Genomic DNA, 271,625 nt, shown 5'->3' with positions numbered 1-271,625 from the left:
GTGAATTCGATCATCTTCCTTATATTTCGTATATATACATAGAGCGGGTATATATATATATATATATATATATATATATATATATATACCCGCTCTATCATTCACGATTGCGGCCACAGATTTATTGTTATGTATATCCGTTTTACGATAAGGGCAGATGCAAAGGTGTAATGGTTGAGTGAAGAACTGACGTTAAATGACTCGATTTACTACTATATTATCGTTTTTGTGTTAACATCATTATTATTACTACTAGCTGCTACCTCAAAACAATTATTATCATGATGTCCTCATGCTGAAAATGCATTGCTTGTATTATATTTAGCTGTTCGGCGATACCGAACCCTGCTTGCAGCTAGACAACATGCGGCTACCCTACAGAACGGTCTCGCGTAAGCCTTCGTCCTTCTCTAAGTGACACAGAGCGCGTGTGGGGTGCTGGGGTGCAGAACGCCATCGTATGCCCCCTCAGCTCTTTCTCTCACTCATTCCTAGACAAAGAAGCGTCTGCTTCACCTTCAGTGGGGCGACAATCACATACCACATGGATGCCATGTAGCTTCAGCAATGACGTGAAAAGGGCGGAATCAATTCAGTAGTAACGCAACTACAATTGTATAGGAGAAATGTTAACCCACTACTCAAGGAGTTTCCTCACAAGGCGCCATTTATGCTGTATTTAGATGCGAAAATACCGTTAGTGCTCTCTGGAAATTGGGGTCCTAGTCGGAACATCGTAAAACCATGAACTTCCGGCGGTTTTATTAATACATAAAGCAAAACTCCAGATTTATATTAAACTCCAAACGCTAACTTCCGATAACATACAATCAGCGCAAGTTCGGTCAATATTGTCATTACGAATTAAATACCTGTGTATTACTTACTTCAGAACTTTTTCGTTATCGCGCATTTTCCTTGTTGATTCTACGTCTTTTCGCGTTTAACAGCTATCTTATGTTGGCTGAAATTTGGAGATGTATCTTCCCTGTCGTAATTGTTCTAGTTGTAATACTGTCATTAACGGCCTAATCATTTCAGGCGTTCTGGGGTAGTTAAACGTCATGGTTTAACTGCTGGGATACACTAAGTCCCTGACAGAGTGTAAAAGGATGGCGGAAACCGTAATGTTACAGAGAGGCAATCTTATGTTCGATCTGAAAGCTCCGGAGATAATGCAAGAGAAACCTGTTTGCTTACTAAACATTTAAGGCCATTTAAAGCGCTTTGGGTTCGAAATTGGGCGTACACGGGCTTCACTTACAGGACAGTCGCTTAAACCACTGCTAAGCGGCGGATCCGAAAAATTCTTATTAGATTTGAAGATGATTTTTTCTCCAACGACATCAATTTTCTCTTAGATGCCATAAAAAATATAGGCCTGTTACTACCTACAGATGCAGAAATCAAAATGCAGAGAATATTACTCAGTTAAATTAAAAATTAAAGCACTTGGAAGACAAACTCAAATATTTCAGATACTGCATGCATAAACTTCCGATAGAGGTTGGCACCAGGCACAAAAGTAAGGAAGTGATAAATTTAGTTTTTAAATATTAATTATTTCTTCAAGTGTGTTAACATAAAGAAAAAAAGAAAACACAGATTTGGACAAATAGAATAAAATGTTGGTCATTGAAAAATCATATTTTGTCAAATCTACGTTTCAAGTATTGACATCATAAAAAACGAATAAAAATTGACAAAACACAGCCCTCAAGACCATAGGCTTCTGTTTTTGGCAACATATAGATTTAAACGCACGGATTTACCAGAGTCCCAAGTCGTCAGATCGCCGTTGTGCCATTACAGAAAGTTCTAAAAGTTTTCCACTTTATCATTACTTATTATTATATTAATGATTATGCAATTTTTCTGTCGGAAATCATAGCGAGGGATTCGTTATCTTCCCCCGCGCTCTCGTTCAACATAAACGCGAATGACATGTTCGGCTCTGTTCGCGATACAAATGTCCATCCAGCTGATTACTAGTCGTCTTTGTTCTCCCGACTAGCCAGTAGAAAAAAAGTAGTTTCATATTTGTCAGGTAATTTACCAATCACCCACAAAATTATCAACAAATCGTTTAGGTATTGTTCTGCTTTGGTGGGGGTTTGCGGGTGAATTAGGCCGTGATAGTGAGGGAGAAGCAAAGACGTCTGACCAAAACTTTCCGGATGTACGGCCGCTACCGTCCACTATCGTTTGTTATTATATTGTTATATAGCGTTATTAGAATAGTAGTGTTTTTCTTCTTCGAGAAATTAACTAAGCAAGTGAAACTCTTCAAAATAGCAGGACATAATCTCATGTTAAGTATATCACCGCATGGTCGGCAGCATACTTGTTAAATAGAAATTGATATAATCTCTCCTAGTTTATTGAGCACCAGTAATCCTACCATCGGCTTCAGAGTTGGCTAAGGCTAGATAAAAAGGTCACGCTTTCGTTGGTCGCTTATCCTTTTGCTCGGTGGAGCCCTTGCTAGTCGGGGTTGCCTCTGCATATCTTGGCTGCAGCCAGCCATATAGGATCACATTTTATCTTATATTTGCTGCTCCTTCAAGAAAATGATCTTGAATGGGTACATTCCAAGTCTCTTTGTTTCGAAAAAGAAGAGATCATGATTGATACACTTCCTTGTGAAATATGTAATCTATATTTGGCTATATATATATATATATATATATATATAGTAAAATGAGCCGTAGACAATACATACCGCACGTCTCGGCAGAAAAAAAACCGCTCTCAAAACGTTCGTTATAAATAAGTGGCGGAATAATATAAAGGTAAACTACTACAAATATTCTACTATACTAATGAAAATAACTCATCAATAGGTGCTAACTTCTTAATAACTATTAACTAAATTAAAAAAACTTATTAAAATAAAGCGAACAAATGTTATAATCTTCGCGTATTAGTGATTTAGTGGGTAAAAATTGTATATTTAAACAAAACATAGATCTTGAAATATTTTTCGATACAGGATTCTAGGTTTAAGATTTTAATTACTACTAGTTATTTCAGCTTCTTAAATATAAAATGCAATATTATATACACGCTCTTATTGAATGCTTAATAAGCTATATTGATTCTATGTGTGGAATCTTTTGCGCGTATCTGTTATGTCGTTTATTATAGAAGCTAAAGCGTGAGGGACACCCCATCGATACCTGATTTTTTAGTCATACCGCACGTGAACGCAAGCTAGATTCTTTCGATAATACCTTTTTTATGAGCGTCTTACTTCAAAACCACCCAAATGGAACATCCAGTTTTAGGAATTGAATGATTGCATCAGATTTTTCAATGGTAAAAGTGTGGTAAATTGTGTTTTCTGAGAGTACAGCAACGAGAACTAGGCAGACATAACAAGGACGTTGTGGTCTTCTCGTTCCTAGGTTTATCAAACGACAAAAATACGTACACTACAAACAGAATGTGATATGTTCGATAAGGTGATCGGTGAAATGTTCGGCCACTTAATAAGCAGACGTGGGCCGGAAGGCTTCGATTTTCAATAACCACTGCAGAAGTCCCGCATGCATGTCAGCAGCGGCATCTTGAGCGTGTATCGCAACACACAGGTAAATTGTCATAGACAGACTGTTCAAAAACTGCAGTTACTACTAACTTACTAAACCGGAAAGCTTAAGAAAGTTAGATAGTTTTGAAGCACATCAAAAGGTTACTTGGAGGACGTTAAAGTTTGGTTTAAAATAGCTGAAGAACTCACCGGGTTAATCAAGAATGCTTTTGTTTTCTTTGAAGCAAGTGGTAAAAAAATTACATTTTTTTAGCATGGGCATCGCAATTTCACAAACATATCCCTTGTTAACATGGGTTAAGCGTTTCGTCGGACGACGAATTTATGTACTCGTATTTATAACAATAAATAATAACATGCAACGAAGTAACGACAAATATATACATACATATATACTCTAGTGGTGATTAATTATTGCACAGTGGAAACTGTTTTTAATAAAGACGATGAATGTCAGAAAGAATTATTTACATGGCCTATCCTCAACCATGTGCGCCTTCATACTGATATTGCTGCCTGATGATCAGGTAGTATGCAGACGAATTCGAGTGGAATTACCGATATTGGCCGATTATACGAACTAGTAAGTAATCTTTTCGGCCTGCTAGCAATGGCAATTGTTCAGAGGGTCCTGGATACCGTGAGCGATAAAGATTGCCGTTCATGAGAAAGAAATAAAAAAAAGTCTAAATGGGTTCAAGATGTTTGACAATTCTGTAGAACGAAGACACTGGATTTCTTTTATCAGAATAGTCGAGCATTTTTTCCCGATTCTGACGACACCAGCGTTCTGAGTGTGGTGACGTAATAACGAGACTTAGATTATAATGCAGGTCCCTAGACTTACAAACGCTATTACCTTCTCCAGCTCTCTATGGTGGCGAGTGATGTTACCGTCTTGGAACAATAATTGTTCAGGAAGTGTATACACTATATCCTATGAGCTATTCGTCCGTAAAAGTAAAGCTTAAACTTTCCTAAACTAGGTTCTTTTGATAATAACGCGAGTAGTCTGTTCCTCCAAAATAGAGGCAATGCCTAAGTAAAAGAAAAAGTATCATGCACTATAAAGACGAGCAGAATATTCAGAAAAAAAAGAACACATTTTTCAACGTCACCCTTCTGCGATGAACAGAAGTGGTAAAATCGCGTCATCCGACAGCGAATTTATGTTCGTGTTTCGTATGTTCGGTCGTTAATATCGAAGACGATAAGTCGTCCATTGCCACGAAGAGCTACCGTGTGATGAAGAAGCTAGCATTCTCGTAGAGCAAATATGATGCACACCTTGAACAAGTTGCGGATATATACATATCATAGTGCCTTGATATGTGTCGCCGTTGAAATCAACCGCTTGACTCATGCCACGGTGCACCGACTAAACGTAGCGGAGAACTAACAGATTCTAACATATACCTTTCTGGTGCCAAAACGGGTGGTAAAACCTTTCATATTTTGTGCTATATGTGCACGTATTTGTCCATTTATAATATTTAGCATATAACACGCGTATGTATCGATGAGCGTGGCTATGCTCTAAGGTTGTAACTTGTTTTGACTGGACAGTGGTTCCATGCGACGTAACGACCGTTCGTAGAGGCACAGTCTAGATAGGCATATGTTCCTACCGCACTGTATCCCTTTGTATTTTCTAGCCCTTTAAATGACAAAGGGTAGTTCAACTCGGGGATACGTATAATTAGTGGATTGGCTTTTAAACGACTAAAACCGGACCGTCTATCAATACTTGTTTGATTCGATTACCAGCTCACCAAATAGAAAACCCGAACGTATTTTCTGGGCTGATATTGTGTCCGTTTATGTAATATTTACATAACCTATATATCGCGATGTATGCGTTCATGCACTGAGCTACCGCAGTTTTTTTCTGACGAATGATTGCTACATGTCTAGTTCTAAGGAAACACAGCTATCTACCGTTCGCTTAATTACTTGTGATGCGTGCGACATGTCTCTAGGTAGGGAAAAACCGACTCGATCACCTCTTGTACTCGTCACAATAAGTTGAGACTGATAACACGTAACGCTTAGCCGAATATAACTGATATATAAATCGAACAACATTTAGATAACCTTGTCGCAATGTGGCGACACTGCCATAGGCGCTTCCAAGATTTTGAACCGATTCTAAAAACCATAGATTCCCTAAGCTTTCGATTAGCAGATACGTTGGCGGTCCTTGTTTAGGTTTTTTGTTTGCGGAGCGAAAGACTCGTGTTCAGTGCACTGTGAATAGTATCGATTAAGAGACTTTCAGCCCTGAGTTCGCAACAAACAATTGCATTTACGATGGCCGTCTGCCTATGGCACTGTTTTCGATCCTAACCGCACTACAATATGGCTGATTTCTAGAAACAACGATAATTGTTGCAATACGGTTTTTAAAAAGGAGAACCGAAAGCTATATACTGAACCTGCCATAAGTATATATAAAGCTAAACGGATTTGTGCAGCATCATATGATACTTACAGGGGTGAATTGTTCTACTTTTACAAGGACCTTGATTAATCTGCGTAGATAACGCTTTGTTGTCGTTGTACTCGTATGCAGAATCTCCATTAACTGCCAGTTGAATCTAAATTTTAAAATAACCAAGCAATCTAATTGGTACTTTAGAATGCTTGATCTCATAGTAAACATAACGTAGCTCTGCTAATAACATACACTACACGATGGGTGTGATAAACAAAAAAGGAGACACGTATAATGTAGTACCATTTTAACAAAAGGATTCACTTCCATTGAACTGTTCACGTCAGTAATTCGCTGTACAATATTACATAGACAAAGCAATCAATTATTTATGGAGCGCTGGGTTGTGAAGCCAGTTACTGTGTGCTGTGTGTGACCCAATTCGTTTTTGCACACGTTAGATCTTTTTACCGATAATTAATGTATCGTGATGCTTGACAATTGGCACAGCCATTACAACGAAGCTATCGTTTCCTCATCTTTGTTTCATAATTTTTTTCAATATTGAACGAAATGTACCGAGCTGAAAAGTATGGCTGAAGGGCTTGTTTGAAACGTTCGGCCTAAGTTGAAGCTGCACGTATCTGAAGTAAGATTTCATATAGGTTTCGTCTTCATCGCTAATGGGATGTGGAATATATATGGGATGGATAATGGAAAAAACCGGGACTCTATCAAACTAATTCTTTCTCTAATGATCTCACTCATTCATAGTTATGAGTAAATTAATTTCAGCAAACTTCTACTTGATTGTTTTGAAGATAGTGCAGTTTAATATGAAACATTAGTATATTTAAGGCCTATCTACAGACGGCAATATGTTCCCACGTTAAATAAACCAATTTAACGTGATCGAGACTCTCCAGTCGAATAAGAACACGTTCCTCCCGGAAAAACTGCTTCTATGTCTTAGTTCAACCAGAAGGCGTCTATAGGTACATGGAACTGTTTAATCGAGGAGTTCTTCAAACTAGGCAACCCATACTTTTTGTCTGGGTCTACGGAATTTTCCGTTTCAGGCTGCCCATTATTTGAAGATGCCCATTTGCAGTATCGGCAAAGCAGTTTAGAGAGAACGTATTCAGCTTGTTTGTTCTCTAAAAAATTCGAACGATGGTAAAAGCTGTGACTATATTTGTCATAATTCCTTTACTTGCTCGCTCCCTCCACATTTGCCGTATTGAGTTCCCTACCGTAATAAACCTCTGAAATAATGCCGACAGCTGTACTGGGGTCTGTCGAAGAAAAAACAATTAAAAGCCAGTCACAGAAATTTATCTACGTACTGGCAGAATACCGTGTACTTACCGCCTTTATGTCGAAAGGCAAAGGCGATCTTCAAGTTGAGACCCAAGCTGGTAGGGGAGAAATGCAATTACACAGTAGTTTTAATCAAGCTTTGAAGCGTCGCTCGACTTCGCTGGCGGCTTTAAGCCCGATTCCAAAAGGACAATTCGGCTTTGGTGGGGCAACGTCAACAATGATTTCTCGGTAAAATGCAAGCCGGCATAGGCATAAGGGCACTAAACAGCTCATCTATGCTGTACCGAATGACTGTAGAACCGCCTAAGAGAGGGCATCAAAAGGACGGACTTTGTTTGAAGCCGTCAGAGTTCGTTGCTCCGAGTAGATACCAGGACCAAATATAAAAACAAACGTTTTACCCTATTTGAAAAAAAAAAATAGATCTCTCAACGTTCGGACGGCTTAGGTGTAGGGTGAAATCCTTCTGCTAGAAGTGCTAAACTAAATTTCAATGCTTTTCAACCGCATATAGCCCGCCGCGCTCGCCGTAATAAGAATGGTGGTTCGGCCATCTCAGAACTGAATTTCTGATGCAGTACTTTTCCCTTCTTTGAGAGAGTTTGGCTGAGAATATATATGTGAAAAAAATTGGGCGCAATGATTACATACAAGACGACAAAAAAGATCAGTTCCAACGTTTTAAGAACTGAATTATTTGTTTCAAACTAAAGTATAGAATATAGCGACTAAATATTTCAGTATTACAATTAGATGACAATACGGTGTCATTTGCAGAGGATAAATATTCTGCAATGCTATTTCCGCGTAACTCTGTCTATTGTGTATTGTTTACCAAAAAAAAAATCAACAAGTGTTAGAAAAGCCTATAGCCTTGTACGAAATTTTGCCCAATTTAAATGATGACTCCCTGCACAGTCGCGTCATATATTGTTTGCCATACACGTTACGTATTTTAGTAGCATTTTTCTACAAAAATATTTGTCTAAAAGCCGGCTTCCTAAATCGTGCAGGTTACCATGTTAGCTTAAGACAGAGTTTCACAATCTATTTCTACGAGGTGCGTGGCTAATGCGGCTGGCGTTACGTAATTCTTTGTTTCGACAACTCTTTGGCGAACTAACGGTGAACAATTTCTAAGTGACTGTGCTTAGTCAGTCGTCGTAACGGGCTTTACCGTCGTGTCCCAATCTTGCTAGCTATAAAAATACTTAGAGTGTTAATAATATATCCTGTTTATTTTCTAATGCATCCTGGACGTGTCTAGTGGAAACAAGTATGATCTAAACGCCCGAAATTTGAAGTTCATTACCTGCCAAATGCCGACCGATACATCGACCGCACCGTTCTGTGTCAATAGCCCGATGAATTAGCAGCGGTAATCATTGGGCAATAAACAACGCGAGGTTCTAATAAAACAAAAGAACCGAGAATATTGGCGAAGTATTTTCCACGACATGTTTCATCATAGAACAACTGCTAACAAAAAAAATAGTAACGCCGTGCACACAAAGAGTGTCCGTCTCGCTATAACATTAGATAGAAAGAGGCCTTTATCCCCGAAAATCTCGGCGGAAACGATATTAACCAAAAAAAAAAAGGAAACAACTCGTTATTCTATATGATTCTTTACATGTGTCCGTCGTTACCGGCAGCCGAACGACCACGGACCTAACGAACACCACATGATCAAGCGCAAAATATAACCCGTTTTTATTTATTATTAATATATAAAATAGTATTATTATCATAGGAATACCATATAAGTATCACTTTTCGGTAAAATACTTTTTCTGGTCAGCTGCGGCCGTTGAATACAATTAGCTTGACACTGTTGATATTCAGTATTGATGAGTCAACGATATCTCAGTTTGTAAGAAACCACCACTATGGATGTGAAAGCAGTTTTTTACGGAAATTTATTACAACGACGACGATGGATTTAAGAGATGTACGCCCACTTTCAATCGTTGAAGATTCGCTCAAACAGCGGTGGGTATCACCTGAAATGTTAGTCTACCGAGGGAGACAGTAGCCTTCCGGATGTCAGGTTTTGTGGTTGGATGTTATCAGCGATTTTCTCCTCAAGCAAATAATCGGTATATAAAGAAATGGAGAAATCTACTCAATATTTTGATGGATGCAAGAAAGGTCCGAGCGTTTCATCTTCGAGTATCTCAATGTTTTTGAAACGAAAATGCAACGAAACAAGTCTACCCCATGCTGGTGTTAAGAAAGAAATTACGGGCCTTCGTGAAGACTGCTTGTCAGAGGGGAGTGCTGGAAAGCACGTTCATCACACGTTATAGAAACAAGTTAAGTTATTAAATTCTTGCAAAGAATGTATACACGCGTATATTGCCTTTGTCCTGTTCAAGTTTTAATTATTGCTACATCTTGGTCCACAGTGTCAATTTACTGCATATAGACCCCAAGTGCATTTTCCGATACGGATTAATTGAACCGGCAGCCTACTTGTGGTAGAGTTTTCACTACGAAGAGCTCTATAATTGGAATCGAACCCATCGGACTCTTTCGGCTTTTCGTCACATTAGTACTTTTTGTGTGTATCACGAACGTTACGTTTGAACGTCTTCAGATCCGTTGATCGACCTGGATTAGGTGCCGAGCTCAGATAGTTGGAATGTAACACGGTTGCAATCGTCATCATCGAGTCGCTTGTGATCGTCATATAAACGTTATTCTCCACAGTCATAACCTGGGCTAGCAAATATTAGAAATAAAACTAGCGACAACAAACATCGAGTTACTAATCTGAAAGTGGAAACAAACGAATTCGCACACATTAAGCATCCAAGGTACCGATTGCGCGAGGGAAAAGAGGGTAACCATGTATCTCGTAAACGCTGCATTCGAATGGAGACTATTATCATTATTATATATTATTGTCACATGGTTTTGCCGAAGTTACCTCAAGGCGTCTCAGGTACCTCCGAATAGTGGATTCAATCGAAGTGATCCATCCAAGGAAATTCGTTGGTTGTTCCCAGCCATCGACTTTTGTCCTAAGTAGCTTGAAGATCACTATAAAACAACGTAATGTAAAACGTGAGAATAGGAAGAAACGTTATGAGCTTCGAAAGCATTCGATAACGTAAGTTCATAGAATTATCCCATATTAACTCCTTGCTTGTATCAGCAGTCAAAGTATACTACATGCATACGAAGGTCCTAATAGCAATATTTACACTTCTACCTGGGGCCCAAACAATTAGTTGCGTCATGATCCAACTGGAAAAAATACGACTTCAGAAAGATGTTCAGGTGGTCGTAATGATAAGTAAATATGTGACCACTGCTGCGCACTCCATTCACTTGCTATTCTAAATAGTCCGTAACACTATATTTTCGGCCGAACTTGGTAGAGTGAAGAAAAAAACAAGTTGACGTGTCCTCTCAGAGATAGTTAATCTTTGATAATCGAGAAGAGGTTTTTCGTTATTTTGATACGAGGTATCCCAGCGTCGGCTTCGTTGTGCGAACAAACGAATTAAGCAAAATGTCTGCACCTCCAAGCCCTGCTTCACTAACTGCGGTCACTTGAGGGCGTCGCAAGAGCCTATGTTTCGTTCAGCGCGGGAGTTATGTTGCCGTGGATCCGGGTTTCGAAGTAGTTACAACAAACTTTCGATCCAATCACTTGAATATCAAAAGTCGATTGTGTATTGGACACCACTGACATTCGAGTGAAACCTCAGCATCCAATAGAAAAAGTTACATCATACACACATAAAAAGTGAAACCAGTATTTTTCTTAGATAAACATAATAAAATTTGATTTTATATTGGCATACTTTGCTACTTCCATTGCATGTTTAACAAATACTTATTTGTAAAGTTAACATCATCAGTACTGAACGGGAGTTTGGGTCTGCAAAGGGCGCATAGCACCGCTGGAAAAATACCCTGTGACGTTTGCCCCACAGTCTCGTAAGTGTCAGCGAGACTTCGACTGGAACAGAACTAGACTAGAACTATTTCAATACCGAATTTAGTTATCTTGATAATAAGGCACAGTAGTTGGGGTTGCGGGCTGATCATTGACAAGTTATTCGGCAATGCCGATGCCGTAGTGCGCTGTATATGAATGGAGCAATCTACGACTACAGAAACATTGTGACCGCATAATGATTGAGCATACGAAGTCCATTTAGAAATCGTAATTATCCCTACGTTGCGACGACAATATTTTTCAGTCATTTTTTGATTGATAATGTGTCGTACCTCTTTGCAACGGGATGTGAAAATCTTTAACTGTTGAATCGTACCATGCCGAATGGCTACCCCATAATTGTATGTCTAGTCACTCTTGTTTGTATGTAAAGCAAGTAGATTTAGTTGCCAATTCAGCTTTGACATAGTATCTGTCGTGGAAATTCCCGTAAAAATCTATTAATTATTTCAAATGGGAGACCGCAACTCATCTTGTTGTTAACTAGCTATAAGGGCGCTAATATTGATATATATATATATATATGATGATAATATAAAATTGATTCATGTACGGAAGGCCACTAATGATGGTAATAGCACAAATAATGGTGGTAATGATACAGGGCCAGTCTCGAAAGCTCCACTGCATGCTATACAATAGAATAAACACGAGGTGACAGACCAAACTCAACTGGGCATTATACCGATAACACATTGGCTGCTGCTGCTGCCACAATCCTCTTTAAATTATTGTTACTACTTTTTCTAGGTGTCTGAAACCGATACTCAGCATAACCTCCCACCAAAGAATAATGCCGACAGTGCGCTTCTGTAGTTTCCATTACTAAATAAGAAATTTAGATTTGATTAGTAGGATATGTGACAACTCTCACAAAACCGTCACATACGATGTATCGTACCCTGAACGGCTATGGGTTTTTTCGCAAAGCTGGAGATGGGTTTCATTTCAAACACCGATTATGCATCAGCGTTCGATGTGTCGAAGAGCCACTATTAACAATACAATTTTTGGAAATATTCAGCTTAACCAGAAATCGCTGTGAAGTAATTAAAAAAGGACGGCACAAGTGGGGACGTAATAATAATAACGTCGTTCTCGAACTTCCAGGTTGGACCGTTATGTGCTGTGATAAGGGAATCTGATTCCGTCTTTTTCGTTACGTCTGCATGACCTGTTACTACGTGTAAAATGCCGACAGCTAACAAAGTTTCCGCGTTGAATATTGAGCACATTTTTGCCAATAGCAGTGTGGTGATTTGGAATGACGCGGTAATGTATAAATGGGTCCCAATTATCTACCAATACATATATGTCTCCTATGAGTTGTCGCAAGGCTATAAATTAACTGAAAAGATTGTTCCTTCCCATAACTACTTAACGTCTTAGTATGAGTACTGTGTATAAGAGGTTTGTCTAGTTACATCGTTTGCCCTTAATATATATCGAATCTTCGACAACCTTCGTCGTTGAAACCTCTGCTGCACCATTACTGTTTCACTCTGAGATTATTTTTTCTGCACTCTGTTCTATCACGATCAGCCCTTCGGAATCGGCCGAATGAAGTGTTGTCTGTTTCGGTACGCACGAGCCACCTTTGCTATCTTCAGTACATAAAGTAAAGATAATCCAATACATCAGTGTCCAGCTGATATCGGGCTTTGAACATAGGTGCCCCTTCTGGATTCTCCTGCTAGAGATAAAGTCAGATTTCATCCTCGACAAGGAAGGTCTTCTAAGTAATTCTTCCAAGTAGTAAATGACTCTGTTTGTTAAAAAGATATTATTGACAGTATTAGGTGACAGGGACGAACCTTGATTTAGCGCATTGTTTTTGACGGCATCCGCAGTTATTAAAATGAGAAAATCATTCCAATCAAGACCTACCCTAGTAACATGCTAAATAGCTAATTCGTTTCTGCGCACGCTAGATAGATGGTGGTCGTAATCGAGGAACAAGTAAAATCTTCTATCAGACATGAAAGACCTACACATTTTTCGGGTTTTACAATTTTTTTTGGAATTAATGATTGATTTAACTTCAAACTCACAGGTGCTATCGAGTAATAGTCATGTTGATGCTAATATCTGTTGGTTCATAGGAAAAATCTAGCTGTCGTTTTACAGTTATCCACACAATGTGTAGAATAAGCATTTGCCTCGTTTGACGATCGGCCGATATTGAGCACAATCGGTCGAACCGTAACTTTATGTGTAATACACGTGACGAAGTGTTATTGCCATAGTCTCTTTAACACCCCAACTTATACCGAAAAAGGCTAACTTAGTTAATCGAATAAGAAATATTCGATTTGATTACGAACGAACAACTGGGCATCTAACAATATTCATTTTTAACATTAATGTTACTTTGTGATACGCATAAAAAACACTTGCGAAATAACAAAATACAGTGCAGAAACAATATTCAGCCAATAACAATTATAATATGACCCTGGGATAATAATATATTAGCTAGGTAACTACACGCTAAAATATAACACATATGGATGGACAAGGAACAAGCGAGCACAATCCGAAGTAGTCAGATGACTCATTAAATTAGTACAAATCGTTATGAAGCGTTTAACGAATGGACGATCATAGAAACTTAACGAAACGCCGTCAATGACGAGTCATTATGGTAATACCGCTACGGTTTATCTGGCATCAGAATTCTGCATTAATTAACATTTTTCTGCAGATTTTCAATACGTACGTACTAGCTTGAAAAATCACTGGAAACCAAATGTTGTAACATAACTTATCACAGTTAAAAATGTAGGCGGGGGTATGGCGTAGCTCAGAAGGATATATCAAACACTTTTGGGATATTTCTAAAACCACTTCGACTTGAGGAAGTAACATGAAATATCAGTCATTTGAATTTTCGAAGCTTTGCTTGCTCAACAAAATAGGGTACTATTCATTTAGAAAAGAAACTTTTATCTGTGACCTATGTAAATCGACCAGCTTCTATCAGGTTTAAAAATTATGCCGCGGCCGCTGCAATCTCAGCAGCAAAAGTTCTTAGTACGTCTAATGATTTGTGCGTTTTCTAAATGTTTCAGCAATTGTCTTGGTAGTACTACGTACAAGTTCATAGTTTAGTTAAAACCTTATTTATTTATATCGAATGGGAACTTATTATGGCAGCGCTTCTACGGTATTTCCAGGAATGTCCTGCTGTACCCACACGGTGGTACCTGTCAATTATAGTCGTTCGATTCGATCGTTCACAAGCGATGCACTCAGCTAGCTTTGTGCTATCTGAGTATTCCTTATAGGTGCGGAACATTAACTATGTTGCGGGACCCACAACGCGAAAGGTAGTGGGAACCAGATTATTATTTCCGTTACTACAGAATAAGTTGAGCACAGGAAAAATTCCGCGCTATAGCCACAAATCAAAACACTTTTGCGTACAGTTGCTTCTTGCAGACACCCATGTGGTACTACGTAGATGACGAGCTCTGAGGGAAAAATTTTTAATAATTCGGTTTTGTTTGTGTACTCACTTTCTGCTCATCCAGTATTTGAAGCCAGCCACTTTCCTCAAATCCTTTTTCGAGACTACGTTAAACCGCAGACTGCATTATTGTATATGTAGCAGAATCTTTTATGGATTGTTTGTGATATGCGTTTTGCAACGAAGATACTTCTTTTCCTGTTTTATTGGCCTTAATAAACGACCAGTGTGAGCCCGTGGTGCAAATATTCAATGTGCCGCAGGTATGTTAAGGCTATACGAGGTTGTTTATTTCGCTGCAATATCATTTCCACCTGTGACATCCCCGGCAGAAAAAGCCTCGTAAGGTCCTTGTTGGGGTTCTGTCAACGCTGAGCCTATAATCAAACTGCCCATGAAGGAAGTTCTGAAACAATTTCATTTTGCATATACTATGACTAGATCTGATTACAGAGATTAACTACCGTAAGTTTGTTGGCCCCTTTAGAATCTGAATGTCCATTGATTATTCGAGGCAATAAATACTGGAAAATTCAGTTTAAGTTACTGATTACTTAAGCTTCGTACTTGTTGTAATGTTGAACGCCTTAAGAAACGAACTAATTTCAATGCGAAGCAAAAATAAGTGTAACATTCTAATCGTGACTGCAAAAAAAATCTAACGCGTCCGTCCAGTATCGACACAGTACTTTAAAGCAACAATTGAAAAAAAAAATAAAGATCACTAGGTAGATACCTAGTAGACACATCAGATATCGTCGAGTAGAGACGATTTATCAGAAAGAGCAGCTTTGTTTGTCTGATCTATCAGCTCAATACATTTTCCGATTCTTTTTCAGTCAGAAGAGCCTCGCCTCCTTAATCATTTCACCTTTTCACATATCAGTCACGGATCATTATTATAGAAGAATTATTATAGAGAATGCAGATCAGTCTTTGTCTACGTATCGGTGAGTCAGCTGGCCTTCACTGTTTTACCACATTATGGGATGTTATGAAAAGCTGACCGTTTAAAACGTTTCACTGAACATTACACTTTGTAATTACAAAGCTAGTTAGTTCATATCTATTTTAGCAGTTGAAATGATACGGTCTTTCATGTTTGAGTTAAGTATCTTTTGCTTAGGTAGATACACTGAATCGCCATATAAATTTCAACTGTGAACATATGCTACCACCTAATCTTGATTAGACGTAAGCTTTAGATATTAGCTTTAATAAAGGCACCCCCATGCACAAAACAGGTCGATACGCTTAATCAAAATGTACGAGTGATCGCTATTGGGTTTCCTAAAAGCGTTTACCGATTAAGGCCTTTGTTGCGTTTTTGCAGTCAATTATATTGGGCGCGTCGTAGAACGCATTTTTAGTTTCTTTGTGGTTAACGTTTTTACAGAGATGCAGCGTGAAATGCTTAACACTGGCATTACGGTAATCATATTGAATAGGAAACATCTCTGGTCACCAGCAACATTCTGCAAAAACATTAAAAAAATAGATTTTCCAATGAGCGAACTTAAAAAATTATAAAAGGTTACAATTAGTTGTCATACGGCTTAGAATCCTGTTCTTTTCAAACATTTCAGACTCTTAGCTTAGCTCAGCTCCAGAATTAGCTATTTCTTTTTAAATTACTCAACGGTTTTGTCCAGTCCCTTAGTTAAATCTAACTTTGATGATAACGAAACAGATGTTCGATATGTAATAAGAAATAACAGCTAATTTAGGGGGATTGCTTTGCGATACTGGATTAGGCATATTTCTCGCACGAGCAAAACTACTTTGATTTCCGAACTGCAGTGTTGTCTCAGGACCGGCTGGAACTCTACTCGTAAAATCGCCATTGTTATTGACGTAACTTAAATGTTTTAAAGTAACTTTTGTGTAATAGAAAACACGAAAAACATTTAGACGATGGTCTTATGTTGTTCATGTAGCGAAATTACCCAGTTCATAGCTTTTTAAGTAAGTTACACAATATCAATATGCTCACGGTTGGATATATTACATTGTTAAAATGTTAATTTTCTAACCTCGGTTTAATCGAAAACATTTGTGCTTTAACATTTTTCAGAAACTTATTTTAGGAATATTTCAGCAAAACGCGTTTTTTCTTTAAAAAAAAAACTAATTATGTAAAATCATTAACGTAAAAACCTCTCAATATGTGTTTCTGCACCTGAAATGGATATAATTTAAAACCATAATCTAACCACTAATCTCAGCAAGAACACACTATACAAGTCGCGTCAAAATAGAGTTTTTCGGAAACCTTTACCGTGAATATATTGTTGGACAAGGATTGGCAAGGGTTCGCCAAAAATATGACAAAAAAAACCCAACTGACTCCGAAGGTATCAACTTTTTCTAGAAACTTTAGAAAACTTATCCCGGTAAGCGGTTTCTCGGCCGAAACTACAAACCTCAAAAATTAAGAATAACAATAAAGTTTATTAATCGCATATTTAACGAGATATCCTATCACCACCTCGAAAGACAAAGAAAGTTTAACATGGACTGACTAGATACTCAGCGACCAAATGCATGGAAGGCAAAATCAAATAACCTTTTTAACAGAGAAACTAAATATGCGGAATAATCCGCTAATGCATAGCTACTTGCAAACTGAAAAGTCTTTTATTAAACATCGTAGATTCGCCATGCAAATGTTTCCTGTTTTACATTGACTCCATTTAAAACAGCACAATGTTTAATGAAAGAGAGAAAAACGTTTTCCTACGTGCATAAAAATCACCACGACCTTTGATTGACTCATATTTATTTTTCTTTCTTAAATCATATTTTTCAATTTGTACACATAAGCGCATGCTTCCTGTACCGCTTTTTATATAAATACACGAACTGTACATGTAAACAGTTCCCATTGACGGGTACTATTATATTACACAGATTTCTACCATTACTCAGCGCTTCGTTTTTTAATGACAAATGCATAAGGTCCACATTTGGATTGTTTGTTCTGGGCTAGCACTGCTTTTTAGATGAAATACCTTCCCTTCAATTCAGACAATCGATTGTTCATTATACTTTATGTTTAACATATATAGGTGATTTAGTGATACGTAAATTAAACGTGTGTTAGCCAAGATGATAACGACTATCTGAGCAGACGAGCTGCCTCGTTAAAGCATTTTTTTCTACTGAGCAAAATTTCATTCCGGTCAAGCGGCTCAACGTAACTTAAACCAATCTTCGATCTACGCAGTAATGTAGTTTCTGCTTAATGTAAGCAGGTGATTTAATGGAACCTACATGTACGATACATTTCTTGTCAGAGCACAACCTAGACTGCCAGACTGATGAAGCCAATTAAACGGTTCGCCCGACCGAACAGCCTGCCTCATTAAACTTTTGCTGATGCTATCACTATTTTATCAAACGCTTGCTTAATACACTTAGATGACTTACGTGCTTGTAACAAATTTAGGTATATCGGTACAAAGATAAGAAAGATTGCAGATCTTTCTTGTTCAAAACTATTCAAGTGTCATTAAAAATTTACTCTATCTGCACCGCTTTACCGCTGAACCTTCTTTGAATAAACACCAAGCATTGCCGTAAACTTACGTCTTTTTTTTTACAAGTTGTGTAAACTTGAGTTAAGTTCGGGCGATAATACTCAACGAACATTCCACAATACTAACCTCCATAACCGCAAGAGACATCTTCTAATATTTGAAGAATATATAAACACAGCAATGCACTTAATATCTGACAGCGCAGTACCTAACAACCTACCACCGTATTCCCATCAGGTATATTTCAACGTCGCGTGTACGCAACAGATTTGAGACCATCACCGGATAGCCAAACTTTATACCCAAACATAGAAGTATTTTATAGAGTGTATTACTAAAAATAGCTAAAGCCTTGCCTTTTTTACTATACGTATGTATATAATGTGTGTAAGAAATTGTTAGCTAATCCAGACCACTTAGAAAGATGGAAAAATAAGAAGATAATCGACTTCATTAGTGATAAGAATCAAGTGGAAGAGCGCTAGCCTGCACCGAACCACTTCGTACGATATATTGTCACTGTTTGGACAACCTTATCGTTCAACCTGTTCCTTACAAGCTGATATAAAATAATCGGCTTAGATGTAAAATTAAAATACACAAACGATATTTATGAAAAAGTAGAAGCCGCTTCATACATAGGGAACTCAATATAAACACTATCTATCATCGGATCTAAGAACCGGCGCTTAACACGCGAAATGCAGTTATTTTTCTTTCCTCTTCCAAGATTGTCTTACTAAACGTTCAACATACATATATGTCTCATAAGTTTACACAATTATTATACTAAAGATTAGCCGCCGTTTCGCCTTTTTTGACTAGACGACACAGACTTGCTTGGCGTTATCACCCGTTGAAGATGAGTTGTTATTGAAGATGAGCGACGAGACTATGAACCTTGAGCGCGACTCCTAGCTTTAGACGAAGTACATCAGTGAGGTCTTCCCGACGAAGGCACAACAATGCTACACCGTCGACGGCGTTTTGTCGAAAAACGTTACCTAGTGATGGAAGGCCGGTAACGCGACTGACCTCATTTGCAACTCGAGCTACATCCCACTGTTCGACATCGGCCTGCCAAAACAAAGATACATGCATATTTATGTCAGGAAACACGTTGGTTGTAAACGTACCCTTGAACACAATTATACGGCAAACTCTCAAAGAAATGTGGTAGACTCATACAGGTCACTCACGAATTCATAACGCATGGCCGTTCCAAAATAAGTGTCAATTCAGCCGTTCTTTGTGAATAAAATGTTGAGTAATTTTTTTAATAACCCGCATAAGCCCAACAACGGGTTATCCAATAATGAGAAAATCTTACCTCTGTAACTGTTCCCTGTAAGTTATTTTTCCTTCTGTAGTCAGTTTCTAAGGATGAAGGCGGCGGCAAGCAGGCGAATATGCTATCATGAACCGCTCTTCGTAATGTATTTTCGCCAGTTGCTGCAGCTTTGTGTCCAAGATGAACACCTCCCCACCCACGGACACTGCGAGTCTCCACCCGACGCGGCAGAATTCGTTCGACATTGTGTCGAGCATATGGACAAAACTGAGGAGAATTGTGCGTCGTATGCCCGGGACTCTGCACGCTGCCCAGACCTCGGCAGCCCGGAGCTGCAGAACAGGCTTCTGAGCGGCGTGCTGGTCCCGAGGGTTCCAGTGGGTGAACGTTTGCAACACACCATCCAGGGTCGTGTAAATCCTCAGAGTCGGCATCAACCCAGAAGTCATGATAGGATTGCGTCCAACCTTCAAATCGCAGCTGGACTGAGAAGGGCTTTACCTTGACCACCTACGTGAACAAATGTCCAAACAAAGGCAAATCGTTTCCTATTACGAAAACACTCGCATATTTCTACGGAATTAACGATGTAGGCTTACTGCCTATTTCTTGAATATATACCTCATGAATGTGCATATTTGAATTGTTCCTAATTCCAATGAAATTCTAAAAATGTTCCATTTTTACTCCATGAACGCTTTGATCGACTTACCTGCGCTCTTCTTATGAGTCGCCTATTGTATGGGTCGACCACTTCAAAGGTTGCTCCTAGCAGAATTGAGTGGGGCTCTCGCCGTTGTGGGGACACAATGGACTTGCTTTGCTGTTCACGAAGGTACTGTGCCCATGTTGTAAATGTCGGTGGCAAAACGCTTAGTGAGACTTCGTTTCGATCGCAATGGCTGGAATTGATTAGAAGGCAGGTAAGTTTAGAATAATCATACATTTATTAAGTAAGAGAGGTGATCTAAACATTTTTATATGCGAAATACGACATATCTTGAAAATAAGGCAAAAAATGATTGGCGGTGAAAGGTAGAATAAAAAAAAAAGAATCGTTGAACGAAACTACGAAATTTTCCGCTACTTACCCGACGCTCCCGATGTACGGGGAGTCAAGAATATACCACTGGTCATAATCATCACCAGATGTCCCATCAAAATGAACAAGAATGCGTTCTGCTAGTCGATCAATCACTTGTGCAACTCCCCAGCGGAATGGAGCTCTGCGTTGTTTTGCCTCGAGGCGATCTCCGATGGAAACACCTGCAGCACACTTGCCTCCGTTATCGGCACCATGCGGTCGAAACAACACTCGAGGGGCGGCTTGTGCCCCGATGCTAAGTGTTAGGCAGTAATAACAAAGTTAAGAGACAGAGGAAATAAACATGGTTAATTATAACCCTTTCTTGAAGCCCGCATTAGTTAGAGTTTTAGACAGGCCATTAAGCTAACCTAATCACATTGCACTAGTTTTTTTTAGCATCAACACAACAGTGAGCCTACTAGCAGTTAAGACCTGACCTTCGTTCGCAACCAGTGTAGTTCACTTACCGCCGTAAGTAGGATGACCACGAAAAGGTCGTTCCCTCTGACGGGGGCACACTCAAAGTCCTCCCTGAGCTTTCACAGAATCCACACGGAAATATGCCCCATGAATCGTGATTTAGCCAAAAATCGTATACGTCTGGATAGCCATCAAGGTGAACTCGCATTCGACTCCCTAGCACCTACAAGCATTTCAAAAATATAAAATAATTTAAGAAAAGTTTTAGATATCAGTTCAAGATGAAAATGAAACTGAAGCATAAATATCAACTGAAAAATTCTATGAAGGCCTCAAGAGTTCTTAGTCAACGCACACAACATTCTCCATAGGCCAAATCGGTCCTTAAATATGTACTGCACTTCTATATTTGTTGCATCTTTAATGTTTTACATCCGCCTTTCTCAAGCGGATTCACAGGACTAATGTCGGAATATGCAGATATAAAAAAAAATATAGTATACAAATATCCTTACCTCTGCCACTGAGGCAACGCAAAATGTGCTCTGATGACGTGGGTCAATAGCCTCGAAACGCATGCCAACTTTGAACGGACACGGTGTTTGAATATCCAACGTTTGTAAATCCGAGAGACGAAATCTGAAAAGATCGGTCAACTCTTCTCTCAACAAGACTTTACTAAACATATTTATAGTCCGACACTTTGTTCCAGTTGCATTTACTGGAGAAAATCGAAACGGCTTTTTAGTATATTCACCAAGTTCATATTGAATTCATTAAAAAAGGTTTTTCTTATAAATTTTAGCAGACAGCTGCTTGTAGGCATTCCCTGAGTTTAGTCCTGATGGAGATATACTATACGTTACCACGTTACCATAAAGTTCGCACGAGTTGACACATGTTTATTTCAAAAAGAGTAAATGTCAGTCAACATACTACCCCTTGTCTCTTTCAATATCAAGTTTATAGTATATCAAAGATCAGTCAAAGCGTTATATTTTTATATGAGAAACCCTGAATTTTAGTCCTTGCTTCTAATCGGTATGACCTGAATCGCACCTAATTATTGTTCATGATATTAAAATCGAAAGCAACGATAGCAAATCGAACAAAAATAAAGATCTAATATAGTATTTATTATTAAACATACAAGTCTATACCATATGAGATCAGAACTAAGATATTAATATTGGCTATTTGATGTAAGCGTCAGTGTATTTACGTAACTAAGCAACTAAACAGCAGAGAATCGAACGCGTGATCTAGATAATAATAATAATAGAAGCCCATCATCAGCAAAATTACGGAACTTTCTTAAAAAGAAGGTTTATGGATAACTAGTTGATTCTCATTGCGTCACGACAATGTCATACTCGCACAGAAAACTAGAAGATCCTTTTAGCTTTACAGTATTTTTCTAATTTGACAGAAGAAACGTGGCTAAAATTAAAAAAAAATTACTGGTTAAAGCTGCATTGATATTTCGCTTTGTTTACACATGCTGAACTCAGGTACTCTCTCAAAAAGGGTTAACGTAACATAGTAACTTTATATTGGACAAAACAAACTCTTAACACGAACGCCCAATCGTAACTATAAAATTCAGTGGTTAATAGGCGCTACCAAAAGCACCAGTTGCCAGCTGACTGCAGCTGGTGTTTTTGATCATATCAAATAAACAAGGACAAGCCGCCAGCCGATACCTGTAAGTTAGCGATTTCATAAAAATTGTTCTGGCCAATAAAGTGTTTTTGTCTGTTACGGATTAGGCGCGAAAACGAATCTCTCGAACAAAACAAATTCCAAAATTGCTTCGAATAACTGTTCATACTTGATCTGCGTTCCTCGAAGAGTCGCGACTCCCGACTGCCATATGAGGCCTTCCTCTTCTGAAAGCAAAGTCATTTTAATACTGCACACCCGCGCGTACTCGTAGCTCGCGTTGAATGTAATAAACAAACACTTCGTGAAAAGTATGGAGTCACAACGGCAATTTTCACTTTATACTTCTTCTTTTTTGCCCCGACAGCAAACAGAACTGCTGCTATCCAAGACACATTCACTAAACAGTTGGACGAATGAACACATTCAGACGGGCTACTGCTGTGTTGATGCCGGCGGCCGGTTGAAGCTTTGCACTGTTTCTCTAAAAAAAAAAAAAAAGAGAGACTAAGCGCATAATATAGAAATTGTACCACTAGAACTATATATTTTAAGTCATGTCAACACATTGAATTGTCACAAACATTTAATCACACAGATTTATGTTCTAGCTTCAGGAAACAGCTCAGTAGAGCTAAGTTCAACTGCAGTAGGGTACTCAATGGCATGAACAAAAGTAGGGAAAAATCCATCTGCAAAAATGATTATGCCCATATTCAAATGTAGGTATATCAGGGATAGGTTGATCCTAATTCCATGATTAAACATCTACAAGAATTTGGCTCTTGTTACAAATATACGGAAGTTTCCTTAGCTTTTGAGCGATCTTAGTATCTATACGTTAGGTTAATGTGTGTGGTAGTGAGATTTGTGGCCAATATCATTCGAAAAACGCGAAACATATGTGACAAAAAGTCATCTGGTGTTGTGAATCTTTATTTGTCGAGTAAGTCACGTAAAAAAATAAAACATTGCCTAGGTGTTTTGGAAATTATAATCTTATCGTCTTCACTAAATCATATCTGCGAATCTTGTGGAGTTAAAAGTGTCCGAAAATTATCAAATTAAGTTATAACACTGCCTAAACGCCAACTAAAGAGAATAAAAATGCCTACATTTTAGATGGAGAAATACATACCTATCGGTTAAATCTACCAAATTGTACATTTAGTTGTGGCGTGAGCTGCTTTCATCAGCTGAAAGAGGTTACCCGTTAACCTATCCTTTTTGACATATTTACTTTTCGATACAGGTTTTACAGTATAGTATAATGCCGAATCCCGAGGACAAAATTCGCTTAAAACTCTTGTCCGATTCCTGGGTCATCGATTAGCGCACTTGTTTTTAAATTTAATTATTATTCATTGATGAGATATGACCACAGTGTCAATATTGTCATATATCATTTGTATTTCAGTCCGGTGTAGACATTCCGAATATTCCCGGATAAATTAGATGGCTGCTGAGGACAAATAATTAAAACGTTTTGAAAATAGTTAAATAAATCTTCAGGTAAAATCTTCATTTTAAACATGCGGAGAGTTGTTTATAATCTCTATGAAGTTTGGCTGTTTATGAAGTAATACTGCGCAGTTCGCGTGATACGTCGCACATTAACCTGGTACATTTGTGGAACTTATTTTTACCAACTTTCAGACCAATTTAAGTTCTCTACGTAAACATGGCTACAAGCTGGGAAGAAGTTAAACGGTTGGCAGCCGATTTTCAGCGGGCCCAACTAACTTCGTCGGTGCAGCGTCTGAGCGATCGGAACTGCATTGAAATAGTCAAAAAGCTTATTTCGATGAAGTTGATTGATGTCGTATTTACGACTTCCGGAAAGGAATACATTACACCACAGCATCTTCACAAAGAGATCAAGGTAATAGTACCCGAACAGTTCACCATCGTTTGCAAAATCGGAATACAACCTTTCAAAGTTAGATAATGAAAATCCAGCCAGGATTTTATCTAGACTTAAAACCTACAGACTACATTATTAAAGACATATTTTTAACATACATTGTTTCTTTTTCTACGTACTGCAATCCAAAATCACAAATAGAAGCTCTGTTTTTTGAAAGGTAAAGTCTAGCATCCGGTCTCTTTCTTTCTATAATGTTACACTACGGCAGCTGAAGTTGGAAAAGCTTACGATTAACAGGTTTAACAAATTCAATATTAAAACAACTTTCTGGTTTGTTGCTTTAGGATGAGCTGGTCGTGGCTGGCGGTCGCATTGATTTGAGTATATTGGCAACAAAACTGCAAGTTGACCTGGGGCATATCGAAAATGCCGTCACAGAGCTTCTCAAAACCGAAAGGGATGTCAAGCTTGTACTTGACCAACTCATAGCTGATAGCTACATGGACCAATTGGCAGAGGAGGTCTTTACCTTGAAGTAGTCATTAAATAATGATAGTTTTCTTATCATTGTGAAATGTGTTCGTCTTTTTTATACTTATATGGTGGTTATATGTTCATACTCTACGAAATTAATGTTACTTGAAATAAGTTGACACTTATTATTTTCGAACACGGGTTACATATATGCCTAGTACTGCGCATATATAAATGTTATCGTTTCAATGATCTTTTGTGCTTTAGGTGAACGAGCGGCTTCAGCAAAAAGGCGAGTTGACAATGGCCGATATCATCAAGTGTTACGATGTACCAGCAGAGTTCTTGCGTGCTGGCCTCATGGCCCGTATGGGCCGTATCATTAAAGGTCAAAGCGAAGACAAAGAGGTTCTGTACACAGAAGCATTTGTCACAATGCATCGATACCGAATCCGTGGTGCATTGTGCGCAGTTACCAAACCCATACAGATATCAACCCTCATCAAGAGCTATGCACTACCGGAACGCATCGCTGTAAACATAGTTGAGCAGTTAATCGGTCAAAAGAAGCTGCTTGGACTGTTGTCCGGTCACGATGACCGTGCGTTCTACGTGCCTGACATCTATAGTCGTGCACAAAAAGAGTGGGTTACCACCAATTTCAATCAGAATGGCTTCCTAGAGTACGATGCCCTATCCCGATTGGGTCTTGGTGATCCGAAAACTTTTGCTAAAAATTTGCTTCAAGACAAAAAAGTCTTGTTCTTGTCGTCGGTCTGTATAGACGAACACCTGCTGAGCCAGGTAGAGTCTTCGATGGAAGAGGCTAACCTCACTGGCTCCTGGGTAGACGTGGTTTCGATGCTGCCTTCGCAGTTAATCGCATACGATGTCAATGAGATCATATCGCACGTTATATCGACGAACAAGTTGATGAGGAGTTGTATGCATATCATTGCGGAAACGGTTGTGGTTAGTAATGTTCTTGTCGAAAGCTGTGTTAGATCGTTCGAACCGCTGCTGATGGAAAAGGCCGCGGTGGATCTCCAAAGCGGAATTGGAAAACTATTCGAGGAGCTTGAACGAATTCCGGATGAGATTAGCACTGAGCGAAAAAAGAAACTCGCAGCAGATGACGAAGAAACGGACAAGAAAGAGGAGAGGAGGAAGAAAGCGACCGGGGGCAAAAGTGGCGGAGGAACTCAGGGCCGAGAAACAAAGACGAAGTCGACGAAGAGAAAATACGGCAAGAAAAAAGCCGGTGGATTTGATGACTCCGATGACGATGGCCCGTCAACGAACAAGGGCGGAAGACCGCTAGGTGCTGCTGCCTCGCAGGGGAAAAAGGCTGAAATTGTGTTCATGACGCTGAAGGAGATTACAGATAACCTTTGTTCACTTGAACTATTGCAGGGAAGTCCTGATGAACTTTCAGCAGGTGAGTTCATAGTTGTTGGCACAAAACATTTGTTTCTACTATAGCGTTTAAAACCATCGATATTTAAGACAAAAGACCTATTGACCTTTTAATTCTGCATAAATCAATTGGTGATACAGAATGGCATCGACATTTAGCCAGGTACGCTTATGATTAAATACTTTAATTGAAGTTATTATTCCGGTTACTAAATGTATGATGCTTCAATGTCGATGCAGGTATAGCAGAACTAATTGAACGTCAGCTGAATTTAAAATATAAGCAAGTGTTGAAATCGTTGTATATGTCGTCGATGAATGCGTCTGCCTCAAATCGGCGTAAAACCCATAACGAACTTCAGGAACGCATCTCTACTGCTATTGCCCAGATTACGCTGTACGGGGCTGGGTTGGATATCTTCAATGGTGATCTAAAAATCCAATTAACAAAGTACTTGCTACGTAGTCTGTGCACTGACTTGGTAAACGTCATCACCGTATATCTTACTGCTGAACTCGGCCTGCCAATCGAAACAGAAAACCCCAATCCTGAGCAACGATTAAGAATGATTAACAAAATGGGCGGAGCCCAGAAAGAAACCCTCCTCAAAGTACATCAGAACCTCTCAGGGAATAGTGTCGACCAATTCCTTGGCAATATGGAATCGGTTTATGGAGCAGGCGTGCTAGATATGATGATTCGCGTTGATCGAAAACGTGATCGTCAAGTAATGTCTGGCCACAAGCTCACGCTGACGGAACAACTGACCAATGCATCCGAACCTGCATTGGCTCTTCATCTAGCTGTTTTAGTTGTGATGCAGACGCAGATGCAGAAAATGGTCCATTTCTCCGGCAAGTTTGTACCGCAGATGGTAAATTTCCTAAAAGGAAAGGTATCGCCTGATTTGCACGCCGAACTTTGCGCAGTTGAAGAACTAGTGATGAAGGACATGAAGCTAGAAGAGGGCGCTGAAAAACAAGAACTTAAAGGCAAATTGCGGGATAAGCTGAATGAACTAAAGGAGCTTGTCGTCAATTATAAGCGACTTAGTGAATCGAAGTAAACGCGAGCACCTTTTTCTAGACAACACTAACAAAATTAATTCAAAACATTTGAAGTAACACTTGCTGTTTTGGGGGCAAGAACTAATTACAACTTGATATGTTACAACTCGATTCCTCCAGAAGGAGCGATAAGAGCCTAGAAGAAGAAAAGAAGATATGGTGGACGAAATACGACGCTAACCTCACTCATTGTAATTTTAGGAATAACTTAACGATGTACAGCGTATATTACTCTTTATTATTTTTCCTAAGCGTAAGTAGACTTTGGATGGAACAGAATTGAAAAGCTAACAATAAAATGTTAATATATAATGAGGCATTGTGATTATTAGATGGACGTAATGTATCGGCAGGATGTATATTGATTGCTACAAAGTCGGGCGTATTTCCGGTACGTAAATTTTCACGTTTGTTTTCAGCGAATTGTTCATTTTGATTATCTTTACCGTGACCCATTTTTCTTCTATCTGCTAAATTAAACATTTTTAAACTTTTATATATAACTACTTAGAAATATTAGAAGAACAACGAGAACTTACAAAGTTCCCCTTGTAACTATTAGTTATTTTTAGAAGTATTTTATTTGTCCTTCTTATCCCCTTATTTCATATTATATATTTTACCTTTAGATCTACACAGTACTATTGCTTGTATTGATTGACTGAATTGTTTTTAGGTAGATTCTGTACGACTGCCTATCGTACTTTATAGACTTTCTATTTTCTTTCTCCATATTTCGCTCGCGAATGTTTAACTAAACTTAAGTGCCAACATAGAACAACATGAGGCACATTTTTCCGCCACCTGCCAATTTGCACATATCCAAGTCTCCCAAACGAAAATCCTTCATTCTTCGTCAGTAAATGTACGTCCATTGTTCAATGACACATGTAGTACAACGTATTTAGGACACATTTCCGGTGCGCTATGTCCCAACAGAAAAACAACGTTCTGTCCGAGCGTTTTGAATACGCTTAGCATCGGCAGAACAACCTACTTGTCACTGAATTATTATAATTTAACATTGGTCAATAACATATAGGATAATGCGGCCTGTGTTCTATCATCACCTGGTGAGGGTTGGTGTATGTCTCTTTCCTCGCTTAGCTCATTGGTCGACCAGTCAGTGAGCTGGACTTACGCCAATGAAACATTACCAACCCATAAGGCCCGCAGTAGTTCACTGAGCTGTGGAGTTATTTTGTATGAATCGAATAGAACTGTGATATAATCTTCAACATATGAAGCATACAATAGCAGTAACAAAGAGAGCCAACGAAAATTACAAAACGGATCAAAACTGGGTTGCTTTACCCCGGACCACCTTTCTTTTTAGAAACGGCAGTCGCCTTTGTAACTAGAGCCACCAATGCCCTCAAATTGATTCAATGGTAGCGGCTTAAAATCACACTGTGACAAATTTGATTTTCCCCCCCTCCGACCAGCTGCTTGCCCGTGTCGTAAATGCCATTCCTTGGCAGCGAAGGGGCGGTGTTATGTAACAGGGGCTGTTATACGGTAGTGTTGACATGCCGGGGCAGAGATAGTAGCAATGTTTGCTCATCAATGATTTTTGACAGCTATTGTCAGCCGTAAAAGGTGAGAGTGTTCGTTTTGAGCGCGCGCGTATTCTGCCAAGTATCGACGCAGAACGAGCAATTACTCGTCGACAAAATGGATATGCTAAATAATATCTTCACTCCGCAGGGTCATGAATCGGCGATGAAGCAGGCTCTGTATAACACTCTGGCATTTGTATTTGTGCTGGTATTTGCCGCGGCTGGAGTGGCCCTGTACTTCATACTCGAGCCGTTCCTGCAGCCGCTCCTATGGGCCCTACTCTTTGGGTCGGTCCTGTACCCGTTCAAGCACTCATTGTCACAACTTCTTCGGGAATGGCTACAGAACGTACAAGCCCCACTAGTTGTAGCCGTGGCCACGTCTCCAGTGACGGTACTTGACAGCATCTCGCATTCGCTAATAACGTTAATAATAAAATACCTCAAACTACTACTGGCTGTTGCAGGCATTATGTGTGTATTGTACTTTTTGCCACTCGCCTGGTTCATGCGTGTGCTGAACGTGCTCAACGTCGCGTACGGACTAGTTGCTCGGCTTCTCGGTCTTTTATCGTCGCCGTACACCGTGTGGACAATGATTACCGCTTACGTTTTCTTGCTTCTGTTCAACTTCAACGCACAAGTGGAAGCTGTATTCGAACTGCTCAGCCCTATAATGTACCTTTCAATATTCTGCTTTGTTACCGGCATGCTTGGGGCTCTAAAGATCCCCATCGCCATAGGAATCGGTTGTCTGATTATTATTGGTTTCTTTGCGGAAATTGAGGAAAGAGGCAAGTGTGGTCCGAAGACCAGCGAGCGGGCCTCAACAAAAGTTTATGACCGCATGTCAATAGTGGAAATAACCGTTGCACGCAAAATGAAGCTATGGTACATTCGACTACGAGAATGTTTACGCACGCCGGAGATCATACCGGATCCTAGCGACAACGTGGACACTCCGGATGCGTCGGACGGTAAGCCGAGGCCACCTCCACTTATCCAGGTAGACGATATGGATAAAACAGCTGAGCAAGCCGATGCGGAGGATGATTTAGCGGGTAACGATACGTCAAGCCATGAAAGCGACTTATATCTAATAGCTGTTATTTGGGCTTGTGTCGTGATGCAGATCTACCGCAATATATGGTTCCTGCCTCTTATGTACATTCCGCTATTATACAGTGGACTAAAGTACGTCTGGCTTAAATTAAATGTCATGGAATGGACAGGTGGTTTCCGTAAGTCCCTTGATGAATGGTTCGATGCAAGACGTGAGGCAATTATACCCGATTTTATGACGCCTGCAATCCGATTGCTTCTAAAGGGCGATCGTAAGATCAAACAGATTCTAGAGAACTCGGTTGATTCAATCACAGCTATTTTGGTAATCATCTTATTATTTCTAGTGGCCACTGTCGGAACCATCTTTATGGCTGTGCAAGTTTACGGTGAAAGTGTTCATCTTATAGAAATCACGTCGGGCGTTATTAATCGGACTGTCGTTCACAACCCCGAGCTGCAACAGCTTGTACCGGACACTATCAGCAATGTTCAGGGTGCTCTAGACTCTATGATTGGCGATGCGTATACCTACGGTAAAGACTGGATCCGGGGAGGCCTTAGGCGGCTTTTGGACGACAAAGACCCCACTAAGGCAGAAGCGCTTGAAGCCGAAATCGTCGAACTGTGGGACCGTGTTTATCAAATGTGGATGCAGAAGAACTCTACAGAGGTAAACGTCAGCGAAGCGTTGGCAAACCCTTCATGGAACACCCTATTAGAGGGTCTGAAGAGCCTTGATATCAGTGCAATCACGAGCTTCGTCAAGGACAATCTCGACACACTGCAAACAGTTATCGACTCTCTGTGGGTAATCCTCAAGGGCAACGTCACGATCTTTATTTCGGTGTTCACAGCCATTCTGTCCGTCGTTTTTGGCGGCGGCACTGCTGTATTGAATTTCGTTATCAACTTCGTTATTTTCACGACCGCACTGTACTATCTGTTAGTGGCGAGCGATAGTACCTACAAGCCGATCCAGTTATTGAGTAAAGCTATTCCGAACAGTAAGGGTAAACCTATCTCAGGTCTAGGTAAGGCGGTAGAGCAAGCAATCAACGGAGTGTTCGCACTGTCATTCAAAATGGCCTTTTTCTACGGACTGTACACATGGCTAATTCATTCGCTGTTTAACGTTAACATCATCTACATCCCGTCGTTTTTGGCGGCCATCTTTGGCGCCGTCCCGTTCCTCGGAACGTACTGGGCTTGCCTGCCAGCCTGCCTTGAGTTGTGGCTGGTTAACGGGAACCCCGCAAAGGCAACATTCATGTTTGTCGCCCAGTTTCTGCCCGTGCTTTTCGTCGATACAGCTATCTATTCAGAAATTAAAGGTGGCGGCCATCCTTACCTCACCGGTTTAGCCATCGCCGGTGGAGTTTTCTGCATGGGTGTTCAGGGAGCGCTATTCGGGCCCATGTTGCTCTGCGTGCTCATAGCCGCGTGCAACGTGTATTCGAAGCTCGTGCAGAAGTCCAACCAGACGAGTACCGCCAATATAGGCAGTGATGGAGCACCATTCTCACGTGCTAGTTCACCAAAACCGCGCATGAAAAAACGAGCGTCGTTCAGCGGCCAGCTCGTCACTGATAAATTCGATTGAACCATTTAGCTAAATCATCAGCTTTCCACCGAAAGACAAATAATTTTTTGTATTACTTTAGTCCGTTAAGCTTGTTCTGTGTGGATATGAAACTATCAAAAAACCTATAAAAAAAACCATAAAAAAAAGAAGGAAATGCGTTGCAGCAAGTGATGCGACTGATACTAACAATAACGACGGTGAAAACAATAACGCTAACTGTTAAACTAGAGCGTTTCATTTATGTATGACGAATGCACAGAGACCCATAGAATAGGATACATATAGATAAACTACATGCTCACTTATGCTTGCGGAGACGATCGTCCAAAAACAGGACAGTGGTCAATCATCAGTAGTTTTAACGGTACGGCGGTAAAAAAGTTTGAGGCCTTAAAGACCACCTATGAAGAATTTTATCGACGGCACTCACTAATAAACCAGTTCTGGGTTTCCATCATGAAATCACGGAAGGAATCCATATTCGTGGGTTTTCGCCCAAAGTCTGATCCAAGTCAGGAGAAACGGGCTGTTATTTCGGCACCTTTTTGAAAACACTCGACGCTTTCACACGATGGACATGAAGGACAAGTAAAGACTGTGATGTTCTTATTCGTTTGCACAAGCAGATACAAAGAATGTAGAAGAAAATAGACAAGGTAAAATATAAAGGGTAACACTATTGTATGGTACATATAGGTTGGTATATTGAAATTAAGTGTGATTATAATTACATTGCAAGTGCTATTACTGTGCACCTCTATAAAGTGCCTTGGTTAGAGGGAAAAGAGTTTCTCTCTATTTTTATGTTCATCTAACAAAGTCGTACAGATAACAATATACATAAAACTATTTATTCTACTCTGTACAAAGAGTTGTCGTGTTTTTATTTCTTCACCATAACGTATACTGTTACATGTTATACTGTTTTTCCCAGAAAAGCTTTTTAAAGCCGATTTCGATGTTATATGGCAAGAAAAGAATAAATCTAGGAACTTATACATATATATTAAGTAAAGTTTATACAAATTCTTTGCATTGACATGATTAGCAGTACATATTACTGTAAATGCCATTTCATTAGAACATTTACGTTGTCTATAAAATCTAAAATTGTATTCAAAATGGTAAAAAGTGCTATCTAACTATTTTAACGATCTCGTTCCATTTTGTGTCCACTCACTTAATTATAACAAGCACAGCGTGCACACTATTGTACGCTGTAGGAAAAGTACACGAGCGTTAATTTTCTAGTTAAAATCATGTACTTCAAACACAGGGTATTTATTTATTGTTCCGAGTCAAACGAGATGTTTACTGTGGTTGTAGAGTATGACGGTTTAGTCTAGCCGTTACAGTGCACCCTCTCTTATCCATAGCGTTTCATAGCTGGAACCTATCGATAGAGAAATAGTCCGACAAGGCTACTGCAATAGTAAGATTTGCAATAACCTAACTTACGTACCCCATGTTTTGGACCTATCCCCTGAGCGGTGGGGTCACCTGAAACTTACAGCTGAAGGGTGCTGTACGTCGGACAGCTTTTGGACTTGGTACAATCATGGTAATAATAATTACAATAACTAAACCATACAAACTGGAATATTCGAATTCTACTTAGATTTACTTACATCTACGTAAGTGTTTGTTTGTCGTTTATTTTCGATATGCAAGGTATATTGATTTTGTTTAGCATATGCCTATCACAGATATTACCTAGTTTAGAGAGTCATTCATAAAGTGGTAAGGACATTTAAGATATATTTGCCCTTACCGAAGACGTATACATGCTGGTAATTATAAAACGATATCTAGTTATGAATGTGTCATCGTTAATAAGCACTAGCTTCAAGCGGTCTAACACTGCCAGTTAGGCGGGGTCGGCTTCGCAGCATCTTTAGAAACAAATGTAGAATAGCGTCAAGGTTCGGTGAAATGTCACGAAAACTTACCGTCAAATAAAAGTTGTATGTTTTCAGGAACCTTCGCGAACTCTCCAATTTAGGTAGCGGTGGCCCTTCAATTATTTTCAGTGGAATTGTTGCTGATCTTCCTTCTGCATTATATGAAATGAGAAGGACCGGAGCCCTTTCAACATTTTCATTCTAATAGTAATTGTGATGATTATATTTATTAGGTTTACTATATGGCATCATTTTTATTGAAAGCGGGCAAAGAAAAACTACTATGCGATATCGAAAAGGTAGCAAAGTTTATGCAGAAGATTCAACCCATTTACCCTTGAAGCTGAATACTTTTTATGGCTCTATTTCGATGACAATAGTATATTTCATTAGTGCTTAAGAAATGAGAACGAGAGTGATACTTTTTCACGTCATCTAAACCTTAGGTCCTCCGTAACTGTAAGAAATAGCATTTAAAAAAATTAAAATAAATTTCAATTTTTTTAATAATTTAAATTGGTATTGCACTGTTTATTTTATCGGGTTATAAACGTTTCGATTTTCTGTGAGTGCGCGTGTTATCGATTTGGTACGTAGGTAGAGGCTGGCTATTAATTGGGTGACTAAAAAGTATGTGATGAAAAGAAGCGTATCAAATCAGCCGCTCAAAGAGCATAACATTAAACGCCTTAGTGTTATACACCTTTCTGAATGAATCACAGGTTTGCTATGAGTATGTAAAATGTTTCCCTAAATATGCATTAGAAACACAAAAGAATATTTACATCGTTCCTTCGGAACCTTACGGAGCCTTCTAGCAAATCACTTGATCTAAAAAAGATTTTCACTGCGTTCTGTTCATCTGATAAAGGAAGAGAATTTCCAACGGACAAAAAGTCTGCGAAAACCAACATAGGGAGATGCTATTCAATTAATTGATGCACTCGTGTCCATACCACAAAACAGGAAGATGACCAAGGGGAAATAAGTATTATTTATAAACTTTTCAATGGGTACAATAATTTCGCAAAAGAGTACATGCTACAGCGAAGAGACGTCTCCATAAACTGTTCAAGAGATTGGACTCTTTCCAAAATCCCTTTTATTAGAGCACGGTGAAGCACCATGATAAAGTCATGCAATGAACAAACACGCAACCAGCATGGTAATTATAATATTAGGTATTATATCAAGATATTGCACTAACAGTAATCTCAGCTTACAAGTCCTCGCCTTATCGGTTTAATTATTCTTTAGATCAGAACGTATATAATGGAACGTTTATGAGCAGACATAATTGTTAACTTTTACTTACTGCTATTAAGTGATAATGATAAGATTGAGAATGATGAAAGGATTAAAAGTATTATCCATTCTAATTTTACGTAAATCTCTACTATATATAGAGTAACAGGAAAAGTGTAAATTAAATCAGTTTGACTGCAAAATGTTTCTTCAAATGGACTTCTTCTGACGGTGTGCGAAGTCCCTTGCCTTATAGGATATGTCTTATCCTATCGAAGGCTGAGAATAGATATAGCTATATCTTAATTATAGTTTCTAGTAGAAAACTATCATTTAATTAATTACATACATTTGCTAACAATGCTTACGGTAATGAGCTCACTATACACAACATATTTGAATCGAATCAAACGTATCGCCGTTAAGCATTCGATCACACGGCTGGAAGTGGGCGTGTGCCCGGGTTCAGACCACCATATGTCTATAAGATTAACAGGCGAGTGTGATACACACTAGGCTACAAGAGATCAACGTCTAACAGCCACCAACAAACCTATTTGACTTAATCTCTCACGCGATAGTAGCAATTGAGGCTGTTTGCGTGTTATTACACAGAATCGGCTTTCTAGTCTCTAGCAATGCCCTTATGCTTACTGTTACAGTGTCTTTTACTGAAGTTCTCCTCGCGGCGGCTCATCTTGCGAATATTTCTATGCTACATTCATTTCACCCAACTCTTTCGTTAAGTGTACTTATCTGCTAAATTCCTGTTTCCCTAGAATAGTTAGCACTGCCTGCTGGCTTTATCGAATTTGTACGATGACGGCCTTTATCAGCGGCTCGATCGCCGTTCAGTTCTCATATCTCTTTTTTTTTAGTGCTACGATGTATATAGTTAAGATAATAATACCGTGTCTCATGTCTGTTATTTTTCTCTATTTTAATTTTATAATTTTAGGCGCTCGTTAAAAGAGTTTGAACCTTGACAATGACTTCCTGAACCGTTTAAAGCTCTATTTGCTAATGATAATCTCTCACAGGTGTGCCTTCTCGAGAATACCTGATATCTGCTCATTATTAATAATGCTAATAACAATGACATGTTTATTTTTTTGCATTCAGCATCTTCAGGGCTGATTCACATCAGCCTGTCGCTGATGTCAATCAGCCCTGTAGAGCAGCTAACTGGGTGCCCTCTTAGCAGACGACAGGACGTTTGTAGTGTTTGTTTTGATATTTTTTCGGTAAATAATTTGTAACAGAAAATCTGGCACTAATGGTTAACTTTATAATACTGATGGCAGTTGTTACTTTACTTGACGACATGCTTTGATGCTTCTGTGGTACGCGAAGTACGTAGTTTCATATGATAATGCCTCAACTCTTGCTCGAAGCCTGTAGCACATATTGCGTATATGTATAAGCTATATACCGTCACCAAGCTATACGTCTGCCCTGAGTGGCTTTCGGATGCTCAAAGAAATCTCTCCTGCCGCAAAGCTTACGCTTTCTGGCGTGTTAGTTATACATAGATTTGTCGCTTCTGGCACGTAATGACCCCATTTCGCTTGCTCCCTTGCCAACTAGCAAAACTTATTCGTAGACCCACACTGACCATCGCTTATATCTTACATTGTCGTGTCGACGCCCGATTCGTTCGTTTCCTGCGTGCCACCATTGGCCAAACGTACACATTTATAAGAAAAAAATACATGTACACTTCCATCTACAGACATACTCACGCCGGCAAATTTACTCATGCTTGCAGTCACCGGTAATATCTATCACCATACCGTACAGACAGACATCTGTCTAAGTGTATGTCTACTCACTTACACAAAAAGTCAGACAGCTGTTGGTGTCACAGGCTGATGCTGACAAAACACAGAAGCTTCAATGCAATGATTATATCACGGCTTAAGGGGGCAGGCCTATTGTCAGAAGGTTACTTTGTCGAAAGCGGTAACGGTACTTACTCGAAGCGTCTATTTTTGGGATAGGTACTAGCATTTTACAACCAGTAATACTGGAAAGCAGAGTGACTGCGTATGTGTGTGCGCGATACCTAGTTTTATTTGACACATATACTTATAAACTCATTTTTACTAAGTTAAGTTGCCTTTTGGAACCTATTTCCTTCAATTTATCTGCCAAATGAACACCGATGGCATTCGGTTTCATATCTACTCGTCATGCAATGGTTCATATTTATTCACTCCACCTCGACCATTATAGTCCCCAGGGTACCCATATAATTTAACTCAGTACACTGAAACCTACTTTGCCCTCAGTTTGTCCTTAAAAACGTAACTTTGGTACAGGCGAAACCATAGGAAAACGAAGGCGAATTGACTATTATGCGCCTTCATTGTTGAAAAGAAAGGTCGACGAAGTACGAAAAAAATACCATACGGCGACATCTTTAAAAGCTGCCTAATGCACTTAATTTCCGAGCCCCGTACATCTAAAATGTGATAATTTTTACTGGTTTTATAGTTTAAAGTCAACGTTCTCCTTTTAGAAAAAATGCAAAAACCTATATGTCCCTTGATTTAATTTTCTCTGTATCTTATTCACGAGGGTGCCACGCTATCTGTTGTCCTGTCACATCATACGAACTATTTAAAAAAATTGCCTTTTGAGCTCTACAAGCTCCTCCACGTACCCTATAAACAAATAAGGCCGAATAGAGCTGCTGCGCGAGAGTTTCTTCGATCTGTGTGGTCATCCTGAAAGAGAAATCGACGTTGAAAATCTTTCTTATCTATGCGCATTTAAAACTGACATGAAGCTAACCCACTGGGTTTGTATTAGACCCGTCATAAATAAAGGGTCATGTATACATCTGAATCTAGACAGATCACCCGTCACAATAATTTTGTTTTTTGTACCTGACGCAATGAAAGGCGCATAATTTTGCTTCTAGTTTATTGCACGTTATGTAGAAGGAGCCGTCCTCTTGAGCAATCACTCTGTCAGCCATTTTAACTTGTTTATCTATAGCTAATACGGGGTCTTTGCGTCTGATAGATAACCACATTCCAAAGTTGGCTTTTCCACTCTGAAAATACTTTGCTAGGATTCTCTCTAAACAAGGTGAGGACAGTATGACCGGAGCAGCTAGCCGAAGATGTAATGAGTAAGAGAAAGGTTGCCTGTGCGATTTCGAATGGCTCCCGTCTTGAAATTTCTTGCGGATTCGGCATTCTGTATTTTTGCCGCCAAGTCATCACAATATGTGTCCGTGAAAATCGTACAAATGATGGAGTAGAAGTCTTGTCAAGTTGGCGCAATTACCATGATGTACAAGCTATACATGACATGCTTGTGTCCGAACTCTCTAGGAAACGTTTGATTTTACTTTGACCATCGTACGTGTTTTTCATCAAACGTTTCACCAGCACACTACTATGGATGCCTTACCTAAAAGTTAAGCGCCGTTACAGAGCTCCTTCGAAGAATTTTAATGTATAAAATGGAACGGCAAATGTTGACAAAGCACTAGTCAGCGAGGATAAGTTTGGCCAAAGGTAATAGGTTCGACGGCATCCGAATGGATATTTCAGTAGTTTCAGTTAGACACGTTTCACTTCCCCAAACAGCTAAAATTCGTTTACTTAGTGTCGCGTATTGAGCACATACAAAATAACGTTACTAAGAATAATTTATGTAATTAATGCTAGCATATGAAAAATTAGTAGTAAGTTAACCGAGACAAAAGTAAGTGTCGCACTACAATTGGACAAATACTAATTTTCTTACGCTGCTTCGACTCGCTGACTTCTCTGAGATATTTTCGTTGGCCTTTTACTTTGTTGAAACGCTCATTCTATGTATACCAATGTGACGCATAAAGGTCACGTCTGTGATGTTGCTTTTCCTCCAAATCCTATACAAAGTCCTGTGCAGGCAGGAATTCTTCTAACGCTGTTCTCTCATTATAATATGTACTTGTGGTGAATAATACGTTAGCCCTATATTGGTAAATTCATTTTCGGCTGATGCATCGCTGGGGTCATGAGGATGCATACAGCCTCTTTTTAGACGGATATTCTATCTCCGACGCACAGAACAGAGCGTATATAGACGAATACGCATTTGTCTGTATACGCGTCTGTGAAGAGCTCGTTGCTGCTATACGAACACTTCACGCCACTTAAAATCATTGCATCGGCCGCTCGCCGTTCGTACAAAAGCTAGTTCTGCTATTAGTGATGATACGACTCCTTTATATTTATTTCGATTTTCTATATTAACTACGCTATAGAAATTGATACATTGACGATACGGCCTTGCCACGGCAGCTCGATAGGCCACGATTAGCCTCCCTTTACGATGCAGTTGTGAAATCGTTGTGATGCTGTGATGTTCGATTTATTTCTTTTATCTTTTATTTGTGGCTGTGAAAACGGCAAAATGCTTTGATCCAGCCTCGATTCGAACCTGAATCAGTGGACCCATTTCGCCCATCGGTTTGCCGTTGTTTCGAATTATTCGAGTGCCAAGGATAACGTGAGCGGGCTGCTTCCCTACGTGTATTCATTTGTCTTCAGGTGATGTTTGGGATGCTCATGCTTTTCTCAACGCTTCTCGACGTACTTGTCTAAATGGGTTACAGACATCTTGGAACAGCCCGCTGAAGCAGTCTACTTCGAATAACTATTTATGGCTTTAGACAATGTTCTTCAGTGAGCATTATTCATACAGATGAGCTCTTTTTTTAATGCAATTTCTCACTGCTGCTATGACTGGCCCGACTGGTTGTTCTTCAGCGATCATAATTGAAAATACAACTTCTTTGTTAATATAAGTTTAGTATAACAGAATAAAATGTAAGTTTAGTTGATTAGTAACAAGTAAAAGTGTACTGAAGGTTCGTCCTTTACAAAGAAATAAAAACAAGAAAGTTTGTATATATATGTGTTATGAGCTGATCCAATAAGATTCAAGGTTGAAACACACCATGGCTTTCCACGGACTAATTTCATTTTTTTAGTTGGCAGCCGCTGATTCAGTGGTTTTGCAGATTCAAGTTGTGTATGTCCTAATTAATAATTGTGATTGAGGATCGCTTCGTAGGCACAAACTAGTTTCCCGAACCCAACTTAACGGTAGCAGCAGTTGTTCAAAAAAGCTTAAGTCAAAAAACAATTAAAATACATATTGAATAAATTTAGCCTCGGCTCCCGATTGTACTATTGAAGTCTGATGAGCGGATACCGATGTATTTTTTCTCTCTAAATTGATCGTACTCAATCGAACAACACAGGTTGTTTTTCACAGCAGCACCTTTAACTAATGCGCGTCAGTTGCTATCACTCATTGTTATTTATGCATAGTTTTGTATTATCTAGGGTGTACTTTGAGCTCTCAAAGGTATCAGGAGAATATATATCAATAATACATGCAATCAAGTAAGAAATGCATCTTATCAATGGGACCAACTTTGTATAACATGACCAGCCGAACGGGTTTCTGTTCTGATGCTCCAAAGAGAATCATTTAAATGTAGATATTTCACGTGGTGTCTAAACGCGTGGCATTTTTGGCTGTTGTTCTAGCAGAAGTCACATCTGATTCTCGCCCAAAGGGCAAAAAGTGGTCCGCATTACAGGTAAGCATAGGGAACACATACAAGTGCATAACCTGAAACTATAAACTTCGATTACTATTAACTATTATGAATATTACTATTCATAACCCCTGTTATATATAAGCGCGTGAAGAAAAGGGCAATTATTTTATCTACTCCCGATGACGATAATATCGCTTGGGTTAGCAATAAAAGGACCCAGTTCAAATTGGCCGCTTGAACTTTTTCGTTAATGAGCCATAGTTGGGCTATTCTCTAAGTGATTAATAGCCCAACTGTTTAGAGGTCGCTTGGGCAACCCATGGACCGGTAAGATCGTGATAAGGGAGGCGCGTCCTTGTCGCCCGCGAAATGACTTGAAACGACTTATACACCTGTACGTAACGATTAGCTAGCAGCAACTCAAGGGAATCATTTGGAGGAGGACACAGTAAACGCACGTCGCGTTAGACACTTCGCTAAGGTCAACCAAATACAGCCAGGTCTACCCGTGCATACTTAGTAGAAACTTGTGATTAGCGTTAACTAAGTAGAATAACATGGTACGACAATGTGTGTACAATGTAACCATTTGCATGTGTTACGCCAGCGACAGGACAGTTCTTAACACAGGCTCAAAAGTTCCCAAAGTGTAATTAATTATTTCATAAAAACCCGCTATCTGTGTGTGTGTGTGTGTGTGTGTGTGTGTGTGTACGGTGAATTAGTCCCGACAACTTCTAGTAATTAGTTAGAAAATAAATAAACTACCAGCAAGATGTCCGTTGAAAGAAAAATCCGTTTTCGAATTTAGTTAAAGGACAGCTTAAATAGTTAGCTCTGTAAGCCAGCTAGTTGCACAACGACATACATAAGGACAACAGAACGCCGATTCGTACAGCCTTCTGCACCTTATGCATAGGAAAAATTCAAAAATACATTGGCAGAAGGAAAAAGAGTGATCAGTCACTGCATCGATAGAGAAGCTATAAGAAATATTAAGTTTCTGCTTGTGAGAGTCTCAGAATGGTAAATCGCAAATATCTGCTACAGGTTATTTGGCTTTTTCGTTTTTGAAAAGTTAAATAGTAACGATAAGAACGCTTGGCACTATCAGTCCAGGAGCTCATTATCTGCTAGTACCCCAACGGCAATAAAGCGACCCCTGAAGTTACGTCTCGCACTGATAACTTTTTAGGAAATACTTTCGATGACACTGGGAATTTTCAACTGGGCAAATTGTACTCCCGGCTCTCTTGGCATTTTCTAGAATTTCTCTAATAACATCAGTTGTCATCGGTTTTATCCACGCACCCATGTCAACACTTATATATTTGGATGAATTATTATGTATAAAATGTCATAGGTAAGATGTTTATTGCTATATAGCGAGTACAATATCACTACGATTATTGTCATTATCATGTTATTCTAAAGGACAAACAAGCACGTCGAAGCTTAGACGATAGTCACTTTTGGCTGAATCCTAACTAGTCTCCTTTCAGGCAACTGCGCCTGCATACACGCCTCTTCTGGCGCGTCTTAGATTTTGTTGCGCTCGTATTGTCTGAAGAATGCATTTCCTTGTACATAGGATTACAGCCAGGAAAATTATCAAAATTACCCATACTTAGAAACGCCTCAAGTCATTGTTCTATCGATAAAGAAAACAGAAGTTTTGCAATGAGCAACATGGGCATTGTAGGTAGTTGAAGGAAGCTGAGAGATAAGTCAACCAATTAGTTTTCCTTGCTTTCTGCATGATATCAAAATAGACGTCGTTTTAAAAGCAAAAAAATGCATCTATTGAAGCCTGGCAGACGTGCTCACTCTAGTATCGGGGCACTTGAGTATGTCCTAGTAGAGAGTTCTTTTCTTGGACATTAAGGGCACGTGTTGCAACTTAATAGTGAAGTTAAGGGTTTTCTAAGTAGGGAATGCTAAAAACGTTTGACAGCTAACCGTTAATATAACAGTTTAGTTTGCGACTGAAAAGTACCACTACTTCAACAAAAAGTGTACCCTTATCTCGTATTCTTCTTTTGGTTCATGACTATCATAAAGTATACGTTTCGCAAATCAGGAAGGTTCTGCTTAGCTTGCAAAATCGACCTCTGTGGGCAGGTGTAGCGTACAACCAGTGTATGAGACATGCTATCAAAGAAGAACCTCTTCGATTGTGGTTTTAATAAGTGAGAGACGCTTGATTCCTCGGCCCTAATCAGGTCATCCTAAGGCTCTATTCGTTCCATTCTTGGGTATTTTTCAGCACGTCTCTGTTGACTGCTACACTAATACGTCAAGTTTAAGGTGACTCTTAGTTTCTCTCGATACTTCTAAATTCTTGAAGTGGCTAGCGCGATTAGTGACACTGCAGTATACGTTCATCACTGTGTGATTGACTTCTATGAATCTATGAATAAGCTTTGCTAAATCAAGTGACTGGTTTCCAGTACAAAAACGAAGTGTATTACGCTTTCTAATCTCAACTACCTTACGTGTGCTTACGTTTAGTAGGCAGGCAGTGATACCCACAATGTGACACTGAAAAGGTGTTTTCGTAAAAGCGTAGGCCGTAATCTTGAAGAAACCAAGTCTACCTTACGGGGCTGAGCTACACATTCGACCCCACAATTAACTTAGTATCGTGCGGATAGCGCGTGAAGTGTTACTACAATTCTGTTGAAATCCTGGCAAACAAAGACGTCACAAGGCCACTGAACCGTCACAACAGCAACTTTCGTCAAAAGTGCTTCCGTGCGCGGTACAGTATTGAAAATATGCGATTGTTTCTCCAAGTACAAAAACGAGTCATACAAAATTTGTCTGCCAAACTGAGTTCTGTGTGGCCTGGCAGGACCAGTGCATTGTTGAGAACTAGTTAATTTGGCTAAATTACAAAAAAAGAACATTTTTAGACAATCTGGCCTTATAGTACTTTACTGCATACGTTGCTTCTAGGCATAATCACTAAATACAAGTGGAGGGTCGTACCTCGCCCTGTCCTTGAACCGTTAGCATTTGAATTAATTTCTTGCCATCACATAGATGTTTTTTGGAACGAAGATCTTTTGACATAATTCATTGATGTACTTGTACGAAGATCAGTGTACTTCAATGTGTTCGCGTATGAATATTAGCGGCATTGAGCCTCGCTGACAGTACTTCAGTGTAGCCAGTATCTTTTCTCAGTAGGTGCGCAAACAGCAGGTGAAGAACCGTAACGCTGAATAGGAATTGTATTGGCAAATGCTTGCTCGGGATCAACGAGCACATCCATTAGCCAGCTGGTAACATAATCTATAACACAGCTCTATAATAAAATAGCTGCTCTAGGACACCGACTGTGCGAGAGCAATTATTGAATGGTTAAGCCGCTAAATTCAAAGGAGTCACTTCGTACGCAAGCTTACAAGAGCTGGAATAGAAATTAGATCGACAGAAGAAATTTTGTCGCGCAGCTGGAATTATAATAAAATGGTTATTGTAAATAAAATCTAATCTCGTGAATAATTAATATCGGTAAGATATGTGACGTGTTTCGATTATGGCTGGTCTAGGGTTTGGGAACTCTATGAACACAAACAATAACATAAAATTAGGCACCACCCACTCGCCTTTCGTCGGCTACGTTCTATTACGCGGTTTTCGTTCTCAAGAAAGCAATTTTTGCCCGGCACACCTTATAATTAATCTTGATTTTACAGGTTACTTAGTACGTATCGATAAAATCATACTTGTCAAAAGACCTTGTTGTTAAGACGGTTTCATTAGTAGCCGTGTTGCCAGAGCGTTATCGGACACGGCCTACTCTAGTAGTGACAGGTTCGCTTTCTCAGGCAAGGGAGCTGACGAAGCTAAATTACCCATCAGCAATTTACAATGCGATTATAAATAGGTACACGGATGCAAGCACGCGAACATCCATACGCTGTAGATTTTTATGGGACGGACCCAACTATCTTTTTGGGAAAGTAGAACTTGTTTGGTCGTTTTTTTCCTCACTTTGCCGGATTGTAATCGATGTGCCGACTAGGGCACACAGCCTGGCGGTAGTACCAAACACAGACTCAGTATCCGCATAAAGGGCCAGCTGTTATTTCAAGCACGGCTCTGGGTACGTGTCGAATCGCTTCAGTGTGTTAGTGTCCTATCAGCACTGGCTGAGATCGGCTAATCGAGCTTCGTGGCCTGTCGTAAAGTTTCAATAACGGCTACCGAAACCACACGCGATAACAGGTATCACTTCCCTGTTGCCCCTCTCTGTTCCTACGACATAGGTAGTGGCAAACAAGCAAGCAGCTCGGCAAAACGCCTCACTTAGGTTATGTATTCGATAGAGTTGAGAGACTGTTTCTAGGAGAGTCCTCGAGAGGGCAGTCGTTACCGATGCCAACGGGAAGGCCACAGCTAGTTTGGGCCTGGGACGCTGTGAGTTCGCTGCGCGTTTCAGGCCTTAGGACTACTTATTTCATGTGGCGATCGTCGACGACGTGATTGCATGGCGAAAATATAATCTACAGAGCTGAAATCTCGATGCTTGTTGAAACGATAGACTGACGCTTCTAAGACGCAGCAAAAATGGCAAGGCGAAAGCCGACGGGAAGATTCAGCAGTTGTCCTGAAAGTGGCTGTGTCCGGCTTCCGTTCTCATCATATGGTTGTAAGCCACAGCAACAACTAACAGGCAACTGAGCTCCTGCTGCGAGAAGACAGAAAGCCGTGCAATACTATGATTCAACAGTGCCCATGGACGACGAGCGAAAATAATATGCATGTTATGAGTGTAGCCAAAATGATTGACCAAGGGAAACATAAGCCATCAACCGTTTGATAACCTGCCCTGTTCTACGTACGATTCATTGCTTAGTTTAGTGAACAAAACAGCCTGGTAGAACAATGTATTATTATTGTCCGGCATGTGACAGGTTGACAGAATCCTTTGAAGATATACTCTATGGGTAGATGTAGATATGACACCTAAATGATGATAAATTGTTAATAGAACATACCGGCAGTTGATACCTGTTATTGCTACTTCTACAAACATCGTACACACTTCACTTGTGAAGATGACTTTTGTAAATACATCCCCGAAGCAAACAAAATACACAGGGAATATGAGCGAAGGAGTACACGTCCACATTTTGCACTTCAGCATAAGGGCAAAATCCGTACCGTTTAGATCTGAAAAGAACTTTTAACGTGTAAAGTTGAATGTTTAATTTTTATAATAATATTAGCCATGTTTTGCCTAACGGACACTTTAAATATAATAATATTTTTGATGCTTAGAGATTGATGATTCTACAAGTAGTTTACGCTAGGTTGCTTACTTCTTCCATAGGATGGCATCATGGCAAAATGGCATCATTCTACCTAGCGTATGCGCTATGATAGCATATAAGCATTATTACAATTATTAAGTCATATCTTTGTCTGCCGTCAGAAAGTATCGTCGGACAGAGCTCCAAATAGAAGGCAAGTTGCATTGTCTTCAGCTAGAATATGTCTAGAATATTCGGTAGTAACAAGTCTATTCAGATTCATCCACCCACCCACACATTCGGCCAAAATAGGACCTGTACACAATATTTTATCGAATCGTCATGTTCATTACAACAGTTATAGTGTATAGTTGGTAAGAAGACGCAGAGTTCGATGTACTTCAGAACTTTTTCACATTCAATACCTGAGCGGAGGCTTAACGACTTCAGACGCATCTCACATGGAAATTTCTCTAGGCGAATCTCTCTACGAAACGGCGCGATAACAATATGCCGTAATAAGCATTTGTCAACGCTAAAGTATGAACCAGCGATGTCTGAAATTACTGCTTTAATGCGCATTTATTAATTCGATGTGCCTAACATCTTTGTCCATTATGAAGGGTCGAATTAGGACTATCATGGATGGCACTGAGTTTGTTTTATTTCCATGTTTGTCATAGTGGTCGAATCGTACGTTCTCGAGTCTTTGAATGATAGGGTTTAAACGTGCTATCGCTATTGATTAATATAGGTTATACCGATTCTCGTCCTATCGTTACCTAGACATGGATTGTAATTTTCTATGTCCAAACTCAAGAATTTTTATTGGCGAGCTCAGAAGCCCTGGGCGACAAGCAGTCGAAACTGTAAAATCCCTGGTAGACCTAGTCAAGCAGTGATTTTCTAGTTCAGTCTATCTGGTTTCCAGCTACTTCTGAGCGAATAAACAGTTATTCAATAAACCCATAGTAACGTAGCTATGAATTGTCTCTAATTGAGACTGAGTTTAGTTAAAATTAACGTGTGGTTAACGTAAACAGATGGTATAAATAGTCTTGTTAAAGGAGTTAACTTCTCATTAACGTGTGCATAAATTGTTTATAATATATATGGCTGGGATAAGGTAGAGGGCAATTTTCAATGCATACGAATCATTTTCGTCGTAATTTCTTTGGTTTGAAGAAGTTTTTTGGCCCACTGAATGCTTAGGAAGCCTGCTATTCGTTGATAATACAATATAAAGAATGAGGCTGTATATTTCGTTCACCGGACCATGGACAGATGGACGGAGCCTAACAGAAGTACGTTGAACAGTAATAGTATATCCGAAGACAGATATTTGTATATATATAAAATGTGAATATTTTCCTTTACTTCGTTGGAATCATCTTTATTCTTTGCTACATCCATACATCCATATTCCCTGATCTTTTGGCTGTTGTCTATTTCAGCTTAAAAAATAATTATCTGGAGATTTCGTTATCTTTTTACACAGTGCGGAGGCCTTTCTTACTCTTAGAAGAAGCTATTGCTTTTGATGAAATGCCATTTTAAATACTATGAATTCTATGAAGCGTAATACTAATTTTAAAAAAAAAGTCAACCGTACACGAACTTTCTAGCTCACCTCTTCGTACAAAGTATTAGCTAGAGGGTAATTGTTTCGAAATTAAACTATAGTATTGATGTAGGACGCTCCTAATTGTCCCAGTGAACACATTAAATTTATAACTAGGTTCGATCTAATTTATTATGCACATTTACATCCGTATTAAACAATCCAGGCACAAAGTCAGCCGTTTCCAAGGGAGCATGACCTGTCTACAGCTAATACCAGAATACGCGTATGGTGGGATTTTTATCAGTTATTTATTTCAACAGGCTTAGATACCTGTTAGTTATTAGGCCACAAAAGGTAGTAGTAACTGGTGTGGGAAACTGTGCCAGTGTAACGCTCAAGGCAAGGGAAGTAGATTTGTTAAAATAGTTCTTCTCTCGAACGGCGATTGAATGATCTCTAGTGCATAGTCCAGAAAATTTTTTGCTTACCACCCTAGCACAACTCATTTAGATTTCAAAAGTCTAAGCATCCATAAAGATAAACATGTTTACAATGATAGACGGAGACATATTTGGAGGCTTCGTGTAGCTACGAGGCCGATCGTGTCTACTTCAATAATAATGTTCAGGTTAACTCCAAAGCCGAAAGTTATAAGGCATTTGATGTTAAGGGCCGACCAAGAAAAAAAGGCAATCTTTTTTGTTCACATCCGAAATAACATGTCTGTCCACATAGCGATGACCGCATACAGCACACGAATAAATGTAAGCCACTAAGATATTACGATCCGTGTACTCCTGTCGCAAAAGGTCAAACTATATTACCCATGAATCTTAGGAGATGTTTAGGATTTACTTACAAATATTCAGATTACTTCACATACTAACTTCGATGATTAAGAGATTTTTAATAACAAATAAAATGCCAACATTCATGGTCGTGTATGGTAAGCAATGTTTATATTATTTATATACGTATATATTAGCCATAATTTTCATAGATAACACATATCTAAATCACGTAGTAAAGGCGAAGGAATATCTTACCTGCGGCCTATTTTGTGGAAGCCAACACAGACTAATTCCCAAGTGTCCTTACCATGCTAGAGAGCAGTATGCTTTTCATCGTAAACGATCACGGGGCTGTGAAAAGCTGTCTGTGGGAAACCGCAATATTATTTCTTGAAATGCATATCTACGATATTGCAGTATGGTAGTTTATAACTACTGACATGCGCGAGTCTTTTGATAGTCAACGATAATGTGATTAGAACGTCCGAGCCTGACCTGTAACGCTGCGGATTTACTTTCAACTCAAAAATTAGGTAATGAATACCATCAACGGCTGTGTTTGCAGTTCATTTAAAATTGAGCCTTATTGCCCCAAAGGCAATATATCCTTAACTGTGAATACTCTTACTGTAAAAAAAAATACCTAACCCATTTTACGTTCTTTTTATAAGTTATGCCGAGTCTGCCCGTCACTATCTCCTCAAATCGAATTTCAGACAGAGGTCTGACAAATGTGCCTAATAGTACATCACGTATGTACTGTATAAGGATATGCAAGAGATAGCGCACCCTCAGCATTCCTATAGAACAAACGAAGCCGACAATTCTATATTATAGTAGCCAACATTTGACATTCTCAATTGCTGTGTGTATGACTTGTGTATTTATGTAATGATACGTAATAATGCAAATCATATTTCGAGCTATAGAAAAATTGAGGCCAAGCGCTGTTAAGGCTTGTGTCTATTTCCCGAGAGTTTAACGAGAACTTTATTTAGTTTCGTTAGGTTATTCCTTGTGAAATGCTTCGTCGTGTGTGATTTTGAAACGACAAAAAAAACTTTATCTGAGAGTTTGGCTGAGCTTTTATAGGGCGTTGTGATATTTTGAGCATCATGAGCTGATTGGCATAACCTCGATTATGGTAACTGGATACAATAACAACAATGCCAGTGAATTTTGTAGTAGATGCCCCAAAGTATCAATTATTCAATTAAACAACGCTGATTTATACTAACGAGGCTGTGAGCATAAGGAAGCAATTTTTAGTTTGGTTTTTGACAATCCTATTTTTGAAATCTCTCATTTCTCAGGGTCATTGTAGTAAAGTTATGAGAAACTTCAACTCCTACCCCGGAGCAAACTCTACTTTTTTCTACAGGTATTGATAACCGACCGCTTGGTCCCACATACTTCGTAAACATTTTATTGTTCTTGTTTTATCACGCGCGAACTCTGATAGATTTTTTTGCCTGTGTTCGTCTCGTACTCAACACCACTTAAATTTGTAGTTTATTGCATTTAAAAGAAATATATACAGAAAGACCACTAAATTTTGACCTGTTATAGGGCCTAGCTTCTAAAAAAATATGTCTTTAGATTCGGGCATCTTCTTAAAGATGCTGTTTCTCAGTAAAGTATGTTTTGAGCGATTTTATGCAAGGGTGCCACCGCTAACACCAGCTATTATGGACCTAGGTATAATTAGAACAATATTCATATTATCATTGTCATAGAATAACTAACTAAACGCTTATTTGGAACATTATAAAAAATCTATAGCTACAAAAGCTAAAATTTTTCCCTATTGGTTACATATCTATCCTAAGAGCCTGCAGGAAACTTAGTGCTTCAAATTGACGTCATAGCATATTGCAGCTCAGCCTAAACAATAACGAGAACACTTCTATCGTGCTCAACTCTATGAATAAATATCACATAATGTCTGTTCGATCGTTCTTTGCCAGTATCTGGTCAGAATGATGAAAAAAATCATTGATCTAATCTGTTTCTTAGTCATTCTCTTGACGCTTGCGACAATGAGGACCTTAAAGTATAATGCTAAATTTTTACTGCGGAGGAGATAGTACTATTGCATTGAACTCATTCAGTATAGACATGGTAACCAATCCCCAGAGGGATAGGTTACTTTATGTAGATAACTTTTTCCTATAGGTAGGTGTTTTATGTCAAAGAAGATTATAAAAGGTGTGTATTATATTTCTTGCTTCTGCACGCTGTGGTTTTCACTCGCTTTGCCGCCTATGACGAACGACTAAGAAAAAAGCTTTCTCAAATGGATAAATATTTTTTGCACTACTTTACCATATAGTACCCTTTGACCAGAAAAGATACTTGCGGCTTATTTGAAATCTCCATCATCTTATAAGGTTCGAAGGTTTCAGCTTAAACCACACAGAAACTTCAATAGCCGACACAAATTCGAATTTTTGGCCCATTGAAGTTATATTTTTTTAATCTACATTTGAAGATTTTTGAAGGCCTGTTTAAAATGGTTAGAATCCCCCTTGCCAGTCCAATTACATCTGAATAGCATATCCTGTAGAGCAAAGCTCGAGACAAAATCGCTGCACTAGTTACGAAAAAGAGCAAAAGACCCATACCGACGTTATCCGTTACTATTAAAAAGCTACAGCGAAAAAGCCAATGTCTTAATAATGCCATTCTTGTTACTCGCTATTAGGTAAGCATGCCTTAGCCTACCGATTCTTTACGCGTATCCTGCCAATCACCTTGAGCCAATAGCTACCGATATGATTAGGCACGTTCATTTATCCTTCATTAGTTTTTATCAAAGGCCGCGTTTGCATACATTAAAGAACGAAATTTGTTTTTGATCGTGCACATTAGGCGGATTGATGGTGTACATCTAGCGGTTAAAGCTGGTCACCATTTATATTGACTCGTAATTTAGGAACAGCTGCAGCAAGGACAACCAAAACCCGTCGAAATATTTTCTAGAGCCGTTAGATATTTTCCGTATACCTAGAGCCTTCTCCAGCCTTTCCCGTAACACTCCAAGCGACGCCCCCAAAACGTGGCTCCAAGTTTGCCACTGCTATCGTATAGCTGTCCTGGCCAGGAAAGGAAATAAAGTGCTCTTTCCCAGTGGGAAGTGCATCCTTTTGTCCGTGCTACTCCCATATTAGTCCTTACGCCGTGGTGCCTTCATGCAGCAGCTTACGCGCATGCCCGGGCCAAATCTCTGGGTTTCCATCAGCTAGCTAGCTGTATGCTGAAAGGCTACTGCCTGCCCCGATCTGCATGTATAGCAAAGAACGACGGCGCTGGCCGTCCAAGGCAAAATGGAGCGAGAGAGAGGCCAAACTTTTACCATTCCAGACGGATCCTTTCCGATTCCTGGCCTTTCCTAATTTGACCCTCCTCTGTCTGCCTCCGCCTGTTCACTGCGCTCTTGGCTGGCGCGGTCGAAGCAGCTCGCAGGCTTACTCACGTGTTTCTTATTCCTTCATTTCATTACTCATAGTTCCTACTGGTGCTCCTCTGTTTCATGTCTGCTGTAGCCGCTCCCGTTGGCTGTGCTTATCCGTTCCGTTCCTAGCATAGGAGTGGTGCTCACTAGAGGTAGTGCTCCTTACCCTACCATCATCGCTAGTGCTCCTGCTCCATCTAATATTTGGAAGTGCCTTGCGACGGCCCCCCAGGCTTCAAGATAGGTCCGCCAGTGCCACCTAAGCCGCCTACGATGACGAGGCGGGCATTCAAGATCTTTACGGTCGACGCGTTTACCAACAAGCCGTATTGCGGTAACTCGGCCACCGTCGTTTTCCTCGATCGGGACCAGGTCAGTAGGATCACGACGACCTTTCGACCCATTTCCCAACGCCAAGGTCTCTCTCAAATGGCGTTCAAGGCCACGCAAAGAATTAATCTACACCGATCAAACATGCAGTTTCGATAAAAGGCTTCTACTGGCCATTTGACTTAGCAGTCATTTGCGATACGCCTGATTTTTCTAGCTCTTCCCAATAGTAGACGTAGTCTGTCAGTTGCCTAGTTTGCCAGTGCAGAAATCTAATTAGGCCGTTTTGACAATCTTATTCCTTAGTCAAAAAAGACATGTTGAACACAATTACCTAATCCTTCTACATGCGAAAATATTTTACGATCTCATAGCATAGTGACATCTTGGTTAAATAAAATAAGAAACTATGGTACGAGCGCGGGCGTGTTAATATAGTAAGCATTGAGCGCAATACGAGTCTTACGGTCTAGGTTTGGGATGGCTGCTAATTTGCTGGTTTTTTTGGGACCTGTTCCTGGATAGAAAGAGAAAGTATAAGATGAGATGTAGGTCTTTAACGGCATAGAATTACGTACTGAGCTTCGTTTACGGGCGCCGTCGTTTGCGTCGCCTAACTGTAGAGCAGTTGATGAAACGAGCATCTTACGATTACATAAGGGCAGGGCAAACCAATTCTGAGTGGTAATTTAGACAGGGATGTTGTAGATGGTGAGAAACTAGAGCTTAGTAATTACTGATGTAGATGGTGTGGCCTACTGTTGTCATGGGCTTACAATGGATAGGGTGCCCTCGATTCCATAACGCCAAATTTAGCGAAGGCTAGTAGCGGGAAAAGCGGTTCTAGAGACTCTTACCAAGAGCTTTGTTTTGGAGCCTACTTTGTTTTACTTTATATAAAATAGTGTTGTTCCATTTGGTTGCAGAATAGACGGATACGCTTTTAAGAACCCTAGAAGCTGGAACCACCTGCGAAGCAGCCTCAGCAGGCTTGGGGGACAGCGAAAGTAGTACTTGTGAAGGTCATCCCACAACTGGGAAAGCCTCGATAGTGCGGATACAATGTTGCGCCTAGATATCATCTGTGTATTAGATAACTAGTGCGTAACGTTTATAATCACATAATAAATACAACATTATGATTTTCGGGGGCCGTATCGGAAGCGCTAACTTTAAAATATTCGAAATGTAAGGTCGAAGATTATTAGGAAGAATATTTTAGTGCTGTTTGATCGAAGTTCTAACAAGACTTGTACAGTGCTTATTCTAATAGCAGCACCTTTATCTGTGTGGCTATTCTTCTCGAAGAAAGTTCTCTGGTGATCACTTTCTTCAGTAGATGTACACGCGATTCGTGTTCTGAGCGTTTGGCTCCGTTCGAGGTTCGGGTACCCAAGGGAAACATCAAAAAGCTTTCTTAAAATATCCACATATGTACTTTGCTTAATTCTGCTTAGATTGTAAACAATGACAGCCGAAGACACAAAAAATAAACAAGCATAGAAACGAGACTGGTTAACTTGCAAGTGCCATTGTGCGGCGATCTGGAATATCGCCCACTGCTACAAGGCTTAAACAACTCATACTGCACACCGACGCAAAAATGGGTCACTACTTATATCAATGGATCTGGCCGTAAGAAAACATTGGCTATATGACCTTCGATCACGCATTGGTAATATTCACAAGAAACTGTCGGCAGCTGCGATATTCTGATGTTTAAGTTCGTTTCTACTACACAGTTATTATAGGGGGTAGTATTCGAATCTTGCCTTCTCTGGATTATCGAAGATACAACATCTTTCATCAGGTAGCGCTTTTTGAAATGTGCAAATGAGTGAAAACCTATTCGTACTATCATGAAGACCTACCTTGTGCAAGCCGCCCGAACGGCCATATATATATATATGTATATATAGCTGACCGCGGTACTTATTGTCGACGAACGTGATGCATCTCATGCAGTAAACGAAATTCAGGTTAGGTTGGTTAACGTTTATTTAGAAGTGACTGGATATTTAAGAGAGAAATTCAGGCTTCGTTAATAGACTGATTCTTTTTGTATGTTTGAATAAACATTTCAATTATTTTTTTACGTTAGCAATATGTGAGGTGATCAAGATTCGAAACCGGAAGTAAACGTACTTTATTTCATATTGAAAGCCAGCCATCTAAAGCCGTGCTTAATGGCAATAGCGGATATAGGATCCTAAACAACTATACGTACATTTTAATTCTTTTTCTTCTGATTGTTGCCAAATCAAGATTTAACTACTAATCTATCTATACGCGATATAGCATCTATGCCTTCGTATCATTTTGGCCGTTAAAATTGTCCTTATTTGCCGGTGACGGAAAGCGCTTCATAGATGCCAATGATGTTTGCTAATATGTGCAGACATCGAACATAGGTGGTCAGTGGCCTTTGGTGTTCCCAACAAAATCCACCAACCATAATTTATGCCCATACAAAAGCGTAGACCATAAAACACGCGCAACTTCGGAACTGCCTTTGATTCCCGAAATAGCGACTGGAAAGTTGATAAGATTAAGCCCATTGAAAGAAAGTTTCAAAAAAGCAATTAGTTGTACCCCTCACCCTCAAGTGGTATTGTTAGTCTGACATTTTTGTATGCAGAAATATATGGCCTTTCGCTCTCCTGCTTTCAGCATAGGATAGTCCTGATTTAGTTTTTAGCTTACCACATCACACCTAATCCACAAGTCCCTTAAACCACCACCCTAACTCAAGGTTGCGTTTAGAGTGGCCGAAGGTCATTGACCATTTCCGACGAAATACAGGAAACTCCACTCAAACAATGGGGGTTCACCTCATTATAAATCCATATGAGTACGGCTATGCAATAGATACAGTTCAGACGCGTCCTCGGTCGGCAACGGTAACTTCTATCTTGTCGACTAATAAGCCAGTCAACGTATGCATACAACGTATAGCCACTACTACTACTAGGCATATTGTTTGAGGACATAGCGACAGAATAATGTAGTTTATAACTGCTGATAATCCCAGCCTCTTCTGATATCCATCGACCCCTGCTCCCCAGAGGACCTGTGCCGCGCATCGTCCTGACCTCTAGGGAGAGGCGGCTACGCTTTTACATCCCTCTTAATTTAGTTGATACAATTGCCAAGTCATGAACGTTATCTGTACATAAATTTGTATACGCGAGCCTATACAGTTGCAAGAGATGAAAGTCAAAGCGGACAAGAGAGAAAAAGGAGCAAAACATCAGGTGACATAGAGATAAGAAGAGAATACTCCCCGGGAGTTTAGCACCACCCTTTCGTAGTACGGAGATGGGAATGACTGGCAATGGAAGACATGGCTAAAAAAATATCTCGCATTGTTACACTTCAGTCGTATTAGCCCATCGGTGGCATAGGATGAAAAATGCTCGAATTTTTATTGTGATATCGTACCTATAGTAGTTTCGTAGCCTTCGAAGGCTATGTCCTCTCTTTCTATGTAAAAATAGGTAATGTTTTTGAAATTTGACAACTGACAGGTACAGCTAGTGTTTTCCCGTGTGCCGATAGCTGTTTATAATGCGGTGATTTCGAGGGTTTAGGTTCTCTATGACTAGCTGCTTAATTCTTCGCAAACGGCAAAAAGCTACTTCACAATAAGATAGTACACAATCGTACTGTGACGATCAACGCCTTTAGTCTTACACAAAACAAGTGCATACGGATAATGCATATATATTATTTTATGACCTTAGGAAGGAAACCATTCAAAGTCTCCGCGCAAATTATGCACAGTGTCGCCTAAATATTTCCATACCTTTCTAAGAGAGTACACAGCAGGCTAGTTGGAAAGTGGATAAAGGCACCATCAAAACCTTTTATGCGTAGAAATCCATGGAAGAGTTTCGATTGCAATCACTAACTAGCCGTCGTGGGCTTTTCTACCTGGAATATTGTATACGCATGCCAGCTTAGATCCGTGGATTACTAGTGAGCGCGCCAGTGCTAGGAGACTCTATACGGGATGGGCGCAATACGTCACAGCTCAACCTTTACCCTATCATAAATAGTGAAGAACGATTTAAATACGAACAGTTATGTGTGCCTCTCAGAAAAAACGAACAGTCTGACTAGTTTACAAAGAAAAACTTATACGTTTGTCATCAGTTGAGGAGTTCGACAACTTTTCTCGTATAGAATAATAATGTGATTTTTGAATGAAGCAAAAGTAGCTATAGGTACGTATATCAGCGACTCAGATAGAGAAAACAGTGATTTTCGGCTACTTTAGCATAATCACGATAAGATACAGCCATTGAATTTAAAGTAAATTATGGCGCGGTTATATAAAAATATGCTTTTTTTCCTTTTCTATTATTGTTATTTTTTTTTTCTATCTCACCATAGTAATCTGATGCTCGCACGCTTCTAGTGGGGCAGGTAAAAAAAAGAAGGTAGATTATTATATCTAGTGGTAACGTCGAATCAACCCAGTTTAGGTAGATAAACGCCAAACAGTGTCTAAAGGCGTGCTTAATTGAATATGGTAAGGATAAATAAATAAATAAATAAAAAAAAAAAAGAATTCATTATTCGTCTAGGCTCAAATAGGCTGATTAGCAAAAAACCATTACAATTCTGGAATGAATATCATATACTTCTACACCTATTGCAGCTGCAAACTGGATGCAGGTGAAATAGCTTAAGGTCCATCGCAATACATATCGACCATCTTCGTGGTGCCGCTTTCGTTCGAAGGACATAGCAAGCTAAACGTCAACCTGTAACCAGTTAAATAGGCATCGCCACAAATGTACGTGGCCACAGGCCGAGTTTAGGTATAACGAAAAATCCAGCTGAACTTGCCATGCGAACTACGTGTTCGACTTTAGAGAAAAGCCCGATAGAAGACGGTCTATGTAAAAAGATAGCAGGTTTGATGAGTTTTTGAAGTTAATTGAGCTGGGCATCTTGAAACGATCCAAATGTGGAGCTTATTCGAGGTCAATGCGATACGTTTCCGTGTCGATAGGCGTAATTATAGCGAAATACTATAGCTCTAATATAGTGTAAGGTTTCTGTGTACCTTTAACCTATGCACAGATATTTTATAACCGCTGGTTCAAGCTTCACCATCAACATAAACTACTTTGTGTTAAAAAAAAAAACAAAAAAAAACTAGAATATATATGCACAGCGACCAATAAATGTGTAATCGTCGTGAGCCTTTACAAATATAATAACCACGTATTTACGCCTCATCGTTTATAAGTATGATTTAATTGGTTACCTTTGTCCTCGACTAGATTAGATCGGGCCTCGCCGGTCATCCAATTTGATAGAGGTGCAAACTTTTGGCCACGCTCTATGAAGGGCAGATTGACGATATATTTCTAAGGCTCATAAATGTCAATGAATAATGAACACACTTTAAAAATGTTAAAGAGTTTACAAAAAGAAAAAGAAACCTTTCTGGAAAGGTTTACATTTTTCAATGAGCCTTTGCTTTATAGCGACAGCTAATTTGGCAATTTTAAACTTATACTGTACTGCTATACTCGAGTTTAGAAAGAGTAACGTACGTTGTCTTAAGCAGACATGGTGATTAAGACTAGCAATGCATTGTCTTCAACCAGTCGTCCTCGTAATTCTTTAGTAGCAATCATGGTTTGCTGGGTAAAATTTTTGTTTACTAATCTTAGCAACACGCAATCTGTTTCGTGATGGCTGGCAGCTACCCAGCCAGCCAGCCAGCCGGCTGTCTGATGGAATGCGTGTTACGGCAATACCGTACGTAAAACGTAGCAGTGATATGGCCAGATTCAGATCTTTACGGGGAACACCTTGAGCCTCAGTTTTAAACTCCTCCTTGTAGCCTTAGGAGGCCTTAAAGTGAAACATGAAGCTATAGTTGCCAATTGATTGATTCGCGTGTCCTTTGTTTGACCGTTTCAATTACGTGTAGAGCTACAGCGACATGAAAGTTACCGACGTCCGACAAAGCATGAGATATTTATGTCGGTAGCCTCTGGAGAGGAGTTTATGTGAGCAATTACTATAAAGTAAGCAATGTGAAGTGATATCTCAGACACTTTATACTTTAGATTGATAAAATTTTTCTTATTAAATGTTATTCAATGAAAACGCAGCTATAACTGCTTTGTTTGGAAACAGGAGTACATTTTTTCTGCACATTACTATATCGCCTGCGTTATTATTGACAGATCGACTGTCGATTCACCGTCAGCAAGATAAATGCTGTTGTGGTAGACACCCGACGACAACTTGGGTCGACCCACCGTTCTTATCGCTTGCCTTTTCCACGTGTTGACCGTTCTACTGGCCTGTAAGTCTGGGTCATGAATGACCTGTAGGATTTGCCCTATACGTGTTCCCTCCCATTATCAGTGATCGACCACATAGTAGCGCTATGCACAGACAACAACGTTTAGGCGAAGCTCATCAGCTTGCACTCTCTAAGAGATAGCACGCAGAGCGTCGAGAGTACGAATGAAAGAGTGACGGCTGTGTAATTTGCCACAGCTGCTGATACTGCACAAGCAGCTAATGCTACCAGCCCAAAATAATGGCAGCGTGTTAATGATCTGTGGCAAAAAATACCGAAAAAAACATTTCACATAATCTTGGCGACGTTCTTGTCGTTTGAAGATGGCTAAACCAGAGACATAGAAGCAACATAAACAACGCTACAAGACCATAAATGAGGCCATAATAGTAATGAAAAAGGTAGCTGAGCTAAAAGTCTCAGTTGACAATTTGTTAAAAAAAGAAAAACTATATTTTACATCCGTTTGAGTAGAAGAAGAACAAAATGTTATAAAAATTATAGACAAAACAAGTGTAACAAAGATTGTTAAACGATCAAGTGTTTTTTTTTTAAACTAACCAGACTTCCGTTCTAACCTACTGGTACCTATAGAGCTATTTTGCTATGCATAAGAGTGTTTAGGCTCAAATTTTACGTGTTGGTTAGTTATTGTGTGGAATGAATTACTATGATTACTATGGAAGGCTTCCGTTGAAAAGGCTTCAAACGCTTTTTCGTCTGTGTGACGACAACGCAATTCTCTTTTAGTTCAGACGCAACTGTCGGGTCGTGGAGACCAAGCGAAATTAACAGAATATCCAGGGAGCAACCCAGTGGGTGGTCCTATAGATTGTTGCTGTGCACATACATTGTTTAGATCTAAAGCAAAACTTTTACGTACAAAATTTACCCACATGAAAAAATTAAAGTTGTATGTGATTTAAAAAATGGACCATTCGCTTAGTATTAGCAAGTTATGGTTAGTATGTTGCCGTTCAAAATTCGTGTGCACTGAAGTTCCTTCACTTACAAACACGTGTGGCGAATCCAGTAGGCCTCTCTATATGAACCTGTGTGGTGTACGTCTCGACCCTGCAATTCTAAGTATGAAGCCGGTAAAAAGATGGCTACTGACAAAAATACGCAAGCTAGCTCACACCTTTTTTGCCGTAACTTGTTAAGCTAAATCGGTTTATAAGTTTGACAAAACAGAAATGCAAGTCGATGACAGGGTCTGTGGCGAACAAAGTTGGGTGTGAAGGTATTAAACGGGCAGTTCGTGCAAGTCGGTCCAACGTGCCCCTACGCGCAAAACTGGAATTGCTGCTTTGCGATTAGAGAAAAGTAGAATAAACAGCGGAAATGAGCCCGAGTCCTTAACGAATAATCAGGCTCTGCGGAAATGGAGCAAATAAGAGAAAGACACGATTATCTTTGCGCTCATGTGTTGTCGCTGCGCTCTTTCAATGGAAGTAGGGGTGTCCCATAATTTTTACATGTTTCATAAAGTGAGGAAATTTTAGTAGACTACGATTTATTTAAAATGAAAACACGTTTTAGGAGTTTAACGCCGCGTTCGCTCGTCATTGTAAAAAAGTGGCCAAACACTGACGGCATGGTACAGGCTTTCCCTACAGTTAACCCAAGATTATGATAACGCAAACTGCTTAACTGTCATCCGCTGTCGGATATCAATTGTTCTAAATTTCTCATGCAGACAACAGTTTTGGGCCTCCTGTGTATAAATTACTGCAGACCATACGAAAAGATGAGAAGTTTGTCCAGGCATGTCGGGAGGCTATATTTCAGACCAAGCCAAATAGCAAATAGAGGCGAAACACTTGCACCTCATTTAGATTTTATATTGCATCAACAAGATTCTATTAAAAAAATTGCAACAAGCAACACGAGATAGCAATATTCAATGTAGACATTAAACTTCTAGATATAATGTTTAGCTGCAGAGCATGATCAATGATAATGTAGCAGTTGGTAAACGAGATGTCAAACTGGTATTGGCGCTTGATAACTCGATGCGTAAATACGTTGAATGAACGCATTGATGGTCTGTACCGCGTTACAACTGTTTAAACATACAAAATGGTAATAACAATAAATATACAATTAATTAGTATTTATTGATTTTATTTAATGCTTGAGCGTGTGTGCGGTCTCCGAGCAACCGAGTGTAGGCGAACCATTTTTAATGCTCGCTGAGCAATGGGGAGTTCTTCTGAGCAGTCTGATTGTCCTTTGCCCTAGCCGAGGTTACAGGGCACGCACTCAATTATCTTCATCAAATGTTCCGTAACGTCATCGAGTGATGGCAATAAACAACTAAACTCTAAAGGGCAGACATTGTGTTGCGTTGAAGGAAAACCGATCACCTGTCCTTATTAGCTGTGAATTATGTAAGGTATTTGGACAGCGTGGGGCTCATGCGTTCAGATTCTTTATGACATGTTTCACTAAGCCATTGGCCTATTGTTTTTGTTATAGTGCTAGAGGTAATTGATCATCATGAACCGGGACAGCGTGCAGTATTGCAAGACTAGTTTTGTATCCTGTGAATCTTTGCAACGTACGAAGTATGTATGTATTTACGGACTACATATTACGACATAACTTGCTACTTACAATGTAGACGGCAGCCCCCTCGTACATGGCTGATTTGTCGACTCTATATATAATATTTTCTTGCCTCGCGTATGAACGATGGTTTTTCTATACGTTCCAGGATATCACCGACGAGCTAAAACAACGCATTGCCAACGAGATGAGTTTCTCCGAGACGGCGTTCGTGTCCAAAAAAAAACCGGAGGAAAGCATTTCATCTGGTAATTCTTTACGGAGAAAAGTGAATTTAGTTCTACGTCGTTACTATATATTTTCCAGGCAATATGTTACCTCTGCATGTCCGCTACAATGAGATCAGCAGCAGTTAAAATACTGCGCATACAAAACACGTCATTGTATGAAAAAGTTCGAACGAATAGTCAAAATAAAGAATATTGTCACATATATATATATATATATATATATATATAGCAATTGTGTCTCCCTCCCAAGTCGTATTTCATTAGGATCAGATATGACAATATGTAGTTATCAACAATTGTACAGATAGCAAGCATTCGAATTGTGATGTGTCCATGATAACCCGGTTTTCTATCCCAACAAAAAAATCCGACTCAAGAAAAACTATTTCATATCTTATAAACTGGTTTATTTCCATTGGTGGGTAAATGGTATTCATTAATCTACTCAGCGCGTCTTTCTAAACGACATTTGTATGCATGTAGAGTTGAGCAGTGAAGTTTCGATGAAGAAAAGACGTTTGGTTTAGCAGTGAGCTTACTGGGGAGATGTGGGTCGTATGGTAGAATTCACCGAACTAGCGATGTCGAAATATTGAAAGTAAAATTTGGGCAACTTTACATGGACCCATAGTGTGCTTTGTGTTTGCTGTCTAAACAAGGTGAAGTCTTACCCGACTGCCTTTACGTATTGTCTGTATATCGCCAAAAAATACACACGGTTTCGATGACCAGTTCCCTTTATCGCGTCGATTGTATTATTTCGGACGTATACATAATGTCCCCATTTTTCATTACTTTTAAAAAGTAACGAATATAATGTTCTTACTGATTTCGGAGAGAAGGGCTATGCAGAAGATTCACTGAGAGGTCAACTGAAGGTTATTTTTATCTTGTTCCGAAGATATTTAAATTTGTATCACGAGAAGTTCTACGTTCTTTGCCGCTTTCTATAATTCTCTGCCGCGAGGGCGTGAAAGCAGTGATGTGTTATCGTACTACGAACGTAACATGTCTGTAGGATGCTCTGAGGGAGTCGAACGCTCTGAAGGGTTCGAAAAGATTAAGAACTTTTCTTAAACATTGACTTGCCACTTCCTCAGTGTTCCTCTGACTACGGACTTCCTTATCAGAAGGTTTAGATTTGCTGTGAGTGTAGCTGAACCATGTTAACTATGAGAAGGGTTGACCGAAGCGAAAGAGTCCCAAACTAGGAGTTTGGTTATAAAACGTCACCTTTTGTAGGCCATCCGGCTTGCCAGCCTTTTAAGAATATATTTTTTTTCATTATAATGAAACAAAGTACGAAATGGTAAAAAGTACCCGGCGCCAAACCTACAAAACACGCGGCTTCATCTCCTTATCCCACTAGTAAAACTCGTTAATACGAAAATACCGAAATCATTATAGGTGTTTTAGGTATAGGAAATACCTTGCTGCATGACGAGGCGATTACAGTTTTCAGCTCTGACGAAACTAAAATTATCACCGTTCATTTCGTAGGCCCTACACCCCATGGGGTGCATGGCAAGCCATTCACTATTCATTATAATATTGTTCAGGTACAATGCAAGTTGTACTGTAAAGAAATAAATCAGATTGAAGAAATCGAATTTGTTTTCTAAGATAAAACGCGATCTTCAAAGAAGAACAGCTATTAAATCATCACTTCAATAACGAAGTTTTATCTTGCATAGGAATGTTTCTTCTTTAGAGCATTCACAGTTGCAATTTGCCTGATCACGTTAGACGTTGTCGAAAGTAGACGCATTGGCATTTTTTTGTCCTGCTTTGAAATTTCTCTTCTATTTAATTGCTGAACAAGCCAAAAATTATGCATCTGATTTTTCGCAATTAATCTTTTTGTGAATTGCTCGTTCGATATTATTGTAAAACCTAAGTATAGTATAAATACTGCGTAACACCTAAATCGCTATCTCTTTACCCTCCACTGAAACCTAAATCAGGCCAGTCATTGACATGCCTGAACTTCTAGTCATTCAAACTCTGGCCCATGAAACGTCGAGTAGACCGACGCGCACCCCCGACTTTGTCATTCGACCTTCGACATTTGTCAGCGCCACAAACGCCGTGTGTATGCCTTACCAACGTTTCGTACTATTGCACATCACCGAATTCTAACAATTATTTTCTACAATTACATTTATATTCTTCATCTAACTTGCTTTAGAGCAACAACTCCTTGAGGGTTATTTGGATTTTAGTAATCTTCGATTAGCACATCAGTACCGCAATATGCAAGATCCCGTTGCGTAACGATTCGTTGTCCATTTAGAAATCTAGCTTTGACGGCACTAGTCTATATAGACAGAATAGGAACCCGCAATAATCTCATATAAAGCCTACGAAACCCCTAAGCAGACGACTTGACCACGTTCATCACGACATCTGTCCTGGGGTGTATAAGGTGATTCGAAATTAAACCTATCCTAGACCACTATGGCTTAATTTCGTAGAGACGCACGAATGCCGGCAAAATTATAAAGTAAGTAAGCAAAGTATAGGTTCCTTTCGTCGAGTTGCTTGCGCGTCGCCAATCTGCGTTGATGAAAATAGATAGACAAAGCGCGTACTACGTACGCTTTGACTGAAACAGACTACATATATATATATATATATATAAAGCTATGCCAAAGACGTTCATTGTCATGTTTCTTTTGGCTGTTGTTATTTCAGCATCAGACTTCTTCCTTCGTTGGTTCACACCGAAAAAAGAGGTTCCTCTTTGCGGGCACGCTACGTTAGCGACGGCGGCGGCACTTTTCGATAACGGTAGGTTTTTATCGCCGTAAGCGGTTCGAAGGTCTTTTCTAAGCAAGGCGCGAACGGAAAGACGCGACGTCACATTTAGTGAAATACGGGTAACTAGATTTGAGCTTACATACTAAATACTGCTCAGAAAATAGAAACATATTATCGGAAAAAAACGTTGAAAGAAACTAATTTACTACTATTGGCTAAAATCACTATTTGCACACACTTCAGTTAGTAAAATGCAGCGTTCACAAGCTCTTGTGTTATTGCCAGTTAATTAATAAAATGCTGATCCTTTGCTATCCATCCTTCTCTACGCGTACCAATAGTCCGAATGAAATGCCCCGATACTTCAGCCAAATCGACTCCAACTCCGTTCGAGATGCTTGCGGCTAAGATAACTTCGAGGTCTTTGTTTATACGTATGTCTGTAGTACGGCTTCGAATTTTGTCTTCATAAACAGCATTTTCTTTTCAGTGTGTGAAAAACAACATCGAACGACGCGACGCCACACAAATTCCTAATTGGTAACAAAATGTACTCCCTCAGATATTCGCCAGGTCAGTGGCGTGTGAGGCGACGTTGACGGTGCCTTTATCCAGCGCGGCCGAAGAGGCCTTTTTGTCACCTTTACAGCTGTTCATCGAAATAACAGCGGTATTATGGCTTGGAATATTTGGTGTTTATCTGTGCCGACGCTATTTTTCAGCATTTTTAAGATAGACTAAGTTCTATTACGTACGCGTTCGTATGCGTCCGCTGCGTGAAGATGAGCTTGACCTCTGTCTGTGAGCCTACTTGGCAATTGTGGAAGTTTGCAAGATTTTGAGACGATCGGTTAAAATACAAAGTGTTTTAATCACTATTGAAGCAATATTGCAGCATATTAGATGTCTTCTCAAAAACACCGGTTTGATCGCGCATGCATAGGGCCACCCATATTAGTAACGAATACAGAATATCTTATTGCGATGATCTTTGACTTCCTATCAAATGGCAAACATTTATGAAACATTAACAAATAGACTTCCCGATTTACAGCCGTGATTCACCTTCAGCTGATTCAGCTTTTCTCCCAACTCGGTCGAGAAGTGGAGAACTTCAGCTTGGAATGTAGTAAAAAAGAGCTAAAAACATTGCTGCTAACTTTACTTTGCCGTATTTACTAACTAACTACATTCACTTTTTTTTTTCTTGTAACTATATCACTTTCATGAAGGGCTGGCCATAAAAAACTACACGCCAGTCACGAAATGAAAATGCGCACCCTGTATTTAGCCTAAAAAGGTGATGGAATTATTGTTGGGATGGCCTCTGTATACTGCGAGATAATTTCTTCGTGTCATATCATTTTTAAGGGTCACAATGAATCAAACAAAACTAACAAGTATTAATACTGCATTAGGCTATGTTAGTAGTCTTTTCTTCAATTTCCTTTTGGGAGCTAATCAGAGGGCTCCTGTATCGATGCGACAAGGATTTTTTTTCGGAATACACTGGTTTCTAGGAAGCGCATGACTAGTGCTACCGGAAAACTGTATCGGTGTTACCTTAAACTTTATAAATACCTCTTGTGCTTTTTTAAAAATGTCTTCGGTCGGAACAACAGCGTCCAAATCTATATTGGACAGCCACCATATTGTATACAGCCTGAAAACGCGAATAGGCCGTTATAGTAACCGCAGCATGTATGCATTATGAAAACTACTACGCAGTGATCGTCTTTATATTTTTCTTGGCAAGTCTTTGCCCACAATCAGTAGGCATTCATAGATTTACAAGCTGAATTATCAGGGGCTATTTGCTATATAAGTTTTTAACAAGTATATATACTTGGCATTAATTTATTAGTCAATCTGTGTAAGTTTTAAGGCATCTACTTCATGCTGACGGAGACCGTAATCTGTTCTTTATAATATTATCTTTACATTTATGAAGCTCGTACCTACGAATAGCCACGGCTCTTATAGCCGCCTTCTCTTATCACGTCATGGCAGACGGCCTGAGCTGTGTTCGATTTTGGCGATTGGCTATAAATGATATATTCAACCAAGATTGACAGGAAAAGACTCCTAGAGATGTGTGTTTCCTTTTGTGCGAACTGTAGTTATTCTTAAAGAACAGTGGACTAGACGTTTTTCGACCTTATCATAACGGATCCTGATGGATACAACCCGCTTATACAATACTTGAACTAGTCGATTTGGACTGGATTCTGTTTTCCTACACAACATCTGCTAGGACATTGTAAAACAGATTGTATACCACGGGCCTCCATGTAGGTACGTTATGAAATTAACCATCGCATCTTTCTGTCGCTTAACTACGAGTTTTACCTACAAAGATGATGCCTCCATTCCTTTGAAATCCTCTGTGTTTCTGTTTCCCATCTTTCTGGTCCTTTTTTTCCATTTTATTAAAGCGATTTGCTTTGACAGTGCAGAAACGATGTCGTACACGCCTCCCTCCTTTAGAACTTGGTATTACATGTGAACGCCTACACATATAATTTCCATATTATCACAAAGAATGTCATTTTTGCCGCCTTCCTCAAGTAAATGCATCTACCGTGGCTTGTGGAAAAACAGTGAAGCCGTCCTGAACATGATTGTTCAATCTAATAAACTTGCACAATATGTCATTCGAGAGTAATGTTGACAACACTCTAATATAACTGTGTGTGCTTTAACAACTAGGGTGTTATTATATAAATCTGTAATTATATAAGTCTAATATATGCATCGCTGCTAGCAATACCTATTTCCGATTGATTCCCGATCGGCGCACGCCTATTGGCTGATGGTCGATTCGATACACACACGTGTATCAGACGTTATTCGACCAAAATCGAAGGCCGAGGCCAGCATGTTGACCACGTTCGCGAAGATTTGTTAAAATAAGCCGACCTGGCCAATTAATCCTAAGAAGGTCAATCTTGGTCCAGGCCGAAAGCCGACTCGAACTCGGACGGGAGGACTCGTACTGATAGCGGGAAGGTGGAGAGCTTTGCGGAGCAAAGGACCAACCTGGCGTATAGGTATTTACAGTGAGGGTGCTTTTTGTTCGAACTGTTATACTAACAAAAAAGCAGAAATTTATTTTTGATTTTTTTTTCAAAACGATGCTTTGGATATAAAATTGAGGACTAATAGAATCACTCTTGTTTCACGCCTGGGGCTAGGCCATTGTCGATCGCGCCGGCAATAACAATAGATATTGCGTTCTTTTTTTTGTTATATGTGTTGCCGTAAACGCTCCTCTTTAAAGTGTTCTCTTAAGATAGTATCACGTTTAAATTAAACGTTTGATACATCATATCGTACTTTCAAATTTTCTTGAAATAATGTCCGTCACAGCCGCCTGATTACTAGATCGTTGCTACTTCGTGCACAATTATATAGCATCGACTTGACCTAAATACTCCACGTAAAAATGACGGAAATTAAATTACAAAAAACAGAATGAGGGTTTTGTTCTCGCTGACAGGCTTCTTTTCAAGCACGTATCAAAATGTATATTTAAGGAAATATACTATATAATAAGGACAACCACAAAAATAACAATGTATCTATCTACATTTATGTTTTTGTAACCCGCTTTATTTCACTGTATCTATTCTTTCTAGGAAACAAAAACAAACGACTAAGCTTTGATACAAAATCAGGCACTTTGACTGCGATTAAGACGGAGGACGGTAAAATTATGCTCAATCTGCCCGCGCGCATGAACAAACAGGTGGTAAGTACAACATATGTAATGTTCACTTATTTCTATCCATATGCGTATTTTCGGTCTCAAATCCACATTAAGCAGGATATCTTCATGTGTCAGTTGTAGAAACTCAATTAGAGATTATATAGCGGATCCTATACTATATCTATTTAGACATTCTACACGAGGCTGTCTCGTTTAGCACCCACAGACGTTCCTCCCTGCTCATTTACTGGCAAACACCCACTTTTAGCAGAGTTGCCACTTGGCCGAATCTATTTTTCCTGCATTTCAGCTAAAACACTTGCTCAAGCCCATGAACTGTGAGCAGTCCGTCCACTAACTCAACGATTAAATTCGCCTTACAAAAAAGCGCTGTCATGTAGGATCCATCATAGGGATGATTAAGAGGAACATCTGTTTTAAGGGCATTTTTCGAACACTACAGAGGCCACCTTGAAAATTCGCAACATAAACAATACTCACCTTGCCATATCATAAAGATCTAGCATTTCCAGACAGAAAAAAGATCAACATTAAAACGTTTCCAACGTTTTCTTTGAATAAGACTACTCTTAAAGATGTTTTTTCCCATACCGTATTCGCTTTTCGCCCGTTTGCAGGGCCGGTCGTTCGCTGGCATTCTCTCAAGCGCTGGGAGAATTTGTTTCGCTGTCAACGAAAACACGTTTAACCAGATATTTCGAACCACCGAAAATGATACCATTGTCAACAATACAGCATAGCTTTCACTAGAAGGCCGACGGTGTTTTTTCCCAATCCACCTCTTTCTATTCGACGTTCAGCTCCATTCCTCGAAACCTTGATGCCACACCTCGATAATTCCTAACGGATGAAATTATTTCGTACCAAGTGATCGGCTCAAGCACTCTTGCAATACATACTTTTTGTTATCTTTATCTTTACAGTAGCTCTGTAACCCAGACCCCCTGAAATGTATAAATCAAACGCAACCATCCCTTAATAGCTCACATATGGCCTCGACGCAATAAGTATTTGCGGTGGATATGTTCAAGCCTATGACAATAATTATACCCAGACTAGCGTCATTCGAAATAGCATTTGAAATTAAAGACAAAACAACATCTAAAAAACAATAGGTCTGATCACGGAGCTATCATAGAACCGTACCACAGTACATGCCACTGTGCTAGACTGATTTCGAAGTGATCGAGAGGCATAGCGGAATCAATTTCTCTGGCCGGGTAACGTAATTTGTGTAAACAAATACGCTCTTTTAGCAGCAGTAGTACGCTGTTGCTCAGCGGCGAAAGAAAAGCCATTCTAAGCAGACATGTCAGGGAGGATTATAAGAGACAATGCCCTAATCGGCGTGTCTATACGTATGTGCTAAACATCCCACCTAAGCGAATCGAAACCCAATACAGGATCGCTCTCCTCTTCAAACCACATATAAAACTCTTTAATGCTTCGGATTCCGTGAAAATGCTTGTGACTTATTTTTTGACAAGCAAACGCAAGTCTTTTCATTAACTCTTTCACTTTTTTAAATTAAAGAAATTTTGTTTGGTCTGCGCACGAACCTGAGGGACGCCTCACTCACAGTTTCGTCTGCTGGTTATCCTTTGAGGTTTGCAAGCATGCCTCCGTGACTTCATGGCACAGGGGCACAGAAGAAGCTTAGTGCGAAAGCTTGTACAGCTCCATTATCTGTTTCCTGTAGAACATCTACAAACAATGGCAAGAACCCCTTGCTCTTATCGTTAGTTGCTTTATCCAACCCCTCATAGGTAGGATGAAACAGATTTGTATGCATTTGCTCAGAGTCGGCACCCCAAAAACGGAACTGCTCATGATCCTATCATTGGGGCGGTTGACCGCATGTCGTATGCGTAGAACGACTACCTACAGAGAGGATCAAGCTCACAGAGATTTCATTCGGCTATTCGCAGACATAATATGAATAGACCGATTAGCGTTGCGATCTGTTTATATTTATAAAGTGTTTGCCGGGATGTTTGTACATTGCGACAGAAATAGGATGAACGATTTGCTGTATCGACTAAGACTTCGTAAAGTTTCGAACGAGTCACAGTTTTGCAATGAGCGCCCATCGCTAGGCGGATGAATTTAGCAACACGAGAAAGCCTTTTAGGCGGTTGCGTGTATTTAATGTCGTTACTTTTCGACACCGAGTTCAAAAAGACGAAGTACAATAGTATCCGTATGATCGAATACGATCCTTCAAGGCCAGTTCGCCACACGTTTTCCTTCTATATTGCAGAACCCAGGCATCTACGATGGTCTATTCAAGCACGTGATCGGCGAGCGCCTGGAAGTCATTGAAGTCCGCTATTCGACCGAAGAGATGAAGCTTGTTCTACGTCTCAAAGACAATACCACCATGTAAGTTCAGCTCACAAAGCCCGACTGAATTTTTAGCTCTACGAGTTCTCTGTTTAGTCAAATTCAGTTATTGGCGAATCCGACTGTGCCCATGAGAGATGCAAGACCACCGATAACACATACTCGACATTTATTTTGAATAAAAAAATCCTTTAAATATGCGCTGACTGTACTGCAACGCAGCGTAGTAAAAGATGCCAATACCTGAACAAACCCACTGTCCTCATATGTTAATCGTCGTTGCAGCCGGTGCCTGTAATCATTTTGTATGAAAAGCTACCAGTGATACCGGAAAAATGCCATTAATTTTTTCTATTCGAATGCATACGTTAAGAAAATTCGACATATTCTTTTTACAAATGGCAGGAAGCAGTTGGAAAACTTCAGCCCAAATTTTGATAGGATGATGGCATTTAGCGGCGGCAATCTGACACTCCGTGGAGTCACAGTTACATTGAAAGGCTCAAAAGAGAACGGATGTGTCAATGCGGAAACTGGAGAGGTGTACGACTTCGTATCAAGACATTTCGCGCCATGGTACGGTGTTCCCGAAGATCCTGTTACTGGGTCGGCCCATACGGTCCTTGGACCGTACTGGTCCGAGCAGCTCGGTGGAAAAACTAAGTTGTTTGGTAAGTGGTATGAGGATTTAAGTACATTATTTGTGCCAAGGTCAACCCAGAACCATCGTACGATGACAAACGTGTGAGATGCAGAAGTCAGAGTTAGCGCTGGTTGTATATTACCCTTTGCCATAGAGAAAGCCAATAGCCTACTAAGTTAACGTTCTTAGCATTCTATACATATTGGATGCTCAAAAGGCATTGATGCCCTTCACGTCAAAATTGAAGCGAAGATTTTTCATATTGCAAAACAATATTACTAAACTGAACATGTGCCCATTTAATCGATAACCCTTTGCCATTTTCCTGGCAACACCATAATCCCATCACTATGGAACTTCTGTGGTCCATGGACAAAGCATGGTAGCAAGTATTCTATGTATCTTTATCATTGACGCTAAGTTAATACAATTGAAGTAGTTCTACAGAAACTGAGACAAATGATAATCTAATGGTACAACGTTCAGACCCTATAGATGCGCTAACACTCCTTGAACTGTTTGCTGGATAGCTTAAGATGTATATGGTCTGGAATCGTCATGACGGAAGACGTTGCCCCTCCTGTCCACTAATTCCGATTGGTTTATTTAATAGTTTGTTGTAGTCTTGTTGATCGTTGACAAAATAAATATCCGAATCAATAATTCTGCCAGGCGGCACCGACTCTCAAAGCGCAGCATCCCAACAAGCATGACCTTTGTTGTCAGGCCGAGCTTTAGGACAGGTCATACAGCAAATTTTTTCTCTCGCTGTCATATATTGTGCCCTTTTCTAATCCGTAATCAAGCGCTTAACAAACTGGCTTGACTTTGGTGCATTTTCATAGTATTTTGCAAATACGACCAACTAAATGATTCCGCATCGTAGAGCATCCAAATATCAAACGTTTCATATATATCATACCCAGCTCTCGTAATAGTTTCATCAGCTTTTTTCGTCTACCACTATGAAAAGCATCTTTTACATCGGAATTTCTAAAACGGAAATGACAGGACCACTTTTGGCGCTTCTCTTCAGATAGCCCGTCTTGATCATAGATAGCCTACTTTGTTTTTAAGACGGACCAATATTTGTACCTTTATCGTAACAGAATTATAAAATTTCACTCTTCTTCAAGGCTCCTTGTCCTAAACCTGAGCAAGCGAATTCAAACGTATTGGCGACGGTCAAATTTCAGCTTTCACATGACCCCAACCCTATATCACCTGACACGGGTCACTTTAAATCTGCTTAGCTAGCTTTTGGCCATTCAATAAGTTAATCTACCTTCATTTATCTCTGTTTAAACATGTATGTATGACTTCTGGCACATTCGACAGAAGTCTCTCGCAAGCTGCACAGATTTATTTAAAACTTATATATATAAAACGTATAAGGGCAGGTGCCGCATCAGGAAGGTGTTACGTGGCTGAGTGTCACGGGCGATAGGATGATACTTACGATAATGGTCTTAGATTAGAGAAAAAAAGTGGCTGCAATGTTGGCACTTAGACCAAGAGTGAAGCAGCTACGCGGGCCTTCGCCACGAATGCTAGATACAATAGACAAAGCCTTAATTCAGACAGATAGGATAATTTCTCTATATCGTTTAAATCGGTATCGAAGCCGTCTGGAATGAACATCTGTCTCATAAATTATGTGCTTGGCCCGAAATTGCTTTGTGTATATCTTTGAATAGAACGGTTCTACGCTATTCTATGCTACTGAAGGCTATCGCACTTCAGCGACTCCAGTCAACTAACATGTTAATGCGATCGTCTAGCTTTTTTGGCTTTTTTTACGGGACAATCTTCGATGGACCGAACGCATCATACGGCGGCAGCAAGTGACTGGTATATACGGTTATATTATTAAAAGTTATTTGTCATATCTTTGGTGCTGAGAAGTTGCTGTACTTCAAGGCGTCGAGAAGGACGTTTACTATTACTTTTTCAGAGGAATTAAGATTGCCCTTAAAAAATCATTCAAGTGCATTCAGTTCATACGATTTACTTACAACAGAGTGCAGCTTGCCCTTTAAACGTTTCTAACGGCTTTTTACTATTAAACTACTATCGATTATGCAATGACTCTGGTCCAATGTGGGATTCTTGCTCTAACATCTTTTAAAGGTCGCCGAATATTCAGGCCCATGATTATAAAGCCTCTAGTAACATGCCGTTTTAAGGTTATAATGACGTTTAGCATAAGCATGTATTTATTTCTCTTAAAATTAGCTTTCAGTATGTTTAACTTAGCTTATCAACTATTTGACTATTTCATTGTTGTCTCTAGCCCATTTATTAAATAGCTTGATAGTAATCTTATACGTGTGCACGTTCGTTTGCAGCCCGGCAAGCCTCGAAACGCGGCGGAGATCTTTACCTGACCGTTCGCAACGATCATCGCATTGAGATGGGGGGTCATTGGGTCTGTGTCCGGAAGGGAGAACTCTATGTGTAAGTCGAGTGTGCCCAGGAGCCCAAGCGCATTACCAAAGCGTTGAAAACGATCTGGAAAAGCAACCTAAAGATGTCGTCGGGAAGGCAGAAAGAAGGATGCAGGAGTAAAAAAAACCTAAAGTTTGATTAGTGTCCTTCTTTGCCAGGTGCCCATCAGGGAAACGTGCTCATTACACAGATATTTAATATACGAAAATGTGAAGAGGAGTACAGAAGGAGAAACAAAAAATGAGCCCTGAATGAGAGGTTCTGACGGCGTTCTTGAACGGGGATGTTTCATAAAGCATTGCGACGATGCACGACTTGTCTTCCCCATGTCTTCGCCGTACGACACGTGATATGTAGATAGTTTTAGATGAAACTAGATAAAAATGATACAGGGCATGATATAGTTATTCGAATATCACTGAATGCTTATTACTACGATGTGGACGTACTGCGTGGACATAATTTGCAACAGAACCTAGAAACCATTGAAGAAAATAAAAAAAAAAACACCGATACGGATATTATGAGCTAAAATATTGAAGCGTGCATTGTTTACGTTGAGTTGACAAAAGTTCATAAATACCTCGCGCTGACAACTGGTGCCCTGCATTATTCCGAAAGCCGAAGTAAATCCTTGCGCGTCGTTGGTTAATCGCTTGTATTCCGCCTGGAACTCAATGGAAACACCATTACCATGTTTTCCGCTCCATACGTCTACAGATAGAAAAAGCAAATCTTCGTTAATGAGATTTGCTATTAGCAACAACTGGAAATCATTTGAGCCACTAAGTCGTTGAAGGAAACAGTCGAGACGTAAAGTAATGAACGTTAAACCAAAATGGGTCGGGATGATGCCTTTATAAAAATACCATACATTATTAAATCGTATTGTTAACACGTAACGACAAAGACTGACGTGCAGTGAGCGTCCTAAATTCGAAGATGGATGGCGTGTGGGGCAGAAAACGCCTACACACGATTAATCCGTTTCGGTCGAATCATACTATGTCAATATATTCTTATCTTTTACAGCACTGTCGTCAGCTGTTATAAATCTGGTGGTGACTCATTCCATCACCAACTGAAGAAAAAAAACGCTGCTCGCCTCTTGTTTCATTCGTTTCCAAGGCGGCTAGTGCAATAAAAAAAAATTGTTGGTTAACCCAAGTAGTGGTAGGACTAGACGAACAAATGAACAACTCTGTCCTACGTAAAACATCTTACAAACAATGCATTTAGCTCTATATAATCTATTACTGTTACGATGCCAAGACTGTTTATCTAAATTTTATGCTTATAGACTTACACTTATATACATCTATATATATATATATATATATGTTATTATTGCTATGATGATTATTGTTGTTGTGCTATATACGCGTTGAGACGCCCTGACAAGCGATCCGATAAACGCAAATGCATTAAAAGTCTAATAGTAGAAAAGAGGGAGAAAGCGAAGGCGAGGAGCTGAATGAACGAGCTGACACTGATCAGGTTGTACCCCTATAAAAATCAACACGTATAGTTAGCCCTTTTTGTTAGTTATCACTGTGAATTATTTCTGTTCGCGCATTATATACATACAGATTGTTTGGATACGATAACTCATAGCATCTCATGGCATTGCTCTGACTGAATTCATCGGATTACGAGCGTCTCCATATAGTTTGGGAGATAATTCCCCCTCTGAACAAACAGGGCGTTCGTGTTCTATCCGCTGTAAATAGAAAGAACTTCATAATAGCTATACCTACGCGATGAATCGGCTAATCTGAAGTCAATTTTGTTCCGTACATAATCTAGTAAACCGCGAAATTTGTGTGGGATTCGCTAACTTCGTGTCAAATTATCAGGAACTACACGGAAGAGGAACGAAGACAATTTGGACTTTGGAACTTCGGAAAGAGTTATCATCAAGCGGCTGCGAGAATGAACGATGTAGAAGAGGAGCTATCACTGCGATTACCATAGCTATCGATCCTATTATTATTATTATGATCACGATTAAAAAGTGATGAGGGGACATCTATAAAGGTACATTAGCTAACATTATAGAACGTACATTCGTAGAAATGTTAGCAAGGACGGAAAGCAATGGAGCGAAAGAAAATACGAAAACAACTATCTTCGCTGACACGAGTAAGATACAGTGGTTAATAAATTTCTGTCCGTTACGAGCCAGAATATTAGTGTTGTGCTTTTTTTTTTTTACCAGAAGTAAAAGTCCTATTGTATGTTGTTATAGGGAAACTATCGCTTTGTCTGACAACAACTAAAATAAGCCTCATTACATTTTGTTAACCTTTAAAATAACCTAATTTATTATTAATACGTAATGACACAGACTGAAAAGTTATTTAAATTTGTATTCAAAAATAGTGAGGATTTTGAAAAAATACTATACGGAGGGTCTCTGTTTGCCGGTTTTTTAGATGTACACTTGATGTTTACAATCTTTCCGCAACATTAGAATTGTCCATTTCTGTACCCATTGGATAAACTGAAAAAAAAATTATTGCAATTGAACTTTTGCCGTGCTTACAAAGTAAAAAAAAAAAATGGAACAATAACGAAAGTAGTTTTCCTATGGCCTTCTGCAATACGGCTAGGTCTAGCGTGAGAAACTTTATCTAATTACATCTGTTTCCGCTACTTTCAGCCGAATATTAAAACGCATAGAAATATATTGAAAGTGCCTATCACACCGCCTCTTTTAATCTCAGCCGCCCCAGCAGCAGCAAAAATCATCAAAAGTTTGGCTATCCGTCGTTAGGACAGATATTCGTCTGCTTGGGTTGGCAACAAAGAGAGAGCAGATTCTGTTGTTTATAATCGTGTTGTTGAACTGCTCGAACTTCAAATCGCACTAAGACCTACCAAGGCAGGAACTATTGGTCACAGAAGTGCCATACAACTTTATGCCTGTCTATTAAACACGTGGATTTATCTGAACGGTGGATATGCAAAACTTGTTTTAAATTGTCATTAACTATCTCAATGAACTAGTATCGATAATCGTGACGCACTAGCTCGTTTAGGTCAGTATTTTATAATACGAATCAGAATAATCAACCGAATCGCACGACCATTCAGAGAATCAGCAGGGTGAGAACGCCTTTGTCCTTAGTGCAACCATTCCAATCGAAACTACGTAAGGGACACTGCTGTTAGGTGCGTTATTGCGACATTTTTCGATTTGGCTTTTTGATAAATTATTATTGTCTTACTCATATTAATTATGTAATATTTTGTTGGCTAAGGCGTTAACAAGCTCCAATCGATTGATATTTTTTAATCTGCTATAGTTCTAGAATTAGCTAAGTTCTCTTTGTGTATACGAGCTGCTCGGTTGTTTATTTGCTATACAATAAAAAAATTCAAACCTATAAGTAATAGCACGGCCTAAAATGATTTCGCTGTCCTGTCTAGGAGTTTTCGTAGCTAAACTGGACACTCGTGTGAGACTTAATTGTAAAGTGGCTCACCTTATTCGTATTTCAGAATTTTAAGCCTAACGTAATTTCAATATGACCACAACGCAAGTGAACAATGCTATCACGCTTTCCGGTTCTTCTGAGATGGTCGCAGAATTCTTTGGTAAGAACATTTTTGGTAAGCTTCAAATTCGTTTTTACTTTCAACATTTAAGCTTTGCGAATATAATCGTCAACGGCGGTTCTGAACGTAAAGCTCGAAACATTTAGTCCTTGAAAATTCGATCATTTAGTTTGCGTGACGAACACAAAATAGCTTGTTGATTTTAAAACACCGATACTCCTAAATCTATAATTAATACTGTTTTTTTTTTCACTACAATAATTAATGATGGTGTAGGATACTGGGAAAGTGTGTTTTATTTTACAAAAGACACAAATACTATTACATAGCATAAGATGTATTAATTTCATTGCATCTTAATATCCTAGCTGTAAAGCTTACACCTACCTTGATGGTCTAATTAATCTCGCAATATTTACTCAGGACAATAGTTGTTGTTTTTGAAAATTCGTTTCAGAATTCAGCGTAAACAGTATATTGTACCAGCGCGGCGTTTACCCTCCCGAAAAATTCTCTCGTGTGCAGAAATACGGAATGACAGTTCTTGTAACTGACGATCAAGACCTACGAACATATCTGGAAGGCATCACGAAACAGCTCAAAGAACTCCTCCTCAAAAAGCTCCTTGACAAATTAGTGCTTGTATGTTATTTGTCGTGTGCTATTTTAATTAGATTTAGGCAGAAAATTATGTTTAAATTGTGTATCGGTAAATGATGGTGTATGTTTGAGAAAAAGTATTTTCACAAAAATGCATAGCTTATGGGATTTGAGTTTGCTTTTGGCATGTTGCGTCGATAAATTTACAAAAAAAGACCTCTGTTTTTATTTCGAACTGTGAGAAACTATGTCAATTCTAATTATACGAAAGGCTAAATTGTTTCTGTAATGGCGTAATAGGGAAATAGTTTGTGCATTTAATACCTCAACTTTTGTGTACTCTTTAACCTAGAACGGCCGAGAGATAAAAACGAATTTACGTCGTGTTTTCATGTCTAGGTGATAGCAAATTCTGAGCTTAAAACGCCTATCGAACGATGGGAGTTTAATATTCACGCGGATCCAGACGTTGTCGATGATACTGTTAAGAAAGAAAAAAGTACACAGGTCATTCAGGCTGAGATCGCATCGATCATTCGTCAGATTGTTGCTTGCGTCACCTTCTTGCCCCAGCTGGGCGGCTCTCGTAAGTATTTTGTTTCGTAAGATTCGTTTACGTATCTTTAGAATGAGCATAGGCTTTTAGTCTCTAATAACTTATATTCAACCTGTATTTTGTATTAAGTAAGTAAGTAAGTTTACGTTTGACCGCGAATAATAGTAACATAATGGCATCTATGTGCCACTACCAGTGCTACTATCAATGACGAATATGTTATTAATAACATTTTGTTCATTAAACTTTATTGTGTGCTCAAGTTATATCAAAATGTGTTATAACTGTACCAATTTATTGAGAAGAAAAATAGGATTATGTGTTGTATTTCGTAATTTCAGAATCTATACAGCTTAAAACAATGGGATTATATATATAATTTTTATCAAAAAATAAAAAAAAATGTATGATATTCCAAATATTTACTCGTGCATTATTTCAGTGGCGTTCGATCTCCTCGTATATACCAAGAAAGATGCAACGGTCAATGACACTCTATGGGCAGATTCACAACCAATGTTGATTGAGGGCGGTCAGACGGTAAAGATTAAAAGCTTTTCAACCTCAATCCATTCAGTTGATGCTGCTGTTGTGTACCTTTAAGGTTGAAGTGTGTTACAATCGATGTAAAACTAAATGCAGCTTGTTTACCCGTTAGCATTTTAAGTATATAGAAGAATAAGATAATAAGGCCCTGAAAACGGCCACTTATTCACGAAACGAGAAATTCGATTCACAAGCGAAACTTGTGATATGCTCAGGAAATCCTGTAATGCTGTTGAATATGAAAATCCCTGAGTTACTAATCTACTGTGAAACAATATACTTGCGTCTGTAAGAAAAGGCCGTTTATCTCGTCAATCTGTACATGTATCCATGTAATAATGTAGAGATACGAAAATTCATTTATAGTTTAAATAGAAAAAATCAAAGCGAAAGAACTTTTATGTATTAGCGATGCGCTTTATTCAAGCAATTACCTTCCTGCCCCCATCCTAATGGGCTTGCTTGATGTTCTGGTTGGATTGCTTTATGTGTACCATATGTTAATAAAGACGATAATAATATGAGAAACTAACGATAATTTCATCTCTGCAAAAGTAAATAAGGCTATTAATACGAGTCAAATGTACTGCAAAATTAGATAGATATCACATTGCTAAATTGCACTTCACCAACAAGGAACCAAAGCCCAACTTTGCTCCATATTAGCCTTTGCCCAAGTAGAATTAGCCGCAATTCAACTACGGTATCCAAAGTAAGTACATGGATATGCTACGAAGTATAAAACTATAAAATATTTGACAGTACTAACAGAAAAAGGACAGGCGATTTTTTAAAATAGCCAGGGCAGTTTGCTACGCTGTGTTACCTTCAGCGGCAAGAGTTCTGGCTAAAAGTCTAGAAGACCAGAAGTCAGAGATGGCTAGTTCGAGTTCTGCACTTGTATGTCTATTCCAGTCAGGCTTTATTCTCATGGCGTGATTCTAAAATAGAAAAAACAAGCTAGTGACCTTATCTGGTAATGACGTATAGATGACAAAGTTAGGAAAGTGCTACAAGATTTGTTCAGCGGTAATATTATGCCGTTGTAATTACGAAATAAGTATTCAGACACTATTCATACAAACATATATATATGTATATATAAGTAAGTATAAGCATAATATTAGGTATAATGCTTTAGTGGGAAGCCTGCTTAGACGGAAGAAGACTTGCCACCATTCTTCTCGACTTTGGAACATAACAATCTCGCATCGATGCGAACATTTCTTGTGTTGAAAATAATTTTAAAAAATTCTGAAAATAATAACCATTATTTTGGAAATAAAGTTGTGTCAATACCTCTTTGAAAATAAAAGAAATAAGAATGATATGTATAAATTTTAGATTATAATATTATTTATTTGTTATTTACTACCTAGATTGACACGTAATTGACGACACGAAGAACTAATGTAAATTTAAGGTCTTTACAGTTCATTATTATTAATAACTTTATACCATCATCATCATCATCATCATCATCATCATCGTCGTCGTCCATAATATTCATCAATGTGAGTTTTCTCTCCGTATCAGATGTGTGTAAAATCCGAATCAGTGTTATCAATCTGCTATTGTGGTTCGTGTGTAGCTGTTGATGTACAGGTGTGTGTTTGTAAGTTCAGCACTCCTTGGTGGGTTGTGAAGTTATGGTGTGGCGGATGCAAGAGAGGCATTATTCTGACGTTCTGTCTGTTTTGGCTCAAACCTGAAGGATTCACAAGTTATCGCAGTTAAAACACGAAACACTTGTGACGAAGGTTACTCTAGAAAAGGTCATATCTGTATATAGTTCGACAACGCTAAACGTAATCTATTACGTTCACTGTGCCTTCTATGAGTCCCAGGTAATGTCCGTTGTCGCAATTATTTCTCTGTCGCAAAGGATCTCTGAAACAATTACGATTTCGCCTGCGTGCAAAGTGTGCTAGTGAAATTTGAAGCTATTGATCGCTTTGTATTTTTTTTAGTTCTGGACTTTGTCATTGGTTAGTATTGAAATATATTATTATCATCGTCGTCATTGCTATTCTTGAAAAAGCGTCAACGAACCAGTACCTATAATAGAAACACATAATTTTGTAAGATATTTTAGCCTTTTTTAAATGTGTAACGGCAGCGCGCCACATTTCCTAGAACAATGAAAAACATCATTTTTCCCCTGCTCTACGTTTCTCCTTTTCTTACATTATTATTTTCCTGTTTTTGCTCGTGTTTCCTGTTCAGCTTTTTTGTGTTCTTCGTCTGCTTGACTATTTGTTTGTCCTTCTATTGAATCATCAGCTGCGTAACGTCAACAACACGGCGCTTATGCTCACGCATAATGTGTTCTCAGTTCGATTGTTATTTGCATCTACCGATGTGGCTCTATTTGTTATTTTGGTTTTATTACAAATGTGTTGTTTCATTCATGCTGTGTTCAAGTGTATGTGAAATATATTATTACCCCTCGCCTTTCAGTTGATAGGCGTATCGTATTATAATGACATTGCTTGTGTTTCATTGATCTCGCGATTCGGCTTCTCCTCTATAGCTTCATGTTAACTTCCGTATCCTTGCGAAATTTTATTTCTTTCCCGGTGTACTCTATCCGTTCTGTTTCCTGTCGGTAGAGGTGTGGCACAAGGATGCTTTGTCTGCTTGGTGCTTCCCTTCGCAGCCTGCCGCTCGTGTTTATGATAGTAATAATATTATTGGTGGTGTATCCTTTCGTAATGGTACACCATATAAGTAATAATAATAATAACTCCTTTACGATTTAATGTGCTCATAATTATCGTTACCATCATTACTATTACGATTGTTATTAATCTCCGGCTCTGCATTCGTCGACACATGACACAATAATAAGTTAAAATGAGCAAACTGTGTAGTGTTGTATGGGTGCTTGTGAATCAACAAGGAAGTGTAAACTGTTGTTGTCGGCCGTTTTAAAGTTGTGTTGGTGGTCTGCAAGATGCGTCAACCGCTTACATCTATCCGATACACCTCCTCTTGGAGATATACATCTATTCATTTTATATAGCAGACAATTTTGTTATTATTCTTCTGCAAGTGCTATTTGTTACTCTGAAGTGATTTGCCTCTGTTTGCAATAGATGTACCGGCTAACGCGTTGTTTCCCATCATCATCATCATCGTCATCATCATCGTTATTCATAGTAATATTAATATCATCAAATCGTCATTTTATATATCTATATCGTCCCATTCGCCATCTTCACATCGTCTTTGTCTTCATTATCTTCATCATCGTCGTCGTCGTCGTCCTTAGAATCGCGCCTTCGTATATTGCTTTACGACTTGCTATAGAATAACATCACCACAAAAGCCACACGGGTGGTTCATCTTCGCCTTCTGCCTCGTGTATTTCTCTCTAATTTTCACCATTACCCGATCTCCCTATCTTCGAACAGCTTAGCTTTTTGTTTCTACCTTTTTCAGGCCACCGCCACGAAGGGACACGGAACGCATCGCCTAAATAGCCGTGTCAAGCTAACGGCTTTTCGGCACCGGCCATCTATAGAAGACACCAGTACAATTTCGCGAGGCGCCCTACAGGTTCAAGTATCCACTTGGCCCTTGGGAAGACCGCGGCGGTGGCAGATCGAACAACCAATCGCACGCACCATGCTTGGCAAGGTATCTACTGGTTTGAGAATGTACATTATGTACAGAGGTTCTATATTTCTCTATCTTTTTTCCTTATTCTCTCGTTCTTTTATCATCATTTTTCACTCTTACGTTTGTTTACCATCCCTTTGTGATTAATCAGTCAGTCAGTCAGTCAGTCAGTCAATCAGTCAATCAATCAGTTAACCGATCGATAGTTTCATACTCTGCCATCAGTAACACTTGCGTTTCTTCCATCCGTCGTCGTTTCGTCGCAATCGCTGCCGCGAATGCCATTTATTAAAGTGATCGTCATCCAGGACCGTCAGCGGCGGTAAAAGTGGTCATAGATTTATAATTGTAATAGCCATTTTCATTTAGTAGAACGATCGTAATAATTTACCATTTATCAAATAGCAAGGTGTTTGCAATTATCATCGTCATCGTTTGAGTTTGGTGTACAATGCATACATAGATCTGGCCAACGGCAAGGACACATCTTTTCAACACTTTCCTTTTCAGCCATTCTCCCCCTGCCGCGATCAAAAATCCTATTTCATTTCTATGATTCACTCTGGTCGTGATAGTCACTGAAACTTCGGTTCTCTACACTGCTTTTGACCTATGTGGCTCGCACACGAATGCACCCTAAATATGTGTTTTACGAGTTACGTAGCGTCATACATCGTACGTCGCTATAGATGCATACGAAATCGGTATTTGGCGCTAAAAACATTAAAAGAAAGTGTGTACCTGTCCGCTTCATTTCATTAGTTGCTGTTGTAGTTTTTGCTCTGCTGCATGATCCACTTGTTTACATAGAACTTTTTCCTATATAAATATCTATATTCGATGGGTGTAACAATTTCAGCGACATGTTCGGTCTGTTTTTTCTCTTATGTCATATTTCGTTGCATACGAGACGATGGTGGTAAGCCTCTGTTGACCATTATTAATGTTTTGTAGTAGCAGCAGTAGTAGTAGTAGTAGAAGTAGCATCATTAATAATATTATTTTTATTATTATTATTATTATTATTGGTCGTTTCATGGCTGCAGGTGGCTGCATGAAGATGTATCACAGACAACGCCCTTGTTCGACTTGATTGCCTCGCAGCACCAGCTTCTTTTTTTTGTTCTCGCTAGTTTCACGTCATTCTTTGTTTCCGTCGCTCTGCCTCGCTTTACTTTTAACTTTTCAACTCAGGATCCTGTTCTAGTCATCACTGATCTTTTACGGTCGCATTCTTTTCTATCCGTTAAAACTGTGTTCAAATCTTTTCTAAAGATGATCAGCTGTGCCTATCCACCCATAGTACTCGTGACTGGATTGCTGTCAAATCACGCCATCAGCCTTATCACTTCTAATCATACGATGGGTGTCTTTTTCACCGTATGGTTTTTTACGATCGACCAATCGACGTCCGGTCAAGCTGACGTAATACGTGCTTACGCATATATCGTGATTCTTATCTGATACAGGACTGCGTATTGATTTTGTCTTGCAAAGCCCCGAAAAGTGGTAGAGGCTTCGTAAAGCTATACGAAAACGGGAAGCACTGAAGGCTGTTATTGTAAGCGCCCGTTTCATGTCGTAATAACTTTTAGAGACCATTCTCTATACCAATCAGCCAACCATTTCCTCCACGTGATGACTTCTGATTCACTCTTAAAGAGCCTTTGGCTAATCAAATGGTTGTTAATGGCGTACTTTGTCACTACGCAGCATTGAACATCATTGCCTCTCTGTACTACGCCATGTTCTAATCAGGTCCTCAGAAAGGTCACTCTGAGATGTTCGATAAGGTCTTCACTTAGGTTCAGATTATGTAGATTTCCAGTTCGTAGCTACGGATCGGCCTGGCCGTTTGTCTGGCTGTCTGCATGTATGTGTGTCTGTCTTTCCGTTTTTATTTTTCTCTCTTTCCTACAAGCTCTGGTAGCTGCATCCAGCTTGTTGCGGTTGTTGTTGTTGCGGGGGGCGATGTTGGTGCGGGGGGGGCAATGGGCTTTGCTCTTCCATCAGTTGCTGCGACATTGGAGACATATTCCCGATGCCTCCTCGCTGAACTTGTTGCACCTGCAGCATTGTTTGTTGTTGCTGTTGTTGTTGCTCAAAGCTGGCCCCCCGCTTGAGGGCGTTGCCTGCACGCGAGCGTCACACCTTAATGGCTTGGCCACCGGTGACGCTGTTCTGATTGTTATTGGCCTTTCGGCCCCGGCCCCGACCTGAGCCAGTGGAAGTCTTGAGCATCTTCAGCGAGTCCTGCTCGCACAGTAGAGACCCGTTCACCAGGTTGTATCTGCCGAGGAATAAGGATAACGAAATGACTTGTAAGATATGGCTGTGCCTTGGTGCATTGCGGCTTTCTGCCTGCTAATATTGACACTAGGAACGGCTAATTATTTTGTGGATATAAGGACATAAAAACGGGTTAGGGAAACTTGTGAGACGCTTAGTTTCAAGTCCGTTCGGGTCGCAGAGCTAACTATTTCCGCTTTACTGTAAGGTGTATCATAAATATAAGTCGTATTCCGGATCTCATCAATAGCGTATTATATGCTAAAAATGGATCGTTCTAAAATGTAAACGTTCTAAAATGAAACAGAACGAAATTAGCTTTACCTGTCACCGGGTTTCAGCTGGCTGTGACACTTGGCACAGGAGAAGCACTTAGGGTGGTAAACTTGTCCGCCACGTATAGATGGCGCTCGCATCACGTAGTCGTTCGCAGGAATTCCTTGTCCGCAGGCGGAACATACTCCACTCGATCCAAAATGCCTGAAACCAAGAGAAGATGAATTCAGGCTACCCATTTAACACAGAACACTATCGCACAGGTGGTAGGGTATAATGGGCTGTAGAAATCCGCACAGGACTAAAACCTCGCAGCACTTATATCCCCGCCTCAGGCCTGATGCCCGTGGCGCGGCGATCATTTTAAGTATAGGGAGGGAGTGTAATAATATTCCAGGCGGGGTAAGGTAACTGCACAGTCTGCTGATATTAACAAATTGAATAAGAGTAACGAAGTACTGACTCTCACAGCTAGGAATCGAATCCAGGGTATATGATATTTGATGTCTATTTGTCTATTCTACGGAACATTGCGGTAATTAAAGTTTCGTTATATCACCTGTTCAATGTTCAATTGAGCATCTTTTATGCTAGTTTAAGCTTCACTGAACTCGGATAGGTGCATTTAATTTGTTGCTCTACGTGTTGGCTTTGCAACCTCTCTTCTGTTTTCAAATTTATAACATTGTCGAACGCGATTTCTCATAGGGGCATACCAAAAACGATCAATGGTTTGTTTTTATCACTGTTAATGCTGCCATACATAACGACAGATATCTCACAGGTTCACCCTTATCAGAGATAATTTATGGATGTAATAAAAAGCTTTCGATGCAGCCCACTACTCTGCATACACGCAAAAAATCTATACACACTACAAAGTGTATGTATTGTGACAATATTATGATGACACTAGATATGTAGGGTGCTGTTATTATACCGACCACAAGCGTAATTGCAGCACCAGTGTCGTCGTCGTCGTCGTCACTGCATTTGTTATTATTGTAATGGAATTCTAAACATTGTTGTCGGTGTGGCTGCCCTTTTTTCCGGGAGTTGTTAACACCCGCTTTTGACCACAATGCTTCTGATTTCGTCGTTGTTCATAGAGTTTTACTATGTTCACTCTTTTTTGCTCCTTCGTCCTGTTACTCCCTCGTCGTCGTCGCTACAGCCATTTTCGCAAACGATTTCTTGTGATTTCCCTTTCTCCGGCATCTCTCTCTTTCTAGCGTTAAGCGGATAATAAGGGGTGGTCTAGGGCCTACACACGAGTGCCTTCACAAGCGCATAGTCGGTAGTATTGAAATACATGAAGATAAAGAAAAGCAAAAAAGAAAGCAACCAGGACTGTGTAGAAAGATAGCCGCTACTGGAAGCCGAGGATGAAAGAAGTGAGCCACAGTGGAAAAAGGAAATGTGGTGGAGAAAAAGAAGGGAGAAGCGAGGAAAACTCGCGTACGATGCATTGGCATGATTGATATTATATTGCTCCTTTCCCCGTACACTTTTCCGAAATCCTTGTGCCACGGCCCGAGCCTCTTTTCCCTGCAGTTTTTTTTTTGCTTAACGTTCGGTCCGGTTCGCTCTTTTCACTAGAAAGCTTGTAATACAACTATAACATATAAAACGAAGGTTTATATATCTGCCGTGGCTGTCGCTTCGCAGTAGATGGTATTGCCATTAAGAACCTACTGTCGCTAGTGGAGTCACGAGGATAACGAAATAGTGAGCAGCGGCAACCCCCGTATGGCATACTTCAAGCAGCGTCCGCTGCACCCCACACAGGCTTATTGACAGTCAAGCAGCTCGGCAGCGCTGTAATGAATGAATAGTGGCAGAAGGTTGAATAGAAGCAATTTCGTCTACCTCGCACTCGCTATCGGTCTCTACTAGTCCTCCTCGATTTCTCTTGTTCTGTTCACCGTCTACCCGTAGCCGTAGCAGTCACTAACATCAAGGGGGCCCGACTCACATAGAGGTCCATGTAATCGCTCCAAGGCAGCATTTCGTCGGTATACCTGCCAAACCTGCTGGTGGTTCAATCGCTGGCGCCGCCCTTACCACTACGGTCATCGCAGTCGTAGCTGTTCCAACTGCATGCAGTCTACACGGACACGTCAACGGCTGCTGCTACTGTTTCCGTCTTGCAGGTTCTTTCGTGAACGGCCGTAGTACTTACTCAATGCTGGTATAATTTTTTTTTTGCATTTCTAATACGTGCTATCGCGTAGCTGCTATTGCTAATGAGAGACGCAATAAAAGATGGAGATTTGCTTCCAGGATTGGCGTCGTCGTCGTCGTCGTCGTCATCGGCAGCAGTAGTGTCCGCTAGAGTACCAGCGCGGCAGCAATGCTGCCCTAGCGATCATCATTATTTTGCAAAAAAAGTTAGTGGCTGTATAGTGGAGACTGGCCGGCCAGCGGAAGCAGCCGTCTTACCCGAACAAACTACGCTAAGCAGACGTCGCAAACGCCGAAAACGGGCTAAACGTGGGAACAGAATCAATCGATGTCTAGACGCGCTTAGGTAACGACGCTGGCGGATCGCTTGTGGCTGTTCGAGCCTTAGGAATGGCTTTGAATCAGGTTGACTGACTGAGGCGCTGGTTTAGCCAAGCGAGCCAATAGAAAACCCCTTGACAGATGCCGTATCGGTTACTAATGAGATGACCCTCCAGTTTTTTTTATTTTATATTTATGTATATTCAACGATATCAGTAATGTGAACAACAATCGCAGCAATATTGATATATAGAACCATATATAATGTATGTACGTGTGTATAGAGGGATTACAGGTTGTGGCAGGCGGTTGTCGAGCGCTCCTGCCGCCGTATCGCAGCTATCGTACAGCAATTCAATAGCGACGACCCAGTCTGTATTGCTATCCTTGGACGGCAAGTGGGTGACTCGACCAATCGGTCGGCCATGGCCCTTCGCGGTGATATTGCATCCCGACGTAGCAGCAGCAGCAGCAGCAATGGCATCAGCAGTTGACGTGTGATCGGCGTCCCGGTGCACAGCCAAACATCGGCCAGCAGGCGGGCCCTGACGAGCCTCTAAGTGTGCGTGTGCGTTGGGTGTCTGCGCCAAGAAATGTCCCACAACACTATAACCGGAGCGTTCGCGAGCACCTATAGCATCGGGACCAAAACGAAGCAGAGCCAGGCTTTTCGGCAGAAGCAACGGGGAACTATGGAGGCTATAGTGAGCTCTGGAACTATGAGTGCTGGAGTAGCAGCAACCAAAGTTGGGTGAATTAATAATACGCACTCGCTGACTCGGCCGCCAGTCCTCCAGCCACCGTTCATCCTCTCGACCCATTCACCTCGTTCAGCAATAGGTTTATTGAGAATAGTGCGGGATTAGGCGCGCCTTTTTCCACTGCCCTACGGAAGTTCGTCCCTTGCCAGCTATTTCCATGTCAGCCGCGTCCCCCTCTGCTCTACCCCTAAGCCATCCAATTCCGAGTTACACATATACGGCCGCACATTCACGCTTAGGCTCCCATACACATCTTTGTAGAAAAAGGCCTACCGTTCTTAATTCGATTTGTTAAGCCGAAATTCCGTTAGTGTTAACGCTGTCGCGCAAAAAACCAATGCTTATAAACGGTCTTAGTACAATGCTTTCATATTGAGTTCGATCTGCTTCAAAAAATCCGCACCTGACCTTGCTCTGACACGCAATAGAGCGTCAAGATTTTTTAAGTGAAATCATAGTCCTCAAAAGTTATCAGTTTTTTGGAAGTCTGCTTATTGAAAAGCTTTTTTGGTAAATTTACGTTTTTATGACTTTTCGAGTAAGAATCTATAGAGGACCTTTTGTCGTCTCGAACACACTGACCTCATGCACAATTGGATAAATGATGTTCAATTTATTATAGTACTATTATATCGATAGCGATGGGCAAAAGACAAGCTGATATTCAGCGACGATTGCACATTTGATACAAAACAAAAGATATATAAGGTACATATTTTTCTTATTAGGTAATAGGTTTTAACATTGTTGTAAAGCAAACAACACCATCATGTAATAGGCAGACTGTAATAATTTTTAATAAAGTGAACTACATATATATTTTCGTATGGCTACTAATTAAGCAAGGCATACGACATGTGCTGTCTTGGTAACCTGCCCTATTTCCTTTGTATCAGCGCGTCTATACGCTAGTATGTGTGTGCAAGCGGTAACCAGTAGGTAGCCATAGCGTCTCCGGACAGCTTCTGCAGGATAACACTCATGTTTCTTATACTGTGAAGTAAACGTTGTAATAGCGACAACTGTCAGTCGCACTCGAGATCGAGAGTATAATTGCCGCAACCGCTACTGCTGCCATCGTCGACAAAGTCGTTTTCTCCAATAGGTTTACCTGATGACACAGGGACCACTTAGCAGCCGCGTCGCCGACGCGGCCGCAGACACGGTGGATAGAGAAGAGAACACAGACACAATACGGGTGTTCCATATATCAACATCCCGAGCCTTCTCAGCTGTGTTTGTGTATAAGTGCGTGCTTTAATACGTGTTCTATGTTAATATGCATGCCAAGTGAATGGCTTGAGCTGTGCTCACGGCCTGTGGAGTAAACCTTCTTCCTGTCCCCCTACCGTGATGGGACCTCCAAACATATTGGATATATGCCTCTGCGAGCGAAGTCGACACAAAGAGAATGCGTACGCCGTGCGATTTGCGTATGGGTCCTTCCACTTGTTTCTATGTGAGTGCCGTTTCTGTGGATCTCTGTCCCTGCGCGTAGGTATAGTAGGTTCCTGAGTGCTTGTGTATGTGTGTTAACCCCTTCGTCCCCCCAGATCTCCCTCTATACCCCGTGAGCTTCCACAACGTCACACTGCAGCTATCTATGCTGTAGCTGCAACTAATTGTTCCCCCGCTTCCAACCAGCTTCGCGTATTTGTGTTTTTTTTTGTATCAGCTTTCTTTCTGAGTTGCTGCCGAGAAAGAAAAAGCTGAGCGATACACATGAGAATCGAGCGAACGTACGCGACTGCCTAGCTCTGCTATGGCAGGAGGGAATATACATAAGAGAAGCGGGCGAAAGGCGTGCTACGAAAGATAGTCACGACTGCCGTCGAAGGGACACTCTTGTGTGCGAAAAGTGAAAAAGACAGCAATGACGATGGCGAGAAGAGCAGAAATACATTAGCTTGTCCTCTCTCGGAAACGAAGATAGACTTAACGCATCCGGCACGGGTCAAACGCAGCCGAACGGCGACTCACACGATCCACAAGCTAAACCAGACGAGTGCAGAAAACCATTGCTGCTAAGGTTGAGGCAAGCGTTTGTCGAAACTTCTAATGCATAGTCGGAAGCTGGCAAAAAGCGACAATAGGCAAATGGTGGCGGAGATCAGAAGGCGGGAGGGTCGTCTAACCAAAAATAAGCCATAGGAAGTACTGATACATGGAGAACTGTCATCGTCTAACGACATTATTTCACCTGTTTGATAAAGGAATGACTACAGCATTTGTATCGCTTAAGTGAGAGTTCCGCGATAAGCCTTTCTTGTCCCCTATTTCTTTCGTATGTGAGATTCTACTACCAATAATATTTGGGCAGGAATGCGACAGATCGTGGGAATATTTGTTGAGAGATCACAGAGTACGTAGAATTTCCATAATGGGATCAGTTATTCTACAATACATAATATCGTAGAAGATTTTACACCTTGCGTCGCCTTCACTCAATCCTTGGATGTGTTCCATGTATGGTGATTCTATATATATAGTGTTTGATGCTGTCAAAAATATGAGACAGCAAAGACGAACAAGGATCTAAACGGTACATGGCATAAAAGGTCTTGTGTTCCTCGAAGCAACTTATAGAAGACTTACACGATTTAATATCACACTCGTCTAGTCTGTACCGGTGTCTTTCTTGAACAGTTGGTTTAAGTAGGTCAATATTTTTACATCGGCAGTGATACGGCAGTGGCTTACGCCAGCGTTTTTTGGGTCAATAGTTAACCGCATCATCTTGTTCTAAGAAGAGATCTCATAGCTTGTCATGTACATACAACCGCCTATGCTTCGTGATTTACATAATGGCTTCCTAGATTAAAAAACAACACTTTGTATTGTTTTAGCGACCATCTAGCATGCCGCAAGTTATACTAGTATGCCGCTAGTGCGGTATGAAGCACAGTGACTGGCGGTTTGCTTAATTTCACATTTTCAAATTTCGGCGTGATATTTTATCTTGTTCTGTTTTTCATAGAATAGATACCCTATCGTTTTTCTGTTTTTTTGTCGTTTTTAATTTTAGCCATGTTCTTCGTGGACAGAAGAGCTAGAGGCGATATAGCGTGTCAAACACGATGACTTTGGCTTTAGAGGCATGTTCGATCGAGCTGCTCTCCAACTGTTGTCTTAATGTAGTTGAAAAAACACGTTGTCCAACTTTACTGTTTTCCCGATTTACATTTTAAATCGAGCGAGTGGGTACTATTTGTATAACTAACCACCTAGTATCATTGCTTCCATTGCACAATAAATACGCGACCACCTGATAACAGAAGCATATATAGATATTCGACTGCGCGATCTGCTACTATGAACATGTAATCGTTGATTGTAAACACGACTTAAGGCGATTAAAGCGGCATAAGGGTCCGTTCGTTGTCTGCAGGAGAGAATGCGAAACGCCTGGCCAAAGCGGGATTTGAAAGCGTTTTTGAAAACTCTTTTAATAAACCTGTACAAACGTTTGACCCCAGGCGGGTACGCACGTACCAAAGGTGCGCGAAGCCACGACGAAAACACTCATTTCTTATTCGCACAATTAACGAACATTTGCACGGTAACACATTTACCCAATGAACACGCCAATTGAGCTAGTTGCGTAGATGTTGAATTATTTGCTTTTATTTTTGAGTATATTCCGCCGTGATTCAGACAAGTATTTGTCTGCTATGTCACCAGTCATTTGCTAAGCACTGGCTAGGAGCGACTCAGATAGTCTAATTGGGCAATACATTATGCAATACACAGTAACCTTCCAATCGGTTAACATTGACCGTTTAGTCCATCTACCTGTTCTTTTAGTTATGGGCTGAGGTTGTTTTGCGAAGCGCGCGACTCCTATAGCCCAGTCGTGCATCGGTTAGCGTACTCCTTTGAGCATCGCTGAATACAGTTATTATCACGGCCCAAGAGGGATAGATGTTTGTTTCGTATCTATGCGGGTCCTACGGCCCCCTCCACTACCTGCAGCCACATAAGATAAGAAAGTGGCCAGCCACACTGCTGACTGCTGCCGTCTCTGCGGCGCTAACGTTTGTTAACATCCTAATGGACTCTCGGTCGTTTCTTGCTCTGCTATAAGATAGGTGATACAGTCAGTAGCTTTGAAGGTCGTGGCGCCGCTCTCCGAGCTAGGGGCAAAAGGTGGCCCTGCTGCTAAACGAGCTGCAGGAATCGGATAGGTATAAAAGAAGAAAGGGGTCGAGAGGAGGAGTCATATGAAGGCCTATTCCGAGCGTATGGTCATAGATGCTGCCGTTGCCACTACCACATAAGCACCTGTGCCGCTTCCGGAGCGACATCATCATCGTAACCATCGCCACTATAATCACCATCACCAGCAGTAGAGGCTAAGGCAGCAACATAATTTAATAACGACCACTCGATACATCACTCCTCTATTTCCTACCAACGATATGATCGTGTTTACCAAGGTCAGATGTCGTTGCCTCCTTTCCTCTATCCTCCGCTTTTTCTTTGCTACTGCTTTTTCATGCGGGAGGGTGAAAAGTAGAATCAGCAGAACGACAAACAGGGAAATGACCACCAGGATGGACTCGTCATGCACGGGAAGACGGATTGGCAGGGTAGAGGATACTTGGGCAACTGAGGACATTTGCTACCTCACTCTGCTCTCATATTGTTGCCGCATGCAGAGGCTGGGCGGCTGGAAGAATGCAAGGTTACGGTAAGGGCTAGGAGAGAAGGCCACCAACGAACACAGATACTCACGCCATTGATACCAACAGACGCAGGAACTTAGACATGCGCACCACAGTACTGAAGGATGAGAAATTTGGCGATAGGAAACGAGCCATAATCAAGAAAGGAAAAGACGAACGCCAGTGAGGTGTACTTAACACCTAATAATTGCTTGGTTGTCAAAGCTGCTGCCTTCGCTACATCCATTCCAATTCTAATTAGTCCTGATATCGTGATACGAGATACCGATACGATGCCGCTTACTCATGTCACTTTAGAAACCACAATGATAATTGTCTCTTACGTTATTGTTCAAGTGCTAAACAATACATTGTCCAATTGGATACTACGACAAAAGCGGAAGAGAAGCAGTAACGATATGATAAACCGAGCTCTAGCTTTTTATATACTAGATAAAACAAACCGACCTAGATCATTTCTACGAATGACAATCATCAACAGGAGCGGCCGCGTCAGCTGTTGCTGTTTCAGTAACAGCAGTTACAGGTAGCGCATTAAACGTATATTTACGCATGGCACAGTAATACATACGCGCTGTTGCCCGCCGCTCTCTCCATGCAGGGGAGGCGATGGAGAGTAGTATCCAGCATCGACAGGCAACTAAAAGGAAGGCTAATACTTGAATCTAGCAGACTCGAAACGAAGCTCAAAGAAAATGTCAACACTGGCGCGAGTTCGAAATGGATTGGGACTCGAGAAGGCGGCGAACCAGCTCGTTCAGCTGGCTGTTCCCTGGGGTACGGAAAGACTTGAGGATATGGGACTGTTTCAATGAAGGCTTGCTGCGGCAGTATACGCTCGACTCGAAAGGGAACCATGAGAAACTCCTTTCTCCTTGTCGGGCCAGTCGTTGGGGACGGAAAAGCATTGTGAGTGCAGTTAACATTTCTATGAATTATGCATGCCCTTTTGAGTGGAGCCATTGCAGTACGGTTGCCATACTCAGATGCTCCCAACAGGGGTCACATAGGCCCTTGACGGACCCTAGACAAGCGGCAGCGGGCAGAGAGACTTCGCAAGCCTCAATTACTTCGCACAAACTCCCACCTCGGTACGTTACCCCCAGGGCAATGGGCCCCTTCTTTCTCAACTCGGAATACTCCCTACGGAGCAGCACCCCTCGTTCCGGCGGCTTAGTACGGCTTCCATATAGCGCCATACAACGTTCGTCCTTTGCCCCCGTGTTAGCCTCTTCGACCTCGGTTCTGATCACCGCGGCAGCACCGGCCGCGGCGATGAGCTGCTGATAGCGAAGTTTTTGTTGCGTTACGAAGGCTCACGTACTTCCAAGCTTACACACTCTGTTCTAATAACGTTCACTAACAGGCCGAAGTAAAGAATAGCATGACGTGGCATAGGGTGCCTCCAGAACCCTGGTGCAGTAAGTTAATGTTAGTTTCTGTTATACAACTAGCTACTAATTTCTGGCGCTGTAAGCCAACAACCATTTTAACCGTGTTGCAACCACAAAAGCATCAGGGGCAGTGGCTGCAACGCCATTTTGATCCCATGGGCTCTTGTTGCTATCGCAGCCGTAACAGTGACGGCAAATAGTTGTTCCGAGACTGCTCTAGTATCACTATTACCACTAGTTGTGCGGAAGTAGCTGTAAAGGAAAGAACAGAAAGTAAAAAGGGGTATGAGAAATGGTGGCTTCGCTATGTACTCTAGTGTCGCATCTTGGAAGATCCCCTCTGCTCCCTAAACAGAAAGTAGTTTCGTTGGCATTCGTTTCTTTCTCATGGAGAAAGGAGCAGCACTTTATCAGCTTATGATAGCGGTACTGGTCATCATAGGCTGCAAAGGCGAGATTCCCGAGGGGAGAAGGAAAAGGGGGCAGTTGGCCGGCTCGCTGGTTGGCTAGCTATCGAGGGAACTGGCATCGGCAGCAGCGGTTGTGGTGTGCACAGGCGGAATGAGTGTCGTGATTGCCCACCGATGAAGTGGATTGCTTGCCTTCTATCCCAGCCGAAGTCGCAGTTGCCATCTAGTCCCCAGTTCAATCGCAGCCGGACCCCAAGTCCTCCACACTGCCCTGTCGCCATCCACCTAACCTGCTCTGAAAGACGAAGCAAGCAAGCTATCCTGTGAGTGCTAGTGCAAGTGCATGAGGAATAGAAGGGGTGGAAGCAAACGAACGAGGATGAGACGGAAGGTGGACAAACTTGGCAATTGTCAGAAGTTGAGATGAAAAGGGTAGAAAGCCCTATCCGGCAGTCGGCTCGATACCAGCCCAACTGGAGGCACAACATCCGCACCACCAGAGGCAGCAGCAAGAGCCTAGTGCTACTAGTATTGCCGTATCGTGCTGGCCTGAGGCAGCGGCAGCGGTGGTGAGGCTAATCGCCATAATACCTTGGAAACACCTTTGAAAGGCCTTAAAAGGCCCTGCCGGTCGACCGGCCGGCTGGCTGGTTTGCGCCCCGATTGCCTGTCCCTTGAGGCCCCAAAGGCATTAGTGTTGTGTACGCGAAGAAACCGTTGGCGACGGCGGCAGCAGCGGTCGCGGCGCAAGTCGGCCGACCGGAGAGGAGGTGGGGAGCGGCAGTATCCGCCAAGGGCATACACACAAGCAGCGGGTAGAAAGGGACATAGGGCACAACGGGACGCTAAATTGGGGCGTTGTTCGGAGCCAGACCGCCGGGAAGGGGGTTGTAATGCACTTATGGGAGAAGGAACGCAGGCTTGTATATGCTTTTAGTGTCGAGAGGAACCTGGAAACCTTCTCTATCCTACTCGCTGCCTGCTCGGTCTGCCTGCCCTCTGGCAGGCGTTTGCTCGTCCGATAGCCCCAGCCGCCCCCGTCGGTCACCCACACCCCTCGCGAGACGTAAAGAGTGCGCCGCCGCTTTTAAAGCATCGGGCAGAATCGTGGACGAGAGCAGCAGCAGCACCAGTTACAGCCGCCGTCTACTGCCGCTGCCAGAAAGAAGTTGCAGCAGCAGCACGCGCGCACATGGTATGAAGGGGACTTTAGTATGGAGTCGAAGCAGAAGCAGCTGCGCAGGGTTCAGATTCGTGTTTGTCCTACATAGCTGGCAGTAATATGCCAAGAAGCGATGTGATGGACGCCAATTCCCGTCCACTTCGAATAATACCGTATACACAAACAAGTGATAGATACGGGAACATGAAACGTAACGTACAGTTGCCATGTGGCACAATGTGCATTGCGCGTGCGCGCACGAATAATACAGCGCACCGCGGACGAGGCGTAAACGGGTGATGTCAGATAAACAAAGTCTATGTGAGCAGACGATATTCGCAGACATGGCAACGTACGTCCGTTTCCGGTGAGAGCGCGTTAGTTGCTGTCCTCGCTCTCGTTCTCCTCTTGTGTGTCTGAACACAAGAGGAGAACGATGAAAACGAGAACGAACAAATGACGCTGCCTTCTGTAGAAATTTAAGGGAGTAGCCTATGTGTTCTCTTTTTCCTCTCTCTGTACGTTTTCTCTCAAGAGAATGAAGCACTACAGGAGCACTAGCGCGCTACCCCCAGAGCCCGAACGCGTATAGGGGTCGAGTTTGCAGGGACGCGAGGACTGATCGAGAAGTATTTTCGGGCAGTTGTCCCTCTTACCCATTTGCCCCATCCGTCCCCATCCCCTACCACCGCGCAATTCTAAACCCCCAATTCCTTCCGTGCTTTGCCTCGTCTTACCAAAGTCTGCCCGCTACTTCTTCTTTTAGTTACCCTTACTTTTCTAGGCGACCATTGCGTAAGAGAGCGGGGGAGCCGGTCTGATCTCTAAAAGCAACTTGAAAGTGCACTTAGCAAGCCCGTACTACTGAACAGGGGCTGCAAGTAGGATGGGGTAAGCTGCCCCAGCGCGCGAAAGCCGGTGAAGCTGGCTAGGAGCTGCCCGGCTGCCGGTCTCGATGAGAGTGGAAGAGGGGATGCATTGGACGGATTGGAGGGTGTGCAAGAGGCTATTGGAGATTAAATGTACGGCAAGGCTACCTTCTCGTTCCTGTAACTCCTCGTAAGCCAAGCGACCATAGTCCTCCGCGAAACGTATCTCCTTACTACGAAGAGATACATTCGCTGCCGAGAAACAACGATAGAATCAAGGAGAATGGCGCTGATGACTATCGAAACGACCATTAGCGCCGGCCATGCTCACTCGTTAAAGAGGGTACTTCGCATGAAGAGGAAAGCAATTGGACATGATTCTGATGTGAACTACTGAAATCTAATTTTCAAAGTTTGAAGCATGCAAATGCGCTCCCTCGTTCTTCACCAGTCTCGATAATCATTCCTTAAGGTCATCCCATTCATGCAGCACGTGAAAAGTGTGCGCGGCAACTATTCGGTTTCTACAGACAAACACCATTAAATGCAGTTAGAAGTAAAATAGCCGTTATGTGGCGTATGCAGTCCTCATGATAGGCAGCAGACGTTTTTTCACACTTGTACAATAGGAGATCTCTCTTCGACATCGGTGTGAACTAAATCACTGTACAGGTTAAAAGACTTCAGAAACTCTGACGCATGTGGTTGAATTCAGCTGGCTGGCGACGCGCTTTCATCCTTTCGCGCACTCGTTGCCCGTTCAGTGACAGGATGCCCCCATTTAACTAGACAAACGACTAGAAAAACGACGAGCGAAATGTGTGAAACGAGTGCTTAGGAGACTGCAAGGAGGTGTAACAGCAGTACATTAAATGCCTAAAGTAAGGTGTTTAATGTACTACCGTATACGCCTTTGCACTTTGCCTGGGTGCGATCTAAAGGAATCGGATACCTCTCGATTGTGGGAGAGAGTCTGCTGGTTGCGCCCACGTTGCGGTTTGCGAAAGCGAAATCACCAGCTGCTAGGTGCTTGGGGTAATATCATGACCACACGAGTTTTGTGTAAGGGGTTGCGCATGAGCGTTCGGTGTACGTATGAAACCATGTTATAGCTATTGTTCATTTCTGGATTGTATGCTCCGAATGCGGTAGGCACTCTATGCTTCTCTATGACGGTTGTTGCATATCGCTTCTGTCTGCTGGGTTTCATCTTCGATTCCGTACATTTTCGCATTTTTTAATTCTGAATATGTTAAACGTTGCAGACAAATACAGACGCATCCCTTTACAGGGCATTTAGTGCTGTCAATCCATCAAACTAGTAGATAGATGAAGCTGCAACTTGTCGCCTATAGCTACGCTTTTATTGACATCTAATTTTCAGTATATACACTTCGACGTTTTACAGGTTTCACTATAGACGTACCATTTGGTTTGCACAAAAATTGTACCATGCCAATAGATTGAGTAGCTTGAAATCGGGCGACCATAATGAACAACAGTTTTCATCGTTTCTAGAACAACAAGGCAGGTTCTTACCTGATATAATCGTCCCGACAAAGAATCATTTCGTTTTTTAAAAAACACGAACTGCCGATGTCCGCAAGGGGTGTTCCACACAGACTGCACTTCAAACACGAGTGGTGCCAGTAACGATCCATCGCGTGCAAGAAGTACCTGTAAAAAGTAATTTGAAAATCAACCGCAAATCTATTATTATTACAATGCCATAAGTTTAGGTCTAATAGAAATGTTTAATTGAAGGTATTCGTTATGTGCTTTATAGTGATTGTCATGCTTGGTAAAGGTTGACAGCGTAAGCCTAGTAATTATACTTGAATGTGATGGGTAAATTATAAACGTTATACTTCAGAGCGAGACCTCTGGCGAACAAAAACTCAGCCACGGGAAATGCAACAACAAACAATGATACTCAGACATGCGTAGCAATAGAATGAACAAAAATAGCTCGGTAACTAAATAATTATTGAAAATTATTTTAATTTCCATTATTGAAATCAAATTTTGCCGTGTATATATACCTATTGATGTCATCATACCCAGTGTTATCAACGTCCACATAGATTCCCATCATATCAGCGTTGTCTCTGTAAATGCCGCATGTGTAATCTGTATATTCAAGATTTACATCACACTGATATGGAGTGTACCCCTGCGTGGCAGAAATTTATCTAGTTTCTGATAAATGAAAACTATCAAATGAAATTATGCTCTTATTGATGACTGATATTTCCTTATTGTCGTAATTGGATTGAATGAACCTATGCATGTATGGCATTGATCTGTATACGAAAGAAGTCATCGTTCTTTGTACAAAGCTCGTCATTGGTTCGCCTATCAGTCAGCTTGTTCAGCTTGCCCGGTCGTAATTGGGATGGTCGAGCACGCTTGCGTAGACGCCCAAAAAAGCGAGTTTCACGTTTTGCACCCTTCACCCGGCCATTTTTGAATGTTAACCGTTCCGGCCAGTTCCCCCTCGACTGCTTCCATAGATCTAATGATATGTGACATTTAGCGTTTCTTAGTGATCAACTTATGTAATATTGCCGCAGTTGATCAACCACCCATTCATCCTTAGGAGCATAGCCACCCTACTGCTGTTATTCTGGTAACAATAATTATAGCAACTATATATATATATATATATATATATATATATATATATATACTGCATGGATTATAAAGAGAACACCTATTCCATAAAATGCAACGTATGTTAAATCCACCTAGATCTTTTTAGATGAGTTAGCTAGACATTCAAAAGCATTAATGTAGCGTTGCAGGATAGAAATTGAACGTAGGACAGATCATTTCAGGACAACCCCGATCCCATTGGTCAACGACAAGGCTATCTGACGGGGCCACTAACGATTGCAATAAGCATACTATAGTAGCACCTACGTCATAATTAGAGTTAAAGCTATGGCAAGCTCCTAAAATCTACCTTATAACGTTCATCCTAATCACGAAATTAATTTAGTTGTTCGGCCGGATTTATTATAGATAGGTCCCCTGTAATTAGCAGCAGCGTCATCTGAACCAAAACAGCGGTATCACCTAAACAAAGGTGATCATATCAGTGTAATTGCCTGTAACTATTGGAGAACAATAAGATCTAAAACGTTTTATTATGCTTTTCCCACCTGTCGTCTGCTCTTGACCATTCGGCTCGAAAAGGCTGTGTCGTGGTCAAAATCACAGTAAATTAAAATAAAAACTATGGTATAAGTAGATAAATTAATGCATACGTGGAAATATATACATATAAGCATAGATAGCGCATAACAAGACTTCATTTGTATAAATGAAGACTACATCTTCTACAATTAATCCTAACTCATCTGTATTTACGTTGTTTACTTTTGCTGTAATGCTCGAACCTCACACACTTTACAAAGACATATTGGCCAGTACTTGATTTGTTCCAAAAAAGTCCAAAACGGATTAATTTTACTAGGATGAAGAAGTCGTTTTCGACTACTAGATACAATTGAGTTGTTTGAAACTTTACCAAGTTTACTAACTTGTATAACTGCTTGCTACCTAAATCACTAACACAACATTCTAACTGAATTGACTCGCGTTTCTTGAGGAGCTAACCATAAGTTCTGTGCGAACGTGTCTACAGTTTTGTGGCTTGTGCATCTATTGTAGATAGCCCAACGCTATAAGGTGTGGCTGTTTTTTTTTTTTTTTATTATTAAGACACGAATAGAAGAAAAAGGTTCAAAATAGGAATATCCGCAACCTAATGTCAACGATGTATAGCCACACTTACGGACAGCTGATCATGGCAATCGATACATCGCAATCGAGACCTAACCAAGGTTGTTGCAGACGACTAATATAATAGTATATATTGTCTCCACAGTAGAATATGGAAGACTACATTAACATACGTATCAGAGAGCAACATGAAACACGTAGAAAATTTCAGTAGTAACAAAAGCCAAGTAAAAAAAACTCGCACATATTTCTTCCTCATGACGGCGGATAACAACGAAGGTATTAACCAAAAGCCATAACCATCATAATAATTACCGTCGATTTATGAAAAAACAGCGTTCCTGTCTTTCGCAACGCCCCAATCTTCTCCTTCCTTTTTCAGCCCCACACGCACCTCTGTCTTTGTACCGAAACCCGCTGTCTTTCCCACGCTCTTCCATGTGCGAGATGTGTTAGCAGAAAAGCGTGTTTGCTGATGAGATGTCGTTAAGAAGCTATTGGATGCCGCGGGGTGTCTGCGGGTGTGCTGCTCAGCCATGGAATGGACTAACTGAGGAGGACCCGACCGTTTCTATCCCCCCCCCCCCCCCCCGTTCCCCCCGCCCGCGCCGCTAGTACCGCCATCGATAGTTGTGCGAAGGTTGTTACCTCTGAAAAGCCGCGGCGACGGTCGCTCCAGTGGTGCTGCTGTTGGCGGACGTGGCAGTGGGCGAACGAAGAGAAACAGAGAAAATAGCCAAATTGAGACCCCTTGATAACCCCATCACCCTCCATCTACTCCATCCAATGCGCCATTTTCCTCTCCAATTCCTCATTTTGTTACTCCCGTAACTAGTGCTCTGCTTGACGCTACCGGTGGAACCGACCAAACCGAATTTAAAGTAACCCTTCCCTTCTACGTCTTCGGCGTAGTCACCGTAAAGCCGAACAACCCAGCTAGCGTCGCTTGGTCCACGTTACTGGCACAGGCACAAGATGGACTTGGGCTGATCATGGTGCTGCTAGTGGGATGGCAAGGCAAAACAAGCGGAGGTTGTTAGGGCTCAGTACTACGCCTTCTAAGAGCTTAGTCGTTCCAGCCAGCGGGCAGGGTAAGAGGGAGACATTTGTACATGCGTGCGTATGTGTAGGTCCCGCAGCTAGACGTGGTAGAATAGGCCGGACTGCCTATTAGTTGTGTATGCTTTTGTGTGCAGTTGTACACCTATCGTTTGCCATACGATGACAACAATTAGAACAACACCACCCGTCGCAGAACAACACAATGCGAATTCTGTGGCTCAGTATTAAGCGACAGATTGGGCAAACAATTGCAAAACGTTAGAAACGCGAGTGCTCCATTTAAGTATTATGTATGTATGTATTCCTATAATTAGAAACGAATGTGAAATTACGGTGATCACTCTACGGTATTTTTATGTATAGTAATGAAGGTGTTTGATTTAAGCATCGTGAAGAGTTCAAAGAAAAACACAGTAGACGAGGCAGTACATACTAACTAGTCTCTGGTTAGTTATGTCTGATGAGATGACTGAAGTTAGTATCCGACAGCTTTGCCTCGCCAATCGTCAGTAAAGCTAACTGGGTCGGTCGATCGAGAGTTGACCATCTGATGCAGTGGGCGATATAGCGCCGTCTGTTAAATTTCTACTGATAATCCAACTCGAAAATACATTGTTCTATTTAATCGATGGTTCACTTGCAAGTATTAACTTTAATAACAAAAACATCGATTGTTTAGATACATACCTGTGTACTGTACACTATTCGATAGCTTTTTACATTGACATTACATCGATAGATTTTTACATTGAAAACGTCTTCGCCCAGAATTTCATTCGTTACTATAGTATGTCTACTGACAAGGCACGCCGTCCGTTATATGCGGTTTGGACATAGTTTGATAAATCGTTCCTCAAAAAAACTCGCTTAACTTGTATCTTTTTGCATTTTCATTTTTATTTTACATAAAAATAGAACGTTCGTTGAAGATGGTCGCTCGTCGTACCATTTATTTTATATTTTACATCAATCATAAAATAATATTATATGAAAAGATTACATATTATAAAAATTGTACAAATTTGCTTGATTTATTTACGAGGAATGGGGACTCTGTAACGGCTTACAAACATCGTTCTGAGAATAATAAAGAAAATCTTAGGTAATGTATAGCGCGTTGCAAAACGTAGTAGATTTCACCACCAGTCGCGTCAGACTGGCGGCAGGCTAATATTTCAACGCGAATCTACACGGTCGGAGAGTAGTGCGTTTTGTTGTTGCTGCCGTGCTTGTCTCCTACTACTGGTAATCCCTTACTGTTGCTGACTACTATTTGCCTTTATAGATTCGGATGTTATTGAAAATTATGGTCATGAGTTTATCCCTAGAAAGTGTATCTGCTTAGCTTTTCCTTCCAGTACGCTTTCCGCAGGATTTTGCCTTTGAGCACTCGCTCTGCACAGCCGATAGAGATTACTGTAAAAAGCTTCTCGAATCTTTATCATTTGTCATATTTAATCACAAGCAATCTTTTTACACCCTCAGCGGGGGGCAAATCTACAACCCGCGGATGCATAGCTGCGTATGAATACACGACTACGCCATCCGACATCATTACGCAGTTTCGAACGGATCCTGCTTTAGTTTGAATTGAGCTTACCGGTCCTGTATGGCGCCTCCACAAGCAGCGCAGGGACATTTTGCGGGCGGCGATTGTACGACTCCCTGGGTGGTATGGCCAGGTGTGAGAGATCCAGCAGGATGACCTCCAGGGGGAGAGCCATGCCCCCCTGGGTGGCCTCCCGGATGACTCGAAGCGTGAGGTGGTAAGATCATCTCAGATGGCGGAGATAATAATGATCCTCCAGGGCCTGATAAACTGCCACCCCCACTTGCTGAAGACATTACGAAGCAAACAAAGAAAAAGGAGTGTTATGATTACTTTATAATTTATATTCACTATTATTATCATAAACGGAAGTGTCCCATCAGAGCACAACAATATGCTACACCGAGCGCATAATAAACAAAGTACAATCAAGTAACCTAATTAAAGCTAAATTTTGTCTTACAGCTCTTAGATAGCGTGTTCGCCTTTCAATTAAATAGCATTCGGCATCACAATGGTGTCAATCTAGCAGCCATCCTACACATTATATAAATAGTCTATTTAAATATGGAGGTATTGCTAGGGCACTCGAGTTGAACTCAACAACATCGCGGACGTCCGAGCTGTCATCTTATTTTTACACGACCGCAACCCTCTGGCCTGCTTTAGCAATAAATTTGATTAAACTTGCTACGCGTAGGGACATTGCAAGCGCTTACGTCAAAGAAGTTGTCTCTTTCTCCCTCTTTTCTATCGCTTTCGGTGAAGAGAGCCACGCGATCTTCTCTACGTCACCGCATCGTCGTTACGGCTGCTGCCACCGCCATCGGCTGCTTTCAAGGCCGCGGGGCAACAGAACGACGCCACTGCAACGGGAGAGAGGGCGCTAAACTGGGGTGGACGGCGACCGACAAGAGGGTGCGGGGCTTCGGTTTAATCAATGAAATTAATTAATTATGCCAAAATTTGCTAACACCTAATAAGCTACCACCGCCGGCTCGACTACCACGTCCTTTCTTCGAATCGTCGTTGTTCTCCCTCATTGGCTCCATGGTGGTCCTGCCATAGTGCTGCTGCAATCGCGGTTCCATTTCGACTTCCTGCCACAGATGAACGGCAACTGGCCATTCGTTCCTGTAGAAACTATAGTAATTTGTTTGGAAGATCAATCGGGACCTGACTGCGTATCCACTAGTCTGCGTCTGAATTGTTGCCTAAGTCCAATCTAATTCGATCCCGGCTTAGGGGTACGCAAGACGAGCTCACACCCACAGTCCGAAAGTCCTGCCTTTTTGGTCAGATCCAGGCACATTGCATGTACAGAGCACTAGAAAGAAAATACTCGCTTCGCTGCCATCGACCGCTGTTCCTTTCATTACCAATACTACCGCATCGTCGGAGAACGTCGCTAACGCGTCGAAAACTGTCGTAGCGTTTTTGTCGAACGTCTCTAAAAGAATAAGATAGTATAAAATAAGTAGCAGACAACACTGTTTATTAAGGCACACTTTCTGTCGATGGCGCCAGATGGTGAACGACAGCAAAGCCTAACCCCGCTACTTTCTGGTCGTTGTATTTGTGCAGAATACAACATCCATTTAAGCTGGTTAATTTGCTTTCAGCGGTTACTCAACCCACTACCTCTTCTAAAATCTTCAACTAAAAACCCCCTATCGAGGAGATACTGTGCGTGCAACGTTCGGCCAAATGGAGCTAGTTACTCAGTTAATACTTGTCACGTGCTGCGCTGTAATGGCAACAGTTTTATATATATTTCATGCATATCTCCGTGATGGTGCATTGGCAACAGCTTTGCCTATTAACATAGAAACAGGTAGTTCTCTAGGCTCAGAGCCGGGCGTAGGCGCACTTCGTTTCATGCTAGCCGTTTAAAGTAATGCTTGACGGCAGTAAACACATTGTAGATAGGTGAAGTCTTGTGCACAGCTATGACGACCACGTTTATTATTTGTCATCTTGTATCGACACTTCAAATAGAACCATTCGTTATTCGATATTTAGCGGAGAACGAAAATCTGTCACGGAAGGATACGCCAACCTCATAATTCCCACGGAAACTTACGATGAGTGATTTTGGTGCTAAGGGATTTTTTATATCGATTTTGTCGTCTTTTTCCTGACGAATGACTAAAGAAAACTAAAACAGCACGTCATTACGTTCTTGCCGATTCTAAAACGACCGGATTCAACTGTCACCCAATAGTACACCTAAGATTAGCACAAAAACAACCAAAACCCATCAACTCTTGCGGCTTGCTTGAAAACGGCGTGGCGCCGTTCGCTGAATCTCGGAGATGTTCCCGTAGAAGACTGTTTAGAAGAACAGCTCTCAACGAAATTTTTCGAGAGTCGTGCAGCGGAAACACGAACGTTGTTATTCCTTCGGGGCGTTGCAAATTTGGAGACAATCATAATCACCGTCATTAGTAAGCCAAGACAAATAGACTATTCCAGTCGCTACCTTCAAGTGGCATCCCGTTTAGCTAAGGCCCTTTGGGTGCAGAAGAACGAAAAAGGGGCATAATTATTTCTCAAAACAAACGCTATTTTCAATCATCGAACAGGAATCGCAGAACTCTGCAGCAGCGTTATTTATCTTTCACATCAGTTTTCCCGGTATCTGTAATCTTCCGGCCTATTCACTTTTCTTCGCTGCTATCCCCTCTAAAAAGGCTGGATATTTCTAGCATCCCATAAACAACTGTTGCTGCGGCAATAATGACCATATATATAAGAAAGCCGCTGGCAGCGAAGAAAAACGACGAAAAGTCAAGAACATTGTTCGAGCATGCGACGACGGTGCGTGGCCACCGTCGCTAGCGATAGCAGGATCGGCCGGTGCGGCGGTGCAGCTAAGACTCAACGTGGAGAACGTTATAGGAAGAGCAGGAGTTGATGGGAGGAAACACGAAAGGGAGGTCAACAGGCAACGGCTTCGCGGCGTGCCCGAAGTTATTAGTGGCTCGCACGAGCCGAATATTCATTAGCTGATTAATTGCCTAATAACTTAATATACTAGCACTCGTGCTCGTTCGTTAGTGAAAATAGTAACAGAGAGAATTTCGAATAATAGCGATGGCGGACACAGCGGCAAAGACAAGCCGATAGCGTTGCGATGACAGCCAGTGCCGTATTTTCGAATGGTCAACGACCAGAATTAATCCGCCAATTACCAGTCGCTAGTAGGTAGATCAAATTAGCGAACGAACTAGATAGAAATCGTGTTTTCTCGTCACAGGTATCGCCGCAACGTCCATGATTCGTGGTTGACAAACGTCGGTTGACGCATGGCCTAACGTTAACGAAGAAAACAGAAACTGCCATAAAAAAAAGTAGGCATACTATAATTAACTAAAGATTCACAGGTCTACGTAGGCAAAATGTCCATGGGGCCGTGATCTGTTGCTTCTATATAGTTATATAGCTTGTATATAGTATATACCAGAGATGAAAAGAGGCTCATTAACACAGATTAATTAGTAATTCAATTAATATTTAAATTATAAAAGCAAAGGTAATGGTCTACACACGCTCTAGTGGCACGAAGTAACTATCGAAAAAACGATATCTATTAAATGGAAACAATGGCTGATAGGTGATTAACTGAAACACAAAGCAAATATGAGCACAAACGCTAGAGAACAGGAACGACAGGACGCGAAGCGACGATCACCATGCCTACAAAGCGTGTAACTTTCCTAACAATGAAAAGAAATTGATTATAGAAAACATTTGTAGATAATGTTTGTGCGTCAGTAACAATATTGATGAACATAAATTATCCGAGAATTTTTGGCCTGCAGTAAATCACCACGTAACTAACGTCGTTGACATCACCTGTAAAATATGCGTGATTATAACGGTAAAGGTAATAATTACGTCCAGTTTAATGGCAGCTATGATTACTTAAGCTGGTCCACAATTGTGGATTCGGAATCCATGGTTTGAAGAGTACTTGAAACACAAATACATTCAATGAGGCTGGCCGAGCTGGATAAAGATTCGAAGCAGCTAGGTATCGTCTCTTCGTATTCTACTAAGCTACTCTCCGTAGTTGAAATTAAAGTTTGTAGTTCACCATCGAAAGGAACTGTTTTGCTTCTAAACTAACTTACTACAGCCAGCTGGTAACTCTGGAAATATAAGCTCAGTTGACAAGATATATCAGACACAAACAAATTACGCTCAAGTCACATTTCAACATATATTTCAATGTAGTTATTTGTCGTTTTCGTATAGCTAGCAAATCATATGCCGTCTAACACCGAATGTGTACAATAATCACATAAGGTCTTGCGCCCAGAACCTCATTTCTTACTATTCTAACATGTTACTGTAATACGCACTTGATGACACGCACACCGATTTCATCTTTCGCTTAGCAACGCTACAAGATGTGTGTCATGGTGCGCGTTAGATATTCGAAGGCAAAAGAAAAGTCTGGTGGGCTGGCGTCACATTAAAACTTGCCCATCTCGGAAGCATGCCGCTGCCACTCTGGCGTCGACTGTAGCGCTACAGGCGAGACAGAGGGAGAGGGGGAACTTTTTCAATTAACAGAGCATAGTTCAATCAGCCGCCAGCAGCGGCAGCATTCCAGTAGGATGGGGAGAGAGAGGCAGGCTGCCCAATGGCTGGTTGGAGTGGGGTGGCACAGGGGAAAAATCACCTCTCTGCTAGCAGGGAAGGGCTATTACGGGGGCGACGCGACGTCGGTAGGGGCCATGGAAGCGGGTGGATAATGACGGTAGAACGCACGCACACCACGACCGAGTAGGGGCTGCCTGGAGGGACGAGGGATCGCGAGGGCTCCAGCAATAGTAAGCTTAGCAGACGAAAAGTGGACGACGCACAGTGGTCGGTTAGGGACCCGTCGTTAGTATTGCCTTAAAGGGAGTGGGATAAATATAAATTTACAAAGTAGTAGCAGCAGCATCGGCAACATCTAACGGCTAATATCCGCTCATCCGTTCGTATTCCGGTTTGCGCGTTCACCAGCAGCGTCTATTCGTCAAAAGTAGCGTCATCGTTCGCCTTCATCGTCATCCTTCCCATCAGCATCGTTGACGACTGCTGCTGCCACTGTTGCAACAGCAACACGATCATAGTCATCATCAAATATTTGAATAACTTCATACTCTCCATTACATGATCCCTGCCTTCCCTTTCCCCACGATTCGTGTCCCTCTCAGCTCCGCGTGGTTCCTCTTGCTTTTCGAGCAAGCTAGCCTCGCTTTCACAGCCAAGGACTGCTGTCTCCTGTCTAGCGACCTATCACGACGTCCTATAGCGAGAACGCCGTTAGGTTTGTAGCCGCATAGGCAAATGCACAACAGAGGTATTCCATAATTACAGGGAAATAGCCAGACGCTGCGGACGTTAGACGTGGCTAAACGGAACGTGCTACGTAATCAGCAGCAGAGTGCTTATTTGTTCAAACATACAAAACATTAGGAAAAACGAACCAATGAAAGGGACACAGAGAAGGCGAGCCCCAGGCTCAAAACTGGGAGACATGTAATAGCAGAAGCACCAGTGGCCACGGCGGTGAAACGCAGTTTTTTGAGCGAGGTAACAAAGAACTAAGAGAAGATCATGGTAGAAAGATGTGTGCGAGTGAGAACCCAGGTAGAGGCAGAATAAAGTTGGGCGAACAGAAAAAGAGTTCCGATCAGCAAGAGAAATAAAACAAAATAACAGCCAGTGTTCAAAAGAGGGAAGGGCCACATACAGAAGGAATTCGAAAACAGCTGCAAGTAAAAGTTTAAGATTTAAAAGCATGCCATCATCGCTAGCCGGCGACTTACGTCCAACACTGGGAGCCTTAGGCGTTCCATATCCCTCCTTGCCCTTCCTATTCAGCTACCAGTAGACCCGTAGTATTACACAATGAACTGTGGCTCAAACTAGCTGGCACATATTTCAACGATTGAAAATGATGACAAACCGCTGGTGGGGTGGCGGAAACACTACACTTAGTCTGGCTGCGCCTTTTTGCGGTATAACCAGTGAATGGTACCTGGGAGTTCTAAGATATGCGCCATCTGGCTAAAACTCGAGGCAATACGGCCAGGCATGGAACAGCAGGGGGGTTAGAGAGATTGTTATTACACTAAAGATCAATTTAGCTGGGACATAACTTCCGACATCCTTTCTGTATACTGTACCTGCTACTCGTAGCGGCAGTCTTTGTTCAATGAAGACCCTCACCTGGACACGGGACTCAGACATAACTTAAATTTCTCATCGATTTCAACGCCACTGCCAACGCTTCGAAGTTAAGTCGAACACCGCATTACAAGTCTAGCCAAACACTTGCTGTCAGCATGGCATGAAAGTTTGAACTTCTATTTTTATATGCGTGATAAAAACCTATCCACTAAACCTATCTGTGCCATGCAAGAATGTGACTGATTGCTCTCAGGGGCTCACATCAGATCCCAGGAGATCATAGGAACACGTAATAGCTCATATGCTATTGGCTGGAATCCATGACGCGATTATCCTTACAGAGTAGGAAATTTATGAATCATATGTGGAATCAAATAATGATATTATAAGGCTGCTATATGTAATATAGGTGAAGACGACGTGCTAGATGACCATAACACCATACTTCTTAGTTCCGGATTTAACCAGTATTTATTCGTCTCTCAATGAACGGTTATTTTTGTCTGCTTAATGTCTTGTTTATCGACCTATGTTTAGTAGGACAATGTTCAAAAAAAGGCAAGATTCTAATTAAGCCAGTATCCATTGAGTGACGATAACAATATGAATAGAACATGTATGAAGGTTAGCCGTCACGTGTTTCTGCTCGTATTTCCATATGCTTCTGTGCGTATGCTTGTTTGTTTTTGATAACTTACCGTCAAAGTTGTAAAAGTGGTGGGGATTATTCGGTGCCGGTCCAATAGGGCCACTCGGAGGCTGCTGCGGCGGATTTCCACCAGCAGGGTGATCTATATTCGATAGCTGATCGGAGCCAGGTGAGGAACGCGAATCAGAAGGAGTGAAAGGGTCCCAACTGGGCGGTCTTGTAGGGGTATGGGGTCCGTGAGCCGCCAGGTGGGCGGCGCCAGGGGGTCCTGCTCCTCCTAGGGGTCCGTGCGGAGGCGTAGTTCCGCAAGGTGCCCCGCCCTCACTCCAGCCACCTACTGGGGGTGTCCATGAAACCGGCGTTCGGCGGCCTCTGAAAGGAAGCATAAGATACGAATGAACCAAACAATTAATGCACGCTAAATTGCAATCCTGATCTTTAAGATAAAGAATGTCGAAAGTATGTAAAAAGAACGGCACTGCGTATTATACACAGAGCTAAAACTGTCATTCAGTAGAAAAATTAATCTGTGGTATATTTCAGACCTGGAACTTTCTCTGTAGCCCATAACAACAGGATAGTGAGCTCCATTGTTTTTGGGAATTTTGGCGAAGGACGTACCTCGGAATTATGTATGACAAACTTGAGGTTCAACCTTCTAGGCATTAATATTTGCACATCTAGTATTTATAACAATTTCAGGTTAAAAATGCTGCGATGGCATCAAAATAAATTCTCAGTTTTGGATGAGCACTCTACGGAGACACGTATACGCATATAGTTATCAGCGTATGGCATTTACTATTCTACAATGATGACAAATGATGTTGGCATATTTTTTTATAAATGATAAGTAATGAACATAATATAGCTGTGGTTTCTTTAATTAAAAAAAAAGAAGAAAAAAAAATTAATTCGTGTTCTTTTTTTTATACACTGTGGTCTCTATAAACGGAAAAGAGTAAAAGTGACTCCCACAAAAACGACAGGCCTTGTCCATCCAACAGGCATGCATTGATATTTGTCTTAAAATAGGCTTTGCGAGAGAAAAGCCGTTTTACCTTCGCATCGACCTAATATCTAGCTAATTTATACGTTACTTAGTTTTAGTGTAAACTTTAAGCTAGTCCTGCCTATCTTTTTGTAGAATGATCATTCTCGTCTATTCAGGCACCGTCCTCTGTATTCAAATCCGCATTTCAAGCTTCGTTCTGCCTTGGATGTAAAATCATCACCATGTCGTACTGCAGCTATCGTGCGCAAGGATAATCCACGCAAATACGGATTGGGGGTCTTGGATAAGGTAAGGTTGCCGGTATAGTGAAAAACTATGTAAAAAGATAAAGCGGGGGGAATCGGTTTTCAAGCACTATTTGAATCGCTACTTTGCACCCCCAACTCCCTTTACCTCATAAGCCCACTTATCCCCTGGCAATTTTCTCCGTTAGCAGGGCATCAGCTATTTGAGCGATTATCATTTTTCCTCTCGATCACAGCCTGTACCCCAGCTTCTGCTCTCCCTCGTAGCGCCTCCTAAACCTCACAACAAAACGGCCAGCGATCGCGGCGGATGGAGAAATAAGAACGGGACGAATGCCGCCGGTGCCACTTCTGAGGAATGAAGGAAAGGGATAAATTGGCTAGTAGTCGTATCAGTTGCTGCCTAGCTGACTGGTACCTGTGCCCCATTCTTGGCTAGTTTCGTGTGCATGTGCCGGAGCTGCCACAGTTAGGCTACTATAGGCCACAGCGCGAGCCTGTCTGCGCTTGCTGCTTGACTGGTGCTGCTGTTACGACTACTGCTGCTTGACGATGCGGACAACGATGGCGGCGGCCGCTGCTGCGGTAGCGTTCAGATAGAGAAACGGACGGAGGCAGCGATCGAGGGAGCACTAAGAAGAGTGGCTGAGTAAAACGTGGAGAGGCAAAAGGAAAAAGAGTTGCGGGCAATATTTCGAGGTGTATGTTATATTTTTCACGGTCTCTCCTCCATAGGTCGCCGCTTTACCGATCCCTCGTTTGGCCGGCTGAGAGACGGTCGGCTGCCGCCACTGGTCCGCTCCTTTTTCTTCTTCCTCGGACGATACGTCAAGAATTCTTCATGTCGATGCCAATATCAGAAATAAGCCCGGCGACAAAAAGTAAGACCATCGCCGTTGGGAACAAAGCGGCGGCTGGGACGCTGGTAGCAACGGTGGAACCGCTGGAAGCAGTCGTAGCGGTATCACCAGCGGTAGCAATCGTTTCGTCCGGTGCCGCCGTGCCGGTTTTCCAATACGCGAGAGCTGAGGGCGGTGGGGGGGTCGTGGGCCAAACTAGGGCTATGGAAGAGGAGGTACGTAGGGGAGGTAGCGAAGTCAAGCCCCCAAAGATGGAAAAAGGGGTACAGCGGCGCGAGATGGTCGATTCCGGTTCGTTCCATTCTTAGGAAAAGGAAACGAAATTGCCGGCCAGAGAAAACTATGGTAGGAAACAGACATCGGAGCAACGGGCAAATAGTCAACCGGCAAAAAGGCAGCAAAGAGTAACCATTTAAACGACAAGGCAATCCCTCTACGGTGCAGAGGCCGATTCTGCAACTACACGTCTGCTGCTTTCCTATCGAACGCCGAACAAACGAATGCCACTACGGGTCATGCCAGCATGATGTCTATGGGCACATTTGGATACGAACCGCGCACAGAATAATTTAACAAACAATGTTTATTATGCAAATTATAAAGAGAAATAATAATAAAGCAGCCTGTACGAACAGCTGAACGGAACATTCCTTATAACAATAATTGCTAATTTTCTTTGGTAGCTGAAACTTGACCGCATGAATCATTATACCTGGGGCATGCATTTACGTTTCTGTATAATAATTTTTTTTATATTTTTTCTACTTAGAGAGCCTGTTTACATTGATGAGTGGTAGAATATTTCTTGCGAGCGTATTTTATTGAAACGGTGCTTACTATTCACATGTGTGGTCCGTATGCCTCAACACTTCTGCTGGCATTGGGTACGTGCCTTCAAGTTGATACTGAGCTATAAACAAAAAACGAAAGTGCGCCTTTACTCTCTCGTAGCAAGACAGCTGAAAAAAGGCTAAGTAGCTTGGGCAAGCGCTGACAAAAAACAATATTCTCGCATCAAGATTGTATATATATCGCCGCCTTTCTTGAATAAATAGTTTTTTTACGTACCCGCTTACGAACTACCTGAGTAAAACAAGTGACAAATTATTCTACGAACGCCTCACCAGCTTAGAATCAAATAATAGAACGCGGGCAACCAGCTTCTACTAAACATATGTATTCGACTAAAGGGGTCAGATTGCTTTAGCTTGGTTCCATGGTGGCTATACCGAGAATCCTTCCCCTGCCTCTTTGTCTTGAAGAGCAGCAACGTCGATTTAGCATGAAACGGTAGGTGTCGCCATAAGCAACGTGCTATCTACAGCCCAAGCACGGTATCGCCTACGGCCGATTATGGTACTATTCCAGTACAGAAATTGACACGGCTTTCCTGGGAAAACAACGAAAGAGGAACCGATCTAGCGAAGTAAAATGGATATAATTATTAGCCGCCTTGGCAGTTACGCAGTAGAATCAGATATGCACCGTGTAATTGTATCTACCGCTAGCAATCATCAGCGCTATTTATTTGCCGTTTATAATGTGTATCATACTCTGTGTGTGCTCGTAAGTAAGGCGTATAGACTATCTCGTCGAGTTTCGTCCCTTTTGGCTCTAAGTACTGATACTGGTATAGATTGGTACTCTGCTACAGTGTTAGGCTTTTACTTTGCCGCTTACCTTTAGCAAGAGAACAGCTCGATGGTAGTAGCAGGAGAACGTCTATCCAAGTGTTACATTGCGTGTCTAGTTAGCTTGTATCGTATTCGATTATAATACTGTAGCTGGCCTCACGTATGCGGCCTAACTCACCACTGCTGTTGCTTATACCGTTGTGTCATTCCATTTGCTATACACAGACAACGCTCAACGCAAGAGCCGGCAGAGAACGACAGGGCAGCGGTGGCGATGCGTTTCCTCTAGTGCTCTGTTCCTCTCACTTATTTATCATCGTCTCTCGGCTGCTCTCCGTAGCTCGCTGCTCTGCTGGTAGAGCCACATACCGTCTCTAATAATAAATGGTAATTATCTACGATTACACTAATTCATAATTGAGGCCGTCATAGCGTTCGGCTGCTATCCCGCCCGCGGTACCGGGTCTTTTACGCTGTGGGGCCATGGGAGAACGGGGGCCAAAAAAGGGCGGCAACGCTCCGTAGGGTAGCTGTAGCTGGCTCGCTCGCGCACACGGACGAACAGGCACACAGACGTAGCCTGGCCGGCCGGCAGGCGGACAGGCAGCGCATAAACACACGACCACGACGAGCGATCGACGCAGCGTCGACCAAGCAGGCTGCTTGGCCGCTACAACCACTATCACCACCACCCGGCTGGAGAGCTTTCTAATTATCCTAATTATAAGCTATACTCGCGTACCCCGAGTACCCCGGCCCCCCATGAGTGTTGCGCGAAGGGTTTTGGTGCGTTGCCCCCTTGACGCGTAACTCCATTCTACGTCCACTCCCAATTCGGATTCCCGGTTCTCCAGTGGTTCGTCCCAGTTTGCTCCTATCATACATGTACGCGGTTCTGCCAACAACGGTGAGACCCTTCGCTGTTAAGCTAGCTTTTCCCTATGAGAAGCGTCCGCTGTGTGATGCGACTGATGTGTTTGCCACGGTAGCGGTGGTGTTGGTAAAAGTACTGCTGCTGCCCGCCAAACTAACCTAGAGCTGCAGTCTGATGCCGGCTGAAAGCCAGCCAACATGCGCTATGAGGGAAGATAGCTAGCGTCCACCGGTGGCGCTGCTCCCGTCCTAACGTTACCAGTACTGCTTCAACGACTCTGTTCGAAGCGCCCTCTTCCACTCACTCGCACTCTGGCCGCGGTAGCAGCGCGAGCTGCTCTGCCAAAATAGCCTCGAGCAACCACAAAATAGTTAAATTCATTAATTAACTCCCCCATTCCTTTTCCACATTCGGAGGACGGCTCTGGTAGTCGGCGGCTGGACTGAGCGAGGCACAGCCACCGTCGTAGCAATTGCCACAGGAACAAACGTTGCTAGGGGGAACTTCGGGAAGAAACGAGTGGATATCTCAAAGAGAGAAAGAGAGAGAACGAATGGCAGCGCCAAGTAGAGCAGGGCAAAGGGCACCTCACTAAGCGAAGCCTGCAGCCGGTTTGGACCCAAGACCCTAAATGGAAACATCACCAATCGACCATAGCAAACGGAAAATCCACTCTTGCTACGAACACTGCCACTGTCGTATTCGCAGGAGGGAAGACCAACTAGCGCCGCGGCCATCACAACGATTGATAGTGCTATGAAAGCCATGGGAGTAGCACTCGAAGAAATTCACTCTTTCAGAATATTGGAAAATGTTCGCCATCGCAAGCATTATAGTAATTAACTGATAACAAGAAACATTTCTGGGTTTAAAGAAAAAAAAAACACTCTTTTTACAAGTGTGTCATAAAATATATATGAAGCGACGCGACCCAATTTCATCTTTAGGTAGTCGGGCTTTTGTGTGAAGACTGGTAGCCAATTCAGCCGACAAAATGTTTCATATACAAAAGTTCTAGTTATTAACTCATTACAATATTAGTTGTTTTGGTGCAGTTGCATTTGGTAGTAAAGCAACTTGTTATGACAAATGTCCATAATGGATGCATGACAATTGCCCATCAAACCTTGCTAATGACCCGGGTCAGCGATATCAGTTTCACTATAGAGAAATCACTCTAATTAGCTCGCAGCAGGGCTACTCAAGAAATCAGGAACGTTATACTATTAAATGGGCCAATCTAATAAACGATCAATAACAATAATATATAATAATAATAATAAATTATCAATATTATAATAATCAATTCGCGTCACTATAACAACCGGCTCTCGAATCATTAACTAGTTAACACTCTCTCTACCTGTTTTTAAACGCAGACAAATTATTTTCCGGTAAAGAAGAGGCTCTTTTTGTTGAATTTTTCTGGTTAGTTGATTCTGTCTGCCAATCAGGCGAATGCTCTATGTGTGGGAACGCATGCACCTTATGGACGACGTTAGCTTTGCCCCTCAAAAAAATGTTCCACACTACCTCAGTGTTGTATGTACGCGACTTTCGTAAACTGTTCCTGTGAAAAGCGACATAAGCACAGGAAGCCATGCAACGATTTCAGTCTATTTCATTTCATACTCCTTGTTCCAACTATGGAACCTCGGTGCTCCCTCTTAGCATGCTAAGAAACCACCCTTCAGCTGTCGATGAAACTAAATAGGCAGCTAACAGAAGCAGTCTCGCCCACATTCGACGATCCGCATCACCACCCATCTTACCTCAGTACCCCTTACGACACAACACATATGAACACACGAAGAGAGCATCAGCAATAATTAACAGAGCTCTTCGCGCTCGTCAATTTCAGATTTCTGCTATCGTGTCGTCTGCTTAGGACGCCTTGTGGCGGTAGCTATATTAGCTACTGTGACAGCGGTATTTGAGTGTGTGCGTATGCAGGTTGTTATAGCTAGCAACCAGGCGGATTTTTCTTTTGTCAAGGGCGGGGGGAGGAGGTGCAGATAGGGTTTCACCTCCAAAGCCTTCAACGGCACACTGCCCCCATCCCGATGTTCCAGCTGCCAACCGTCTTTGCTTGCATCCAAGCTCTCAGCACAGGCCAATGTGATGGCTATGATGATGTTACGTTTACCTGAGTTCATTCCAATTCGCTGCTTTACATTCCCTTCTTAGCACGGTCAATCAATTAATACTTCACTTTAATATCGGCTTCCTACCTGCCTAACCGTCTACCAGCGCTATATATTAGTTCAATCCGCACACGACGTCGACGACGGCGAACCCTCCAGGCAATTTTGCGTCGCGTCATGCACACACTCCCTTGCTCGTCAACTTCGGTTTCGGTACCATAGCGCGAGTCTCGGATATCGCAAGGGCCCTTTGGGTAGCTGCCGATCCACCGCCGCCGCTGCCATTGTTGTTACAGCTTCAAAAATAACGATTTCGGAGCCTTTTCCAACTTTCGTTCCTTGCCTACCATTGACCGCCCTCAATATCCTTGAAGCCCATAACACCATCGCTGTATATCCCCCTACTGCCTTCTTTTCTAGCGTGGATTCGCCCGTTTGCTGACTCGTGCGTGAGCGAACAAGCTAACCAAAATCGAGCGGCTGATGCTGACGCTGAGACCTGATGGGACGAGGAAATGCGTGAGTAAAGGCGCTAAGGACTTCGAAGCCTGAAACTAGTTGAAGTGATGTGATTGACACGAATTAATCTGTTGATCTTAAAAGCGACGGGCACTCACTCGCGGGTCAAATGGGTATATGGGCAGGCAGTCGTGCCTTTCTTGTTTCCTACAGGTTCAATCCTCCCCTACTTGAACATTGGGGGATACGGCCACGCTCAAAAACAAAGCGAATAAGTTAGATTGAACTAACTATTACGCCGTGTGCAGTCTGCGTTTGTAGGTAATCTTAGAGGTGTCAAAATCACAGGAGCCGACATCAAGGTAATTCAAGCGGCATCCGTCGGCAGGAAAAGGTAGGCCAACCTGCTGATCCTGTTTGCTTGTATACTGGAGATAAAGAGTTAAGAAACGTTCAGTAATGTTTATAAGACGTACTTCCAGAGTAACCGTCTGCCAGGTAGGCTTACCCGTCATTGGTCTTGCTTATGTGGCGTATACAACGACTGAGAATTTAATTTTCCCTGATAACGCTCTTACACATGCACGCGTCTTATTAATGAGCTCTGTTCTGAGCAAATGAGTCGTTTAAAATCATAACCATTGGGCAATTTCCCAAACCCGACCGTTTCGAAGAACCTTAAGGAAGCTATTATCTATTTAGTGCAGATCAAAACGTAGAACTCCCGCCCACCATCTATGCAATCAGCACACATTTACCTCGGGTCAAACTGTCCGAATGCAGTGCCACGGCCCTAGCATTGGCTGTAGTTTTCTCTCGTGGCTCGTTTTATGCCCTAACGGTCATTATCCGTTTAGTTTCCATCTATTCGCCACCATTCAGCTGCATGATAAATTGTCTATTTCGAAAGTTGGCCAACAAGACCGATGGCCAGATGCTCTTCTTGTGGTTGTGGTGCGCGGCTATTCTAACAACCCCGCACTCCTTTGTACGGCATTGCCTCCCCGATTTTCCCCTTTTCGTTGTGGCTACCCCCATGACCACCCCACAAAGGTTCCCAATCGCTATCACAATAAGCTGTAGTAACAGTGATGGTGGTGGCAGTGGCTGGCGCTGTACCCCAAAAGTGGCCGATTCTCTCTACTCTGCTGCTGCTGCTTTTCCTTGCTAATTCGAAGCGAATGTCTCCCTCGCTTCCCTGTCCGTCTCTCCGTCGTTTCGTGATTGGTAATTCGTGATTCGTTAGCAGTCTTCATCGATTCCCCTGAACCACCCCCTTCCCCTTTTTTGGGCCTGGTTGATGTTGCAGTCCTGTTTTCTCCTCGGTGACTCGTGCGGCCTTCGAGCCCAGCCAAACGAGCAGCAGCATCAGCACCGCCAAGCGGAAGGCTACAAGGGCCAATGAGAAAGGTGGTAACTCGTCACTATTTCATTGGCTGACCGGCTGACTGGCTTTGCTCGTACCGCTAGCTTCCTGCTACTTCACCTACTAAAGGAAGACAACAGGCCAACTGAGCGGAAGCCTGACGAAAACGGTTCAAGCCCTATGCCGTTTTTCTCGGCTCGTTCAACCTTGCTTGTTTGCCACATATATATATTGATGCATGCTCTTTACGGTTGGGTGTGCACTTGCGTACAACTCATGTGCACTAAAAACGAATTTTCGAGGCTTACTTGAAAAATGTTGGATGGAAGAGTTTTGATTATTTGTTTATCGCATCCACCTATTGAACGTAGATCTTATACAAACGATTAGCAGATCTAGTTGGAATCAGTTAGACTGTAATCGGTCTTCAAAAAGTACGCACATCGAACTCTGATGGGATACAAACTAGTTTTTTAAGGTCACATAAAGGCGCTTTAAGTAGGCAACCTGTTCAATAAAAAATAAATTTATTCTTCTTTGGCCACTACGATATGTATTGCAAATACACAGACTATAAAGTAAAATATTTCATATAAACGTGCATGCATAAAGTACCACATTTGTCTATCTCGAATAATCACGGCACATGAACCCAAAATATCCACAGAGGAACATCAAAATGCTTGCGCATATCAAGTAGTCACATCGACTTTAAACATCTCGGTGTACGGGCTGTTTGCTCTTTGCAAATCCCTCAACATCGAAGCCCTTTTTTTATAAGGGCCTCAATAACAGTAACCGGCCATCGTCATTGGATATAAACATCTCGGCGCTAGAAAGAAATGCTTGATGGATGCCATACCCTCATCAGCAGCATTTCCTCCAAGCACCAATATCGCATTACCATTTCTCTAACAACAAATAATCTCTTTCTTTTCATCTTCTTATCTCAGATTAGCTGTACCCATTGTAAACGTCAACTAGTAAGAAATGTTATTATAGCATTTTCATTTTGCTTCTTTCCCATATCTTTCCTTTATTTTATCCATCCCATCTTGCACGACTGCAATCTTCACGATCATCAGAGCTCCCTCGACCAACTTACTCTGTAATTTTTTCCTGTTCTGCGGCTCTTCATTCACCGTTCAGCTACTGCTTTGCTCGGAACCGCATTTAGCTTTAGTTTTTTTCTCGTCGCGTACAACTTCACACCGCGCGACGCGTTCCTTCAAGTCAAACCCATCGGCGAAACCCTCTCAACCTCACCATCCACTATCGAATGCTACTGCTGCAAGAGACTCCATCTATCAACGGACGGACTCGGCTGTGCTTCATTCAACTAGCCTGCTAGCGCTACAAATCGTGCTAAACCATCCAGTTTACCCCACATAGCTTACTTGGGGAAAGTAGGTGTTAGGCTAAGGGAGGAACTCTGTTCGGGTCGTGCACAGGGGCTTGGGGATCTGACTGTGGGTCCAACCGGGTGCTCTAGGGGAAGCACTAACGAATGTTATTGTAAATGTTCATTAAGGGAGTGACGGACGGACGGGCCTTCTTTGCTTCATCCGGCAGCAGCAGCGGTGCTTGGTTGCCTGCCTGGCTCGTTCGTTTGTTCGTCGCTTGGTTCTTTCGCTCTGTGTGTTCTCATGTGTTCATTGCTGAGCTTCGTGGCACCGGCGGCGACGGCGACGGCAGCGCTTGAGCTAGTGGCAGCATCAGCAGCCGTAGCAGTGGTGGCGCTGGCGAGAAGAGAGGCGCAGAACAACAGTCAGTCAGACATAAAGACAGAAGCGCATCGGATACACGGGCTTTAACACTCCTGATGCCCCCGCCTGCCGCCACCTGATACGGTGGCTGGTAACTGTGGCGACGGCGGTGGCTTCAGTAGCAGTTGCATTGCGGCAGCCTCTACGTGCCACTGTGGAACGACAACGCGGTGCAGAACGCCACCAGAAAAGGACGACCATAAGCGACCCATGTGCCTGCCTGTCTGTCTGACCGGGTGGGAAAAATAGTGTGCCTACACGTGTCACTATAGAACGTCCTCATTCCTTCTCTAGTCGGTTTCCCTATTTTGCGTGTTCTCTCTTTTCCTCTTTTTCGTTCCTCTTCGCCTTCTCTCTCGGCAATTCCGAGGCGTTCTCTCTCCCCTTCATTGAGCTTGTTGTATGTGTAGGGTCCAATTTGGCTGTCATTGTTAACGCTTAGTTGTAGATGCTGCGAGTGCGGGAGACTTCGGGGGCGGGAAGAATTTAGGGATGTTGACGACCGACGGGAAATCGCCAGCAGAGGACAAGCCGCTGTTACAATCATGTCGAGCCAGCCAAGCAGTACCATAAGCCAATCCTGCTAACTTTAAAGCACTACCAGACGAACTGTACAATGGCAGACTAGACATAACATCATATATATATATGTATATATATATATATATATATATATATATATATATATACATTTATATTTATATTTATACATATACAAGGTAGTGCGTTAAAGCTATAACGAGCCGTTTGTCTTAGCGGACATACGTTCACTACACCTTTACTCGTGGTACCACAAGAAAACCAGTTCCTCCTAGAGTAAAATAACAAACTTATCATGGCGAAAGACGTGTGTTGTTTCCAGAATTTGAACACGGATCAGCTGTTACTCAATCCCTTCGTGCTGGGTATAGCACTTTTTAGACTTCTTTGCTCGAAATTGATGGTCTATGCTATTTCCAATTTTTTTAGAAATTTCAGGATGATTTCCATGAGGCAAACTAAAAGACCCTAATAGAGCTTAAGTTTGAAGGGCTCAGAAATTCATCATAAAGGTCATTTTGACCCACCTGGATTTCCTATATAGAAATTAATAGCCATTTTGGAAGAAAAAATATCAATTAGCAATTGGCGGACCTGAATAAGACTTTTTGCATTTTTTACCTGTTTTTTTTTTAACAATTTTCGCAAGATTGTAGCACATTTGAGCGATATTTCAACAAGTTGGTATTCATCAATATCGCTAATAGCAAGGTCCCTATTAAAAAGTTATCCGCGGATTAAGGAAGGAATATTACGGAAGTGATTAGTGAGTCGTTTTGACACTAAATCGAAGTTGTTATTCCGCTAGATGGCGGTTATACTGAACAAACATGGTCGTCAGAAGTAATACTGAAAGAAAAATTGGTTTAAATATCTGTTTAGACACAGTCTTAAGAAATAAATCATAAGGAATATATGCGTCATCCTATATATGTATAGGTCTTGCAGTGGCATATATACCAGTGGCAGTACGGTAATTAACTATGTTAACAACAACCCCACTACGTCCAACAAGTGAACCTACGCTATTCAACGGACTGTTTTGCGTATATTTACATAGGACACAAAAGAAATCCAGGCGTTTGTGCAGAACTACTCGAGGACTTTATGCAGACACTTACATATTGTGAATATTAGTCAATGAGATGAACTATAATGAAAGAACCACTATTAACGCCAAGTTTTGTTGCCAAATCCTGAAGGACAAATAATTAAGCCAGCTGTAAAACTGCTCTTCGATCACACACCGCCAAGTATCATTCGAGAGTTCACCACAGGTTTTACCGAAAAGATAAGAACTTTTAGTCCTTAGTTGTCTTATCCTAAGATGGACGGACAAGTGGCATGGACTTCATCAATCAGTGAGCAAAATGAGCAAATTTGGTTAAGAAGTGCCCAGTGATAATATCCACGCTAGCGTAGTTTGAAGCTACACAATTCAAACTATGGTCGGCCTATGTCATGATCGATATCAAGCACAAATTCGTGTATCACTTGTATAGTGTCCTAACTTATTCCTCAGCCGACATCATGTTACGGGTCATGTTATATCTTTGGTAAGTTCTCGATCCATTAGTGTCCCATATGAGATTGTGTTATTCTAGCTAGAATTATAGTTTTAAAAAGACTCCAAAATCGCGCATATAATAAGGAATCGAGCGGTGGTGACCTTGATGTATACCATATAACGCTATCATCATACGCCCTCAAGCTTATAAATTGAGCGACGATTACATTGAGTTCTTATTTATATACGCCTATGCTGTCACATAAATCAATCACTAGTATTGGCTGACCGGTGGCGGTATTTTTACGAAAAAGGAAAAATAAGTCAAATAAATAATAGTGCAAATGGCGGTAATCCTCGCTTTCCAACCTAGCAGAACTAGAAGTAATAAGAAAAATGATGCTAGACAAAGTGGGGAGAGAGCAGCGAGAGGGGTAAAATGGGGTGCTAATGGTAGTCATATTACTAATAAGAGTAATAGTGGTCCAAGTACGAGCGCCAAGCTGAAACAGCCCACGATTTTCTGTTGATTTAATGGCCGAAGAACGTTAGTTGGTACGGTAGTTCAATCGGCCTCTGTTATTGAAACGATATCTGCTACAGCAGAAGTAGTCGTCGAGCGCTGCAGTCGACAATACTATTGCCCCACCGGAGTCAGAGGCACAGGGGCTAGATAATTTCAACATTTCGCTTTGGCAAAAGCCTCCGACCTTCGAAAACATCGTTTCTTGATAATTGATCGTGCCTTGATAAATAAATTACTATTATAACTACTACTATTATTTATTGTTAGTCTTATTAATAATAAGAGAATTGCATCGGCGATATGATATACCGCATCTGATCAAGAGTAATAAAATAATATGTGGCGCTGTCGCTTCTATTTATCTTGCTTTCGAGGAGCGGCTTAATAAATTCGATTGTTATAATATAATCTCTATATGTTTTCTAACAGTTATCGTATTCTCACGCTAAATCGAGAGAATGTATACAAATATACAAAACCGTAATAATGGGTGGGCTGTGGGTAGAAAAATGACTGTACAGCAAACGCCGGCTAGAACTATCTTATCGCTCGCAGACTAATGAATAACACACTTATAAAAGTGACGCAAAAATAATAAGTATTTTAATTAATTTGTGTTTATTACATGTCAGCTATATGTTTCATCGTTATTTATTACGCTGGATAGGGAGTTTTTAGAATGACTTAATGGACGGTGGCACGATAGAAACATTCGAAGGAATCGTTGGGTTTAATTTCGAAATTACGCAGAGTGCTGTGAATATTTAAATTAGGAGTGAGTTGTTCGTAAGTATCGCAGCGCAGATGATCTTCGGTTCGTGCACGAATCTTAACGTTCAAAAAAGTATCTCATTTAAAGTTGTACTTTCATTGAAAGAAGCACCACACCTCCAGAAGAAGCAGACAGAAGCCGGTCCATTGTATTCTTATGAGCATGATGACGATATTTGCCGACTTGCATTTACCTAAACAAGAGCACGTGATTATATGTTGAATACATAAAAAAAAAGGTCACCCCTCGACTGTTGGCCTGCCTATTACTTCGTTTTTTATTTATTTGACAGCCTATCTGGTCCTTTCCATCAGCTGCCTTCAATTAGCAATAATAATATTTACTAGTCCTACTAGTAGTGTATGGACGAAACGGTAGCAGCAGAAGGATGTGCCGACTGCGGTTGTAATAATAATAATCGTGATAATAAGAGCCCTCCTCAACGAAAAACCCAACGCACAAATCCATATATCATCTATTCCATTAATATTCAATTATGAATCACAAACAACTCCTTCCCCTTTCCTCTGTCACGAGTTTGCGCCCACAAGCAAGATCGGCCGCCATTTAGCCCTATACAGCATCATCAGAGTTTCACATGGTCAATAAAAGCAGAGCGGACATGAGCAGAGAGAACATGTGCGTGTGCTCGTCAAAGTCTGTGAAGAACCTTATACCCGAGTGTACGGCGTGTCCTTCTATAGGCGTACGCCAATTCCACTACAACTCGACCATAGACGTGGGGAGCTAGTTGTTAGCTAGGACAGAATTCCTCGCTACATAGAAGAAAAGCTTTTTACTTTTTTTCTTGTAATGATAACCTGTCGTAATGTCGCTATGAGGACGTTTTGGGAACAGCGTACAGTTTAGCGACTCAAAGAGTCTTCAAATTGGCACTAATAGGATTAGACAAATCTCTGATCCTATTCGTACGTATCGTACCCTGGTACGAGGCAAGCTGAGATAGTCCAAGCGTATTTTTTTGTCCAGCAATCGGTCCGGCGAGGTGGGAAGTTAAATAGATTGGGGTTATTTCACCACAAGCCCCGTTCTACTTTTGTAAATATAATTTTCATAGGTATGTAAGCAGAAGCAAACCAATCAAATGATTCAAAGACACATATCGCTCCAGATGCTCCATGCGTCTTTTGCGTCCATCGTATTCACTAAACTCACAGCATAACTTGTTTTTTTCACTGCACGTAAGTATTCGAAGTACTGACAACGTACACATATATGCCAAAGAGATAAACGAAATAGTCAACTCGTTTCGTAGTGAACGCTTCTCCGAAATCAACAATAGCGCACAGCGCAGCACTGCCACGCTGGCAGTGGTAACAACAACGGAGACTGACATCAATGACATTATACTATACTATTAAGATGAAGCGAGATGGGACAAGTAGATGGACAAAGGGGCACCATTACCAATATTAGTCCACCCCGTTCCCCACTGTAGTACTCCGAAAAGTGAAGCAACTCCACACGCCGACATCAGTAGCAGCCCCTCGATGTGAATTATCAGAGACTTATGGGTCGAGGAGCTGCGGGGGACATCGGTTGTAAGACCTGAGATTCAAATGGAAATCTAATCGATAGAGAATCACCGAAATTTATTACTTTTATTGTCACTGCTTCTAGGGTTATTGTTACAGCTACTAAAATAATTTCGTCGAGGGGTGCGATGCCGGTGTTGCCGGAGGCTGCGATCCCTTCGTTCGTAGCCCGTCTGCCCTTAATATAAAAATAATGACCAGCATCATCTCTATCATCATAATTGAATTAATGCACTCAATAATGTAACCGGCGAGTGGACCTCAGCAACATTAATCACAATACACGCTGTAGATGCACGTAGTAGCTCCTGTGCGTCTCTGTGTGTGGATGTCGATTGCATACATATAGGGAAATGCACGATGGGCAATGACAACCATGTCGTCTAGTGACTATGACATGCCATTTCTAGATGGAGAGAAATGTTTTCTATTAACAGTATTATTAATGTTCTTCATTTTTTTTTTTATGTTTGTCGTTGTCATTTACCGGGAACAAATATATTTAGTATTTGTGGCGGCGACACTCCCAGCTATTCCGGCTACAATAATACTCTTTTGTCTGATTACCCCCTTATTTAATTACTATCAAAGACTAAACAATTCTATCAATTTTTGATGCATGAAATTATTGTTAGTAATGGATACGCTGAATGTTTACTGCTAACTCGCTCAGACACCTTGTCCACGACACTGCCTCGAACAGAGAATAAACTCGAACGTTCTTTTATTATATACTGTTATTACTGTCACAGCTCCCGTTATTAGGCGATCAAATCATCACGAATCATTGCTTATATCTACACGGATAACCACATCCTTGGCATTTTGTATTCATATTAATGACAGCCACAGCAGGTGATGGCCAGACGACCCCATTTCGGTTAGTCCCGTTCTGAGCAGCAGTATATATATATATATATATATGTAGGGCGCAATTATTACATGAAGTCACGCAAAAGGGAGGACCTGTCCGACCCCGGGGAGTGAGGCGGGGGGTCGCAAGACAAATACGACGTGAAAACGCTGCGATGAATAAATACATAAATGAGCGTTGACTGAAGAATCTGTGGCTGTTCCTCATTTCAGTGTGGGCACATCATCATCATCCACTCGTTTGACGTGTCCACATGGAAGTTGGCGTTCGTTTATTATCAATAATCTATCTTCTTTTTATAGTACAATGTCTATTATTGAATATATGTTGTATATGCACGGCACACTATTTACCCGCACGCACATCCTTAATGATAATTGTTTCGTCACTTTGGCTAATACGTTTAAGAGATAAGTGGCAGTGCAGCTAGTTCGTGTTGTGTTTGTTTATCTGTCTGCGTAGCCTCCCCTATGTTTATATCAGTATGTGTGTGTGTGTGTGTGTGTTAACGGTGCTTTATATTATAGACGGCATTTAATGGACCGTAAAAGCATCCCAGTTTAGTTTATACAGCGGCGTTTCTAATCAATTACTTGATGTCTAGTTGCACGTGATCAAGTCCTATACCCATCTGGCCATCCATCAGAGTTGTGTGTAACTGTATCATTGCCTTTATCCTTCTTACGTCCTCCATGTTGGCGTCGTCTAATCTTATCGACCCTGGCTGCAGGCGCTTTCGTCCTAATCGAACTATTATCCAAATTCGTTTCTCCATCTCCGCTGTGACATTTTCCAAGACATTCTACGCTGTCGTTGCCAGTAATAAGATATCCAAAAACGCGTTAGCTTTAGTAGATAGCTTTTTAGTTGACCATGTTTTTGGTATGAAACAGAGCAAGCGCACTGTCTAAAGTCAACCTATAGAATTTAAATTTTTGTGGTTACTTTATGACTGTTTTACTTGACTCACAAGCTTTTACTGCATCTACGAAACAACCGCATGTGAAAATACATCTGGGAACGAAATTCAGGTAATTAACATAGAAGAAAAACGTCAGACCTATGCAGTAACTTCATTAAAAGTTAATCAAATATTGCAGTTGGAACATAACTTATCACATCTGCTTATAATATATAAGAACGTAGCGCTGTAGAGACGCATCTATCTGCGGCAGTCGCACAATGAATATCATTGTTTAGATATCGCGAAGTCTGCGCAATCGGTTTACGCCGTTACCGCACCGCTATGACGTTCAGACCAACGGTTGGAACGACGTCACTACGATGCTAGCTATCTTTCCGAAGGAAAAGGAAAGAGAAGAGGAAAAGACTATTCTGCCTAAAACCCCTTTTTTCCTACCTTTTAGCACCGTCCTGCCCCCTTCATGCTCATGGTCCCAGCTTCAAATAGGTAATGTGAATAAAGTGACCCTCTCCCCCTCCTCCTCCTCCTCCTCCTCCCCCCGATAATGTCGCTGTTAGTTTGAGTCTCCAGAGCTTTTGGTGTCTCTCTATAATGCACGCACCAGTCGCACTCAGTATTATTTCTTTCTCTTTTTAAGGCCCCGACTATTCGTTTTTGCCCCGCTCCGCGCGGATCCATGTATTTCGTCGATTCTGCTTGCAGTTTCTAAAAGCCGGTTTCCCAGATCGGTTTTCCCATTTGCCTGTTTTGCCGTTTGCCTCACACCTTTCGTAGTTCTACTCGCTCAACTTGCCACTGCTCCTCATCACATGGGCACACTTACAACCAGCAATACTAAACATGCCGCTGTACTCTGCTGTTCTGCGACTCTAACCTGTCCCCCGTCAGGTGGTTCTTATTCTATACGCCTTAGACCCCCTAGTTCATTTTTGTGAATCTCCCTCTTTGGCTAGCGCAGTCGGCTGGATTCTTCGTTGTCCGTTCTATGAAGGGGAACAAATTCAATTTATACGAGGCCTCCTCCAGACGAACGAAGCTCAGCAGCGTCCTCCAGCTCCCGATATGTTTTAGGAACGGATAAAGCTAGAAGTTATATAGGGCAAGGGGTTGGGGAATATGAGACGTCGCAGCTCACACACATTATCCACTCTCGCCCGCTTCGTTTGCCCCGAATTTTGCATTTCTACATATGTACCCTTTGCGATTCGCCCGCCCCTATTTATAAACGCTCTGAGCTTTCTGAGCATACGGGAAAATGAGCTCCGAATGGGCGGTAGGCTACATGAACGAATGAGCGTGCGGAGGAGAAAAACCGCACACGGAATAAAGCACTCTTGGGGGTTCCCCAAGGTAGTGGCCGTCGGGGTACCCGTCTACGGTGCTACCGTTACTGCACTGCTGAAGCGGCTAGACAGTCGATTGAACTGCGCGTTCATAGCGCATTATGAGGCATGTACAACACTGAAGTCTATGTGTGGCTGAATCTCTTGAGGCTTCCATAAAGAACTGCTTGGCGACTGTAAAGTATTGGGTGATACACATGTCGGGCCGTGCTGGAGCTTTGGACAAAGCTGGTGCACTGGTCCATCGAAAGACCCTTCAGATGTTGAGTTAGTTGTCCACAAGGACAGGGAAGAGCGAGAAGATGGAACCGATGGGAGGGTGGCAGGCAGTCAGGCAGGGAATATTGCAAAGTCGAGGCTGTTAAGGCGATGTGGCTAACGGAGATGTGCTGCAGGCAAAGCCGGGTGGGAGTTAAATGGCCTGGAAGCCCAAATGGGAAGTGGGAACTCTCTTGCCGCTACAGCAGCCACGCACCCGGACAGCGAACCGCCATCCGAACCCCTTTCGTTCTGAAGACATTCTGAAGGCGCGTATGGTCACCCCCTTCATGGGCCGGGCGCAAGTAGGGTTGTGGCAAAGGAGGAGCTCAGTCGAGACATCTTCGCAGACGATGACAATGACGCGATTGCCACAAGGGCACGGTGCGATGGCAATTCAATTCGACGAGTTAGAAGAAATATGGGTTGGATTGCTACCAAAACAGGCGATGCCGTGTATCTCCAATTCATCACCCCTTGACTCATATGTACGTACATGATAGTAATAGCTATATGATAATTTTATAAATGTATATCTTGGTGATCACGCATCATACCATACAACGGTTAGTGTCTTCGCTCAGAGAGAAATCAAATTGTATATATACATATATATAAAAGAATTTACCGACTATGTGATAGCCAGTAGATCATTAAATATACAATGTTTGCAATTCATAGACTGAACTGATCGTTTCTGTAACAAGTAAGCGCAAGTTTAACAAATATAAAAAACCGTTTATATATAATATTCTACTCTTTCAACGCGTTGAGAGCTATACACACGAAAGAAGTTCATCTAGTTATTATTTTAGTACACATTGTGATCTTCTTGGTGTGGGTCAAAGGCTGGACCAAGCAAAAGCGTGATCCTTAATGACTCGAATAGTACAAACGGTCTCAAAGCGCGTTTTCAACGCTATCAAAGCCAGAGGTTGCTGGTTGTGTCTGCTGCGGTAATTCTCGCTGTGGCTGTTATTGATGTTGCAGTCGATAAGTTTATGAATTCCAATCGGAGGGACTTTGCCCTTGGCGTGACGCGTTCCCATAGAGGAACGTCTTGTAGATGCTAGCCACGGGCTGGATTAGCCATTGATTGTGGTCTAAGTGATAGCAACGATGATGGGATACATTGCAAGAACGCCGTCAAGTCTACGTTTCGCTTTTATAGCGGACTGATATGTTACAGTAGAAATACATTTGTGTCCTTATACATGTTTAAGTGATATCGTTTCAAGCAGAAAGGCAGTCGCTAGCGGCGTTCATTCACTTAAGCAGGAACGGCTGAGGTGTTCCTGGAATGAAACTATAAGGGTAAATACATTAGGCTAAATGCCTCAGTGCCAAATAACAATGAAAATCGTCATCTTGCGATCGAAAACGTTCTTTATCCTTTTTAATAGGAGTAAGTAGGGATTTTTTAACAAAATACGTTGAAAATGGGGTAGCGTATGAATCATTACATATTGGTAATAAATAACCGAATTCCTCGATTGTTTCATTTCAACGGCTGATTACCAGCTATACCGTGAACGTCAGCGTCAGATCTACAAATTTATTCACGAGTGGTATCGACAAACGCCAGTTGATTCTAGTATAGTGTTATTTAGACTTTATGCGGCTTTGTGTTCTATTTTATTCTGGTTCTGAGAAATGCGGGAATCAACGGCACAACCAAAGCGCAGTATGAAGGCCATTTAACCAACCATATATATACACTTCTGATATTGTTTTTTTTATTTTACCTCCAAGCTGCTCAGTCGACAAGAATTATGAGTAGTATTACCTTATGTTATAGTCGCTATAATTATATAGTATCCACTATCTTTACACAGCCCATGAATCCATGTCTTAAGTTTATATTGTCGTTTTAAGAGCTACTCTCGTCGTTCGCAGCAGACTACATGTTCATAACTTACAATGTAGCACTTAACCTGATTAACGTCTAACTAAATCTTGGTGTCCAATCATGGGACCTTTCCCAAATGGGCCACCCACAGCTGATCTCCCTGAGCCAATCAAGATCGGGTAGATGTCTCTTCAAAATAAGTCTCCTGCCAGCTTTTTAGCGTATGTTATATAATCAAAACGTTGCTACATGAACAATAGGAAGTTACCACCTTCGATAAGACGTACTGTTATGTGTAATCAATACAAAACGTGCACACATAGTGTACATATCATTTTTAATGTCGACCTCATTCAACTGCTGAATTAAATGGCGAATTAAGGTTATAATATTACTAGTATGTTTTAAGGTGATCGCACATTTTCCGCCTTTTTTCTGGCTGCTTTATCCTTTATCTGATTCTGACTTGACTATTTCCCGTTTCCGGACCGCATCTGGCATTAGACCAATTTATCTCCCGACCAGTTAGCGTATATTTTCCCCAAGCAACACACACACACACACAAGTGCAAGTGTGCGTCCCCGCTGCGCATAGGCAAACCACGAAACCCGTCGACACTGCACAATACGTTTCGACATTGTACTGCACACTATAAATAATGAGACGATTCACGGCTAAAGGTTGAAAAATACGGGAAAGGGACAGAACGAAACAACGGCCCTGTTTTTAGTTGCACAAACGGCTGCATCTGCTTCTCAGTATATTTTAACCCCGTCCGAATAAGCGAGCCGTTTTGTCTTGAACCAAGCGTAGCGCTATTATCCTCGTCGCACTTGTACTAGCCTCGTTATCTTCGAGGCCCGGCTAAGCCGGAATGGTTCGTAGGGATGGTAATACGCGTTCAGTGACCGCCAAATACTGCCAGATAGCCCGAGGTATATCATCTAGTCTGCGCTGCATGGACTACGTCGCCGCCCTACGAGGCTTTCAAACCACTTTCGTGCGGCCGTTTGTCGTTTTCTGAGATGGTCACTTGCTTGTTTATCCATAGTTGGCTGCTTTCTTTGCTTGGCTGATTCGCGCCCACGGTTCCTAGAAAGTTTCGAAGCAAAGTGCACACTATACTCCGAAATCTGCCACAGGAGAACTTCTGTTCTCGAAGAAAAGCAGGGGGAGAGAGATACAGAGCGCGAGTAAGACTTACGATGACGGTGTCGACAGGCACGTTGGGAAAGATGTACCGGTCTACATGTATCTTTAGCAAGGCGTTCGATCGCTAGCATCCGCTTTTTCAAACGTGACCATACGCAGTAGAATAAAAAGGAAATAAAAACAAAATTAGAGCGTCAGACAGCATCAAGTTATTTCGAAAGAATATACCCATGCAAATTAGATAAATTGACAGGTTAAACTGCAGCATGATTATGATACAGATTGTAGTTTACGCTTGTGAATAGATAGCAACAACTACACTGATTTCTACACAAATAGAATACAAAACCCTTCTATGCATTTTTATTTTTAAAGCTCGTGACCGCACGACCAACCTAAATGAGGTTTACTATGAAAAGATCATCTACAACAGACATTGAAGCGGAGGCAGTGGCATCAGCAAAAAATGTTCGACTCGATCCCTATTTAGCGAAATCTCAGGAGAATTCGTCTATTACCACTAACGTTTTTTCTATTTTGCCAATTTTTCATGTGGTAGATCATTAGTGGAAAAATTATCACGATAAATTCAGGAAGCCACTTTGTCAGCTGGATTTCACAACAGCACAACATGTCAAAGAGCCAAAATTGCTAATAGGCTTCGAGGACTGATAAGGGCTGTACATTTAGCAGAAACGCCCTATTGGGCCAAACAGAGGAAACTTTTGTCCATAAAATAAACTGATTACTGGCGCGCCTACTATTTGACATACCTTCTAATTATCAAAAGGACAAGTTACGATAACAATCGTGTGGACATTTGCCACAAAGTCGCAGAACGCCTACCGGCTGTAAAGAAAAACTGAGAGACAGGAAAGTTTGTTTCAGCTATAGCTGAGGTACACCCCCCCCCCCAAATACGGGATGGGCGTGTTCTCTCAATAGATATGCACCCTTCTTTCCGTGCTCGATCGTTAACAAAAAGAGAATGTGTCTACACATGTGTATGTATGTGTATCTAGCTATCTGACTTCTTCGAGCCTGTGGCAACTGTCCATATCGAACAAGAGATGCGTGCCGTTGCATAGGCCGTTCTAGGACACTGCAGTACCAGAAGTGGTAGCAGTGAGCAGTGCCGGTCGTCGTAGTGATAGTAGTATATATTTTAATGGAGGATTCATGTTAGAGATCCCAATCGAACCCTAAGATCCTATTTCGGATTCCCCTTCGGTCTTGCCCAACATCCCGGACTGTTCGGGATCGTACCCCATAACAACCTCCGTTCCACCATTTTTCTGGCTGAGTCTACCCTTAAGATACAATTACTACTGCAGTTCCCTGTCCTCGTGCAAACCCTCCGCGTCTGCCACCATCGTCCATAGAGAACGCATAATATTATATCCGTCGGCGAGAAAACGAGACAGCGTTGCTTCAGTGACATCGGTTCAATAGAGGCATATTTGCCACTTAGCCTGCGCACCTCGGGCGTCTTTTGGGCGAGATGGTTGGTCGTGTCGGGGGTTTAACATTTCCGACGTACACCCATTCCTCGCATCACCCCCGTTTACTGCAGGCGTCCTTCCCCGCGCAGCCTATGTTCATCCATGCTTAATGCGTGGCCGTTACTGCTCGATCAGTGCAGACGAGAAAGCCGGAGTCAGGCCCGGGACGAGTCGAGCGGACGAAAGTGCCCGCTCTTGATTCAGTTCTTTTTCTCTGCGTTAAATTTTCGCCTCTTCGCTTATTTTGCTTGGTTCTTCAGCCAACCCACGACGAACCGACAAAGTCCTCTCTACGTCACTCTTCGTCTCCGACTGACCACTACGATCCTAACTGTCGACATGAGTGCTGTTAAGCCAACCGATATAGCGCTTCTTGTCGGATGGTCTAATCAGCGCCATGATCTGATCTCGCTCTCTGTCATTTTTGCTGATAACGCCATTGTACTGAAACAATAGAACGTAGATGACCGTGGAGCAGCACACCAGACAAAGAACAACTAAAAACGACAGATTGGCGAAGGGTGGCAAACATTTATGAAACGGCTTCCACGTCTATATATAGAACGGGTTCGTTTGAATCCATCATACAGCATAGGATATCGACAACGCGACTGATCCGACTGTGTGGAACGCGAATACGATACTTGACTTTATGATGTATCAAATCGCACATTTTAATAAAGTTTTGTCCACGTCTGCAGTACGGCACTTACCTTTTTATGTTGTAGAATGTAATACTGCCGACTTCGGCGCATAGATGTTATGTTCTGTGGAAACCCTAAACGCGTACGTTTGGTATATAGACGAATGAGGTAACTCACCCTGAAAGTCAAAAGACAGAAAGGACTGCCCCTGTTATATGCAATCTTGACTAAGTTAGAATGTATATTATTTTAAGCACAGAGCAATTTCAGTCTAAGTACATTAATTCAACTCCAACATACGTTCCCCACGAAGATAAAATCCTTTAGAGTAAAGTGTTGTTACTGAGGTATAACAGCTTTACATTATGTGCGGGTGTGTACATTTGATTATATATATATATAGGAAGAAATACATAGGCAAGTCTGTATGAGCATATCTCCATGCACACTAAAATGTACTCCATTATATTTCTACCAGTAGCTATGTAAACACATCGTTTATGCTAAATAAGTGTGTTACGCGCATTAGATTCGAGCAAAAATTGGCTAGTCAAATTATATGAGTACCATTATGCGTTTATAAACATAAACGCGCGTCCACTTTGTTCTGTACATGCTCCGTATATGAGCGAGTCCGTCAGTTCTGTGTGGGTCGGCTTAATCAATGAACAGAACTACACCTACAGCTAAATTGATAACAGGATAGCGCTGTGAGCGAGGAGAATAAAAAGATAAGGGGGGGGGGGTAAAGAATGAGAAGAGAGAGGTACAATGACGGCGAATGCAACGGCAATTACAGTATCGATACATTGAAATCCGCGCTTTGCCGTGATAGAACGACGGGATGCAAATGCTGAGCCTTACGACTTTTCCGTCTAAGGCAAGAGAGCAAAATAGGTGCGCTACACCAGATGGCTGGCTAACCTCTGCATCTATGGATGATGATCGGAGGATGTGCACGACGCACCCTGATGAGGACACGCGGTCCATTGCTCTACGATTCTGCAACGTTGTGAACATTGTGAGCAGCGAGAAAGCAGGCGAGCTAGCAGCTAACGGGCCTTGTGTTGTGAAATATGCGTGACCGCTGGGGGGCGCCGCGGTTCCGGTTCGTATGGCAAACAGGTCATTCCCTAACTAAACATATAGGCAGCAGCATGAAACCCCATGATGTTCCTCTTTTCTACTCCATCTACGCGCTACTTTCTTGCGGAGGCAAAAAACGGTAGAGGCAGTAAAAGTAGCGATGGCAGCCGCACCAGTATGGCGTCGCACTAACGTTGGTTCTTGTCTCTCGTATAGCGGCTACTAGAACCAGCAACAGAACAGGGCAAAAGGGGGGTGTGTGTTTAAGCGGCAGCGCGACACGCGCCCGGCTGCTTCGGCAGTCCGGCGTTGCCGACCAATGCCCGCCGATCCAGAAGAGAAGTGTTTGGGTAATTTGTCGAAGCGACTGGGAAGAAGTCGGCCACTGGGTGGGTAGGGGCAAAGCAAGAAACCCAGATGCCTTTTTTCCCCTAGTTATTTCCTACAGCAGACGCCTGTGTTTCTTATAGCCACAGAACGAGGAACCGCTTCCCCGGCCCAAACCTACCTCCATTACTCCCAAACCCCGACGGATCCCCTTTTATACTACGGAACGCAGAGCAAAGGCCTTCAAGCTACCGAGCGAGAGGGCACGCCAATCCTTCTCGGGGGATCGAGGGGTTTGAATGGGACCACAAGGGCAAAGCTGAAGGAGACGGGAGTGGCAACGAAAGGGGTAGAAAGGGGTAGATCTGGCGGTCGCCGCAGCGACGGCTGCGCCAGTGACTCGCTCGAGAAGGAGGAATTGCTGTATAATTCAATTTTCATGTTAGGCTTCCTCCTCCGTTCATTGCTCGCCGTTCCGCCGTCGTTCCCGTTTGCTTTTCGCCCGCTGCTTTTGCCGTGAGCGCGCGCACCGGCCCCAGTTTCCTCGCGGCTGGCGCTTTGCCCGCACCACTACTCTACCCAGTGTGTCCTCCCCATAGAATCCCCCTTCCCCTACTACACTCTACGCCCTAAACGGCGCCGCGGAACCAAAGAGATGGAGCTTGTCTCGAGGGAGCGATTCAACTGGGAGACCGCGGCGGCAGACGGTGGCGAGTACTGTACGGCAGAATGCCCGTGGAAGGGATACGAAGCGCAGCAAGGAGCAACTGAGTGGTTGGAATAGGGGCTTTTGGCTGGAAAGCAGTTGTAGGGTTGGATGGAGTGCAGATGGTGCCAGCTGCTAACCCTGCCAAGCTGGCCGGGCTGGCCGATTTTGCCCCGAATGCCTTGCCGCCCAGCTCCCCATCCACCACCCCACAAACGACACCAACTGCCGGTGACTAGCATTTAATAGCGGACCGACGAGAGGTTCAAAGTGAGGGGAGAGAAAGATAGGAAGGCGGAGGGGGCTTAAAGAGAAATATGGGCATCCAATACGGATGGGTTGCAAACACCAATCAACAAATGCCCCTATTTCGCTCCACAACGTGAGCACATGGCACCTTCACCCATCCCATAACAGTAGGAATGGTTGAAGCCGTTCCTTGCCCTAGCGCGATTAGAACGTGCCTTCAACTGTTGAATATTACGTTGCGGTCAGGTGGAAGTATCAAAACTGCATAGGGGGATGCTCGTTTCAATTGAATAACGATGACGGTATTGATGGAACGGGTGGCATCGGTGGCGGAAAAAAGGAAAGAAAAATAACTCCGGATATCTTCGAATGCCCCGTTAACTTTTTTCAGCAACGGCAAAAAGCCGGTCTTGCAGGAAATGCAAAGAAAAAGAGGATCAAGGTACAGCGCAGAACTAACAAAAGCCACCCCGTAAAAAAAAGTGACGATGGATCTTGATGTGAGAAATACTAACAAAAATATGGCTTAAACAACGATTAATATCTACAATAATGAACTTTGTCTTGTTTGAGTTTAGCAAACGAGGAATACCCAGAGCCTAAACACTACCAAACGTTTCAGTGAAGTGCTCCTGTATTTTTCTCCAAATATCCATAACGCCTAGTAAATATAACTATAGTATCACTTCAACTTTAACAAATAACGACATTCGTTTAATCTGGACTCCGACTTGTTTGCTAACTGTATACCGCTGTTAACGTCTCTTCCCTGTTGTCAAGTTATTACGATTTTCTATAAACGTTCAAGATTCACACAGATCGAACATGTTTCATCCAACTTCTTTGTGCTTGATCCACGACGGCAGTATATCGATTATTAGGAAAAGTACGGGCTGCGTAAGATAACAGTGGGAATTCGAAGATGAAATTCGGGCGAAAAGAGTAGGAGAGACCGTCGTGGGCATGAGACGTGTCTATTAGCGCACTTAAGGCAAGCGGCTTCCTTCTTCGGAAAGGGGGTAGTCATTTGTTTGGCAACTTCCTCAGTGGAGGCAGCTAGGGACAGAACGATGGCTCCTAAGGGAGCTGTGTGGTCGGCACAATGATGCTTTTCTTGGCCTCTGGAACTGAAGAAAATCGGCGAAACTGGAAGCTGGCGTTGGGACGCTTGTCCCTCGAAAGCACCCAATGGATCTGCTATTGAGTCGCTTGCCTCATACCGTGTCTCACGGTTCTATCTCTCTGATCCACCGCTGTAAAGCTATTCCGCGCGGATTTGTAGCCTGAAAGCCCCTAGACTCCTTACCCGCCACCAAGGCACCAGGAAACAAGCCAGCAACCTGGCCTTACATACCCTTGAACTCCCTTGAGGATTTTACCGCAACAAAGCTCGTCTTAAATTTAGTTCGTGCCTGTTCGCTTTAAAGACAATAGTGCGTGACAATATATTTCTGAAGGGGGCTAACATGGAATCAAAAATATAACTGATCGAATGTCGCGCTAAATAGAAAAGTAATTCGCTATAGAAACTGGGGCTGTTAGCTGGCTTTGATCCAGTTTTAATTTACCCATTTCAATAACCCAGCCTGCATACATTTCAGTTTCGCAAAACATTCATTCAATTATGTCAGCAATAGATGTGTGGACAATAGGTCCCTGACAATGGAGTGAACTATACACATATTTGTAAAAGCCACCCTGCGGTGCCTTTGTTAAATCGTCACCGTAATCGAAAAATCAATACAACAATCAAATAGCGTGAAATAAAATAACCCACTCGTGTTGTCGTTAATTTATCTTTAGAAATAAATGAGTAAAGGTGGCGGGGATCCTTCAGAAATGACGGAAACCATAAGTGTGTATGTAAATATTCATAAACCGGAAGCGCTGGGACACGAAAACTTCCGGACGACGCCTAACTTGTTACCTCCAATTAAACTACGAATGATCCACCACAGCCGCATCTCGTGCTGGGGCTTCTTTTAAATGCTAGAAGCATCACGGTATTTGGCTCTTTAATTAATCGCTCTTGCGGTTGCCCCCCAAATCAACGGTGAGTGAAACTTCAGGCTTCAAGGTGAAATAGCAATATCGGCACCCAAACCCTGTTTGGACCAGCCATCGCGGACATGGACGTCCAACAACTTTTTTCTGGGCTCAACAGCGACCCTTCCTAAAAGACGGGAGACGTCTTTTCTATCTGCGCTTGCTCGCTCTCACTGGGTTTCCCGCTGCGCGAGTTCCGCCAATAACTAGCAAACGAAACGTGTAACTGCCTTTGTTCGTTTTGCTGGCCGCCGCTGGGAAATTCGAATCAAATTCCGCTGCTCCGACAAGCGTCTCGACGGCAATTGTCGATCTGCCGTAACTCATCTCTCACCGTTTTCCGTGTATCTTCTTCATTGAGGCGCTTGGCTTCTAGCTTTTCTGGCGTTTCTATGTCTCTTTATGTCTTTTGTGGTTTTGCCGTTTTGAGCGAATTCGCTTGACGTCAACGAAGACGATTAGGGTGTCGTCCCACCGGGACGGGGTTACGATCACCGGTCATAAACAGATGTCCGCGCCACGTGACTGTTCTCATTACAGACAAACGTTTCTAGCGCTTATTAAGATGAGCCGAAGATTATATTGCATAATTACATACTGTTAAACGAATCACAGAAAAGATCTACTCCATCACTAATACTCATACATAGGGTACTAGATCTGGTTAATAATAGTGAAGCTTAGCGATTTGTTCGGGTCAGTCATTGTAAATTTATTCAGCTTAAGATGCCACATGTAAATATGCATACAGATGATATATATTTCAACTGTGTACGAATGTCGCATTTGGAGCCCAAATGGCGGATCGTTCGCTCGCGAACATGGTTTCTTGTGATTTCTGATTATGCTCACTGCGATATAGGAATGCGCTCAATTTGAAACAAGAACAAAAGCACCACGATATCTTCGTACACAGGCCAGGGTAAACTACACCTTTAGAGCTACTACCAACCCGCGTAAATTGAAAACAAGAAATTTCGTAGTTCTGCCAGCTTGTGCCGTTTCTGAATTTGTTACATCTTTCATGTAGTTGTTCCGCGATGCCGGAAAGGGCGTGGCTGCACAGTATGTGTTGCAGTAATAGAAAACAGAGAAAAAGCATTTTAAACGATAACCCAGTAAAACACGCCTGAATACCTTGAGTTCAAGCATAACACTGGTCATAAGAAAAAATACTAGAGATGAAACACGTAGCAGTGACGACGAAGAAAGAGAGAGGCAAAGTAAAAAAACCGCGTCCTATGCGCAGATCGATCAGTTGTTCTTTAACCAGTTCCATTCAGTCTTCTGTTTGACTTTCAGACCCTATTCTCTGTCCTGAACAAACGAGGACAGATAAAGACAATTCAATCTAGCCTCCGTGAACAGCAGCAGAACCCAGTACTGGAACAGACCGCTGCGCTCTAAGCAATTTCACCTTCTGTTTGATGAAGTCAATCTAACTGAATATTTCTCGGATGCCATAATATTGAGCAAATTATCTCCTTAACGTATTTGTTGCTGTTCATTTGCTGACCCCGCATTATTATCGTTGACGCCGTCCAAAATAAGAAGCAACAGACATTTCGTCGTCCAGTCCATCGAATGTGGAGAAAATGACTAGGACAATTACGCTTTTATAGCGAAGCACAGGCGGGGAAAGGGTGACCGTCCACCGTTAGCAGACGGTTGGGAGAGAGGTGCTTTCGCGCGTTGGGGTACAGTTGGGGCCGCTATCGTCGTTCGTGGTCGTCGTCGTCAGGAAGGGCGAACCTCAGGGAGAGAGTTGTGGGGGGTCGAGGTACGCTGGGGGAACTGGCGGAAAGCGCACCGTGCCTGGGTGGACAGCCAATCAATAGGAACTACTAATTAGTGCAATGAGTTGGGCTAGCACTGCAGTGCCTAGACGGGATCCGTGCAGCACAAGGGAACGTACAGCAGAAAGTGGGAAAAAGGAGAGAAACAAAAGTAGCTGGCAAATGGGACGCCCACCACCACTTACTAGTATGTCGACAAGAGAGCGTCGACTGGAGCATCTGCTACGGCCTGCAAAGGATTGTATGCTGCTGAGTAGACTTACTTGCGAGTTAGCCAGCTAGTTAGCCACCTAAGACGTTAGACCAGTGGCCGAAGATCTGGCCCAAAGGGTACTGGTAACCCATACAGCATGATGGGGAGGGTGGACACCGAGTCGGAATGAGTGCCACAACGAACCCACGATAAGTTTACGTCTTTGCTGGTCTGCGCGGCCGCTCCCAAGATGGACAAACGCTGCAGTGTGTCCGGCCTACTGTCGCTGTGTGTCGACATTGGTGATAGTCATGATACTGGCGACCATATACAGAAACTCGATGAATCGTCTAACCGCCGGGAAGTCCGGTTTTTAATAAAAGCAGATCGGTACGCCCGTATGTCCTTTTCTACCTCAACATACCCCCAAGCAAGCTTAAGCAACTTGAAGTGAATACCCCAATAACAGGGCGAAGGAAAGGTACGCAGAAGTAATGCGCCAACTAACTAGATGGGTGGTTCCTTATGGCGAATTTGTCCGACACAGGCGCCGCCTTACACAGGAACGCTAGAGGGCGAGAGGCTCGAAAAAGTAACATCTCAAACGTCTCATTTCTTTTCGATACTCGCTGGACGGGTCTTACTATTCGGTCAACACCTTTGCGATATGATAATCTCTCTAAAGAGGTCCCGGTCCTTTCAAACAGAATGTCTAAAATCCGTGGCGTTTTGCCAGACGTAACGCCTTCCCACTTCATAACGAAAACCGCCCCAAGAGAATCAGAATGGAATAGGCAAAATATACTCTTATTCTAGAACATGAAGTTGATTTACAGCGTCACGAGGTCACAACACGAGGAGGATTCGGATCGGGATCTCGTCTCCCCCCCCACCTCTTCCTCCCAACCGGGATGGACAGCGGTTACATTAACAAGGATTACGGCCGACTAAGTGGTTAGACGGGGGCATGGCAAGCGCGAAGATCAGGCCACAGGCCGACCACACCGGGCTGAAGCAGACAGCAGAAGGTGGGTCTTTTCCGCGACATATGCCGCTGCTGCTATGACGACGACTACCGCAGACTAGAAAGCTGATGGAAAAGTTTAAGAAGTATTCGACCATCTGGGTTGCTGGCTACGTCGCTTCTCCCAATATTCTGCTCCAATATGGGACAGTCCTTCTGAATGTTCATAAGCCTCAATTAATGGCTACATATGCACATGTTGTTGGTTTCGTTCACCCGGATCTGAACACTGCCAACTTGGACGTACACAGCAACGGGAGTGATGGAGTGGCTGTTGCAAAATTACCCAATTGCAATTAGTTAATTATGTATACGTCATGTAATTATTTTTTTACAGAGAAAAATCAAAAACGAAGCAAAGATACAAAACTAAACAAGTAACAAACGAATAAGGCGTACGATGACAAAGTGAGTAGGCATGTTTAGGCATGCATGAAATATAATTATTTTTCCTGTATTTGCCGTACTTGCTACGTAAAAATATTTTTGGCTCGACTGCAGCTAAATTCAGTTACCGCTCGTCAGCATGGCGGTCCGACGTTTTTTTTTATAGAAGCTGCCTTGTGGTGTCTATAGAAGTTGACAACACACGCGGCAGTTCACTACGTGCGCCAACATCGAACAGCCATTCGTTGAAACACATAGAACTATGCACAGCTACAACTAATGCAAGCTTTCAGGCAGATGCGCACGCAGAGGAACATGCACGCATGCACGCACGCACACACGAACTGCTGCTAAGCTCTTCTGTCGTCGTCTCTAGTGCTACCGGTGCGATAGCAGGTCGAGAGTTTACAATGAACTTTAAATTAAAAATAATATCTAGCAAGAATGAGAAACATTTGCGTAAGAGTGTGCGCGAGTGCCTGTCTGCCTACGCTCCATAACGTCGCGTTCCCACCTCGCGCAATTGCCTCTTTTCCTGCCTATCTCCTATTTCTCCCTTGTCGGCTAAGTCTGACAGCGGCTAAGAGGGCAGTTCTGTTCAGCTGCCTATGAGATTGAACATACAGCCAGCCGCTGTACAGAACATGGAGCTCGCTGGCCATTGTCCTGACCATCGCCTCAGGCAAAATGTTCTCATAGCTGAAGCAGTAGCAGCGGCTACGGCCGTACCGACCGTAGCAGCAGCGGAAACAACAACAGCAGACAGCGCACAAGTCTCAACAGCGGTATTTTTAATTCTGTCCCAAAACAGTCCCATTTCAACATCTTTCTCGATTCCTGCTAAACTTCTAACATCAACGACTAGCACCTGCCCAAGCCGAGCTATCGCCTGAATAGTCCGATAACCAACGGCCAACGTGGCAACGCCGCTGCCGGGCGTCGATGACAACGAAAGCCCTTTTTTCGTCCATTGCCGTCACTAAAACCGGCGGTTCCTGCAGCAACCTCAACTTTGCTCGAACACGGGGTTTGGGATATTTGGGAACTTGGGACTAATTGGGGAGTTAGAAGGTGGAGGGACTATGGGAACTCTGCGAGTAAGGCAATACCGGCAACGGCGGCGTCGGAATCGAAGGCGGGAACGGGATCTGAACAAGATTAAGGAAAAAGGAAAGACGAAGGGCAGAGAAGAACGGAGATCCTCTCTAGCGAAAACTTAATTATTTTTCCTTCTAATTAGTATGAAGGTGGATGCAAGAAGGAGCTGGGTTAGATAGAAGAGCACCGACCGATGTGCCCCGTTGTTGCTGTGGCCGCCATTACTACGAAACATATGAAAGGACTCAGTGGGGCCACAGAGAGCAGCACCGATGGGATGGAAGCATGGAAAGCTGCGAGGCGGATCACGGCACGGAAAACATGGTCTAGTCGCCGTTTTCTTCCCTATCCACTAGCTAACCAGCCTACCTGCGAGAGTGCGTCAACGTACGTGCAAAAAAGGACCGAGAAGAAAAATCCTAGCAAAGAGGATCTAGGGGTAGCAGAAAAAGGGGGGAGAACTTGAGCAACCGACAGCTGTACGTCAGTAGAATAATATTGCTGCTGCTACCACTTCTATTGCAACTTCTATGGGAGTGTGTAGCCGTAACTGCTACAAAAACCACTGCTCACCTAGATGTCGTCCTTTTCGCGCAGCTCTTCTTCCTCCATTCCTTCATCCCTTCTACATGTCCCTTGAACTTGCAGCGTGCCCTCGTTTCCCCCATGCTGTTCGGCCCTCTCCACTTAGATATGGTCGAGTATCACGGCCTATTGCCGCACTACTAAGTTCGCGGCCGTTTTTTGTCGTTATGCCTGCATGTGGCATCATTTTGCAGTCAACCGCGCCCCACACGTTCATCGGTCCAGCCAGACCAAACTTCTCTTTTCATCTTTATTATCCACATTGTACTTATCATGACCATCGTACTTATACATCCACGCTTGCCGTTAGCTGTCAAAATACAAGTGACCGCTGAAAGTGGTCGTGCCAAGGAAATCTCGTCATCATGCTTCCAGCATCCGTTGTACGATCCACTAACAGCCCGGAGCGCTGAATGTAGGAACGTCCGCAACACCTACCCATAAAGTGACTGCTAGAGAGCGTCACCACTCTTAGCAGTGCGAGCATACTGGACTTAAAGGGTGCGACAAGTCGCTACTCTCAGCATGATGACGCGTCAACTGTTGACTGGACATCAGCATCAAGCTCAATGATACAACGAGCGGGAACCACACAACCTCCCGTATTTTAGAGCGTGTTGCATTTTAGATCCCAATTATATGTCGCCTCAATCTTATATGAGGCAAAGCTGCCCTGTAACTTTTGTTAACTGCTGTTGATACAGTAAGCTATACTTTCCATTCTTTAGCGATTTAAAGTGCTGCCTCTGTCTGCCTCCTAAAATACAACATATTTTACTTTATAAAAAGTAATTTATTTTTTTTACCGCCTAGTTACATGTATTGTACACGTGCAGAGAGCGCCGTATGACCTCAGCAACATCGCACTGATTTTGGCTGAAAGTAATCAATAAACATTTTCCTTTTATATCGCTTTTCTTTGTGCAGAAGTGAGAAATGTCACGAGTAAAAATTATTTGATCGACTGCCACCCATATTTTACTTATTCCTCAAACTACCCCTTCCTCTTCCTTCTCTTTGCTGACTACGACTTCCATATTTATAGACTTCTTATCCGGATGCCGGCGCGACATCAGGCTTGTTCTAACTCAACCCTCCATGCGTATTTTTTTTCGACTTCCTAGTATATGTCGATAGAGAGATTGAGCCTTCCTAGGCGAGCCACTCGCTTCAATTTGACGTCCCTCTTCCTGAGTGTACAGACGACTATTGTACTTGTCCTAGTGCTAGCCGCGCTGCTGGCGTGTCCAAAGGATCAAGCTGAACCCTGAACGGTGCGTACGACAGAGAAGCAACCGGGAGCCCTGAGGGGTTCTCTCTTCGACCGTCGTAGGGGGGGGGGGGGAGTACATTTAACTAATCAGACTTTGGAGGCAGCAATCTTATCATAGCAGTGCTACCACCGCCGTCGCCGGCACCAGCAGCGACGACAGCATCAACAACAACGACCTTAACAACAACATCACAAGCAGCCCGAGCACGGGCTGATTGTTAGGCGTGTTTGCTGGATCGGTCGCTATTCAGTCAGACAGACCCGCCAGCTTGGTTTGTTCGTTGGAAACAATGAAAGCAGCGCAGCTTCTACCGGTAGCTGGGCGCAGGCCGCGCATCGCCTGTTTCCCGGTCCGGCTATGAGTAGACACAGCGGCCAGACTCCATCAGGTAATGACTTAAATCAGATTGGCTCTCCACAGATCCCGCCACAACCCCTATTCCTACAGACTTTCCCAACGCGTCCGCCGACAGCTAGCCTATCCTTTCTCAGTCAGTCTCTCCCCCAAAGGAATTCCTCTCTGCCAAAAGACTACTACTCCCCTTTCCCAGGCCAGCCCGGGCCAGGACAGGCCAGCCGGCTGTGCTCCATCGTCCGGTACCATGTGGCCCGCCTGCTGCTTGCCTGCCTTTGGTCTGAGCAGCGGCAGCAACGGCGACCGCGGCAAGGATGGTTAGCCGGTGGTAGCGACCGACCGTGGCAAACCGCATTGGCAGCTGCAGCAAGCTTTCGATAGCAACGGACAGCTGCTAGCAGCAGTAACAGGCTAACAGAGAACTTAGGCTTCCTCTTCACTCTAACTAAGTCTTTCCCCTTTCACATGACCCCCGTCTTCACTGACGTAACAGCATCAGCGTGAGTGGCGGCGGTAGTTCAAACTGATTGAGATCAGACCCATTGCGGCAGCGGCGGACGGCAGCCTCAGACGACGATTGAGTCGGGTGGGAGACCAACTAGGGTTCTCCCGCAAATTGAGACTATCGAAGAGATCCCCATCGAACGAACAATACGCCCCTACTACTGCTACCAGAAGCAGTAGCCGCCACCGCCTCAATCTGCTGCCCCTCCGCAACTTAGCCCTTTCTCGCATTCACTCACGCGCGTTTCTCTCTCTCTCTCTCTCTCTCTCTCTCTCTCTCTCTCTCTCTCTCTCTCTCTCTCTCTTACTTTCCTTCTCGCCATTTTCATTTTCTCTCCCTCTCGCCGATACACGCAGTTACGCTCATAGTACTCCAATCTTCTTGGCCCCGTTCCTCAGTTCAGCAGCTATTTAATTTCGATGTGACTATCATTATCGTGATTACAGTCACATCTCAATAATAATACTAATAGCCTTGGTAGGGGCAATGGTATAGCATCGCTGCAGGTATAAATACTAATGTAGAAGCATGAGACGATACTACTTGATGTAGCAATAAAAAGTACTAAATAATGATAAAGGCCCAACACTAATAATAATAGTAATGTTCGTTTCTATATAATATACATAATGTTACGTTTTGGCTATGTTTCGCCTACTATTATTCCATAAACCATTATTCAATGAGACGAATAGGAGGGGAATTCGCAATAATAGTGAGCAAGCCACATTATCAACAAATGTACCTGGTCACGTTACCATTGTAAATAAATACACAGGTCCGCTCGACGTGAAGTAATTTAAGGCTTCATTAAAGCACACAGACAGTATATATCCTCTATATGTGGCAATGTATGTTCGACATTTGAGCTAAGTGAGTTCGTCCCGTAGCTAAACGCTGCAGGCAATATGTCTGGCAGAACTGGAGCTGGGACTCCTGTTTCGTGAGCTCGTGATACGGCTGGTGTAGTCGTTCATTCATATGGAGTTGTCCATGAAACGTCCATGTGATATGAATCTCACTCAAAGACCAGCGCTCAAATGCCCCTAACCGTTGGTCCCATTTGCATCGTTTATGACCAGTTCGGGTTTAGCTGTACTTCAACATCGGACCTAGGGTAGCTTTGAGCAAGATACGATCTGACCATTAGTGAGATTAGAGCTTGCTGGTTTACACTGCCCCACGTTTGCGAATGGTCACCGGAACACCCGTTCAATGCACGCAGTGATGCTGTCTAGCTGACAGAAAAATACCAACCAACGTACTTGATACGGCCGTAACGATGCTCAGTATCGCCGCCAAGCAAAGGGTGCGACTCCTAGAACCAACTTCCAAGCGACTTTATCTTGCAAACAAGTAAGGTCAACTGTAGCTACTAGCATAATAAGACTTCCCAAGCCAGCTTCCAAGGACAGGGTGCCACCGCGGCCGGTTACATCGGAACGGAATAGCAAAAGGCAGGCCCATCAAACGGCCATTATCTGTTAGGCTAAATGATATATCGTTACCAACCTTCCAGTTAAACACCCCAGGACATCGTCAGAATTACCTACAAAGGATCTACTCTCTATTCTGACTAATTCATTTCCGCCTAAACCAGCCATTATTCCTACAGACTACAAGTTTATTTTACGGCCAGCAATGGTTTGCGTTTACTGAGTTGCGGTACTAGCACTGAGAGCTGAACACTTACCTTTGTCGAATAAGTCCAACAGTGTATATCTGGGTCGTTTGTTGATTTGTCGACTGTAGGCACAATTATACTCTAATTATAGGCATTATTTTAGAGGTTCTCTCTCTCCCTGCACGTCTGTTATTTGTTCCACAATCGCATCCAATGGTCACCTACACCCATTGAACATTGACGCCCCCGTCCCTCGACAGCGGCCAGTATGAACTGTGGAAATAGTCCATTTGTATGTACAGCGCAAAAATATTGCCCCACCTGAATTTTACCGTCACACACTAACACCGTTTGTCTACCGTATCTCAATCAGTTCCACCAATGGCTATTATGAGTGAAGCTGTACAGTTAGGTATTCTGAAACACATGAGTTTGTCGCAAATCAATCTTAGTTATTCTGCACATGCTTCTGATGTACCCCTTGAAGACTAAAAGCCAAAAGTGTAAACTGGATTTAAATTATACAGATACCTAGATTTTTTTTGCTTCACGATGATTCGATTTTTGCGTTCCTTCGTATCTGATTGTTGCTGCAACAACTGCTTCTTTAGATCTTGACGCTGCTACAACCTGTAGATCCTATCCTTCTATCTAAAGATAGAATTCACCAAATGAGAACATGTTCCTGCAAATGATTTTGAAAATGTAAAGTCTGTACACGCTATGTAAGCCTTTAAGAACTAAGGAATGAAAGAAAAATTACGATTTTTTTTACAAGCAGCTTTCAAAATCCACGCCAGATAAATACAGCGGTTTACGAGGGAGAGTATCAGTTAAGATTTCAATAGACTACATATATCTGTCTGCGAAAGACACATAAACCACTCTATATATTTACCCCTATAGATCATGGAAGCGTTAATAAAACTGCTGTCGTATCGCACACGCTGCGTAAAACATTTCGAGTGCAAGAAAGCAAAGGATATAATTAGAAAGTCATCTTCATAACTTTGCAATTTAGCACTGGCCACCTCTCTCAACTAATAGCTAACTAATGTATATATATATTTATACACACGTGGTACTACGTGTGCATGCGTACGTTTGTACGTGGGGTACGAGCCTATCGTGGCACCATAGTCTTTACTAGCTCCCCTCAGTCTACCTCGAACCAATCCCATCGCTTATTACTGATCATAGCTGATTCCACCCGACCCCGAACGGTCACCCCCGTTCTAGCGTCGCCCCCAGACAGACCCTCTCCTCGCAGTAGCTTTCCGCAAGCCGCACAACCCCGATCCTCTTCGTCCCCCCCTCCCCCGATACGTCCAGCTCTCTCTTTGATTCCTCCACCAAAACTAAAACTTGTTCCTGCAGCTGCTTCCGTTGCAGCACCGCCCGTCGGACACACTGCAGCGTACACACCTTCCACCCACCCATACCCACTAACCCCACTTTTAGCCTTCGCGATACTTCTGTACTCGTTGAGTCGGTCGGTCGCGGCGCGATCACGATGACGCCAACGATGAGGGTCGTAATAGAGTTATCCATCTGAACACGTGTTCCTTCACCCTCTGAAGAATCGAGGATGATGGAGTTTGGGGCGAATGTAGAATGGAGCAGTCCATATCGCTCGCGACCATTATGGAATCGAAAGAGCGACGAGCTGGTAGGGATATGTAGAGGGGAAATGGTATCCGAATGGGGAGATAATCAAATTGATTCGTCGATGGACGATTCGTCCACGAGGCGGCGTAGACTACTTGCATAGACACACGGTGGACGACTATAGAGACTGAAATACATACAGACAAGCAGCCTACTGCATTGCTAGATATAGGGTGTTACAGTGTGGTCTAGATCGACCGGTGAGTCCTTGTTTCCTTGTCCGCTCCCCCCCCCCCCCCCCCCGGCCAAACCGAATAGAGACTGAAGAAAACGAGGGGGTCAGCGGCTTGCTATAGCCATAAGGCAGAAGTGATAGTCCTTGTGGCTTCAGTAAATACTATGAAAGAGAGACACAAGGCTGAAGGAGGGAACAGAGAGATCTACTATGAAGAGGAGCATACAGAGAAATTGGTACACCCATTAGGGCAGCACGATCACCTCGGCTTCGAAATTCCCATCGTCCGTCGACGAAATCATAAAGTCACCCCAGTCCATTGTGAGTAGAGCGAAAACTTGAAGTGTGAGGCTGGGGAGGCACAGCCTCTCTCCCTGGTGATGTCTGACAGCCCACCGATAGAGAAACAAGCAAGGTGACCGGACAAACCAGATCTAGTGCAGATGGTGCTGTTGTAGTAAACTGTGGCCTTTGATTGTGCGAAATTCTCGACGCACACAACATATAGATAGACACGTTCACGATGTACGCTACATGCTACATACATTTGTCTACCTAGTACGAACTCAGATAGAAGAAAAGCCAATTTGTTTCAGACTTTGACGAGAGGCGGACATCGGCTACCTGTATATTATGTAACAATTTAGAGAAGATGATCGCAAGCTTATATTCCGACTAAAGGAAAGAACTATTTTTCTGCAACTTAGAGAATTTTCCATTATTATTATAATCCTGGAAGATGTTGGTGGTTTCTTGAACACTAGCGAACCTCTATGTCCTGCAACGGATAATTACTGAGATATAGATTTTCACGTGATAGTGTTGGCCACATTAATGCGATAAATTGATCACATTATGTAGCAACTGTGGTTCCATGAATGAAATATACAACAACAGCGCTGGCATTCCTGTTTGAAAAAACTTTGTTGAAACCTTAACGGAAGACATTTGAATTGGGCCTGGTCGGGAAACACCAAAGGGCTCATTAGAAATCAACTACGATCCTTCCAGATCGAGCATACGTCACCGGAAGCTGATAAAGCGTAGGGCGTATTGTGCACATGACATTGTACATATGATTAGACAATAAAGATACATTTTGATCGAATTTCAGTAAACGTTCCGTCAAATAAAAGATAAATGACAGAAACAGCCAGCATCAAAAACTAGTTACGAAGTATAAACTCCGATTGACAGCTTTTTTGCTCTACAAACCATTGTCCACCCTTCGTGTCCGTCTTGTGGCCGGCCCACAGCAGTAAAAGATCATAGGATTGCATGGCCATGATTGCAGAAGCGTAAATATCAACTGAGACTCACTTATTACAGATAGCTATAGATATGTTACTTGTAGGAATGCGTTTGTTTTTCTAAATAAAATAGAAAAATATGCCCAAATGTATATTTATTGCTAAGCACACATACGATCCTGGCTATCGTAGTTCGTGATAGGTAGATATATATATATATATATATATATATAAAAGGAAAATGACACCGACAGTCTGAGCCATTTAACTATGATTATGTTGCCTGCACGCAAAAATAATTCAACTACTCACTCCCATATCCAGCTACCTAAAACCGAACTGCTAAAGGTCAAAGTATCACAAGCATAACGATAAATATGGCTGTAATAGTCAATTATACAGATAGCATACTATTGGTTATAATGACAGAACTTTCTGTAATGCTGGCGCTAGCAGCGTAGTAATCAGCATACACAGCGACAATACCGGCAGCAACGAAAGGCGTTCGGCCAAACAAACGGTCGAAAGACTTTTTACACTTCTAAAAAGGCGTTGTTGTCGCTATGATGGCCGTCGTTGTTGGCACGGCCGCAGCACTAGCGCCAATCTGACTTTTGTAGCCGCTTCGAGTGAGCTAATCTTATGATCATGAACTGTGTCAGTGTGTAAACTACGCCATCGAATTGTGACGCCCGCCAGCTGAACTCGCTGTTGCGTGGCTACGCAGCAGCCAATATCAAAGCCGATGACGACGACGACGACGATGCAATTCTCGAACGCTCAAACGAGCAACGTAAAGCTCTCTACTGTAGCTCGACATGGGCGGGGAGGCAAGTGACGTCAGCGATGTGGACCGGTCGGCTGGCTTGTATCGTAAACGCCGTCGCTAGCCCCACTCTACAGCTGCTGCTGCTGCTGCTCCTCCAGCGTCCAATCTCTTTACGTATCACCAACGAGCGGAGTTGAGCGCTTGCGAGCGACGGAGGTGGTGCGGACGACATTGCCTTAAATCGTCAAGTTGGACAAGGCGGCCGTGGCTGCGTTAGCGGCCGCAGAGAGGACACTGCAACCACCGCCGTCAACGACAATAAAAAGTCCCACGACGACGGCGACAGCATCCACGATTTGATATAAAGAGCAAAGGAACACGTTAGATACGCGTCCGCTATAGACTCTTGTAACACTTGTAATAGAACGTAACACTTGCTATTATCATAGTAATTAGGCTTTCTGGGGAGCGATAGAGGTAGGCCTTATAAAATGCTTGATAATGATAGATACATTTTTTGTTCAAGATCTGATGGTACTTGCACACGTAGAGTGTTCAGGTGTCAATAGATGATGATTGTTTGATATCACTGTAAAGTAAATTATCAGTTTGCATATCCTAACGAAGTTAATTGTGTGTCTGAATCCATGGGCCGACGTCAGCCAAAGTGTTATCGCCAGTGAATGCGACCGATAAGTAAATTTATTTAATTAGTACTACTTGCTTCGTTTCGCTGTACTTCACCAAATTGGTCTGCAGTCCTCTGTTGGTGATAATATCTAGCGGGAATAATTTTTCCATTCATCGTAACAGAGATGTCGCTAAAGATGACGACAATGCAAACGCATCCATCTCAAACTACGATACATCATCGCATCGACTACTTCCTGAACAGAAACTGTAATACTTGCCGTTATGTTTTCGATATTATGCCGTCTGAATGACAGCCTAGAGGCTTCTTTACAAGATAGAGGCGAAGAAGACAATCTATGATGGCTTTCATCATTCACGCAAATCGAGCGTGATTACTGAAATTTCTTGTCGCTTACATCCCTTGAGCTGTCCAATTATCGAAGCGACAGCCCTATAGACTTTAAGAAAAACCGTCCAGTGGCTGGCGTTAAATGGCATGAACGGGACAGCAATAGCACGAGTGCTTTGGATTTTTTTGCCGGTATTTGTTTCGAATCTGCTTGAGCGTTTCGAATGCGCAATCGCATTTGATAGCGTCTTATTGGATACTATCTAAGATAACTCATCCATTCTCGGCCATAGCAAATCCTCTAACGAACCTCTGCGACGTGAACCACTAACAATTGAGTTTAAAAAGTTCTCCAGTAGCACCTTCCGCCTAATTTTCGTGCGATGCACACCTTTAACACCTTCAAGCGGTTGTTAACGCGGTGCGTGAGAGCCCTCGTAAGGCCACGTGAAACGTTCTGTTTGTACACGGGTCCAAGCGCGCGCCTTTTTTGAGAAAATGATTATCGATACAGATCGGGATCACGTGGCAGTTGCCCTTCAATCCACGGAACCAACGTCCGAAGTCTGTAACTTTGGACTCCTCAGTTACCTGAATCCTACAGGATGGAATCTGGATACGACCAAGCGTACGTCATGCCACAGGCCCAACGCGGTGAAAAATTGAAGTCCTTACGCACCCCAACATGCCCTTAGCTACTGCTTTCCAATGATTTGACTGCAGTGTAAACATCTGGATTTAGTTTTTATTACATTGGGAACGTATAACTCTTTAGCGATAGTGGTACGATTGTCAGCCTAACGTTACGCTGTCGAACACTAATTCCGGACCTGGACCTAGAAGTGACACAAACATTGTAATTATTCCTTGTTGTCTCTTGTTATTTCACAGCGGCAACATTCAACGATAGCACTCTCACTAAATGACCGTAGCTATCTATCAATCAACGTCTTTAGATATAACATTATTAGTATTATTATCATTGTCGCTCCAAACGATTTGGATTTCCTCCGCTAGTCGTTTCTGTTGAGCCTTTTATGTCATACTCACAGTTCCAGACATTATCGTTTACAATTTCACGGCGTCTCAAACCGGAACGCGCTTTAAAGGATACATACATACATATATATATATATATATATATATGTAAGTTTGAAACATAGAATTATCATCATTTGTCTGGCAGATTCAGCTTTCTCTACTTGCTATTGCTAAGGGCAGTTCTGTCGCGCACCTTATCATTGTCAGCATCGTGGCATTCGGCGCTAGAGCATCGCTTTGCTTGTTGGCGTTGCTTCTCAGACATAGCCATGGCCCTGGCCGCAGAAAGCTAGCAGCGTTAAGCGACCACAACCAGTTGGCCGCTTGGCCGCCGCTGCTTCCTCCTCGCCCGGTACTGCTCGCGCACTGAGTATGACGGGGGATCATCAGCGCCACAAGAGGCCGTGAGGATAACACTAACATCGAGCAGCACATGAGGAAAAAGAGTAGTCGCAGAACGAATGGCGGCAGCAAGATACGAAAGGCTTCTGAGCTGTAATTGTCTCTAATGGCAAGTAATGATCCCGGAGAAATCGGAAGAGCGGGACGACGATGAAAGAAAATCAGGGACGGAGCAATGGATGAATGGCAAGGGATTGAACAGCTGAGAACAGCAGCATCCACGGAAAAATAAATTGTCCATAATATACTTCGGAACAAAGTCACGACCGTAGGACAACGCCACCGCCATCACCTCGTCGTACGCACTCTGCTTACCGCGTATTCTACATGCTTTCGCCCTGGCAAAAAATACCTACCCTATAATGTTAACAGCCTGTTGAAATCAATAAAGTGTTTGTGCGGTTGGCCGCTTACAATCACAATTATTAGCAAGAAAAATATATCCCATTGTTTCTTTTATTAATGTTGCTTTTCGTAATGTGTTTTTAGCGCTAATGTAACACCGGCGACCCGCCTCTCTCCACGTTTACTATTACATATATAATAATTAAGTTAAATGAGTTCGATCTATGCGTGCGTGGTAGCTCAAAAATCTCATAATTTAGTCTTCGACTATCGTTACGGTCACAGGATATACGTATTATGTTACGCACATAGAACTCGTTGATTGTACTGTAGGGCTAATTACGGAGCAGTGCTATCCCAATCCTAATTATATGATCGTTCGGCCGTCGAAATAATCACGAACCCGTTTTGGGCGGATAAAGATTATAAGGAAGGGGGCAGAGGATCAGAAAAGTATGCTTGTACCGTACCTAATGCTAGCTATGTTTACGGTTGAATCTATGACTTCTTCTACCATAATTTTACTCTACTGTTGCTTGGCCTATTTAGACCTAGATTCTACGTCCTGTATCTTAGCACGAATTTATTTTGCTCGGGCCGCTCTTATTTGTTCTGCTACAACCTTGCTACGCTATTTACTTTCATCAGATGCTCGGATGTTTATTTGCCCATTCAAATAAACATAAAGAATCCCGTTTAATGATGCAGGTTGAAACTAAGCATGATCGTAAATCACCCACAATTTAATTGCGCAGCCGAGCTGATTGTTAATCTTGCACCACTCCACTCAGGTACTTTTTTTTTTTAATTTTTTCTTCCTTTTTCTGCTATTGTCCCGCCTTGATTTCTCTGAATAAGACTTTCCTACTCACAAACACATGTACCTAATCGAAGAACTCTTACAAGTCATTATATTCTACCTAGCCCGTCACATCTACTTCATTTAGTTATTTGTATACTGATGATTCAAACATGCATGCAGTACTACGCATGTAGCTTGGCTGTTGAACAACATGTAAACAGCAGTACATCGCTTCCGCTAATATCGTTGACGCCGTCCAACAGCTTCAACAGGACCGATGGTAACAATAAGCGCGTTTGGCTTTTGATGCCATTCGTAGACCTTGTCGATGATTCGCTTCTCGTTCAAATCTACACGGCCACCAATCTCTATCACGGGTTTCGAATAGTTAAACTATGAATTATTGTAGCTGTTGCAAAAACACTATTATAAACAACACTGTATCAACAGACAGAAGTGTCCGCCGCTGCTTTGTCGCTGCGTCCATCCGCTTGGATGCGATCAAGTCCGGCAAATCGTTAGTTAACTTGTGGTTCCACGGTTGTTATTCAACTAAAGGCGGATCGCTTCGCGAGCGGCGGCATGGAGGAGGCTCGTAGAGGCTTCAAGCTTGAGACGCCAACGTTAAACGGCTCGTAGTTTACGTAACTTACGATCAAATGACGAAATGGGTTAGCAAGAACCGATGTTGGGTCGAATACGATACTAAAAGTACGTACATAGACAAGCATACAACCATGCCAATTGAACCCTACCACATCGGTTGAACTATCTTGCCCTACTGGATAAGTGAAAAATGTATCCAGGGCCCGGGCATAACGAATGAACGAAACTTTAAATAACTTGCTAGTGATTAGACGTTGTCCTGCACATTAGTTGCGTTAATTTACTAAAATCCCGATTTTGCTTATTTATCCTAAGTTATATTGTTAACTTCGAGACACAGCTCTTTTTGGAAGTGGCCAGTACATAAGACTGGCTTTTTCATAATTGTCATTAGGTCAACAAGAACCAATCACCGAACTAAAATCTATCAAAGTATTCACTAGACGATAGCACTCGCACGATCTCTTCTTTTTTCTGTCCAAATTTATTATATTAGGCTCGTTCTATTTCTTCAAGCTTTCCCCCTGTTGGCACATAATTCACCTCTTCCGGCAACCTTCGGCACCCCTTTCCAACGTTTAGTCTTCAATAAACCGCACCATTCATTTCCAACCCTTCTCTAAACTCTCTCTCGAAATATTCCGCTCTTAAGAGTGTCGTGGCACAAACATATACCGTGAGAGCGAACCCCCCGCTCAACGGACAATACATCCCTTTTTATAGAATAAGCGAACTTCAGACGCGCGACCATTAGCTAGCTCTAGTTGTCTGTTCTGCCGTAAGCGACAAAACACTGCCATCAGCTACAGCCATCCCAGTAGAGATGGTAACAGCGGCAGCAGCGTGGTCGCTGCCTCTAGCTCCGCAGTTACAGCAGCAGCTGAACAGGTCGAAGACAAGTTAACGACCCACTTCTGGGTCACTAAACTGCCGCTGCTACTGCCGCTAGTCGGAGACGCCGTCGGTGCTGGCAGTACAACAACAACCAGCATCAACAACGATGACAACAACACCAACAGCTAACTAGTAAACGCTCAGGAGACGGATAAGCGAGCGACGAAACCGAACGGCAACAACATACAATACAATAACAGCAACAGCGGCAACACCGCAAAAAAGCGACTTGAACCAGCGGACAATAAAGGGAAACGCCGACAAAGAGAAGAGCGGGTGGGCGGCGAACGGTTGTCGCTCGGAAGTAAGGTAACGAAATGGCAGAAGGCAAAAGAAGGCCAGATGAGGTGAACAAGGCTAAATAAACGACGCTAATAATTTGCCAATGTGCATGCACACCGATGTGTCATTGAATTATAGTGTACAGACAATCTCAGAGGTCCACTGCAAGCAAATAACGGCAAAACACGACTGGAGAACGTCTCGCCACGCTTTGTATAGCAGTGTTGTACTTAGGTTTGCTTTGAACTAAATGGATAAACTTGAGTATTGTCACAGCCCAATTTCAGGCGTCTATGCATGTATAATAATAAATTCGGGTACTACCATTAAGCGTTGCCTTAGATATATGCATGGGTGATATAACAATACCTACGGCGGTAAGACACTACCTTCACATACGCACACATGTCGACATTGTAGTCATAAAGCTATCACGGACCGCAAAGACAGGGACAACAAACGATTCGACGCACTTCACTCGATAACAACAAAAGATGGTGATGACGATCAGGAAGCAGAAGTTAAACAAGTCGAGTACTTGACGACGGTAACATAATTAAGTTGCTGCGGGACTCTCGTGTCTCGGATTTTGTGTAGGTCTCATTGTGATAACAGTAAATTTGGGCTGTTGATGATAAACTCCTAATCCCTAGCAACAGGGCCAAAATGCTATTACGTTATAGTGTTTTAGGTTCCCTAACTCCTTTAGCATAATACTATAGCACAACGTACCTCTATCTGCATTATACTAAAATAGCAGAAGCTTAAGAATGCAAGCGTTCCCTACCTTTGAGTCTACACAGATATTAAATTCGACATGCAGACATACACAAATAGTAAAAACAAAAACTGACGCACATAATATATTTAAATGCCTGCATAAATGTTTAGTTTTAAATATATTTGTTTGTTTTCTGCCTAAGTAACAGAGTTTACTATACCATATTATAGAAATTGAGGATACTATCTTCAGTTTCTAGCACAAACGCATGTGGCATCAACAAGGGCGGCCGTAATGCTACTCGACAATTTGATACAGCGACATAATGACTTCAATTGCTAAATTGTGGAATGTCCTATCCTACATGTGTAAACAACAATGCAGACATACGGAAATAAACATATAAGTATTTTGCAAGTCTTCGGGGATACTGCTATGCTCTGATGATACCCGTATTTGCATGACAACGACCTGCACCAAGACTAGCGTGGCCACCGTCAGTTCCACTGCCATCAGCGTAACTTAAACGAACATTAGCGAAACACTAGGCAAACTTGCACCCATATAAAAACAAGTAATTATTGCTATAGTATACTGGTTCTAGCTGTAAGTAATTAGCGTAAATACCCACATGTTGCTTTCCACTACACTGACAATAACGTGTTTAATCGATTTCCCCGCTCAGTCCTTTCTTTCTTTTATTCTCTTTCTGCGTTAGCAGCAGCAGTAGTAGTAGTAGGAGTTGTCCCAATTACAGAAACGAAACATAATTTAAAAAAAGAGTGACGATGGCGACAGCGACGGCGGCGGCGGCGGCGATGACGACGACGACGACAGAGCAGATAGCAGCGAAAGCCACCTTAACAACGACCTCAATATAATACTTTACAGTAATAACTTCTACTTGATTATACAGCAGAACGACTATAGAACGCTTGAAGCCTTGTGAGAGGTAGAAACGATACTAAGAAAATGGGCCAATGATGATAGGATCAATTTTTTTTTCATTTTACCATACTAACTGCCGAGTTGCACCCAAGCCGATTCGTCAGGCATGTTGCAATATCGCCAGCAGCAATCTGGTCCGTTCGGCATATCTAGCACTGGCTCTGATTACCTATTCAAAGAAAAAAAACTCGTCACGGGGCTAAAACGAATCAGTGTGATGTTCTCAACTGTTTTCTCAAGTTTGAAGGGAATTTGTAGGAACGTTTAGGCCTTATTAAATCATTATACAGTCATCTATATTTACTACTATATATACTAACCGTATCGCACTATGTAATAACGTGTCGTTGTCATTTTACGTATACGTATATACTCACACCGTAGCGTTCAATAATAATATCGGTTATCTTGCGCACAGCAATAAGTTCAACTTGTTCTGCCTTAACCTATACAGGTTATGCGGGTCCTGAAAGCCAGGCCGCAACGGTAAGAAATGACCATTGAAGCTAGACTGTGAAACAAACCTGGTTAATGCCGAATTCGATAGTTTAGGTATGCTGCGCACATTGACGGTCCTTGAATTACCTACAATCTAATATGATCGCTAAACACTTATGTTATATACGAAGGGAACCACTTCTCTGTCTGCCGGCCTGCCTGCGTGTAGAGGTGTAAAAGCCAAGAAGGGGAGCCCTGCATTGTTATCAAACTAAAGATCAGCCGAGGACGATTCTGATAGCTCATGTGGCAGTGCCCACAACAGCGCCTCGAACCTTCCATGGAAAAGAGAAGCTGGTCGTCTGTCTAGCCGTAACTGCGAGTCTAGCCTTGTTTGTGTCGATAGACGACGCCTCCATTTCTGGTACGTCTACAACCAACGTCGACAGGCACATTGCACCCACTAGAGAATATATATATACACATATTTGTATACCATGGTAACACATAAGTATATGTTACCATAATAACGGCAATAAGAATGATAACGGCAGTGGTAGCCCTAGTAATAATAATAATAATACAGAGATTATAATAACAATCGTTTTCATTTGTACATAGTTTAGTATAGAGCAGCGAGACGGGATGGGGATGCCAGGTCGATCGGAGAGGAAAAACGAATGGCCTGTCTATATAATTTATGGAAGAAGCCGAGAGGGATGTTTCGTTAGAAAGTGTAAAGGAAAAGGCAAAGATATCATTCTGAGAATAAAAAAAAGCAAACATTGCAAATAAAGACAAAAATAAGAAGGCAAATGACTAGTCCATAAAGAAATTCGGGTGATCAAATTAATTGACTGAAATTTTCCTGGTCCCTTGCTTTTTCGCACACTTCTATTTTGTAACGGTCATAGAAACGGACGGAGAAGCAGGAAACGTAGTACGTATCGTGACGTACGTATTGAACGCTATGGGCGTCGACAAAGCGGCTAGACACCTGTATAGGGTCATTTGAGGAGGGATTCAAGCTAACAGATGTTAGCATCGGTCGACTTGGCTTATATTCTTTTTTCACTTCGAAATTCAGTTTATTTAACTCTTTAATATTTTATATTTTAATATTTAATATTTTGAGAGTCTGATTTTCAAACATCTTGTTCATGTCGATAGCATTTTATGGTTGTGTATTTCCATATGCGAAATAGGAACATTCTGGTATTTCGGGCTGTATCACCACGCGATTTGGTATAAATTAAGTAATAATTAAGGTAATAATGTTTTCGTAAAAACAACTCGAATTTAATTTTGCAACACTCTTATCGCATATAATATGTCTCTACCACGGATCTTTTAAAGGAGTTGTTTCAGTATTAGATATCTTCAATTGTTATCACACACTCTACCAGATGGTGCGTTACCTATATTTTTCCCTCGGCATGTTACCCTTTATCAGTTCCCAATATGTTAATCTCGTTCGAGACGTTTGCGCAATCCGTTCTACTTTTAACGGTTACTTAATTTCTCTTTGAGACTTGTCGTGGCGTGTGTTATGGTTGGCTGCTCTCAGTCCAAATAAATAGAATCAATTAATCTCGAAATTCTTGTAGACTAATAATCTAACATATTTAATCAAGACAGAACGCTTCCTTTTTGCTTATTAACATATGTCACTGTCACCATAACAACGGATATATTTCTTCCTCTCGAAAAAAAAAGAACAGTCAGATGCAATAAATGACTAAGCGGGTAAAGCCTTTTTTCTTGGGTACAAATCAGATTTATCCTTTTTCGCTTTCTATTCGTTACTTATTCGTTTTTCTGTTGTTTTTTTCCCTGCTTCTGTGTTTTTTTCTTTGATTTTCCTCCATCTACTTGTGCCGCTGTCCCGTTCTTTCAGCCGTCATTTCCATCATTGTAATGAGAGCAAATCGTCTTCTCTGTTGAAATAATGAGTTTTCTTGCTTTTCTGTCGTTCTCCTCCCGGTCCGCGCCCGGCCCCGTAAAGGCTATGCGTCTTCTACTTTCTCTTGGTGCGGCTGTTGTTCTATGACGACGACCGGTACAGGCCTATGGCGGGCGTGTGCCACGGGTTTGTAAGCCCGTTTCTCGGCCTATACACGGTGCTTTCCTCTTCGAGCAGTAGAAGCACCACTAACAAAACTGTATTCGAGTCCTCCTCTGAACTGGCAACCATCGTGAGCGCCGTTGTCATCATCGTCGTCGTCGCCGTCCTGTCCTTTCATATGCTGCTAGCGGTGATGGCGGCCGGTTTACACTAGCGTCGAAACGATGTCGGCGCAGCAAGCCGGTTGAATTACGAACAGACGTGTCGAAGTTGGTTTCGTACGATACCGTGTGTTGTTGTGGCTGTTGCCGCGGACGGCGCTCTTGTCGTAGCAGACGATCCGGTAGCAGTGGCGGTGACGGCGACGGGGACGCAGACGAAATAGCAATCCAACCCAAAACAACAGAACTAGTGGAGCGCAATAACAGCGTCAGCAGTAACAGCAGCAAAGACAGACAACCACGTAGAAACGTGGGGCTAAGTGTCATATAGTGTGGCACGAACGTGCCATGCCGCTGTCGCTACAATCTTCCTTCCCCCTTTATATTCCTTGAAGCACTCTGTCATTGTCTTCTCTCTGCTATGGCTCGACATGGGTCTACCCTCACCACTTGATGTCCTCTTTCCCGTTACCCCAGAATCTCGCATGGCCAAGCTATTTTCCCCGCGTGTCATCCGGGCCAGGCCGAATTCGACGGGAGAGGAAATTAACCGAGTAAAATACGCAAACCCACACCTGCACACCCACTAAAAACTACGTAGCAGCGCTCATAAACGTAAATAGAATAATTTTGGATAGGTACCCCTTGTGTCGTTGTCGCTTTCTTTGAATGTCTCCCCCTTTGCGCTGTAAGCATTGGCACCATTTCGTCAGCGCCATTTCGAAGCTAATAGCTGAAGCTCGCGATAGCTGTGGCCAATCTCTCTTGCTATCACTGTTCCGGAGCGTCGGTGGGAGTCGTGATAATGGCGTGATAGTCAATCGCCAGCCGGCTGTCGCCCGTTAATGTGAATTATCTAAATTTTTTGCCTTTAACATTACTTTTGATGCTCATCTTGCTCCAGTCTCTCGATCCTATCGGACTCGCCTAGGTTCCGCGTTACTGGTGCTGTACCCCCTGTTACAGCGAACATTGTACAGTAATGAATGTATATTTCGTAGGGTTCGTATCGCTGCGCGCCAGTGGGTCCTCGACTACCACATGGTCTTTGTCGTGCACAATAAGAATCGAACAACGGGAGAGAGGAGTCACTCCGCGCGGTTCGTTGTTCGTGCGTGTCGGTGGCGAATGGCACCAGGCATAGCTAATAAGCAAACGCTTTTATACGAGCGAGTGGCAAAATGAATTAACGAAAATTAACAGAAGTCATAATCTTCTTCGATAATTTATAGAGACTATTGTTACTGGTGTCATTTACTGGTGTGACCGATAGTTAACAGCGTTAATTGTTTGCCAGGTTGTACATTCAATAGAAACGTTTCGTCGTATCAGTCAGCTGTAGCAAGCGCTATTCAATTAGCTATAGCAGTCATTATCTATATATATATATATATATATATATATATATATATATATATTCGTCTTCACATATTCGGAAATAGCTAAAAGCTGAACGACCGTTTCCTCTTATCCGACACCAAACTATACATATAGAGTAGAAACTGCATAAAAGCTTAATACAGACAAAGCCAGGGGGAGCTGGTTCAAACCAAGCACATATACAAGGACAGGTGTGTGTTAACTAAAGAAACACCCAGTTCAGAGCTGACATCTACCAGTAGAGGCAATGACATATACATGACATTCAAAAACAGGCACCAAGTTGGAAACTAAGGTTATGTTTGAAAATAGATATTCAGGTAGTTTATTTGGAAGTACCGAAAAAGCCAACGAAAAAACAAGTCCACCCAAAGTCAATCATTGCTCTTAGTTCAATTAGCATTCAACATTTTCATTGACGTATGCTACTACAACTACAGTATAGGATTAGTATCTCATCTATATAATCTATAGATGAAACCAAATCTATATATAAACGTACGAGAATTAACGAGTCGTTGTAAGGGTTAAACGTAAACGCGCCGATGTTGTTTCCCTTGCTACGACCGTGCAAGCTTCCATTAGTGCCGAGAAGTATGGTAACGACAACATACAAGCCTCAAACATGTGGGCCCTGCAAACGTTTTTACTTAGATTCTACTTCTACCATGCTGCCATGACTAACCAGCTCGACTCATTCGATAAAGGTGACAACATCTCCGATCAACCGATGGCATAGGCAACACGGGGAAAATAATTGGTGGACAACGGGGCGATACTGCGGTGTACAGCGGCCGTTGCGCGCCAATTTAAAATAGCAGCGGTTTTAGCAAAACTAGCGGCAAAATTCAGTCACATCGTAACCACTGGCGCAACGACCATTATTATTGTTACTGAGACTGCAAGTTACGAATGGCCTGAGCTACTGTGTCTGTCGTCTGCTAGACGACCCAACAACTATGACCCGCGCGCTGTACGATGTTGCTGATTCTGCATATTTCAGTTTTCTCATGTCACTACGAAAGCTTTGTGCTCCTGTTTTTACGCTGTTACGATACATAGTTTTTTTTTTTGTTCCCGCGTGCTTTACAGCTTATATGTGCACAAAGTAAAGCATGAATATTTGTGTGTCTGTCTATTCTTTTCGCAGATATTGCTTGCTCTATAATTTTCTCTGGTTCTCCCATCTTCTCTACACCCCCCATCCCCCATCACGTTGTCTTTTGGCCTCTTAGGCAAAAGTAGTGGACCACAGCTAGATGTAGGCCATAGACTGCACTGTCAGCATCGACGGTAACGGGGCGGTTAACAGTCGAGAGGCACCAGTAGCCTGCCAAAGCGACATTGGTTGCAGCGGTCCGGGCAGCAAACCAGCAGCTTGCCTGCGTACATAGGGCAGCGTGGGCACAGGCCCACATCGGATGCATGGTGATCACGACTGCCATCGAAGAGTTCACCAGCTAACTCGCACGCATACAATGAAAAGGCTCGGCGAAGGGAAAAAATTTCACAGCAGTGAATTCCACCTTTTCTTTCCTTTGCTTTGTGTACTAATCTTTATTAAATAGTCGTACGAATGACGGTATATTTTTACCACATCACGGACATTATAAGGACATGCTCTTCTGTCTACTGGCAGGTGGTCACACGCAGACGCACACACGAACATACACAGACGGAAATCTATCGACAGACACTAGAGAAAACACCATTAATTGTATTCATTTATTGATAAGTCCTTGACATCTGCACATAGCGTACATCAAGACTGTATTGACATTATATTCAGTTGTTACAAAGATGACGTTCTACTGTTGGTTTTCGCGTTTTTCCAGCAGCAATTTTTATCTTAGTGGTCATGCATTGCATGATAGAAGGTTATACTCTGTCTATTTATATCAACGCAGTACTAGTCCTTTTGCCGCTTAACAGTAATAAAAGGTAACTTGGTTGATACTACTTCATGTTTATTGGTTTCTAGGCAGCTAAGAGCAGCCTCATGAACAGACAAAAAACATTTATCGACATAGCTTTGTATCATATCTATTAAAAATTCATACACTTGATATAGCTCTGATTGTCTCATATCTATTAAAAATTCATACACTTGATATAGCTCTGATTGTCTCATATCTAAATTTATTAGAATGATTTCATAAATTGAGCCAACTTGTTATGGGAGTGGCTAATTTAATTTGTTCTAGATAACTGATATCAAGACTCCATGTGGGCGCCAAATCTACGGCGTCGAGACGCGGCAATCTTTTTTTTTCCTTACGCCAGATTTTTTTATTTTTCATTCGCCCTAAATTGAATTAACCCAGATCTGGGCCGTAAAGTATTACTACGAAGATAGCTTGAAAAAGCGTCCACTGCATAACCAAGCTCATTTTAGTCCCCTCACGAAATTCACTAAAGGCGAGCTTACATTATAAAGTGCCATCCCCGATGTGAAATATGTCATGTGTCTTTCTATTGGTTGTTCACTATCCGGTCTGTAAATCTTGACAGTTTATTTAGGGTTAGGTTTGGGGTTTTCTCTAACATGCCTATAATATATGCTTTCGTAACCATTTACCAATACTAAAATTTGCTCCTGCGATGACCGCATGTTCACTGCTAGCGTAGCAGTGCATTAACCACCCAGCCCGTACTAGCCCGCAAAAAACTAGTTAACTCGAGGGTTATCCATCAAAGTACATGCCACTTATTTTACCAATGTCTGACAAGATCGAGAATCCCAATATTTTTTTAATTTAGGAAGGCATTTCCTCCCTTAGAGCTAGTAGAGAAAAAGCATATCAATGAAACTTAGCCAATGCTATCTGGCCTTATTAATTAATGTACCTATGGTAACCAAGTCAGTCATGTGCTTGCGACTATTGTTCCATCGGCGACACATTCATTGCGATCAACTTTGCTTAGAGAACATGTATTTATAGTATAGAAATTCACGTTAAAAGTATGTTTAAACTTGCATCTTTTGTTCACGTTTTATGTAATTCGCGCGCCATTCGCTTCAAAATCCAGTTGGCGGCGGGAAATTTGAATTTTTGCTAAGCGTTCAGCCACTTGAATGCAATTACCACGACAACAGACGAATGAATGCTGCTAGAATGGTGGCGATAGCGACCCAACCACAGGACTTTTCAAGTATACTAAACACCATAGCTACGGCTAGAACCATCCGAAACAACGAACAACACAGTTACTGAGCGACCCAACATCAGCCCAGCCGCAAGAAGTCCAGCGTAGCCAACAGCCCAGGAGCGGACGAACCGAACCGCATTGGTTCGGCTTGCCGGCAGACGAAGCATCTGGTGAGCGCGGCGGGAGTCCTCTCCTGACTAGGCCCCCTGCCCTGGAGTCGACCGCTGCATGTTTCGAATGAGCAAACCCAGGCGGCAGAACCTTTCTCGCGCGCCTTTGTTAACTTCTCAAAATGGTGAATGTTGACGACGGCCATCGAGGCTGGATTAACGAGAGCTCCTGCTGTACGCACATACATATTACGGTAGACTACAAACGGGTACACAAGGGTAGAAATAGAAGGGTTTTGGAGTATGGGAGCGCGGGCGAGGGCATTCTTTGCCAACCACTAAAAACCTTCACTTTACCTGACTAGTGCGTCCAGTCAGTGTATAGGGCCATCTACTTAGCACCTTGCGCCCTTGTAATGTCGCGCAGTGAGGCACCTTGTGCCGCAAGATGGCGCTGCTATCCCGGCCTCAACTATTGTAGGTATGCGAGTTGTGTACGATGAGGTCAGTTAACTGAAGGCGCTTCACCGGTACTCGATGCAAAGTTCGTACTTAGCAAAAGCAGAGGGTGTCACCTTCAGCACTGGGCCACAAAGACCGCACAGTCGCCAAATGGCCATTGAACGCAGCTACTTGTACGGCCAGCTAAAGAAATAAGCGAGACTGATTAGAAAAAGAAACTTCTTTTCAGAAACTACTAATTAGTTGTGTTCGCCCTAGAAACCTGAATGTTGAATTGTTCATGGCTGTCATCATACAGTGCTGTTCAACAAATCCTTGCTCGTCTGAGATCATACAGAAGATCGGTTCACGCGCTAATTGGCAAGCTTCTGCACGACTTTCCTATGAGCGGATCAATCCATGAGGCCGGAAAGAGCGACTATTCTAAAGAAAAGCAGAATACATTGGGGGCGTAAACGAAGACGAAAAACTACATATTAGTTACCCACAAGAAAGCGTACACTTTCTCCGGATTCGATGAGAAGCAACCAACAAAGTATCAACTGAATGCTAAGAAAAGAGACCTCATCGCTGGCAGAAATCTGGACCGTCTCAGACTGGCAGAAAATCGTCAGTGTTATGTATTACAGAACTATTGGACTTGAACTCGTTAATGTCACAACATAAAATGCGCTTCCTTCAAAAGAGGAAGCACTCGACGTCTGTCTAATGAAATCCAGTATAATTGCGCAATCACAGTCAACTTAGAAGACGATTATTATTAGCCTGTAGGTCTTGACCGAAAAGTGTCGCTGATCTTCCCCTCTCTATTTCGCTTCTGCTCGCGTGCGACGCCTCACTAACTCTCAGCAGGTACTGTTATTAAGGACGCACTAGAATTCTAAATCAGCTCCCAAATTTATTCGCCATCATACCTGCTACTACTGTTTTTCTTTCGCGTTACTCATAGTTGACACTCATGAGGAACTAAGTCGCTTCAACTAGCTCAATGGGGGCCACGAACGCTCGTCAGGAGTTCACGCTGCTTCTTTGGTTACATATCAGCGGGAACTTATCCCGGTTTGTAATTGCAAGCAATTGCAGTCAAAAGGCGCAAGGTGCGGTACTAGCTACACACTGCACAACCGACTTGGATTATGTGACTCTCGCTAAGAAAACGTACAAGTGGACGGCCTCAGTCTCTGAACATCCAGCCCTACAAGTCTGTCCCTCGAACACGCTGGCCATACTGTCGCCTTCGTCGCCCTATCTCTTGTAATCACTTTCAGATCATATACGCAAGCGAGATCTGCCTAGTGCTGACTTTCCATTCAGTAGCCTTTTCCTGTTTACAGTGGACAAACATACAAGCATATAGTGCCATGCAGTCACGATCCATCTAACAATCGCTGCTGACTGAGCTACAAAGTGGTCAAAAGACAAAAGGGAAATCGGGAGCGTGATCTGAAATCTACTTGGTCCCATCGATCTCACAATTATTCTCGTTACTGCTGCAATCACTATATTCGTCGATCTCGTACACCTTTGCTATCGGCGTACGTAATTGTTATTATAAGAACTTATTTCAATGAGTACGTCTTCAGACGCCTATCGACTTTGTCATGTAGCGCTGACAGAACTAGGAAAATGGGCTAATATAGTGGATGCATTCATTCATAGCCTCTGTGGGAGGCCTCTCCCTTCAGGGTTCGATCTGTGCTCGGAGCTCCGCTGTTCACCGCCAGCTGAACGGGGACATAGAAGAGAGGGTGAGAGGTCGGGTGTGAGAGAGCGAGAGAGAACGTAGGGAGATGGGCTTCCGTATCGATGAAATAGTGCGGTCCAATGATTGGTCGATCGGTTCGCGCCCGGAGAAACACGGAGCGAGAAATCAGGTAAACGACGACCAACTGTTTTTCAAATCATTCACACGCCACAGACATGTCTACGAAATGATGACCATGATTATAATGGCGAATTCGATTGGATTAGTTGATCCTGCCGTCTATGCCGGCAGTCTACAGAATCGGCGTGAACGAATGGGTTAAGTTGAGTGCAGCGGATCCCGTTGAGATAATTAACCTTCTAAGTGAGAAGTCGAACTATCAGATACTGGGTTAAGTTGTATCATTATTCCTGAATAGACCAGAAAGATGACCCAACTATAAATAAGGAGTACGTAAATGGTGCACACGTCTGAGTGATATTTCGTCATAATTTCACAGCACAGAACCTAACGGGAGATGGATAGACAAAAAGGTTCTTTCTGATCCAACAAAGACACAATGCTCTGTGTTTTCCTATTTTCGAGCAGTCGTTTGTTTATAATGGCTTCTGCTGCCCGTTTTTAATACAGATGCTCTTAAGTGCAATAACTGAATTGGTTGAATTAAGGAGAGTAGTTCGTAGGCTGGCAGTCCGTATGCGATGAAAAACTGACAGATGACCTTAGCACAGATAAAAACAACAGTTGATATCGCGATTCAGCAAACCTATGTAGCTACGTTATAACGCCTTTGTATGATATTTTACTATATGCAGTAAACAAAAGGCTGGCTGTAAAGCCTCTAACAAACGTCATATTTCTCGAGTGAATAACTTTCTTTTTGTTTTCCCTACAATTTCTAACAAGAACCATCATCATCATCAGCAGATGTATTATTTGTAGGTTTTCGATGAACAAACATTTGTTCTCGTACAAATCCCGTGCCACTATTTTCCATACGACTATTCGCTAGTGAAAGTTAACAGTATATAATAATAATAATAATAATAAGAATAGCAATAATGGCGCTACTTTGTTTTTGCAAATAAATTACAGTAAGTCCGCGTTTTGCCTCCATCGCGATCGTGGTTGCCCCAGCCTTTTTCAGCCGAGTGAAGAGATTGTGTCATCATCCTCATCGTCTGGCTGGAGAACGATCGAGGCTCTTTTGCACGGATAGAAAAGGTTGTGGAGCACGGGAACTGCTCAATTACTGCTCTCTCAATGCTAAATAAATAACATAGATTGACTACGACAACAACGAAATGAACAGTAGCCATTCTCCAGCCACTTCCACTTATCCTTTATATACCACGGATTTCAGGTGTGTCTGTGTGCACAAAGATCTGTGGGTTTCTGTGTGGCGTTCGGCAGACCCCGTTCGTTATCTGGTGAGTTAGGCGTCGGGCCGCCTCGTATACAAGTCGCACTCGAGTCGCTGCCGCAACCACGGTCTCAAATCGCGTGATGTTCATTCATCTGTGCACACCCCCTCAACATTTGGGGAGGTCCGCCTTCAGCGATTCGGCTTCGCTGTTTTAGCTAGTCAGCTAGCTAGCTGGCTGGGTCCGAGTGGGAAGGGGGAGAGGGGTTAGCACGAAACGACCACTAGCTAGGGGGAGAAGCCATCTGGCACTTATTGCAAGCTCCACGACGCTGCCAGCCAGAGCATCGCTAATATTGAACTAGTAACGTGTACAAGTGCTAGTAGTAGCAGTAGGTATTAGTATTAATTCTACTGGTATATAATGATACATGGACTATTACAATGGCCATTATCGCGCTGTAGTTTGCAGTGGTCGGAAGTCCCCGGCAGTCCGAATTAAGGTCGTAGAGGGAAGTGCTGTGATAATCGCACACGAAGCCACGGCTACACGACAAACGGACAATGAGTTATACGTTTCCTTCTTACTCGTAGTTATCTTCCTTTTCTGGTTTCTTTATTATCAAAACAACAACAGGGGCAGCAGCTGTTGTTGTATTACTATAACCTTGATGTTGATTTTGTACGGAATCAGAGGGAACGACCGGAGCACGGCTGGTTAACGCCAACCGTGATATAGCTTCGCTGTAGGAGCCTTACCCCTTTCCGATTCTCTCATTTACCCTTGCTGTCTGTCGACTCACGGCTCGCACAGGGTCACGGATAAAGGGTATACCCGGAGTAGGTAGCGGAGAGTGACATTCATGTTTCTAGTTGGAAAGTGTGCTAGAGGGTATTGACTCCCATTTAATACTGCTCGTCGGCGTCCCGCTGATGAGCCTGTGTAATAAAAATGCCCATTCACTAATGCACCACATGACGCATCGGTCGGTCCGCCAGCCAAACCTTCGTTTATCCCAGTGCCGTTACCCATTTTCTCTAATATTGCTTCACAATCGCACCACTCCACAATCCCGAGTTGCAACCGTCCCAGAACAACATCCTCCAGACATCTCTGTATAGCGCCCCCAACATTTCAATAATACTGCATACTTATATTGCAGACCACCTCCAGCGGCACAGAGACTGCCAATACTACTACAACGACTGCTGCCTACCAATCTCCCTCTTGGAAAGCCGCTACCCCTAGTTTTCCTTGGCAAACTCCTCCGTACTACCCCCCTATGACCGCCACCGGCGACTGCTGATGTAGCCCAGCTGCAATAAATACTTTCCACGAGGACCGACCGATTGAGCGACCGATGCGGACGTGCAGAGAGCTACACACCCCAGATGGGGTAGCCAAGGCGGTGTCGGGAGGCGGGTAATGTAATTACTTGTCCAATTGTGATGATTACCAATTTTTTCTTTTCTCTCTTTTAACAGACTGAGCGAGTGGCGACGGCGCTGGCGCTCGCATCAACGACGTATGTGCAGTACGACATCATTCTATCGCAAGCAGTGGGGAATTGCACGAAATCTGAAAATACATTTTTTGGCAAATATAAACGCAGATGCATATACCGGGATACAACCTACTTATGATATGTTTGCGCTTAGGGAAAATATGATAATGAATTCAGTTAATGATCAACAATAAACGGAAGAGGACACATACATTATGGAACACGATACTAGCTTGGTCAGCTTGCGTTATTGATTTTCGTTAATAGAGTGAACAGATCGTACAGGCTAAAAACATGACAACAACTTCGGTTTTATAAAACGTAACGAGCGCTCTGCTCCAACAAACAAGCAGGGTACTACAAGATAAAAAAATACCACGAGTTTTACATATGAAAGCGCTGCAATCGTCGTGCTGGACGCTAGAATAGTGTGAGTCAATAGTGCTTTGAGTGTTCTTTTGCTATGTACGATTGACACACTCAAGTATCTGAACAAATCCAGTGCAAGAAACTTACTTAACAGAGATATATTACTTACTATTGAAATTTGACTGTTGAGTATTAGCAGTCTTTTGTTATTTACTACAAAATAAACTTTATTTATTTGTTAACATATCATATACGAAAGCATGGCGCTAGCCATCGACCGGCTGATCCCAACAATACTAGTCTAATGTGCGAATGCGGAGTACTTCTCACAATGCCGTTCCCTGATGTGCACTTATCAGTACCACTAATGGCGGTTAAGACAATGCTTCGATCGAAGGGAAATTATGCTTAGATGAATTTAAGTGTTTTCGTTTATTTACGGCCAAAATCAGCCATTTTTCGTTGGCGCCTGTACCATTCCATATTGTAAGTAGAGGAAGTACGTTTTTGTGAATTTTTCAACCGAAACCCACTGCGTGGGGCGCGTGTGAACTATACGAAACGAAAATGCTTACCAAACAGAAACGCTGAACGGCCGCTGCGTCGCGTGTCATAGTCAATGAGTGGCTTCAGCAGTTGAACCCTATTCTGACCCACAAGAGCAACTAGTAGGCAATACTGAATGGGCCACGCCGAGGCGTCGTTAATCGCCGACCTAATGATTCGACCGAGCAATAATTGTTGCAATTGTTGTACTTGTGATAATCGAATAGAGTTATAAAGAAACAGTAGTAAGATGATGGAGTGCTTATAGTCAAAAGCTTAGCACTATTGTGACCGCTTGACGTACTTCGAGGATTTAGGTAACTTCGAACTACTTCGTTGTCATTATTATCTCTCTGCACGGCAATAGTAGATTCGGTTCAGTGTCTATACTCAATAATTTTCTCCGTGTAGCTGCTAATGGCCAGCCGGATAACAGCGCAACTGACTATGCCTACTACTCTCTCTACCGCGCCAGTGTTTTGCCTTATCCGCCCCTATAACGCAGCCTATCTCTAGCAGACAGCATTTATGAAATTTTCAATACAGTCCACCATAGCACTCTCAGCTATCATTGGCCCCCTTTCCCGGTTCCGCCACCTTTTCCCTACTTTTGTTCAGCCGCCTCCGTCGTTTCCTCACGTGCGCTACTTTACCATTGTAAGAAAGCTAAACTTAATTTTTTCCGAATTCAGTTACGATTTGAAATGCTTTTCCTAGTCTGATCCTCGTCTCCGACCTCTTTTGCAATTACCTTTCGTTCATTCGGTCTTCCTCTCTTCGTTTTCGTTTCTCCTATCTTCTGGCCGGTCTTTTTTTCTGATTTTTTTCGGTTCGCCTTTACCGATTCGTTCCCTCGTCTGCTCTTTTCTCAAGAAAATGACCAGTGCCTCAGAAGACGTTCACTCTAGTCTTGATTGTCTACAATCTGCTGTAGTAGAACTCTAGTAATTTGCCACCTTTTGCCTTCTGCTTAGCCGCAGTGTAACTTCTATACTTCTAAGGAATTTGTCTGGGCGGAAACGCTAGATTCTTCGAGCGTCTGCAAGTATTCAAAGACGCTTATAAGCAGACAACACAATGTGATAAACACGCGAACAGAGTCATCATTCGAATAATTAAATGGACCATACAAATTTTTACTATATTTTCATATTAGCGTCCTATTATCATTGACTGACAAAGGTAGTGCTTGAGTCGGTTTTTCTAGTAGTAGATGCGAGTCAGTAAACTGGCTAATGATAGCGTCCACGATTCTGAGCGCGGTTGCTGAGTTAGTAACGTTGGCGGCCGCAACGCGGGAAGCTAGCGGTAAATACACCGCCAGCGAGAAGCAGACTGCTGTCACAACAACAAAATAAACAACCGCTTAGCCAACATTTAAAGGAAATTGACCAGACCCAGTTTGACGAGCTGGGTTCAGGGATAAAACAGCCCCGGACAGACAAGGTTGTATGCAACGAAAATCTATAAGATTGCCCAACTAGCCGTACTATATTATATATTTGATTAACAGAAATCGAAGCAATGGTAATATTTCAATATGCGTTTGTTTGTAATTAGGGTGCGTTTTATCGTGTTTATTATACGTTCAATTCTAGTTACTGTTCTGTTTGCTACTATGAATATTATAACCGGGAGGAGGGCAAAGTTAATGGTGGACTGCTTAAGTAATACTGACTGGTTCGCCCTCTTGCTTACCGTGTTTTGACGCAGCCATAATGCATATTACCGACCATATGCTGGGCTCCAATGACGCAGCGACCACCATCAACATCTGTTGGGCTTATTTTGTACGACGACGATCCGAACAAAAAATGGCAAACTCTAATTACAGTATATATGTGTGTATATATATATGGAGGATCCATGGATGTCTACATATTCCGTAGTGGTTTTTCCTTGGTCAATTGGAACCTGACGTATGTTACTGAAACAGTCGGATTTTTCAGTGGTATAAAATTGAATAAAGATAAGAGCAAATAGTTTTTAGCGTACGGATAGTGTTCCATAAGCTATATGTAGATGCACTTAAAAAATATCTGTGTGTAGGCGACGCCGCATAAAATGGATCGAACAGATATGTCTGTACGGCAACTACATAATTGCAAATATCGGTAAGTTTTCGTTGGAGTTTTCTAAACATGTCGGAGACCAGCGATCCCAGACGCTGCGATAACCTTCTCAAATGACACAGGTGGAGTCTCGTAATTTTCAATCATTGGGACCACTCTGCTCCGACATGTATATATGGGTTGACAAGTCGATCTAGGTATCAGGGTAGACGCTCGTTCCGGATAAACCGTCAGGCTACAAACATTTCTGAAAAACAAACTGGTCACTAACCAAATCTAATTCATCAATTGTCAGATTGTCTCAAGACCTTCCGAGACCCATATTGGTAGCAGCTGTTATTGGCGGATCCACTCTGGCCATATCGTGCCTTTTGTTTGTTCGGCTCTTATTGTCCCTTGCACGACAGGTAGCTCATTGGTCGCTAATTGTGGGTATGGTGTCTCCGAAAGCTCTGCTGCTTGCCGAACTCGCATCCCAAAAACTCTCAAACGATAATCGCTGAAGTTCAAATAGGCTTAACTTGGTCAATACGCAGCTATAAAGACGAATAAGTTAAAGTGAAACAGCTTTGAAGCCCTAGAACTGGGAGGACAGAAATCGCTCCATCGCGGGATACTGCGAACGCAAAAGCCAAAGCAGCACTCTGTACCGTAGCAGGTGGAACGCAAATAGAATTCGGGCTAAAAGAAGGACGTCACGGCTGTATATAGCAGCGGGCGCAGGTGCAACGAAGGCAGATGGGCAGCGATTGGCTACACATTTGGGGATATTTATGCATCTGTTACACTTATTTGCTACGCGATGCGTAAGTGCAATTTTTCACGACGACGTGGCAATAAGTTTGGCAAATGTGCCGTTCAGCCTCGGATCCCGATAACCATAAGAATTATAGGCCAATAGGCAATGGAGACGCGTTAAATACTAACCGTCTACCAGGAGCGTGCAAGACCGAATGGAAACAGCAAGACCCCGAGTTAACTCGAATCCAAAGGATTGACCCTGTACTCAGACAGGATCTACAATGCGGCACAAACATAATACACCTATAGCGAATACGGCTGGCAATGCCAGTTCTCTATCGAAGCAGAGTTAATGCTAAAAAGGATAGCTTTCATCGATACCTAAGCCCTCTTCACAAAAAATGCACAACAGTTCACCGTCTCATTCATAGAAGTGCTTATATTTGCTGACGTGATCGAATCTTTCTTCTCCTTTTAGCAATTCCGTACATCCTGTCTCTAAAAAAAATTATATACCTATACATAAGCGTACACCTAGAATGTAGGTGTACGCTTAAAATTTGGCGGGTCACAGAGCGAATGTTAACGGAAGGGCGGTTCTTTAATGCGATCTGCCGATCAAAATTTTTCCCCTCGCATATTTATTTATTTGCTTATATACTTGTTTCTTCTTGAACAAGCTGTTTTGTTAATAGCGTTTTTTCTCCCGATGTATACACACAGAATGCGAGTACCTGTCGCTCCCTCATCCGTTACTACTGAACATTATTGAACCATGTTGTTACTTCTGTTGTTGTTAGCAGCACGAAAGACAACTTCTAAAGCCTCGGACACAATGGGGAGACACGTGTTCGAGCTGCAGATCTAATCGTATTGTAGCAAACGAACGACGACAGCTTCTGCTCTGTCGCAATCTCGTTTCTTCTAACCAAATTATCTAAATCGTAAATTGTTCAACAGAGTGGACCAATTCAAACGAGAATAGCGGCCAAACACCAACGTCGCACCCGGCTACACCTACAGTTGCCGAACCAACAACGGCATCACGATCATCAGCATTGGAAACGACTAAAATCAATGGTAAACAGTTGCAGCATTTCGAAAAAGTTCATTTGGCTTGTTCACGGTGGCGGCGGTAGCAGCGTTAATTCGAAAAAAGGTCCAAAAGCGACGAGGTCATTGAAAAAAGGGAGCTGATTGAACTATCGATGTCATTCAATCACATACCAAAATTATTATTGTTTAGTCAGAATAAACAACAATGCAGGCTACCGCTCCTATGGAGATTTAGAGCATTTTGAAATGGCGATTATGATGATGATGATGTCCATGGCGCTGCTAAATACGGTCTTCACATTGAAGACGACTGATGGGAGCGATGACGACGATGGGAATACACCCTACCTGTGGTACAATCTTTCGACTGATTCGCGGCACTTCATATATATATTGGTAATGCGCCTCTGATTCACGAGGAAAACAGACGCAAAAAAGATAGCTGGCTTTTGAAATAATGACCCATTAGATCCTGCTAGAATAGATACGAAGTCGAATTAGCATCGTGGTCAAACGTAAGCAAAACATGGAAGACTATATTAGGGATGGAATGAAACGAGACATACAGATAGAATGAAAACGTCATGTTCCTGCTGCCCTAACATTTACTTGGTTTACTGTTGCTAATTATGTATGCATATTTATGTAACTAAACATAGAAGTGATAAGACTATGCCACAATATCTATTGGAATATGGAAAAATGTATAGAGAATGAAACAGGTGTAAGATAAGTAAAAAGTTGATGCAGAGATTCTGCGTTGATTAGGCTGGATCGGTTACAAGCACCAGATGGGTAGTAACCTTAATTATGGGATTTTAACGAGGATCGCCATTTTTGGAAAATCGTTATCGGAAATAGCTCACTTTCCCGTAATAGCCGAAACCACCTCGCCTATTTAATCAACCTAACACATGATTGAACAGGTTTACAACCAATAGGTTTGGCAGACTACAGGCGCAAACACACAGGACTAAACGTTTCGGGAACGCATCACTCTACATATACATAGCCATTTAAACGAGACGACAAGAGACTAAACACTGTCGCAGCTGACGGAAATTAAAATCACGTACGTACAATTTCAAGAGTAAATCCGTTTACAACTTCATCACATCTATAAGGAAATTACGACGTATTTCCACTAAACGTATATAGTATGTCTGTAGTGGAACAACGACGCACACGTATGTACCTCAGTCACCGAGCGTAGTATATATATCTGTCTATCGAACGAATGAAATTTATCGTTTCTGAGAAGAAGCCAGTGACGAGCCCAGCGGAAATGCACGCTTAGAACGTACATGCGTATATCTAGTATCGATTCCGGCACATCACTTCTTCCTGTAGCGGTCATCTGCATACATACATACCATAATATGCATATATATTCAAGAAACAGCTGGTCTTGCACTGGCAGTGAACGAACTGGCGCCGAAACGGATCACGCACGCACATGTAGCTATACGAACGAGAAGCACGATAAAACAACTGTCGACCACTTCATTGCAACGAGACTCGAGATATTGCTGCAGCTCATTTAGTTTTATCAGCGTCACAAATACCGTAGCCAGCCGTCACGACGTCGGACACCGCAGTGTACTGAGCGGACAGGGTGGGCGGCTGCCGACGCGTCGCTTTCCATCGCTTCGACTCTATCTAGCCGTTCTGCAAATGTTGCAAATGATTAATTGATATTATTTTCATTTATAACATGCAAGACGATTCAGCCAGCCGGTAGCAGCGCTGAAGGCTGCACTAGTGATCTATATATATATATATATATATGTATATACACGTTAACGTGAGCTTTGCGAGCTAGAAGCACATCAGGCTGCAAAAAAAAGGCAATATCGCAAAATGTCATCGTTACTGGCACAATCATCTAAGCACAAAATAGTGGGAAATACCATGAGATTATGGCGTACTATCAATGTCCTTAGGCTACAGTGGTATCGTTTAATCACGCTGGTGTTCCAATTACGGTGATCTTAGCACTAGGACACAACTCGACATCTTTCCCAGCGTTGTGCCCTTGTTATAAATGCGTTGTATCTTCTTAGAGTTCAGATAATTATATGACAAACTGGCCCATTGCCGTGGCTGTCGTCGTCACTCCTGTGGTTATCACCACTATTGATGCTGTCATCAACCGAATTATGACTGCCGGGGTCTCTCTCCGATAGTATGTCAACAGCCCAACGGCGTTCCCGCCAGATTCCCGTTCTCTCGGATAGTCATCTCTATAAGTTGCTGCTGCCGAGCAGACCAACGTCAACTGCATGAGCACGGTAAGTCTCGTGCATCAGTCTTTCTTTGGCTGGTGCTCGGAGAAAGATGCCAGATAGTATCGTCAGAGACAGCGGCAGTAGCCGCAGTCAGAGAAGTCGGCTCCATTTGCTTCCGCTACGCATACTCTCCTCGTTCATATCTTTGTTGTCGTTATTTAGTGTAGGCTGATGCTGTTATAAACGACGAGACACGATGGCTAGCGGGTGAACGGAGCTGGCCGAGGGCTCCTGCCGCAGCATCTTCGTAGAAGCGCTAGAATCATATTAATGGAGGTAGCAGCGGCGGCGGCGGCGGCGGCAGCAGCAGCGGCCGCCTTAATAGGGGGTCCCGGTGCCCCGCGTACAGCACGGGCTGATCGCGCGGCTATTTTAGTCTGACAACGACGACAATAACGTTATGGTAAAGCCACGCTTTTTCTTTTCTGTTAACGTGTAGCCTCTTGGCATAGACAGCTTCCCTAGCAAAAACGAATAGTCAGTGAGGTTACAATTGACAATATAGTTTTTCTTTGATATTTTCGTATTAAACGGGACTGACTTGGGTTCGGTTGCAGCCCCGCCACTTAACCCAAGAAATAATTGACTTCAAATCATGCGGAATCACTTCTCTCAAAAACGCCGGTAACAGCTGTGTCACCAGTGGCGGTCGCAATGAAAATGAAGCTTCGCCCACAGGAACAATAGGTTAATTGGTACTACGGGAACTGGCGTTGCCATAGTGAATTGCAAAAGACAACAGTGTAGATGTTTTATTAGATTTGTCGCTATTAGCAAATTAATGAAGACGGGAAGGTCGAGCAAATGGAACTTTTTGACCGTAACAGAGCCTGCATGTGCTCGTTCAATTTCACCAGACAGAAATAAAATCCACGAAGGCTATACAAACTGGGAAACTGGTATATAAATACGACAAACTGTTTGATCAACATTGTACATCTTTGTGACCGATTTACATAGCTAAGCGTCGCTCAAACTTTTTGGAAACGTATGTCTATCGAACCGTCCAATTAGGATACGTCGGCGTCAAATACGTTTGACGATTAATAAATGACTTCATTTAGATAAATTTTACTTTATTTTTTACTTTAGCCGCTGTCAATATTAGTGCCGTGACCGATGACGACGACAAGAACGATGATGATGATGATGGTGGCAAATTAAAAATGCCAACATGACCAACGAGTTGGCCAATATTTTAATTACGGGTATTACAACTACAATCGTTGGCTGCCGCCACTGTTCGCTGAATCAGCACAAAATAGCTCCGTTGTTCTCTGTTGTCTCAATGTGGCCCATGCCCTTGGCCCACTCAGACTCGGTGCTATCAAATAGTAAAACATTCATTCGTTCTATTCATATTAATTAACTGACGAATTAAATGGAAGGTGGTTTCATCATCCCTGTCTGATCCTGCGCGTCATTCAATGACCTCCGCCCTTAAGCTCTCGTCGCCTCTGATTCACAGCCAGCAGGGGCGGGGACGACGGCAGCATTCAAATCATTGTTTTGATCATGTCCTTTTCGTTGATTAATATTCAAACGTCAGGGCAAGACACCCATCGCCTCTATATTCGTTAGTCCAGGCAGGCCACGAGGTCGTCAGTTCGGTAACCTGTCAGTTCGTAAGCCTACGAAACGGTCGTCGATTTCATCGGAAGCGTTGCTTGCTCTCTTACGAATGCACAGTGCGGGTGGGTAGGTCCTAGACTCTTTGCGGAAGTCAGGACGAGCGCGTTCAATCGCAATTAGACGCAAATGAGGACAGCGTCAACACTGTGGCCTGTAACAGCAGCAGGCACCTGCAATCAACTGTCAATAATATAGTTCGTTGTTGCTGGATCGTAGTTTTCAGGGCGTCTCATTTTACGCCTAATCATGATTGAGGTACTAGGACAACAGGCGAGAGAGCTTTGGAACGCAGTAAAAACATTGCATCGACAGGCCGATTATAATAATGATAACAGGAACGAGCGCAGACTTTTGGCCTCGAGAAACGGATATGACAAATACAAAAGTAAGCGCAAATACATAAACGGCCTGACACTGCAATGAACGAACGTGCTTTAGGTATTTGTCTGTATTTATGAGGCAATTTTTGATCATGCATTGACTAGCGACAAGGGTCGGCGACATTACGAATCGACGTTATAAACATAAGCGTACAGGGAGATATGATAGGTCTGTGGTATATTCAGACTATTCGATGCTGGCGTAGCTGTTATCTAAACGATTTGTTTTTCCTCAATGTATTTTTTGTCTATCCGCACAGACTATACTACTGTTCGTGGCGCATGTATAATGAGTACTTTGCATTAAAATTGTATTTAGTAGGAAAGCAGCTGGCCTTAGACTGTCTAGTAGTTTACTGGGAATTGAACGCGGATTGCGGATAAGGGCTATATGTGAGCGTTAATTATAGCTTTTAAGTGAATAGGGTCCAATAGCAATCAATATACAAATATTTGAAGTCACAGCAGCTGGTCAATAAGTGGACGGAAATAACAATACAGTATAACTGACTTGCTGAGTTCTGCTAAAGTACGTGCGCAAATACGTACATGCATTTTATACATTCAATATGCACGGACGAAACCCCATGTGGTGTCCACTAGCCAAACCAGAACTAACTCAAGTTAACCTGCGAGGCGAAATTCTAATGCAAACCCGGTATGCTAGGGACCAACTATTAATGTTAGTTGAATTCACCTTATTAGTAATGCATGCTTTTCTATTTAATTGCTCGGTCAAATTCGCTTTTTTTTCTCTTTGGCGGCGTCTATTACCTCCTTCCCCATGCTCCCTGCTCGCGTCAAGGGGCGATAGAGATTTGGTGCACGTTAATGACACACAAATGTCCAGCGCCGGTGCATACAAGTATAGTACCCCCACCATGTTATCAAATGAAGGCGAGAGCCCAAATTTAAATCAGACCGCCCATGCAGCAGTGGACGCTGCTTCTCAAAGATGCGGCATCGTATATGGTGGCGCTGGTGACGGCGACGGCGACGGTGCCGGTGGCCGGCGGCAAATTTGAAATAAAACCTTTGCAGGCGGGACTGGTCATGATTTCGTTAATGCAATTCTATCGTGCCATCCTTCGTTGAGACGTCCTTCGCCTTCATCGCGGCAGCAGTGGCAGTAAAAGATCAATGATCAGCTAGGATCAACCGATGGTCGAGTGAAGAACCACCGATGTATGAGTAGCCCAGAAGGAGGAAGTGTACCATCAGACCCTTAACACTGGACCATCATTCTATCTCCCGTCAACAGCATTAATATCACGACGTTGGCTATACGAGATAATGGTTTTTTGAAAAGTCCACTATAAATAGTGGTACGAAAGGCTATATTATGCATCAACGCCAGCAGGATACAGAGCAAAACAACTTGCGGTGTTCAAGAATAACAAGTATACGACTGTATTATACTATCATAGAAATAACTATATTTGCCGAAATTTTCATAGAAATTGTTTCACTTAATATGCTTCAAAAGATTTAAAGTAAGCGGTTGGTGTGGCATCCGGTTATAGGTGAATGTCGGTATCACGCATTATTCAGATGCTACCTATTACATAGAAAGCTCCGCTGCTTCTGCTTGAGTACGAATGTCTTACGGTGATTTATAAAACTGTAGTTTATAATTGCTATTTAGTTCATCTAAATCAACTAGCTTAATTAGCCAAAAGAAATAAGGGAATTTTTTTTTACAAAAGGCTGCATGTTACTATAAATATTCAACAATATGAGAGTCTATTATTATTCTAGATCTACTTCGGAGTTTCTTTGATGCTTTGTTATTGCAGTTAGTGGAAGAGTCCGTCATTTACTGGCTAATTTTAGCCTCACCGGCATCGTATCACAATAGTTTTAAAATTGATTGACGAGTATTAATCACGCGAATGACACCGAGACTAACTTATCGAGTGCTTGCCACTAGAATAGATCCAGGGTTTGCTAGTAGGGATAATTAAATATTTTTAAGGTCTATTGCCCGTAGACCGTATGAAGCTTTACCATCCTGCCAATATGATGAACTTTATCATAAAGGAATAAGAATAATGATGCCTAAATGAAATAGGCCTCAAGGTAACTTTATCTGCTTGTGATTTGACAGTGCTTCACTACTCAACACTCTAGACGTTTCACTCCCGACCATCATAGCATTCGCGGCATAGCTATATACTTCATCGCTAGAGGAACACGTGATAATAATCAATGGCGATTTTTAGTCCGTTTTATCGTGAGTGGCTGACGGCTTGGATGCTTTTTGGAGACCGGCGAGGAACGCACTAGTCTCTCGGAGCCACAAGGAGGTGATTAGCAAACGTACAGTATACTTATATCATGGACTCGCCGGCGAGCACTCAGATCCGTATTGGGTTTAATCACCGCCAGCCGCGCGATTATGGCGTGCTTGTCATAAGCGCATTCTTTGCGCTTGGCCGGACGGGGTATCGATAGTGACAGCGATAGACTTATACCACTTGACTTCTCAATGTTACATGTCCGCTTGCGTTTCCCTGCAGCCCTCGAAGATATCGATTCGTTTATTCTCATATCCATCCACCCCATTAACCTCCGCAATCTCATCATCGGAGAAACACACCCCAGCACAGAGCAACTATGAGCAACAGCACAGATGCGATTTAAACATTCAGACACACACTGTTACACACAAACCCAAACTTAATTTGATTTGTATCTGTGGTGGACGTTGCGACATTGGCAGGTCTGTCGCTCCTTTCACTGGGATAATGAAACGAGACTCTAAATCTAAATATTTGAGCGAATCAAGCGGGCAAGAACTATCTGAGCGAATATTGTTCATTATTGCTCCTGCGTTTTTTCTTTTATCTTTATAAATTGTGCTGCTGCTGATGCCGCCGCCGCAGTTGCGTTCATCTTGGTAACAGGGTTTCCCTATCGCTAACTCCGACGAAGGCACACACCAACAACCCATAGACAGGTACATATAGCGACGACCACTCGCCGAAATAATACTAATTTGATATTAATTACTTGCGGAGGCTGCAGCTGGAGTTTCAGCAGCCGCCACAGATTCCTCTGTAACCGCCTGTTTGGCAACATCGCAACATGGTTTGGCCGGCAATTCCAGGGCGGTTAACGCTGGCAACGCTTTTGCACAAGCCATGCAGCCGCCGTCAGATCGACTTCTGACCGTTCTGAGACTAGCCGTTGATCGATCCTGGTTGATGCCTATGGCCGGTTATTGATCTGCGGATCGCATCCCTCTGAGTCGAATACATAAGTGGAACCCAGGAAAGGAGAAGTCCCGTGCGAGACGGACTTCATTGTATAAAGACTTTGTCAACGTGATTGGGCGACTAGGCCGAACGTTGTATTGATAGGCTAGCGAACGCCACGCACGTGCATAGACGTACAGGATACACACTCGTGCATATCGTAATATTCAAGCAGTGGCTGTGATAATAATCCTTAACTTGAGAAAAATGACAATCTCGATAAATCTACCATGACAAATCGCTAGTGTTTTACCGTAATTCGTACAAGAACATTGTTTTGCGTTCTCGTTATTTTTACATCATCCGATGCCGAATTGATTAGACAACTGTATCATATTAGCTTTGTTTACAAGGTTCATATAGAGGATTTTGATCAGCGCCATCGACGATGCAAAGAGCTCCGGGTAAGCTCCTGTACATATGCAGAAATATATCTCGATAACCGAATAGGGCAACTTCTAAGTATAAATCGTTATATTGAACGTGATATTGAAACCATCCCTCAAACAAGATTTTGTCTCGCAAGTGATAACTAACGTTAATGCGACGGTATATAGCAGCACCGCTGTCCTATACGGCTGATAGCTCTATTCTAAATAAAATGGAAGCTAAATTGATTAACAATTAAGCATTACTTTCTATATATAATGCACGGGTGTGAATGAATCGAGTTAGGTTAGCTGGTTTGATTTACGTCAATGATTGTCATTAAGGCAAGAGAAAACGTGACTACGCAGCCATGTCAGTCAACATGATCAAAGCTCTTTCGACTACCATTGCCGAACGAAGTCGTGCTACCTTCGCCCATATTAGCGTTGTAACGGCAAGGACCGGCATAGCCAGCACAGTAAACGCTTCACTGCGGTCACACTGTTTGTGAAACGTAACAAATCATGCGAGCGAGAAAATTCGTAAAAAAAAAACTCGGCAATACCATTTATCAGCCAGCCCGACTCAGGGCAAACCTTTTCGACCGCGGCCGGCCCATCTCTGGTTGCCTCCCCTTACCGATGATCGCGACATTGCAGCCAATTTTGCTAGTAGCCCTTAGTGTTGTTGCTGGCTTGTCTGCTGCCATCAGATACCCAATTGGGGTCGGTTGGTAGCTTGGTGGCTGGGTAGATGTGTGGCTCCCACACGGGCCACGCGTCTGGGCCTGTTTGCCTCGCAGCGAAAAGCTCTGGGTCCTTGGACTCTAGGCCTTAACGCAGTCGTTTAACTATGAAGCCGGAGAGGAACGCAGGCTCTCAGGCTGAACTGGTAAAGACAATCAGGGTGCAGCCAGTCGAACTGCCAGCCGCCAGCTAGCGAGCTAGCTGTATACTGTGTACGTATTTGTGTGGTAGAATGTAGGCGAGTGAGACGGCGATGTGGATGTGTCTGTGTGTGTGTGGGTGTGTATGTCTGTCAGTTTGTCCGCTCGACCGCTGATCTGCCTCTTTGCCGACGGTCGCTGCCTGGTTCCCGGCGGTTGTGTGCAACGGCGTACGTGTCTTCTTTCTAATTAAAATATTAATTAAGAGAGAATAATACCGTGCGAGAGCTGAAGCAGCAGCTCAATATTATGAGGCTGCACGGGCGCCCGGCGGCACTATAAAGGGGGGGGGGGGTATTCGAGCTAGGGCGACCAAGAAAAGGAGGGGTGGGGGATATGGGATAGCTACGGGGAGTTCTGACGGCATCATGGGGGCCTCCGGACGGAACTAGGGTAGGAGAAAACACGGCAGTAACCGACCGACCAGCAGCCCAACCCAGGCTTACTCGGCGCAGTCCGTCGCCAGCGTTAGCGGGAGAGGCATGCGAACGGCAGATAAACCTCGTTAGTCCTGCCCGTTTTCCGTTTCTCGCCATACCCCCCTCCCCCCTGTTTTCCCTCTCTATCTCCTTCTTTCTTTCTCTGTCTTTCCCACCCATAGTTTCCTCAAATTCCCCTCCTCCCCTATTTCTTTAGTGTGTTGGCTAACTCAATGAAACTCCTGCCCGGACCAAACCCCCGAGTTGAGCGCCCTCTAGCGACGTTGTATCGATCGGGAGGCCGCCCGTAGCCCCTTTGGCCCCCCAGAGTCCCTACCAGTCCGTCTCCTTGGCCTGGCCACAGTTGAGCCGCATCCCCAGAATCCTCCCGCTACCCTTCTACTGGCCTAGCTGCCGCTACTAGATGTGCGGTGCTGGTAGCAGCAGTGCGGAAGAGGAAAGTGGGCAGTGGAGGCGGCTGGTGACTCTGTGTGCATCTGTGCGTTCCTCTGCCGGCTGAGGCGGTTACAGCGGCGCTGGTGCACGAGCGAGCGAGTCAATGTGTGTGTGTTTGTACGTGTGTATCGTGTATTATAGTAATGAACCAATCACACAAATGAGATCCCCACTTACTCAGCTGGCGCTCTCATTCAGACCCCTCTCTTCTGTCTCTCTAATTTTATCTCCCTCTTTCTCTTTCTTCGTTTGCTCCTCGCTTGTTGGAACTCTTTTTCAAGAGACGATAACCACAACAACAACCGTGGGTTTAACAATGCAAGCAGTAATGGCAAAGGGCTTCAACTCCGACACGGACGCCACCGCCGTCGCTGGCATCGTTACCAACGAGGACGAGATTTAACGAACTAGAGATGCGTGGCGATCGGACGAGCAGGCGGACGCCGCTGAACGCGCCGCGGGCGTTCCACCAAGCAATCGAAGTAACTGCTGTGTGCCGCTGCTGGCGCAGCAGCCGTAACACTGGTCCGAGAATGACTACTACTTATACATGGAAATAGTGCGAAAGCTCGCCAGTCATACAACCAACTAGACGCAACAGCCATTGCAAGCAAAGCCACCAACGGCCGTCCAACCGTTTTTATCACCAACACTGCCACCGCTCGCCATCAAAATGTCCCTCGGTACCACGAAAAAATAAAATAAGTAAAATTAGGGAAAAAAAACCCGAGCAAATACGATAGACAAAGACGGTAGGGAAAAACAAATGCCACTGCAAGAACTGCTGGGTCTTGTGGCTGTCGCCCCCAGACATTGTTGTACTAGGCCACACCGGTATATGCGGATCATAGTTGCGAAGGGGTGCAGCGGGTGGGGTTAAAGAGCTGGTCGTATCTACGGGACAGTGGTCAAGGGGAAGCCAAAAGATTCGAATAGATTCGACCGCCTTCGTAGCTGTGCCGTTATTGCGTCTGCCAGCAGCTTTCAACCCTGCAGCGGCTGTTCGATTATAGAGCGCCAACTCGCGCAGAATTCCCATTGACTCTAAGAGGCCAGCCCGTCCCGGACATCTTTTCTTGTGGTGTAGCCATTGGAATTCTTTGCAATAGTGCGAGGAGCATTGCACATCCCAGACGAGGTGTAGCCTTCAGGAAAATCTCCTCAAACAGCATGACATCTAATAAAACACACACTCACACAGATACATACTCAGACACACACACATGCACAGGCATTTAAAGAAAAACATACTTTCTATTAGGGGTAACGCAGTTATTTAAAACTACCTCGACTTGATACGACAAGGTACACTGAAACTGGTATGATCTGATAGGAATTGTGTAGTGTTATGTACAGCCATTAATAATAGTTTAGTATGAGTTAACTACCACAAAAAAAGTTATACACATTCCTCTGTACCTTTTAAAAGACATTAAATAGCATCGATATTACAGAACTTACTGCAACAACTTGCTTTACGAGTGCCCAACTATTAAAGAAAATTTAATTATTTCATTGGCAAAAAACAAAAAAGAACTATATTGAAAAATCTGCGACATTTTTAATTACACCTACACAAAAGCCATGAACAATACGTTCAGAACCATTATACATCACCTAATCGTAATGATAATATATCAGCGCGACACGTTTTCATATGTCCATTGCTTGCCCCGTTAGTTAAGCCATATGCTCCACACACTAACAAATCTACGGAGCGCTCGAATAGATTATGACGAGCGATAAATCACTTTCTAGATAGACGCCCATTTCTGTTTCCTTTTCATCCTCCTTTCTCTGCGTCACTCCCTTTTCCTGTGGCGTCCTTTTTTTCTCATTCTTCTTTAGGCGGGCCGTCGACTTTGCCCCTCTATCATATCGCCTCTTGCCCTTATCGGCTTCCTCTTTCATTTCCCGTCGGCAAAGCGAATCACTCCCATCCTCCCAAATGCTCGTTGATGTGCTGCAATTGCGTCCGGAGCAGCAGAAAGTGGGATGAAGTCCATCATCCTCGGAACAGGTCGCCTCTTTCCCCTTTCCTTCACAAACGATCCCCCGGGGAAAGGCCGTTGCCCGTTGAACCCTCAAAAGCGTTTGGGCCCTTGGCAAACGCACGTTGCTTGCGTTAAGCCGCGTGTTAGATCGCAACTAACTCTGCCTTTACTTGCGTCATCATACCATACATATATATGTACGAGATTTATGTACATACATATAAACCACGCTGACAAGACGTTTCTATTGTGTCCTTGCTTGTCCCCGCTGTTGCCTTCTCTTTGTCGTCATCTTTTAAACGCGCTGGTGGTGCTCGCCTGTAAGCACTTGCCTACCGCTGCTCTAAAAATGATCTTTTCAATTCGTTCTATCTACACCCATCTGGCTAGTTGTCCATATACCCGTACAAGGAGCTATGGCTTCGCACATTCACCGACATATCTACTCGTATAGAGGACCCGTTTCGTTCGCGCTTCGATCTGCCATTTGTTTCACAGCTTACATAGAAGCTTACACTCACTAACAGACAAACTCTCTCACACACGCCACAAATACATATCCTCTATCTAGCTGTATGTGATACCCCTGTTCGTCGCCTCCCCGTACCCTTGCGCGCACAGCAAAGCCATTTTCCCGCCGTCACTGCTTCTGCCGTCGTGGGAAGTGTGGGCGGCTGACTGAAGTGGTGATGTCGGTGCGGGCTCCTTCTTCAACTCCGTCGCTTTGCAATGCTCGGCTACCGGTGCAGCAATTGCCTAAAGGAACCACCTTTTCCCTGACTGCAATGGCGTAGGGAGCAGCAGAAGCAGCATTAGCAGCATGGTGCTCCTTGAAAGGAAGGAGGCGCGCGCGTTCGTTCACTCACTCACTCACTCACTCACTCACTCACTCACTCACTCGCTCGCTCGCCTGCCTGCCTGCCTGCCCGACCGACCGCCCGCCCGCCCGCTAGACTGCTCGCGTAGACTTTTTAATAAAATACACTTCAACTCATCCCCACTATTTTCCCCATCCCTGTACTCGTCCGGTCTGATCCCTCTGCTGCTACTACCACTGCCTGAAAGCCGTACTCGCCTGCCTGCCCCTGCTCCGGCGTGCCTGTCTAAAGCACCATACACCAAATCCCGAAGCGACAGCTGCGCCTCCTGTCGGGAACGAAAAGGGGACGGACAACGCGGAATGGAAATAGTGGGGGTTCTCTTCTGTTGCTGCCGCGTTGATAGTGGAAGCGGCAGTAGCGGCCTGCGGCGTAGCACAACGCAGGAGCAGTGACGGCTGCAGCGGTAGCGGCAGCCGAAGCAGCCCATATACACACAGTACAATATCGGGCAATAACATCGCCGAAATGGCTTGCCCGAGGAGACCGACTGGGCTCACTGGCTGCTGAAGGGATGCCAACGGTCGCGGCGGCAGTGACGGCGACCCCCTTACGGCCTCCTAGAGGGCGCTGTCGTCTCCAGGGGGAAATTGAGGGTCGTTAGACCCCTATTTTGTCTCTCTACCATAGGAAGAGAGACAGGCTGATAATGGGTATGTAAGGGGGCGGCGGTGGCAGCAGGCTGGGCAGCGCGGGCACTATGAGGGGATACTGGCGGGACAGCCGGCTGAAAAGGGGCTGCCAGAGGCTACTAAGAATGATAGCGCAAAGCGATTTGGAAGCTTTAGGGGACAGGGGAACAAGAAGAGTTCGGGAGTGGCGAATGCCAAGAGAATAGGGGGAGCAACGCCAATGGGGCAAACGGACCAGACACTGGTGTAATGTTACGATTTGGCGGAGGTGAGCGTCGACTAGCAAGATACGAATGATCGATTTGTTCATTGGTGTGGTGGCTGTGTAGCCGTGTGGCTGGGAATTGAAGCGGCTGGAGGTAAAGCTGGTCTCCAGTGGCCGCGCAAGCGATGGAATGGGTGATTGTGGTGTTGGCTACTATTGGCAGTGGGTACTTGGGGGAGCGGACGGTCGCGGGACCTTCCTATGGAAACGGATCTCACAATTCGATGATTATCAGCCGGGTGTAGGGGCCTCAACCATTTTTTTGCACGAACCCTTTACTCAACACCGCCCAACATATACATGTATATATATATTTCTTTTCCCATATTCCAGCTAGTCAGTTCTACTCAATATAGGGAAAATTCCTTTCGAGTCGGAAGGCAAAGAGCTGGGACAGAAGAGGCTGATAAGGGACGAAGGGTAGGAAAACTGATACAGCAGGCCATAGCACACTAATTTACAATGTCGTAGTCGACGCAATGACTTGATAGATCTCTATTGGCTTCGAGTCTAGGGTCGTCGTTGGTTGAGCACAATAGTAACAATGGCTGAGATGTAAATGTCATATGTGTGTCACCATTTGTGTGTAACGTTTTCGAAGACTATGTCATTACATAGGTGCTAATCAGTCAGAATCAGTGTCTAGAGCAAATAAGTAGGTGTAAGTTAAAGTAAATAAGTAAGTAAGACTAAGTCTAGCTTAACATTGTACAAACTTTGCACAGCTTTTTCAAATCTCCCACTATTAGAAATTTTACGTACAGGTAACTTCGACAATCGTAAGCCAAAGGAAATCGTTATCAATAATATTGTTATAGCATTTACTCGCTATTTAACCTGCACCTATATATATATATATATATATTTAAATCGAATCGGTTGCAAAGCACACTGTGCACGTAGCAACCGACACGAAAATTTTCATTATTTACTAAGTTTCAAGTTAAACATTCATTATTTCTAACGGAAAAACAAACAACTAGTTGTGGTTTTAATTAAAGAGATCCGTAAGTATGGTTGTTTCCGGTGCCTTGGAATGATGATATTTTTCAGTTCATTTGCTATTCGCTTAAATCAACTGTACTGTACACATTTATTCATGGGCCTTCACCATTAAACGCAGCCCCGACGTGATGAGGAATTGTTTTTGATATCATCCTTTACACCGTTGTCATCGAAAGAAAGCAACGCCGGCATCGCTTCGAAGCTTCTTTAATGGCTCAATTTACGGTAGAGTAGCAAACTGCTACCTTGATTTGCGGTTCCATTTTCGTCCTACTCCTTCCCCTGCTTCGACGTTATTTCGCTAAGTTATTCTTTTAATCATATTTTAGACAGTACGAAGGAATCACTTAATAATGATTAGGTAGGGCGTGATTTGTTGAAAATACTATATATATTTCGTATATATATATAGACGCAGACGTATAAACGCAGACGTATTCCTTGAGGGTAAAGCCAGGACGGACCGAGTCTGCGTCGGTGTAAGTATCTGTTAAGCTATTTCGTGCATGATATTTTTTTACATTACGGGGCAATTGACGTTTTTATTCCTATTCCTCTGTATGTTTTCTTTGTCGTTCTGCTGTATGGGCCTGTTACCATAGGCTGTATCGGCCGCGAGCGGCTGGTGAAGCGGGCGACGAAGTCACAGACCTAGCGACATCAACCAGATGTTAGTACGAAGCATGACTTGCTGACTTACTCCGACGAACATACCCCTCTACACCCTATAGCAGTCAGGTGAGCAGGGCAAGACGGAGCAGCAGACAAATGGAGATAAAGCTAGCCAAAAAGGAATACAACATTATGTAGCAACCTCCTAATAGGAGCAGCGGCAGAAATTTAAGCGACGACGTAAATATAGAAGAGTTGTCCAGTAGAATGGTCCCCTTTTGCTAGATGGAGTCGGTTGGTCCCCGTCCGTCTGTAACAATATTGCTGATTTTATTTTTCCTGTCGTTGTAGACAATTATAATTGTTGGAACGGATGCGACAATGCTTTTACGAGGCCCAGGTACCCTTAGATTCATTCAAGTGACAATAGGTTTGATACTTGACATCTGGATAGTTTTATGGCTTTCCTGTGGTTGTCGTACGTGACACAATTCGAGCTAATTAGTGCTTGCTTAATAGTACTCTGCTCCGTCGATTTATCGCTAATGATATCCAGACAGCGTATATGGAATACTCGAGAAAAATTGATTTTGTTTGGGCGCTCTGGGAAGTAGCAATCAAAAAATGTTTTTAAATGTCGTACGATCTCAGCCATGTCGCATCGACTAACGTGGAAACCTTATTGCCAACATTCAGCACGCCAACAGGCACCAAGCACTGGAACTATACTAAATACTCAAACGTATCCTTTAAACACTATAAAAATAACGGACCCAAACGCAAAACTGGTCAAGTAACCGATCTGAGAAGGTGCAGTTAGTTTTAATATCTAACGGCGTACATAATGAATCAACCAGTAGTATGACTAAGTAATTACGTTAGTAATATATGTATGTGTGTGTGTGTATGTGTTTGTTACTAAACACCTAAACTTCTATCATTGAATCTCGGTGATAGTAAGAACTGAATCCAACAGCGAATCTCTTAACCATTTTAAATCGCAGACAAGCTATGTTGACAATAACTTACTGGCTTGGTATACCTTTGGGTGGCAACTTCGACACTGAAAAGATAGATGGCAACTATATTTACCAGGTTAATTAATTTTGTACGATTGGCTCAATCTTGTTTCTGCCCACAAATAGGATCGTAAGAGCAACAGCGCTTTTGACTGGTGGCAACTGCGTGTGAGGGGTAAACTTGGAGGTAGCCATACAACACACTGGGCCGCGTTTTCGGCCAAGTCACACCCAATGTTGGCGGAATTAGGCCCGCATTCTGCAGGAAATGACCACCAGCAAAGAGAGGGACGTCAACAAGCAGTTACGGCGAGCTTCATGGAATATAGTAGTAGCAAAGAAACGTGTAGCCCTAGCGTCAGTTTATTCTGACGCATTTCACAATTGCACGCCGCGCTTTAGTTGTTGCCAGTTAGGCTTGCTTTATCCGTATACTTGTACATCGTTAGTATTAAACGCGAACGCATCACGACAAGGCGTAGGCAATATTTATTATTAAGGAAAATTTTATTTTCATATATATATATATATCATTTATACCTGAGCAGGCAGCTGTACCCTCCATTGTATATATTCTACAGATATTTATTAAACTTCGTTATGCTTGGTAGTGTTAACGCGCTGACATTTTCAGAAGCACTACACGCTAGCGGACAAATGGCTATAACAGCACACAGTTTCGATGCATGCTGCACCAAACTGATCTTCAGTCAATGCCCCGCTCCAGCATATTCGATCACGATGTGAAATGCGGGGCTTCTGCTACAAAATAACCCACAGTCATATCGTCTGCATTTCACTAAGCACCGACTGAACGATATTTCAGCTTCTTCCTTAACCTTTTGTTGCCCATTAAATGAACTGAGACGTCTGCTGCTTGTTCTCATAGAAATCATAAAACTGTCGAAAGCTTCCCATCGAGTGGGTCGCTTGGGTCTGGCTAAAAAACATAATAGGAATTCCACGAGCATCTAGTCGAAGCAATGTCGGGGACATTCGAAGTACATGATCGGGCATATATGCTCCGTAATAACATCGTAATAGCAAGCATATATAACTCGAGGTGGTAGCATCTCAGAAGTCGATACGGCGATATTCACAGTTCCAGCCTTCATTTGATCCGATCTGGCTTGTTATGGCTTAGCGACAAAAATGTGCAACACGTTTTCTATCAATGTATGCATTTGTTAACGGAGATAAATTATCGAGAGATGCTTTGACGGTAACCCATGTGGCCTCGGACAGACAAGCCCAATCTAATCATGTTTATTTATTCGTTCTTTTTTTTGTATTTGTTGTCCATCTAATAAACGTCAATAGACATTATACTGGTTATAAAGCCAGGGCGGTATCTGCTTGTCAGGCTACCGGCCAGGTAATGACTGACTGTCGGCTCTTTGCTGATTCATCACTGCAGCAGTGGCCTCGAATCCTGCTGAGTTATAAATGAAGTAAATATTAGAGGGACCATTACAAGTTTAGGCAGTCATTTGCTCATGTAACGTTTCGAGTTGACTAATGGAGGAGAGGTATACAAAGAGCCTCGTTACCATCTATTGATACCCGTTACTAACCCGTGATAACTATTAATACCCGTTAGCATTTACCTGGTTTTATATATTTGGCTGAGATATACGAAATGCCAATAAAATGGAAAGCTCCTCTTATGGATGTATCAAATGAAAATGGCAGGGATAATCTTAAAAAAGGTATATTGTAAAATTGTGTGCATAAATTTCTTTCTTGTTTATAAGTACGTCTTTGTAAGGGGTAAGTATATATTATGGACGAGCGCTAAATGTAATCTATGGGGAAAGCCAATCATATACAGATAACTACAACATTGCATTAATATGCAGCCATAGTAATAGTATAATCAACACAAAATTTATACAATTATCCTGCTACTGTGTCTACGAATCACCAGCACTGATCATCAACTAACACAACAGAAAATTGAGTACATTTTATCACCCTTCACATCAACGTCACACAATATCAATTGTCTCTATTGAACATATATATGCAAAGAGTGTCATATAATTTGAATGAATGATATAATATTATCCTTTTTACATATATAATAGTCGCCATATGTTACCACCACATTATAGCAAGAGTATTTGTTATTCAGTCCTGTTATAGACGGGTTACAAAAGTTCTAGGGGCCTATAGCTATTTTTTTTTAGGCCAAAGGATCCATATCCCTGCGGCTGATCGCCGAACAATTATCGTCTACGTGTTTCGCGACGTATTCTCTTTCCTGTCTCGTTTTTCTGTTTTTTTTTCCATTTCTTAAGCTTGCACTATGATCTTTACTGCCCCCGGTGTTTTCGCTGTCCTATAACACACACTATCGCTATTTTATACGCTGTTGTTGTTGTTGTTGCAGCTGCTCCAGGAGCTACCCTCCTGCAACGCGGCTGCTGCTTGATAGCGATAACGAATGAATAGCAGCGGATGATGGTGGTGGTGGTGGTGGTGGTGGTGGTGCTGCTGCTGCTGCTGCTGCTGCTGCCGCCGCCAGCCATAGCCGCCGATCCAAGATGTCTCTTCGATGGCTGCCGCCGCGACCGCCTGTCTGCCCGTTCGCTAATAAGCAGTAGCAGGAGCAAAAGCATATTCGTTAGTATTCCCCAACCCGATCCCCGGTCTCGTGCTCGCTCAGAGTCAGGCCTGAGCGGAGAAGTCGAGGGGGAAGACTAGGTCTGGGAAAGCAGTCAGAGAAAGCCGCGCGAGAAACAGGGAGAAAAAAGAAGAGAGAAGAGCCTGGTTGGCCAGGCATGTGTGGATATGGTGCAGAAGACATACATAGAGATGCGGAATGCAAAAGGGGTGACTGGGAAAGGAGGCCGAAAGGGGCTGGCAGGAAAAAGGGCGAGAGAGAGCACAGTTGAAACAGAAGAAAGAAGGAGGGAGAACAGGCCGCTATGGTAGAAGGGGATAAGAGTATATGAGAGGAAGAAGACAAGAGAGACAGGTGAAGTAGAAGTGCAGTAGCGGGGAGAGAGTACTCGGGGGTCAAGGGATAAGGGGGCGCGACGAGCTGACTAGCTATGCGGGGAAACGATGGGGCCTTTGAGAGTAATGAGACTGACGGGATGAACGCCGGGGCGAAAGTGGGGTTGCTTTAGCTTTGGGCTTTTTCGTTAATTGAAATTAAACATAATCTCCAGATAATGACACAGTTCGTTAGTGACGACGCCGCGCTTTTCGGATGGGCCCTGGAGCCGCCGATGGCGGTACCGAAGCCCACCGCACAGTCAAAGTACTCTCGTCCTGCTAGCTTCCTTTCCACATTCGTTCCGATGCAGCCGTCTGCACAAGTCCTGAAGCCAATGCCCTCATCTTCCAAAGATATGGGAATGAACCAGCCAGTAAGTCAGCCTGCCTGCCGTCGTTGCCTCAACCAACCTCACGAGCCGTCATCCTCGCCCTACACAATTCAATACAACTATTACTGAAAGGTCCCCGTTGCTAACCCAAACACCAAACAACGATCCGCTTCTCGAGACCTTTCCTCGTTCCACGCACCTAGCCCTATCTAGAAGGGGGTGACAGCGCTACAAACGACAGCAATAGCCGTGGCGGCTACGCTCGTTACTTAAAAGTGGACCAGAGATCTCTAGACTCCACTCATTGTTCGTCAAGGCTGGGGGCCGCAGAAGCAGCAGCATAAGCTTTAAAGGAATAGCGGTTCGCTTTTCCCGTTCTCTCTGACTGTTTCCTACTATTGGTACAAAGCGTCACTGCTGCTATTGGAAATATTACCTTTTTTCGGTTTGCCACTACTGCCGATGGTAGAATCAAAATGTAATAACGGACACACACAACAATGAATCAACCGACTGGTCGTCCGCACGCCAGCTCGTCTGCCCGCCCATAGGCTCTCTCTATGGAGTTCATTGTGTAAATATTTTTCTATAATTTTTTTCTAGATCATCGCTTCCACCGGGACAACGCGTAAAGATGATATCTTTGTCGCTGGGAACTGCTACATTCGGCTACGTTTACTTGACTATATCCGTTTCCCTTAAAAAACAGGTTTGCTTTGAAAATCTTGGCAGCGTCTTTTCGAGCTTTTGTTTCATGCTGGACAGTTGCCCACCATTTTCACTGAAAGCACTGCCAAACTGTGGATAGGATAGCAGTTTATCTATTTACACTGCTAATTGGTCATTATAGCATTTTCCGCACCATTTTCGTTTTGTCCACGTGCCATTTCTAATTCATATAGATGTTGCGGTTCAAGATGGTAGAAAGGTAGGAAGGATAACACCTACCACGAGGTACAATTCAGGATATGAACATATTTCTACCTGCTGACTGATAGACGAGCACGTAATGTTGTTACTGGGGTAGATTTGTGAGAAGGATACATGGAATGAAGACTAGCGATAGTAGCTATAAGTATTTCTAGCCACAGTCGAAGTAAGAAAAGTAGTAGTGAACCGCTCAAAACCGGCAAAATCATGGCGATGAGACGCATGTGCTGTAAGCTTATCAGCAACAGCTGCAGTCAGTCGGAAGTAACGTAACGTAACGCAACGGAACGTCAGTGACCGCCATACACCCCTGGTTGGTAGTCGCGGCACAGTAGGTCACGTTCCGTTCAGTAACAGTAGCTTTTGCGGAGGCAGTAGCGGCAGCAAGGATGGCATAGCCGACGACGGGAGAGGGGAAAATTCAGGGGGGTCGCCAGGGTTGATCCTCATCGGAGTTGTTGGTTTTACCACGACTTCGAATCAGTTCAGCAACAATAGTTAAGGCTGTGTAGGAGCACTGGATTTGTAACAGTGGTGGCAACACTTGCTTCAGTCATCTTTACCTCAGCGTTGTCTTCATTTTCTTCCTTGTGATTGCTGTGCTTTTTCTCGGCAGCAGCGAAGGCTAGCCTTCGTCGCTGGCCACCCAGCCCAGGCCGGCCTCGCAGTTCGGGAGGGCCATTCTAGCGTCTTATATTCTCTCTGAGGCGCTGCACGCACAACAGTGTAATGCTGCTACCACTACCTGAGCAAACGCTACACGAGTAAACGAAATCTGTACCCTTTCCAGTTTTCCTCCGTTGCTGCTTCTTCTTCTCGAGTAGAACCGAATGCCGTTGATCCGAGACGCTACGGCACGCTAACAAACGGGAAAGCACCAGAAAAAGACAGCAACGAGGACGAAGAACCCGGCAACTGCCACTGATTCTGCTTGTGCTGCTGTTCTGACGTTCAACGGGGACTGAGTTGTACCACTATAACAACTACCGTTTGCTGTGAGCTGACCCTCGGCTTTTCCTCATTTTCCTTATGTAGACAAGCGTTTCAGCTCGACAACGGCGATGCCAGCGCCTACGGTTTTGACTGCCATACCACCGTTACTCGTTATTGTTTTTGGTGATGGCCGGATTTTGGCGGCATTTCAACTCCGGCCCTAGCTCCAACCACCACGCGTTTGGCTAACGGGCTCGTGCGCATGGCGCACAGCGCTTGTAGTAGACCAAATAGGAACACGCCGCAGGCCACCGAGGCCGAATATTGCTGAGTTACGTTGCTTGATGCTTATTCGGCTGTGTCCCTGGGGTTAAGCACCGTTCAAATACTTAATGATCAATTTGGAAAATTCGTTCGCCGCCCATGTCGCTGTAGCACCAGCAGAGCCGGCGATCGCTGATAGCGCAGCGCCACTGCTGCCGCTGTCGAAGCCAGCGCTGTTCCCAAAGTCATCCCACAGGCGGTGAAGGAACGTCGACTCGTCACTTCGTCCGACCGTCCGTCGGCGCTACCGCCGCCAACGCCACCGCACAACCACTAGAACCCGCAGCAAAAAGCTGAGGCCATCGCAGTGACGTGCGCGGACTTGTCCGACGTTCAGGCTCACTTTGTTGATGTTGCGCGCTCTGCTTTGGTTGGCGACAACAGCTGGCTGCGAGCCAGTCCTCAAGCTACCTGGCCACCGTCGTCAGCAGCAGGAGCAGAAGCCGCGGCATAAAGTTGAGCTTCTTTCAGTTTGCTTGCTTGTCGGTCGACGCTCGGCCGTCGGCGGTTGTCGTTGCGCCTTCTATCGACCACTCATCGGTTCATGCTGACAACGGCGCTGTTGGCGATGCCAAAACCACTGCCGGCGCTCTGGCCGAACGACGCAACGCTAAGCTACGACTGCTATAGTTTCTCGACTGTCGCTGCCGCCTCTTGTGTTACTGTTGCTGCGATATCGTACGGGGAGCGGTTCAAGCGCCTTTGACGACGCTGGTAACGGAGGTTGCTCGAGCTGTCGCTAGTTCTGCTGCTGTTGCAACTTCGTCCTCTACTAATGTATCTATTGTGGCCGGCCAGATATCTATAGCAGTCGGTCGACGTTCGAAGGAGCAACAAAAAATACGATGACGACTACAACGTCGGATATGACCGCGACTAAATTGGTACGGATTGGACGGATACGCGATAAATTATACACTGCCTTCATCACGTTAACGTACTGAACAACCATGACACTATGAGCAATCAACAACGCCGGCAGAAACGGCAGCAGCAAGAGTAAGATCAACATAATAATAATAATCCCCATTATTATTATTATTACCAACAGCCGTGGCGACGCTGATAATAATGATAACGGCGATGTTGTTACCGGCGGGACGATAAAGCAAACCCATTTTGAAATGTGGCACACTTTAGCATTCATTCGAAAGTAGATTGCTGGTTTTTTCGTCTTTGCTGTTCATCTTCAACGTTTTCGACTTCTCTTTCTGCCTGTGCTCTTATTCTTTAAATGGTGGAAAAGAGGGTTGAAAATCGAAAATAGAGACGAAATATTATCCGGCAGAACGAACAGGATGACAGGCCATGACGAAATCAAATTAGGCCCAACACTAATACATTAAATAGCAGAATAATAATCGACGCATATTTTCTTCGTGATATTTTTTGCACTGCAGCGAGAAACTCCTGTATTATGAAGATATTGTTGAAGTAATAACAAATACATATCGAGGACGACAAGCGGTGGTCACGAAGTGTATAACTCTGGTCAGGTGAGATTTAGTAATCGCAAAAGATCCGCAATGCTTCGAAAATTTTAACTGTTTTTAAGACTTTCCAGGAAAGTCGTCGTTTGGTACGAAGGGGCGTCCCTCTCAGCCGGCCCATAATATTTCAAGTATTGCTAGTAGTAAGAACTTGGTTAAAAATACGGCAAGATCTATAAATATTCTTACACGAGCGATTACTTATTCTATGGAGCCAAAAGCTGCTAGTTTCTGTCGTATCCCAATCGTAGGCCTAACTTAATTTTGAAGATTGTAGAGGCATAACGATTTCGGCAGCGAAGTCAAGATTGAATTTTAATTATTACATTGCATTCGTTGTCTAGATCCTAACAATGTCATACTAATTATACAATAGCTCACATTGATTACTCCCTGTCCTTGTTTCGGCTAACCACAAGCATTATAGGCTCGACCACATATTGAGGTTTGGCAAGCCTGACTTTACGGAGTACACAGGGATAATAGAATCTTTCAGGGTGGCCAATTTGGGGAAATTAACGTTCGAGTGCCAAATGTCCTGGCATACTAAGGTACATTGACGTAAAATAATAATTATTATTATTATTATTATTAATGTGATGACAGTGAACAATAGACAAACCACGAGAAATAAACCTCTCCTAGGTACCATTATTATACACACATACTACGTAACGCAAATATTGCATTTGTATCAGCCCCTTGTAGTGGCCCTCTATATAAAATCCGTGAGCTGGTGGACTTTCGCGCTGTTTAATGAGGAAAGCAACTTACCCTTTGTACGCAGAGTGTCCGCATCTCCGACCACGTCTTTAGACTTGTATGCTCGCTTCATGCAAAGGTGAGTACGCATCAATCTGTTTGTGTCTACCAAGAGATATATACATATAGGCAACAACGAGGGCGACGACAATATTAACGAAACAACAATGGCCTGTCTGTGTATCCAACTTTCGTCGACTGGTCGATCCCTCTGTTATTTATCTAGCTATCCCCTATTTGTCTGTTTGGTCGTTCATCTGTTCTGTTATTCCACTGTCAGTAGCAGTGATAATAATTATTTGTTTGTGCTAATCACCTACTTCCACCTATGCAGATCGTGCCTATTTGTTCCAACTGTTGTTGTCGTTCCATTATACGATCTCGATGATGATGATGGGCTGGAAGGATGTGTTGTCGTTGTTGCTTTATGCACACACGCAGACGAGTTTGTGAGAGCCAATACGATCCATGAGTACTCGTCTGTGTGGGCCGACGTGTGCGCGGACGACGCCACTAATTAATTGTAGATAGATGCGTGTAAATCTCATCACCAATATCAATAACGTAAATAGCCGTGACAGCACCGCAACGGTAGCAGACGCACCACTGCAGGCATGCTAGATTTCGGTAATTAGCAACGGTTCTGGTGGGCCGTTCGTATAATTATTAACTGACCGGCCGGCCGGCCGGCCGGACGGCCGGCATAATGTAATGTGGCGTCATCATCAGAAGTCTTCGATTGTGTTATTCGAATCGTCATTATAATCGTTAATGCCACCATCACCGGAATAAGTCGTCGCTATTGGCGCTGCAGTCGCCATCGCTGGTACTGTAATACAGAGCTTAGCTGGTTTACCCATTTGCCTACCTTTCTCCGCAGTGGCCCTTCGGTCAGACACTCACTCATTCACTCAGTTAATCAGAGAGTAAATAAATGAGTAACTCAATTAGTTAATGTGTGAAGGATGAGGCGAACAAGGCTTAACGTAGCGGTAGCAGTAATTATACTATCTAGATTAGTGATGGTTCTATAATGGCAGACCGCGCGCAAAGGTGAGCCGCGATAGGAATCATGGACTCTGTGATCGAACGAACCGACGCCGGCTGAACAACGGATTTCCTGAAGCAGAAGCAACAGTTCTACATATGTAACGGGCGATACGAACGGCGGCGGTTTTTGCTGTGGCTGTCGTCAGCGGATGCTATACCGGTGAAGATGGTAGCGACAACAATTAAATACACGAATTCTATAGGTCTCACCATTTATTCTGAACCGAGAAGGTGGTTGAGTTAATTAGGAGGGTATATATATTACGCCACCACATCCACGATATAACGTCACGCAGCTAGATGACCTGCTGACTTTCCTGTCCTAGGCTAGATGTGACAAGAACGGTGGTGACATTTTTTCACCTCTCGCTGCGTGCGGCGCTAAGAAATAGTTTTGATTTTGTTAACTCGCGTTAGTATCGTTAACGTGGTAATGCTCATCTCACGACCGCTGTCACTGGCGTCACCTTATTTAATTAGACGACAGCAGCAGCAGCAGCAGCAGTTTTGATGGTGGTGGCAGCGGCGTGATAACCGTCATTATTTCGTGACGCATTGAGGATCCAATGTTAATTGTAGCTACCAGAAAGAATAGAAAATGCGACGATAAGAATACTTCATTCCCGCTGCGGAGCGCTGTATAGTCGCGATCTACTCTGCGAGAATGATTGGTGAGTGCCGGTAAGAAAAGCAGTTTTAACAATTAACAGCATCAATGCAAGGGTCGGTTGTGGGGGTGACTGCGTGGCCTACTTGGCAAACGTTCCGTTGTTGACGTTGTTTCGATTGTAAATTGTCCTAGTTTTGTATCGGGAACGCATATGTGCATATCGCGTGTATTTTTCGTACACAACGCAAATGGTCCCTATTATTATTATAGGTCTAGCGGTGCATTCACTGTCTTAGCGGGCGCTGTCAACGTCCGTGACCGACGTCGGGCAACCCTGGACAATAACAATGAGTACGACAACAATGATCTAATTTAGAGCCGATTAGTTGAGCGTTCGCTGGACCGTTGTATAAGCGAATGTTTGATCTGACTGTTCGTTTCGATCTTCAACCAAGTTGTCACTGCAATAGACAAATCAATAGACAGCCATGTGTTTCGTCGCTCTCAGTCTTTTGAAGCTGCGACGTCATCAACATCGCCATTTCGGCAGTAGCAGCGGTCGGTTTAGCTGTACATTTACAGTTCGCGAGCTCGAATACGATGAAGCCACTGCAACTAAAACTGCCAATATACTATTTTTACTAAAAAAGTAACAATAGCTAGAGTCACAAAGAAAAAGATGACAGCGGGAGGAAGTGTGTCCCCTTTCCCCCGACAGCCGCCAACTGTTATAACATCTCGCTGTTTCGACTGCTGTCGCCGGTGGCGCTGCTTAGCTGGAAAGTGCAACACCTACTATAAACGAATGAACAGCGCGCAATGAACTGTCCGTGATGGTGATGAATGAAATGCTAGGCCGTCGGTCGCTCTAGCCGCTCGGCCCGCCCCAGCCCAGCCTAGCCCAGCTCAGCCGCGTCGAGCTCAGAGCTACATAGTAGTACAAAAGTAATAGCCCAGCCATACTGACTCTCGCTGTCCTGTCGGTTTGAGAGAGCAATGCAATTTAATAAGAATCACCGACCCTTTCTATAATGTAATAATAATTAGAGTGTCGACTTATTGATATCGTTGGCATGGCCACACTTATCCAACTTCCCAGATAAACACAATTTCTCTTTCTTCTTTTTCTCTAGATATATATCCCTTGCTGTTATTGCCTACGCACAGACACGCAGCCACACAGACGGAACCCATCACAGAAGTGACGCGCGAAGGTATTAAATGCACCAGCGAACAGACATGTAGCCTGGCAATATTATATTATGGTTACATTGCATTGTAACGTGTTGCATTTCTATCAACCTAATAATAATGCTTATCGAAGCTATAATTATGTATGCACTATGAATAGATCACGTCAGCTAGCCGGACTTCCACTAAGAATTGAACACTACGACTCGTAATATTACTTTTAGTAATAGTTATAGCGGTATCAGAGAGAACGAGACAGCCATCGGTCACGCCTAGTCGTCGTCAATCTTGGGGCGTTGCACGACTATCCCGATCCGTCGGTTAGACATGGCGCTGTATCTTCTCAGCAGGTGCTAATAACATTGTTTGGCCTCTTAGCGGAATGATACGATACAAAGGACGAAGCTGATGATGGCGGTGATGTGGAGATGAAGCTGACAAACGGACAAATAAACGAAGGAACCTTTTGTTCAGTTCATCGTACGCTTAATCGGATATCAAGACATGATATGATACGCGGTGTATGTACATATACTACAATGCTCTACATTCAACATCCCTAGTCGGCATCTATGCCCACATACAAAAGTCGCCGCATGCGACACTGCGAGGTTCGCGTGGACTTATTAAAGTGATTAGTTGCCATTGTTTCATCGGACCGCAGCCAAAATTCGTCGCTTATTCTGCTCTTATCGTTACGGCTTACGTGGCGCATTGCGCTGCTCACAAACGATTTCAAACATTAGCAGCTCCTAGCCACTTCACGATCGAGCGCGCGGCCAAACAAATACACCCCATGGCCTATCTTTATTTCGCCACTTTCGTCTCCATCTTTTTCGTCGGACGCGTGCTGACGAAATAATGGTGGTAACCGTTCAACTGTTGCCTTCGTTGCAGCGTACCTCGTGAGGGACGCAAGTTCGCTGGACAATCGCGAGAGTGAAGGGAAAAAGGAATGGGATAACCCCCACTAGCACAGCCCACAGCGACAACAATATATAGTGCCATCCGTTGTATGTTCCAATACATATATAACCCATTTTTGGAAGAAGCTAGAAGACCCGCTACTACTTTTAGTTGATTAGTTGGTGTCGATACGTGTGTGCCCGGATATATTATTAGCTAGTCAACGATACTTGGCGGCTCCAAATCGAGTTGTTGCTTTAGGTTCTGTCAATGACACATGAATATTTGACAGTTTGCGTGAATAATAAAGGAGATTGATTTGAATTTTTGTGTTTTATAGACAATTTTACCTAAGTGTTGGAATAGTTAGCAATTCAATCACCTCGAGTACTCGTCAAAGGACCGGAAAACTGGGCTCTAACTCGCTCAATACGACACTGTGCAAAAAAGACTATGTTATTTTGATTTCTCTAACAGTACTACACGCAGTACATCAGCAACAGCTATCGGTTCGTCTGGACACGTAGCGGCGTACGCTTATGGCCGTCTAATCGATGGTATTGAGATGATGCCGGCGAGGTCAGTCGGGCAAAAGATAACCGTTCATCTTGACGAACTTCTCGTTTATAACTCGTTATATGCTACACTAGTTTTTAGATTTTCCGTTACTTGCGTTTATTCATGCTGATGCTCTATTTTTTTTATTTCTACTTACTGGACGAAGTGGTGGATCCTCTCTTCCGTCCTATGATTCCTGAGGGCGGGCCCGTAAAGGGCCTGCAATTTTGCCGCGAATTTCTTTTTACTGATGGTGACGTCGGTTGTGTCGGCAATCGGTCAGCCGGAGCTCTGGACGATATTCTCTACTGTTTAGTGATTTATCGAGGATAGACACACGCGCGCGTTAACCAGAACAATCGTTGCGACGGCAAAAAATAGTGTTATAAATAGACGTAGTATTCCAAGTTCGCGATCACGACGCACCAACGAGCAACATTGAACCAACTAGAAACGTCGACGTCACGGCACCGAACTCACACTCACCGTTCGCGGCGGAACGATGCCCCACGGGAGGCACCGATAATTAAGCGGTCGTAATCGTGGTTCCGACCGGTGCCACGAGGCGATAATAGCTGGCGACTATCAAATCCTCGATGTAAAATGAGTATACTGTGACAATCCGAAGACAATGATGATCATGATGCAGTAATCTGACAATTCAACATTTACCACAATACAGCTTCAAACTCTTTTGTATATTCCCACTTGGTCTTCGAAGCTCCTTCTTATAACGCGTAAATCAGTCCTGTCATTACTAACACTTATCAATTGTAACTCTCAAAAGCGAACACCCTATTTTGATCTTTAGCACTTCGTTTATCCTTCGTTCGGCTGGTGAAAAATTTTGCTTTATATCCGTTATGAGCGGAGTCGAGCTTTGTACAATCTCTGTTGTTGTTCTTATTTCTATTATTACGGCGCTGTCAACAGCGGGGTAATGTATATCCAAGAGATGAAATAACGATGATCTACCGAGCGAGCCAGGTCGACACTGACGCACAGTTAACTTGCAATGTATTCAAGTTGTACAACGTGTGTAATTCTTGTCCACACGCAGTTCTTCGTTTCGTTGTTTTTAGTGTCGCCTGATAAACTTAACGTAAGTAGATTGACGGATAGCTTGACCACAGACCAGCTGCGTTTGCCCGCCTATTCGCTTGACGGTCCGTGCGATCATGCAACCCCTCGCCCGCCAATAATTCGTCGCTGGCGTAATACCTGCCCCCGACCAACTCGAACAGTGGCAACAGCTACGCCCACTACTGGTACCGCAGTTACCGGGACGGCTACTAGTTCACCGTAGTCGCAAAGCGAACTAGACAGCGGCTTCGGGCTAGCACGGCAATAGTCGAAGAGTTGATTGTTTACAAACAGAGCGCACAGCGAGGAGCGACGGGGACCAGCCGAGTGTCGTGCGTGCGCTCCGCGTGAGCCTCTAGCACCGCTGCCACGACGACGTCAACTGCAGAGATCGAACATTACACCACAAACACTTTAGCAGTAACCACCAAAACGACGGTCACAATATGGGCTGATGGTGCTGTTTCAGGTGGCGATGCTGTAGTTGCACGAACAGACGATGATTCTTTGATGATTTCAATAATCAAATACTTGTTTAGCTGCTTGCTAACTTGCCCGACAGACTGTCAGCCTGACTGCCCATATGGTTCGATATGGCTGACAAAGAAACGCACACGGATTCTAGACAGGCCTGCAGTCGCGGTGGCAGCAATCGTCGAACCAAATTGAATCGAGTTGTTATTCTAATAATAATAATAATAATATGAATAGGAGTGAAATCACACTGTGAAAAAAACAACAACTTGTCACTTGAAGCCGCGGTCGACTTCACTCTCCAACGCGGTTCTCACGCGGCGCCGCGGCGGCCGGAGCAGTGGCGCTGTGATGAGAAGCCGATGAACGCAGCACGCACGCACGCACGCACACACACCAAAGCGCGCCGACAGGTTGCAACTCGGAGACAACTTGAAACAGCAGAAAAGACACTAACGTGAACACGTCCACTTCTCACTTACGCTGGCTAATCTGACCTGGTCTGATCAGATCTAACCATGTGTGCAGATTGTGGCCAGTCGACAACATGTGAGAGCAGCCAACAGCTCTGTCGTATGCCATCTGTCTACAAACAACTATTGTAACGCTGCCGTTATTACTGTAAGTAGCGGCAGGCCGTAGCTGTGCGATGAGTTGTTGTACACTGATCGAGTAACAACTACGTACTGTATATAGTGCCTCCGGTCTAATTGCCGTTAGAACGGCCGCTACTAATCGCTAGTCGATGCGGTGCTGACTGAACTATCTAGAAAGCAGGCCGTTGTGCGCTTCTCGTACAAAATGTACACACACATAGGCCGCCACTGTGTACTAGTTGTTGTTGTTCTAATTTTGTACAGTAGACAACTGTCGTTATTCCTGTTCTGGTGACGATGACTCCTCAGAGACAACTAGCGACTGCTCTAGGTGTCGTACGCACCGAGCGAACGCTTCTTCAAACAGCGACGACGATTAAACTCTTCTCTTCACCCGTCCCGTCCGGTCTCCCGCGTCAACTAACACGGCGGCGGCGGCTCAGCTCGGAGATAGACACTGCCAGCACTCGTTGTGCTTGTGTAGATCAGAATGTTACAGCCACAGCTCGTTCCGTAATGGCATTCGAGCGCTCACTCTGCCATCAGTCTTGAAAGTGGTCCACCAGGCGGCGCCACCTGAGCAGGCGGAGCACCGTGACGTCACGTAGATGGACGCATTTGTTCGCTGTTAAAGGTGTGACCGCGGGCGGTTAGCAAAAGGCGACAGCTAGCAAGGGAGAGAGAGAGGGCCATCTGATAGAAAGGAAGGGAAATCGGAGAGGGAAGAGTTATGTGAGCACACATACGAATAGATGGTACATAAATACGAACTACGTGCAGCTCTTGGTGCCGCTCGAGCGCGGAACGGGTAACATTGGGGAAAAAGTGGGAAGGACTCCGATGGAAAACATCGGAGCAGCAAAAGCCGACACAAGAACACGTGCGTATTCATCGTCGTGGTGTTTTAATCAAATATGATTGTGTTGCATAAAACTTTGCAACATTACAAATTGCATCCGAATAGGAATATATACTAACTTTGTGCATATACATCGTTAACTTTATTATTACAATATAATTAAAGCAAAAGAAAAGTATTGTAGTATTGCGTTTTGCGAGGAAGGTTTTCGAGGCTTTTTAGTGCAGCGGCGTTACTGTTAAGTCACGCTGATGTTATTGCGTAGAACTAGGCGTTAATTCATGCCGGTCATTTTCCCAGATTGCTATAGGTAGTGACCATAACGCCGATGCCGCTGGGGTCGCTTCTCAATTGCGCCGGCAAGCAAACGAAGTTTCCTCTAGGGAGCGTGATTCTCTCACAGTCGCAGGTGAAAGACAGCTTTAAAAACTGTAGCTTACCGATGCTGGTTGTTTCTACAGAGCACGGACAGCAGAGTTGCCACCACAGATACACTGTTTTGCATAGAGGATTAATTTATTAATTAATTATTAATTAATTAATAATATTTATATCACTTACCATGAAAAAAAAATAGGTGTTATTTATTGTAACGGAGGTGAAGATAAGAACTCAGTTTTCGCAAACACAACGTTTAGGCGACGGAATCGCAATAAATTGTGCAAGTAAATTGGCATACGATCAACGGTGATTGTGATTCCGACACGCAGCACATGATGATACGAGCGTACAAAGCAAATCTTACTTTTTAAGCGGCAGATATCGAGAGCAAAAGGAGGCACGCCAAGAGCATGTAATTCATTTGCTGTGTGATCTTTGAACTACGTACCCCTTGTCCTATCTAGTATGACTTTTGGTACTATAATAGAGAATACCGTATGGAGAATTTTAAGTGAGATTGAATATAGCTCATTGAACCTAGCGGTTGTCTACCTTTATTTGATAACTTTCCTAATTGTCTCGTTTTCTTAATATCGTTTCGCATACACTTCCGCTAGACTAGCGTGAACAACATTAAGCTTTTTCGGGCTCATGTTTTTCTATTCAGTTGTCGTTTTCTAACACTGTATCGTGTTTAAAGGATATTATATGACAGAGTCTACGAGACATCCCATAATGCTGTAAAAACTAAAAGAATGTTTACTATGAAAAGCAGACTATTTCAGCTTGTTGTTTTCGTATTCATCGTAGAATGTTTATTTAGAAATATTGTTCGCACAGGATAAATACAGTGAGTAATTTAATAAGGCATTACTGTATAATTTTCAGTTCTAAAGCATATGCCCCAGATGCGAATGAGATGTTATAAACAATGAATTCAACGCATCTTGAAATAATGATCGTTGCATAATACCATCACAGGAGATTATTTATGTTTCTATATAAGTACCTAAGCTAGGATCATTTTACTTACGCCTTGAGACGAAGGACCTATCATAGGAAGTGGAATCACAATGCCGTGCTGTATAACGCCTATACAGAATCAAATTACTAATCAAACGGGTGCGTACCGAAAAAAAAAAAGGCTGCTTCGCGCAGGAGAACTTGCGAAGGTGTTAGAATAGTCAGCGCCTTTCTTTAAGCGTCCGTCGTATCCTTTGTCCGCCATAGAAATTCAATCAAAATTAAGACACATTTTTAGCTTTATCGCAGTTAAGGTCTACGCACCTTACTTATCGTCCCACTCAAATCAAGATTTCGTGACGTCTATAGTTGGGCACATGTGTACTAGACAGACAAACAAACAAGCCTTTGCTGAAAACGCTATCCGCTTTATTTGTTTTCGAATTCATCGAAACTGGCAACTATGCTACAGAAGAAAATTAGCTTACTATTAGAAGGTTACTGTTTGAAGTTTCGCGAACTGCCATTGCAAATATACATCGCGTAGGAAAAACACAGATCTATAGCTTGCTTGCGCCTGTCCAATAAAACAAGGATCTCGGCTTAAATGTAGACCTAGATAGTAAATATCTAATTTATGTGGGTACGTCGTTTTTCAATGTTTAGCATTATTCCTTCTATGGGCTAAACCCGTTTTTTGGCAAATGAAATAAAGTACGGTTCACTGTCGTACAGTTGTCATATGAAACTCGCTCCTTCTAGCATTTGAGTGGCCACGTAAAAGTCCGGGGTACGAAAGTGCATGAAGTCTCTTTATATCCAGTTGAGATCTGAATCATTTGATCAATACTTTATCACAGGTTACTGTTGAGTACAAGAATTTGGCTCTGCTGCGACGTGAGAGCAACAAGAAGCAAGCGTCTCTAATCTGTTTTTGATCGTTTCCCAGATTATGCGGCACCCATTTGCCGAATACATTTATTTTGACTAGGGTGAAAAAGTGTAGTATTTTTACGTAAAGCAGACTTGAATGCTAACAGCCATGCACTTCAAGATGGGTCAGTTTCCACTACCGCTTCCAATCTTCGTTTTCACCTTCGCAGCAGAATTTTTGAGTTGGAAATTTCGTTCCCTGAACTTTTTTGATTGACGACTCTTAGCGTTTCTAGCCGTACAATCTTGTTTATACGACGAGCTGTTTCCACTGGTAAGATATCAAGCTGGAACTCGTATTCGTCAATTATTCTTATCGTTAGATTTTCAGTAGCTCACTCGCCTCAAAAACCTGACTGGCTATATCCAAGTAAAGCGTCTTAGATTTCATTAAGTATATTTCAACTACTAAAAAAAGTATTGCTAAATATCGTGCCATTTTAAAACTATCGCATCATCTTGAGGTAAGAGATGATTGTTTGTCACGTTTGTTACTGAACAGCCTAGCATGTAGTCATCGTTGGGCGCGTTAGAGAAGGCGTGCCCCAGGTTATATTACCAATGCTAGTGTTTCGGCTGCTATTCGACGGGTGACTCTGCCTTCGGCTCTCAACGGCCTCACCCACGGCTCCCCCCTATTCTAATCCCCTGTCAAGAGTCTCTTTCTCTCCTCGGGGTAAGCCATCGCGGGTAATTCCGACGCCCACCACCTCTAACATTGTGCGACTATTGCTGCTACTGGCCCATTCAAATTCCTCATTTGCCACGAGGGGCCATTTTCTTTTCCCTGCCATTAAGCTGGTTTAATTCTCGAAACACTTTCATGTATCCGGGGAAGCTCGTTTTTGAGGGAGTTGTCTTTACCCTCTTTTGGTCCCCTCGCCCTTGAGCACCCCACTGAGCTCCCGAGCAACCCCCTTTTGACACCGAAGACAGCGCAGCCAAGGAGTAAGAGATAGGGACGAAAAGTACTATTTTAGAAGTTAGACGCTGACAGACTGGCTCGCAGATGGTGACAACGCAATTTTTCGTAGCAACGTTTTAATCTATTTTTTCTTCTGTTTTAATTTATTTCTTTTGAGCTTTCAGTTAATTGTGCACGGTCTTTCATGATGTCTAGTTGATGCTATTTATTTTCGTCCAGAATACTATAGTGTACCAACAATTGGCAGCACGCTTTGTTTGCTTTACAAAATTATGAACAGGTATAGCCATGATACTAGCCGTTGTGTGATCTTGTCTTCGTTAAGGTCATGACCTCTGTAACAAATACGCATTTACAAACATCGCTCTTGAATCGTTATGGCCAGAAAATGGTGGACGAAAGGTCGTTTATCTTGTAATGAAAATTAAGTTTCGAAGCTACTGCTGCTGTTTTTTTTTTCTGTTAAGCTCTAATGACAGGGCATTTTTGTGAAGCAATGCCAGTGTCAGTTTGATGTAATAAAAAGAACTTCCTTCTACAATGGTACACTCTGTCGCACATGAGGAACGACTTTACATATGTGCTTTCAAGGCTTCTGCTTCTAATCCGCATGCATTAGTATTTTGGTAGTGACGCATTTAAATACAGAAATTTCTAAGCATCATGGTAAACGGAAGAGGAGTTGCTGTAGCTGATATAAACACTCAATAAAATACTTAATTCAAAGCAAATTAAATTACAAAATATGTTAGATCCTCGGAATGAGTTATTAAATAGCTGTTATCATATTATAATACTTGTTAACTATTTTACACGCGAAAGAACGAAACTGAAGGCTGCGAAGAAACACAGGATTACGGTATTATAGTTTACAGCCTAATCAGGATCTTCCTAATCAAGAAAAAAGGTTAAGTAACTAAAAAAACCCACCAGATTTCGCTATCGCTTACACTAAAATAATGCACTCGGGCCTAAAAAGTCGCCTTAATTTTTCGTTGACGAATAGGTCATTACGAAGCGATAGATTTACGTTTAGCCTTTTCGCATATCGGCAATCTCGAATTCAATTTACCAAGCTCCTCTAACGTTTCTATTCGTCCGCAAATATCAGAACAGTGACGAATACGCGTGACGTTTTGTGCAATATTTAATAAGGGGCTTTAATCGGATGTTGCAGTATTAAGAAGCAGATATCCTTAGGCGAAGTAACTTGATGTTGACTCGTCGATAGCCTGCCCACCGACTAGCTCTGACTAGCTGTTTCTCTTGAAATAGTTAACAAGCATTCTAGTTGTTATTTGACGTAAACGTTAGTGAGAAACCGTTAGGAGATTTATTCAGCATAAAAACACGCTATTTACGACAATATCCCGCAATACACATAACAGAAACATATAGCAATGAAAGGAAACACAGATATCGTATCGCGCATAGTTTTCTACAATGTGCATAGTAAAACCATATACGTTCCGTGAAAGGCCCATTAAAACTTGAAGCATAATTGCTTGTTACTCTGTTGCAACAAGGTGCACGTACTAATAGCAAGAGAAATGAGCATTTAAGAGGCCTGAAAGCCTTGCGGTGTATTGTCAAAAGTCGCGTAAATGATTCACTGCTAATCACTGGCCACTCATTGGCTGCTGCGTTAGTGCCGTTGATGATGATGATCCTTGCAGACAATGACTCTGCCATCAACCAGCACGAGCAGCAGAAGTAGTGGTAACTGTAGTCATAGTAGTTGTAATAGCAGTAGAAGTTACAGCAGTGACGGCAGCTACACGTCGCTCGGCGACGCCACCTAGTCTGTTCCTCGTCCCGTTACACAGTAATACGCACACACATCAAGAGACGTACACAGACAGGCGAGTGGACACTCACACAGCCAGTACTGGTGTTGGTGAGCAAAACTTTAATTACATTATAACCCACCCCGCCGTACTAGCAACCGTGCTCTTTCCCTTAAACGGCTTCAGGCCTTCCGCTTGATGCTACGGGCGGTGGGCGAACTGAGGGACACAGCCTTGGTAATAACTACGGTAATAACAAAACAAAGAAAAAGTAATTAAGCCCTTCCGCCCCTAACTTTACAGTAGTAGCGGCAGCACAAGCAGCAGCTCAGTGTTCCCTTCACAACCTCCAGCCCACTGCCCTTCTCTACCAGCTTCCTCGTTCGAAATCCCTGTTACCCCTGGATGCTCCTGCCGTTGTTCCTGCCGCTGATGTCGACGGCACCGGCCGAACTCCTTTCTTGTCCTCCTCCTGCCATCTTCCTCCTGCCTAACTGCCCCTACTACCGCCGCCCGTACTTGCCCCACGGAAAATAATAACAAAAGCCCCTGTTGTTCTCTTGCTCTACCCCTCATACGGTCTCTCTTTTCCCCGATCTCACTGGCTGGCGGCTGGGCAGCCGTAAGAGGCGCTGCGCAAAGAACAGAACTTGATGGGGACCATGCCTATGATGGGGATTGTGGGGCTTGGGGTAGAGGCGGCAGCAGCAATGGAAAAGCGCAGCGAAGCTTGGTTGCAGCCCTGCTTCGCTGGCTGGCGGCCTGCGGAGGCGACCGGGCGGACAACGACGACGACGAGGACGATGGGGAAGCCCTGTAGGGGCGCAGCAGGGCTGTAGGAGATGGGGGGGGGGGGGGGGCAGAAGCTGTGTAGGGGGGGGGAGATAATAACCGGCAAAGTTTCAGCTGTGCCACTATGCCGACCGGTGGCAACGGCTCCCAGAGATGAGCGCAGATGAAGTCGGCCTGCCGGCAGGCAGACCGTCCTGCGTTGTTTGGGAGGGCAAAACCGCTATTTTCTGGGATTTTCTGTTGGGGGTGATAGAGCCGCTGCCAACGGCACTGTTCGGACCTGCTGGCGGCGTGAGCGTTGTATGCTAGAGAAGTGTGTGGGCGGATCGGAGCAAGCCAGGGCATAAAGGGGAGGGGCAAGTTAAGGCAGAATTTAAAGCGTTTAAAAGTATGCTTTCTGGCTGTAGCTGCAGCAAGGGAACCCATCGTCGCCGCCGCCGTTGCCGCCGGAGCTTGTCCTCGATGGCTGTGAGGCTGTGCTGCTGCGGCTGGGTTAGTACTAGCAGTAGTGGTGATGGTATTGTCGCGACCGTTCGGTCTGATGCCGGTCGAACCGTCCAGGAGAGACGCAGGGAAATGTGTGCGTCGCCTGGCTGAGATGGGGCCGCCGCTGCCCTGTCCGCAGAAACAGCGACGGTAGCTTTAACTTACACTTGGTCTTACCGACCGCGTTGCGCTTCGTCCAAAGGCGAGGAGAGAGTTTAATGAGTTGTCGCGAAACTGAAGGTACGTCAGGGACTGGGGACGTTGTGGGAGAATGACGGACGAATGAGCACTTAGCCAGGGTTGGCCATGCTTTCGAGTACACTTGCTATACTTACTGCTGCTATTACCATCATTACTATTAGTAATCCCAGCACAGTCCGCTTCCGGTTTACCTTTCTCGGTTACGTCTACGGTTAAACGTCTCGGTACTGTGGATACCTGCTGTTATGCGGGTAAGAATGCTATAAGAGGTACGCGTGAATGGGAGTGCAGCTACTGCTTATCACAATTAGCTAAAGCGAGCTTTGTTACGTCTGCGAACAAATGAAGCCTATCTATGATGTGATGAAAAGTAAAAGGAAAGAGATATTGGGTCATCAACGTCAAGTTTTTTAAATCAGTTGAGTTGCTATTGAAGAATAGTACTTAGAGATAAGACTAGGCTTATCAAAACGTCAAGCGAGAGAGTCATAAATTTAGGTAAACACATTTTTGCTAACAGCATAAATAAGCACTCGACAAAAACTGTTTCGCCAGCTAGGCTAAAGCGTTCCCAACATAGGAACACGGCCATGTAGCTGATAACAGCGTAATCTGCTGTAAAATCATCCATACAAATCAGGTGGAAACGAGGATTTTCTGTGAAATTGGATAAGTCGTAATTAAGCTTGATATTTTTTTGGAATTGGTCGTTTGGTACTTCAATTTTGAATGTATTTACTGTGTATCATGACAGAGTTTACATAGTTGATAGAAACGCAAAATGTTTCGATGAATATAATTTTTAAGTTATTATGAAGTTTCGTTATTACTAGTAATTTCGTTATATAAATCGAGACAGACTGCTACGGAAATATACGGCCTTTGGTCGGATCAAGTCAAACCGTTTGTTGCTATGCATCGTTAGTAGCACCCTTGTTATCTCAAATAGACATTCGGTAGGTACCAGGGCCTATCTTTCGTCCTACGATACACTCCGAATACTAACTGTCTTTTGCCAGAATCCACCTTCTTTTGGGACCATACTTCATACTGGCAATAATGGTACATTTGCAAGCAATGGTGATAACGTTTTTTTTTTTATTGCAAAATAACACAAGCGACACGCATGGAGTATAATAGCCATATATAATTTCATATCATATGCAGAGTTCTATAGAAGTGTTTGCAAGTTGCATACAGGTGAGAATTATGGCCTGTTCCTTTCGAAACCATTCCTAGCTGCGCGATATTGGTTAGGATGATTTATATAGCGATACAAAGATATTTTAATTTTGACAAACAGAGGATTATGGTAATAAATGTATTTTACTTCAATTTTAGCACCTCGCACATTCAAAGGCACAGGCAAAGATATTATATTATTAATCGTTTTGGTTGTTTCTGTTGTCTAAACAGATGTTACAATTGGCTCGTCTTCTTCAGTTTTGGCCAGTTGTTTTTGTTTTATATCGATCGTAAGACATATTTGACTCATCACGTGATGTGACGATCTTCGCCGGCTACGATGACTTCGAAAAGTATCTTTATCGAATAATGAAGACGCCAGGCGACTTTTGTATTATAAGCATCGTTGGGGTTTGCGATGATATGCCCCCTACACTAGACACCCTTCGATTAAAAAGTTAGAAGAAAACTAGAACGTCCATCTAGGATTTATGCCATTCTACACAAGATGCTTGTGAAGATGAAAAGGCCTGAACGTTAGTCTTTGAAGGCTTCACGAAGGTAATGAAGCTAAAAGAAAAATTTAGCCGGATACAGAAGCTAGGAAACGCGAGCTGAAGCCTTATTCTACCATAGAAAATAGCTACAAATAAAGCTCAATGTCTATAAATGGTATTTACGCATTAACTTCTTAAAAAACCTTACCTTCACGTCGAGCTTTATGTTTGGCCAGAGCCAGAGTTCTTCAACATTTGCATATTATATGTTCGCTACGTAAGGCTATATTATTATAACTATGTCGTATCAATGGAACTTCGTTGCCATTTCATTACCATTATTTTTAAAAAACTTCCGGCTCAGAGCGTTAAATTTGTGCGTTGATAGGGTATATCTCTAACTAATTTGCAGTTCGGTTTCATTGACAGTAAGGCGACGGGAAGTTGGATGGAGGGTACCGAACTTACCTGTGACAACTTCTGCTGTTGCCATCGTTATCCTTTGCCGCAGAGGCAGAGGTACTCGTGAGGTGTGCCACTGAAAGCACACATTCGGGACCTGATGGCCTGTGTATGAAGTCCCTGTGATCCATAGGTACCAGGAGAAATGCCATGAGCGGCATTAGTGAATTAAATCTACACACCGACTAATGCTAGAACGGCAAAATACATTTGGGGTTCAATTTTTTCTTAAGACACACGCACAGGAGGTACATTTACTGCAATTCGTCATAGGTCTGCCTCAATCCGGTGCTGATCAAACTAATACGACGGTGCGGGACCGCACATAAACGTTAAGATAGAGACGACGAGGGCGGGAAATCAAGAATTTTGCAAAGCAATTCGGTGGACTATAAGTTGAAAAAATAATGGATAAAATAAAATGTATGTATATTTTAATTCGTAGAAGAAAGTTTCTTTCTTTGTTCATTATTACTATTTCCGAATAACTTACTCGCGTACGTTGATATTCAAAGGAAACTATAGTATTATAAGTATATAAAATAAATATCATTAATATACGTATAGCAAGTTTTTTTACGGTATATCGGTGTATAGATATGAGCATAAATGTATTTCTGTTTCTTCGAAAAATATTTCCAGCACATATCTATTTTATTGTAAATGTGCGTGTTTTTGTGTGTATGTACACATCTTTATTATATTCTTTGTCCTCTCTTAGCTGGTTGTGCATATACACAATTTTATTGGGCCGTAAAAGTTCCTCCTCTAATTGTAATATTCCCGCTGAAATTTAGCTATGGTAGAGAGTGAGTTCTACCAATGGATATCGCAATCGGAATGGATTTAGAGAAATTCAGCGGTTCATACGCAATACGAGTTTTGCTGAGAATACCTTCGCCTCCACCCGATTTCATCGCTCTGTAATTTGGTGCTTTGCTTTTTTTCTTAAACACCGCGCAGAGGTGGAAATAACATGTTGAATAGTAAAAAAAAATCCAATCGTCATGAAGACCTGGGCGCTGGTCAGTAACGGCATACGCTGGTTTTTCTAGGAACCTACAAGACGCATGTCGAGGTAGTCAGTTACTGAAGATAGCTGTGTCGGAACTCACTTCGAGAGTTACTGTCGTTGACGCACACGGTATCGATGTAAGACGTCAAGATACGTTTGTCGCAAATCAGAGAAATGTGTATCTGCTGAGGTGCAGTAATCTATCGTTTTATGTTTGTTTGAACAAATCTAATTGTGTGTTGAAATGTAGCACTCAAGTGCAAACAGCTATTCTTTAGGTAACTTTGCACCTTAACCGGTTCGAGTTAGTCATATATCAACCATTGCAGCTTAACTTGTTCCAAGCAGCAAAGCTTTCGTTTTGGTACAATGTCTAATGGTACATAGAATGGCCATATAATGTGTGTTGTCATGGGAAGGTGACGACGTAGCAATACTGCTGCTATTGTTAATCTGCCCTCGCTGAATCTGGGTACAGTTTGAGGTAATTCTACCATTGAAAAGACGTTAACGTACGAACAAATTACGAGCAGCATCGAGCATGACACCGATATTGGCAATCCTTAAATACAAGGTAATCAATCATTTTTTATTTAAAAACCACAAGAAATAAAATTAGAAAGTACAAATTATGTCAAAGGTCGTGTTTTTTTTGCGATCACTGCGTTGACAGTGGGCCTACTGTGAAGCTGAGCCTTCGCGTCTATTTAGCCCTTGGAATCTCACCGTGAATGGGTCAAAGCAAAGTGATTCACCCGTAGCATTGCTTTAAAGACTGAGCTCAGGAACAATTAGCACAAAAATTAATCACTATATAAATGTCTTTCACAAGCTTTCACCATTTTAAATACGCTACAACTTCATTTACATCACAGTCCCCATTATATCAGTCGTTTATGTCTATTTCATAACTCAGCCCCAGAAACTGTTGTAGTGCTAATAAAATCATACTATTTATATAAAATGGTCGCTGCGCAAAAGAACTATTCGAAAAATATTCTTAGACACACGACTTGGGAGGAGCACGGAGAATTAAAATCAACAAGATGTTTCCTACGTTACTCTTTTTGGTACTCGTCATAGCACAATTGTGCCATATCATAATTATGATAATAATAACTCGTAAAAGCCTTCGTGTGCTATGCACACGGGAACAGAATTCGTCATGCTTCCCTGACTTGATTGAATTCAGAATTTTCGTGCAGCCACGACAAGGAAGCGTAAGTCCAATAATGAAGAACATCAGCCGCCGTAGACAATGAAAGCTGTTCATAAGAAAAGGGCGAGTTTATTCAGAGTGGTTCCGCTAGAGGAGTGATATTGATCTCTTGGATGATCTTCGTGGACGCTTGCTCAACCTTTAATACCATGATGAGATTTAAACGGTATTGTTCAAAACAGCTGATGTGGTACTTGAACTTAATTTATCGCTATAGCTTGCTTCTTGCGAATATAATTATCACAACTACTAGCGTGAAGACCTGTGAGAAATAAGCGTATTTTTGGATAACATTATTTTTAATTAATTCTTCATAATCGTGGCTGATCACCTTCCGAGTAAATATCCGCTATCGGTGGCAAAGTTATTATTTCTGGTGGATAAAATAGTGTAACACACACATCACGTATCGGTCGAGGCGAAAAAATCCCTCAGAGAAATCCTTCAAAATTGACTGCTAAAAATCGCGGAAGCAAAAATGGCGACGATCATAATTGTCGAATTTACGACCTAAAACCGTTTTCTTAATCGACGTCTCCTTTTCTCGAAATTACCTAGTTTGGAGAAAAAAATATTTATTTTTTTGTATTATTTTTATAAGCTGCATGCAGTATCTTGTTTCATGTTGTCTGTAAGCCCCGCCCAATATCACACGCGAAATGCCTAGAAGATGTTCTTAACAGGTAACACGAACATTGTCAATTGAAACTGCTTGCATATAATTCGTTTCAGGTATCAATCAGCCAATTACTTTTTCTAAATCTCTCCCTTCGTTACCTATAATGCTGTTGTGTATGTAAACTCATTCAATATAGACGGACAAACTTTAACGTGTTCCATCAATGATGACATCAACATAACTACTTACGGGAAAGGTTTTGCAGAACACAGGACGAGTAGGCACTTTTTTGAACGCTTCCTGCAATTTCCTTCTTGAACCCGATATTCAAATATACTCAGCGGCTCAGCACCTCCGTGGAAAACGACCAAGGAGAGGTTCAGGAGCAATAATGCACATGAAAACAAAGAATGTAGTACAGTGTCATGTAGGCAAAAAATATGGTGAGCCATCTGTCATAAGAATAGCGAAGGTAGGCATATGATCACGTCATTATTTCACTGCGGTGCCTAAATTATTGTCACGCTTTATCCTCCCCTACAGCCCCCTCTTACTTCTCTGCCTGTATTATTCTTCATGAGTTGTTTCTAAGCGTAGGCCTATTTTTCAAAGCTCAATAGTTGCTCCGATGTATATTGTATTGCCGTTACCTCTTGACCCGGCCCGTTTGTGCACTGCTTGTTTTGTGTCTCTTTTCAAGGTCTTAGAGAACGTCCTTCACAAACAACTGTCGAGGGGTTTTAAACAGGAACAGGCCGAAGAGTAGAAAACCTCTCGCTGTGATGGGCAGGTGGAAAAGGTCAGCGAACGCAGAGCGAATTCGAGGATAACTAGCAAGCTGGCAGTTCAAACAGGTCGCGGATGACTGCTCCCCCTAAACTTTTATATTTTCATTCCTAACGCATTATTACTGCTTGTCCCAAATCAAAAGGTAAAAACCCTTTGATTCATTCCAAGAACTCAATCTGCTTTTGGCGAGTTATTCTAGCTTGATCTTGTCAATTTCAATAATGATTTGAACTTCGCATACTCTTGCCGTATGCCTTCTTTTCGATGTGACCTAAAATAGCTAGGAAAAACAAATGGGTACAAAACATATGAAACAATAACTTCTCGTTTCCATTTAGGCACGAAACTCGTTAGAATGCTTCAAGGGCTTTTCTTTAAAATTGTGACATATTCTAGTGGCACAAGATTCGCCCTAGTTAATTCAATTTCTTAAAGATCAGATTTTTTCGCTGTTTAATGAACATGCTGCGTATTAATTTCGTGAAGGGCTAATTGAAGACGTCCATTGTCCAATGAATTGTACCCATTGCGCTGTAATCCGTCAGTTGCAACAAACTGTAGATAATACTTATGTTTTAATATAACGATGAATTGGCATGGTAACGGAGGTTGCGATGGATCAGTCATCCGCCATGATAGCGTTAATTTGTATTACAGTCGCCGCTCGATCGAAACCACAATCATTGGCTTAACGAATATTTTAGGTGTCGATCTCGGATCGATAGAATCCTCTCGGTTCCCGAACAGAGATCTGGCCTCCTCTACAGCCGTAAGAACCCTGGCTTATCTGGATAAACTATGTCACGTGCTCTATGGTCTTAGGCCACGGTTCACACTTGACACAGTACCCTGGTCCCTCTGCACGTGTTAGTGCCAGTGGCCAGCTTCATCTGTCGTTACTGCGGAAGCAAATGGTTCCTGCCCTCGGTTCTGCGTTATTACATTCATAGTTTGCAAGGCTTCTCTTCCTCACCCTGTTTGGTCGAGGGCCAATAGGACTTTGGGATACATATAAATTGAAACCACAGTTGCCTTCGACATTTGTTGCTCTAAGATTACAATACATTAAATATTTTGAGCTTCATATCCAGTTCTGTCTTGAACTCTTGATAGATGACTGATCCTTTCCAGTTTGAAACGAAATGCGTCTCCGCTTGGTTTCGAACCCGCACCGCCACACGTGTTCTTAAATTTATTAGGCAAGCACGTTATCATTGCACTATCAGGGTAGCAACTATATAACGGTGCTACTTTGGGCGACGTGTTTAACCAGTAACCTCCGGAATATATGCATATTTGTATAGCTTATTAGTCCTGCGGTTTCTTTGTATTGCACCTTTATTTTAGCAGGCATGGTCCTGGATCGCCGTTGATACGGTTGATGATATGTTTATTTTTCTGAATAATCTGATTGTACTTTAAATGCTGTAATCGCAATATTTTGCCCAGGTTATCCATGTGATCAAAAAATCTCTAGATCTAGTGAATGCAGTCATATCTTCGCTTCGTCAGCGAGCTAGATGTTCATTACGAAAGTGCCCATTTCTTAGGAATGATTAAATATTATCAAAGACGAAGTAAACGCTGATATCACTCTTACAAAAATTTTGTCGCTTGCCAAAGAGGAAAACCTTCAGTTAAGACCTGCCAAAAGTTATCGTGAAGTAGGGTAACTGCGGTAAAAGCATTAAAAATTCGCAACGCTAGGTTGATAATAAACGAATTCAGATTTTTCCGTTAAAAAGCGTTATTGGTTCTAAGAATAGGACACGCATAGCGTATTTAGTTAGCCCGATTTCGACTCAAAAACTTGGTAAAATGTAACAAGTCTTGTAAGTCATCAAAAACAAAATTGCAGTCATGTACAATCTCCTGGCAGCTCACCGAGCTGAAGATCACTAGCAAGTAGAAATGAACAACCAAGGACGCAGTCGTTTCGCATCTGTTCCGAAGTATCCAGACATGGAAGGTCTTCAAGTGCCTGTTAAAGATCATAACAGCTGACTACCTTGGGTTTTTGTTAAGTGTAGTAATTAAAAACAAAGGCCGTGTATGTCAATGCACTTTCGTTGAACAGTTACACAGGGCTGATTACTAAGTTTGCATAATCTCAGCGTAAACAAGGAGCGCACCGCTATCCCTTTGATTCTTCCCAGTACCGCGTAAAAATTAGTTTTAATTCGATTTTCGGACGTTTTCCGCGCTTTGTTGCATTAATGAATTACAATCGTTATTTTCATTAAGTATTTTCTAAAAAAAAAATAATAATAATCCAAAATATCAATCAGTAGCTTGTGCCTCTTACGTCTGAGGTCCGTATACAGGTCACTTTTTTAAATTGATGCTACACCCCTTCGAATTTCACTCTTACTCCCCATCATTTGTCGAATAGCTGACCTCCTGTTCATTGTTGTTGACGGTGGCACAATAATCGAATTCCAGTATAACGTCGAGCAAAAGTACAGTTTCAATTATTTATAACTAGACGTATCTTATTTTTTATTGCAACATGCTGCTTGTATGGGCACCTAAGATAGTTAGTTACATCGTACAATCGGCGTAAACTAAAAATAATTTCACATAGCAATTAGATTGAAGAATGAAGTAATGAGCTCATTTCCCATATAGTACCATCAGCTTGATTAAATTATTCGCCTGGATAAAATCAGTTTAGGTTACTTTCTGAGTTTGCACAGTTTCTTGAGCTTAAGTTTCTTGAGCTTAAGTTTCTTGAGCTTGAGTTCCTACTAGTCTGTGATGATGTCGGGAAGTACGACCAATTCACACAATGTAATGAAGTTCTGGGGCTACTAGTATAGGGTGATTGCAACAAGCTTGATGCTCCCTGCAGGTCGTTTAAAAATGCAGCATTATTTGTGTCAGCTTGTGGTTGCTGTTAATTTGACGTATGTAAAGGCAGATCGTTCCTAGAGCACCAACAGGATGCTGGTTGTGACTAAATGTGTCACACAGAAGCTTGGTCGTATCGTATTTGTTTGTCTATTTGCTTAAGGTCGGCCTTGTCAGTTAGATATACGTCTAAGCGCTCAAATTTACACCGTTGTTGGAAAATGAGTGCGCGAGATAGCGATGCTGGAATAACCTAAAATATATTTGAAAATTTTCATCATACCAGATAAGGTTTTTCTGCTAAACACATCTAGGTACCTCTAAAAAAGTCCTATTTTATTAGCTTATAGTATAGATCTAGTGTTAACAGACTACTGGAGGTTCTCTTAAGAAGCTTCATTTATAAGGTGTATTTTGCCTTGGAGAAAAATTCACCGACCAAAACTCTCGTCCACCCGCTTTGTTCTGTTTTTACTTAAAGTAATGCAATATTACGTGCACGTAATGTGCCATCACACTGAGTAACGTTACGTTGCGTCAGGTAAAACTTCTCCGGTGTAAGCGACGGCTGTGAATAGTGGTTATATGCTGTGGAGTTGCATAATACTACTGATTGGAAAAAGGTCCTAGTGGCTTTGTGTACTAACGAGAATACGTAGCCTGTTTTATACTTCTGGCAGTAGATTATTGTGCTTTGTATTTTCCGCCATTGTTTCTCCTATCTCTGTACGAAATGACGTATGGTGTCTCGCCAGAAGGTAGCGGGTTTCTTGTCGTTTAAGTTTTTCGACTATGTTTTAGGTCATTGCTAAACCCGTGTCAAAGCGATGGCCATAGTGATGACTGGTCAGTGAACCGAAAAGATGAAGCCTTGTACGCCCAAGGTCTAGGGAATATGGAATGTGCACCAAGTACTTCCATTTAAAATCGAAGGGAGAAGCATTAACGGTATTTGCCGAGTGTAGCCTCGCAAGATGATTTGATCTTGATTTTCGGGTCTTTTCTCTTGAAGAGCCTGGTAAACTAGATTCGACTAGAGCAAATAAACTAGCATATTATTAGTTTGGTTCGTAGGAAGCGAACCCCAATAAATAAGGCCTTTGCCGTTCTACGAAACGCAAAGCCAGGACCAAGTTGACCAGACCCTGGATCTTGGCTTTTTTTTTGCAGTCACTTATTCCAATTTCTGGTTTATTCAGACAGCAATTACCATCACCAATGACAGTTCTATGCAAAAATGATTGTGGCCACATGACGCTCAACACCGGGCGAGATGTTGAGATGCAGCATTAGGTTGTAATCTCTTGTTGGATTCAGAGAGTTATTGAGGTGCGAAGCTCCAAGCTTCTGTGTCAACCCAGGACTTGAGGTGACTAACGACGTCGTAGTTGCAACCTACTTTTTCGTACGATTCCCAAGTTGTTTGCAGGCCATCTTCCTTCAATAGTGCCTTTAGATGATAGTCGTCGAACCCAAACGGTTGGCAAAGGAAAGGCATCCTCTAAGTCCCGTATACCGTGCTAGAATTTGGATAACCAGTTTTGAGTAGAAGTTTTACGCAAGGCATATGTCCCGGACTGCCTCGCTACCGTTTTAGCCTCGTGGTAATGCATAGTATAGAAGGTGTCGGAAATGCCCCTTTTAGACACCTGGAGTATCCCCGTCTTGCAGAAGTTCATTCAATTTTAAATTTTATAACATTACACCGTTGCAGTGCGCTGATGGAGCAGGAAAAGCGCTTTCAAAACGTATATATGAAGTAAACATTAGGTTAGCGGAAGTAAAAAAAAAAAGTTTTTCTTAAAGAACGCCGGATCTTTTTTCCAGCGCACAACATACATTGCAAAGAGTCGTCTAGAGACAATGTCAAATAGCAGTATTGGACAATGTACTTAGTTATATTGCTGGAACTCGCTTCTGTTGGAAAACCCGTCTAGACGCTCCTTCAAACAACTCCAACCTAATACGATCTATGATGCAACTTCGATGAAACACCTTCCAACGTGCACCAATTTGTACGATACGGCGGACTGTCGTTTATAGTACGTTAAAAGTTGGGACTACAATTCAGCAATATCTTCCAATATACATATTATCAAATCTATTATTGTAGAAAAAACGCCTGCGCTAAAAGATCCGCTAGCCGAATACCGCTCTGTTATGACGATATGGACCAGATAGTGTGCCGAAAACTACATAATGCTGCGTCTGAAATCAAAATCAACACTTTCAAAAGAACGGGCGGACATCTTCCAAGGCGCGGTTTTCATTAACTTTAATGTATGACGTGAACCCAACCAAACTAGTAATGTCAATAATCACGGAAATAGTGATCATAATAATTCCATATGAAAATCATCTAAGCACAGTTTCTTTATTCCTACAAAATGTTACGCTTATCTGTAGCCTGTTAAAACCATTATCCGTTAGATGTTTTCTGTGTCTTACGTCTACACTGCCTTCTGACCGTAAAATATCAATACTTTTCCTTACAAGTCTTTAAGCAGGATTTTTCCCCCTCACTGGGGTGGTGTCGTCGAAGACCACAAATAAAAACATATTTTTTCCAGAATGTTTTTGTGAGAGATGAAGTCGATGCATAATTCCAAAGCAATTTGACATATTACAGGAATACTAGAATTGCAAAAACGTTTTACAGCTTTAAAAAAGCGCACATTTTACAGTTTCGAAAACGTTGAAAATTATCGGATGCTGATGACTATATTGATGACTTGTATTATCTTCGTGATTTATTACAATAGCTCGTCGCTCCAATCCAGTTGCTTTGCAGGCTCAACTGGGAACAAGGCGACTTCGTATTGTTTCTGACCAAATAAAAGGACATATACATCCAGACCTGGAATCGGAGGCAAAGCTGACCAACAAGTGAAACAATTCTTTAATGGACTCGAGCACGTATTTCGTATGGGACAAGAAGAACTGCGAGTGAATACGATGCAACAAAAGGTTACACTAGAATGGCAGGAAAGAGCGGCCTTTTACCACCGCTTACAGCTTTTCCGCCGTCTGTCTACCATTTTGTGTCGTCCGGTCATCGAAGCTTCGTCTGGCGCCGCGTGCAGGCACGTACTTATAAATGTGAATCAATGTGTCAACGAGTACTTTACATTCGTAGGGTTTCTGGCCATTAAAAAAGCTGGATACTCAGAGAATCATTCAGTATATATAATTAGAAGTCAAGAAGTAGTTTTTAAAAAGGCGGAACGAAGCGCACCGGGGGAGTTCCACAAGGTGTTTTGCGCAATAGCGGAATAACGTAACCGGATAAGTTACTGCGATCCAACAGTAATTGATTAACAAAATAATTCTAATACGACAAATCTCCATTGTACGTAGCTTTCGTGCAATATTCGGCGAAATCAATTTGACTAACTATATCATGTCACCCGTTTATCGGGCGTAGAGCGCTTGTTGTATATAAAAATCGTGCGTACTAACAACGCTATCATTACGTCTTCTGCAAGGAACGGTAGGACAGAGTATTCGAGCAGGGCCCCGACGAGTTTCGCTATGCAATTACCCCGATGCTTGCTACCATTATTAAAAATCTTTCGCTATTTAAGCAAAGCTATTTTGAGATTGAGACACCGACTCTCCGTGGCGCAGAGTGAGAATCATCATATTCAGTTGTGACCTATTTTCATATCGATATTAGTAACTATGCGCGTGCTACTTCTGGTGGTTTCTGTAAAGTCAACTATGGCATAGATTCGTGATTTATGCTGGATGTCAAACGTAGATTGAGGACGTCCATCCGGTCTAGCTTAAACAGTAGACCATGACAACAACGGCCATAGTAAGCAAGCAGTGGTAGAATTACTACTGGTAGTAGCCATCAGGATTATCAGCAATTTGGCCCGAAACGACGTCGGGCTATTGCTTCTCTTGTTGACGAGTTTATCCCCAAGCCCTAGTTCGTTTCCCTATGGATACCCCCGAACCCCTTAGCCCCTGGGGGCGGGGGGGGGGGGTAAACGGTGTTCCCATTTTCAGCAGCGCGGGCGGCCCTATTTTTCCCTCTCCATCACTGGCGACGGCGGTGGCCGCAGCGCTCACACAGGCAGCGGCCCCTTCTTTCCGTCCGCCGTCGGTAGTCCACCGCGGTTCACTGAAGCGACGCTAACTCGATAAAAGTAATATCTTCTTCATAACCTACTGTTAGTACCGCTGCTACGGCCGCTGTTACTGCCTGCTGCTGTGTGCTACCCGGCCGGCGGAGCTTTCTGCACGGCGTTCAAGCAGGCCCCTAATATCGAGCTCGACTCTTATTACTGACGCTAAATTGTCCCATCCCTTCTTCTCGTCTGCTTCTCATATTTTCCTCATCATTATTCGGCGTTACCGTCATCGCCCCCAAATCCGTCGTCAAGGCATGACCCAACCTACCCCAGCGGTGTTCTTTCTCTTGATTGCTTCTCCTGTTCATACACCTACGCACATATGCAGATAGACGTAAATATCCAGTTCTGTTAACTAATATGTCATCAGTTGTGATACTACGCTTCCATAAAATTAAGCTGAAGCTATGGCATTGAAATTTTTGATTGCTGGTCATTGGCAGTAATATAATACTGTGCTTATTAAAGGTCTAAGCCCTATCGTTGGATCAGCTTCTGTAATAGATGTTCGTTGTTGGATATTTTCGAAGCGAGGTTTATAAGCTACGCAGCTGTGAAGATCCTTCTATACAGATTGAGATCAGAAAAATATATAGTTACACAAACATAGCAGAAGTCTACGCAACGGTTAATTGCTCCTAAGTAGCAATAAAACGTGTTTTTCGCTGAACCAGCTAAGGATCAGAACCAACAAGCCGCATTGAGTTAATCACTACGAAGCAGGCGGTGTCTACGTATCGGAATGCAAGGCACCTTTTTGTGCAAAGCATTTCAATAGGTTCTCACAGTAACTAATTCGAATACTGTATGGAAAAAATAAAATCAGTGCTCGACAATGCAATAGAAATTCAAAAACTTGTTGCTTTCAGGGCAGGAGGAAGTTAAGCGGGGAATGAATGGTACCGTAATGTTTGTTGTACCTTCGACAGTCGATGCCGACGAATCCTGAGGAGGAAAGCTACCAAGTGACGGGAATGTGTACGGCCTCCGGCTAAATGTTTCCCACAACCCATCATTGTTTCGGCAAGACTATGGCCGAAAAGGGCATCAAGGAAGATTTAGACTCGTTACGCTTTCGTGCGCTTCACTGACTACTTCGGTCCTTCACAAGCTCACGGCTGATGCCAAGTCCTATTGTTTTGGCCGGCACTGCGCGGTGTCAGGTTCGATAAGAATTCTCACTTTTTCTGCAACTTGTGTAATACGCTATCAATATCTAAGGGGTTACCTCGTGCAGAATTTTGTCGTCGAACCTGTATGTATACGACCAAACGGCGTTCACATGTCGAATTGGTTGATGGTTACGGTAGCGCAAACTTAATAAGTGGAAATTTAAATATCACATGTGTTGCCTTAGAGGATTTTTATGGCGACTGTTTAACTATGATATGATATTATACAATAAACAAAACTTAGAAGAAAGCTTCAGAACTTAAAAGTAGGATTTTGACAACAAGCCTCTTCGGCTCGTATGCGAGCCGGATCCCACACTTGTGTGCTCCAGCAGTGCTACTCGAGACTTTTCAGGTTAAAAACAAACTAATCAAATATATATTCATATTTTTCTTTTGTTGTGTAGCCTATGGGTCAGTGGTGCTTGCCTCTACAGATTACAAAATCCTTAAACGTATCGAGTTGGTCCGGGTCACCCATTCCATCACCTCTCCTCTTTTTCACTACCATATCTAATGTTTTTTTGAAAAAAAAAACTATTTTGTTTTTCAAAAATCGTGGCTATAAAGCACAAACTTTTCGATAGTGTAATAGATGATCTATGCTATAATAATAGTAAAGTTGCAATGCAATATTTTTACTAGGACCGTTGTGAATCGGGCAAGAACATTTGGCCAAATGCTTTTTATTAGGTTACAGTATTTTTAGCGAGTGGTACGCCGATCAGAGCTGTAACATCCACTAGATTCGCCACTTTCGTTACTCTCTAAAAGGCTTTGAATAGACTAATGAGCCCATCCCTCTCTGCCAATGCCAAATTGCATTTTCTTTTAATAGCGTTACGGACTGGTAGGTAAAAGCTGTTTCATACTATTTCGGTCAAGATGTCCTGTACGCGCATTGATCTCTGAAATGGCTATTAAAAGCAAAGCACAAAGTTAGATGGTTGCGAAAAATGAAGAACTCAGACTAACTTTACGTCCTGATACTGGCGTTAAGCATTATTTCAGATGGCTGGCCTTTACCACAAAAACTGCGTTTCCGCTCAATTTTGACCTTACATAAACTTGATTTTTCTCAGCGAAACACATAAGACCACATAGGTGCTTGGGTAGCTTGGACAGAACTTTTTTGCGACAGTAAAGGGTAACTTTCTTTTCATAGGCATATATAATGTCTAATATTTAAGTCAGTGTGGTCTTATTCGATTAGGCTGAAAATGATGCTTAGGCTTCAAAGCCGATTATTACTTATGCAACAAACATACGGTTTTCGCTTGTGTTACACATTGGCAGCTTATTTTCAGTTTAACCGTCTTCAACGCTTTTACTACAGTAGCAATCGATGCAGGCTGCATTTACTCGAATCTTGTACACACAGAAGTACGAAGCCTCGACAAATGGGAAGACTATACACACTTTATCGTCCAACCTAAACCTTCTGTATGCCCTAATGCTTCCTCGTTCTCCCTCTTTTTTGCTGCCTAGCAAATTCAAACAGTGGAAAGCTCTGCATAAGTAGCATCATTGGGAGTGTTGAAAGCTTCTGATCCGAGGCTACCCATGCCGACTGGCGAAGACAGATTCGCCATATAGACCCTTTCCTGGTTTCCCTTTTCCGTGGCCATAATGGCAACCGTATGTTTTTCTCGATAGCTTACAGCCCCATTTCCCTCTAAAATGTCCCTCCGACATACCGCTGTAAAGCGATGACCCTTACTCCTGAGCTCCTTCTGAACTACCCCTAAATTTCCCCGGAATGGTTGGCGACTCCACTAGTCGCAACTCCATTTTGTTCCCGTTTTCACATCCGCATTGTGGCATAATAGAGAGGGTATCTATACCAGCAGATTGTGAAGCAAGACTAGGGGCCGCCTTATAATATTTGTTCAAATCTGTTGTCCAAATTGAATTTTTTCGCGTTAAAAAATAACACGAAATCATGAGAGCCACTAGTTTGTAAGAAGGATTGCTTCTCTATCGAGCAGAACGAGGACATTTTTCGTTGCGTTATTGCGGTGTAACGCTGTAATTAACACATAATCTCTTCTATAAACGTCCGGTGTTAGCAAAGCACACAAAACAAAAGCAAACACAAAAAAAATCCACAATATAACATTCACTGAACGTAATTATAATTAATTTAGCATTTCGTGCTATTTATTTCTATGCATTATTTATCACGTCCTCGGATTTAAATTCTGGTCTAATGATAGGAGTCCATACATACACTGCACTACATCGTGCATACATATACGCTGCTGCTATCACAATGCAGTACCACGCCAACTTCGATGGCCGCGTTTTTTAGCTGAAGTGCGACGGCGGATCAGTAGAAAGGGCATTTCCTATCGGATGCGAACAACTAGCCTTTTGCACCAACGTATAGCTTTAGTTGTCCTAAGACGGAAAGAGGTTAAGGGAAGGTTGCGGAAGGCAACTAGCCCATAGTTGTTGCCTATGGGGTTCGCAGGGTGGCGTTTGTGGGGCATTATGTGGGAGACGGGGGTGGCTGGACTAGCTATCAGCAGACGCCGGTGCCACTAGCAGCGGCAGCGCCGGACTGTCGCGGCCGCTCCAATGTTTACCTTTGCGCTATCACAGGGCAACACTCTCCCGAGAAAGTAACAAGCAACCCAGTAGGGTCAGGCAGGCATCCAGCCGGTCGGCTGCTTTGGGCTTGGTCGACAACGCGAACCCAAACGCTGGCCTAAAGTCTGCCCTCATTCCTTTTCTATACCGACCCCAGTAGGACTGTGTAGTGTATATACCTCTGTCCGGATACAGTTTAGCCCGTACAGATACACTGAAGCGTGGCCCAGTCGAGAAACAACGAACTGTTTGTTATAAGAATGGTTCAGCTTGCGTTGTGTGTGTTGAGATGGGTCGCTTATCTTCACAAAAAGCAAAGAGGCAGGCGAAAATTATTTCATACGTATAAATGTATTCAGGTTAAGACGCCATCTCAAATATTGGCACCTTTTTACATATATATATATATAAGCATTCAGAAGAGCTTTTAATGTCTCCGAGGGTGACCCTCAGGGACAATACAAAGCTAAATTTCTCGTTTGTAAAAAGATGGTTAAGATTTAGCTCAACTAATTCATCACAGACCGTACACGTAGGCGTCCATAGTAACTTGTACTTCATAATACAATAGGTTCATTGGAAATATAGAATGCATCTCCTATATTTAGAACCGAATTAAGCACAAATAGCACACACTGCATTAAATATTGTGCTCAGTGGGCAGTAGAGAATCTCGCTTTTCACGTGTTAGTACGTCAAGTAAAAAAAATTACTATTATATATTACTAGAGCGACAAAAAGGCAGGTATTATACTGCTTGGCTGCTTGTTGAGAAGATGTATTTTTCCTATTAACATCAAGTCTATGATTGGTTCGAGGATTTTGTTTTCAGTAACGTCTACTGAGGATAATCAAAATGAAAATTTCAATAAATAATAAACTTATAGTATAATTAAGTTGAGTAAGCATATCTTCATTGTTTTGGGACGGACAAATTCAGTGGGAAATTGGTTTATTTGCTAGCTGATATTTAGTGCTCTCAAATATAGACCTTACTTATAAAAGCTGGCCGTCAATGATTTTTTACTATGCAGACAGCTTAAGCAGTACCTTCTTTTGAGGACAATTTGTCAATTGACAACAGAATAGCAGTGACTATAAGGACCTATTTTACTTGCTACTTATTACTCGTTGTGATAAACAGGCTCGAGAACCGGCAGGCCGTCGGATTTTATTCTTAAGCAGGTCCAAACAAGTGGAATAACTATTATTGTTTCACCTTACGTCTTAATACGCACCGTAGCTAACATAACCTCGATATAGGTCAGCGTTATGTTCGGCCTACTATTCTTATGAAGTTTTCTAAAACTTCGAAATTGCCTGCTGGGTATCGTACTGCAACTCAATGGGCCTGGCTTAAATGACACTACCGCTTTGAAACGTACATCCTAATGCTTGGCCGTAGGCAGTTGCCCTACTAGGCTATGAACGGGATCGAAACCGATAAAAAAATTGGTTTTGGCGGTCCACGAAATTCAACGATTTGTATAAAGTGGTTAATCTCACATATTGTCGTTTCGTTCTCTTTTATATTGCAGACATCCCTCGTTTTTAGAAAACCACGAAGCTAGAAATACGAATTTTTGCAGCACTTATCGCATAATCTCGGACTAGTTCCAATAGAGACCGTATCTAAATTAGCGCATTTTTCAAGCTTTATATCAATCTGCTGCCCACGTTATCATATGGAAGAAGACAGCAATATCAGTTGAGACAGTACGATCTTTATCAACACAGATTAGCTTACATATCAGTATATAACACTATATTATTGACAACTGTCCGTGCATAATTATGGGAGAAAAGAATGAAATAAATAATGTATTGACAAGAAATTATATTCTTGTGTAACCTCCCCCTGCTTGCTTCTAGTACGAATGTTGGCTAGCTAATTACTTGGTATTATTATTTCTACTAGCAAACAATGAAAATCATTTCTAGGCTACAGCTTTCAGATCATATTTTTCCTCGTGCTTTCACGGCGAAAGCTGTAGCGGTACCATTAGAGCGGTATAAATAGGCCGGTTTGTATTGCACAGTGTTACACCAACTTAACTGCAAGTACGTATACAATACTTGGACTCTCGAGTAGAGCAAGTCCCATGTCTGTACCAGCGTGAGAAGTTTCCAGTTAGTTCTCGTTCCAGCCTTTACACTACAAGCCACCCGACTACTTAGTGATCCCAATTATAATTCTGTTTCATCATTTTATTTCAAACGTCAGAAATGAGCTGCCGTCGCATCCATCCCCGCTGCTGGTGCCTGGTCGCCAGCAGCTTGCCCTCGTGGTCGACGGCTGCAGTGGTGTCGGTCGACGGCAGGGGCAAACTGTGTTCTCCTCCGCAATGCAGCACTGTCAGCGCGATGAAGAGGAAAAAGGAGCGGCAATGATAGCAGCAGTAGGAAAAGCCCAGCTCAGGCTTCACAGCCAGGCACAACAGCCGGAGCAGTCGCAGGCAGAGCCGCCCGTGAGACCTTTCGCACAGACTAGCTGGGATGTCTGCCTGGCTGGGTTGGGTCGACGAAGCTTTGAGGAAGGCTTCGTTCGAAGGACTTGAGGATGTGCTCAGTCGCTAGTTCGCACCAAGCCCTAGCCCGCCTGCCTGCCTGCCTGCCTGAAAGTGTAGTAATTCTCGCTCGAAAAGATCTCTTTCTCTCTCGCTTTCTCTCTCAGTCTGACGGGCCCTCGCTGGCTTGCTTACTCGCTCGTCCCCTCTTTCGGGAAACAGGGGGTAAGGGTGGAGGCGGAAAAGAAGACGGCCAGGGGAGCCACTTAGGCGAATTACATTTTGAGTGGAGCAATCCCCGCCCTTATCCCATGTTCCCCCAGCGGCCGCGTCTCCGATCCACTGGCACTTATAGCGAATGCTAGCAGCACTGCTGCTGACGCTGCCGATGGCTATCCGAATCCCCGCGCACCCGTCACCCCACACAAACCCCACAGTTCACGCAGCGACCGTTCGCGACGCGCAGGGACCCTGTACCCCAACATTTTTCTTATCATTCACGATTGCAAAGAGGGTACATCGTGCCCGTCACAAGTCACTGCCGCCCCCGCCGTCACTGCCTCCCCTGCAGCGCCAGCCGCTACCATCTACGTCAGACAAAGATAGAAATATTCTTAAACGGATGATGATCATCAGTATCACCATCATCATCATAAAACACATAAGCGAAATGGAGAAATAACAGTAGGTAGGAACGACGCAGCTCTGAAAGATTACAGCTTTTCTTGTACTTACACACTTTTTCTTGTCCTCTGTTTATCACTCCCGTGTGCTGACGATGTGGAGGAGAGGAAAAAGCAAAAAAAAACAGGGCATTATGAAAACGAAGCCGGCTAGCTGAGCTTGATTGCATTGATATTACGATTCATAACCTCGTAAAGCGCAGACGATTAAAAGAAGAAAAATATAAGATTTTCAAAAATAGAGAAAAACTACATACAATCGTACAATTGACTTGGCGCGCACTTGGATGCAACAAATGGTGTTTGAGGAATCGAAGACCTAAATATTGCAACAGAAAATATTTTAGAATAATTTTGATTCTGAACCGTGGTTGAAAGTATTTTGTTATTATAGGTGTAATACATTTTGACCTTAACATGACGATGTCTAATAATTCTACGATGTCTGAGGATTTATTAAAAGTCATTTGATTCTGGGACGAATATTAGTGCTCTTGAATAATCTAACACTGGTTTGTGAATATTATATATCGGTATCCGAGAATAATTTTTGTGGAAATCACTATAACAATTCTACATTATTTTTAAAATGTTTATTTTCGACTAAAAATACGTTTAAATGCGTGGGAATGTTTGAATTAAATCATACATATATAGATGCATGTACATTCATACATACGACATGATACGCGTCACCCCTATAGAAGCAGCCTCTCCCATCTCGGCCGTTCGTAATATGTATATTGAAGCAATTCCATATATTACAGTCTGAAGAAGACGAGAGCGGTCGGTTGCAAGAGCAGTGAGAAAGTAGTTGTGGGATTGGATACCCCCCAGGGCTTGCGGGGGTACTCGGGCTGAGGAGGAAGACATCGGCATCACGCGGCAATGGTGGTAGCTAGGCAGTGGAGGTGGAGGAGTTGGAAGAGGATGAAGAGCAAGGAGAGGCCAGAGAAGGTGACCGGCGGTGGCCGAAGGGGGGGAAGTTGGGGCAATGTGGGAGCCAAGACAAACCCCTGCGTCTTTGCGTCGAGTGTCCAATGCAGCCGTAGGTCATTTCGCCCCTTCACTTCTAGTCGCTCTTTCTTGACCAATGTTGGCCGTCCGCTCCTTAGACCCCTTTAGGCGCGTGCACGCCGAACTACGCACCCCGTTTCAGTCTCCCCTTGAGCACAGGCCAAGGACCATTTTGTATTGAGGCCCTGTAATCCCAAAGTTCTCAACCCAATGCTTCCCACATTTCTTCCGGTGAAATTGTGGATTCCCGACCGCACTATTTCGTATCTACTACACACTACAACGTAGGAGGAGATACTGATGGCTGGTTGTTTTCAGAGTTTTACCGAGGCTGACTTACTCTGCCCCCCACTCCCTCTCGCGTTTTCTATCCCTTGTCATGTGTGCCAGGCATGTATCATGACGATGCAGTTGTTGTTGTTGTTGTTGTTGCTGCTATTGTAGGATATGAGTAGAAACTATCGGGTGACTTTGTCTATCTGTGCGGCTCTAAGCCCTTCCTTCCTACCTCGATGGGCCTCTATTTCTCCGTGTCGCATCTATCTTCAAACAAATGCTAGTGGTTCTTTGTCTGTGGGCGCATGGATGTCTTAAAAGATATGCGAGCGTTCTATTTGGTGTTCACGCCTACCTTCACCTTCATGAACGTGCTGTGAATAGATACAATTTTATCAATATAAAATTAGACTGACTATTAATTGTCGACTGGTTTGTAGCCTATATCATCGAGCATACCGATTTTTGAAGAGTAATCGTAAAAGGGACTTATTTGTAGCATATTTATTACGCAGAGACTTATCACCTGCTTGTTGAATGGTAAACATTTTTAGCAGGAAGAACTAACCGCTTAGTGTCACATAAATATAAGTAAACATCAATAATAAGTAAGTCAATTTTTTGAGTCCTGCAACTTGGGCATATATAAACTAATACCTAACGAAAATAACTATTAGGATAAAAATATGCTAGATTTATAAAAATCTGCCAATAATGTTGTATAGTAAGCAATAAGTCCAACTATTTTTGAAAAGATTTTTATGTATAGCATAAGTAAACAGGTTCGCAACAAATATTGCATTTGTGCGGTAAGTAAAAAGTCAATACTTTTAGTTTATCTGACGTACGGCTTGCGTTGCCTTTCAGACAAATGAATTCAAACAGAGTAGATATAATAGTTTATTCTTTGTCAATAAAAAGCCTGATTTTTATAATATTCTACTAAACACTTCTGTAAGTATATAAGTACAATTTATGAAATGTCTACCACATTTTGGCTACCGGATGCATTTTTGGTAAATTTTTTTTTTACAATCTACTATAATTTACTTTACAATACCTTGAAATGCCTACTGCTCTAGGAATTAAAATTTCTCCATATTCCCGTGTTGTCTGCCCTGATGTGGAGCGTCAAAAAACGGGCCTTAAAGGATCTCTCGTTCAATATTCACCTTTGGCAGAGAATGTAAATGTCAGAACGCAGGTCGGTATTCCGCTGTTGCTGAGCTTCTTTAATTTATCTTGATCACAATTGTACTTGGTTACGCGACTACAATTGCTTCGTATTAATTCAGTATTATGCCTTAATAAATTCAGAACACTATTAGTTTCTATTCACTTTCCCACAGATCAGTACACATCATTTATAAATATTTGATTGGATTCCGTTGACTGATAATAGTACTCATTCCGGCAATTAATGTCCCTTTACGTAAAAGTATTAGCATATAAACCTATATACACCAACAAAATAGAATACACATTAACATACCTAAAAAACTTTTTTTTATTTTACATGTTTGCGGTATCAGCAAATTGTTTAGCATAAACGTAGTCGTATAATGTGCTTCGACAGAGTTTGTAGGTGTCTGTTTGTGTTAACGGTCCATTAATAACCAGTCACTGTAAAAGTGAATCTCGGACGGAACAGCGAGAATGGAGAAGCTTGTGTGATATAAAGGCCCAGGAAATAGACAGATAGAAAGAAATAGGGTAATCATTCAAATTGACCAGGCACCACCTTTTGATGTTGCGAGCGCCGGGGGCCGGCGGGCCAGTCAGCTCGGCCAGTTTTCTTGGTTCGCCGTCTAGCACTCCAATGGCACTGCCAGTGCGGCGATGCCTCGCTTCGGCCGCGCCGGTTCAATCCCTCGCCATCTAACTAACCCAGACCCAAGCCGTAAGCCTCTAACAGCTCTCTCTCTCTAAAAGCCTCTAACCCCCCATGGTATAGATCTCTCCCAGTCAGCAACTTTCAGCAGTCAGTCACATCGTCATCGTTGTCGTGTTGAGCAAGAAAAGTGGTGGCCGCTCTGGTCTGCCATCCCATAAAGGGCGCATAGAGGACTCTTTCCGAGTCGTCGTAAAAACTGTTCGTTTTTTTTCAGCCGCAACGCTGCAAGCAGCAGCAGCAGCGTCGGCGAACGTCGTGAACTCTACGGTTGCCGGCGTCCAGCATTCGGCGCTCAGCGGCGGCACTAGAAGCAATGACTAAAGTAGGCGCCGCAGCAACTCGCGGAGCGCAGCGCGTGTCCCAAGTTCTGCCGCGTCACCCTTACATCCAACACCCCTAACCCGCTCTTCACGTTCCACCTAGAAGAGCAGGTTGTTGCCCCCATTCTGCTGTTATGGGCCAACCATTCCAACTCCATTTGGCAAATTGTGAGTTTGGCTGCCAAGGCAGCGCCCAGCAGCAGCCACTACAAACGCCAACGCCACAAGCAGCCACTCACGGACAACTCCCATACCCCTTTAGACCATACTCCCGCCTTTTCGACTTATTCCCCAAAAGTCGCTTAGAAGCTACACACATAGTACCTCCAGCAACAGTAAGCGGCAGCATTGCTGACCTAAACGGCCGCTGGCAAGGGCAGAAAACGATACAGGCAGAGTCACTTCCCCCTCATCGTTACCCTCGAGCGGCCAGCTCCCTGAGGCGACTTCCAGTCTTCTAGACCCCACTCTCAAACCCCTCTCTGTACAAGTATGCCAGCTGCCCCTATCACAAGAGCGATCACCCAATTGGCGTGCGAGTATTCTTTATTCTGCCGACCGCCCGTTCATGCCACGGTCCGTTCCCTCACCTCAACTCACTGTCACCCCCAATTTCACCCCTAGAGTCCCCCTGTCCTGTTTTCCTCTTTGGGTGAGTTTGCTTTTCCAGTTCACTAGGCTGAAGCTCCAGCTCCGCTCGGTGGCTCACGATCGCCACATACTGTCTGTAGCTTTCTATTTTGCGCCCTGTTTAATTTTATCTCGATGTTCATACTGCTCGTGCCCGATACATGCCCGGGACTGGCAAGCTCGACTGCAGCCGCACGATCCATTACGATTGGCGCTCATCAAACATAATGATAGAATAAAAATCTAGCGCACAAGAACCATCATGATCGATAATAACGGATACTAAAGCTTGTTAATTACAGTAAATACAGGTGTATATGCACGTTGCTTAGGTGAATCGATGGAAGAAATGCAAGAAAACTGCACTGAATTTTTTTAATTATATCTGTTGTTATGGTTGTTAGGTTGAATGTGGGTGGATGTATGTTGAGTGAAATGCTACAAACGTCTGCTCTTAGGGGATGAGTTAATTTATTTCCTATAGAGTGTGTTAGTTTTGCTATTTTTTTGTTATTAATCCTCATAATAAGTTAGCTGCAACGGCTCTTGCTATATTCAGTTTCCTAACCTTTTCACTTTAGCTCATTCCTTGTCATAGGTTTATTTTCATGAAACCATCGTTGTATCATGGTAGAACGAAAGCTGCATCTTTTGGATGAGGCAGGTTATACTATGACACCAGCTAGGAACTGTTCTGTCTGCTTTATTTGGCCGTCAGAGCAATTCCTGACACTCCCTGAAACCTTAATTACAGTTGCCTATGGTGTACACTCATTGGTCTAGTTCATAGCACCTTACATACATGGCATTTGTTAAGTGAATCGTAGATAATAGGGACTCAAACGGGTAAGAATGTGCACGTTTAGTCTCGCGTAACACGATGGGCAAATACGTTAAGTGTCCATAAAACACTTCAAATACATGCGCTCATATGTGACCTGGAGTAACAGATTATCAAAGTTTTCTAATAATAATAACAAGCGTGTATGGCCAACGAAGCATCGCGATCAGTTTTCATTGGATAATTAGCAAAAAGAAATTATAAACATGTTAAGCCATCCGTTTAGTGAACACGCTGCTGTATAGTGTACATAACAGTAAATCAATTTTAACACCTTTAATGACAACGATTCTAGCTGATTTCTTTTGTCATTACCGGCGTTACACGAACACGATAAAAACAATAGCAAAATAATGTAATGAAAGCCTTAGCAAAGCCCAGTGCAAACACACTATTATAAATATCACCCGTGCTAACTTTTTTCCTTCAATGTTAGCCAATGCAGCGTCCAGCAGCGTCGGCTGCACTTGCAGTGGCCCATTAAAAAATGCAATCAGCTAAGCGTCAATGATTACTTATTGATTCTAGAAAACACAACGTAACCTCCTCGACTTACGCAAGGACGTCATTAACATTGTTAGCGTCCTGGCAACTAACGGTGACAACGGTGGCTGCGCCAGCAGTAGCAGTTTCTCAGTGTACCGTGAGGGAGAGATGTTCACAGTCGGGAGCGGTGAATGTACGGTTGAGATAGGGCGCTCGCGAAGGGGGGTTTGTTGGTTGGTTAGCAGGAGGGAACTCCTGTGCTGCGCTGCTCCTTATAAAGAGTACACGTCAACGTCTCTGGTAGAAACTGGACGGCGAGACTCACTCCAAACGCGCCTTGGAAGTGTCCGCATTGCACCGTTCTGCAATTGGGCTTGCTGGGCTGCTTGGCTATGGAGGGTCGAGGCCGGGCTTGACGGCTGTGCGACGATGGAGCCACGGCTTTCGGGGGGTCCGCGGGTCTGCTATGAGGCGCTGCTACAGGCCACTGCCATGGGGTAGCTGTGCGGGCCGTTTCTGCCATACTGCCGCAACCCCCGTAGCGATAGTCGCAGGCAGACTGGCCGACTGACTTAGGCGGAAGCAGCAGCAGCTCCTGTAAGAGGACGAACGCGACGCAATTTCGCTGATTGGCACAAAACGCGATTGCTGCGCCGCCTGGTGACTTTCATGAAACGGAAGGTTACAGCCGTCGTCGGCAGCTAACATTGTCAGCAGGCATTGCTAGTTAGGCCGGTGGGGAGGGACTAGTCTTCCACGATCTTCGTCGCCAGTACCACACGCCGTTATGCCGTCCCGGTACGTGCGGCTCAGCGTTACTTCAATCATCCACTTCGACTCTCTCTCTCTCTCTCTCTCTCTCTCTCTCTCTTTGTCCCCCGACTTCGCACGCTGCCGCGTACGCCTACGCACGGGGCACCACCGTGTGAAAGCGGAGTTGTGCGGGAAGAAATGGTAGATGGCGTCATCTCATCTAGCACGTGTCGCACATCCCTGGTGTATAGTATCCGCTACGGCCCCCTATATTAATGCCAAAACGGAGTAAAACGAAAGTTCATTAGTAGTTAGTGCCGATGTGACCCATACGAAGGCACGAAATGACTGTGTTTAAACTGAGTCTACTGAAGTGTGACTATTAAAATGTGTCTATGGGTCATCATTAGAAAACAACTAAACCTTTATGAGCAGTCTGTTTTATAAGTTTAAAGACTTCCGACAATTGTCAAACGGACGAAACAGGGCCGAAAATGAGGCTTGAATATGACCCCAAAGATGTATAGGACCTTTGCTCGAGACCTCACGTCATTATTACATCTGATTATTTGCATAGTTTGACGTTTTCTGATTAATCACATACTATGGTCGTGTTATATCTGTCGTTGGCGGAACTGGTGGGTACGTTGAGTTGGATGTAATCATTTTCCGAGCAAAAATGATTAATTCTGTGTGCTGGTAAAACGACTGGCTGTGACGATTGATGTTGTGCTCGCAGCAGCAAAAAATAGCAGAGCTATGGCGTTCCGAGTTGAAGCGGGTTGTAGCTTGCCAGGGTTAATAAAGTTTAACCCTAGTGCGTTTTTTCCCCATTTTTTCAAAGGAAAATTTGTAGGTAGGTCGCAAATAATGCAAAGTAGAGGCAAAGTTATCGACAAAAGAAGATACGTGTCCCAACTGTAGAGGAGTTGAACGCAATATTTTTTTAAACGCTCTCTATGACAACCTAAAAAAATATACATTATGGGTGCAAGGATCCCCGTATCGATAAGTTGATGAAAGAACGTATATATCGGTCTAATCTAATTACGACCACCTGTGCCATAACTCATTACGATCCTCTTGGGCCAGCCTGAATTATGAGGGTTGTAGGATTTCATTTTTTGCAATTGCAATGAACGAGTCTTATCTAGACAAACATTTATTTTAGTAGATGCGTTATGTAAATATTCCTGCGTACAGGCTATCGCCAGAATCTGCACCAAAGGTTGATCAGTCAGCGGCACACACTGCCGAAAATATAGTATACAATGATTAGTTAAAGGTCAATAGGGTGTGCGACAAAGTCCCTAGCACCTTCTTCTACCTCTTTGGACTCTTCAGTAGCGGGCATACTTAAAAATGAAAAAATAAGTGCCCATCAGGCTTATTTACTATACTTAAAATTGCCTTTTATATAGGTTCCCAAAAGCTATGTAAAAAGCTTGGGTCAGCACGCTTAATGCCTCTTAAAATTGTTAGACCTTACTCTACCTACCTGTGTGACGAACAAAGACACATTTTGGTCTAATTGGCATTACTTTTAATGACCATTGTAGAATGTAAACATTACACTTTCGTTCTTCCTTCTCACAGGCATCGACACGTATGCCGTTCGATTTCGCTATGTAGATGGTGTTATTATCGTGTTTTCGTTTTCACCCACCAGTGAATCACTCTTTTCGCTTCGATTTTTGTTTCTGCTATCGGTCCAGGGATACAGCATTGCCAAACAAAGTGTTGAATTTATTTTATCTACTCTTCCGCTTTGTGCTCGTTTTTATATATACAGATGCCAAGCATTATAGCCATTGTCATAATCGTTACTGTCCTATAACAATACTCATAATGATCGCAATGTCACTTATTTATAATGGGATCAGAACCAAAAGTATCGTGATTCTATTGATAATATAATTACACTCGAAAAAGTGGTGCGCAATAGAATAATAAAAAATAACCATAAAATCAATTATAGCCATCATCCATGGATCTTAGTAATGATTCTATTATGCTGCTTTTTGTCACTGTATACAATGTTGTTATCGTCACATATTGACGGGCGCATGCATCCACTGTTGCTCTATTTATTCTGCTACCTTCACTCCAGTGTCCTTCTGTGTGCAACGCTTTTTCTTTCGTTAACTCGTTACTATTACATCATAATGTTCATAATAATATCATTATAATTACGCCATTTAGATCACGCCATCTTTACCACTTCTGCATTTTGATGATTCCTACTCAGATCGGGCGCCGTGACCCGCAAAAAAGTACAAAGAACCAACGGCACGTCACCCGCCATTCAGTGATACGACTGGCTCAAACAGGCGCCTGAGGACCTCGGGGACGGGGATTTTTGTCGGGTTTCAAGACGAAACAAGGCTTTCGGAGTTTGAACGGCTCAGCTCTATTAGGTCGCGGACGACGCGGATTGAAATCGCACCACCAATTGACGTTCTATCGACCAACGATTTGCCCACCGCCTGCTATTGAACAACGGCACATTACCTTTTGTTTTATATCTTTTTGATATTTACTTTCCATCTATCTAGCTGCGTGTTTTCCTTTGTCTGCGTTCATACCTAGTTACTTGGTCTGCTTACTTACACATGTTATCATAATTGTTCCTTCATAACATAAGGTCACATTGCAAATCACTCGAGGCCGCCGCAACAGATGAGAGGGAAAGGACCTCCGGTAGTCATGGGCATCTTTAAGTCACCGATTTTTCTCTGGGCAATTAGGCTAACTTCCGCAAAACCTTTAGAACGTCCACGAACTGTGTTATGTGGTATTGTTAGGGTTGATTCACCAATACAATTGTTTTTGACGTTATCAAATGAATGATGTATATACTGATTGTCGTATCATCTAAATATGTAGTAGCGGAGGTCAATCATTGTGAACGCATTGGTAATGCAAAATTGAGTGCGTTTTTTCCTCACTTTGCGTCGCTTCAATGAAGAACAGTAAAGATTCTTTTTTATTTTGCCTTGTTTGTCATCTACTTACTTCTCGTTAACTCTGGATCGGACTTGACCGCAAAAGCTAGCCGGCCTCAGACCTATTGTATACAACCACGCTGAGCAAGCCGGATTTTACCGGCTATAGGCCGTCGGAGACGTGGTTCTATCTCCTTCTGACGCAGACATATGTCGCACGTTTTATATATACGTATGTATCGCGGGCGAGGGGGTCATTCTTTCGTGTCTTGTATTTTCTAATGTTACTCTGCTGGATTAGCTAGAGCAGCGATAGAACACTTTGAGGATTATTGTTTTAATAATTTATTTTTCTATAAATAACATCCATATTGTCATTCTGCGTTATCCCAAGACTGGTTAATGAGGATGCTTGGGACATGCTATAGGGGTACTGGACGAGATATATGGTGAATGACACATGGTAATTGACAGGCAGCGGCGTAGTGCACTTTCAGCGTGCTGCTATGGCGTCCAAATGTAGTTCGATTTTTAAAACGAATTTTGCCTTAAATCTGTACGTCTTTTCTCTATTTTCTGCTATGATTATTCTGACACACAACAAAACTTCTGGCCTGCTTGTATCATAATCAAGTAGTCGGGAAACATCACCCTCAAACGAGAAACAAGTGCACTTCGCCACATAAAATTGATGTGGTATGGAAACTGTGTTATGCTAAGTTGCTGCCATCTGAGTAACAGTGCGAGAGATCCTCACTGATTGGACATCAAGAAGGAAAGCACTCATCGAAAGACAAGGACAGGAAGGGGGCAGGAAATTAGGTGATAATAAACAGACAATTATAGAATTGTCTCTTCATATTTTTAATGACGACGAGGTTGTTGCGATTGAACAAGCCGGGTCGAATAAATCCCAGCCGGTCCAGTAATTAAGCTAGCTTCTGTATTCACCAGCTATGTTTACCACTTTCACCGACACGGTCACCTAGTCATGTTTTTATGCTATATTTGACGCAAGCGCTTGTCTTTACGAAAGATTTACTTTCAGGTCAGACTCATACTTCGATATGCCTTATGTGCGAATTTCGGAACCTTTTCATAAATCGTAAATAAAACAAGCGGGAATCGAAATGACTTGTGTGAGCAGTTAGCGGGTGATCGGAGGCTGTCCATAAAACGAACGGGGTAGATCGTATTCTCAACGACTCAGCATCAAGCTAGCGGCATGCTACTGATTATAACGCTAAAACAGCGGCTGAATTTGTGCTGGGGTACGTTTTGGCGGTGTCGTTCGCCGACCCATTCGATTAGCATACAATCAGGTATTCGTTTTGCTGTTCATGTCATCTACAAACTGTATGTCTCAGCTGCGCGTCGAACGGTGAAATGGTAGCGTTCATTCAAGCGTCTTTTTCTTCTAATGAAGACGGCCTGTTTTCTACTTGGGCAAGTCAACCGCCAACTGTCAGAATTAGAGATCGATACTCTCGAGCATCTGCTGTAGAAACAAATCGATGGTGGTCTCGTCGCGGGGTTTAAGAAAGAATAAGTGGTCGACGCACTTCAGTCCAATCGAACGTAAGGCTGGTAGCCGTAACAACAGCTTTGGGAAACGGCTAGGCTGATCTGGATAGGTCATTCGGGTATACTCCTCAAGTGCGATATAGACGCCCTCCCGAAATTGCTGGACAAGATGTCGGTCTTTTAAACCTCGCGCTTCTGGGTTGTACAGAATAATCGCGCGAAGACAGCCCAGTTCCGTCTTATCCATCTTCATATCACGCATCTTCGTTACTAGTTCGGCAAGTACTCTGTAAAGCGCCAACAAAAAAAAACGCTTGAAATTAAAGTTGCGTCACTACGTTTATCATATTGCGCTGTTAAGTTTAATTTTTTTTACAAAATAAAAACCTGAGAATTGCTTCGACACCCGTTATTAACAACTTTTTTCTCCAATGTTGGCGGAATGCGCTAAATTATTTGTAATATAATAAAATAAACAATCCCTACCGGATTTTTCTAAAGCCCATCATATTTGCCTTCACAATAGATGTGCTCTTCGGTATATGTTAAATCGAAATCAACATTAGCGACCAGTTTGTTATTCAGCTCTATATACCAAACATCGATTGTGACGATTGCATATCATACACAGGCGTTTATATGTTAACGGTGGGAGATAAACCATAAGAGACAATTTCTAACTGCACAAAGCTAATTTAAGGTATAGCATGTATTTTTGTTCAAACTCAACTTTGTTGGGATTGCGAAAAACGGCTGGTCAGTCGAATAATTTAGGTGGCGCCCTTGTCTTTATGAGTGTTACAGGCGGTGCTTAGGCAGTGTAGGAGACCCACGCGTTTGCAAGTCCTAATGCGCATAGCAGTATCATTCGAACGAGTGTTCTCCTGAGGGTAACGTATATTCATATCATGATAGAATTGTGTGCTACGAGTCTAGGTCAGGGTGGATAAATAGCAATGGCCGCACCGATCATCTCCATCTTCCATAAATCAGAAATACGTACCTGTCAAAAATCAGTCCCACGCCCGCCTGATGGGCACTATCTCGCTGTACAACAAGCCCGGTGGCCAACACGATTCCATCCTTGACATGTATCGATTTATGAGAGAATCCCGCTATGAGCAATTCGTTCCAGCCGCACTTCAGCAACGTTGCTTGCTCTTGAGGGGGTAACTGTGTGAAATGTGGTATCATTCGGGCCCATGCTACCAATTGGTGGATTTGGCGATCAGCAGCCGTGTTCATTGACGTCACTGGATCCTGCGACGTTAGCAGCTAAACAAAACGCAAAACGGCACAGTATTTATTAGATGAGACCTTTGTTTATAATACAGAACGATCGTCTGACTGGCGGGTAGATCCTAGCTAATTTAATATGTGGCAGCATTGTTTATAGGATAGAAATAATTAATTGTCTAGTATAAGGTAAGCCACACTACAGTGACTAATTACAAACACTTACTAGTTAATAATATAACGAATAACCTAAATCCATTACGTGGTCATCATTGATTTAGTCGAAGAGGAGCAACAAGCAAGCCAGAACGAGACGACAAAAAATTAGTAACAAACTAAAGCCGTATATGCGTCAATGCTTTTAGCTTTTTGTCTCTTTTTTGTTTGTATTATTGTCAAAGGACACCTACATGCAATTCGACCTCGTTCGGTCTTTGGTCGACCCGCAGTTCAGCATCGGTAATACGTTCGATCGGCATCATCTCCAATACTGCGGCCTGTTGTTGGTAAAGCGCGTTGACCACGTGCGGTGAGCGGTTAACGCCTCCACCACTAACATTGGTCGCAATGTTGCCTCCGCCACCGCCGCCGCCACCGCCACCGCCGCCGCCGCCGCCGCCGCCTCCCACCCCATTCACCTGATGGGCGTCTATCATGTCGTTGTTGTTGTTGCTTTCGGATCGATCCTTTCGTTGGCGTTCTTCTTGAACCGCTTCGCGTTTCATACCTGCTCGACGCGAAATAAATGCGACGATGTTCCCGCATTATAGAAACAGAAATCATAACACGTGTGGCCCTAGTTGCGAAGAGGGAACAAGCTCAATCTCTCTAAGAGTGTGCTTAGAGTACAGGTGATTATTCATAGAATGGGACAGCACGTTAGTTACTAATTTCACTGGTAGACAAAGAAGGCGCTCGGCAAAGGTCGCTTCACATTACGGTTGGAAGCACGTTAGAGTGTACCAGAATCCATTGCCTAACATACCGACGATACGTACTTTTTTTCTATAGGTATCCAGCTTGTAAATTAAGGCTCGCTGGCTGCTAATATAACATAAATAATTATTTGCATGTCGAATAATTTACGTAGCATTTCCGTATAATTCTGGCAGACTTGCGTAAGACTGGTTATTTACCGAGAAAATTCAGAAAAACACTAGACTAAGGCAAAATCTGTAGCTAAGCTGAAGACCATTTTCAGCAACTGTGACTATAAATCAGAGTTATAGAAAGGCAAACGTGTAAAGGTGACAGTGGCACTTGTTGGATTTACAGAAGTAAACTTGCCTCAAAAAGTTGGAATAGATGCTTTATTAAGTCTTGTAGCAGAATGCTGTCTATTATATTGTGAGTAACGTATCGAGTAGTCCTGTTTAAAATCTGAAGCATCTCGATATCGACGAGCCGAACACGATATTATGGCTGTAGCTAGTAGGTTACCAAGTGGTGTTGCAGGTCAACATTCTCTGACCAATTGTATAGAGCAACGCTAATTTAATTAGCAGAAAAGCTAGCCTTCAGCTTGTAATTATTGGACACCTAATGAGGTTGCACTGGGGCGACAAACGCCAGAAGCTATAGGCAGCTAATTAAGACAAAGACAGCGGGGAAAGCGAGCTAATTAATGAGATCGACGAACGAGATGTTTCTTCTCTCTCCTATGCAATTCGATGACAAGTTAAGACAGAATTACTAAACGGCTAATTTTCTGCGGCGTGTGGCGAATGGAAGTTTTAGCTATTTGGAATGCCCAATCGTGTCTCATATATCAAAGCAGTAACTGTGACGGGCGAAAAAAGAAGAATGAAACTTGAAGGTCACCGCTATAAGTCCCCCACGTCCTTTCAATAGCAGTAAGCGATACGTACCACATTGGAGGCATTTCTGATAGCGACAGTACTGGCAGCGATTCCTTTGTCGCTTGTCGATCAAACATCGTCGCTCTTCGCGACACGCATACGTTAGATCTTTACGAACGGTCCTCTTGAAGAAACCTTTACATCCTTCACAACTGCGGAACCGCACGAAACCAATGGGAAACCAGGTTATCTTCGAATAACTCCTTTCGCAGATAGCATGGATATGTGGCCACATGTATTTTGTTCGAGAATTTAATTTTTTTGTTTAAATTGCTAGGCACAGACAATCAAATGTGGACTAATATTGGATTTTGGTTACATTGTGTTAATAGACCGAATTCTCTACAGCGTTTGAAAGTTACTCCATTTTTTTTTATTCGGTTAACAGCAACTCTGGGAAGTGCTCCGGTTGCATAGAAAACAAAAGTTATTATAAGATGGGTTCAAATCTTAATTGATTCGGCCGAAATAGTTTTGCTACTTTTTTCTACAGCGTTTTCGTTGCAGCTTTTTCATAGATATTTTTGCTGATATATATGGGCAAAGTCCATATATATCAGCACTAGATACATCGTAACGTAATGGAAACTTGGTTAATTAATACACTCTCCTTCCCATGCTTAACAAGCTTTGTTGCAACAATGCCAATAAATTCTATAGATGTAGTTGATCAGACTTGCAAAGTCAGATCTAAGTTACCTCATGGGCTAGATTTTTGTGGCGCGATGACCAACTGAATATATCTGGCGTCTAATCAAAAATACCCGTAGTTAATTACTAACTCATTTTGTACGCCACTATAATCGCAATTTGTATAGGACCGCGTTATCCAGATCCACATAATCTGCGCCCTAAATGAGAAATATACATACATACATACATACATGAACGAATACAACACCAAACTAATCAACCACTTGTTCCTTCTAGCTTTTAATGATCTAAATTAATTTGACCTAGGAGGCCCTTACATACCGATCTTAGTTGGATCACTCTATATTTGTCAATATACTTCATTGGGGTCGTTACTTACCAAAGACTCAAAAGCTTGTCGCTTTACTACTAGGCCATGACGTAAAGACGCAGTGGAATTCAGCGAGTCAAAGTTGAACGCTATCGCACTTCTTAGCCGGTCGGCGAGCGCCTCTCCACGCACTCACAGAACACATATATTAAAGACATGTAGGAAAGCGCAAATGCATCTATTTGGTGGCAACAGCAGCATTCTAGCCAAACTTGGTTGAGATACGCAAATCAATGCCCCCCACCAATTCCATCATCATAGTACAAACGGATTACGTACTGTTCCTACTATACTGTCGCGAGCCACAGTGAATGCGATTGGAATGATGCCAAGTAAGATCCGCGAACTTGCGTCGTTGACAACTACGGGACATCGAACAATGTTGCCATTTGACGACTGACTAAGTTTTAAAAGGATTTAAAAAAATCAAGTAGCACAAAATGACGACGACCGCAATGGTGGCAATGGTTGAATATATCGACCTGTTTACCGCAGATGCTACACTACATATGACCTTTATGATTGAACTAGCCAGTTAGACTGACTGTTTATGATATTGAGCTAGTTAAAGCTGAAAAGAAAGTAATTTTTCCACTGGACTGATAGCAATCAACGAACTTATTGATGGCAGTTTTTTTATAGCTATGGTACAGGCGATGTCTTCATCCATTGTAATACTAACTTTGTCTATGACGAGCAAATCATTCATAAATAAATAAATAGCATACGATGAAGTACAATTTACTTGCTGTTCCATTCACTTAGCTTGACGTATGTTGACAAATTTTTACGTCAGCTAGCAGACTATGGAAACCACAGTGGCGTCGTCGGTACAGCGGCAAGATCTCGCCACGTCGCGCGTCCTAATTCTCAACCTTCTCTCCTGAACCAACCTTAGAACACCGACGTCGAACAGCATTTGCTGTCACTATGATTCTGACTGCCTGTCATTACGTTGGCAAGCATACAACAGCAAAACCGTTATAATCAAACGAACACGTTTAACCAGCGGGAAGGTGTCACGACGGCCTGCTCATTTTCATTTTGGATCCGCTAATCAACAACAGCAGCCATGGCAGCAGTGTCGGCGAGACAAAAGATACCCGTGACAACATTTGTGCGTTCGTTTTACATTACCTTTGACCAGTCGTACCTTCGAAACTTTTGGTTCGTCTGTTTCAATCTTGAGTTATTGATTTGGGACAGCACCAGTTGCTATTATTATGGCTGCTCCAAAATTATTCCCACAGATCGGAATCCGGGCTGTCCTTAAGAAAACCTACGACAGGTGTCCGATGCTTCGCCTGACATCACTAGCGATCCATTCAGAGACCGCTAGATTACTATCGATGATAACATCAATAGACTAGCATAAAGTAGCTAATGGTCGGCTCATTAAAACCACAACACATTCACGAAAGGATACCGATAAGTGAAGATTCTAGCTAAGAAGGTATTTAGGCGTAAAGTGCAATCACACGTACATCGATTAACTATATACCGACTCAATACTGAATGCGTAACTGATTCATTTTAAAGGCCCGCTATAATTGCTACAAGAGGTCCAGGATGCAATGCGGGAGTAAAGAGGTTTACTCCGTAGTCTATATCAGACATAAATCGAAGTATGAAAACACATGGTAACTGATCGAAACTCAACAACGACACAGTAGAAACAACTGGATTCGTTAAAAGCACGTGACCAGTTCTACTACATGAAGTACCTAAGGTCTTCTTAATAACTTCTCAATAATAATAAAATCATATAAAGAAATATCAGTAGCGGCAAAAACAAATAGCTTACTGACTGACCTGTAGACGCCATAGTGCTTGCCAGATGCCCTATCCCCGCAGATTGAGCAGAGATGCTTGGAATTAGACAGGGGATGGTTTGGAGGATAATTAGAGTTGCTAGGTGTTCCTGTGGGCGTCGTGGGTGTGATGGCGCCGCTCATTGCGGGTGGCGGCGTCGGACCGGAACCCCCAGGTGAAAGGGCGACCCCTCCGCTGCCCGTTGGCGTTGCTGGTTGGCTGATAAAAGTAAAACTCGTATTGTTCGGCTGGACGCTTGTGGAACTGTTGTTTAACTGCTGGGAATTGGGATTTGCTGAGGTGAGCTGCGCAGGAGGAGAGGATGAGGCGCCAGGTGCACCCACGCCCACACCCACGCCCACGCCGACGCCAACTTGGCGCGTCGCAGAAATCGCCTGAAGGGGGACGCCACCGCCGGGTACAGCTTGGCCTGCAATCACAATAGCAAAGCACGCATTATCCAATAGAAACAGACTTGTGCAAGGGAATTTTGCCTGTCAAAAGGAAGCAGATAGCTATTTTGTATTAAATTTTTCACAAAAAAGCTTAAAAAAAGTAAAAGCCTACATGATACCACGGAAAACTAATTTCCTAACTAGAACTACTCAGCCCAAGAATTTTGCTTTGCATCGATCTGCTTCATTTGAAAAGCATAATACGTTGACAAAACAACGAACAGTAAGCTGTACAAGTTCGCTTGGAGTGCCGCTATGTGTTCTACTTCCGAAATTAAACGTTAGAGTGATCATGGAACTTGCAAAGTTCGCAGAATGCCTAAAGTCTAGTGGATAATACGCGTGTTTAGTGTATTCAAGTTTTTAAGCCAAGGCTTAGTGTATCACAGATGTCGAATCCCACTGTATCTAACGTTTTAACTAAATACGCCTAAACAATTACATCCTATTACTTATTTCCCATCACTATGTGTGGTCTCGATGTAAACATCTTTGACAAATAAAAAAAATCTTGGATTTTTCTTAATTCTTGAGAATACGAAACCTAGTTTGACACCAATATAAGGTCTCCTAAGATGTGCGGCGTGCACTTAAGAGTTAGCACAATGAGAACTGTAGGTCCCTAATATAACGACAATGGAACTATCTATATTCTAAGGGGCTGCGCTCACGTTACAATACTGACATTTCATTACAGAATAAAAGACAAGACGGTGGAAAAATAACAGAGATAAAAATCATGTCTCTAGATCGTTTCCTCTCCTTACTGGGGTGCACTTTATGCATGCCTAAGATAGCATCTACACGGAAGTTTTTTTTTCTTCTGTGTATGTAATTTAACATTGTAGCAGCACAATATATTATTAGAAATGCAGATATGCTGCATCACTGGCCACAACTTACTCCAACCGAATCTTCTGTCCGGTCATTTCTATTACAGCGCTATGCCGCATCCAATAAATCTTATTTGTGGCTAAAGGGCTTTTAAGTTTTTTGGAGGTATTGCATAAATGTCAAGTTACGTTCTCGTGTCCACAACTAGACGTCAACTTCTACTCTCCATTGAGCGAATATCGATTTTTTGTAGACAGGACCCAGTCACGCCTATCATGACAAAGATAAATTACTGTTTATGGAAATAGGACCATGAATAAAACTGGCTCAATGCGCAGATGGCTGTTACACAAAGAGCTATCATATCAAGGAGATAAAGCATTCGAGAACCTCGGAATTATATTCAAAAGTATGGGAACAGAACCTGACGGAGAAGTAGGGAGCGTTTGTTTCTTTTTTTTCTCAGGTCATTTTCAGATACGACCCCCACTTCTCTATCGCAGTTTTAACAACAATATCCCACATTTTCGCTGAGGAGAACACGCTATCTAAGCGATACGAGGCTCCAAATGGGTACGAAAGTTTTTGATACGATTTCGGTAGAATTTGGATCAAGATGTTTTTTTTTTACTCACGAAAAGGCACATAAAGAATTCGTAGTTTGTTAACTGAATTTACACAGACACCCAATTTTAGATTCGCACTTTGTTTATCTTTTACGTTTCTATTTCGCCGGCCAAGTAATTCCTTGTAACTAACTGTCACAATCCCTGGAAAAACCAGGCTATATGTGTGCTTTGTGCTTAGTAGGCGTCAACTCAATAGGTGCAATTGGCGCTAGCCGTAGTGCAAATGTGGCTGAGTATTTTGTACATATGGTAAGCATGGTCGAGCACGTATTCTGCAAGTGTTCCGTACAGCGGCGGTAGCAGCAACAGCAACTGCAGGTGATTGGAAAAAATGCTCCATTTAAAATAATCGTATGTTTGGCTCAAAAAACAATCGAAAACGTTTCGACACCTTCGTTTTCCTGCACTTATCATTAGAGGTACTCAATTGTTAAACTAGTAGGGTGCGCACATCGGTCAGCGGTACACTGCACACATGTAGTCAACGGCTGTCGCAGCATTATGTAATCAAGGACTTTTGTCTAACATGGCCTGTGTCAGGTTCCAAATTTGACAGCCTTGCATTTTAGCTTTGACGATAATTTTTGTTGTTAGTACGGAATCGACCTAGAGCGAAACAGTACTATATTGAGTTTGTGCGACGATCGTGGTTTTCCATCGATTTTTAGACGCCGGCTACATAAATCGAAGGACGACAATTCGTCGATAACGGGTGTAGCTGCATAGCCAATGGCAAGCTTCTACTTAAACACATTACGGTTTAAGTCGACCAGAAATAGAAAACAGTTCATCCGCATTCAAGTGTTAAGTAAATTGAAAGACGAACTAGTTTATAAGACGTAATGCCCACACAGTGCGGGAAAATCACGTACTACCACCATTACTTTTAATCGCCTCCACCGCTAGAACCGTTGGACCTCGTCTGAAACGTCGCCTTACCCGCCTCGTGTCCGGCAGTCAGACTTAGACAGCAGGTGGAACTTGCGACAGGATATACTGATCTGATTCGACTCGTTTCGCGCGGATTACCAGTCATTGACACTAGTTCACTCGTGCCATCGAACAGAACATGTCTCTTGTAAATGAATGGCACAGCGTTACGAAAACGTCAGCCTCGTCCGCATATGACATAAACAACTTTGATGTCGCACTACTACGAATAAAGCTGCAGCGTAAAGCAAACAACTTTTACTACAGAGACAAACATTGCATTTGTGAGTATCAGACCGCATCAATTGTCAAATACGATCAGGCTCGCGCTAACGATAATTCCCTCAGAAATAGATAAGAATAATCTGGTTAGTATGTACAGATCTGGTTATATCTATCATGAATCTGCTAACACACTATCGACTATATTGTTACAGCAGGCGTAATCCGCAAGGCCAAGAGTATACGAACCTCTCGAACGAAGGTTAATAAATGCCGTATAGTATTCTATATCGTTGAAATTCGTCAATTCTATATGAGTTCAGCCGTTGTTGTTGACCGGCCCTTTCAGCCATACCGGCCGGATTCATTAGGTAGCTAACGTCAGTTACAAGTGCCATCTATCCGCAGTATATACAATGGAGTCGGTGAGGAAATGGGATGTTATTTCCTGGGTAGCGAAACAGCAGTTTGCAGCCGAGTGCTTGATGCTAACTGGGCTGATATTGCTTTGACGTAACAGCACGTGGGTTGCACTGCTCCTTTCGTCTAGCAGAACTCTATATTTATCAAACTCGGTAAAAACTTTATAGTAATTAAGTACGCTGATGCTTCAATAATTTGCTACACTGGGAGGCAACGATAGCACAATTTTCGTTGAACGGAAGCCTTGGTAACATTTACTTTACTAGGTAACCCTATGCGCGTATGCGTGAACTAAGTCGATTCTGTGTACATACATCACCTAATCACTTAAGAGTTATATGTAGTAGATGCTTAGTCTGAGATCTACGATTCTTAAGTGGGTCTAGTTTATTGGCTAAGACGAAGCAGCATTTTCACAATTTGCAATGGGTTACTTTAGTAGTCACCTTCCTTTGATTAAACTTTTCAGTCCTTTTGCAAGTCTGCCTATATAATTGATGCGTTCCTAATACGTGCTATCGAGTAACAAAATATTATAACATCTGTTAAAACAAGTTCATTCCTTGTCTATAATAGAAAAATAATACTACTACTACAGATTGACCTCTAAGCGCTCACGTTTGTAGACATCAAGCAAATAAACAAAGCTTGTGCGGAGGTCGAGATTCGTTCTTTAAAGTTATTCACGTGTAATTTACCTGCACAAAGTAAGGCTATCGTAACATCAGTAAATTTTACAGTTTTACGTGGACACGCATGCTGGCATCTAGGCTATAGTTGTTCTGACTACAGCCTAGATGTTTACTTTGACCGATTCCAGAAGTTCTGTCACTTGGTAACTTCAATTCAATCGTTTTCACGCCAGTTTAATCATAGTAATGCACGTAACGTTCGAGGCACGCATAGAGATGGACAAAGTAATGCTTAACAAGTCGAACCCATTGCTCTTCTTGAATCGGGAGGGCATTTACAGATAAAAAATTCTACTGCAAATAAACAAATGCTTATGGGATCATTAAGTCTCTAGGTTGTATTCGCTACTACCGTCCATTTTGTTTTGCCGCACGACCCATTACGATATAGCCTTAAATACTTCATACTTCATTTGGGCTAAACAGAGTCCAACGTTATCATGTCATCGGATCGTCACGAAAAAGATTAATTACGTTTTTTAAAGTTATTTTCGGCTATTACAAAGCGTCTCTGTGTGCTACTGAGATTATCTCATTTTGAATAAATTTGGTGTACGCCATTAAGGGTAGCCGTGAACAAATAATACCAGCAGTAAGCCATATTCGGCTTACCTGTGCCTATAGCTTTTATGATTACATCGGCTCGCAGGTTAAAGGCCCATTCCGTCTGCGCGGTCAGCTTGTCGAAGCGTTGATCGACAAAAAATCTACAATAATAGGAGCCATTCTAACGAAGAAATAACAACAAGTATTATAACTAGTGTGTATGTGCGTTAGCATTCAGTGTTGCACCATCTCAAGTTGAAAGTTATAATATTAAGACAAGTTTGTTACGTAACACTTGAGCCAGACGTCGTCTACTGAGATATATACCCCCCCCCCCTTCCTTTCGAAATCTTACAGATATCATAATAATTTGTAATTTGGTCACAGTGTTTGATACATAAAGTGCTCCCACAAAACATTGCGTTTATAAAAATGGATGAAACTCTTACAAGTAACAAAAAAATAACCGTTTGCTTTCTATCTCAAATCCTAACGTGTTCCTCATTCAAGCCACGGAACACATCGACACATCGCCGTTCGTACATCGGTATATCCGTTCTATGTAACATGGATCAAAAATCTTCACAGTTTGAGACGCTTTATTTTACATCTGATCTTATTTTCAAAATGTCAAGAAACTTTTGCCTCAGCTTGTGTATAGATAGGGCCCAAATTAAATAATAAAGGTGCTGGACAAAATTAGCTGCTCGCATAGTCTCAGCGCTAGAAGTCCCTAAGTGACATTTACATTGCTCGTAGAATGGATGAGTAAGGTAGAAGAAAACAAAAAATACCACTTGTCCAACTGGTTTGCGATGCTTCCGGTGAGGTGGGAGCACTTAGTGCAGATGGTGACGAGACGGGTAAAGGACAAATTACGCCTCCGGGACCCAACGCCGTGACGGATCCCATCGTTGCGACTCCGGCTCCCTGCAGTAGCGCTGTTACTGGCACTTTTGGCCGATCCTTTTTATACATTGTATCGTGTCAAGTTGTTTGAGGTGACTGAAGGAGTATCTTTACTTCATACGGTGGCTGCTATACTTGCAATTCTTTCTGTTATTTTCTGGTGTATTATGTTCGTCCCTTCGTGTTCGTCTTCTGATTTTCCCTTATTGTCTCCTGGCTTAGAAGAAACGACGTATATAGAGCTATGAAATCACAGTGAGGGTAAGAACGCACATTGATATAATCACATCACAATGCCATCACATTAATCAGAATTATCATTCCATGGGAAGTGATAACCGACTCATTGTTCCTATTACTCTTATGTTAGGATTCCTCTGCTTATTTTTGTTGCAGATATTGCTGCTAACGAGGATGCTGATTTTAGTTGAGCTCGCGGTGAACTTTACGGAATATGCGTACCAGTTCAGTTTGGTTATTGTTGTTGTCCTTGTTGCTGCTGTTATTGATGTGCAACTAAAACCTCGTGGCTGTATCCGGTGTCCCGATGCCCGTTGTCTTTATTGCAATAGTCTATTAGATCAACAAAGCTGTGATAACTGCCTGAGGCTATGTTTCCAGTGGCGGGTACGGTAGCAGTGGGCTGGCGTACTCTGGCTACAGTGTGGACGCTACCTGACCGGCAATCCTTGCGAGAATACCGCTTGGATTGGCCGGCGCGGTAACAAAGGCACATCGCCGATTGACGACGCCTGTGTAGCGCTGTGGATCTTCCCTGATCTTTTTTTGTTGTTATATGATAGTTATACGTGAGAAATTTTAAATGAGATTTTCGTGCGAACCATTTATGCGAACATCGATGCTCGGTCGTCATTCAGGAGGCTAACACCCCAATGGCGAGGAGCGAGGACAAATAAAGAGCCTCAGACTTGGGCCTATCATCTGGTAGGGAATGCTTGAGAAATCATCCGTCCTTGCCATCGCGGCCGATCCATCAGCAACAGTTACCGCAGCAACAGGACCACGGGTAGCAGTTAAACTTATTGCTAGAAAATCGACGCGAACCGTGGGACTAATTGGTGAGTGCTCGTTTTGTAAGCGGCGGAAACAGCTGATCCCTGGACATGGTAAGCCAAGGCTATAGAGAGAAAGCACCCGTTTTTATCACTACCAATCCCATCTATCGTAGACGCGGCCTTGATAGGTAGAAAAAGGTCACTTTTCACAATGTCAGTTGTTTGTAGCCGACGTTCATTTGTGGATAGAATTGAAGCGGTTGGTGTTTGTAGGAGATGTGATAATTATTTGCACAATTAGGTACCTACGAGACGAACGGGGATTTCTTAATGAGTTTATTCTTCGGAATAGCATGACATATATATATTACAAGTACACCTTTACCTCCACCATATCCTAACCAGTTGACACGACAGCATGAACAAATAAGTAGAGCTAGAATCACTCAAAATAGCTGCACGGTTTCAATTTAGTAATCCTGACCATGTGTACAAACGCTTTACTGGAATAGAAATACCCCGTATAGAAAGCCGGACGGGTAACCCGTTCAGCTCGCGTCACAGCTGTGAAAATTATCACTGATAAAACACAGATGGGGGAGCGTGGCGCGGGGGTGAAAAAAAGCAACAGCTGCCGTCATACAGGAACAGGCTCACTCTGACTTGTGTGTATTTGAGCACTTCGAGGGACGGATTGTAGCACTAGAAGATACGAATCACTTCCCTTTTCGCATCAGTTGATAATAAATATCCACTCTCATGCACGCACTATACATGCAAACAACAGCAATAAAAACAACAACGGGTCAACTCAAGTAGACGTTTCTAAACACCCCCACATATTCTTGAACTGAGCTAGTGGCCAGGCAGGTCACTGGGTTGTTTAGCGAGTTCGGTTTCTTGCCAGTTGGTCTGGTGTCGTCCCATTTTGTCAGCCTGCACCATAACGACACCAATGACACTTGTGATAGCCACCGAACAAGCCGATGTTCCAGTCACGGGAAGAGTCGTTCGGCACGTACGCGGTACAATCGCGGCGGCTGACTGCTGTCGTCTTAGCGGCTAGTGACGAACGAGTGAACAAACACGGGCCGTACGTTCGACTACTGTCAATCTTGGTGAGAATCGTAGTAATTTATGTCAGGACCAATTTAACCTGGCTGGTTCCTACGGCTTGACGTTATCGTTGGTCGCAGTGGCGGTCGATCCTTGCAGTTCGCAGCAGCAGTCGGTTCAGCTATCCACCGCTCGGTGGGTATGTATTCGTTGAGGTAGGTGGAGATGCAGGTAACACGGCCACCGTAGCTGTTGATTACTTGGCTGGCTGGCTGTCCGACCCTTCGGTTTTTTGATTGTGTTCCTGGTGCGGACGTTCCTGCTGTTGTATCCTGTGGCTCACACAACCACTCCTTATCAAGTCATTCATTCATTGTTGCCAATTGTGTGGGCACATATTGCAGCCGGCTTAAGCCTGAGTCTATTGCTGCGGCTGTTTCGATGATACTATTGCAAATGCTGCTGATGCTGCTACCACGGCGTGCTGCTGTACACATCTCTTTCGTAGTGTAATGACGATGTTGCTTGCAGCAGCAGCAGCAGCAGCAGCATTAGTGGTGGTCGACGTTGACGGCAGTGCCTGCTGACTGTGGCTGCTGCTTCTGCTGTTGCCGCCGTTGTGTGTTAGTGGGTCAGCTAGCGAGAGCGGGGCGAATGACCTCCTTTCGGCCTCGCGGCGCGCTCCGACCGACCGATTGACCAAGCGTCGTCGTCGTCGCCGCCGCCGCCGCCGCCGCCGCCGTCGCCGTCGCCGTCGCCGCTTTGCTACAACGGCCGCGTCAACTGATGCTACCACGACTGTGAACAACTACTACTGCGGACACTTCAACAGCCAATGCAACAACTGGCACCAACAGCGATGCGGTCGCTACTGTTGTCGCGATAGCGTTAGCGATAGCCGCAATAAACAGCGCCGGTAAAACTAGCTGCGGGTTGTTGCTGATTGATCAACTAAAAGCGGTGATAGTGACGGCTCTTTTCTGTTGTTGGTGTTGGCGATGGTAGCGATGCTATGCTGGAAGCGATTGGGGCAGTATCGACCTTTCTAATTTCGTGTTGTTGTTGCATCGCCATATATTTAACAGCAACCCTTACGAACGAATGGCGGTGATCTTGTCGATACGATTAGATTCCGATTGGTATGACATATATCGTGAGTGGAAGGTTTTTCGAAATCCGATATTTTTACGGCGGGCAAATATTACACTTTTTACGATGAAGCTTTTGAACACTTAGACTTTGATTTGGATTCTATTTATATCCAACTAACTGAGCGAAATGCACCTACCCGGACACAAGTTCGGGCACACTGACTACAAACAAGGACCGACCCATCAAGCCGAAGCCCAAAATAACGATAACGTATTTGGCATTGTTTTGCTTTACGTTACTTTGTCAGACCTTCTTGATATTGACGGTTGTTCTACGTTGACAAGGCCGTTTAATTCGACCGGGACTTCAGTCACTCACTGCCACCCTTCGCAGTCACCCAGCCACCCGACCGGCGTCGCAAATCAGTCACTCGCTAGGTGCGTCTGTGTTGCTGTCTCTAGTTCAGCGTCAGTTCGCCTTCCCTCAGTTCCTCAAGGCCACGCTTTTGGCGGCTGCAGCGTCGTCGGCCGCAGCGTTAATCATAAAAACAGCCGATGCTGAGCATCGTGCCCGAACTCGGCCAGTCGACCGCTCGTACACTGTTTATAGATGTATGAGAAGATCTATCTCTCGTGTTGCGTGTGCCACTTCAATATACTATACACGCGATCTGCTTTTTTATTGTCATCGCTCAGCTATATATACATATATATACATCCGTCACATGACACCGTTGTTCTGTGTTTATATACTTTATATAGATCGTTGTCTGTGGGCAGCAATTACCTTTGCAAGTTGGCAAATGAACTCCGTGAGTACGTGGAATCTGTATGATACGACCTCTTTAAGGCACAACTATAACGATGGACATTTTACCGAGAGGAGAAAATGCACTTCGTTCGAAACAAGCGAAATTTCCTCGACGTGTTACACTCCATGGATGTCACGCAATGCCTGGTTAGGTTCAAATTCACTAAAAACGCATCTCTCTTTAGCAACAATTTTTACTTTTTGTTTATTAAGAAATTTACTGGACAGGCTGCTTCTTTGCACACGGAAATGCTAGGTGACAACTGATTCATACCACTTCGGGATTTGCACTGTTCCACTTCCTAAGATCTATTAGAGTACAGCAGCGACGTTGGCGACGTGTCTACGCAACTAGCGTACACGCACGTAACCGTGATTGCCTATTTAGGGCCCGTTCGTGGCATCTGTGTCTTCATACAGCTGTATGATGAAGTAGTGAAAAGCAGGATCTCCTATTTGACGCCGGCCGCCTAAACTTTCCTTCGATTTTCGTCCTCGTTCTTCTCGACAACGACGATCTTTCGACAAAGTTTGTGCTTCTCTATTTTTACAGTTGTCGTTTTTTGCACAGTTTCGCTTGCGTTGATTGGACCTTACGCCGGATATCGTTCTTGCTTCTGCTGTTTGTTCGTAGCCGTTCTTACCCGTCGTGACGTCTGCGCTGAGCGCTGGTGCCGAGGTTGACTGCGTCGTTTTCTCGCTGCTTTGCTGTCGTCTATAACTGCAGCGGCTGCCGCGTCCGCTGCGTCTGGCGTCGTGCTCTTTTTGGCCGCGGTCGGGTTTTGCTGTTGCTGTTGCTGTAGCTACCGGGAGCTCCCGGATCCCTGGCAACGCTGGCTGGTGCTGATACCACTGTGTTCTTAATAGTGATGATGATGGCGGTGGCGGACGCCGCGCTTGGTGCTGCTCCGACGGCTGCTATTTCGGTGGCTGGATATCGGCCGTGGCCCGCGCTTGCTGCTGGCTCTGTTTATGCGACGGTCTATGTATATGTGCGCATGCGAGTGCTTCGCGCCGTGTCGTCGGCGTAAACATCATCCCGCACCGACAGACCGATTAATCAAGCGACCGACCAACCGACAATGCCGTAGCCTCTGGCCGCTTGCTCGTTCGCCAGACCGCCACATGTTGTTGTCGCAACGGCAGCAATAGTAGCTGCCGCTGCTGCTGTTGCTCCTGCTCCTGCTTACGCTGTTGTAACCGACGACGGAGGGCTGGCGCTTGCCACAGTCGGGCGCCGGTTCTCCTCTCTCAATGAGGGACCTAGACGATCCGTTCTGTGCGTGTCCACCCTTGTCCTTCCTTTATTCATCTAGACTCCTCATTTGTTCGTTCATCCGTCCGTCCGTTCATCTGTCTACCCGCTGTTGCTACAGCTGCAGCGTTCTCGACGGATCAATTACGCCAGGCCACTGGTGGCCGGCCACCCGCCCGTCATCCGCCGGCAGTCCGTAAAACTGACTGGCCTTGTGCTTTCTCCTTTTCGTGCATGCCCCTTCTCTAGGCCTGTCTCTCTACCGTTGTTTTGTCTGTCTGTTTGTGTGTGTTTCGGCTTATGTATGTGTTTCTGTACTTATACACCCGTATCTATGTATATGCATATATAAATATATAGAATCGATTCATCTGATCCACCTGCTAGCTTACCTGCTACTTCCATTGCTGTTGAAGCAGCATACGTTTACTCTATTGTACTATAGGAACGGGAACAGTGCGCGGGTGTTAATACAGCACATGACAAAAGCAGAATCTCCACAAACTCAGACCGTGAATGGAGTCGAACTTCTAAGATTATTATCTGCCACTTCCACGTTTTATTACATTGCAAGTTGACAACACTACGTTGGCATCAGGATCGCAACAAATGATTTCAACCGCTACTTAACCGGTTTACATAGAACGTGTAAAGAAAGCTGATGATGTTATAATAGTTGGCGCCATCCCGACTTCTGCCGGCCCTACTACTGCTGCCGACGTGCTTGTAGTTGTTTGCATGGCTTCCGATCTGGCGTCCGCATTTTCTTCAGCAGTCCTCCACTCAATCAGTCAACGAATCAGCCAGCCCTGGCGCTAACAACGATGACGATGAAGCCCCCAACGACATCGAAAACGAGTCCGGCATCCAATTGCTTTTCATTGCGTCGTACGACTGCGCGTTAGAAAAAAAAAACCAAAAGCCGTGGAGCAGCAAAACAACCAGACCGGAGGCCTCTTGCAGAACATACCACTGGATCACCATCGACTTGCTGATTCTATGTACCTCCTCGTTTACCTTCCCCATCATAGCAGGAGTTTTTTTTGGAATCAACACCATAGAAGAGGGCTACACAGCGACTCTGTTAATCAGTCTTACATGTCGAACTTTTGATACAGAAGATCAGAAGGTCTGAATGTCTTGTTTGCTGGCCGAATGCTATTGTTGGAGATGTTCTGTTATGACGTTGCCGTTAAATCTGCCTCTCTTCGTTCGACATCGCTTCTGTCGACTCCAAATTTCGGCACCTACCTTCATAAGTAGCACTCTAACGCTACCACCGCTGGTTGTCGATTGTACTAGAACTAGTGCTGCTACTATCAGATCCGAAAGCCATGTCCTTGTCGAGTATTATGTATTTCATTACTGGCGGTTTACCATAGGCAGCTTCTCGACAAATGATCGTCAGACACTTTTCTGGTGTTCTCTTGATTTCTTTCTGCTGCTGCTTCCCCAATCCTCTCCTTTTACTGCCACGCTGCTACTGCTTTTTTCTAGCCGACATTGCTGTTTCGTTCCCTTCAGCTGGTTTTTTCTGGGGTTGCGGGGGCTGCACCGAAGCTCCGCGCATCCAACCTGTGTGCGACGCATTCGCATGCCAAGCTCTTCTTCACCATTCCTCCGGTCGTTGTTGCTGCCGTCGCTGACGTCGTCGCCTTCAGCGCAGCGTTTCAACGTTACGTGGATGCTACTGCCGATGCGGCATCAGACTGTGAGCGCAGCATGCACGGCCGGCCAAATGCTAACGTCAACAGCAATATCAGCACGCATGGCAGCAATATATTGCGGACACCAGAACGTTAAATGGAAATGATTACGAAGCTTAGCGTAGCCAAGACGCATCTACAACGGCAATCCGTGCTCCTCTCAGATAGCGAGAACATATGGACTTAAGTCGAACAAGCGCAACCTGAGCTGATCGATTACCGACTTTATTTTTTGCGCGCTGAACAATCAAATTGTCCATCCGAGCTCCGCCGATGTCTGGCACTGGCTAGCGATATCCTCGTAGCTTACCAACTTCTCTCAGACTGTCTCTACTATCTGAATAGAGAAAACTGCTAACGAACCGGCCCGGCTTTCTCGGTCAGTCGCCTGCTATTTTATCTGTGCGGCATGTCTCGGCATTTTTGAAACAAAATCCTTCTAAATTCTGCCACTATCGTAGTTGGCCTCATCCTCTTGCTCTCCTTCCTCATTGGCCAACTTCCCCCTCTTCCCTCCCTCCAGCTTCCCTCATCGTATCTCACTTCTTGTGTAAATTCTCCTTTCGCTTCGGCACCGAAGCCTCGGAGAACTCCCTATATATATACACTATCTGTAGATTCTTCTGCCTAATTTCTGGGTCTCTATGTTTGTGCGCGCAAACTTTTACGCAGACCAGCATGCACACGTGCCCAAAGCAGAGTGGCACGACCAGATATTAGTTGAGACGTCCATATACCAAGCAGCGGTTCTGATCTAAGCGCATAACACAAATACAAAAATGATTCGATGGGAGGAAATTTACCCCGGACACAGTCAACCAATTTCTGCTGCTGCTACTTCTGTTGTTAACGTTGCTGCCGCCGTTTTCAAAGTATGCTGACTGACAACAGACAGCATAATTTGAAATAACCTGTTGTTGTTTTCAAGCCAGAAGTAAGCATGGACGGAAAAATTACTGTGCTTCGATCGACGGTTCGTTCGCTCTTCAGTAACTGACTACATTTTTGTGGCGTGTCATATCAGGGGGACTGACGCGATTCTCTGCAGAGCACTGGGTTTATGGGTCAGTCTAGCGAACAAAAGTGAGTCGATCGAGTGTACGCATACACTGTCATGTAACAAATGTGCGAATGTGGATGATGATCTCTGCTCGTTTTTTCTCTTGGGAACCGACCGGCAAGTTACAAGCTGCATGAGATGTGCGTGTACTGGCTGCTCAGATTGGGCTGGGGTGTTGACCCACGCCGTAATAGCAACAGCCCAAAGGGCGAGATATACTGTGACCTCGGAACGATCCGATTAAAAAGACAGAACTTTTCTTCGCTGCGATAGTCCTAAAAGAGATTTTTGGCTGAGAAATCAATCAATAGATATGTTACCATGATTAAGGAGTGCTACATTGTTTGAAAATAGTCTAGCCAGGTATTGAAATAATATAATTGTTAAAATGCAGTAGATATGGCGTAAAGGCATAACAACTCTAAATGTTCAGGCTCGAATCGTACTATGACTACAAGTAATTATTGTAGAACATCGTGTTTAATCGGGTAAAGTATAATTTGCTTAGGATCAGTGTCTTGTCGAGAAACTACGAGCTCCATTTGATGATTGCGTCATGACATTTTACAGGAGTGATCTCATTTTTCGTTAAGGTCATACTAAATTGCATTATTATCCCGCGGATAATCTAAGCGTGTGGAACACGCGTCCTGTAATAAAGGCTGTTCTGATATGCTTGAATAAAACTCCATCGACACGGCAGGTACTGTGACAACTTTCAAATATCTTACTAACAATCATAATCAATGCAGAGTTGAAAGGCCTGTGCAAAGTTATTGTTGAAGTAATCGTATTCTACTCGATAAGTTTCTATATACCGCGATGCATTTCTAGTTACGGATAGGTTTTTAGCGCGTGTTCCACGTACGAGTGTAACTAAACACGATACGATTTGACTAATTCTTAGATAATTCCTAGTGAAACTTTAAAACCACTATTTAATTTTGATCGTGTCGTTCTATTCAGTTTTCATTATCTCCTTTTCCTTCACCATTCATTTTCGTATCACAAGTTAACAGATTTTTTAAACGGCCTCGTCGCCAATGTAAATTGAGCAAAAAAAGGGCCCTCCCTTGTTTTTCCCGACTGCTAACTCTTAAACAGCGAATAAACAACTGGACCCACGTCTCAATGCTCCGTCCAAAGGTGCTCAGGGAGTGACAAAGGGCAAAGCCACCCTGCGAGCGTGTGTGAGTATGCTAGTGTGTGTCCGTGTACTACTTTGCAGCCTGAGAAACCCGGCTCGCTAGGGTTTCTGACCTCATACGCATCGAGGTCAGCGGTTCAAGGCCGACCACCAGAGCGGTCCGGCAGAAGCCTGAGCCCATAGCCCTGTTGTAGAGAACAGCAGCAAAGAGGACATAGGGCATTAGCACGTAGTTAGATAGGCTGTATCGCGGTGGCCCACCAATCGATAGCCTCTAGCCAGTTACGCAGGCACGCAGAGACTTGCGAGAGGCAATCGTAGGATACCAAAGGCTCTGAAACAAGTAGGACCATTGCCGCGAATGCTGCCAATGCTTTAGGTTCGCCGTTCTACTGTCGTATCTGCTGCACCATGCCCATGCCCTAGGGACTATACACAATGTCTAGAGTGCAGTATTACACGAACCTCAACCTCTTCTTTGTGTTGGTGTGTGTGCTGTGCTTATTGTGTACTAGACCTGGACAAAGCGTTCACCGAACGGGAGCGCTAATCCTTAGAATGGCAGAATTTGTAAAAGCTGTTCAGTATCAGCGGTCGAAGCCTTACTTGGCCCACTAGTGTAACCCAGGTCGCACCCAGCAGATGGTGACAATAGTCAGACAGAAACAGCAGAATAAAAAACCATACTAAATCGCTCGACGGGCCTGCCACATTGCAACGATACAGTAGCGAGTAAAAAACATTTTATTGTTCTTGTAAATGAAATTATCGGTAGCACACGATATATAATTATTAATTATCGGTCAGCAGCACCTATTTTTTTTACAGCACAAGCCGGTGGCCCCAGAGACTGAACATCAAAAACAAGCACGCGCATTCACTTAAAGCTGTTCCTTTATTTTGCGTCCACCCTATTCAAAGCTCGCTTTCTTCACACTGCGCATTGTGCTAGGGTCTCGCTGCTGCCGAATAGATATACGACAACAAGCATATTACAGTGGGCAGCTGACGACAAGCTATGCGAAAAGGTAATCACATCATAACCAGACGAACGCTACAACTACGCTGGTCCCAGTGGGTCGCTCTGCTCTATGTTGACGCCGTTTCAGCTGACGCCGCAGCCGTCATCGCAAATGGCCATTGCCGCCGTCCCTTTGCCACGGGCCGTTCGCTATTGGCTGGCTCTGCGGATCGCTGCGCGCTGCAGACTGATATTAAACTTTCAACACTCTATGGACCACACTAGTAGCAGTAGTTGTAGCAGCAAAAAAGCATAAGTAGCTATGACACCAATCATGTATTTGAAGGAGTTGGGCCCACTGAGTGGCGGGTCATTTCGTAAGAGAAAAAGCCAGAATGGGTTGAGGAGCCCCCACAGCAGCGACAATGACAGCAGAACAGAAGCCCCTTCTGAGGCGGCTTAGAAGGGTTCTCCAGCCCGCCCGTCGGCGAGTTGATAATGTGCGACATTGCATACTCTGAAAAGCCCCGGTGGCAGGAGCAGCAGAAATAAATAACGATTGTGGAGCGCACGTAAGTTAGTAGTCGTGTCAGTCTGTTAAGAGCAAACCGATGAAGGCTGGAAAGAGGGCAACCTTCTTAACCTAGCTATATGATACAATAAGCACTTGTTGTTCCTCAGTACTAACAACTTTCTTCGACGGCGAGCCGGCGAGCCTGCCGCCGACAGGCTGATAATCAGACTGGCACAATGATCTGGTCGGCTTGTCTGTGCACCCGTCTGTCGGCCTGCTTGTTCGTCGGTCGTGCGCGAACGCCGCGGCGGCTGCAGCGGGCTATTCGTTGCTGCCGCCATTCTATATTTGCCCTAGCCGCGAGCGTGGCCTTGAGGGTACGATGAACTCCGTCGCCGCTCGCACTGCCGGATCGGCGCCGGCCATACCGCCGCCGACGGCTGCGGCCGCCGCAACAGAAACCATGCGCCAATGACATCGACTGTCGCGTTAACAACGGCCACAGCAGCAATCAAGTTACCGCTTGGCATTGGCACAAAACCCTCACAAGTCAGCAAGTCGTAGTAACCAGTCAATGACAACATCACTACACTATAAGCACGATTGGTGTCGGCGTTGCCGTCTTCAGCGTTGTAGCAGCGCGATACCAACACCAGAGAGTCGTTCTATCATAACTATGATAGAACGACTCTCTGGTAGGTCTGGAGAGGTCCCCATTGTTGTCAGTGGCATCGGCGCGTCTATGGAACAACAATTGTTGATGAGCAGTCGGCAACGAGTCGCTTGAGTCTGAGCTGGGGCTGGTACAGAGACAAAGGCTATTCAACTACCGACACAGAGTGAAGGAGGGATAGAAAGGGCAAAACTGACAAAGGTAAAAACAGAGAAAGAGAGATTGGACCAGCGATGGAAATCCATGAGAAATCGTTTGTGCAACGTCTTGTAGTTGTCCATTGGCGAACTCTTTTGCGTGCAGCATAAACAAAAAGTTAACACGCCGGAGCACGTACATGCAAAAAAAAAATAAATATGCGAGCTCAGATTGACAGGCAGGGCGTCAGATGGAAATAGTCAGTTTCGTACATACCAACTTAGTATGTAGAAATCACAACTGACATGCAGAAGGATAGACCTGCTACTCTTCGGTTGTATTAAGCATATAATTAATAATGAACACACACAGTTGTTCAATGCCAAAAGTGGTTCTTAGAGACATCCACTTCTGACGAATTCCCGTCAGAATTCAATTACACACCCGCCACTGTACTGTACATGGGAACGGTGGAATAGGCAAACTCGATAGGTAGTGACACAAACGTATATGAGCACGCACGTACCATCTATTCGTAGCATACGGTGCAGATTATAGGTTCGTACCTTACAGATCTACTAACGAGATCACTCGCTTAACAAGAAACAGTAGCATCAGCCGCTACTATAAATTGGGAGCCAGTTTATCCATGTGGACGGCGATGGGACGACAAGTGTTAATCAAACCATGATTGCAATTTTTTATTAATATTGCAGTTATTATATATGGCCCAAGATATGTTGATCTAATGAAAATGATAGTATTCATAATAGTAACTATGTAAGCAAAGGTAAAACGAGATTAGATACAGCCCATTTCTATTTGATTAATTATTGACTGGGCAGCAAACATATCATCTATAGTATTGTTACAGTCTCTCGGGAGGTTTTTGCACCTGTCCTTCATGATCCACTAAGAATGCAATAGACAAACGGAACTCATTAGCATTGATGATTTAGTAATTAAGTAAAAGCAGTGGGTTATTGGCTCCGTACACAAATAACAGTACATTTATGACCAAAATTATTATATATAACATTCCAGTAACAGTAATGGAGTATCAAACCTCGTTACATGCTGGAATCGTCTGCCCCCATTGAAAGCAAGGTTTGACGGCCGTACCGAACGTTAAGCTCGACGCGCATATTTAGCAGCCATAGTAATTACGTAATGGTAACATATCTGTATTATGTATTCAAAACTCAAGTGACGGCCTAGGTTCAAAACCAACGAATGTGAACGGAAGTACTGCATTTCATGCTGAAAAGGATTGCTAGCCTAGAGCGACGCTTAAGGGTTGTAGCGGATCTAAAAGTGGAAGCATCAATTTTGGCATCTCATATTGTGACATAATGGGCAAAGCGGTCTCACCTCTAAATGAGTGCTCACGGCTTCCGCCTACGGGGAATAAGAGGATAGACATAAGGAAACAGCCTAAAGTGTGGCAAAGCTAAGAGAATAAGAGGAATTACTATTGTTAGCGGCAACGTAAGCAGGTGGAAAAAGCACAAAGAGCAAACAGGCAGTAGGACAAAGGCAACAACAAGAAGCTGAGCTTTATCTCATCCCTGTCACCTCTGCCGTCGCCTTCACGAACACGCATTGCACTTGACCTTAATGTCACTGGAGCATTCAGTCATTGTTGCGTTTCTCCATCGGTGGCTACACCTTGGAGACAACCGAAGTTGACGTTGCGAGGATAACAATATAACGCCGACAAATTATAGTAATCGTCATCTGCCATCTACATTGACGTCAACGTCTAAAAGATTTACTCACTGATGTTTTCGGCTAAACTAAAAGTTAAATATCCTACAGTATGATAAACAAATAAAAACCGGAATTCGATAACGGCTACCTGTCCCGTATGATATTGTCCATCGTATGATAGAACATCCATCCGTTAAGACCTTGTAATTTCAAGTTTACTATCTGTTTGTGAATCAACACAGATGCACTATAGAAGCAACGCAGCTGTTTACTTATGTTTGTATTTTAAAATTCGCCTACTTGAAAGATATTTATGCGCACAGTTTCGCTGGTAAATCAAATAATAGGCGTAACAAAGGGGTAGGCCAGTGCAGAATCTGATACTGGCAACTAGTCAAGGTAAAAATCTGATTAGTACATCACATGTTGTTGCCTCTCGTTCTTAGTACCTCCAACGCCACTCCCAGAAACCTTACGCTTTTTACGTATACAAGAACCTGAATTCCAGTGTCCACCATATAAGTAGGCTAGAGATTTGGTGCACTTACCCACATCTGGGGAAACCATATTGATCTTTACGGAGTTCGGATCCAGTTTGGCGCCTTGCGCGTCTCCGGAGCGCAGCCTCCGGAGGTCAGATCATGCCTGTAACAAAACGTGGGTGATGTATGTAGAGAATACACCTACATTATACTAATCAATCGAAGATCGACGAAGATGGAACACAGTACACCTAAAAATCATGTTTCATCGCTTCATATTGCCTCCTATGATGTCGACTCTTATCTTTCTTTCAATTAGAATCAAACACTCGTTGATTCCCTCCACTGCATTAACGTGTATAATAGATTGTCACCAATAAGGGCTCTCAGCATCTGTGCGATTTGTAGATGAAGCGATTCGCTTCATATTGTCCTAATGTACGGCACTATCCTCATAACAGCTTCAGGTTCGAATCCTATTGGATGACACTCAACGCTCTGCAAACCAGCCCCCACAAACAACCCAATTTTTATTGCTAACCGAACAATTTTCCTGTTAATTCGTTGTCCACTGAAAGGTCTCTCTCTATTTATTGAACTATCGATGGTGCCATGGCTAGAATCGACGCTAACGGTTGGCGCCCCATTATGCAATTTAATTTAGCAGACATCTAACACTTCATTCAATACACAATCAAACACCCACACATGCCCGATTATCCGCTTTTTTTTGTTTAGCATTATCACTCCTACCTTGATTGTCAGTGGCGGGCAGCAGCAGCAGCAGCACTGCCGAGCCAGCAATCTTCTTCACGTACGATTACCACTGTGCCAATATGTTAACTTTGTTTCCTTTCTTACTTGCCCTTTTTGTACACCGGGTGAGCTGCATTGAGCGAAAAGGGACCTCCCGAGTCCACGAACCGTAGCTATGAGCACTGTCGAGATGTTAAGGTTGTTGTTATCGACTTTGCCAGCAAATTGTTGCAACTGCTGTCGACTGCACAGTTACGCACAATCGCTCATTGACTGAGTGACGGAGCGCAGCGATCGAGCACCTTTAGGATACCAAACACCTCACCACCATCAGTGTGGCTATTGCTGCTACTGTTGATGCTGTTGTCGCACGCAGCGAAACGAGCGCCGACCAGAGAACGACTCAGACACAGAGACGGGGGGGGGACTGTGTCGTGCAACAACGACAACGACAACTATGGCAGAATGCTAACTACTGACTCACACTCACTCCGCACTCACAGATTGGAGACTCCGCAGCGGCGGTGGCAGAGAACGACAACGAAACAAGGAATGAGCGGCGACATTGGAGCCACAGACCGAACGAACAAACTCTCGCGCCAGCGAAAGCGACGAACTCACTAGTACTTCTGCTGCTGTCCTTACTACAACTATACCCTACAGGATCGATCTGCAGACCGCCTGCCTGCACAACACTCACCGCAGCAGCAGCAGCAGCAGCGGCAGCAGCAGCAGCAGTACGACAAACACCAACACCAACAACAGCGGTAGTAGGCCCTTCTGCTGTGGTTGTGACTCCCGCTGGGGCTCCGCTAGCGGCCGCAGAGCAGCGCGATCGACTGCTACTACCAGCTCGTTCTCTTAGCATTCACAGGCACGGTCGACTGGCTGGCTAGCTGCTCGCACTGCTTTCAGCCACAGCGTCGTGGAACACCTTACACTCAACCAGCTCACAGTGACCACAGCATCAACAAGGGCAGCAGCTGTAGGACCAAAACAAACCAACAGACGGCTCAATTGGTACCAGCTTTGCCAGCTAACAAGAATGAAGTACGTGCGGCCAACAGTAAGCGGTCTGGCCAATCGGCGCGAAGATCACAACAGAGCGCACTCGTAATAATTCATTCATCCATGCGGGCTTCTCACACCTTGCTCTCTCGTTCCGCACCGGCTGACGTGGTACGACGATGAGGGAAAGAGACTCAGCCGAGCAGACGACATTCAAACAAATCGTCGCTTTTCCTGAATGCAAGCGCAGTTGAATATCGTACAAAAAGAACAACGTACTCTAATCCATAAGTAGTGCATAATACACTCCTGTGTTTTGTTTCTAAGCGTAGGAAAAAGGGTTACAGGGTTGCCTGCCTTTCCACGTCGAATATTGATACCACACAATGGAAACGAGAGCGATCCTTGCGTTTCAGTGAATTGTATATACAAATCCTGCCTAGCTAAGCAGAAGTTCGGTATAGACTAACAAAAGGATAACATAAGATAATGCTGAATAAATCATTGATGTATATTAAAGGCTTTTATAATAGCTAGGAATCTATAATAATAATAATAATAATAATAAGGCATTAGCAGGTGCATCTTCGGGTTCACTGTATCTCTTTATTTTTCTTTAAGCAACGTTGTGTATATAATATTTGTATTCTATCAGACTTAGAAGTCGTTTACTCGAGCGAATTCGATTACAATAGTTTTAACAGCGAATATCGGCTAAAGGAGAGAATCCATAGAATTCAAATTGTAGCCGTTGCTAAACCGTGCGTGAGTGGATAGCATGCAAAAGACAAAAATAGGCTATTGTTTCTGTTCGGGAAATACTATAATTCGGCAACTGCACCGAAAATACTTCGAAACACAGAGCATGTTACTGGATCTGCCTGTGTCTTCGAATGAGTACGTTGTGGTACGCGTCAGAGCAATAGCAAGCTTCGATGTCTACAGCTTGATAAAAATAAAAACGTGAAGTAAAACGAGTTTATCACAAAAACACTGTGGATTTAGTAGACCGCAAATTTATTTGGCTACATCACTTATTCGAATATCACCAGGGCCAATACTTAACTTTACGTAAATGCCATGACGAGGAGCCTGACATAACCCAGCTTGAAAACGTGTGAAGACCGATTTGCCCAATTTTAGCTAATATACCTCTTATTTTTCCTTCAATGCGATTACGATGCCATTACCTCACGACGTGACGGGTCTTGTTGAGCCGTATTTAGAGGCCAAGTTCGATACACTGAAACACTGCGGTGCACAGCGCAGTTATGGGTGTAAAAGTCGAACATTTTATTTTGGGCTTGGAAACATGGATTAAATGTTCGATATGCCTAAGAGTTTATGAGTAATAGGTGTTTTCGGTGATGGTGTAATGTACGACTGCCCAGTAGTGTTAAATATCTAAATTCAAGTCCTCAACAGCGGATTGCTTTTTGCTTGATAATGGGATTAGCTTAAATGGGCAATAGAAACACAATGCAACGATCTTATCCTACGTTAGTACAATTGCGCATTTCATCAACAACAAGAACTGACCATCTGAGGCCATGGAGACCGTTGGTTTGCCCTATCTATCTTGCTAACATAGGTAATATAAGGCTTATCTATTTATTTTTTATTTTTATACATCAAGAAAAATTGTTTTCAAGAATATCAGTGTCTTTTTCCCTCGACTTCGTCCAACGTACATGCGTAATTTGTAACTGTAGCGTATCAATCAGAGCGTCAAATAGCATGTTAGCCATCTGAGTGGTCTATGATTTCGCAGTTCCCAAATTGTAACGATGTCGTAGATGACGCTAAATCCTTCCAATTTAAAAATATCCATCTATTTTTCTTATTGGTCGCCACGCGCACTTCAGTCGAAGAATTTGCTCTGTGTTTACAGGATAAATTGAATGATAACTTATCGTCTGCTGGTTTATCCATTGCGCGGTGAAAGTGGCGGCGGCAGACTCACAACCGTGGGCACTGGTGTGCGATTCTCAATCAAAAAATTAATGATTTTTTTCAAATAATTTGAATTATCAATTTCAGATGCCTGTGTGGTTACAT

The 271,625-nt window shown here is 42.9% G+C and overlaps 7 protein-coding genes and 3 long non-coding RNA genes across 25 annotated transcripts; 5 read left to right on the top strand and 5 right to left on the bottom strand.

Moving 5' to 3' along the window:
- Window positions 1-17,514: 17,514 nt before the first annotated feature.
- LOC111244586 (lethal(3)malignant brain tumor-like protein 4) lies at window positions 17,515-23,268 on the bottom strand. The gene is made up of 7 exons (XM_022791835.2): window positions 22,921-23,268; window positions 21,605-21,728; window positions 21,137-21,312; window positions 20,674-20,922; window positions 20,295-20,484; window positions 19,622-20,092; window positions 17,515-19,368 (listed from the first exon to the last, which is right to left on the bottom strand). Exons 1-7 carry the CDS (start codon window positions 22,992-22,994, stop codon window positions 19,162-19,164), a joined length of 1,491 nt encoding a protein of 496 aa, XP_022647570.1. The 5' UTR covers window positions 22,995-23,268; the 3' UTR covers window positions 17,515-19,161.
- Window positions 20,371-27,888, top strand: Ufl1 (UFM1 specific ligase 1). 4 transcript variants are annotated; one of them, XM_086978374.1, is made up of 6 exons: window positions 23,480-23,697; window positions 24,169-24,263; window positions 24,408-24,633; window positions 24,963-25,139; window positions 25,360-26,530; window positions 26,749-27,888. In XM_086978374.1, exons 3-6 carry the CDS (start codon window positions 24,433-24,435, stop codon window positions 27,573-27,575), a joined length of 2,376 nt encoding a protein of 791 aa, XP_086834500.1. In that variant the 5' UTR covers window positions 23,480-23,697; window positions 24,169-24,263; window positions 24,408-24,432; the 3' UTR covers window positions 27,576-27,888. The 4 variants fall into 4 exon arrangements, with proteins under 4 accessions (XP_086834502.1, XP_086834501.1, XP_086834500.1 ...); XM_086978376.1 differs by lacking the exons at window positions 23,480-23,697; window positions 24,169-24,263 and adding an exon at window positions 20,371-20,505; XM_086978375.1 differs by lacking the exons at window positions 23,480-23,697; window positions 24,169-24,263 and adding an exon at window positions 23,403-23,473.
- Window positions 27,889-28,040: 152 nt separating this feature from the next.
- On the top strand, window positions 28,041-32,653 carry LOC111244573 (transmembrane protein 245). Its single transcript, XM_022791812.2, has one exon. It carries the CDS (start codon window positions 29,251-29,253, stop codon window positions 31,798-31,800), a length of 2,550 nt encoding a protein of 849 aa, XP_022647547.1. The 5' UTR covers window positions 28,041-29,250; the 3' UTR covers window positions 31,801-32,653.
- An 18,777-nt stretch (window positions 32,654-51,430) lies between these two features.
- LOC111247743 (phenazine biosynthesis-like domain-containing protein) lies at window positions 51,431-75,152 on the top strand. 4 transcript variants are annotated; one of them, XM_086977314.1, is made up of 9 exons: window positions 51,431-51,948; window positions 60,722-60,814; window positions 60,960-61,059; window positions 63,736-63,831; window positions 66,759-66,851; window positions 67,440-67,552; window positions 69,792-69,913; window positions 70,280-70,545; window positions 72,866-75,152. In XM_086977314.1, the coding sequence occupies exons 2-9, from the start codon at window positions 60,743-60,745 to the stop codon at window positions 72,976-72,978; spliced, it is 975 nt and encodes a 324-aa protein (XP_086833440.1). In that variant the 5' UTR covers window positions 51,431-51,948; window positions 60,722-60,742; the 3' UTR covers window positions 72,979-75,152. The 4 variants fall into 4 exon arrangements, with proteins under 4 accessions (XP_086833440.1, XP_086833441.1, XP_086833439.1 ...); XM_086977315.1 differs by lacking the exon at window positions 60,722-60,814 and adding an exon at window positions 52,833-53,006 and having other exon boundaries at window positions 51,511-51,948; XM_086977313.1 differs by lacking the exon at window positions 60,722-60,814 and having other exon boundaries at window positions 51,524-51,948.
- Window positions 75,153-75,761: 609 nt separating this feature from the next.
- LOC111249996 (mitotic spindle assembly checkpoint protein MAD2A-like) lies at window positions 75,762-78,760 on the top strand. 6 transcript variants are annotated; one of them, XM_086977318.1, is made up of 5 exons: window positions 75,762-75,922; window positions 76,470-76,580; window positions 76,984-77,168; window positions 77,526-77,712; window positions 78,125-78,760. In XM_086977318.1, exons 2-5 carry the CDS (start codon window positions 76,496-76,498, stop codon window positions 78,283-78,285), a joined length of 618 nt encoding a protein of 205 aa, XP_086833444.1. In that variant the 5' UTR covers window positions 75,762-75,922; window positions 76,470-76,495; the 3' UTR covers window positions 78,286-78,760. The 6 variants fall into 6 exon arrangements, with proteins under 6 accessions (XP_086833444.1, XP_022660493.1, XP_086833443.1 ...); XM_022804758.2 differs by having other exon boundaries at window positions 75,763-75,922; window positions 76,470-76,565; XM_086977317.1 differs by having other exon boundaries at window positions 75,763-76,006.
- On the bottom strand, window positions 76,983-203,019 carry LOC111249814 (LIM domain transcription factor LMO4-like). Its single transcript, XM_022804457.2, has 6 exons — window positions 202,877-203,019; window positions 109,452-109,777; window positions 102,613-102,847; window positions 97,743-97,880; window positions 84,466-84,621; window positions 76,983-84,142 (listed from the first exon to the last, which is right to left on the bottom strand). The coding sequence occupies exons 3-6, from the start codon at window positions 102,786-102,788 to the stop codon at window positions 83,998-84,000; spliced, it is 615 nt and encodes a 204-aa protein (XP_022660192.1). The 5' UTR covers window positions 102,789-102,847; window positions 109,452-109,777; window positions 202,877-203,019; the 3' UTR covers window positions 76,983-83,997.
- LOC147758862 (uncharacterized) lies at window positions 125,365-133,877 on the bottom strand. Of its 2 annotated transcripts, none has more exons than XR_015319084.1 (3): window positions 133,782-133,877; window positions 133,284-133,392; window positions 125,365-129,372 (listed from the first exon to the last, which is right to left on the bottom strand). It is a non-coding gene; the product is annotated as an uncharacterized LOC147758862 (long non-coding RNA). The 2 variants fall into 2 exon arrangements; XR_015319085.1 differs by lacking the exon at window positions 125,365-129,372 and adding an exon at window positions 129,386-133,014.
- Window positions 158,375-203,014, bottom strand: LOC147758861 (uncharacterized). The gene is made up of 4 exons (XR_015319083.1): window positions 202,875-203,014; window positions 198,415-201,687; window positions 175,557-193,220; window positions 158,375-169,766 (listed from the first exon to the last, which is right to left on the bottom strand). It is a non-coding gene; the product is annotated as an uncharacterized LOC147758861 (long non-coding RNA).
- Window positions 203,020-239,663: 36,644 nt separating the features above from the next.
- LOC111243516 (retinoic acid receptor RXR-alpha-B) lies at window positions 239,664-269,634 on the bottom strand. 4 transcript variants are annotated; one of them, XM_022789213.2, is made up of 8 exons: window positions 268,557-269,634; window positions 268,178-268,301; window positions 267,870-267,966; window positions 248,544-248,973; window positions 245,717-245,859; window positions 244,259-244,575; window positions 243,616-243,887; window positions 239,664-242,899 (listed from the first exon to the last, which is right to left on the bottom strand). In XM_022789213.2, exons 3-8 carry the CDS (start codon window positions 267,886-267,888, stop codon window positions 242,560-242,562), a joined length of 1,521 nt encoding a protein of 506 aa, XP_022644948.1. In that variant the 5' UTR covers window positions 267,889-267,966; window positions 268,178-268,301; window positions 268,557-269,634; the 3' UTR covers window positions 239,664-242,559. The 4 variants fall into 4 exon arrangements, 3 of the variants coding, with proteins under 3 accessions (XP_022644948.1, XP_022644945.1, XP_022644943.1); XM_022789210.2 differs by lacking the exon at window positions 268,178-268,301 and having other exon boundaries at window positions 268,557-269,633; XR_015322454.1 differs by lacking the exons at window positions 267,870-267,966; window positions 268,178-268,301; window positions 268,557-269,634 and adding exons at window positions 243,343-243,496; window positions 254,069-258,101 and having other exon boundaries at window positions 242,760-242,899.
- On the top strand, window positions 247,460-251,899 carry LOC147758860 (uncharacterized). Its single transcript, XR_015322460.1, has 3 exons — window positions 247,460-247,848; window positions 251,368-251,675; window positions 251,829-251,899. It is a non-coding gene; the product is annotated as an uncharacterized LOC147758860 (long non-coding RNA).
- Window positions 269,635-271,625: the final 1,991 nt, after the last annotated feature.

This window comes from Varroa destructor, unplaced genomic scaffold (genome assembly GCF_002443255.2).
Source record: "Varroa destructor unplaced genomic scaffold, Vdes_3.0 BEIS01000001.1, whole genome shotgun sequence".
NCBI classification, from domain to species: Eukaryota; Metazoa; Arthropoda; class Arachnida; order Mesostigmata; family Varroidae; genus Varroa; species Varroa destructor.
The sequence above is the reverse complement of the archived record's forward strand: the minus strand, read 5'-3'. Positions and strand labels throughout refer to the sequence as shown.

Excerpts from the sequence above, each read along its gene's own strand:
- LOC111244586 (XM_022791835.2), bottom strand. The coding sequence starts at position 22,994 with ATGACTTTGCTTTCAGAAGAGGAAGGCCTCATATGGCAGTCGGGAGTC. Across the intron at positions 21,729-22,920 it reads CTTCGAGGAACGCAGATCAA|ATTTCGTCTCTCGGATTTAC; the intron begins GTATGAACAGTT and ends CGATCTTTTCAG. Across the intron at positions 21,313-21,604 it reads GCGTTGCCTCAGTGGCAGAG|GTGCTAGGGAGTCGAATGCG; the intron begins GTAAGGATATTT and ends AAATGCTTGTAG.
- Ufl1 (XM_086978376.1), top strand. The coding sequence starts at position 24,433 with ATGGCTACAAGCTGGGAAGAAGTTAAACGGTTGGCAGCCGATTTTCAG. Across the intron at positions 24,634-24,962 it reads ATCTTCACAAAGAGATCAAG|GATGAGCTGGTCGTGGCTGG; the intron begins GTAATAGTACCC and ends TTGTTGCTTTAG. Across the intron at positions 25,140-25,359 it reads TGGACCAATTGGCAGAGGAG|GTGAACGAGCGGCTTCAGCA; the intron begins GTCTTTACCTTG and ends TTTGTGCTTTAG.
- LOC111244573 (XM_022791812.2), top strand. The coding sequence starts at position 29,251 with ATGGATATGCTAAATAATATCTTCACTCCGCAGGGTCATGAATCGGCG.
- LOC111247743 (XM_086977313.1), top strand. The coding sequence starts at position 51,850 with ATGACGAGGCGGGCATTCAAGATCTTTACGGTCGACGCGTTTACCAAC. Across the intron at positions 51,949-60,959 it reads TTTTCCTCGATCGGGACCAG|GATATCACCGACGAGCTAAA; the intron begins GTCAGTAGGATC and ends TATACGTTCCAG. Across the intron at positions 69,914-70,279 it reads CTCAAAGACAATACCACCAT|GAAGCAGTTGGAAAACTTCA; the intron begins GTAAGTTCAGCT and ends TACAAATGGCAG.
- LOC111249996 (XM_086977318.1), top strand. The coding sequence starts at position 76,496 with ATGACCACAACGCAAGTGAACAATGCTATCACGCTTTCCGGTTCTTCT. Across the intron at positions 77,169-77,525 it reads TCCTTGACAAATTAGTGCTT|GTGATAGCAAATTCTGAGCT; the intron begins GTATGTTATTTG and ends TTTCATGTCTAG. Across the intron at positions 77,713-78,124 it reads GCCCCAGCTGGGCGGCTCTC|TGGCGTTCGATCTCCTCGTA; the intron begins GTAAGTATTTTG and ends GCATTATTTCAG.
- LOC111249814 (XM_022804457.2), bottom strand. The coding sequence starts at position 102,788 with ATGATCTTACCACCTCACGCTTCGAGTCATCCGGGAGGCCACCCAGGG. Across the intron at positions 97,881-102,612 it reads GGAGGCGCCATACAGGACCG|GTACTTCTTGCACGCGATGG; the intron begins GTAAGCTCAATT and ends TACTTTTTACAG. Across the intron at positions 84,143-84,465 it reads CAGCTGAAACCCGGTGACAG|ATACAACCTGGTGAACGGGT; the intron begins GTAAAGCTAATT and ends ATTCCTCGGCAG.
- LOC111243516 (XM_022789208.2), bottom strand. The coding sequence starts at position 254,252 with ATGTATAAAAAGGATCGGCCAAAAGTGCCAGTAACAGCGCTACTGCAG. Across the intron at positions 248,974-254,068 it reads GCAAACCAGTTGGACAAGTG|GCCAAGCTGTACCCGGCGGT; the intron begins GTATTTTTTGTT and ends TTGTGATTGCAG. Across the intron at positions 243,888-244,258 it reads CGAACGAGGTCGAATTGCAT|CTGCTAACGTCGCAGGATCC; the intron begins GTAGGTGTCCTT and ends CGTTTTGTTTAG.